A 273,652-nucleotide genomic window follows, 5' to 3' on the forward strand; every position below is an offset into this window, starting at 1 on the left:
ATTTTAAATAAAAACTGTGACACATCTCTTGAGAATAAATTTTTGACATGTTTGTTAATATTATATTCAGTAAGAAATTATACTTTTGTCAAGAATATTATTATTTTTTTTTTATTTTTTTTAAACATTTATATTCTCGTCATAGACAATCAAGCAAAAGATGAGACACATTGTCAGATTCTTTGACTTTTGTAACAGCGTAAAAATTACATGGGGCAATTTAGTTATTTCGTGTCAAAAAACTGGTGTAATTTATCGCAAAATTGGTAAAAAAAAATTAAATTGTAGGTACAGTGCAAGCGAAAAACATATATTTTTTCAATCAATTGGACATATGTATGACATGAGATATTATAGGTGTTTTAATGCATCTTTACTATTGATTATAGTTTTGAGCCGCGACGCTTGTTAGAGCAAATGTTCCATCAGTGCTGCTGATATTTTATCAGTACCAAATCTAATATTTTACAATGTCTATTACAGTTAATATAATAATACAATAATTAACACTTTTTCTTGTATTGTAAGTAATATAACATATACTGTGAAAATATTATTAATTAAAAAAACAGTAAATAATTTTAATTAAAATTAAAATATTAAAGCTTATGTCAATTACGTTGGCAAGCCCATTATATAATATAATGGGCTTTGCATTGAAAGGGTTAATAAAATAAAAGTAAAATTAAGAAGCAAAAAAAATGCTCAATGTTTTTTTCATCAATAGAATTGTAAAGAATACATTAATTTGCTGTAAACATATTTTTCTGTTATATTATATTTAATTTTTGGGCTTCGTGTGACGCATAATTATTTAGTGATGATTATATTTCGCTTAAGTTAAATTTGCGGATTTATTTTTGTCAAAATGTATAACTTTTTATATTGACAATTTTATGATTGTAATAAACATTACTTTGGGGCAAATATTACAATACAATTAATCAATATTACATGTATTGCTTACATAAAAAGTAAGCCTACTTGTGCGATTTACGAGTGACTGTTACCTGAAATTCATAGGTTTTATCAATTTTCACTACTGCTTGGGATGCGTAACTATTTAGTTTATCAAAATAAAAATATTAAACATAAATTATTTGAATCTTTGTGGCAAATAATGCAATATATTTAAGACAAATAATACAGACTATCGCTCACATACATGTTCAATTTTTGCATTACGCGCTTTTAATTTGATGGGTGGGTGGAGATTGAAATTAATGACTATTTCAATCGATCATCATAAATTAGGTTTTCCTAGATTTTCCCAATCTCACGGATGAATATCGTGATGATTGATTAAAATCTATTGGGTTGTATATATTAATTAGGAAAAATGATCTAATTATATTTTATTTAAAATACTATTTATTTAATTTATTGCTATTAAAGAAAATCAGAAATATGTATCAGATAAATATCATACAAGGAGAGTAATTTGAGTAAAATTTAAATCGGGTATAGTGTTTTTAATATATTTTAGAATATAAATACTACGCATTACACAAAAATACATAACCTAGCTAAGAATTAATTACGGTAGTAGACATCACAATATCTTTGTGACAAATGCTTTATAGTATGATGTAATAGTAGTTTAATAATACTTTAATAATAAATTAAATATTATAAAATATTACATATTTATATACAATAAATTCAAAAAGCTTTATTGCATATTTTATAGTACTTTTTTACTATTTAAACAATAAACAACAATGACACACAGCTTCCATGGGTCTCGTGACATATTTAAAACTGTATCTTATTATTTAAGTTTTATTGAAATATATTTTTAAAGGCTTTAAATATAATATTTCTATTATATTACTAAATTATTAATATCAAACATTTTTTTACAAACTATGTGCAAATATTAGATTTATTATTTATCTCAAAATGCATTTTAATAATGCAAAAATTACTATTTTAATTTTACTTACACGAAAATATATTTTTTTAAATGAAAAAATATTTAATTAGCATTATAATTCTTACAAAATATTTTACAATTTTGTATTATTATTTTTACGTATATAAAACGTTATTTAGAAATGACATTCTAAATATTTGTATTAAAGTGATTTTTTTTAATGTATATCTATAGATATGAAAGACAATGTAAGAAATCTTCAAAAGCCTTTTAATTGAAATTAACGATTCATTTAAAACATTAAATGAATAATTTTGCTGAGATACAATCTATTGTTTCTGAGTCACGGAATTTGATATAAATTTGTATAGAAATTAGAATTTCATTTATAACATATTTAGAGCCTTTAGGAACATCTTAAGCATTTTATATGGAGTAATAAACCTTTTATTTATATTCAATTTAATTAAGAAATAAATTAATATTAATATTCTGTATTAAAAAAATATACTTTATGTAAAATGTCTTGTGAGTATGGTATTTCTTAAAATAAAATTTTAAATTCACAGTCATGATCTTGCGATTCATGCTCCAGACTTTCGTTTGTGTCGGCTTGTTCTTTTGAAGTCATCGATGGGTTTCAAAGACTTTCCAAAACATTGTCCACTTCTGCCCCTTCGCGAGGGGGCTGGAGTGGTGTCGTTGTAGAGTGTCTCGCAAATCGAAAACAATCTCGAGCCACGGGCTCGAGGATGACCGTCGCCATGGTGTGAGAGGGTGCGGTGGGCTGGCGGAAGCAGCATGGGACAGGATTGGTGCGTCAGGAGGAAGAGGAAGAGGATAGGAAGCGGATGCTGTCCCTGCGCGCCCGCGCTCAGAGTCTTCCCCCAACGGTAAGCGGAACAAATCAAATTTTCTGACTGCAAATCGCATTATCATATGTGCCAAATATAATCTCTCCATCTTTCTTGATGTGGTAGTGTATGAAACGGGTTGAAAACATGCGGTTTTAGATCTGAATTTTCTACAACTTGATCCGTCGATTTTTTTTTAACACATAAGTCAACTATTACAAAAAATAATCTTTCGTTAATATGAATATCGAGATTTTCAAAAAATAAGTGTAAAAATATCAGTTTAAATATTTATTAAATTCTTTATTTTGCGTAAATTAAAATTTATGTTAAAATAATAATAGAAACAGAAGATTTATAAATTCTCACTTAAATTCAAATTGCTTTTTTGAGATGCTGTGATAAACTTGCTAAAGTAATTATTAGTTTTAAAAATAAAAACATAAGTTCTCCATCATAAAAAAGTTTGAATGACATAAAAATCATGTAAATAAAAATCTAAATATATTATTACAATTTAGTACTAATGATATATCTTTTTTAAATGCTTCCTAATTTAATTAATTTCATTTTTAGAAGAACTAATGAGATGATTTTTTTATCTAATCAATTATGAATTTTTTCCAAAAAATATAAAAAAAACATAACTAGCAAGAATAATTATTATTATATGTCTGATTTTTTTATATTTAAATTCTGATATTTTTATATTTAAATATAATATCTAGGGATTTTAATTAGTAATTATTATGTGCTTTACTACGCTTTATATATTATTTTCAAGAAAAAAAAAAATTTTTTTTAAGAGCCGATGACGCAAATATGCGTCATTTATAAAGAAAAGTTTATTTTTTACTATTAGTTTTAAAAGTGGAAGATATTTTTTACTATTCAATACATAATTAGCTTAATTCAAAACTATTATAAACTGAATACAATGTATTAAGAACCGATGACGCAAATATGCGTCATTGTTAAAAGTATAGTTAATTTTTTACTATTACTTTTTTTAAGTAAAAAGCACTCTGTGCAAAACAATTACAAACTGCATAAAATGTGTTAAAAGCCAATGACGCAAATATGCGTCATTTAAAAAAATCGTTAAGAGACGCTTTAATGTTACATAATATCGAGTTTTATAATATCCAGCAATTTATTGCACCGCATCAATTAATCGCATAAATAATTCATAGAATACAAACGACCATTAGCATATTTTACCGTCTAGAAGCAATGAAATCTGTTTATACAAAATCGCTCGTTATCGGTTGATTGACCGAGTGGCAATTCTATAAAAATATTTTTAAGACAAGACGTTTTTAAGAGGTTTAAATTATATGCTGTTCTAATATGTCTATAAAACTCAATTTGACACTTGTGAAACGTTTATGTGCTCAAACGCAAACCTAACCTAAACGGATTAATTCCAAAACTATAATTAATTTTAGAACTTTCGCGACTGTTACAGTGAAGGTTTATTTTTAATAGTATCTATATAATTTTATTTATTAACCCAGTTAAATTGCTTTTTAGTTTCACTGATCAATATCAGTAAATTGTATTTTTTCACTGCACGTATAGTAAAAATAATACCTATAGAAAAACAATTCAATTTAAAATGACAAATAAATTGTAACTGGCGATAGATTTTTGTGCTGGTTTTTAAATTAAAACACAATTGGGCGCAAACCCCGAGAAATATACATATTGGCAAGGGTTGCTGTAAGGCGATTTCTTAATAAATTTTGTTATGGCCTTTATCTGCCGTTGATAATGTTAAAATCAAGTAAAAAAAATAGACAAATGGGTACCGCATGAACTGACCGAAAGGCATAAACATTAACAAATCGAAGTCTGTTTTTTGTTATGAATAAAATAATTTTGATCCACGTTCTATTGATTTACTTCATATTCAAAAATGGTTCCCGACCCAATTCATACAATATAGGATTCGACATGAACCTGTGCAAAACTTTAAAACTAATTACGCCCTAAAGAGCCGATCGATAAGCTATTTGCGAAAAGGGCCTCTAGGTGGCAATTAAGACGGCGGCGTGCAGTAAATCCGATACGCTTTAACCGACTATATAGTTATAACATTATTACTGTTTTCAACTTTGCTACAGTTGTGCAGCAACACAATAATTAATATCCAGGCAACTTACGACCGCCATTATAATTACTGGACGTGATTAAGCGGTGAGCTCGACTGGGAAACGGATATTGACCTCGTGGGCATATCAAACGGTCAATTGGTTTCTAGGAGTTAACTGCTGTAATACATTACAGTTTATTCGTCGAGCGGTGCTGTCAGTGAACTTTAAATTAGATTAAGACTTATCAAATAACACAAACTTCTTCATCCATCCGATTTTATATGCTTCTAGGTAAAATATTATTACTTTGCTGTTTAATTAATAATATTATTCTTCATAACAAATTCTTTTGGTAACTTGTTTATATCTTCTCGTTGAGATCAACTTTTTTATAATAATGGCATAAAGATATTATATTGGTTTAATTCAAGATTATTTTCTCACATGTTCACCTATATTTTAAAATATTTTAATAAAGTATTAATTTAATTTAATTTTTAATTCCATCAAATTATATTATTAAAAAGATGCAAAAAATCTATGAAGTTGTAGTCTAAATTGAAGACCATGTTATTATTTCCACATACTTATTTGTTTCCTCGATAAGGTGGATACCTTCCATTCCGGAATATAAGAAGCACCCCCAGATCATATAGATCTCTGGATTTCGCATATTTGTTTCCACCCTAGTACTGCACTTTATCTGACACTAATAAATTAATTTTACTTTATCATAAAACATCACTTATTTTACTTTCAAGACCTGCCATTTCAATTCGACCGTTGAATAGTGCCATTTACATTAATCCGTATATGTGGTAATGTATATATATATATTTATAAAATAAACTATTAACAGCTTTTCCGGCTTCTATTTGACTACAAAGTCACACCCCATTGGCGATGAAGCCCGAAATCAATAATGAAAGCGTTTTTAATACAACCTAATCTTTTTCTAACCAACACAATCTATTCTACATTCAAGTTTTTCTCCCATTAATTTAAAAGACTTCGTACCACTGACATTCTCCGGTCTACGAAAGAATTCCAAGCCTTCAATTATCGACATTCACCTGTCGCTTTCCCAACACATTCATCACGCTGGTCCATGTTCGAAAAACAATTTGCTTTAATCCTCTTTGCTATCCCACATTAAATAACACGAGGGTGAATATCAGTAAATTATAATTTATTTAATACTCAGGTATGAAATCTTCAATATACATATGTCTCGCTAAATCGAATTTCGTATTTTTTTTTCTTTAAAAGCAGTAAATCTGCTCATCCACCTTTTCTCAAAATTCGCAATGAAATGAATACAATACTCGTACACATCATAATACTCTTTGTGTCGATAGGAGCGTGTTTATGTAGGTGTGTTTTTGTACAGGGGTGAATTATTTGAAATGAAAACACTGAACTGTATAAGAACCTTAGGGTTAATATATTTCTTATGTAATATTAAGTGTCGTTTGCGATTTACCCCATCAAGGTTAAATGTATTACGTCATAAATGCAAACTGATGGTGTAATATTTTATTTTTGATTACTTAATATCCCGAGATTATATCCGCAACCTTTTTTGTGTGTTTCAAAAATAATAAGTGTTGTGAGTAAGCTCTTTTCACGCTTATAAACACTTTTATTATATAAGGGAAGTGCTTGACCACTTGAACAATGCGACGATTTGAGGCGGAAACAGACTATGTTGTTGTATTTTTTGTGAAGTAAAATTTTCACTAGTAAAACTACATCCAAATACATTTAAATTAATAGATATATATTTAAACTATAGTCTATTTATTTTCAAGAGTCAGTGCGCAAGAACATTGTTTAACGCGTAATCAAAATGTGCTCTTAAATTTCTGCCTTGTGATTGGTCGTTCTCAATGAAACGATTGATCTTACGGCGAACGACCAATCACAGGGCAGAAATTTAAAAGCATGTTATGATTACGCGTTAAATAATGTTCTTGCGCACTGACTCTTGAAAATAAATAGACTATAGTTTAAATATAATTTAACAATACCAATAGGCGCTAGTTAAATTATCTGCTGCTCTAAAATGTACATGAAACCTAACCTAATGAAAGTTCTAAAAGTAACTATACTTTTTAAAATTAAGTTTGAGATTTAACAGCAAATAGACGTTTAAAATGTGTTAGAGTGAATGTGTATTTTTCAGTTAAGTTATATTTTTACCAGTATAAATTTAATTTCACTATCTAGTCCAGTTAATATGTATCAAACAATTAAATTTAAACTGTAATTATTCAGTGTGTAGAAAATATGAAAAATATACGTGCAGAAAATTTAGTTTTAACATGTTATGTGCCGCCTGTCTATAACTGTTTTTTTTTAACAAAATTCGCTGGTGACGTACGGGATTTACAACTGTCGTTTTTTAAACGTTTCACGCCTGTTAAGTGGCATATAATTTCACTAGCATCTGTTAAATAAATTACTAAATTTTCTCACAAGCTATAAGTAAAAATGTATTTAATTAATAATAGTATTATACATGTACACCGACTCTCATTTACATTTGCCCTATTCCTTTCTCTGATGATCACGAGTGCTTGTATAAAGTCAGAGCAACGAATAAACTTGTTCTGTAAGTCACTACTACTACATATTTTTTGTACAATACGCTTGAATATGACTTCATTGTCTGAAATCTAGTACAAAAATCGAAGATATCTTTACAAGAAGGAATACGGGTCGTATACGTATTTTTATTCTAGTGCCTTATTGCTAGAAGAGTTGGGATACAATTCATTGCATTCCCATCGTAGCCTTTACTTAATAAAGCGGTGTCGAGAACCTGGCAATGTTAAGCGACTGCGAGCTGTAGGGTGCCCTAGAGAGTCGCGATCGCGTCCCTTTTTCTTACCCGTCGTGACCAAGACGTAGGCGCTTAAAAACGCTTATCTTGCACGAGCCTTACTAAGCACAAGAATGTTTTCAGTGATAGCTATAAGAAGCTGAAAATTGTAGATCTGTGCCTATCTATTTTAGATGTGAATAATTTGTTTTTATTTTTTTAAATATGTAATTCTTTATTTTTTTAATAAGTATAATTTTGCATTGGAGATACCTAAAAATTAAAAAACTTTATTTTTTAGTTTTTTTTATATGCATGAACAGAAAAGAGACGCGGGAGGAATTTTTTTTTATTTTTATTTACAGGTTAACCTAATGCGTCTTGTTTGCCAAAAGTATAAAATACGTATGCATACATAAAAATAAATATACGCACACACACACACATACACATATAAGAAAAAACATGAAAACAAGATAAAAGAACAGACATCACTTCAACAGGTGTGCATTATCCCACATTAATTGAACCAAAACCTATATGTGCACGAAAAAATATCAATATCTCTATGCATAGTATTAAGTAGATGAACTGCTTTTGCCAAAAAAGAGTTGGTAAGTGCTTCAATTTTAGACTTTACAGGCAAGAACAGTGGAAGCGACCGAGAACTATAACCACCTTCTGGAGCCCACATTTTGAAGGATTGCCTACTATGCCTTTGAACAATTTCCAGAAGTGTTTAACTATATAAACACTTCTGCGAGTTGACAAAGAAACGTATCCCAGCGCTTCCAAAATAAAAGCACTGGAAAACAAGAAAGGACAATACCCGTATACCTTCAAGTATAAATATCGAAGGAATTTATGCTTTTTCCAGCTTCAATTTAGTACATTGACTCATTACGCCTGGAATCCAAATAATATAGCTAGTTTATAGTATGCTGCAGACTAAAGCATCATAAAGAGTGTGCAATAAGTATTCCTGAAGTAGCGCGCATTTCTTAAGATAAAGCCGAGCATTTTTAATGTTTTTCTGTGAGTCTACAATGTGCTGGCTAAATTTCCAACGTTCTTCGAAAGTCACACCTAAATTCTTAGTAAAAGAAGAACTGTCTAGAATATATCCGCCAAGATGGTAGGAATATTTTACCGGCATCAATGACCTAGAAAAATAAATTGTGTGACATTTCTTTTTACTGAAAGACAACAAGTTATAGCAAGCCCACTTCTATAAAGAATTGGGAAAATATATTTTGAAAATAGTACCGGCAGCATCACAACAGTGTCATTTTTACCCAAAAAATCACAAATTTATAGTAAATTATCATAGTGTAAAATTTGCTTTAAATCCTGACATGTTCTTGATTTATATAAAAATCGAATAAAATTATTATTAAATAGTTCCTTTTATAAAAACAATTAATTAGTTCTATTGGGAAGTTATAATAAAATATTTTACCACAAATAGACAACTACTTTTATAAGATATAGAAAACTCAAACCAACTGATCTAATTTAATCAATGTAGATACAAAAATAAGCTACCTGAACACATAATAAAAGATCACCCGAAAAGTTTAATGATCCGCATCAAGGTGATTACTGCCGTGACACCTGTCACGGAGTCTGGAGAAAGTTGGAGCGACAAATATTTAGTTTCGGATCGCTCGCTATTATCTTCGGCACTTAAAACGTTTCTATAGTATATATAAATTACTCAACTCTATTATATAAAAAAAATATAATTAAATGTATAATTACAAAATTTACACTAACTTTTTTTTTATATATAAAAAATAATAGCACAATTTATATATAATTTTAAAAGCAGTTCTTAACTGGTTCCAAGAAACAGTGCTATTTTTTTTCATTGTAAAAGGTCACCAGGATTAAGAAGTGAAGTAAAACCTGCACATAAGCTCTTAAATTTACATCTTTGAAAGACGCAAAAGCTGTCATTTAGGATTATTACCGAGCTAATATTATTATATAATTGCTTTATTAAAATATATTAAGATAATTAATAAACTATTTAATATACAATTTAAAATGAAATAAGAAAAAATATTTATATATAATAATTATTTTTCTATTTCTATAGATTTAATTTTTTTACTTGTTTGCAAAAAATAAATATTGTTAGCTTAGTAAAACATTTTTATATTAAATAGCTGAGTAAATTTTTATAGCAAAACTTTTTGCGGTCAGAAATATCATAAAATAAAAAGTGCAAATTTCTGCAATATCATATTTTCAATCAAACTCTAGAAAAACTGGGTGGCATCAGCTTCTAAGAAATTCCAATGCCTTTATTACCTATTCCGTGAATTTTAATATCTTCTTTTGTCTCACTAGTCCACCCCTGTTTACGAGAAATGGCGTCGTTCGGTATATTCCCCTTAGAGCGAAGCGTAAATACCTGAAATGCGATTTTTTTAAATTAGGGCCCTCTTCATTTGGACGCCCGCGGGCACCGGAACGTATATTTGTCAATCTGGGGCCCGTCGAAGGAAATTCAATTTTTTTGTTCGAGAATTCGCTACGCATGTGAAATAAAAAGTCTAGAAAAAGTTAATCCGTCAGCTCTCATTGTTTGTGAATGACTGAGAAACACTGCGCGATGCTGGATCGTATTTTAATCCCAATTTTATTAGTATTTTCCATGTAGCCATTAACCTCTAAAGCTTTGTGAAGTGCAATATTGCAAATTTGATTAAAGCACATAGAATAAATATAAACATGATTAGTTATTAATTTTGGATATAAAAGCACTTTGAATAAATTTCATTATAAAATATTGGTACTGTATATTTTTTGCATGAACCAATATAAAAACAATACACAACCTAATTGAAAAATTCTCATAAATTGAATTATTCAAGAGCGACCCGAATTTTCTACCCATTTATAAACCTAGGGTTGTCGACCACTTAATATCCTTTCGCGCGGCGCTCACCATTGTTTGATCCTTTTCTAACTTAATTTACTGATCATCTATCTCAATTATAATCCTTTTTACTTTTTATTTGAATATAATGCGCGTGAACTGTTGAATTATTTACCAAAAATTAAGAAACACGCCTGAATTTTTGAGCAAATAAAAAAATAGATTATATAACTTTTTTAACTTAAATGCTTATTATTGTATAAATGTACTATACGTATTAACGTAAAAGTATAATAGTTAGTTAAATACTTTTAAGAAAAATAAAATCGTACATCAAGGATTTAAAAGGTGTTTTTTTAATGCAAAGTAAAACTTTTGTCGCCTGGCGGAAAAGTTCCATTTTTATTATGAGTTTTTGAATACTACAATTATTAATTTTCTTAGTAAAAGACTTATTTTTTTTAATATATTTTTTCCATCTGTATCTCTAATTATAATAAAAATATTTTAACTGTGTATTCTATCTCTAAAAAAATAAATTATATTTACGCTTACCCATACAAGTTTTTAAACATATTCTAAGTCACTAAATAATTATAAAACATATGTATGTTTAGTGAAAGTACCTAAAAAAAATTGGGTCTGAAATATTAAATTTTTATGTAAGACTCTTATTTCTCCTATGCCTAATTTCAATATTTTACTTTGGTATATTTTTAGTGTATTTACCTAGTAGCATATAATGTATAATATTATATAATACATTATTTGCGACATGATTAAATCCTAGGTTTATTTTTCCCAGTATCTATTGTAATATTTGTATTGATTTTATATACTTTGGACCATTTAATGTTTGTAGCTGTTTTATAAATCACTCTGTACTTTTATATATTGTACATACTATTAACATTGTGGGTTTTACCATTAAAGCTTGTTTTTTAAGTTTATCTAATTTATTTAGACTACATATATGTATAGTATTTTAATTTTTTTATATGCGTATTTTCTAAAATTAGATCTATTCAAAATATGCGATTTATCTAATCTGATATTTTAATATTTATAAATATTTTCCTACATTTTTTTAATATGACACAAAGCGTCAAGTGAACACTATTTTATTGAAAATTTTAATACACAATTAATTGAATATAGTTATTTTTTATATATGCTATCTGTATTTAGGTTATGAAAATGTTGACGAAAATAAAACCAAACCAAACCAAATCTCGACTCAATAAAAGTTCTAAGATTTTAGCTTTTGAACTTTCAATAAATCAAATTGTGTTTGGTTACTTATTTTAGGTTTGGATTTAAACAGAAAATAATCGTCCTCTAACTATCAAATTGAATAAAATAGATATTTTAGTGCAGTATAAATTATATTCTAGCTGTGTAAATAAATTATGTTCCTATTGAAATAAACACTTTAATAAATTGGAAATAAATACACAGTAATACATTAATAATTTAAAAACTAAAAACAATATAGCCAATACAAAATGGGATAAGTAGCACATTTTTTTGGTATGAGCTTACATAAAAACTCATGGCATAGTAGCACAACATATAAACAAGATATAATAAATTGCCACTAAACACTTAATGTAAAAAAGTTCAGAGATATATATAATAAATAATACACATTCTGTATCATACTAAGTTATCACACTATGGAATTTTTAAATAAGATATTACAATTAAGTACAATCTACATTTATTAGATAATACACCTTCCTAAATTATACATTAACTGTCTAATATTTTTTTTGTATTTATATAAAATAATTTATTAAATTTAGAAAGCAAATAAAGATGCTACCGTTGGTTAAATATTCAGAAATTGATCCAATTACATTTTTAAAAAAAATTTTTGAAGGAATAACATCTGTGAAAAGTTTTTAGTTTGACAAAGCATATTTTCAATAATTTTAATACTTTAATTTTAGATGTCGAAATAGCCTTTGATGTAGTTTTAAATCGTATTAGTAAAAAAAAAATTAAATTCTGTCGTTAAATTTATTTTTTTAATATTTTTATATATATATAATATTTTCTATGAGCTGAGATAGCTCATCATTAGTGTTTTGAATACCAGATATATACGACTTAGCTCGATTTTAATTAATCATTACGATATTCCTCCGTGAGATTAGGAAAATCTAGGTAAACTTAATCTGTGATGCTCGATCAAAATTATAATATTATTATCATCATTAATTTTGATCTCCCAGACACGATAGAAATTTAAAAACAGTAAGGTCCTTATGAGATTCTAACCCAGGTCTTATAATAGATCAATAGTCAGAGACCCGTTATTATGGTGGTCTATCTACACTCAACAGTATATTGGTTTGGTATTTTATTAAAGGACCATTTATAGATAAATGTGATTCAGGATTAAAACGAGTCGGTTTTTTTCTAATTTTTGCGTATTATAGCCGAATAATCGCTAAGAATTTATAACATATTTTTATTAGGGCTGAATTTATTTTATATTGTCAACAATAATTTTAGCAAAAACTCTTTATATTCATATTAAACCTAAATTACAAAATATTTTATTGAAATGTATACAAATAATAACTTTTTTTAAGACCATAATAACGGATTTTAATAATAATCCAAGTGTTTCGCTGGTCCTTCGAAGCTCTATTTAGACAATCACACAATAATAAAAAGAACGCTGCTTTCTTATCATAGGAAAAATTTTATTTAGCATTTATGTACATCAAAACTTGTACGTTGAAAACAGTTTTTCCTGTTCCCAAACCTTTACAGAAAAGAATCTGTTATGCTTTAAATTTGCCTTATATTTTAATAAGAATTATACGCAATGTTTCATGACTTGTTAGGTTAAGCATTGTTTTATTAAGACTTTGCAAAGCAAAACCAACAAAAATAGATTTAAATCTGAATAAGAAAAATGCAGCTCTATGTGCAGTTGAAAATATAATTATATAAATATAATTTTAACCAATCATCAAATATTAGATTGTAAGTTGTAATAATATTTAATCATATTAAAATAGATGTCACTAATTTACAAATTAATTTCAGTCTTAAGTCTCACTATATTGTAGGCGTTGATTGTATTTACCTCATTGTAACACATTGGGCTTACGCTTATGTTTTCGAAAGTACATTCCAGGAGTTGGAAAGATAAAAAAAAGTTACTTCTGTGCAGAGAATGTTTTTCGGTTTAAATGTTTTTATATAAGAGATTATTGTCAGTGTCACAGTGTTTGTAAATAAGCTACCCCTACGACCGATCAGTCGGTCATGCGGCTCACCTGTGCACCGGGCGGTGCAGTCGCGCGCAACAACCGGCAAGCGGGCCGCACCGACCGCGACGCCGGCGCCGCAGTTGCGAGGCGCCGGCCGCGTCGCGCGCACGTCGCGGCGCACTCTCTCTTCGCAGACACCGGCCGATAACGTAGATGCGGCGTAAAGCGAAAAGCGGAAAACGTAAATCGGAAAAGTACGCGTACGTGCGAGTTGGCAGCGCGATGGACGCCAAAAACATAGACGTCGTTAATAGATGAAGTTGAACAAAAGTGAATATCGTTTGTGTGTATGTGTGTGATTTGTTGTTGTTGTCATTAATTCGGCGTCTGGCGGAGCCCGGGGTCGGGGGCGCCGCCGGCCAGCCAATGGGGCGCCGGGAAACCTGCCAAAATGGCCGACTAATATGGCGGCCTTCGAACGCCGCGTGTTCATTCATTCGGGATAACCTTTCTCGCCGGTTTTGAGAACCACTGGTTCGTCTCAATTGTGCAAATCGACTACGACACATTACGTTTCATAGTCTCTAACATTTCTTTCATAGTCTTTCTTCACTCATTTTCAAAAATAAGCATACTATAGCTTCGTAGTAACATTTTCTAACATCAATTTTCTTTCACTCAAAACTTTAATACTTTCACCTATTCACACGTGCTATTTTTTGACCAATTTTGATGGTCACTGATTCAAATCAAATATTGCTTATGAAAACTCAGTGAACAACAAAAAACATATTTTATGGTAATCCTACATTACCATACAGAACAGATTAATTACAAAATAATATAATTCACATTATTTTTTTGGTGGAAAACCTACGAATATAATTTAATAAAATTGTTGAGAGCCATTGATTTGTACAAATTACCTTAATTTTTGATATTTTACTTATAGATATTATTAAAACGATATATAATATTCTAACTTAATTTTCTGATTAATATTTAATTTCCTTTACATTCGGATACAATTTAAATTTATAGATATTTTATTATATTTTTAAAAAAAACTAAACTTAAGTTTTATAAAAATTAATGATTTGAACAACTAAACTACTACTAAATCTTTACAAAAAAACAGCATTAAAAGTCACCCCATAATAATATTTTAGATTACGTCGTAGTTATTTTTCTTGATATGTCAAACCAATGTAACGTAATATGCACTATCTTTCGTTTAAAACTAAACTTTAGTTCTAAGAAAGAGACTCTTTATTGTTTCAATGAACTCCTTATTTATGCAACATCTAAACTAAAACTTAATAAATAAGAAAGAACAGCATTTAAATTCATCCATAATAATAACTCAACTCTTATAAATATTTATTTTTCACTATATTCCGACGTATTGAAAATAATATGTATTATTATTCGTTCAAAACTAAACATAAGTTCTTAAAAACCGACTTTTAATAGTCTGAAAAACTAAACTAAAATTTAATCTTTATAAAAAATAGCATAAAAATTAGCACCATAATATAAAACGTCATAATTTTCACTCAACTTTCTAATTGATATTAAAATATTCAGACGTAATGTAACATATTATATATTTTCTTTTCTTTAAAACTATATATATGCTCCTAAAAAAAAGAATGATTATATGAAATAATGCGATAAAAATGTACTTTATAATAATTAACGTCGTCATAGTTCTTACTTAACTTTCTGATTAATATTTATTTTCCCTAATATTCCGACATTATGTGAAGTAATATGCATTATATTTCGTTAAAAACTAAACTTAAGGTCTTAGCAAAAGGCTCCTTACAGTGAACAAATAACGAAAACCTAAACTGTATTGAAAAATAGCGAAGAAATCATCCCATAATAATATTACGTCATCTAAGCTTTTACTTAACTTTCTGATTGATAAATATATTTCTCTTTATTTTTATGTAATGTAACATAAGATGCATTTTTTTAAATTCAACAATATTTTAGCTTTGAGTTGACATTTTTATTGTTATTTATTTTTCGTCTGATATATTTATTTTTATATTCCGAACAAACTAATATATACATATGTACATATAAAAACACAAAAAATAATTCCTGCTCTTTCTTTATCGATATTTTATGTAAAAAAAATGCTTTAAAAAAGATTGAGAACTACTGGTTTATCTTAATTACAATATACACAAATTTAGATTTTTAAATCGATAAATAAATAAATAAAAAATGTATAAATCTTACATATACAATAAAATTTAAATATCCTTGTCTTTGTTCTAACTGGACTAAATGATTAAGATGTATTTTTTTTATTTTCAGACACAATGCAACTTTTTTTTTAAAGTAACCTTAGATAATCAAAAATAATAATTTTAAAGTATGCACATCTTAACTAAAGCTTATTTTATTTTATGATACATGAATAAAGAATAAAAGGGTTTTTGATTTTTAAATTTACTTTTAAGAAAATGGACAATTTTTAGAACAAAATAATAATATTTATTTCTTTATCTTTCATTCACTTCAAGTAAATTTTAATAGTCTAAACAACTAAATTAAAGCTTAATCAAAAAAATAGCAAAAAAAGTCACCCCGTTAGATAAAATAAGGTAATATTTTTTTCTACTTTTCTATCATCAATATTTTTAATAAAAAGATATGTAACAACATTTTGAAAACCACTTGTTTGTTTTAATTACATTATATAAAAAAGAATCAGATTATCAAATCAATTAACAAATTTAAATTTTTGTGCAAATCTTACTAATAATATAACGTCGTCTTAGTTCTTACTGAACTTTCTAATTGATATATTTTTTTTTTGTATTCGGATGTAATGTAACGTAATATGCAATTCTTATCTTTTAAATTTAAATTAAGGTTGTAAAAAATAGTCCCTCTTCAGTCTAAATAATGAAAATTAAGCTTTATCTATATTAAATATTAGCAAAAAGAATCGCCACTCAATACAACATATCACAATAGTTTTACTGCAATTTATTAAAACTGGATTTAAAAACATAATATGCATTCTTGTCTTTCAAATGTGAACTTAGGTTATAAAAGATTAATTATTTGTCAGAACAACTAAATTAAAGCTTTATATATATGAAAAAAATTAAATAGGAGTCTTAACTTAACATACTCTTTCATTATCGAGATTATTAGTAAAAAAATATTTAATAAAAATTGTTTCAGACACTGGTCTGTTATAATTGCAATATATGATACACAAAATTTTTTGAAAAAAAATAATATAAAAAAAGTCACAAAGGGTCGCTCTAATAGTTTTTCCTGCTCTTTCTTTATCAAGTTTTTTAATGAAATAAAAATATTGTAGCAAAATTTTTAAAACCACTACTAAATATTATAGATCCTTTGAGCAATGAATAAATTTATAGATATACATAAAACATCATGTATCTTGGCTTTCTAATTAACGATAATTTTATTCTGCATGCGGATGAAATGTAATGTAATATGGATTCTCTTTCATTCAGAAGTGAACTTTGATATGTGCATCAATTACAGGAATTTAATCAAAAAAGCTTACCCATTAATAAAGCGTATTTTTTTAATTATAAAATACACAGAAAATATAATAAATCTTGTATTATAAAGATCAAAATAAAATGACAATAAAAATAGCATTATAGCTGATCTCTCTATTTTCTCATAGAATATGAGATTTAGTACTTCACTTTTGATATAAGGATTTTTTTATGCAGCTAAAACACGGATTGTAAATCACCATCGATTTTACATTAAGCCCCTGAATTTAAAAACAATAATATTAAGCTGTTTTAGAATTTCCTTCACCCAACATCTTTATTAGAATTATAAATTAACTAAAATTATAAGAATTACACGTTTATAAATATAAAAAAAAGTAAATGTTTTAATATGTATCACTCAAGTTTTTGTAAAAAAAAATTCTGTAAAATACGATTTAAAATGAAATTACATTATAATACCATAGTTTGACTACTTTGGTTTAAAGTGAATAGTTCGTCTGAATTATAGCTTATAATATTTTTTTTGTAAAAAAATAATATGTTCTTTCTCTTAAAATACAATTAAAATAAATTGTACAAACAATCAGTTTTCAGTCAAAGAAGTTATTTTATATACTATAATATAATAATTTTAAGAAAACATTTTTTTAATAAATATCGTTCGCAAATCTGTTTATATAATCTTAATTTCAACATGCAGTTACTTAAATGCTACTGATTTGCCCAATACGATCATTATGTAATAAGAAAGCTTATCTCACACTCTTCTGAGCTATTTTATCTTCCGTTACGCAAGAAATCTTACATAATTTGATCGTTTTAATTATGTCAGATAACAAATATAAAATCGAAAGTTTTAGTGGTATCAATGGTGTGACGTTTGCACTTCCGGTAAAATAGACATAGGCGGTCAAGGTGAGCGCGTAACGCAGTTGTTTATGTTTCGGGAGTGGGCGTCGTTTTTGCGCCGCCATGGTGAACCGCCGTTGATTGATGGCGAATTTAAGAATGCTGGCGACAGGCGGAGGTTAGATTGTAACTGTGCCATTTGCTTCAGTGCAAGTAACTGTGATATTCATTAATATCGTGAGAACGACAAGGTCGTGGTTGTTTCACATTATAATAATAATACGCATTCCATTATGATCTTTAGAAAAATAAAGAAGCAGATCTTATAGAAACAATATATATAAAAATAAATTTATTTTAAATATTTCGTCGAAACCATGTTAACACAGTCAACAACTACTAATAGAACAACAATAAAAACGACAATAAAAAAACAGATAATTAATTTAGTCACATTTTGACTCGGAGCTGATCTCTCTATTTTTCCATAGAAAATTATGATTAGTACATCAATTTTGATTTCAGGATTTTTTTAAGCAGCTGAAATGAGACGACACGTATTGTAAGTCGTCACCGACTATACATTGAACCCATTAAAAACCCTAAAACAGGAAAAACTTATTATCGATTATACAATATTTAGATTTTCTAGACACGATAGAAATTTAAAAACGATTAAATCCATATTTGATTGAAACTAAAGACGCCCACAACCCTTATTATCCTTAAGACTTCCTTCTCTATCACACTATTTAAGGTTTGATCAACTTTATTATGAATTTATTTATTTTTTATTTTTTAAAATTGCTTTCTCACTTGCTAAGGATCGTGATCATTCTGATACGTTCCAACCTTGTGCAGAATGCTTCTATATATTTCCTTCGATTCTGTTTCCTGAAGTTCTTCAATCATTAAAGAGTTGTCTCCTCTACGAGCTACGTGTCCAAAAAAACAGCGAATTCAATTCATACACGTTGTTGAAAGCCTTTCCTTATTATTCAATTTTCCTAGAATGGAGACATTTATGCGTTGTGTCGTCTAGGATATTCTTAACATACGACTCCGACGCATTTCTACCGCATCTAATCTTATCTTATCTGTTGCCTTTATGGTCCATGTTTTAGACGCATTAAGGCATATGGAGAATATTAGGGATCTTACCGAACGAATTTTCGTTTTTGCTGAGATACCTCTCTTTCCATAAGATGAGACATCGCACTTTTGACTAATGTTATTCGCTTTCTGATTTCGAGTTTGCAACTTCCATCTATATTTTTTAAATATCTAAGATACACAAAGTGATTTACTATCTCCACTGCTTGTAGTTGTTCCATATTTTCGCGATCTATCAATAATTATGACTTTGTTCTTCGGTCCATTAATTTTGAGGTCTGGTAAGTTGCTCTCTCTTTCGACGCGGTTTAGTAACTCGATTATTATATATTACCTACGTTTTTGAGTTGTTTTTTTTTATCCAGTACCATGTTTTAATAATGATCTGTTTTTGCTTTCTCATATAATTTTTTTTTATTATTTTCAAGATGTGTTTAGGTCCTCTTCTGGATTTTTTTCAAACTGACACCTTCCTCACGGGGCCATTATTTTTTGGTCAGTATATTGTCCCACAATTTTATCTACATATAAATTGCTTTCTTTCTTTGCAATTAAAAGTTAATTCATAATAATTCAGTTAATTATTTTTCGAGAGCAATAAAATTTTTATGTGATAAATCAGTCTTGCATTATTATTAAATCTAGTTTATGTAATTCAACATAAACTTACATAAACCCTAACTTTTCAGACATCCGTAAAACTGTTACAATCAACAAATCCAAGATAAAACCCGTGGCAATCTCTATCCGGAAAACCTGATCGGAATAATGCGGCACAACCCGATAAGTCTTTATTATTCGATACACATCGACGTCGCCCTCACGCGACCTTCCATAATGTAATTTCTTAAGATTGCTCTCTCTACCCTCGGAACAATGACCTATAAGAAACTTTATCAACTTTTTAAAGGCTCAACTTGCGAAGTCACTCGTTTATCTCTGCCTACATATAAAAATTCTTTGCGAATCGCAAAAAACTTCTATTGTCTCATTCAAGGGCTTAAAGGCCTTTGTTTTGCCGTCCTCTGTTAAAGTAATTGCTAAAATCATACAGCGAAAGCCTTTCCGCGTCGGTGACCGGTCATATAATGACATAATGCGATTACCTTCGCAGACCAAGGGGCAAATAGGCTTTATAATAATCGACACTCAAAGCATTATATACACACGCAGAATTATTTTTTAGGGCGTGAATCGTAGTTAAAAAAATAATCAACTAATAGTATATCAAAATTTGTTATTAAGCAATTAAATGGATGTTGCGGCAATTAATAACAAATGGTTGTGTACTGCTGAGTTTATATCGTGCGTGTTTTGATAGACATTGTAATGCAATTTAATTACTGAAACAGGGCTATCTAATAATTTAAAGTAAATTCTTTCTCTAAATTTAATTACACTGTTTTTGTAATTTAAAACAAAATATTTTTAATTATTAGAAGATCATATAAAGCCGTAATAAATAAGCCAATTTAATTTGTAAATTAGTGACATGTGTTTTAATAACTGTACTGCAAATTAAATGTAATCTGTAACGATCGATTGAACACTAATTCTGATCTCCCAGATACCATACCAAAAAACACTATACTGTATTTGCGGTAACACAGTCAGTTCGAGAGCTATCCATTTCATCATTATTCATAATTTAGAAAAATATGAAAAGTTTTGGTTTACGCCCACATGATACGCATATTATTACTCCAGCTTATTTTTTAAATACATTTATAGAAAAAAAATTTATAAATGTATAGGGTATAAGGCGTGAATCCAAACTTTTCATCTCTTTCTAAATTATGAATAACGTTGAAATCGATAGCTCTCTAACTGACTGTGTTAACGCAAATAAGGTATAGGTTCTAAATTGAATTTGACCCTATGTCTCTCAAATATTAATCAGTGCCTTACATAATATTACGAATCTACTTAGCTATGCGTCAATAAGCAATCAACAAATGTAATATTGTCGTTTTTATTATTTTTTACAGCAAAGTGTGCCACGGAAGAATTTGCATTATTTCGTTGGGAATAAACTTTAATAAAATATTAATATATAAAACTATACTCCTTTATATTTAATTACCTTTATACATATAAATATATAATCACGTATTGCATATATGTTGTAAAAAATTAATGTAAAGAGCTTTGCTTCGCAAACAACCGTTAAAACTAATTTAGATAACAATAAAAACAACGATTCGTATCGTAACCAAAAAACAAATAATACATATTTCATTGATTAATTTTAATTTGCAACAACGAAGTTAACACAATCAACAACCACTAATAAGTGATACATCACACTTGAATTAAAATAAAATTAGTAACATAAATTTTATTAATTATAAAGAATCATTACAGCTTACATTTTTAAGCTAGATTTGATTTTATCTATTATTTATAGTAATTACTCGCGAATTTATAAAAATCTAGGTAAACCCTATGCTTATATATGTATATAATAACCACTAATTTTAGTTAACGAAACAGCATAAAAATTTAAAAAAATAGTTTTTTAGGTATTAGTCACATATTTATACCATTGGTATATTGTTATAATTTTAATATTGTGGTATTGCTCTAAAATAAATGTATACCACATAAAGTTTACTTTGAGTTTCTGTTGATTTTTTAAACTGAATATTTAAAGTATTAGTTACTGACTTATGCTGATTATAGTATATATTTATTTTGCTTAGTAGTGTAAGCATATAACTTACCCCTAAAAATTAGTGATTATTATTAATACTATTAAAATTTATTCATGTTAATTTTTGCATATAAGGTAGCAAAAAAATATTTAAGTATTATTTATACATCTATATATATACAAAAATTTTTTTTTTACCATTTAATCTGTAGTTAGTTTATAAGTATTTTGCGCAATGCAAAAGTAATCTGTGGGTCGCGTCAAGGCAAAATAAACCTAACTAATTTAATTAATTAAAAAAAGTTTTGTGGATGGGAACAGACCTAATATAGGTCAAATTAAATGTAATTAATAAATAAAATATTTGTCGAAAAGACAAAGAAAAATTACAGTGTCATTTTATGATCTGTATATCTGTGTACTAAAATATGCTTCATCTCTATTTAAGAGACAAAATACAGTAATAATATTTTTTTTCATATAAAACAAACATTTATTTTATATATGGCAGCACAATAAACTCTAGTTTTTGCTAGTAAATACTACAGAACCCATTGATAAACAACATGAATAAAAAAGGTTGATTCTACCCGTCGCGTGGATTACCATCAGTAAACATGGCGGGCATTTACTACATGACGCGTCGGATTAGTGTAGTTAAAAATTAATAATACAATATTTTTCCTACTCGAGATTAACTTCACGTGTTACAAACAAATCCAAGTGATTTTTATGTGTAAATAAAATATATATTTATATATATTATTATACATATATATATATATATATATATATATATATATATATATATATATATATATATATATATATATATATATATATATATATATATATATATATATATATATATATATATATATATATATATATATATATATATATATATATATATATATATATATATATATATATATATATATATATATATATATATATATATATATATATATTAGGCTTTTAACAGATTTATTGAGCACTTTACTCAGCTTTTTCAGATGTGACGGTTTTCGTATCGCGCCTTTTCTTACTCGCACCTCGTTTGCTGACGATTCGACCACCGATGCTGGAGTCATCATCTTGGTCGTAATTTTCCTCTTATCCCAGCCGCTGCAGATTATTGATCTGTGCCGTTATTGATTCGATCTTGTGTTTTGTTATTTTTCTGTTTGTTTGTTTGTTACTAAGGGAACAACAAATGAATTAATTTTCGAATTGCTTTGTTTATATGTGTTTGAACTTTAATAAAATTGAATTTATCTTTGTTTAAAACCGGTAACCAAGTATCCGAAATTGCTTTTACGTTGTCTCTTTTATTAATCTCGATTTCAATTGCTTCTCTATTATTTTTATTTTGCCGAAAGTTTTAGTTGTATCAAAGTTAATATGATGCTTTTTATTTAAAGTCTGATTTTCGATAGTTGATTTTTCAGCAACAAGAGTTGCTGAAAATTCGTAACCATAGCTAATGACGACAAGTTTAACTGCATCAAAGCAGTATGTGCTTATGCATTTTATACTTGTATTTGAATTTAAGTTTTGTTTTGTCGTAATCACTGATTTTTTAAGATTAATAGATTTAAATCTATTCTTTAGTTGGTTAATAAATGTTTTTTAATTGTAGAAATTTAATATCTGGTAGGAAGCTACTTAAGGTTGCTGTAAAATAAATAATAATTTTATTATGAATAATTTATTTTATAAGTTTATTAAAATAAGTAGTACTCGCGTACTTCAAACTTAACAGTTCAGAGACTAGTATTTTATTTATATTAGTTAGCCTGCTTTTTCTATAAAATATTGATTTTTACTTCTTATTATTATGACAAATAAATACGACTACACTCTACAATATAACAAAACTGAAAAATGTGATAAGATAAAAATAATTTATACCTTTTAACCAAGCGGCTAAAACGCCGTTAGTTTTCAATTATTATTTTAACAATTCTTGTACATGTTAATTGCAAAGCGACGATTGTGGATTTTTATTAAGTGAACTTTTCTGTGAAAATGTATTGTGAAGCTCACTTAAAATTCTGGGTAATGTATTTTCTTATAATAGAAAATATATAATCTATAAATTTGTATACAACAAAAAAAGTCATTATTTAAAATTTAATAAAGTTAAAAAAAACTAAGAGCAAAGTATAGATAATAATTATTAAGACATATAAATATACAACACTAATTAACACGGCGAATATGTAATCATATTTATAACAACAAAACAATACCACTCTGTGTACTTACTCATACCGGTTTATCCCTCAAGGTGATCGACCAAATACAGGGCAGAAATTTAAAAGCGTTATATCTGTATATGTTCGTATTTACGAATCTAAAGGTAAAATTTTACACCCGACAGACTAGAGGATAGAATGGATCCTTGTCTCACTCTTTTTTTATTGTAATATTCCTATAAGTCATATGGAATTCACATGTCTTCAGCTTCATTATTGTACTACATGTTTTGAATGATATAATGATCATTAAAATATATCTTTGCTATATATAATTCGCTAAAAATTACTCTGTTGTCTTTTTTCTATATTGTTGGCAGCCCTAAGTGCATAAAAGTATAGTGGAATGCAAAAATGTGCATGCTGACCGTCAACGTCAAACGCAATCAATAATTAACGATCGAACGCGAGGTCGGAGCGCTATTTTATTTTAGCGCCACTGCGCATGCGCCGCTGCGCAATGGCAACACCGACTGGCAACATTGAAAATAAACTAATGACGGCTGCATGCCAAAATAAAAGAGTAATAGAATTATCATTTTAAATCAATTATATAAAATATAAAAATACTAAAGGATGGCATCTGACGCAACTGTATCCTCACAAGGAACTAAATAGATTCTCAATGCCACTTGGCCACGTGACCATTGGCCTAAAATGTCGATTCGGCACGCGGCGTAGCATCGCTTGGCGACGCTTGTCGCACGTCGCACGCTCTTCGCGTGATTTGCATCAGTGGCGTATCGACATTAGCGCCATTGTCCTGAAAGAGTGAAATAGAGAAGAAAAATGGCGACGCAAAAGGATCTCGCCTATCGATTTACATCACAAAATACGCGCACAATGGACAAGCACGACGTAAATCTCGAGGATGTGCGCCATTTTGCCTAAAATGGGGTGTTAAAAATATTGGTAAATCCATATCTCGGTTTCGTGAAACAAATGATTATTAATACATTTCTTATTTTTTTTATAATCATACACTGTTTTATTTGTATGTACATTATTATATCATTTTGGGGGGCAGGTGTGACATTTTCTTCCTTTGAATTTGAACAGAAAAATGCATGTTATTTAATTAAATGCTATCTAAAATCTAAAAAAAATGGTGTCCAATGTATCCCGAAAATATTTTTTAAATATGCTATTTCAGTGAAATTATATTTTTACATGTAGCTATAAATATTTACCAGTGAAAATATTATTTATCCGGCAGGTTTTAGTAAAATTATATGATTTAACCTTTTCCATAGGCAATAATATATATATTTATATACTTATCATTATTTATTTACATGTGATGTGTAAATGTTCCAGTAAATGTGTATTTTTCAGTGAGTTATATTTAAGCTACACTCTATTTGCGTTAACACAGTCAGTTCGAGAGCTACCCATTTCATCTTTGAGAAAGAGATGGTATGGTATAAGAGATGGTTTACGTCCATAGCTCTAAAGCACAAGATACAGATATACGTATGATATATTTCATTACTCATGTTTATATTTTAAACAAATTAATAAAAAATATTATTTTTTATATTTATCAATTAATCGGAGTAATTTTAAGTATATCGAGCTTATATCCGTATAGTGTGATTTAGAGCTAATAGTAGGGGCGTAAACCCTTGAATAATGATAAAATTAATAACTCTCGAACTGACTGTGTTAACGCAAATAGAGTAGAGTGAAGTACAAATACATATTCACCAGTATATACATTTATACTATCAAAAATAAAACTTAACTGATAACCAATAATTTAGTAAAAATTAAAATATAAACTCAAACCTAATCTACACGAATTAATCAAACCCAACTTGATCTTATAAAAATTGTAATTAAAGTTTTAGAACTTTCATTGAAGCAAGTCTAAAATACAAATTTGGGCAACTCATCTCTCTAGGATAAATATGTTTTAAAAATATTATAGTTATCCATACCGATAGTACTACAGACTTTTGATATAAAAGTATTGGTCAAAGTATATTGAAACTGAATTTTGCTCAATAAGAGGGCGCAAAAACAAGTATCACTTCTCAGAAGGATAAAATTCGCGTCAAAAGCCATAGAATCGTGTTGGTCTAAAAAATCTAACGCGCTAGATTTCTTGTTTTTTAATTTGAATTTATCTCTGTATCATGCATTAATATCAGGAATTGTTAAGCAAGCTACAAAAAAAGTTGAAAAATGTTGGCCAGGGTATTTTAGTCACAAGACGCATTTCCTAATTTATTTATATAAGCTAAGCATTGCTTATAAATATTTTTAAAAACACCTTATTCAAAATAAGCGTATAATTTCACAAATACATAAAAGTTTTTTCCTAGCAAAATAATAACACTTTTGCTGTAAAAAATAAAACAACAATAAAAAATCTATGCACTGATACAAAAATAAACCATAAAAGAAGTTATTCATCACTTAAAAATGTACTTGTTGGGATTATCATATCAAAACTTGAAAAATAATATCTTTATCAAAAAACCAAAAAAATCACCTAAAATAAATAGTATTATATAATACATAGAAAAATTAATGGATTTTGAGTATTAAATCGAAGTAAAAGTTTTTTGATATCAGTGTTTAAGTATACATACATAAACCATCAAAAATGTTTCTCCATCAAATTGACATAATTTTTCGGAACATTATTGCCGAATTAAAGGAAAATATATTAGGATTTAAAAATTGCAATAATTCTAATTAATTGACAAATTGAGCGTCTAAATTTACAGCTAATAAAAAATAACTTGATTTTTGAAACAAAGAGAAATATATTAGTATATACATATTTGTTATATATATAATACATACACTATTAGCCTTTTATAATTTATATTATTATTCAATTGCGCAACAATCAAGTTGTAAATAACATTCCATGCAGTTTATTACAGATTGCACAAAAACTAATTAGATTGAAAAATATATGCATACTATGCAATACAAACTATTGTATTAAATAGATTGAAAGCTCTCGAGTTGATTAATGGTTCATAGCTTGGGCGGAAATTCTCCAGAGAAATTTATTTAATAGAAGATTTCTCCTTGATTTAAATATGTTTTTTTACTACTGAAATTATATAAGATACATGAAACAAATAATAATAACAAATCTTTTTATCAAATTTATATAATAATTTAATTAATTATATAATATTATTTTAATATTATCGTATTTATTTAATATTATTTATTAAAATAATTATTACACATGATAAATAACAAATATCCTTTAATCATTCTGGTTTGAGTCTTAGATTAATAATAGTTATCTATTTTATCGACTAATATAATATTACATATAAATATTCAACTTATCATATGAATAATAATGTTTATTAATTTTAAATTTTAAATAATAATTATTTAATATAAAACTTTAAGTTACAAATTTATTTTTAGCTTAAAATGCATAAATAAAATGCCTTTAATCAAAAATAAAATTTAATAATAAATGTGAGTTTATAAAAAAATATCTATAATTTCTCGATTTATATTATGTACATATTTTTCTTTAAAAAGTGAAAAATAAAATCAATTCAAATAAAAATTTAAAAAATATACAAGCAGGATATAATATGGAAGTGCGCTTGGATACGCAATATTGTTTGTTTATGCCATCGAACTATATGAAATATTAAAAACAACTAAATTATCTCTAAATCTTGTTTATATAATAGGACAATGCGTAGCTGTGCAAGTGTCATTAAATAAAATATCTTTTATAATAATTTCTTAGTCATCTTAGATTTAACTTTTTTTAAATATATGATGAATTGTAAATGATACACTAAAGTAAATTATCACAACTCATCTATTATATATCATTTTAAATATTGAAAACATTCTGTTGATATGTGTACTAATTTTATTTATTGACATTTATGACTGTAGCTTTATTAAACCCTTTACGCTGCAATTACCAACAAAATGATATAGGCCCACATATACATGAAAAACTCTATTATGAGAACCTCATTTATGACGATCCATAAATTTTGTTTATGCAATCCTACGCCAAAACCAAAGATCAATAACGAACGACGTAAAACGTTACGACGCACGGTTAAATAAATGATGAACTATTAAGTATGTAATTTAACTTTACACCATAGTAATAAAGAGCAAATTGTTAAATGTCAAATATTATTTTTTCTTCTCGCCCACATTTAAGAGTTATAGATTTAATTAAATACAACACAGCGTATAAAAACACACAATGTCGTTTTGCTTACAACGTAACAAAACGATTTTTTTATTTATTTTTTTGAATTCCATATTATACAACTTTAGAGTTTTATACTCCTTTGATGTAATAGAAAAACTTAACAAGGGTCCCTGAAAGTGAAATCGTTGTATTTTATTGTGCTGGACAATTGTTATTGAAATCAATGTGTACGTTGCTAGAGCAACGTTTTTCAATTACGTATTCTTTTGTACATCAATAGAGCCTTTGTCGTTCTTTCAAATGACAAATTGAAAATAGTAAAATCAGTAATGTCTACCTTTGATGAATATTGTGCGTTTGATTTGCATTTAGTTACTTGTATAATGCAGTGTGTTTAAAATTTCGTACTTACTTTATAAATAATTTGATATCCTGAAATACAATTAAATTTTGATTTTTCCCAATTCATCTTTACTGCGCATCATAACAGCGAAATATGATTTGTTTTCAAGGTTTGCTATTTGAAAATATAAGGCAATATGTTTAAAGTATACATATTTAAATTTATATGTATGGATCTATTATATATGTTTTTAATTAACACAGCGCTAAAAAAAACATACGATATGTGAAAAATATAGCGTCAATAATAAAACATTATTTTTTCAAAATCAAGTCAATAGGATGGTGTTATTTTTGCCCAAAAGATCACAAATTTGTGGTAAAGTATGCGCCAGTACGTTATTCTAGTGCAAAATACATTTTTTTGCTGAAATTCTAATTGGTTTTATTGAATTGCTACACGTAAATGCCGTGTAACAGCAAGACTATACTTATTGTTGAAAGTGCAACCTGTTACTTAGTATTCGCAGTGAATTATATCGTTATAATTAAAAACAATAGCGAGGAAAACCTTGACATTCGATCAAACTTGACGTACTTTTTTATCTTAGCGCAACATACAACTATGACTCGTTGTCTGTTTACGCGCGTTATTGCAATTCTGTATCATTAGCGACTTTATATTTCACAATTGCTCAGTATTGGCTTAATGATACTGCTTTTCAAAATGCTTTTCATGAACAACCTAGTATTTTTACTTCTTTTTTCTTTGACGGTTCTAGTAAAAAAATATGCTAAGTTTAATAGCAAATTTGAACCACTAACTTGCTTCAAAATGGTTGTTGTTCTAAAAATAAAAAAATATTTCATATTTGGTTGCTTCAATAGTATTTTCATTAATAATCGTAATCTTCGGTTGCGTCAGTAAATCCTTCTAAAATCGCCGGTACTTGTTCTCGAGCATGTGTCCTGAACATTGAAATCTTAGGTCGAAGAAGTCCGTGTAGCGAATAAGTTTTTGGAGCGAAGTAGTAATCTGAGCGTCAATGTATAGTTCGGTTTTGTACCGCGTAATATTCACCATCGCGTGCGTTAACGTGCGTTGTGGAAGATAATAGAAATGCGGTGTTCTTCTAGACAGCTACTAAGTTCGTGGGCACAGTTCGCGAAAAATTAGATGCAGGTGTGGCTTGTCTCATGACTGGTATCGCGTTTAAATCGCTACAGTCACATTATTAAAAAAAGAATAATTAAACTGTAAAAAATTATTTATTTGTCATTATATGTAACTTAGAAATAGCTTCTGTAAATTTTCAGTTAGTTTGTTAATCAATCAAATATGCATTTATATTTTATTATAAAATAATATTTTTAAAAAATCGTTACTTTGTTCGTTAGAAAAAATATATTTTCATAATTAAAACTATAAATCCCGTTCCAAAATAATAATAAAAAAGTTAAGAGATATTGAGACATCAAAAATAAAATAAAGCACTTTTTCACCTTTATATATACAAAAATTAACATAGTTACTAGGAGCAGCGACTCATCCCATGGTTATATACAGCGATGATAGAATATCTAATTAAATTCGAAAAATAGTTTATTAAAACGGGACGAATTAAAAATACTCAAAAGCCACGGTACCTCACGACAGTGAAAGTCCGACATATCAATATTATATTATATAAATATAATATAATATTATAAAATACGTGACAGTTTAAACTAACTTCACATTTATTTTTTCTACATTTTATAAACTGTGGCAAAATAGCGTAATGGTATTAAAAAAATAATAAAATAGGATTAGAACACCATCCGTTAGCACTACTTAAAAATTGTGTCTTAGGATTGTCATAAATCATAGAGAATATTTTAAAATAATTTCTTGATTTTTTACGATTAACTAAGTAATATTTTAAAATTACAAAGTTACTACTATGACATTTTTTAATTAATTATCACTCTTTTAATGATAAAATCAAGAAATGTAAATTCTCAAATATAAGTAAAAATGTTTTAAAAACTTAAATAAAAATTGATAATCATAAAGACAAAAATCCTTATAGTATATTAATTTTAATAAATAGAATCATTGAACAATGAACTAATAATACGGTTTTTCCTATCAAAAATTTTCAGATGGTGATGTTTTAATTACTAATAATTAAAACTAAGAGACAAAAAGTGAATATGATCATCAAAAACTATGAGTAAAATTAGCTTATTAGCAATTTTTGCAATAATCAGGGGCGTGTGGTGAAATATCCTCCCTTGGACTCGCTTACACATAAAGTAACAGGCATCCAAATAACACATCCCCAATTTACCGTGTTATTAGGGGTTTACTGTAATTGATAAAATATATGTCACTTATTTTAGACTTTGATTTCAGTCTGAGATTTATAATATTAAAATTAATTTGTTGCTTTATTTGTATTGACAACGACTTTTCTATGTTAAAGTCGATTTGAAAAATCATTTTCAAGTGGCCATAATCTGTCCAAATCTCTAATCGTCACGTGCGCTTATATACTAATATGCTGTTTTTAATTGGCGTTTAGCGGTCAAGTAATTTAAAAAAAATATCAATTAGTTTAGAAGCTACCGAAAAATTATTAACCTGCGCGCATCGGGTGCCAAAAATGGAGTCAGCACTTGATTTATATGATATCAGAAACAGAGAACTAGTTCATAAGATCAATAAATGTATTGAGGTTCATCATATACAAGCTAATAAATAAATAAAGAGTTGTTCTATACACCGTATTAAAAAAAACCACATATTTTTGGATGCCTTACTGTTTCGTATTTAAATTAACTATGATTTTTTGTACAAAATACTTAAAAAGAAATAAAGCGCCAGATTGATATAAAAATAATACGATCAAAAGTTGGCAGTTGATAAAAAAATATTCAAATTTTCACCGCACCCTCAACAACAAAATTATGCCATAATACGATTATACTTTGGATTAAGCTACGTTGAATTATCTCATATCTGCGGTGTCACGCTGTCACTGGTGACAGTGACATTTTGGATAATTACGAGGCATCGAAGTGCCCTATAAATACGCGCAGACACGACTAATAAATCACATCTCGGCAAGGATAGGTGTAATGAAAAATTTATAGCTCACGGCAAATACGCACTCGTGTGTTTTTATAACTAATTTATGACTACGAAAGGCATGGAGTTGTAAACGCAAGTGTTTCAATCTGCAGTTCTGTGGAATATGATATCTTAATTAAAATAATCTTGAACTATTAGTTCTATTTACATGTATTGATTTATCAAATTAAATTATAATTTAGTTACTTGAAATATGATCCACAAATTACAGAATAATAACTGAAACATATATTTGCTAGATTTTATATATAAATAAAATAGATTCAGATGTTTTTATAATATTTAAAAAAATACAAACTTTTACATTAAATATAAAACACTTTCTAGTTATTGTTTTGTAAACTTTTGTATTCATTAAACATCATAAAGTTCAAGTTTAGATTACAACATCGAGTTAACAATTCTTGATATTTAACTTATTCATCCCGTACCCTTCGAGTTCCTTATTTGTAAGATCAAAACCAATATTTATTTACAATATATCTCATTTAATAATATTGAATCTTATAGTATGTTTTATAATAACACAAATATACATTGATTACTAGTTCAAATTAAATAATATACAAGAACTTAACCGTGCCTTATTTAAAAAATAAATAAATAAAGCATATAAATCAAAACATAAATATATATACATATACTATATATTTAACTAGAGATATATGTTCTATTTATCAATTAGTGAAATCAATGTCGAAGCATCGCTGAAGCATTTATTGAACAGTTAGAAAGGAATTGCACCGATTCAGACCGCGCGCTTTGTTCATTACCCTCATTTCTTTCTAGCAATAATCATTTTAAATGATACTTGGTTTAAACAACTAAATTAATGGCTCATATTTTAATACTAAATACTACACATATGCGTAAGATACGAACGCTTAATTGGCGTAAACTGCCGCAGACAAAACATATCACGCGTCATTCAGTTTCTCAAACTTCATCTAATTAATTTAATTTAAAAAAAATTATTGTTATTGTTGAATAATCGGTTAAGTCTAAAATAGTATTTTGAAAGCAATGCTTATTATTTTTAGCTAAGAAAATGATATTTTATCCTAACTTAAATTGGTAACATTAAAACAGTACTTAACATAAAATATTCAAAAAACACTAAAATTTGTTTAATAATTATAATTATCTAAAATCGTTCACTTCGTTTATTTATTTAAAAAAATGGTGGTTTCCCGTCGCCTTTCACATTGGTATGCAAAATTTAAGCACGACCAAAAATTTCACAGATTTAAAATGCATGTAAACAAACATTCAACCAAATAATGGACCGATAATCGACGTGATGCGGCACAAGTGCAAAATAAAAATGAAAAAGAGGCAGAAGACAGTTCCGAGGTAACGATGCTGACCCTAATCTACCTGATATGGGCGCTCTTTAGGGATTTTCTGACGCCCAGAGAGATGAGGGAGCCTGACAGCGGCCGGGAGTCGACAACTCCCAAGCCGAATGGCCATGCCGTAGGAGGCCTGACGCCCAACTGCGACCTAGAGGCCACCTCACCTTCAGCTTGTATGGACTCCAGTGCTCAAGTCCCATCCAGTGCTGGATCACCCATTCAATCGCCCGACGACGGCCCCAGCTATCACCGCATGAGGAAATCCAGAGAGAACAGCGACTTCTCAACAGTTTCTGGATTCACTTCTTCGTCTATGTATAGCGGGAGTGTGACGACAACGGGAAGCTACGGTAGTGCGCCGTCTGGAACTGAAGAACAACACAGGAGGTATAGGGGATGGAATCCAGAAGACTAGCTAGGTGAAAGGAGTGTAAAAATTATCGATTCTCTTCGCTGAAATACTTAAGTGAATTCAATTTATGTTTGAAAAGAATGGTTGGGTATTATTTAATAATATACTTTACAAAATAAATCCCTATATTGTAATTCAGGATGACTTTTCAAATATATAAGATCCTTATCTTCACAACCACATTATACTATTTTGCCTTCTTTGCTCTAATTTATTTTAATTATATTGTAGAATTTACCAAATTGAGAAATATTTATTAAGCGGTCGAAATAAAACAGTGCCGAACCTCACCGCGCACTTGTTTCTTAGCCTTCATAGTCACAATTTGGTCCTTAAAATTGACTTAATATAAAACAAATTAAATACCACATAATAAATTATACGTTTACTATTAAAATCTCTTATGAGATCAGTGGGATGCTGCACGAAAATTTTACGTTTAAAACTTAAGAGCAATTTTGTGTTTTAAATAATTTTAAATACATTCTAAATATTGATTTATAATAAATTTTGATACAAAATACATATTTTACTCATTTAGCATTTGCCTTTAAATTATAATTATGGATTTTTAATATAAAAAATAAAATTTTATTTTGTTATTAATGACAAAAAAAAAGGATTTTTCTTATTTACAATATTTCGACAAATTTTGCATTAGTTTTTACAAAAAAATAATAATCTGATTTATTTGCTATATTAAAAACTGATTGAAATTAAATTTAAGTTAATGCTAATTTTTTTTTTAAATAAATATTGTTATAAACGGTCAGTTACTTTTTTCTAAATAGCTGCAATTTGTGCTATTAAGCAGTCATAGCAAAAAAATAACACTAATCTACGTTTTTTTATATTTATATTTATATTTAAATGTATAATATTTTTTAAATATCTTATACTCAATTTATATATATATTTTCATAAATTAAAGTTAATAAGTTCTATGAATCTTAGTTTAATATAAGCAATTATAATGACACAATTAAAAATATTTTTAGGTTTTTTGTAAGAGAAAAAGTTTTAAAAGACAATAAATTATAAAGGGCGATATTTTATATTAACTAACAATTAAAATTACATATAGCAAAGCTTGTTGTAAATAATATGTTTTAATATACATAACTGATTCTGAATTAAATATAGCAGTGATTGAATTTACATTACTAAAAGCTCAATATTAGTTATAAATATCAATCATAGTATACCTTTATGAACATTTCATTTTAATGATACATAACGATATTTTATTAATTAAAAATCAAAGTATGTCTTTATACGAATGAAATTCATTATTAAGCCAACCATTTACAAATTAATTAAAACCGAATAAATACATAGCAGCTTTTATATAACGTTAAATGAAAACAAAATTAAACGAAAAATCAAAACCGATTTACTGATTCGTTAATAAAAAACGTTAAAAAACCTCAACCTAATTGAATTGTACAATATATATTTTTCCGAAACATCCATACGAAAAAGGATGTAAATTTGCACTGCGGTATGCCGGAGATACCTTAAATGGATTTTCAAATAAACGATCGTTTCGGAGATTCTTATGGGATCGTATAAGTGGTATTTCGTCCGAAAGGTCAAGGGGATATACCCAAAATACCATAGAGCGTGCAAAAAGTGAAGTAAACCAACCGACGATTGAATCGAATCTGAAAAAATGCGCCTTTCACCAAGCTATATGATAAATAATAATAAAAAGTTGTGCTCAATCTGAACCTGTGTGGTTAGATTCTCAGAAGGTGCTTCGAAACGTCTGGATGCAGCCAGAAGAAGATCTAGCGCCAGAGGAGCTGCCAGAAGATACATCCGCAGAGGGTTACCTCCGTCGGATAGACGGAGAACCACTGGAAGGTAAATTTGTTATTTAAGTTAAGTTATAAATACATTGGCGAATCGATAGCCAAAGCAGATACGGATTATGCGATATTATATAATGAAATAAAACGACCCATCCAAAAATAAAAGGAAGACGTTAAACCTTGAATGGTTCGAGGGCTTTATTTTGGTAACTATGCTATGAAGGGTCCTTTGAAATTAGCGTTGCTCTTCTTGAATCCAAATTACAAAGTCTTTGAAGTATTGAGCTTGCTTGCTTACAGCCACGTAGTTGTTTCGTCAATGTAAATATCCCATCAAACGGATACTCTCTGCGTATATTTAAGGTAAATAAAATAAAATAAAAGCAAGGTGATGTCAACTTTATTCAAAGTAAATCCTTGGAAAATGATTGGTTCGCCTCTAAATTATTTTTAGATATTTAAAATATATTAAATACAAATATGGTATACAATATTACTAATGATACGCAAAAATATGTTATAGTTCTGAATCTACTAATCTTCCAGTCGTAACAAAAATCAATTCAGCGAAGCTTTGCTAAGTGCGACTTTGTTTGAACTCGTTTTTTCAAACTGTATTTATATAGTCAAGTTCTAGGCTGGAATCTTATGTTCTGGTAGTAGTATATAACTGTATATTTTTCTGTTATTATGCGTTTGTGTATAAAAAATGATTTAAATAAAATTAGAAAAAGTCCTATTTCCCTTCCCGTATTTGGTCTTTGGACCAATGCGAGTAATGTGGGGTGGAACCAGACTCTTTATTTTTGTCTAATACAGCTTTTATTATACTTTTATAACACAGCGTAGCTGTAAATATCAAAAAACGTTCATCGTTTAAGATGTGCATTTTAGGTACAGTTTTTTAATGATGTCCAGAATAAATATTGTCGAGTTGCGAGCATATAGCGCGATATTATAAGCTCAAAATGGGATGAAGACGCTTTTAAGTAAAATTTTAAAATCCGTCAGCTCACAAAGTCATAAAGGCAAAAGTATGTTTAAACAATTTAAAAAATAAGTAGCATAAATTAACCTAAACTATTACTTTACTTCTATATTTAGAACTGCTATATATAATATAAATCAAGTATAATATATATTTATGGATTAGGAATAAAGAATATTGTTAGTTTACTTATTTAGGCTATTTCAATAATCTATTAAAATGGAACTTTAAAAAATCTAAAATATGTAAGCCATACCTTATATTATACAATGCCTGACTGCTTGCATGTGACGTCATTTGAAAGAGGGATACTAATTGCGTTAACTCGTGTTAAGTCTATGCTTATTTATTTGTGTACTAATTTAATTTTTAATATAACATACGTATTATTATTATTAATAATACATGTTTTTTTTGGAATGCGATTACTTCGAGTTTTTTTTAGATTCTTAGACTTTCTGAAAAAATCTATTAAATCTGAACGAAACAAATATATTAAAATTATGAGTATTTTAGTATTTTTCAACTAATTTTACCACAATTATTATGGATTGTACCGATAAAATAGCTAGTATACATATATGATATATTAATTTTAAAATAAGATGCGTTACACAAATATCATCTATGTGAAGGCCATACCGCTAAACATCCACTATGTTGTGACGTCACGTGCATCAGACCAAACAAGAAGATTAAACTTCAAAAATATTGAAAAATATTACAAAAAATGCAATAAAAATTCTCAATGTTTAACACTCAAAAAAGAATATTTATGTATAGTGTATTAATATTTGTATCAATAATAAATATAGTTTCTTATAAGTTATAAATAATAAAATAAAATATTTATATTATAACCATAAAATACCAGAAAAATCACTTTTTATTAAGTTGTTTTGCTCAGTTATTTTTCAACTTAATTTTCAAAAGTTATAATTAATTGAGTATTCTGTTTATGAAATTTTCTTAATTGTTCGAAGAAATTTATATAGAATATGATATTCGATTAATTACGTTTGTACCCAATATACGCATTGATTTAATTTGCGGTCCATATGCTCCAACCCTTTGCCTGTATAATAATTAAAATTTGCCTATTATAATAACACGATTTAAAAGCAATACAGATGCTTTATTAATATATTATTATTGTATTTATTGCTAATAGCTTTACTCTAAACATGTATTAAAAAGTCACACCAGGGGTTTCTTTCTTTAAAAATGCCACAAACAGGAACTAGTAAAATGCTTTCAATACCACCTTTATTTTTCGTTGATGTTTACAACTAGTCTGTGATAATCGTGCTAGAAGGCTTATCGAGTGATTGGTCCGGATATTACAGCGGTACCAAGGTACGTTGGTACCTTGCGGTAGCATCAAAGGGATGTGCCTTGAGCGCGTGAAACATACCATAATCCGGAAATTGGAAACAACCCATGTAAGACGGCGAAAGATTATTAAAACCCGATATAGCGACTATATAGATAAGGGAAACAAGCTCAATATTCAGGTAACTCAAGCGTAGGTTTATAAATTTATTTGACAAATTCGTATTTGATAATATAACGGGCATTTCTATAAGATAACCTTTTTGCATATCGTGTGTTTGTATAAAGGCTTCTACTACTTAAAGGTCAATCTTTTTTGGGTGAGACTTGCAAGTCATAATTCGTATGGAAATAGTGTTCGTGACAGTCTTGACTGCCCTTTTAAGCCGTCACATGTAGTTGTAATTGAAAATTAGTGTCACTTAATACAGTTTTTGTCTTACAAATATTTTGTAAATTCAAGTAAAGAGATAAATATGCAGATGTTAACATAGAAAGAATGAGATAAAGCTCAAAAATGCATTGTAGACATTTATAATTCATAAGTAGTATTGTCATGTTTAACTATTGTGTATCAAAAGTTTACGTTCCAATGTAACTATTGTATATATAATACAAGCTGCAGAGTGACAATGTTTGTTGTTATCATATTGTCTGTTGTTCTGAGAAATGTATTATTATTTATTGTAGCTTCACTCATATAAGTTTCGTTAGCGATGTGCTAAATTTATTTATAAATCTCTGTATAGGATGGAATTGCAGACAAACCATGGAGCACTTGACGTAATTATTACATAAATATTTTATTGGGGTTGAAGTCTTATTGTGTACTTACAAGTATTATTATGAGAGTTTCGAGCCTTGTAATCCTAAGCTAATATAATTACGATTAGATGCCTAAGAAAATTTCTTGGACAATGTGAAAAATCAGTTTTGCGATCCAGAAATAAATTTATTCGACTATTATTTCTGTAAAAAAATATTAGTTCAAATATATTATAGTCAAAGTCTTTGAAAATATGTTTCACAAATCTATATAGTTAGTAGGTAAATGTGAGCATTTATTTTAAATATGTTATTGTAAAAGACGCGTATGGTCCATACCCGGCTTATGAAGAACTATCACATAAAGACAAGCATGACAGTAAATTTACAAAATTTTCACATATAAGGTAATTATTAAAGAAACTCGGAATATAATATAGTTAAACCTATACCTATCATATTTTAATAAAAAAAAATATATTTTAGAAGACAAGATTATTATTTTTGATAATAATAATATAACTTGATCAGAAAGGATACATAGTTTTATTTTAAAAATAGTTCAGTAAAAACTTCAGATACGATTCACATAGTATATCAGAGTTGCTACTTAAATTCCAATCTCAAGTAAAATCTATTACATATCTCGACCGAGGGTAGAAAGTGGTTACATTTTATCTAGAATGTCGTTTGTAAGCATTCCGAGATGCAACCGCGTACATCCATGTTATATAATACATACATAGGTATGCTGTAGAGACGCAACTCATAACTCTGAAGCTTTTATTGAGTTTTTATTACGTCATATAAACTTTAAGACATGTCTGACATTTATGCGCTCGCTGAAAAAGTATGTAGAAAAGCAGCATTTCTTTATAATTCATTATTTTAATTTGCATGTCGGGTAAAAATCTATGGATATTCATATTAAAGTATTATTTTTTACTTAATGTTACACTGAAATAATATAATTTGCATCAGTGGCGGTTATGGATTGCAATACCGGTAGTTCGATACCGGTATTGGTACAAAAATTGACATTCGGTACTAACGGTATTACAAAATATTTTTTTTACCAGAAGCGGACAATAAAATAATTATGTTATAGGTGTAGGATATCAATGTAAAAATGTATTATGCAGTATTTATCTATTTACATATTTAACATTTTTTACCTAAACATTTATAGCTAAAATTGCATTAATGTCACTTTTAACATAAGTATATGAGAGATATATATTTCAAAAATAAAAATTATAAAATATTCAAAAAAAAATGCAATGTGCAATAATTAAAAAAATAATACATAAACAAATCACATTAATCTGTTTTTAGAAAAAAAATATGTCACATTTTCAATAAACAGATTTACAATTTTCTACGCACTATGTTCTAATAAGGCTTTTTCGGAAAATCGTAACTGATAAGTAATATAAGAATAATTGCCATTGGAATAAATTGGCAAGTCTCCTGGTATGAAAATTTAGGTGGCATCCAGAATCAAAAACTATTTTATTGTATTTAAAAAAAAATTATTCGAAAATATAATGAATCAATAAAAATGAAAACATAAATGGCACAAAAAGGTTTTTGTACATATTTTCATTGATTTTATTAGTACTTGTAGATAACATAATAAAATAGTGGCATATAAAATATTTTTAGAAGTACCTGAATGTAAGGAAGATTGCACAATTGCTTTTAATTGTTAGAAGCACAAAATATGCATAAACAGACGAATAAATGTCAGTAACTTAAGTCGAAATTTGACCTGCTTGTTAAATATATTTCGCAAAAAAATATGAAGATGACAATAGTTACTACATATTCATTCAATATCGACTCTTGAATTATTTGATTTTTTGCAAAATTCGCAAGCATGTCCCAACATTTAATTAAATTATATTACAGCATAAATTTCGACTTTAAATAAATCGACGTTATTTTTTGCCTTTTATTATTATCGACTAATAAAAAATATAATAATGTTAACACTGGTTTTTCTTTTCTCGATAATAATTAATGGCGGCTCGTGATTAAATAGTTAGGGGTGCTGCTGTATTTATATTTTTTAAATTAGCTCTGTCAAGCGCAATACGTGTTGGAATTATTTAATATACATATGAATATACAGTAGACCCCCAATAACACGGTAAATTGAGGACGTACTTTATGTGTAAGCGAGCTTAATGGAGAATATCTCACCACGCGCGCCTGATATTTTGTTTATATGTATTTTCAAGTCCCCCAACTACACGCACCCAAAGAACACGTACCCAGTTTACCGTGCTATTGGGGGTCTAGTGTACTATATAAGAATTTTTGTATATTTATACTTAATGTACTTAATGCAAAGTTTACATTAATGATAATCTTGAGAAATATGGAAAAATAAATTCAATGTTTAAAATAATATTTAAAGTAAATTTTATGGAGTATGAAAAAAGAATTGTATGACATTTGCACATGTCATTTCTAGATAAACTATGCTATTTTTAAAGTTAAGCTGAACAGCGATGTGCTAATGCAATACGTAAAGACAAAAAACTTTTTGTATATAGCCTAGTATTAAAAATAAATAATATTTTACAGAATACATAAAATTAATTATGATATATATTGGCAAAGCTGGCTAAAAATATTAATTTTAAAAAATATCCATTTTTAATAAACTTTATTACGTGTTTGTTAAAAATTACGTATTTAATTTTGTTTAGATTGAGCTTGTGAAAATCATTGTTTATCACAAATTATCCATCGCATTTTCCGCTCGGAAGTTACATAATAAAATAACAACAAAAATCAAGAAAATTTGAATACATATTAAATATTTAGATAATATTATTATTTTAATATAACGTGTTTTTATACACAATAATAAAATAAAAAACAATATTTTACTATCACAATATCTCAATATTTCTTGAATTCTCCGAACGAAACAGGTAAAAAGCCTCGAGGTGCGTAAACAGAGCCTTTGTGAATCCTTTTAAAAATATCTCTCTGACATCGATATTTATTATCATAATGTATGTTTTCTTTACACATAACATACTAAAGGTTATATGCAATATTTTTTTCAACCGAAAAAAAATATTCTTCACAACGGCACGTATACAATGCGAGTGCGAAAATTTTGTTTTGCAACTCCCGAACGCTGTGTGCGGAAAAGCGTTTCATAACTTTGGAAAATTTACACGTGGAGTTTTCCACTTAAATTAAAGAAAATATTGAGCAAAGCGAAAAAGTTTCCATTTCGTTTGCAGAGTGCGTGAGTTATTTTAGGATTTTCAAGCGTGTTTATTTATTTTTTGCTTGCGTATTTAGTTTATGTTTATTTTTGTTAAATTCAAGATAACCCTAGATGTATATTATCAATACTCTTAATAAAACTTATTTTATACAAGATGCTATTCATTTTTGTTTACGCTTACTATCTACTATATATTCTAACCATATTAAACGCATAGTTTGTGTTTGACTGCCAAAACGTTTAAAAATAACAAAACTTTTTAAAAATCCACAAAAGTTAAGCACCCGATTTGTCTTATCTCTTTAGAAAAGTAGTTTAAATGGTTTCGAATATCATTTAAAGGGCATTTAAAAGTAAGTTAAAAAAACGTTATCTTGTTAGGCAAATGGTCGCCACAAAAAAAAAATTGTCAATAATTTATATTTTTTTACAACTAAAAGTTAATATTTCTATAAATATAATAATCCTACTAAATAGCCACATAATTAGTATATTTATAAAATTAAAATAATATACCTTTTGTATAAATTGTAATTTGTATATAATTTTTATTATATATTTAAAGGTATTATAAACAAATATTATTAAGTCCAAAATTTCTGTATAAAATCAATAGATAGCATATTACTTTTTTAAATTATATTAATTATTTACTAAATTAAATATTAAAATAAAAATTATTCAACAACAATAATTCAAAACGCAAACAAAAAAACAAATGAAATACGTAGTGATTTTAAAAAAATACATAGCGTGATTTAATAAAATAAGAAAACAATTAAATTTTATTATAACGATAAATTACTCAAAGTCTGTTTTTAAATAAAATACAACAATAAAATTGTCGCGATTTAAAGCATTATAATATTATATAAAATAAAACAATGCAAAGAATTTCATTATTTTTTATAATTAAATTAGCAATAAAAACAGGGAAAAATTAAATTTATTAAAATTGCAAGTATCGTTTTTTAATTATTTACAATAGAAATATGATATTTTTCGATAATTTTGCTATGATATTATTTTTATGGAATTTATTAAAATACTTATATAATTTATAAATGTATCGCTTGCGATGAAAAGCAATCGTTTTACTTACTACTTGACCACTCACAAGTTACGAGTCAATACGGTTGAGATATGCGTTGTTATCGCCAGTTAATAAAACGTTATTAAAACAACCGGAGCATAGATAAGGAATGTCATTTGAATGTATTTATATAAACAAGATAATTTATATAATATACACAAGTAAACATAATATTTTTATTGATAGATAATTTATCATAATTTTTCAGACTATATCGAAAAATACGCAATTGATAAAAATCATGATTTTGTGACGAAAAATATCAATATTGGCAAACTGATAACAATATTATTATCAGGGTAAAATTTTTGGTCTAACGCGCGTCCTTTAATAACAGTTTAGTTTTTATGAGAATTGAGAATTAGCCTATTTTTCATAATTTTTAAAGAGAAATGTTGCTGTTGCTTTTTCACCATATTACATGATAAATTTCAATCTAAGTTTTTCAATAATTTTAAAATAAGAAAAAAATAGTTGCAAAACTACAATCTGAATTAATTACGCAATGTTTATAAAACCACTAAAGCAATGTAATGCTGCAAAAATGGATTAATTAAGAGTGAGTTATCAATTTTTTCTAAAAAAAAAATTGTTAATGAAACCTTAATTATGTTGCAGATTCATCACTTAAAATATCATATAAAAATAGACATTTAATATATACAATAATACAAATGAAAGCCTCATGATATATAATTCAATGTATTTTATTTTCCTAACAATTGGACGAATTAAAATATGTCACTGATATTGCACAATTTTTAGTTTTTATTAAAATGAATATGCAGATTTTTATAATGAAGAAAATCCGTTTATAATATTTTGATTGCGTGGGAAAACTCGAGGTTTTAATATTCTTACCGCGTTAAAAATAAACGAAACCAAGATACAGTTGCACTTTTAAAACGGTGCTCTGATTTTTCCGGACATAAATTTTCTGCGGACACAATTTTTTCGGGACGAAGTTTTTTACAGACACCGATTATTTCCGACAATATTTTTTTTTTTGTATAATAATAAAAACAATTATTAAGGTAAACATTTGGATTGGTAAATTTTAACTACGGAATTCAATATAGCAATCAACTTCAATCAAATCCAATGAATCAATATTTATCCTTTGTGAAAAAACGTTTATCAAAATATCCGTTGTTGATATTTCGATTATTTTTATAACATGTTTAACCAGTTGATGTCTATAAAACGAACAATCAAATGGTAAATAAAGATTAATTAGGACTTTTTGACGTCGGCCTTTGTGAAAATAAATGGCAAATTTCGGTTGTGATTAACAAATAAAAATTGCTGTGTACACATTCGATACGAGCTAAATTTTTAGTGATTCCCAAATATGTGGCTAAAGTTTATTTTGATTACATGTATGACAAACTGGATCGTGTTTTAATTAATTTTTCGACTATTAAAAGCTATAAACATCATTAGTTTTTAATTTGCTTCATAATAATTTCACATATTCATTGATGTATTGAAATACATCATAATCCGATTAAACTATATATTTTATAATTCTACATGTTGCTTAGTGTCAAGCTTATGATAATTAATTTTTTATTAATCTATTGAAGCATAGCGTGGGGATTTAATAAGAATTAAATAAATTCGCAGAGCTGTTTTATTTTGATAATAAGCGCTTAAAAATAAAATTATTACTTCCTAATATAATATTTCTTTGAAAGTCTTTGGACAAATATATTTATAAAGAAAAATACCTAAATTTTATAACTTTGGGGATGTTGGGTATTAGGTGCTCCAACGGCAATAAATCTAATGATATTGCCAACCAACCCCTTTAACTAAAATTTGGCCAATAAAATGCATATCATTTAAAAATATACTATAAATTTTAATGAAATTGAAATATTACAAAAACGGCATCTGATTTAATTTTAATTTTTTTAAAAACAACCAATATAACAAATCATACAAAAATCATATAAAAATGCAGGTTTTAAACTTATAAATAAAATACATAAATTAGAGCAACTTAAAAATGTATATATCCATATCCATGATTATTTTTTTAAGAACTTTCATTATATTGTCATTCATATATAAATATTATATTTCTGATATAAAAAGTAGTATTGTATAATATAATATACACTATTTACTAATACTTTTCTACATCCTTTGTATTCGTTCTAAATCTCTTATTCGGCAGAAAAGTAGGTAAATAACGCTATCCCATAACGGTATCACTTACCAATTAGTATGACATTGTTTGCCAAAATTCGATACACATCAAAGCGACAAAGGAGCTCTTCATCATCGTCGGCAAAATCCCAAAAAAATGGAAGAAAAACCGGTTTTCCTCATCAGAAAATCGACCCCGTTAATTAACGTGACGTGAGTGGAGCGTGACGAATCGTTACAGATCATGACAGCTGTTTATATTTTTATCTTCGTCACACTGCATCCAGTATCGCTTGACGCCAAACGCGCAACACACGTGTAACGGACTGAAGATATTTCGTTTTGTTTGCTAACTTAAGTGCGAAAAATGTGCAAATTTTTAAGCTTTCATAAGCCTAATTAATTTTATAAACAGTGTTCGGACGCGAGCTATGGATGCCGCATAACGCATAAGTGACGCAAACCCAGTTTGCACGTGTCAAAATATAATTTGCCACATTTGCGTCGCTATCGATTGTGTCTCATGTGTGTATGTGTGTTGTTAGTGTATCAAAAGTAATATTCTATATGTACAGGTTGACCCAAAGTAGCGAAAGATATTTTACAAACCGATAAAAAATACCAAAGTTCACTTTTACTTAAAAATCATAACTGCATTGTAATCAGCAGTTATTTTAAAGAAGCATACTACTAAAAATAGGCAACACTTTTATCTTATAAACAGAAAAAATATGTTTTTTATAAACAAAGTACTTTAGTTAGTTACCTTGTCATACACTCTTTCGGATTTGATACCAATAGAGTGTGACTTTGCATTCAAATATATGCTGGAATAGTTGGTAAAAAAATATTTTATAAGGCATTGGAGTTAAAAAAGGGAAGTCTATTCTGGAAGGTTGGGTTTAATCATTGACTGATTTTATGGGACAGCTTGGATCTGTCGTGATGTGTTCTCGCAATGCTCTCTGCCATGCCAATGTAGTCTCTGCTGCTGCATTTTATAATGCTGGCTTGAGACATCCTTAGCGGATCGCAGATGAGGATGTTTGCGAGCCAATTGCATCATTTTACACCCTAATGAGCAACGTTAAAGATGGCTACTCTAGCGATCAGTAACCAATGAGTCGTAAAACAATAGTAATGTACGCATAATAAAATGTATTATTTAGTGCGCGTCTTCTCCAAACAAAGAGTAGTTTTTAAGCATTGATTTTGGAAGATTAACGTCTCGGAACGGATGTGCAATATTACCAATTATTGACGCTATTGTCATGTGAATATATTGTGTGTGGCCTTACTTTCAATACATGTTGATTTCTCTTTTCCATTGTTTTAAAATTATAACAAATCTTACAGGTGGTTGAAACCTTCACATATGATTTAAATATACATAAGTTTTGAATATGCTTTGTATATTGAGAGTATAAAATATATATCCAAGTGCGGTCGGATTACTAAGAGAATGACATCAGACAAGCCTCTTTTCAATTAACTTGAAATTTAGGTTAACACCGTTTTAACGGTTGGTTAATAGAATTATTGTATAATTATACTAACAGAACAAACAACGAATAAAGACATCACTTTGAAAAATGACCAACCGTTGCTTAAACAGCAAAACATTAAAAAAACATAACGGTTTTTCAAGCAGTAAAACCTGAAATTACAGCTTGTTTATAAAAATCTGTTTTTTAATTGTTTCTGTACAATGGCTTACGTTTTTTTAGGGTTAGAAAATGTTTCGTGCTTAGTAATTATATTACAATCTGAATACTATATATAAATTTAAGACATCATACGCGTTTCAAATACCTACTGATCCTATATTTTTTAGGTACAATGTTCAAATTCTATGTACTTATTTTTGAATTTTGGCTAATTACTGCAAATTTTTGTTTTACAATTTTGCATATTATTTTACCAAAAAAATAGAAATAAATTACGCTTACTTGCTCAATTTTAGTGTAATTTTAGCGGTCCATTAAATGCCATAAATATTCTTAATTTTTTTAATGAACGACCTTTTTTATTAAGCATTATTTAACAACTTGTTATTTACTTTAATTTTAAACAACTTAATTTTTAAGAGGCAAATAAACTAATTTTCTCTTATTCTTAAAGATCAAAATTAGATTTTTCCCTTGCATTTTAATGTTGGCTTAATCTTGTAAGTGTTAAAAAAATTGTAACCTCACAATATATTTTATATTATATTTTATTTAATAATAAAAATAAGAATATTAAAATCATATTTCAATGACATATAATAGAATGTTTTAAAAATTATTTTATCGTATTGAAATTAACGTCTCGTAAAAAATAAAAATATAAAAAGGGTAACCCGCAAGAACGATAACACAATAGACTGACAATGAACAGACCACCACAATAAGCTTTCGTAATGTCCAGAGAAAAAAACAATTCTTGTTGACATAAAGGAACTCATAAACAATGTTTCAAAGCACGTCATTATTACCATCGTAAATACAGAGAATCCATACCCTTTTGTATATTATGGTTGCGCAAGCAATACGCCATCGGGTGACAGAAAAAATACCGTTATTATTCAACCATTGCATTATTTGACTTACGAAATCTGTTCATTTAGCAATTTCCCACTTTTAAGACATATTTCGTTGGTCAAATATACGAGCGCAGTAATTAGCTGAATGATCTCTGTATGGTTTTGATTTTCTGGAGACATACAAAAGGCCTGACACCAAAAGACGCCAGACACATGACACAAAGAGACCTCAGCGGGGACCATCTTAAGCACATCATCCTTCCACTAGCTTCTCCACCAGCACTCAGAGAAAAACACGCAACTCTACAATAGTTTGTTTCGGTATATGTAATACTGAAATTTTACCAGCTTTACTGCGTTTATTTTTAGCTACGAAGTCACATCTTTCGGGCCTTAAAACCTCGAAATTATTAAGATATTATTTTCATAATAGCCAGTTTATTTTAAGGTTATTTTAAAATCAAAGTATTTTTCATAGACATATGATATTTACATATGATATTTAATTTCACAGGTATACCAAAAACAAAGTCTCTAGTATAAACTAATACCTCAATTAGGTAAATGTAAAATTGTTAAAAAGTATTCTAACTGTATTTTAAATGGAGGAGGAAAATTAAATGGAAGATGAAAAAAATAGAAACAATAATTTATGTGCTTATTTTATTATATTTGCAACTAAAGTTCGTAAGCCTCTAAAGCATAATGTGCTTTGATGTGGCTACGTCAAATATTTTTATTGTATTTTTTGGTATTAAAATGGCAATGTTCTTTGATTGACGTTATTTGTAGGGTTTTATAGAATTTTTAAAAACAGTTTAAAAATCTGTATTATATATTATTTTTGAAGCTTTATTTTAAATGACTTGAAATTAAAAAACATGTGATACTAGTGTTACTCCACCCTGAGCAAGCATATGTTAAAATGCGTTTGATTCATTGTTTTTATATATAGATTTCATATTTATTATTTCTATTCAAAATTGGTCTAAGAGCCGCAATGCCACTTAGTGTTTTAGTATGAAATTCTAAAGTGTATTAAATTTTTAACGATAGGCATTTAACGCTAATTTAATTTACTCTAATTTTATTTTAGTTGCTTTTTTATTTTTCACCTCTTTGATATTTATTAATTATTATGCTATTTAGAACATATTAAAGACATACACTACTACCATTTTAGGGTTAAAACTATTGTCTATATCGTTTGTATTTTTTTAATATAATATATTTATATAGATATATGTTTTTTTAATAGCCTCACGTCTTTTTTCCTAGCATGATTTTATTTCGACCAGTAGTATTTTTGTTAGTTTTGGACCCATTTAGAAAAGTTACAATATAACAGTTGTAATTAAATTCTCAATAAACAAATAGAAATTAGTATTTGGAAAAGACCGTTTTTGACTATGATATTAAATTTAGCAATTTAATACAATAAACATAGATGAGTTTAGTTACACCTCTAAATCTAGATAGTTTGTTTCTTTACTACATAATTAAAATATTATATTATAAAAATAAATGTGATATCAAATAATTTATATCCATAACCCTGAAAGTTGAGTCATAATATATAATGTATCTACTAAAATTATCATAACGAATGTTCTAATTAAATATTTATCAATATGTCAAATGACATCTCCATGTCTTATCAGTGCATCACGTGTTTCTATATCATTTCCCTACAAACATAATATGTACATGAACGTTGCCATTGTGTTCATATTATAGTCAGTAATAAAAATTTACTCACTATGCTAAACAATGCGTAGTTTCTCGTCATTGCGTCATTTTATTATTGTTTACTTTTTAATAATTTTACTTGATCGTGTAAAATCGCGTGTTGTCTTGGATGAACAACCGCAAATTTGTATAAATCTAAGTGCATTTTATATATATGTATGAAACGACATTACATGTCGCATGTCGAGCAATGAGTCATATGCGAAAAATTTAATTTTCGTGAAATTTATAAGAGTCGCTATATTTTTTTGTGTGGAACTTTGCATGTGGGAGTAGTGGGTCTAAATAATAATTTCACGTGTGGGTTATGTGTAATTGCAAAATTAAGCGAATTTACGAGGCAGCTCTAAAACTATTGAAGTGCTCTTATGGGTTTATAGTTTTTTTATTTATATTCTGAACATGAAACTATGTTTTGAAAGCTTATACTTAAACGTGCATTTTGGAAAAGGCAAGCTTAACGTATAATAGAAATAATATATCACTATAATACTTCATTATAATAATCAATTTATTTTAAAAACATACTATAATATTAATTTTGAATACCGTAGTTCATAATCTATAACTTTAAGTATTGATTTTAACAGTTAAATAGTATGCTATAGTCTATACAAATTAGCTTTATGAATATTGACGCATTAGGAAAATCTATCAAGTCATAATGGTCCGATTTATAATTAAAATTATTCGAATATAATGTTAACGGTAGATGTGTATTTCAGCTAGCGAAAATAAAATTTAACTGGTAGGTGCTAGTGAAAATATATTAATAAAAAGATACTGAATTTGCAATTCAAATATAACCCTAACCTAAATCAATTAATTATTCATAAAAAAAGTTAGTGAAATTATATTTTTACTAGGAAAAATATAACTTCACCAAAAATAGACATTCACTGTAACATATGTATTATCAAGTTATTTAATATGAAATGGCATTTTTAGTAAATAAATATGTTTTGTATTGCAATAAGGCTTGGTTTTTTGACTCAATCTCTTTTTTTGTACGAGTTTAAATTAAAACCGTAAGAAATATAAATTTAGAATTTGACGGGAGCACTGTTAGTCAAAAAACTGTAACGCGTTAATTTATAAAAATTGGTATTGCTGACCTTGAAAATGAGCGTTGTGAAGGTATTTTTTATCTGTTGAAAAAAAAATTTAAAAACATTATTGAAGAACATCTGTTTGTCATAGAAAATGTAAAAAAATCACAATGAACTGACCGATGGGCGAAAACAGTCTGTTCTTCATTAGTACTCAGAAACAATAAATAATTTTTAACTGCGATAAGAAAGGGATTCCTTGTGATAACCAGAAAATTATTGTTAACAACGATTGTTTGTTATGTAACAAAATAATTGCTAGGTAACAAAAAAGCTTTAAAATAAATAATAATTATTCATAAATCGTTTTTTTAATCAGACACTAGCAGCAGACTTTAGTCTCTTTTGATAACGTTGCACGTCATCTGTATTTCATGGAAAAAAAAGATAAATGGGTACCGCATGAACTGACCGAAATGCAAAACAAGAAACATTGGTTCTCGGAAACAATAGAAGAAAATCACTACCTGCAATTGGAAATGAATTCTCTGGTCAGCAAAAAAGCTTGAAAACCGTTTTTTTAGTATGGTAGTATTCCAGGAAAATTATTCGGAGATTCTTAACCACTTGAACGCCAGCGACTCATCAGGTGCGATTTTTACGATTATTCTTTTCAAACAAATTTATTTTTTAAAACAAGTTGACGAAATATTTTTTATTAATTATTACAAATTATTGTATTATCTGCATTATTCAAAAAAAAGACACAGACGCGTGAAGAGAATAACTGGTGACTCACTAATCGCTGGCATTTAAAGGGTTAAACCACACAACGCTATTACAGCAGAATCATATTGTATGTAAATTAAAAACGTTCATATAAAAATTACCATTAAACTTACGATATTGACATTATTCAATGATGAAAAATTAAATTAATTAAGATTAAAATTTTTGCTCATCCCCATTTATTTTATTTAAAAAAATATATAAAATTCAATAATTAGAGTGATATTTTAAGAGGCTTTGACGACTGTACAACCTTTTCTAATAAATTCAATATTTTTTAAATTGTCAGCAAAGACAATTTTTATAAATAGAACATATTTAGATAAATAAAATCTTAGTTAAGAAAGTATATACTAAAAAAATATTTTTCATTGCTATTTATTATTATATTGTATTTTTAATTTATCTCTCAAATAACTTAATCTCTTAGTTAATAAATACTAATAGAACATATAAATTATATACAATAAATACTCTCTATTTATAGGTCAATGTTACCGTACAATTCTAAAGAAACACTACAATGTTTCTTAGTTTATATCTATATAAAGCTTGATATGAAATCAAGTCTTGACAATCTACTATGCTTAATGTATATCTTTAGCTATTAACCGGATTAAGATAAATAATATAATAGTAGCACCCACAGATTTTTTGATTGTTCACATATTTGCTAGTTAGATTTATTTTTATTGATTACAGATTTTTTTATTTGTAATAGAATGTTTTTTTAAACAAAAATGTCTTTAATATTTGCCTTTAAAAGGTCAGTTTTAAAATACAATATTATTCAGTATTTAATTAATTAAAACATAGAATTTCATAATAGAAACACGCACTGAAATCTGTTTAAATTTGCAGTCGAAAATTAATGAGGAATTTAGGCTAAATATCATAAATCCAGATTATTGTTTGATTTTCATTTTAAACTTAATCTCAATGATGCATAAATTGGGGCCTTGAACTGCTCACTCAATGAAAAAATTTGCAAACATATCTAGTTGCATTTCTATTGAACACATTAATCATTTTGCTCCGAAATTTACTTAATAAATGGGTTTACTATTCATTGACAACGCTCCAACTGAAAAATAGTGACAAGGAAGTGTATTAAATATACCCTTGAACTTATGTCAATAAATATGTTATTGAAATACTGTACATTATGTATATATTGTATTTAAAAATATTTTTTCATACACTAATATTTATATTATTAATAACATTTTTATGAGAATTAAAATTAATCGTGTCAATAGAATACTTTTCGGACATATTTAACTAAGAGAAAACACGTTGAATATCAACAATGAGGAAGTACAGTCGATGCCAAACATCAAAATCTTGGCTCAGAAACTTCAATTAAACAAAATTTTCACGTGATGAGATTCATCTATGACTAATTCGCAAATAATTTTAATAATATATGTGTATGTAAAACGCAAAAACGTGAACTCGCGACTATATGTATAAAATTAAAATAAGCCACAATGACGTCACTGTGCCACGTTCTAACGATCACTGATACGAAAATAATGAATATTTATCGTGTCAGAATACGTTTGGTAACAATGAGAATTTTCGGCGTCGTTACTGGGATTATGCAAAAGTTGTACAGTAACTCGACTCTATCTGTCCGATCGTTATCTTGATGAATCGATTTGTTATTCCCATTTATTTTTATCTTCAATATAAATAGATTTTAGAGATCTAGATGCGAGATGCGCTCGGAGTTAATTGAATGAGCTGCTGCTGGATGCTGCAGATCGATCTAATGAAACTCGTTTATGTACTAATGCTTTTAATTTATTCTAAATACTGGTGCGCGAGTGATACTAATTATAATGGACGACGCTGACGTGTTTTGTATTATATTTATTTATTCATGTATGCAAACATTTGAGGATAAATTATTTGCGACAGCGTTATGCTAAAAGAAATTGTGCGTGTTGAATGAATGGTGTTTTTTTAATTAATTTGTGATAATGATATGCAAATGGGGCGTTAGTGTTATTTATTGAGTATTTGAGTCATAAAATATAAGTTTGTTTACATGCGTTTCGATTAGTGATTCAAAACGGTTGATTATGCTTAATATCATTATTTAGCTTTTAAATTAGATTCAGTAAATTATTAAGTCACTCACACAATTATTCAATCTGATATTTTAATTATATAGTTAAAGAAGCGGTTTAATTTAGTCGTACAAATATAAGTCAAATATATTTTTTAATTTTTCTGCACTTAAGACAAACATAAAAATATATTATTGCCATACAAAATACTTTTTGCTAAATAAAAACAGTATCGAATCTCTGATATAATCAATATTCGGCATTGAATCACGTCGGAGTTCACCACTTTTGCGTTTTACAGTCAAAATAGACGCTAATAAAGCTGGTTAAAGTTTATTTTATAACATATATTTTACCACATATATAGAAAAAATATAAATGCCACTCTCTAACGGTGTAAATATTGTGCCAAATCTTGGAAGTCGAATTGTATTATTGTCAGCTGTGATTACAGTAAAGCAGCTGGAATTTTTTCAGTTCTCTCTGATCGATCTGCTACTATATAGTCTTTCAACGCGTCTACTTTTGTGAACAATTGTCACATATTTTATAGTACTGGTTCGAAACGGCTTTCGCGAATCGCAGATGAGGATGTTTGTGAGACAATTGCATCACGTTTTAGTCACATCCACGAAATGTGCTCACGCTGTGAAATAGAAACTTTATAGATGTGGTACAAAAACAATTGTATTAGGCGCAAGGTAGAATAATTAATCTAGCTAGCGCGCGTCCTTTCCAAATAAAGAGTTACGGGACAGATTGTTCGTGCATATATTTCTAAATAATAACCCAATTGTTTGGTTACGAGATTTCTCTTCCATAGTTGTGTGAAATTCTGTGTGTTATATTACTTTAGAGATGTATTGATTTTTCTTTTTTTTTTTAATAACGACTTAGTTGTCACAAATTCTGCAGGTAATTGAAAACCCCGCACAATTTATCACATATAAATAATATCTTTCATTGACGAGTACTTTGCTTTTTCTGGAATATTGCAGTGAACCAATATGCATCGACTGTTCCTTAACCTTTTTATTAAGGGCATCACAATATTTATTATATGCTGATAATCTGAATGTGTAACTAAGTATTTTCGCAAATGCGGATTCGCTGTCTTTACAAAAATACCTGAAGACGCTCTCAATGTGGTCGATCTTTTAGTATTGTCAAATATCACATTGTTTGATTTTCTATTTATCTTCTCATATATGATTATAACAAAGTTCAAGAACTTATGGAAATATTTAGTACGTTTTTTGTAACCTGACAGGCGTAAGCCCAATGCGTTACAACGGGAAAATCTGTACCAACTGATTAAGTCAATCAGACATTATGATTACAAGAGTATTAAGCCACCAGACTGAAAGTCTGGGAAGCGGTGACATCTATATTAATAATTATAAATTAATATACAATGTTTAAGCAAAAGATGTCACTGCAGCTAAAGACAATTTTTTTCTAATAATAGCGCATTTATTGAAATTAAAATTCGAGCGCCGTTGCCAGGGCTCGAACCCGTAACCTCAGAGTTACTAATCTGAGACGTTATGGACTACGCTATTCCGTCTTTATGGTAAGGCGTCAAAGATGCTCGTATTTGTTATGCGGAGCGCGTTTTTGCGATCTGTAAAATACTTTAACATAGAAATGCAAATTTATCTTAGTTCTCATAGACATTAAAGCAGCGATTAAAATTCATTACACACATTTAAGTTTGAAGATGCTCGCATTTGTTATACGGAGCGCTTTTTATTCAAACATTCGTTAGTTTGTAGCATCCTCGAATATGGCTCTTACATGCTTAAGAACTCTTTGTTTCATGATAGAATTTGAAGGAAAATTGCTATAGATATTTACAAGAAATATTTTTTTAACTTAGTGTCTTTCTTCTAGGATCGTTAAGATTGAAACAAACACTTTTAAAAGTTGCTTAAGGATAATATTGGCAATTTCTTACTGCTGTAATTTTCCACTGCAATTTATAAAGTGTTTTAAATGGTTGCGATTGCGTTCCTTTTACTGAGCCGTTGCGGCCAAGTCGTCAAAGCTCGAGAACATATGGCAATGGCTCTAAGGAGCCAAAAAATAAGATAATTAAGCATTTCATGCGAATTTTTAATAAAAATAGTTGTGCTAAAGTTTATATACATATAATACACACGTAATGTACATAATAAGTGCATTTTTTAATATCAGCTAATGTATGTATGTGTCTATCATTTTATAAATATTGGGAACACTTGTCGCATTAGAAAAACGTAGTAAATCATAATGGTCAGATTGGTAATACATAAATAAAATAGATCTATTTCAATGTTAAATTATTAACACTTAGCAATGATCGCAAAAATAATACTTATGGGGTCAATTCGTACCCCGCTCAGAAACTATAAGGTATTATTTTCATATATATATATATATTATAAAGTGGAATACAAATGCATTAGATATTTTTTTTAAATTATTTTTAAAATCATACTATTTACTTTCCTAATGTTTTAAAGGCTATTACGTTTTATGTGTCCACAGAAAATTTACAATTTTATTAAATTTTTTTTCGAATTCCTTATTTCAAGCTGTGCTCTGATAAATATTTCATTCATCTGTGCATGATAAGGATAACATATTTTTATTATACGTCATGTTGCAACGAAAGATTATCAATAAATATAAATTAGACTTTTTTTAATAAATTTATTAGTCATCAAGTATTTATTATAGTGTTTGATATAAAATTATAAAAGTGAAAATAAAAAAGTTTTTTACAAAAATCATAAATATGACTTCAATTAAAAAAAATATATTTATAACCTATTTTTTGTATTAAATTTATTGAGTATTTGATATGTAATCTAGTATATTATATCAATTATAGTAGGGCTTAAAAATGTTTTTAACTGATCTAAGCTATAATATTTTTACATATTTAGACAAAAATTACTAACTTATACTTATTTATTATTTATAAAAATCCTTATATTAAATCAAGTCAAAAATTATTGTAAGCACAAATTAGGTTAAAATAAATTATATAAATATTTAAATTCAATACAGCTATACATAAAAGGTAATTTTCCTTTACTTTTCCACAAGAATCACAGTCTATCCGCACTCGAGTGGCATCAAATCGATTTTTGAAAACATCGCCTATGTAAATACACAATGGTACACGCCTGAAAACCACTTAACCCGTTTTCTTCGACAAAACCCCTTTGTGCTTGACGAGCATTGCTCATATTTCATTTCACGTGGCAATCATACGTGAATGATGGCCCTTAGTTTCCCACACGACCGTATATTTCATACCTTTCTCGCTACGTGCCCATTAATTTCCCCGAGGTACCAATCAGTCATTTCCCAGCGGTGCGACACACTCGGCGTCACCTGTAATTGCACACACACATACATATGTGACATCTGTCTGAAAAGATGTGTTTTTAAACCAGCCAAAAATGGAAAACTTGGGAGAAAACAATTTAAAAAGTCGCGTAGTCGACCGAGGGATTCGACTGTATCGGAAAGTGAGAAGCAACTCTTTGGCGACCTCTGGTCTAGGAGTCATACACTTGTTTAAGCATAGACAGTAAGTTTTTATTTCAAATGTCTAATTATATTTAACTCACCCTATCACTATGTTAAAAATTAGATAATAGGAACACATCGCACTCAATGATTATGAGTACAACATATTTTCAATATAAAATACAAATAAAAAATATAGTGATTGTAATAACGGTGAGAATGTATGTATACTTAAAAATATTTACCCATAAGCTATAGAATTATTATACTAATGTATCAAAATTCACCCATTGAATATACGAATTAAGTTAAAAAGCTGAAGGACACACTTGAACCCTATAGAATTTTTATCAATAAGCAACATTAAATAAATTAAAAGTTACTTTTAATTTTGATTGAATCTTTATGTATGAAAATTATGTGGAATATTGCTCAAATCCATACATCGGATTGGTTACTGAATATAATCAATGCTGAATTGAGCGCAGAGTCGGACTAGGAATAAATTCAAGTCGATTTCAAAAGTTCGTAATTGAATTCGGGTTGAAAATATTGAATTTGCGTCGAGGCGAATATATTATGAAAAGAAAAGTTAAAGCCATTCAATCAATACGAATTTATACTTTCAAATTAATAATACACCATTTTTCAGTGTTAATTTATTAAAATAATTTATAAAGCTATATTTTAATATATTAAATATATTCATAAATAACTTTATAGATTATTATTGTGTTGTTTAAAATTCATATTGAATTTAATCGTTATTGATTGATGCATCCAAATAAATAATGGAACAATCTTATCATATTATTAAAACCTTATATATTTGCTTAATAATTTTTATTCATAAATAAAAATATTATCGTTTTTAAGTAATTAATCTATCATAAGAGAATGGCGTTTGAATTGTAGATTTATATTATCGAAAACAATTACTTTTTAATTGTTTTTTTTTTGCATTTTTGCAACATTGATGTATTGTAACTTACTATATCATATATTGTATATTAATGAATATTATTATGCAGAAATAGGCAAATAATATTTAATTTATTATATATTAAATAGTTTTTTACAGTATTAAATTTTATTTATCATATTATAGTTATAAATAATACTATAATAGCTGTCAGTCTCTCACTGTCGCTAGGTACCGAAGCTAACTAGAGTTCGAATACCGAACCATTAACTTTATGTATTTTAAATATTATTTTTGAAATGTCTATTTTTTTTTAATTTAAACGGGTAAATTAATACATTCAAACAATCGTTTTGTTACGCTTAATATATTAAAATGAGGACACGTGCGCGTCCGAGATATGCTCCTAGCACGTTTATTCCCGTAACCGCGTTACTGCGTGAATTTGCGCTCTTCATGAACAAATATTTTCAATTAAAAAAAAAAAAAATTTAACTTCCATGAATATTATAATTTCATTTAAAATATGCTTATAACTGAGCTAAATATACAAAAAAATGTAACACTTTTACTATTAAAAATTTAGTTTGAAACTTATTTAGATACAAATTTGGAAGTTTTTAAAGTGTAGTTAATCTTTATTTTTAATTATAATATCTCATTAACGGGTTATGGTACAAAAATAATTAAAACCACTTTTAGTACTATATGGTAATAAATATTTATTATATAATTAAGTTATTTTAATAGGCGTCTTAAAAGAGCAGTATTAAATATGTTCTTTAAGAGATTCGTATTTTATTTATTTTTGCTTTGCAGCACTCTAATTTATACATTATAAACTAATCCAGAGGTTTAAAATGTTATGTAAATATTTTTTACAAAAAAATATTTTGTGATAGTTTATAATTATGCTTATGTGCTAGAAAATAACGAATGATATTAATAATTATTAAATGACTTTGATAAAAAAAACTGTTTTTTTTTTATAAATATTTTTTTAAATAATTAGCTTACGTTTTCAGTCTCTTAATTAATTCTAATAATAAATAAACTTTGTTATTTTTTACGTCGTTATAATTGCGTTTTGCATTTTTATATTAGCATCCAGCTCTCCCGCACGTGACAAGTGCAGGCGTATCAAACATTTAAAATTTGTTTCGTTACTAAAAATCGTTCCTGAATATTTCGGAATTATGTTTTTTAGAGAAGTAATTTTTTAGAGAAGTTTTATAAAAATCTGATTCCTCACTTATATCTTAATCGCATTTTTGATGAAAATTCTTTCTAGTATCGTACCTCATAGTATTTATATCAAGATCTACATAATAACTACAATTTAAACACCACAACTAAGCTTTAAATATAATAAAATGAATTTTAAATAATAGTGGATTATTAAAAAATAATTACATACAAAAACAGAGCTTCTAAAAATAAAATAAAATCTTGTTTTTGTGGCAGCAACCTAAGTGTAATACAGTAGTATATATTTAATTAAATATTAATAGTATTTTCGCGTTTTGAGGTCAATGGAGTGTGACTTTGCAGCCAAATAGATTCTGAAAAATCCTATTTACAAATATAAATACCACATATATAGATCAATGTAAATGCTGATATCAGGTGTTAGAGTTAAAATGGCAGGTCTTGAAAATCGTAAAGTCTTCGCTGGCATGTCGAGCTGTATTATTATCGGATGTGACGTCTGTGGAGCAGCTGGGATTCGTCGTAATGTATTTTGGTGATGATTTCTGGACGATCCGCTGGTGTATTTTGTGTATATGCAGTCTCTTGGCTTGTCTTATTGTCATCTCCTAACTGTTTTCTTTTTGTGATCTAGTGCTAGTTCAAAACAACTCTAGCGAATTGCAGTTGAGGATGCTTGCGAGGCAATTGTTTCGCTTCTTGAATAATCAAGAAATGTTTTTCGCCTGAAAAAAGAAACGGTCCAGATGTTTACTAAAGAGATCGTTAACCGAAGGGTCGAAAAACAATAGTATTGTGCGCAGGGTGAAATGTGTTATCTTGCAAACCAATGTTTTTTGCGTTGATTATGGGTGATTAATGTCTCTGGGCGGTTGTGCTTTAAGGTGGTGCGGATAATATTTCTCATCATCAATAAAAATATTCGTTTACGATATCCCTCTTTTCGTTTGTTCAAAATGGTCGTTAGGAGGACCTCTAAATCATAGCAAATTGTATAGGTGTAAAATCACAATTTACATTATTTACAATTAGCAAAGATTGAAATATTCTTCAAACTCACCCTTGAATATAATTGAGTACAGATATCAGTATTTTGGAACTCAATCAGTAAATCACATTTACTCTTGTTGACTCATTTATTCCCGCATTTAAAATCAACTCGCCTATTCCGCAGTAGTTTTCCGGTCGTTTCAACCCCCAACCCTTAAACCAAGCGTTCCCCAACATTGAACACGGCTTATGAAAACGGTTGAATAATTTTCCATGCTCTCTTCTCTGATGTAGAACACGGATACCCTTGTTGACACGGTGTAACGATGCCCGGATCCACTTCTTGTTTCACAAACACTTTATATATGTGTGTAATGCGAGTGAGTGTGTGCGATATCGGCAAACATCCAAAGTTTCCATCAAAATCAACCACCGACACCAATCGATTCATTTAATTTTAGAATTGGGACCCTTGCGGACCCGAGACTGATACAATCCAATTACGCAGAGCAGCCTGTTTACACGTCACACGCCACAGCGTATCGGATTTGGAGGAAAAATAATCCGATTTCGGATGGATCCCTTTGAAATCGTGTGGCTATTGGAAATAAATCAATTTTGTAGACGTTTACTTGATCTAACTAATATTCTTTGAAGTTTATAAATTATTTGCGATTATGATGCATATAAAGTTATTCATAGGCATTTAATCCTCAAACTAATATATAATTATCTTTGAATAGCCCTTTCTTTAATATACAAAGTATTTAATAAATTATTTTTAAATCACACCTAGTTGTTCCAAAGATCGTGATAAACTCTTGTAGATTCATTGTAACTGCTTGCCTAAACCAAAACGGAAAGTCTTCCATGGTCTTGCCTGGTGTGAGTTTGGATTGGTGAGTTAAATAGTGGTCCAAGTCAAAGCTCTGTAATAAAAGCTTCGTATGAAAGTGATTAAATATGGCTTATATACTATTAAAGCAAAGGAAAAGTCTAATCTTACGCCAATGCTAATCCTCAAAATTTAGCCTATGCAGATGATTCGGGGCGGAACTAGACTCTTTGTTTTTGTACAATACATATCGTATTAGACTTTTTTGTGCATCGTAACAGATGGAATTTGTTTGCGATAATGTATGTAATTATTTTTTGATATAGTTAACTTAACGGTTTTATTACTAATTTTTTTGCTTCCATGCTATTTATATTTACCAGCGGTAAAATTTATTCATTCATAAATTGTTTCAGAAACTTTTTAAACCTTGCTTTAATATTTACATAGACTTTATTTACTAAAACATACGTACATATTTTTTAACGTGATGATTCTGATTATTTGGCTGCTAAGAAAATAATTACGATAAATACAATCACATTTCTCTAAGTTAAAAATTAAATCCATTTATTTTAGTGCTGTGAAATTTTAGAGATTGAGAGCTAATAAAATTTTGGCAGTTTTAAGTTGTTGAATTGCTTGGATGTGTGGATTATTATTGACATACAATTTTTATAGTTCATTTTAACTTTTAAATGATCAATCGCGCATTTTCGTGCAAAAGAATTCTACCTTTTCGCAGTTCTTGGTGCACTTTATCGATTTCTTCGTTTTCAATATGTCTGATTGACTTATTAGTACAGATTTACTTATTTGTAACTGGGTATTCTGATTTCTCAATGATAATTAATATTCTCGAGAATTCTCGAAAATTTTGAAGAATGAAAAAATGTAGTATTACAGATACATTGTTACATATTATTCTTAATATAACTCTTTAAAAAACACATGTCATCTAAAGTGAAATCAGATATCATTGTTCTTTATTTTATTAAAAAAATTTCGACTCTGAAAAAATTTCTCTAGTTTTGCGTTGATGTTGGTTTATTTGACAACAAAGCTTCAAATATGCAATGTAAATTATTTATCATCTTGTCCGTTGTTTTAAATATTTTGAAATCTTTCTTCATTAATTCGTAATATGTTGTTTTTTTTACTCTCTGTAAGTCTGAAAAAAAAATATTTTTTAATTATTGCGCCAATGATAAATTTTCAATTTCTTCGAAGATTTCTAATGAATAAATGGACTCGACTAGTGAAAGATTCTGGATTTTGCAAATATTTAATTAATGACACCAATGTCTGGTTTCTTTGCTTATATAATTTCGCTTTAATTGTTATTGAAATTTCGAGCCCAGCTCAAAATTGTTTTAACAAAAAATTTAAGCCCCTTTGGCTGCCAATAATAATCGTGAGACAATTATCAATAACAACTGTTGCTACTTTACAAAAACTATATAAAAAAAACTTTTTATATTATCGAAAAAAATAGTCCCAAGACGTTTTGCATACTGCCGATTTCCATGCGTGATTTATTTTTATTGATGACCAAAGTAAAGATAAAGCCGCCGGCCGGTTAGAGTAATAGAAAATCGTACAAAATTGTTGATCATTCAAATACTTTCGATTTCCGATAAAGTATGCATATTTTCAAACATCTGGCACGAACGCCTTCACAAAGGTTTCTTATCTGAGTGTCTTCTTTTATCACCTAGGCAAAAACAAGGCAAGTTCAAGTGTTAAAAATGTATAATTACTTTTTAGTCATTTCTAGATCTCTATCAAAACTATTGGTTGTAGCTGTATACATTTTAAAAATAATAGTACAAATTTAATTTTTATAAAATTTCTCGATAAATCAAAAAAAAATTCTTGAGGAATAAAAGTTTTCTTGATACAACAAAAGTTGAAAAAAAATATCTTTAGTTTATAAAATTTTAGACATACAAACAATAGGCAAATATCAAGTTATTTAATGCATATATGTATGTGTTTATTCTTATAAAATATTTCTATTCTAATTATATAATATATAAGTAGGTTGAAGTGAATTTTAAATTTAATTTTAAGCGAATGACCAAACATTCTTTGCTGGCTTTTTATTATGTACGAAGAGGGGTATGTTAGTACCCCATTTTTATATATTATATAATAATAACTTATATTATTTAATTTAAATATAATTTCAATTTTTAAGAATATAATAAAAGTATGTTGTAATTGCATCGAGTTGATTTTATCTATTGATAATGATTTTAAATATCTAGTTATTTTTATATTTATAAAATGTAATAAAATATTATACAAAAAATATTCGATATATACAATACGTGTTTCATAGTTATGCATATACATTTACATACAAGGTTTTGTTATGTTAATTTGCAAAAATACTTAGGGGTCCAGCCGTCCCCCTGTTCGGATAACATGTTTTTTATTCCGCCTGCCAAAGGTTAAGTATGATTCGTGAATGTGATGATTTATAATAATTTAATTTGTAGTAATTGCGATAATGCAGAATTATGTAATATTAGATACAGATTTTAAAAAAAATTGCAATATGAAATTTTAATTAAGGCAATAACTTATAAGAAAAATAAGTTTAGTTTGTAATCACTTAATTATTTTATTAATGTGATTTATTGTTAATATTTTATTTTATTTGTATTTTTAAATTTATACAGGTAATTTTTATTTTAATATATGTAAAGCTAATAAAATTGAATTTGGTTATTATATTTTTTTTTTTAAATATTGTTTGTACAAACATATGGTTTAAGAATCCAATAAATAAGCACTCATACCTAAACAAATGAAGATAATATGTACAATACCTTAATACATACCTTCTAAACATTTATATAAAAGGTACAATATTTAAAAGACCAAATCTTAAAAAAAAATTTAAACAATGATTTTTGCGACTTGATGCGGTTTTAATTATTACTAGTTATATAGCTATCTTAATTTATTATTTTACTACTGTGTTTTTGTTTTAAATGTGACTATGTTAAGATAAATTACTATATTTTTTTCATACACTTTCGATACTGTATGTATTGGGTACTGAAAATAAATAAACGATTTAATGTTATATTGCTATGGTTTCTGATCCTTTCGGCGGCTCATTTCAAAAGCCGTTCAGCTTGTATATTCTTTTGTTTTTCAATCGTATATAAAAACCGTTATTAATATTTATAAATATTCATTTATTATTTTAATATAACCATAGTTTTTGAATTGAAGTGAAGCTAAACACGCGTTGCTTTAAATAGATTCTAATTAATTTACAAATTATCTGAAATTCATATGAGGTAATCTCACAAATTGTAATCTAAATATGTACACGTACGTGTTTTCAGCATTTGTGAAATATAAATATATACATTATGTTAATGATGATAATTTTGATATCGGTTATTTGCATTGTTTTCGTTTTTGAGCGTCAATGCGAAATTTCCACTCGGTGCTCACTCGGTTCATTAAGCTTTTGGCAAATTAAGTGATTTGCATAATTTTGTTCCACAGCTTCGACGTCGAAAATGGGTCGGGTGTTGGAGGGCGGAGTCCCCTGGAGGGCGCAGCCTCCCCTTCCGCAGGCCTGGTGCTTCAGAACCTGCCGCAGAGAAGGGAGAGCTTCCTCTACCGGTCGGACTCGGACTTCGAAATGTCTCCGAAGTCCATGTCCAGAAACAGTTCCATCGCTAGCGAAAGGTAAGTGAAAACAAAATTTTTTTCTAATAATCCTAACAATATTTAATTTTTAAAACAATATTACATTACGTTTAAGATAAAGGTAACTTAAAACACAAAAAGGGATTATCATAACATTTGCATCCATTATCATCCATACTGTAAGTCTTTGCTAATTTAAATTATTCATATAATAGTAAAATACATATAAGATAAATACTATATAGTATAAAACGTAAAACAACATTAATTCACCTTACAGGTTGATAAATATGTTAATAAAAATATGCAAATTTATATTTTTATCAAATAGTATTCATAGTTTTTTTTAATATTGTTTCAAATTAATCAGTATTAAATACAGAGTGTGACATAAAGATCTGTTACATTTTGAAGCACTAAAAAATCAACAAAACATCTATAAAAAAATGTATATATTTCTTAGTAAAACATAAAAACAATCGTTGGCAATAAATTACTAAAGTCATTTATAGAATTTTTTATTTATTTTTTGATCATCTCAGTGGCGTAGATTTTCTATCTGATCTTTTTCTTCAAATCGCGGATTTAATCAGAGGAACAGTTGTAGCTGGAACATGTTCAAAAATTTCTGCACTTTTTCAATCAAGGAATTGACATTATCTCTCTCATTAAATTCTTAAGCCAAAATATTTATGTACGGATTCAGTTTTAAATTGGCATGCAGAATCCTTCTTAAAGAATTTGTAGGTTTAGCGCAATGGGTTTTTTTTAAATGCTTCTATATTTTCCGGCGTTTTAATTATATACATATTTTTCAGTGTTGATCTATTTTTCTGAAAATAACAAATAGATAGCAAATCGTTTTTCAATCTAATACCGAACGCGAAGCGTGTATGGAATACTATATACGTTGTTACCACATAATGGGTGTTCTCATAATACGCTTGAACAACAAACCTCAAAAGATCCCTGATCTAACCTAATATGTATACCGAAAACGACAAAGCACACACAATGCTAACTTGAAATATGAGAAATCTTTACGCCTCACACAGTATACACAAATTCTAGCGTATTTTTAATTTGGAAAATATTTTTAAAATTCACTATTTGTGTATAGCTCAATTGTTATTTAGATTAAAAAAATAGAAAAAATCAGTATGGTTCTATATTTGCAACGGCATCACGACGGTGTCATTTTTTTAAAAATATCAAATATAAATATGTCAGTACGTTATTGTACCGCAATATTAAATAGTTATTCTCTTACGATTTCAATTAAATTACGCCAACAGTAATACTACTTATAGAGTGTACAATATGTTGGTTACAATTACTATAATTACGAATTAATAGTGAAATGAGAATAACCCACAATTTTTGTCTGTTTTTTATTGCCTTACACAATCGGCGTAAAACTTTAAAATATTACTGCCTAATGACTGCATAACTTAGTTGTGAGAATTCCTAGTAGATTATCCAATTATAATCAAAGAATTTGATAAACTAACCTTGCGATTTAATCGAACTTGTCGTGCTTTTTGGTCTTTGCCTTCTAACACCCTTGCATTGAGACGATTTGATCTTTGTGTCTGATTTCATATTCATTCTTTAGCGTCTTTATTCTTCCAGCATTTTAAAACAAATTTGCTGCTACATGTTTCATGCTAAGTTTGTATGAACCTATTATATCTTCATAATAATGATTTGTTTATTTCTAAGCACAATGATTATTCCTTCATTTTTTACGTTTTTTCAACGGTTGATGTACTAAGTCACAAAATCTTATCAATATGGCCCTCTTAGAAACGTTTCTAACATTAATAAACCCATTGTTTGGACATAGCATCTTCTTTGCCATTTGCACCATTTCATTGAACATTATTTACTTTTTAACGCAAATTATTTGTTCAATTATTTTTAAAATAAAAAAAGCCAAACGTGACAAAATGTGTTGTAAATTCTTAGCTGTCAAAAACAGAATACGCGTTTAACATTGTTGACAAGATAATAACGTCTTTAGCAATCTCCCTAATAGTTAATGATTCCGTTATTATGAATCATAATTTTATTTGCAGTTTTCACAGCCATTTTGGAAACGTATGTTTGTATCACTCATGTTTTGGTCACGACCATATATATACCAGCCTACTGTCGTCGTCGTTCATCGACGAAGATTCATATTATTAGATAATATCTTAGAATAATTATAAATATTAAATATCGACTTATTAATATTAATATTAATATAACTAGTTGAAATTATTTTAATAAGTGCTCAATTCCATATAAAGCGATCTGTGTCTTTGTAAGATATCGAAAATTTTAGAAATATATTTCAAATAGCCTTATAAAAATGAATATGCAATTTAAAATAAGTTTGAGATGTTATTATATTGGCATAATAATAATTAAGATAGTTACAAAGTTTTTAAATACAATTTTAATTTAAATATATTAAGAATTAATATATTTTCAGAATAAACATTTTTTCGTCTATTAAAAACATATGTTATCAATTTTTTAATATTAGCAATGTAAATATGTCAAAATTGAATATATAAAATACTACTGCATATAACTATTTTATTTAAATTGAATTATCTATTATAGTAATATATAAATAATCATTCTTAGGTAGAGTATAATATTTTTTATTTCTATTTACTTAAATTAATAATTAAGATAGTGACAATAAATTTTTCATATTAAATATTTAATTTAATATTAATTTTATATTCAAAAAATGTTTTATAAACAGTAAATATTTTTTTCAAAATAAGCCTCTTTTTTTCACAAACAATGTAAATACATTAAAATTAAAAATATTTATAATATATAATAACTATTTCATTAAAATTAATATATTATATCTAAATAGTATTTAATAATCTATTTAGTAATACATACAAATACATAAGCATTAATGTGTAAAATATATTTTTTTTTATTATAAAACATTACTTTAAATTTTATAAATACTTGTAATATATATTTAAATTTGTATCATATAATTTGTTTTTTTTTATTTAATAAATTATATTATTATTATAAGCAAAATTATTTACTTTGGATATTAGTTTAGATAAATACAAATAATAGTGATTTTCGCTTTATATGCAATCCCTACTATATAGTATTTAAAAAATATGTATAAAACAATCTAAATTTAAGATAAAAATATTGTAGAATAAATATATTAGCAAAAATTTACTGAATATAATTCATTTCATTACAATAACTTTCATTCATCGCCGTTAGATGTCAGTACTAATACATTAAACATTTTTTATGTTCATATTTCAATAATAAACCAAGAAAAATAATAAATCATTTGTTTTACATATGTTTATTACAAATATTCATATGAAATGTTACCAACTTATCTTAAATTTATTTTATTTGGTTTGAAACTTGGCTAAATTATGAGTTGTGACTACTTCCGATAGGTGTCTTTTCGTTCGGTACATTTTCTGACATAGCTTATCAAAAGCAAAAAATATAATATACATTCATAAATTGTACCGATAGAGCTTTTTCTTTATTGTATATATATATAATAAAAAATATTATTATTCTTAAAAAGAAAAATATAACAGCTACGATTTCGTCCTTCTGTTTTATCGCACAATAACATGCAATACACCGTAACACAGTCACGTGAACTTATAAGCAAATGACGTCATAGAAGATGCATTGACGTCATTGGTGTTATAACTTTGAAAGCTCTTTATTTTTCTCATTATCGACCATGCGCATAATTTTTCTGAATTATGTTTTTCGCCTTTCTTTATGTTACAAAAATATGTTTAATCCAATATTTATCTACATTTCCTTATTATACCAATTGTATGAGCGCGTTTTTGTTACTGTGAAGAGCCGCGAGATGTCAGTATTTGCGAATTCCGCAGTTTCCGCCGGAACTTTGGCAAATTGTCTGATTTATCGCGCTCCGCCGGAAAAGTCGAATAATATCCGGAAAATCTTCGATTTCCATGTAAATTGATTTCACGGTAAATGTATGTATTCTATATTTTTTATTTTACCTGAAAAGAGCAAGCTATTCGCAAAATCATTGAGGATATAATATTATAATAAATTCTATTAATATTGTGGCACTTTTAAAAGTACCTATTAGGCTAAGAAAATGGAATTGTGTACTGATTAAATTTCCCTCAAATTTAAATACGATTCACCGGCAAGTAGAAGTAATTTCATACGAACTACAAAGGCTTCACGGCCATGAGAATATTTAATTATCTTTTTTACGGTTGGATTTTGAAGAACGAGAAGCTCTTTTGATAAAGTTAAGCACAATAAAAAAAACGTAATATCTTAAAGGATTTTATTTTAAAAGTTAGGAAATTTTAAAAATGTTATTAATATACATATGTATGATAGGATAGCATGAAATGTATTATTATATATTCACAAGAAGCTTTCAAAATAGTAAAAATAATGTATTGCATAATCAATGAATTAAGCTTTATACCTCTGTAAATCTTGTATGTCAGCACACGTAACCCTTCAAATAATAATGAACCTAAACAAACAAAAGGTAAAACGCAGTTCGTGACTCCACAGGTTTGACCTTGCATCACGCAATCTATTGTTCTTTTTGGCCCTTCGTGATTTTCAATAATTATCCTCTGATTCAATTACCCAGAACCAAAAAAATCCACTTTCTCCTATTTTTGTACAACTATCAGCAGAGACATCTTAAGAATATGCAACTTTTTTATATTATTTCAATACCCATATATAAGAATTCTGCTATCAAAAACAGCTAAAACAACTCAAAAGCTTTGGCCACGTAGCAGCCGATTTTTTCGATGACTTTTTCGTAAATTTCGACTATAACTTGGTGGATGTTGGGTATTAGGTGCTCCAACTACGATATTAGTGGCCAATTACTCTCCTCCTACCGTTTAAATTTGGTCAGAAAATTTCATTAATAAAATACTATGAATCGTATTTAAATTAAAATATTAAAAAAACGACATTTCAATAAAATTATATCGAAATACATTTTCACTGGTAGATATATATTTTTACCAGTGAAAATATAATTTATCTGGCAGATGCTAGTAAATTTATATGATTTAAACTGCTTCATGCGTAGTAATATATACATTTACGTACTTATCATTAATAATTAACTTGCAGTGTACAAATATTTTATAGCTTTTGACGTGGATTTTTGACTTCTGAGAAGTGATAATTCTTTTTTGCGCCCTCGAATTGGTCAAAATTTAGTTTAGCTATGCTTTATTTAATTTAATCGTAATTTTGTTATAAAAAGTCATAATATAAACGCTAAATAATCGAACATCACGATTTTATTGCTTTTGACGTGGATTTTTTACTTCTGAGAAGTGATCATTGTTTTTTGCGCTCTCCTATTTCTGAAAACTCAGTTTAAATATGCTTTATTTTATTCAGTCGTAATATTGTTATAAAAAGTTCAAATATTAAGGCTACATAATCGAGCGACGGCACGATTTTATTACTTTTGACGTTGATAATATATTAAAAATTAGCTATATTAAGCTAATTAAATAAATAATATTCAATTAATAAGTTGTATGACATGAATAAATTCAAAATGTCATATAACTATTAACCTTTAACATACGGAACGTATGCAGATGGTACAGGGTATGAACTAACCTTATTCATATATTCGTATTATCAAAATATATTAGTCCAAAATATGTTAATTATATTTTTAATTTAAAAAAAACATTTGTCCTTATTATTAAACAATCCGATTTATTTTTTGTGTTGCAAAAATAAAAGTACAGTGTGCTTAAAAAGTATATTTTTTCAAGTATATAAAAATACTTTATTTTTGTTTTGATATTTAGTTTTTCTTTTTTTATTATATTTCATAGAATTTAAAAGTTAACGAAACAGTGCTTCATTAAAAATAACTCAAAAACGTCTGGCACGGACCCACCGTTTTTATGCAGTGGTATAAAAATTGCATCTGTATTAAAAAATTCAAAAATATTTGTACAAATTTAACTTCTTGCAAAAAAAGGCTATGAAATATTTTGAATTGAGAATTTACAAAATACAAATTTATGAGTAAACTTAAGCATTATCAGGAAAGGGTTAAAGAAAGTTTGGTGCCAAATATTTGTGCTGAGAACGAAAATCTAGAAGGTCAAATTCATCCTTCTTTAGTTGACTAATAAGTGAATTAAATTTTATATTATTTAAAACAGCTGTAATTATTTTAAAAAGCATAACAAATGGGTGCCGCACTCATTCAAACAATACAGTAACAATATTTATTTAGCATTTCTTTTACGCAACAGACGCGAATAATTTTTAAAAAATATTGTAAAACCGCAGATACTACTCATTGTAAGCTCAACTATTTTATTAATAAAGATACTGTTTAATTATAAACATACATATATAAAAATTTTAGTTACTAAAATTTTGTGCAAGAATTCTTGAAAATAAAAAACTATTTTTCAGTTGTCAATGAACAACTAAAATCGTTTATTGAATCAGAACAACGCACAATTCTGGAGCTTACACAAAAATTGACAACTTAAAGCAGTTGTAATTAAAAAATCTTGACAAATGGGTACCGCACGAACTGAAAGACACAAAAAATGTGCTTTTTTTTTACACGACATACGATTTATTGATTAGTAAAGCAGCTAAAACTATTTTTGAATGCTACTGTAAATGTTTTTCGTAATATTAGATTATAAACAAATACTATAAACAATATAAAGGATCGTATTTGTACTTAATTAATTGACAATACGCATAACTTGGACCATCGTGGCGCATTAGGGTAACCTGTTGGGTTATGATGCTCTAATTTTTTTATTACAAATAAATAAATAAATAACAAGACAATGAAAACGTTCACAAAATCTTACAGTCCTGTACTATTTAAACTCAAGGAACGGGTACCGCACGAATTTAATGAACAAGCAAAAAAATATTATCGAATTATCGTATTGTATCGTACTACGAAAAGTAGATGCTCTACGACAATAAATACAGGATTTTACAGTGCATTTTAGCAACCCCAGAACTCTTACAGCACCCTAAATTAATAAGCTTATACTAAATATGAATGGTGCTTATTGCTAATTTGTAAAAAATGTGAGATAGTGAATCTCCTTGTCGCACACCATTCTATAGATTTTTTCAGGGGTGACTCATATACGCTTAACAAACTAAATTCTAACAATTAACCTCAAAAACTCCTCGGCGGCGTCCTAACCTCAAAGTCGATTGATGTTTCGTCGTGTGTATATTTATAAAGTTGTTGCGATACCTCCCGTGCGGCGGCATTGACTTTGTTGTTCGGGATTGATTACACATAAACCGTTCGTCCCTGTCTCGCGCGCCTCTCCAGGATCCGTTGTCATAGAGGCGTCCCGCTCGCTCCCAGGTGGATCGATTCAGGCCCCGGCTCCTGGGCCCGGCCCCGTTAACGGCACACTTGTTAACCATTCAATGTCACGACTAAAACCTGTCAATTCGTCAATAATTACGAGCTTGCTCTCTTCGGCGAACTTCTGAGTCACCAGGTGTGACTTCTCCCAGAAAAGGACGAAACAAAGAGATGCGCTCACCTGTAGTTCTGACCATGCGTGTTTTCATTCAGCTATCTCTGGTCTCAATTAAACCGTGCAATAATATTTTCGCCACAAAGGTCAAAGGTCACAATTAGGGATTCTCTGTTTTTTTAATTCCCGATACAAATTGACTGATATTAAAAAATAACTTATATTATAAAAAAATATTGGTACAAATTAAAAATATTTATTTAATGGATATTTTACTTTTGCAGGGATAAATGAGTTTTTAAAAACACCGAGGCAATTAAGGACAAATCAGATCTGATAAATATTCCAGCCGTAGAAAATACTCGCTCGCTTTCTGTTGATGTTGAGTCTAAAATCTGAAACTCCTTTTGAAAGTTGTATATTTTATTTCTCACGGTTGTATTATTTTGTTAGTTCAATACTGAATTGTTTATCTTCTTCAATTGACACGTTACTAAGATGTCAATCGCCATTTTCTTCCTCGATTACTTTGATATCCGAACTTTCCCAATAATTCATCACCACGTTTCAAATATACTTTTTTGTTACAACTTGAAAAATAGTTTCTATTTACAACATGATCGGGACTTTATAAAAAAGATATCAAATAAATGAGGCTTTAAGGGTTTCGTACAATATTGTGTTAATTTAAAATGAAATTATCAATAATCTCAGGGAGCAATAAAGTAGCATCTCGGCGATAATTCGTAATAATTAATGGCCTTTCAAAGTTTGATGACTATTGTTGATTTTTGGTTTTCTGTTGATCTCCAGACCTTTCTAAGATTAATAATAATTAATTTGCAATTTTAATGATTAAGTAAATAAATATTTTAACAGTGACAGTATTTAACTGAATTTGTGTATTTTTTATTAATTAGCAGAAAACTTGCATATGTAATGTAAAGACACAAGTTCTCACAAGGTCACAAAATATATTGAAAAATGTTTTCAAAAACGCTTTTAACCCTAACATCAAATGGTACCTCACGTTAATTCTGCGTTTGTCATAGTTCAAAGCTTAACCGCGTTCCGGTGAACAAAACTGCCCCGTGTTTTCGCATATACACTGTCGTATTACACGACAGGTGATCGGTTTTCACGTTTGACAAGCGGTTAACAAACGACCTTGCTCTCTCAAACACAAGTGACATAAGCCCATAAGCAACCCACAAGCCTTCTATATTTGTATGCATGTCTACTAAAATAGAACGAACGAGTTCCTCATTTTGCAATCAAACAATGTATATAAGTTGCTATCGCGATTTAACCTGAGCAGGTTATTATTAACCCTTGGCTCTTGTTAGCCTCATGGTTTTTATTGGCTCACGGTTGCGACGAAGCTTCAGCGTCCTTATGACAACAGGCAGATGCGAGGCAATTTTCTTCGGTGAAAATTGAAAATGCCTATCCGAAGTGAAAGGGTATGAGAAAGGAAGAACGGAGGAGGTGTATTCAAATTTATTGCAAAAGAGGAGTAACTTTCTTAACCGGTCAGAGTATACAATATTATATTTCCAGCATAAGCCTTTCATTGATTGGATTTTATTTCTTTAATTAACGTTATCTAAATCAAGTTTAATTGATTGTGAAATTAATACTCATATTTTGTATATTAGAACGCGATAAAATTATTTTATACGTAACCTTTTACCGCTATTGAATTTTTTATGTGAACAATAATAATTGTTATTACTTTAAAAATTGCTTATTTGCAAAGTTATAATAATATAATATTAATACAGCATAACAATACATCTCTCATTCCCTTTGATCATAATTTTAAATATTTCATATTATCAAAATAAACATTTTTAATTAAAAAATCACAATGACCTTCAAATTCATTTTCCTCAATTAAAATTTATTTTAACTATTCAAAGCAACATTAGTTTAGTTTTTTCTGGCGTATTTTTATTTTTAATCTGAGGTTTTCAAATGTGTCATGGTGGACAATATACAAAAAATAATATTGCTACAAAAATAGCCCAGCTCCTTCAACTTTTAAAAGTTGATGTGTAGCTTCAATTTTATCAGCACCTGTTTCTGACCATATCAAAGTACTTGATATATCAACAGCTTGGTTTTCATGTAACGAGATCAATTGCAATGAATTTGCTCTATTTATCCAATTTCGAGATTAAAAATCTCGATAGAGGCAAACAGATTTATGTCATCTACGCTGATTTTGACAAGGTTTTTGATAAAGTTTATCCTGTCTGAAACAGTATAGGGTTTTAGAAATAAAATTATTGATTTTTTTTAACATTATTAATATGTTTAATATTTACATCATTAATTAAAGTATTGTTTTTTAGATAAATTCCATTGATGGTTTTATATTTTAGAATATAAAAATGCATATTTTTGACCTATTTTATAAAATCGATAACAATATGCTTTATCGCATAGAATGGTAACAGATTAAGGTGTTCTATTTTAAGCGAACTACAGGTTATATTCGCAAATAGAAAATATAAAGCCTCTAAGATGTTGAGGTTTGTTTTATAATACCCATATAAATAGGGGAGCTCGTGGGTAATTGTGTCTTGTATTTAATATATATTGAAATTGATCTAGAAATGTGGTCTTAAATGAAAAGAAGGATTGATTTAACAACATTTTAAAATTAAATCGGGAATCCCCTAATTTTGCTACCCCAGATACGATACAAATAAATGGGAATCGAACCGATTAGTCTATTGTGCTGGTTGTTGATTGTGTCAACTTCGTTGCAACGAAAGAATAATAATAATTATTATTAATAATAAATAAACAACTTATATATTTATTGATGTTAAATCTCACTTATTATGATTTTTTTATTATTACGATTCCATAATCCGCTTGAGCCGCAGCGCAGAGCGTCGCAATTAATAGGCGTCCATTTCGCATTTACAAGCGAAATTCGCACATAATCTTTATTTCGGTGAGTCCCAATTTTCAAGGAGCTCATTTATAATACACGTCTTTGTCGGAATATTCGCTGTGCGGCTTTCACCCCCGCTTTTGGGACCTAACGCGAGATTTTAACCTAATCCCGCCCGAATTATAGCTAAAAGTAATCCGTGGATATTACACACTTTGCCACGACCGAAAATAAATCATATAATAATAATAACACTTAAAAAATTTTCAAAGTCAAAACATCCAATAGTCAGTTGCTTGTCTCGCATTAAGTTTTAAACTCAACGCAATTCTAGGAATTTTAATTTTGCAATTATCAAAAAGATATAAATATATATATATTTTTGTGCATAGTCTGCTTGTGACGGTTAATTGGCAACCGAACGAATCTTAGCTATGGTTCTATTCCTTTCATAACACTCCCTTTTTCGAAATTTAACCACAGACGAATAATTTTGACGAGTTTCGTAATCTGTCAACTGTGGAACTGAAGGGTAAAACGTGATGTTGTATTGTATAAATAAGACGTTCATGATAACATTTATATTACACAATCTTATACTTCATTTTTCATTTGAATCTCTAAGGATATGAGCTATATATTCTAAGGATATGAGCTATATATTCTAAGGATATGAGCTATCTAGAGAAACAAATTATAATATAATAGTTGCGATGGTTTTTAATTACTAGACAATTGTAAATATCATCATATTTCTAACGATTTTCATTATTTACAAAACTACCAGCAATGCGGTTTTTTCCCGCATCATTTAATGGTTAATACATACCTTTTATGTCTCTTGAAGGCAGTGGCAAAGTCTCTTGAACAAATAAAGTAAACATTTTCGACATTAAAAATTATTTAAGCATACTCCTTAATATTTTTGTTCAATTTAATACTTAAAACTATGCCGTTTCTTTATTTGTAAAGATGTATTTGAGTCACTCTATCCATTCAAAGGTCTAAAAATCGTGCATTAAAACTTTTAAATTGTTTAGTATATATCTAAAATCAATGTCAGCAGACTTTAGTGTACCAAAAACGCGGTTTTTATCTGCAATATTTAATGCTTACTAACCTTTTATGCTTTTCGAAGGCCATGACAATGTCTCTCGATACGAATAAATAGAATGTATATTTTTGACATGATGTTTAGTTTAGGCAAACTCAAATCGCGTAGTTTTTAATATATATTAAAAATCTTTTAGAATAATATTTTTTCTATTTTTAAATATTTTTTAATTTGCTACTTAAGACTTCGTCGTTTCTTTATTGTAAAGATATATGAAAGAAATCTGAAAAATCGTGCAATAAACTGTTTTAAATGTACACACATTTTGATTTATAATCAATGTTAGTAGGCTCAAGTATGCAAGCAACACGGTTTTCGTCCGCGTCATTCCATGGTCACTAATCTCTTGTTACTCAAAAGCGGTAGTACTAATATTCAAGTAGAAAGTATTCGAAAAAGTTTCTAAAAATCTTATTTTTTGTTAGATTTTTCTCGAACTACAAAAATAAAGTTTTAAAATATTTGTTATTTTCAATTATTCGAATTTTTAGTAGTTAACGTAATAAAATATATTTATAAGCTTGTAATTAATCGAAAAATGCAGTTTAAATAATGAATAGAAATTCATTCAAATATATTTATATGTAAACAATTTATTTTAAAAATAATGATTTATTCAGTTTTTTATACTAATAGTATGAAAACTATTTTAATTATACCTGCTACTGAAAATACTGGAGCTTGGTATGTTGAAAAATATTATTATATACAGACTCGTTATTAATAATTCGTATTGATTTAAAAAAATAAAAAAAATCTATACCAAAGCTACACAAAAATAACTTTTAAATAAAAGTAATTTCTGGAACTTTGGCAGTAAGAAAGTATTTTTTTCTTAATTATTCTTAGTTTCTCGCGTTCCAGTATTTATACCTAAAAATACTAACAACAGAAGAGTAGCGAGTTTTTTTAATGCGAATTGCCGTTGGCCGCTAAGACAGGTCAGAAACGATCGTTTGGGAATAAATCCGAATGCAAAAGTTATCTCTTTTTAAGGGCACAGATATATTAATCCTTACTGATTTCTGGCGCGTACCTTGTGCTTTAACCAAACCCATTTTTTTTTAATGCTTAAAACACTTGAATCGGCTTTTTATGATTGTTAGTATAGACCTTATTTTTTCAATTATTAATAAAGAAGCTAATTAATTCAGAAACCGACAGATCTAATTTGCATCATGTGATCTTTTATATTATAAATATAAGTAATATAAGAAAATATTTACTATATGACAATATGTTTCAGAGTATTTGCACAAATGCGGATTCGTTGTTTTTACAAAAATACCTGAAGTTGGTCGATTCACAACCGATTCAAAACCTTTCAGCTTAAAATTTCCTTATAGCACAGGTGAAAATGTTTCAACTTGATAGTAACATTTAAAACAGCGATGGATATCTATTCAAATTAAAGATTGCGATAAAGTGTCAAAGATGCTCAGCTACATTAAGCGGAGCGCGTCTTTCTTTAACTATTTATTGAAAATTTAACCCTTTCGCGCGCCATTTTAAAATTTGTTAATATATGAGGGGCACTTATTCATTCCATACTTTTTAAAATATTATTAATATATTCAAGTAATTGATTATGTGCTGAATGAGTACTGGCGATTTTCTTGGTGACTTCTATAGATGCTTTTAAAAAAAAGGGGTTTTAAAGAGGTTTTAAAAAAAGTTTTTCTGACATTAAATACAATTCGTATTTGTATTATTGTTTATTTTTTATAGGAGGATTGTGATACAATTCATTGTATTTATATATCAAATAAATCACTTGTTCATGTTTCTAGAGGTGGTATCAATATTTCGATGAGTTTTATCTGGGGGCTCTAGAGTCGCGATTGCGTCCCATATTCTTAAGCGCTGCGAATAAGAACGCTCTTCTTAAAAAAGGAGCTAAAATTAATTATTATTATATTGTGTTTAAAAACACATTTCATACGCATTTATAATGAGTATAGGTGCGGCAAAGTAAAGTTTATATACATATGTGTATTTAAGCTGATGAATAGTATATGTATATATGTACATATGTATGTGTATAAAATGCTTGTAATTATTTTGTATTGTGACTATGTTTTTATAAAAGTTATTGATTAATCTTGTATATAAAGTACATATAAATATTAGAAAATTATATTATGTGTTTCGTAAAATTTAATAAAATATATACCTTGTATTATATTATCAAAAAGATGGTGAAGCAAAAATAGTTTGAATCATCCCCGAGCGTGGGCGTTGCACAATCAACAGCACAATGCTAACATCATTCGACTATGATTATACTTTATGTTTATATCATACATTCATATACACATCTCACTCATTCACCGTTTTCATGTTCATTGAACATATCCTCTTCGTTACCCTGTGTGTACATAACAAAATCGATATTTGTGTCGAGCTCAACCGCGCCCATGAATATTTATGTATAAAAATCCATAAACGTGTATTGCGTACATTACATGTCTATACTTAGCATATAGTATATGATTTATATTTTTAAACGTGGGACCGTCGCAAATGTTTAGTGTTACACTTAGATTTTTCTCTTCTTCTCCTTCTTCTTTTTTTATTTCTTGCTTACAGATTCAAAGAGGCGGAGGCTGTACAAGTCGACCGATCGTATGTATACTTTGATAAGAATCGCACTTTCGAAAGTATAGTCATAGATTTTTTGGTTTTTGAATGCAAATTTTGTTTCCAAATTAATCCAATATATGGATTGCAAAATTTAAACCCCCATCCCTTGCTTGCTGAATTTGTTTTGATGAAACGCAATTACGAGGTTATATTTAAGCATGCTTTTTTTATTTTGTGATGATTTTCATTACGTGTGCTATTTTATTTTGGTAAAAATTTAACTTACCTAGATTAGAGTGTGTAGTTTAATTATTAATATTTTATTTTAAATAATATGGTGATGGTTTTATTTATATTTATTTTAGTTGTAGACTTTAATCGATATATTTATGTGTATGTGTATATATTTCTATATTTATAGAATATTTTTGTAGTAGGTACACAAAAGCTTTCGGGTTCATTCAGAAGTTTGACGTTTTACCGCAACGAGGGTGGATTTTCTCGCTTTATATTAAAACTTTATATAAATAATGAACGTCAATAATTCGTTTGATGCAATAAAAATATTCTCGCAATCCTTTCTGTGAATCGTTCGTATGCTTTTTTACTTTGCATTCAAGAAGTGAAACGAAAGGATTTGTTATTCTACACTGAAATTTTTGGAAACGTTTTCATTAACTTTTTTTTGATAATTGAGTGCAAAGTTTTAAAATTCTCCAGCTACTTTATATGCAGTTAAATTCCAGCGGATCAGAGCTAAATTCTGTGCTAGAGAATTTTTTAATTAAGTGTATTCGACGCAAATGCGATATTGTAGTATCTTTTAAAAATACCAGGTTTAAAATAACAGTGATAAATTAATTCCAGTGTTGGAACGCAATTTAAATGCACCATTTACAATATAACTGATAGCATCCCATGACTTATTGGTAATAAATTATTTTTTAGCAAACAATCGATGTCATCATGTCATGACTCATGACATAAACAACATTGTTAATATTTTAATTGACTTGTTTTCCTTGTCTTTGAATAGCGTTTTAAATATAATAAGGCGTTTCTCTATGTATATTGTCATACAGTAGTGCAGGGGTCGGCAAAGTGCGGCTCCGGAGCCGCATGCGGCTCTTTGGCCCCTTAAGTGCGGCTCTGGCACAAATATCTATGGGCATTCGCGCAAGACGCGCCGGATTTAAAAAAATAAGGAAATATGGAGCTCTAAATTTGAACATCTTTGTGTTGATTTGGAAAATTATAATAAAGGTTTGCTAAATTAATAAATGGATTTGGCTCTCAATTTTTTTTTAATCGTTGTAATGTACATATTTGGCTCTTTGGCTAATAAGTTTGCCGACCACTGCAGTAGTGCATAGTATCATTTAAGATATGATTAAATTTATACACAGTAATGTGTGAAATTATCCTAAATTCCAAATTGTTATTTAGTAAGTTTCTTAAACAATTTTTTAATCAAATATTTATAAAAGTTATAATGGCAAATCGTTCACAATTTAGTTTTATTGTGTATTACCTAATTAGGTTATCGACAAAACTGTCGGTTATAACAGTTCAAGCTTATTTTAAAATATGTGAAATAATTTGTGTGAACGGTAAGGATAACTCGGCGAAGATCGAGTCGTGAATTCTTAAAGCATTTCATAACATAATAAATGTGGACATGGCAAAGGATTTTTTTAACACGCATTAGATGAACAAATCGACACTAAATTAAGCTATACGGGTTAGATAGAGTGTAATATTTGTTGTTATATTGGTGAATATCGAGAGGGCCAAACGATTTTAGGGGTGCTTCATATATTCCGTATTGTAAGCAACCCACTTAATCGATGTAAAACTGTCCTTAATTATTTTTCATAGCTTTGCAAGATATTATAGTTTAATATTTTTTATGTATTTTTAATACTAATAAAAATGTAAAAAGCGCAAAAAATTAATAGGTAGCACAACTATAACATATCTTTAGTTATATTTAAAATAGGATAATTTCGAGGGTGATTTTATTTAGAAGCTTTAAAATTATTATATTTTTTTAAGAACCACACTAGACGATCCCATCGCGAATATACCGCCCCCAAGCAAGTGCCGCCCGGGGTGCCCCCCACTGTCAACATATACTAATAATAATATTTAAACAAGGTATACATATAATAATACGACACTATTTGCTGTATATATATATTTAAAAAAATATTTTTAAATAAATATATACAGCAAATAGTTTCGTATTAATATAATTTTTTTATTATATTACTTTTAATTTATTTCAAATTTTTGATTGTAATATAACGTGCGTTACAAAAAACACAATCAATAGCTACAGAATAAATAATGAAAAATCAGTTTGTAAATCATTGACAAATATTTTATTAATTATAAAATATTTTTACAGCAAAAAATATAGGAAATACTATTTTTTATAAACGATACATTCATAATAATAATTAATACCGACCTTCCAGTCACGATAAAAATTGATAAGGTCTCGAATAGTAAATATATGAACAAAAATGTATTAACTATGATATATGGAATTCAAATTCTTTAGGTGTTAATCATCGATTAAACCACTGATCTATCGTGATGATTAGTTTCATTCCATCCAAAGGTAATTGAGACACAATTTTTTATGTTAATTTAAAACATATATATGATACTAAAATTGTATTATTTTATAACTTTTATCTCTAAAGCTCGATAAGAAATTATCTCTAAGCGCTTGTGAGACTCTCGCTTCTTATTTATTGCATATTTATCTGAAGAGTGACGCAAATCAGATAGGATCCGTCTCGCCAGCCTCCCTCAAAGTTTAAAGAACCCTTATTTACAATTCGCTCAGGGTCTTCAATCCCGTTCTGCCGACACCACCTGTGGAGGCCAATTATGAGAATGTGATCTGAACGAGCACATAAGCGGCATAAGCAAAATTTATTGAACTCACAAAGGTTGCACACCCAGGTTGTTGGACGGCGGTGACTCACCCCCGCGGCTGAGAATCCGCCCACGTGGAAATCCTACTACGAATGGCCGTAGGTAGGTATGGGGTAGATGGGTGGATAGGGGTGAATGCTATGAATCGTCATACACGAGTATCAATATTTATTCGGACAACAATGAAAAGCGCAGTCTCTCATATTTTATACGTCGCTGGATATATAAATGTATTTTATAATCAGTGAACGCATCATCGCTCGAGATCGCGTGATTTTATTAAAGTTTAGAATAAATTATGTATTTGTTATGCGAGTTCGTGACCTTTTGTAATTCATTTTACATTGATAACCGTCAAAATAAAATAAACAATTTTATTTTTTCACATTAAAAATTTGATTGCTATTTTTATAATATTTTCTATTACATTCTGGCTTGATTTAAGTTGCCCCAATGCGTCATGATGACCATTATATAAAAATAAGTATTTTATAAAATACTTATTTATAAATAAAAAATTATAAATAAAATAAAAAAAATAAAAAACAATTATTGTGCATACCTAAAATAGTAAGTATGTGTAGTTCTGGTGCCTTTTTTATTTTATAAAATATGTCGCAACAGTAGCTAATTTTTGTATTTATTTATAGCATAGAAAGGGTTAACTTGTATCTATTATTACTTTTTTAAGAAATTATATTACGATTTTTGACATGATGCCCAGAATCATTATTTTCCCAGGGCCCGAGTTCGCTCTCGGCCCGAGTGTATTTATTTAAACATTACTGTTGCTGTTTCTCACTTTCCCTTAAGCTAGTGACGTCACAATAAATCTGTAACTGAGATATTTGGCTTTTATATAGATATTTTTGATAGTGTTTAAAAAAAATAATTAATACTTATTTAATTTGAAAATAAACGCTTATGCAAAAGTTACTTGATTCATCAACTAATTTCGTGGTTAATACGCCTTGACTCAGCGTGCGTGCACGATCGTGTTTTTTTTAAATATATTCATGCAATTAGCATGGAAACGTATCACGCTTATTGCGAGTTTGCTAATCGGAAAATATTGACTCTCGAACAAACATGTTTGTATTGTAAAATTGTTATTAAAAACGCGCTTTTCTGTGCGCTGCGAAGAGAGAAATTGTTTAATGGGATATTCGTCGAAAATTAAACTTTGCGCGAATATATGTATCGAACGCGTATTGGTGTTCGCCAGGGGTGGCCGACGAGGGGGTGGCAATTGACGTGACGTACAATAAAAGCCGTGGGGCGGTTTCGAGTTACAGAGTTGAAAAATAAAAATAATGTTTTCATTTTGCGATACTGAATAGAGAGGTCCCGATAATTAAAGAGCAATACTTGAGCTTTGATGAAATTTGAGACTGAAGGGTTCAGTAGATTTTTATTTATTCATTGGGGATTTTTAATGGCATTTTGCAACTAATTGAAATAGTGTAGTATGTTATATAAAACTAAACATGATACTTGATGACTAATGGAATAATAACTTCTTCACTGATTTGTCTGAATTAACCCTCTTTGAAAAGGGATTACCATATACGTTATCAATGTATTTATTGTAATCTTTTAAGATTTGCATTATTAATTTGCCTTCTGAAAATACATCCAATAATAGGTTACATATTTTCTTCCCACGCCTCTAATAGTCAATACCATATTCTGCGTATTATCGCGATACATAATACAGAACAAAATTTTGTTCTTGAATTACATAGAGAAATATCCAGGTATATTTATATTAAAACTGAATTAATAAATATATATATGCCTTGATATTTTGCTATTTTTTAATAATGGTCAGTGTTTTTATTTATTTATTTATTTATATACTATTATAGTAGAGATACTATGACACTAGATCATATTCGAATTTATTTCTAATTAAAATGAGACAGTGTTCATGGTTGTCTTGATAGATCAAGATATGTTACATAATTTAATTTTCAAGGTTCTTGATGCCATTTCGGTGGATATATGATATTATAGACAGGTCTAAGGCTCGTGATGTGACTTTAAAGTTTTTCGAAAGAATGTACCCCACTCAGAAGCGATTTAAAAAGTGCACAATCTTATGTATTGTATTTTATTTATGACTATAAATGTTGACAGATAAATTTATAATTACATTTGCAATAATATTTACCGGAACGAATAAAATCAGGAGAAATAAATGTAATTTTGTATTATACTTGAAAATACATAAATGTCGACGATTGAGTTTCTTGTGATGTAATTTGGAAAGTTTTTATTAGACTGCCTCTGTGGTGTTTCACTACACAACATACAAAGTTGAAGACATGTTCAAGAAAAGTTTTACAAAATAATAATAATGTGTGTGTTTCATTATTAAATTTGGCATTTCAAAGAATTTATAATATTTATTATTATTATTTATATTTTTCGCATTAGTCGTCTTGTTCAAGATTGGAAAATTTTCCAATTATTGATGAGGTAAATTAATAACGTCACAGCTTCTCCGCTAGTTATTCTTTGAAAAATCCAATTACACTGCCTTTCGTTATGTCTGGAGAAGCACCTGAGCTTGAAAACTTTTAAAAACCTATTAGAACAAAATATTTATGTAAAACTCGGTTAGTTGAATTTATAGCTATGACGTCGGGTGCGCTTAGTATAAAATATATAAGTATATCGTTTCTTAGTATCGTCGGGGCAAATACGAAATGCAAATTGTCTCATAATTGCTTTTAATGAACGCTCATTGTCTCCAAGACAAAGTGAACGAGCTGGGCGTCCGCTAATTTGCTTTATGTAACTACAACTCGATGATTATGTAAATTATGCAATTTGTATACTACGTACACACCGATAACCGAAATGCAAATTCGAAGCCAAGTTTAGGAAATAATACGAGGCATGCGTATTTAATCAGGAGACACTAGTAAGACATAAAATTGAATAGCGCATTTGTAAAAATAGGCAAAGAATGGAACCATTAGGACTTTATTACAATCAAAATTGCTTGAAAATCAAAAAATACATTAAGTTAGATCAACGGTTTTGTGAAATACATGTGCGTTAAAATCAATTAGTGGAGTTGTCATGCTTAAGTCGTATCCGAAGTTGAATCGGTGTCATGACAGGACTCAGTCATTGACGTCGGCGTACCAATATACCCTATACTCAAAGCATACAGTTTAAATTTCTCTCATTAACCGGATATAAACTCACTTTTAATTTGTTAGACAAAGAAAGTGCTCTGTGAGATCTATATAAACCCAGTTTTCTCACTATTATGGCATTTATTTTGTGAGATTTTAGATGTAAAATTTTAAGTAGCATGATAAGTGCTGTAGCTGTGATTCATTATTAATGATATTTAATTTTTTTAACCTAAGATTTTTTTATAAATGTAAGCCTCTAATAAATTTAATTTTACTTATTAAGCAACTGAAACCATGAAACGGATGTTTTAAATAAAGTGCCAAATTATTTCAAGAGCATTTTTTAGAACTGCGTGTTTTATATATAAAAAAAATTGCACTATTTTAATTATTCATTAATTATTGAAATGCAATATAAAAATAGGCGTTAGCCCAATGCGTTATAACGGGGTAAATATAACAACCATTATTATAGACCACAGTCGATAGATTTAACTTGTTTTATTTTTTTCCGAGGAGCTGTGCTTGTTCCTTTTGCGTGGCAGACGGTCGCCACAATATTTATTTTTATATATCGCACTTAAAAATTATTTGTGATTTTTTTTATATTGATTAAAATATTTATTTACCGTAAATCTTTCGATGCAATATGAAAATAGGCGTTAGCCTAATGCATTATAACGGGATAAATATAACTATTATTATAGCTCACAAATGATAGATTTAGCTTGTTTTATTTTAATTTTTCCGCTATAAAATTAAAAAATATAGGAAAACTAAATATGTGATGAACGATCAAATTACATTTATATATTAATCACTATTTTTCCAGACACGATAAAAATTAATTTACACTTAGGCAACATATGGGATTCTAATCCAGGTCTTTTCATGTATTAGTTAATAATATAACATATATGTATTTCACACCTTTTCTGATGAAAACTATTTTATTATGTTCCGAGGAGCGGTGCTTTTTCCTTTTGCGTGGCAGACGGTCGCCACAATATTTATTTTTATATATCGCACTTAAAAATTATTTGTGATTTTTTTTATATTGATTAAAATATTTATTTACCGTAAATCTTTCGATGCAATATGAAAATAGGCGTTAGCCTAATGCATTATAACGGGATAAATATAACTATTATTATAGCTCACAAATGATAGATTTAGCTTGTTTTATTTTAATTTTTCCGCTATAAAATTAAAAAATATAGGAAAACTAAATATGTGATGAACGATCAAATTACATTTATATATTAATCACTATTTTTCCAGACACGATAAAAATTAATTTACACTTAGGCAACATATGGGATTCTAATCCAGGTCTTTTCATGTATTAGTTAATAATATAACATATATGTATTTCACACCTTTTCTGATGAAAACTATTTTATTATGTTCCGAGGAGCGGTGCTTGTTCCTTTTGCGTGGCAGACGGTCGCCACAATATTGATTTTTATATATCTCACTTAAAAATTATTTGTGATGTTTTTTTTATATTGATTAAAATATTTATTGACCGTAAATCTTTCGATGCAATATGAAAATAGGCGTTAGCCCAATGCGTTATAACGGGATAAATATAACAACTATTATTATGGTCCACAATCGATAGATTTAGCTTGTTTTATTTTTTTTTCCGAGGAGCGGTGCTTGTTCCTTTTGCGTGGCAGACAATCGCCGCAATATTTATTTTTATATATCGCACTCAAAGATAATTTGTGATTTTTTTTATATTGAATACAATATTTATTTACCGTAAATCTTTCGATGCAATATGAAAATAGGCGTTAGCCTAATGCATTATAACGGGATAAATATAACTATTATTATAGCCTACAATTGATAGATTTAGGTTGTTTTATTTTAATTTTTCCGCCATGAAATTAAAAAATGAACGATCAAATTACATTTATATATCAATCACGAGTTTTCCAGACACGATAAAAATTAATTAACACTTAAGCTACATATGGGATTCGAATCCAGGTCTTTTCGTGTATTAGTTAATATTATAACATATATGTATTTATCCACATATTTGATAAAATATCTAGATATATACATATATGTTATAGTCACTTTACATATTTATATAGTATTATAAATGTTATTGAAAATATATAAAAACGCTTTAAAACTGAAAATTTGCACTTAATTTTACATATATAATAAAACCTTATAATGTTTTTGCTGATATAACTTTGTCAGTGAAAATTAATTATTTTTCAGCATCTAATATAATTTTTCCCGTATAATTAATACTTTGATTTTAGTATTTTTAATTCAAAGAACAATTATTTGCTATCTATTTGCATAAAATATAAAAACAACTACATCTTAAAATTTGTATTTTGATTGCAAAAATACTAATAGGTTTTTTAAATAGCATAAATTATATAACATAAATATTTATTCTATTCTACGCTTATAATTATATTATGAACTTTCTGAGAGTATTTTCTTATTTATTATATTAATAACACTTAAATAAATGCAGGAATAAAACTTTGGGCTATCCGAAGTTAATAAATACTAAATCGTAAAGTTTATTGTATTGTATTGTATTGGGTTTCTTTTAATATAATAGAAAGGATATCTTTGTATTTTATATTACTGCTTACAAACTTTTCTAATGGGGAAATCTCAAGTTGAATTAATTATCAAAATGTCAATAGTTTGTTATTAAAATGATATTGACATTTTAATGAAACCTTAAAAGATACTTTAAATACTTTTGTTAATCCTTTACAAAGATTTGCACTTTTTTATTTAATTTAATAGCAAAATAAACTCACAGGATGTCATTAAATGTCATGAATAACATGAAAAATAAAAAAATAGATTAGATAATTTTTTTGGAACTTACTTAACAAACATATTTAACAAAATCCGCTAAAATTCATCCGATAAATAAAACGATTAGGATCCTATTCCGATTATTTATCGCACCATCAGATGAAAAAGAGTCTTTTAATGTTATATATAGAAAAAGCTTTCGCCACTAAATAACGGGCACTCGATACCGCGTAAAATTCCAGATCAGGAAAGTTTTCTCAGGTCGTTTCTCTTTATCTTGTGTACGAACGATTTCCCAAAAATTAAAAAAAATACCAATTTTTCTATATATGCTGACGATAGTTATTTTAACAATTCCTTGCGGTTTTTAACCACTCGCGAATACATTACAAAATTTGTAGCAAAATCTTGATATTTTAAATTATTTAAGATAGCTTATATATTAGGTAATAAACTAAATTCTTGAAATTTATGTTACAAAGGCTTTATTTTTAGACTGCGACGCAATTGAACCATTAAGAGCTTTAGTTTATATATCAAGATGTACAGTTACAAATTACAGTCGTTCGCCAGCAATTAGTATTTCAATCTATATCATCATATGAAAGTACAACTCGAATTCCAGATGTGCAAAATCATAGCGATGAATATTTAATTTAATTTAGTATTTTTAACGACTAACTGACTTTTCAGTGTATCGAAAGTCGCGCGAGCTAAATCGATATCTTAAATTTCATTGCGTTTTCATCTAAAAGCAAAATGTATTACTCGAGCGACTTCCAGCTTGAAATCGAAGAACAAATCCAATTTTGAACGTAAATCGCCGGAAAGACGTAATTTCTAAAAATGACTATATCCATAATGCGAAACAGGTGTTCATTGATTGCGTTTATCGCAGAAGTTAAATAAACCCTGGGCTATAAAAGTATACATGAAAGAGAATTCAATCTTTGCAAGTATGTATTAGGTAATCCCGGAATTAATGTCGTTTTTTTAATAGGCAACTTTGGCTTAGTATTTTTGGGTCCGATGAGCAGTAAAGACGTGCGTTGTAATTTTTTTCTTCTCTGTGATCCTTTGCCTTTCTTTTAAACAAAAAAAATCTTTTCTACCCCATTTACAAACAATGGCAGAGACGTGTCCTTCGGAAACACATTTAAGAGGCTGTATGCTGTTTTCGTTTCATTAAAAAAAAACTGCGACAGAAGCAACAGAATGCATTTATGACATTTACGGTGATATACTGGACAAAAGAAAGTGCCAAAGTTGGTTCGAAAAATTTCCAACGGGCAATCTCGATTTGAAGGACGAGCCTCGAAGCGGACGGCTTAGTCTAGTGGATAGTCCAGCTCTAAAGGCAGAAATCGAAGCAAATCCGATTATGACCATTGATGAATTATCGAAGAAGGTCGGCACATCACGGTCGAACACCCATCGTTATCTTGAAAAACTGGGAAAAGTTCAAAAATAAGGTATCTGGGTTCCTCACGCGCTCACCGACGCAACAAAGCTCAACGCCTCAGCACATGCAAAATACTGCAAGAAAAGCAACATTTTACCCCGTTTCTCCATGACCTTATCACCAAAGACGAAAAATGGGTTCTTTATCATGATATAAAAAAATATAAACAATGGTTAAATCGAGGTCAAACCCCAATTCCAACACCAAAACCAGGACTACATCCTCGGAAAGCATTATTGTGTGTGTGGTGGGATTCGAAAGGTGTAATTTATTATGATGTTTTAAAACAAGGGCAAACTGTTACTGCAGCCCTCTATTATGAACAGATGGACAAATTAAATACGACGTTACAAAAAATTAGACCTGCTCTTGTGAATAAAAGTAATGTGATTCTTCAACATGATAACGCCCGGCCGCATGTTGCTGATATTACCCGTAAAAAAATCCAGGACCTTAGCTGGGATGTTTTATTGCATCCACCCTATTCTATGAACTTGGCACCGTGCGACTTAAACTTATTTCGCTCTTTAGAAACGCAATTAGGGAACAAAAATTCCACAATTCGACAAAAACTGAAATCGGGTCTTTCGGAGTTCTTCGAATCTAAACCAAAAGCCTTTTATGAGAAAGGAATTTTAGATCTAGTAACAAGATGGCAAAGAGTCGTAGATAACACTAGAAATTACTTTGTATTAAAATAATATTAAATAATTGAAAAAAAAAATAAGTTTGAGTTTTAATATAAAAACGACATTAATTCCGGGATTACCTAGTATATGAACGTAGATGTTTCCGTACATGGAATTCTTCATATACAAATAAAGTTTCGAATTCTTCCAATTTTTTTTTATATATATATATAAAGTCAAAGTTCAGAAAAATATTTACTTCCTAAATAAACATGGAAAGCTGTAAGACATAAACAACTCGCACGTATCCATTTTATAAATAAACAAGTATAATAATTTAATACTTTTGGAAAATAGCAGGTGATCGATAACATCCACGCGCACAACTGCAACATTTTGCGAACTCGCGCTTTTGAAAGCTCTAAAATGTTAAATTACGATATCAAGTTTCTATTTCGTTGCTGTAACGAAATACTTTTTTATATGAGGGGAGTAAAAACATTTTTTTATACTGAAGTAGCGACTTAGCAACTATGCTTTTTATCAGTAGGGTGAAGTTGAGTTAAATAGATACATATAATAGTGCATAATATAAAGTGTTATTTGATAAGTATTTTTCATTAAGATTTATCTCTATATATACTTATATTTAAAATTCTAATACATTGACTAATACAGAAATCATATGTATTGCTTAAGAATTTTATTTCAAAGCTTCATATTTATTAAAAATATAGGGCAAGTTCAAAATCCTTACTTACTTCTTGAGAATTTAATTGTCCATAGACCAATTCTATATATTGCTTCAGAATTTTTGACTTAATTTAAAGCTCCATATTAACTAAATATATAGGCAAAGTTCAAAATTCTTATCCAGTGAAAATTTTCGTTTCTAGGAGTAATTTTATTACTATAAATATTTTAAATCAAATTATATAATTTTTGTTGCAAAAATATTTTTTACCTTGCAAAATGATGCGTTATGGTTATTTTAAGAATATATTATGCGCACGGTAGCCCTTCTTATAAATTCACTATAATCACCTTTGAGTGGTCAATTTATTGTGATGAAATATTTTTGTCATTATTGATTAATTTTAAACCCTTTAAACGCCAGCCATCTGTAATTTCTCTACTCGAATCAGTGTTTTTTTCCAAAAATAAATATTAAATACTTGATTTACTGATAAATGAAGCTAGTACAATAATCTTTTTCAAGTAAAAAAATAATTTGTAAAAATAAGTAATCAACAAAAACCGCACTTGAGAGTCGCTGGCGTTTAAGTGGTTAAATAAAATAGAAATACATATACTTGCAAATTAAAATAATCTTATATTTAATATCTAGTGTAAAGTCTAAAATTGATTGTACTAGATTATCATACTATATTGTACTGTTATTGACGACTTAACTAAACCACAAAAACAACTTATTTGCGTTTCTATTGTACATATACAAACCACGAGAACAACTTGTTGACTTTGATTTATTAATAGTACATCTATTAGATTATCGTCTAATTTTTGGTATATTTTTACTTGAAAAGTTTAAAACAGTGCGTCATACAACACGGCACATGCGGCCAATAGTGAGCTCCAATAATAGAAGTAATAGACGTAAACAATTCTTTAAATAAAGATTTATTGTCATTTACTAAATATATATACTACATAAAAAAACGCGGATATTGGCGTATATTTACTGAAGCATGACACTGAAAACGAATAACCATATGGCTTTCAGATTGCAAGTTTAAAATATAACTCTTCATTCGTAAAATTTCGCATTAGATATTTACTCTCCAAAACCACACAAATCACTTTATTTGCATGTTTTTTTTATTAAGCCCAAAAGCGTATCGCGCAGCTGTTTACTTTTGTATATATTTGGAATGTCAGTGAATCCATTAATTTAAGTCAAAATATTTAATTCTTGAAATATATGTGCTATGTATATAATATGCCAAATAAAGGTATTTTATGTAGACATAAACAGTTAAAACATATAAAAATGATTAAATTAATAATACTAAGAGATCAATATTTCCAATTAGTCAAAACCGGTTATTTGATATTACATGTTTCTGATACTCAATTTTTACTATTTTGGGTATTCTTTATAAAATTTTTAACGGTTGATATTCAAGATATCTCAAAGAAATTCGACACATGAAACTTGTTATAATATTGATTTTTATAGACGATTTGAGTCTGTAGTAAGCATGTCGATTCGCCCCAGGTTCACCTTACGGCCTTATCGTGCGTAGAAAATATTAATTCTTTCGAATATGTTTCGTCGATACGATTAGCCCCTTCATATTTGGGATTTCCGACCTTTCTAACCCCCGATACCAACCCACAATAGGGTGATCTGGAAAACTCCGCAGGGTTCGCTCATACCCACATACAAAACATATTTGTACCGATGTCGTACATTCATGTTTTTTCTGCTCACCGCAACGTACAATGTTTCCCGGTGGGTTTTGAACCATCATTTTTATTATTATTCTATTTCAACTAAAGCGTTGTATTGAAATATTTCATCCAAAGCCCGCACCCTACATGTTTTATTAATAGAATGTCCATTCGTTTCCATATTCACAAAGATCAAGTCTCTTTGCCGTCAACCTACGCTAATATCTGGAAAAATCGTTGGTTCAGTAGTAAACAATGAATCTACATATTGCATACTCTTTACGATTTTAACGAGCAATTCAGTTGCTAATCGATATTCTCACCACGTAACTCGGTCGTGTTATTTAGTTTTAAAATATAGCAGTTTAGTGAAACAATTACTTGACTTCTTTCAATCTAAGTAAAGAATGTGAGATGAATTACTCCTAATGTTTACGCGAGCTATGAATATCTGTCCTCAATGTCATATATGGCATTAAAAGATATATGTGTATTCATTTTTAAAATTGTAAATGCGTCCTATACATATCTTAATGATTGACAATAAATAGTCTTATTAAAAAAATATTTAATTATGAATAATGATAAAATAGATTGCTCTCGAACTGACTGTGTTAACGCAAATAAAGTATAGCATACTTTAACATCTAAGTGTATCGTTATAATTTATTTTTTTGCTCAATACTGGTATAACAAAATCGACTTTCTATACTGAATATGAAAAACATTTTAATTGCACTATTATATACATTTGATCACTGTGCTTATTTGCGAAAATCTTATTTTTTTCATTCCATTGTTTCAAATGATATAATATTAATGATGAGCATTTGAATATGTAATACTCTTTTTTATTACATAATCGGCGAGCGTGACTCGGTCAGATTGCCAAAACAAATTAGTAGTCCTGTGTTGCCAGTGTACCGCGTGGCCAAATAATTCGTCCCCCATAATACAAAATTTTGTGATCAAAAAGGTATAATAAAATACTATCATATAGTATAATTTTTTTTCATATCGTATTTTGGTTAACTGATTGTTTTTAATTATATATGTACATTTTGTACACATTTAATTTTAAAGTTAAAAAGACCATTTCAGCTATTTATTTTTTTAACGTCAAGAATTTCTTAATCGCGTTATGGAAATCCCACATTTTACACACGACGCAAACAGACGACTTTCAGTCACACGGCGTATTAATAAAAAAAGAATCTAAATCGCTTTTTTTCGCCCATTATTAAGCGGCGAAATGTTGTTAATTTTATTAAAGTCGCGACATCGCCTGTCGGGCCGTTAAAAAAAGTAGCCCCCGGGCAACTCGGCTTTTCAACGGGAAAAATTCCAAAATAATAATATTCCCGAATTAATTAACGCGACGGAGAATCGGCCCAAGGCGGCGAAAATATTTGCGAAAAATTAATAATAATATTTTGGACCACACTTCACTTCGCACTTCACAAAATTCTGTAGTTTATGTACTACGTACACCATTTTTCTGGCGTTCTCCTTCGGGCATATCCTTTGGCATTGTCGGAAGCGACATCAAGAGTTTTCTATTGTTTGTCAATTCTAAAGAAAAGCTCCGAATCTATCATCCGTTTCTTTTATATATTTTATATATATTATACACTATATTAGAGTAAATTGATGATAACAAGGATTGCGAACGTATTTATAATAACAATATAACGCAAAATATATTGTGACGTTATTTTGTGGTTTTATATATTATTATATTTATACATGAATGAACCTTATTGATTTTTAGAACAGTATTGTTATGTGATCAATCTTATTATCTAATCAAATTTCATTGAAGAGTAAAAAATATATATTTTGCTGAATGACGCCATTTGTTATTATATTATATATAATGCGTATGAAATAAGATACATAATTATTTTTAATTAATTAATATATAAAACAACAGTGGCAATATAATAAATCAGCGTTGTAATTATTTTTTGTTGTCTCATGCTACTTAGTCAGTCGAATGGATTAATTTAATTATAACGAGCATTTTCATAATATTATATATTATTCATATTTAGTAGCTAATTAGCTGAACATTAAATGTTGAATTATATGGTATTTATCAAATGTTTTTCGAGATAAATAAAACTGGATCAATAATACATCTTTTGGTTAATAATCAATGGCGCATTAGTTCTAGTGAATTACACTTTAATTTTAATTAAGTATTTGCTTATATGTGCATCTGAAAAAAAAGTATGTATCATATATTATTATAAATATCAAGTTTTACTATTATCTGAATTTATTTTGGCATTTTATATTTTTTGCAAAAGAATATCCTTAAAGATTAACTTTGTCAGCTTTATCATTAATTTAATTTAGAGTTAGAGAATTTAATTATTTAAATAAATGTGAATTAATTAGGTTTTTCGCTTTTTTATGACACAGCAGAAATAGCATTTTAATGCAAAATTAATTTTATTTCATTTATTTTAGTAACTAGTGCATTACTAGCTAGAATTATAATTGTTTAACTTAACTTAAAATATGCACTATATAAATGCCTTTTTAATAACGCACCGTATTAAAAATACGTATAAATAGTTTAAATAATAAATTTTAATATTAAAATAATAAAAATATTTTTGAAAAAATCAGAACGAAGCAAAAAAAATACATAAAACCCTAAAAGTTGAGCGTCCGGTTTCCGCACGCCCACTAGCTACGGTACCTCGCGTTAATTTACATTATTAATTATTAATTTATTTTATTAATTTGTTTAGCTAATATAGCTGATTCATCAAGTATTAATTTATTTTTTAATGTAGATTTTGTCACCTTTAATTCACATAAAATTAAAAACACTTAAGCCAGCGTTTTTTCTTTATTTTTCAAAACATTCGTAGAAAACACTTTTTGGTAGGGACTTTCCCTGTCATATTTTTGCTCGTAAAACGTTATCATTTTAACGTCATCTTTATCTTTGAAAGTAAGAAAATCGCAAAATGGCTAATTTAGTGAATGTGGTAGATGCGGCATCACGACTGTGTCGTTTTTAGCCAAATGTGAGCTTGTGAATTTTTTGATGGGGTCGTACAAATCTTAAAACTGTAAATTAATAATGTATTTATCGTAAAAGCTGGTAATGAGAATTCGTAGTAGGCTTTACTGATAATATCGAGGAAAATCAGAAATAAAAGCTTGACATTTAATCAAATATTGCGTACTTTTTTTGGATTTATATAACCATACATTTATGATTCGTCATCTATTATGGCGAGCTGATAGTAAACTATACTGTTAATATATAAGCACTGATAGAACTTGGCGTGCTTTTTTGTTACGGTTCTTTATTGCGCTTTCATTGAGACGATTTTGTCGTCACACTCTTTTTTAAAACAAAATGATTAATTTATTTAGCTCGTTTACAGATTATGATTCTATCTGGTTTTATTTTCTACTTTATCGACAATATTTTGTATGATTTCTCAGACGCTAGAAAGCTTATAAGAGAAGATTTGCATTCGTAAATAATATATATATTAAGGTACAATCTAAAATAATATTTCAATTCAAAGTCATAGATGTCAGTGGCTCAACGAAAAGTCTGGAGTTCTGGACTATTTAAAATGTGTAAAAGCCTTGAAATATATTATTAGTTATCAAAACTCAGTTGTATTTAATGATAATATTATATTTGTTTCAATTTCATATGGTAGGATTTATTTGCTTAATAAAATAATGCATTGTAATGCAATGATTATTTTATAAGGATGCTTTAGTTGTTCGAAGAATACAATGTTATGTAAATGCTCTGTTTCACAATTAATAACTAATCTTCTCAAAGCATGAAAATCTGTTTTGTACATTAGAGAAACTTAATCTTCTCAAAATACGGTGGTTGTAAATTAAATATTTGTAATGCAATTTCCTGAACTATTAATTAAAGGATGTTTCTCACATTAATTTGTGTGTTTATGACTACTCTCTAGTTAGCAATATTGATTTGTTTATTTATTTAAATTAAATTTAGACCATAATAAACTAACAGGTTATGGTCAAAAACAAATATGAAATATGATAAATAAGATCTTGTTTTAGGTATTATATTTTTAAAGACAGCCGAGCAGACTTTATTTTCTTCTAGTGTTTGTTCTCGGTTTATTCGGTTGAATGTTTTTTTCTGAATCCAAATGGATGGTTAATTAACTTCCTTTATTCTGTGCTAAGCCTAATTGTTTAGGTCTAAATGGGGTAATGCAGTATTCCCGTACTTTTTATTGCATTTATAACTCAAATATATTAATGTTGCTTTTATTGCTTCAAAACATTTTTTTAAATTATGAAAACGTTATGAAAGCTCGCGATTTGTTAAACTAAACTCATATTTTAACAAATTAAGGCGACATTAACGAAGAATTTTTCAAATTTTTAATACATAAAAAATAAGTAATATACATTTTTTCATTCATAAATATCACTCGAGAAATGGATGAAATCAGAATGCCTAATCATAATGATGAAGGTCCTGACACGCGACTTCTATAGACGAGATAACTGATCGTCAGTTTGTTACGGTGATTTGGAGAATAATATTGAAAAATCGCACGCTTCGAATCGGTAAGAGCGACGGAACAGAGTTTTCCCGGGGCGGCAAATTCCGGGAATCGTAGGCGCCACGATGCACCGTCAATATTATTGTGCAATGTGGCACGTGTCGCGCGTTGCACCGCTCGCGCGCGAACGAGATGGAGATAGCCGGAGCGAATCGGCGCGCGTACCGGAGCCCGGAGCCAGCCAGTGCGGAGTCGGACGGCACGCGACCCGGGCGTCTCGTCACCGTCGCCGACGCCCCGCTACGCGCTACGACACGCGGCGCGTCCGTCTCTTATGTAAACACGGGCCGATCTCGAGCCGATCGATGGGCCCGTGAGACAAGCTGGCCGATCGCGCGGACCGAGAGCCCCCTCCCGACCCCTCCGCCCTCTTCCGGTACTGCCGGAGGGCGCCCGGACCCGAGCCGGGACCTCAGCCGTCCGACGAGCCGGTGTCGCCGGCCCATGAGCTGGGACGTCTGGATGGCGTCTGTTCAGCGTGCTGCAGTCCCTGTTCGGAGAACAGCGAAGACGAAGAGCCCTCGCCGCCCCGGTCGCCCCTAATCTACAGGGGCGCGCTCAGCCGCACGTCGCTGGGCAACTGTTCGTCGCCGTCTCTCCTTTCGGCTCTGGCGGGGGGCGGAGCCGCCGCGGCGGCGCCTCTGCCCCCGGCCCCGGCCGGCAAGCTGCCTCGCACCCTCAGCACCAGCGTGCTCAGGATCAAGAACAGATCCAGCTTCTGGGACAAGTTCTACCAAGACAAGAGCAAGAGGGACTTGTAAGTGCTGCAACCGTCTTACAACAATTTTCATTGGCCATGTTGAAAGCGATTTTTTTAAATTAACAATTTACATTATCTCAGAGTAAGGAAAACTTCAAAGGTTCGCAGATAATTCTACCCCCCCCCCTCACTTCCATTTACTTCCGCAGGATATCATATTAGGATATCAGTGGCATAATTTTAAATTTTACACTCTACCCAAAATTGCTTCTAGTTAAAAGTTGGGCAAGAAATTTTCCAGAATTTTCTATGTATGCTCTAATGACAAATAGTATTATTAAAAAATAACAATGGTGTAGTACTGTAGTGGGATCAGGGTGTAGCTCTGGTACTTTAATTGCAATGAAATGTACTTTTCAAGTACATTTAAAAAATATTTTGCATAATATTTTCTATACCAAATATCGTGAGCAAACTTCGGTATGGGAATATAATTATTTTTAAGTATAATTTATACGTAGAGATTGTAAAATATCAAGACATATAATTTAATCTGGGATTATTCTCGCTTCTTCTGATTTTAAACCGCAGATGACCGAAATTTATTATTTATATTAATTGCTCACGCAAGAATCAAGCCACTGAAAAAATACTTTTATTGATGTAACTCTGTGTTGCGCGATAATCACGCAGCAAAAAATGACCCCTTAAATGTTATTTCAGTGTAATATTGTCAACTGACTTATTATTTAAATATTCTCTCTTCTATAGATACATATATTTTATTCAATTACCAAATTGCAATTTTTCAAATAAGGATTAGTGATAAACGTAAGCATAATAAAATAGAACATTTTTTCATTAAAATAAATAAAATATCATAAATAACTGAAAACGATATATGTACGAATTAAATAAAATTAGTAACTCAAATATTAATTATAAAGAATTTGCTTCAATTTCATAACAAAAAAAGTCTAAAAATTAATCTTCTGAAGAAAATTTTCAAACCCCATATTCCTGATCGTGTGGCAAAATAAAAAATCTTTTAATATTAAAAGTACAATAATCTAGTGCAATTTTTAATAGCGTTTTTAAATGGAAATTCAAGGGCTTCACAAATAAAATCATTGAGATCAAAAATGATCGATCATATAAAATCAAATGCACATTTGAGTGAATCTTTTCAAAAATTCCATTAAATGCTGAAATCAAAACAACTAATATTTTCTTTAGATCTGCATATTATATTACTAAAAACATTAAGACAATAATGGACGGTGTATTCCACCAAATTTAAATTCACTAATAAAGTGCTTAAAATCTGTGCCATGTGAAAGAGGATTTAGTTGAATGAATTTAATTATACCAGATACTCGATCCTGTTAACCTGATAAACATACTAAAAACCTAATGTTTATTTAACTTCATGGTCCACCGATTGCGACGTGGAACCCAAAACTTTATGTAAAAAAAATGTTAAGAACACATTGAGCAGCAGTTGAAACACAGTCACGAGTTTTTTTATGAAATATAAAACCCCATAATTTCAACATGTAAGAATATTTATTATATAGCATTTAAATTTTTGAATTTTTCATAAATATTGGAATTACCAATATGAGGATATATATTTTTTATATAATTAATAAATAAATAAATCACTACAATTTTTTACTTTCCGTCAACTTAGTTTGTAATAACTAATATTCAATATTTTTTGTTTCATAAAAATTATAATGTAAATTCATAACGTACCTTTCACATTTGTGCAGTTTATAACATGAGTTTGTAAAATCTTGAATGAAGCTAGATTTTCTAATTGTTCTAATCGATTTATTATTAAATGCAAAAAATTGACAACCATGAGTAAATAGTTTATATTATCCGTATGAACTTTTAGAGGGTTATATTAAAGAGCATGTATTCAAAAGCATCGTTTTGACCACTGACAGTTAATTTATAACCACTAGCTCAAATGAAATTTTCAATATTTATCCACTATAATGTAACTTAAGTAAAATGTTATTTTTAATCTTATTATGAAGAAAAAACTCACTCTAAATTCATCGCTCAATTATTTTCTTTATAATTTTTTGCCCACGCAGCGTAAAATTTACTTATGAATTAAAATATAATACTGCCATTGGCCCTATTTTATATAACTATTTTTTTTTTGACATATCCAGAGTATTTTCTGTAGATACGGTTTAAAAATATTGGTAATAGACAAACTTCTGATCCAAGAGATTTATTTTACATATTAAAATTCATCAATAATCGTATGCAATTTTATATTTGACTGCTATTTAATTACTATTAGACCTTGCCAATAAACATCATAACTTGTGGAACTACTATGTATTTAACTATAGACTTTTACTATATTTTTATTGGATTTTTTATCGCTTCTGCTTGTTTATATTATTTTACCGTACCAGTTATTAAACTTGAGACTTAATTAATGGCAGTGTTTAAGTTCATATACTAAGTTAAAAAAATCTACAGCTACATTTAAAAATGGTTATTTTAAAAAAAGATACATTAGGTTTCTCAAACGGTATTGTTAGTTTATTTTAGAGTTACTTGAGTCAACGCCGTCGGTATTTTAACTATATCAATCGTCGTTCCATTGAGTATTTACCACCGGACTAGAGAGTCATGATGGCGTCCCTTATTCTTGCAGCACTTGACAACGCTCCTTTTTCTCGAGCCATCTAGCTTCTCAAACATATTTTAGGTTTCCACCGTAACTGATTTTAATTTTAATCATAATATATCAGAAAAATCTATCGAGTCATGATGATCATATTTGCAATAAAAATAGTAAAAATTCACACCTAATAATTCTAAAAAAATATGAAACTCAAATATAAATTTAATATTTATATTTTTTCTTGATTCGTGGGATTTGATCTATTGATCATTGCGGTTTTTTAGAAGATAAAAATTGATGAAGGTCGCCAAGTTTATTGACGACTTTCGTAAATCGATCAACTGCGATCATACCTCTGCCCACTTCGCGAGAATTTTTAATTAATTTACCTACTGTTTTATATTTAAAAAAAATGTTAGCATTGTCGATGTTTAATTTTTATTAAACAGTAGAAATGGTATCTTAAAATCTATTAAAACAGAAGATACTTATATTATCAAAATTTACTACTGCAAATACCGCGCACAAAATATGCTATCAACTTCGATTCGATAAAGGCTAATGCCGCACTTACGAGGCGCATCGATTAAACATAAATATTCCAAAACCTTGAACACCTCATGTGGGCAAAACCACTATGTTCCATAAACGCCTAGCATAAAAGCGAAATAATAATAAAAATTATTACTCTCGCGTCGACCTTCGTGTTCGACTAGACTCCAATCCTCTTACGATCCCCGCAAGATAATATCTTGAACGGATTAAAAGCTGACCCTTTTTTAGAACAATAGGATCATTAAAAGTATGTAACTCAAAAAGGCAAACCCATTTGCAAATTAGGGAATCTACTTAATCTTCCGCTCGTGTCTTTTGTTTTCTACTTTATCGACAAGAAATTATAGATGCCAGACATATTTTGTGCGATTTCTCGGACGTTAGAAAGCTTACAAGAGAAGATTTGTATTCGTAAGGAATATATATTGAGGTACGATGCGAAATAAGATTCCTATTGAAAGTCATAGATTCTATTCAGTGGCTTAGCGAAAAGTATGGAGTTCTATTTGCGGACACGTTCATCAAAAATGTCCATTTAGAAGGTGTAAAAGCCTTGAAATATATCAAAACGCAGATTCACTGTCTTGCAATTTATTATTTTACGATTTATTTATTTTATAAAATACTGCATTTTTGTTCAGAGAATTCATTTTCTATACATGTTGTATTCATGTTCTATAAATATTTCGTGTTTAATAACTAATCTTCTCAAAGCAGGCTCACAACCTCTCGTTGCAAATTGTAAGCAGGTATATAATTGCAAGAGACAAATTTATCGTTTCTCATTAAAATTTTAAGCGGATTCACTTTTGAATATAATTGTACATTAGAGTAACTTGAGCTTCTCAAAATACGGTGAATGTAAATTAAATGTTGGTGTTGCAACTTCCTGAACTATGGTTCAAAGGACGCTTCTCACATTAATTAGTGTGTTTATGACTACACTCTAGTAAGTTTTGTTGCCATATAAATGCATAAAGGTACATTTTAGCAATTAAATTACGTTAATATTTGAAGTTATATGAGCACTAAGTGGCACAAAATATGTTAAATAAGTATTATATTCTTGAACTTGTTTCAGTTAATATACTTTTCAAGATCAAGAGTTTGTATTTATCACTGTAATATTTTAATAAAATTCGTTCAATGTAATTGAAACTTTGGATCAACTATTTTGAAGTTTTATTAAAAAAATATAATTGAACAGGTTTTTTATTTGCCAATAAGCTTACATCATTTTTGGGTTCCTGCTTTTTTATATCAACCATAATCGTTGCGTCAAGTAATTGAGTTGTGTACCTTAGCTTTTTTTGGTTAACGTAATAGATAAAGGACAATTATGCTTACCCGAGCGGACGTCCATTAAACTGTATATCCTAATGCCTGCACTACACTCTCTGGAAGTTGGCCAAGGTTGGCCAAGAACGGAGAATATAGTGGGTTACTTCGGTCGAGTTCGGTTCTGCCCGCTCTAAAATCTCCCGGAAGTTGTCCGAAGTTACCGAGAACGGGAGGTAAAGTAGGGGTAATTCAGTCGACTTGGCCAGCTTCGAGCACTTCCGAACATTGTCGGCAAACGGACCGAAGTCGGAGCTGCTCTTTCTAGCGCGAGCGGTGAGATACTTCTCCTTTCGCTCTCTCGCGTGTGAAATGACGAGAGTGAGAGAGATAATGATATGTTTTTTTGCAAACTGAGATAGAACAAGTAGCTCGGCTCAATTTCAGTATGCGCGTAGGCGTCCTATGGTTAACACGCATGTCGAGCGCTGCATCGTAGTCACGTGGTCAAGTTATAATACCACATGCTTAACGGGGACTTCAACAGACTCTTACTGACATCTTTGAATATTTTATTGCACCAAAAGGGATTAAATATATTTTTGATAGTATATTCTTCTAACAGATATCGTTAATATATTTTTTTGCATATAAAATAAATAATTAAAAAATAATTAGTGGTACTTGATTTTGTGAAAAAAAATCGTTTCTAATATCCTAGATCGGTTTATATAAATGTCACACCATAACGAATTCTGATTTATAATCGATGGCGACAAATTCTAGGATAGTCACAGATGTGGTGTTCGTATTCTAAAGTCCCATTTTTATGCCTTATGGCATTTTGCAAAAGCCGGCAATGATTTTGCGTAAATTGAATATTTACGACCGAAAAATTTTCACTGATATTGTATTGGTGAGTGCCCACACTAACTTTTAAAATTATCAGTAGCGTAATTTTAATAATATGACAATTTCAAAATTGCGATTATTTGGCACATTTTTCGATTGCGCGCAAATATGCTATCTGTACATGACAGCAGCCGCCGTGCGTATGTCATTCACGCCCGCCGTCCGGACGGCATATGAAATTTCTCGGAAGTCGGCGACCTTGGCCGACTTCAGTTGAACTTTGGTTCGGACAACTTCCAGAGAGTGTAGTGCAAGCAAACAAGTACACTAAAAATTCAGTGCTAATATCTTCGCTGAAGCGCAGGTACATAGCCCCCGGATTACTCATTCCCCTAATTATCAATCTTAAACACAGCCGTAAAAAATTACTACTACTAGAAATGTATGTTGTTATCAGTAATTTATTTTCTTTAGACACCGCCTAAATTGTACGACCATATTTCAAGCTGTATAATTTTAAATAAAAGCTTTGTACTTATAATAATAAACACACGCACCACTAAGTTCTGCATATTATGCTTAATGCTAGTCAAATTTATACAATTATTAATCAACCGCATGTTTTAATAAGAAGCGATGAAAAAGCGTTTATTCAAGTTTAATTAAAAAAATATAGTAATGTTTCGTGATTGTATCATAGTGACGACTTGGCGATCAAACTTTTATGAACACAAATTAGAGTCGCGTGTGTCGATTCATTGTGAGCTCCACTGGTAACAAGCTAAAGGTCAAACAATTGGAAAGTCAAGTGAAAAGCTATTTTTTTACGATGATGTTTTGGTATATATATTATAAGCGAAACAACATGAGATAAATATCTCTTCTCTGTTTTTATGATATGTATTATTAGTAGTACTGGAATCTCATGTTTAACTTATAATACTGCAGCTTTTAGTAACTACTAACAAAGCAACTTAAGGTATATTTATAAATTATTATACAGCAGAATATGAATTTTTTTAAAACCTAGTAACATTGGTAAAATTGCTACCAATTTGGAATCTGAATCATAATTGATGGAATGAACAATTTGCTTTTCATCTCAAAATTTTTTTATAATAATATTTATTATATACATACATACATTAACAGTCATGACTGTTAAACCTTCTATATTTTATTATTATTATTAAATATAAAAAGCTAAACGGTTATATATAAATATATTTAACGCTATCTTGACCAAGTTGGCGTGTAATTCTTAAATTCTGTTTGTTTTTTTTTATAACTGTATTATCGGAGAACTTAGTCAAATTTATGTTGCTTTAATATACATCATTGTATGTCGTTACTTATAAATATTTTTATGCTTTATTTGATGGCATATAAATATATATTTTTTTTGATTAATATTGTAACGAGATGATTCGTCTCTTGTTATCATTTTTTGTATTCGCTAAGCTCGGTGTCAATTTACCTTCTAAGAAAACAGCTTATAGCTCGTTTTCCGCCAATCTCAATTTCTGCCTAGTCTATTTTTAGTCCACCTTAAATGTCAAATGGCGTTTGTCAATCGCGCAAATATTTTTTTCCATTTCTTACTTGTTTTGAAACGCCCAGAGCTATACATCCGAAACTATAAAAACCTAAGAGTTTCGCCCATGACGTCCATAATGGATATGACGTAAATTTGTTTCCAATGACGACACAGGATGGGTGCAATTTGATTACGAGAGTCAATTGAATTATCTGCCCTGATTATGCCGGCCTTTGATGTTACACAATTTTTATTATATACAATACACTACATATGGGTAAAAGTTGTGTTCGATATTGAAGTGCCTTCTCTTTGGTTTTTGTACACATTTGTGTTGTTATCGAAGTGTAGATAATGCGTGTGAACGCACATGTGAGATGTGTGTGCGTTTGACTTAACGTTATAGATTAACTGCGATACGATTTATGAGCAAACATGAGATAAAAGCTATATATATTCATATAAAATGTGTCTGAGAATATTTAAAAAAATATATTAGAAGTCGGACAATCAGATATATACTTATATTAAATTATTTGATATGAAGTAGGATCATAAAACGTCTCTTTGTGGACAAATTTAAATATAGAAATTTTATACAATAAATATAAAAATATGATATATAATTATATTGGTTCATTTTGCGAAATCCATTAGAGGTACCTGTGTTGCTCAGTGACCTTTCAAAATCCATTGTGTCCTATATTATATATTATCCCGAGTATAAAATAAACGTTAAATGACTTATGTGTATTAATATACAGTATAGTATCCGTTAATAGCTAACCTAAACGATATTAAACGCAGCTTAATTTAAATCAGTTATATAAGTATATGTGTATGTACTTAACCGTCCAAGCTTTTATAGTTAATATTTTAGATAGAATTAAATTTTTATCGTTTGATTATGCGATGTAATTATACAAAGCACTCAGCGTGTATAGCGTGATCGAAAAAAAAATTAAACTTAATTTAATCAGTGAACGTAAACATTTTTTCAGTGGCGCATGCGCTCCAAGTTAATTGCACAACGGTTTATGTCATGCAAAAGTCATTGACCGTTCATTGAATAACGCGACCTCGTACCACAGTTTTCTATGCGTATTATGCTATCGTTGTTTTGCTATTAGTAAATATTTATAATTTAATATATATTTAATAAAAATAATATCATATACTGTAACCAAAGTATAATTATAAATTATTAATGTGAATAGTCTGGCGGTTAAATTTAACCGATTGTTTAGCAACTGTGAGTTTTGGATTAACTCCAAAGAAATATTGTTTCGAAAGTATTGGAAAAGTTTCAATTTTAACGTGAGCTATTTTCATAATTTAGTTTGCGTGTGCAATATTTGAAAGCGAAAAATTTTAATTGAATCCATGAATATGTTTCTTAGTATTTGGTTCAAAATATATGATAAGTTCATAATTATAAACGGTCAGTAATTTTGTCATAAACTAGTCAGTTTATTTTTTTTTATAAAAGGCAGTTATTGGTGTGACATAATAATTGGACCACTCCAAGATTTTGCAAGTAACTAATGTAGGAAATAAATGTTGTACATTAAAAGATTTGAAGCTCGTTATTAGGCGATGAATCTTAACAAAAAATAATGATTATATGTATACCCAAAAGGTTTGGGATAAGATACAGTTACCGGTTGAACAAATGAGACTGTATTCATTGTGCAGCAATTTGTTGTTCTATCAAAACATTTAGATAAAATAATTACGTTTTATTTTCTAATATCTTTCTAATCTCATATCCTAAGTTTTGGAATAATTCGATTGTCAGCAATTTTTTTGTAAAGACTTGTGATTATTGTCCATTTTAAAATGCATCTGCTTATACGTTGGTGCAACGAACACACTTGATCGGTCAGTCGTTTAACTGATAATTTTCAGATTTATTACGCTTTTACCCTTCGAGTAGTGATTTAATTTGTAGACATTTGTTAATTTGTTAGTATACACCTGGGAGTGAATTAATTTTACATATATTTCCATAATTATTTCTGTTATTATTATTTAATATTTCATTCATAGTAAATAATAATAAAAAAATCAATGATTCTACTACTTTTATTGTCCTGATTTATTTTACTAATTTTCTGTATTAGTATGTGTAGAAATGTGTTAAAATAAAATCCAATGTGTCAATTTTTTGCAAAATGGCAACAAGTATAAAAATTTAAACACTCGTAACTCAGTAGGTTTAAATTTTAACGAAAAGATCCCTATAACTAACAGGCTTAAAAGTCTAAACTACATCCAAATAAAACATAAAAAAAATAGTTTTTTGCTTCAAAACAAGCGATGTATCAGTTCGATCGGACCCCCATACAAGCCATTTTGAGACTTTCAGAAGAGTAACGCTCATAACTGCTTGGTTTTAAAGATTTAAAATTAAATTTTTAGTATCATATAGAACTACCAAGCACCCCCTATACGTTTTGTATGAAATAAATATATTTTTTTTTTTTACAAAATGACGGCCAATGTAAAAATTAAAAGTGTCATAACTTTGCAAAATAAAATCCTACTGAAAAATGTCGTATGGAAAAAGTGTTTAGAAGCTCAATTTGCATTTAAAAACAATTTTTGATAACAATTTTTTAATAAAAACGAGTCTTACGGTATATTGACCGGGCCCCTGAACGTGCTTTTATGCGACTTGACATATATTATAGTTAACGCTCCTATTTGGTTCCTTTTAAAGATATAGACTTGAATTTTTTATTTGAAATAGAGCTTTCGAATATACTTACGATACCGTTTAAAAAAATTAAAAATTAAAAAAAAAAGTTTTTTTTTTTCAAAACACGTTTAGTGTTATGAGCCGATCGACCCACCATACATACGCTCATAAGATTTGCAATATAGTTAAGGTCAGTGTGAGCTTATTTATACATATTTAAATTTCAATTTTTGTGACAGTATAGAATTCTTAAGCACCCTGTGTATGTTTGTTAGCAAAATCCAATGTGTCAATTTTTTGCAAAATGGCGACAAGTATAAAAATTCAATCACTCATAACTCAGTAGGTTTAAATTTTAATTGCTTGGTTTTAAAGATTAAAAATTAAATTTTTAGTATCGTATAGAACTATATTATTTTAACACTTTTTTGTTATTAAATATGGTAAATTTTTTTACATATTTATTCAGTTTTGATAATAAATTTTGAATTAATATAAAATATTTTAAGTTACATAAATTTATTTCCTACTCTTTAATTTATTGGTATTATTTTGTATAAAAATCATTTACAAAAATTTTAATTTGAAAAAATGGTATATAATAATTATGTTTATTATTTCTTCAGTTATATACGTAAATATATAACTATTTGGAGTATCTGAAAACAGTAAAAGATTGACCGCCGTACATGTACGGCGATACTCTTCAAAGGGTATTCGTTTCTCACGAACGCGACAATACCAACATCGATTCATTTTTCCATTACATTTATACTTAAATTCATATTATTAAAAAAATAATTAAATGTGTTATTAAAAACATATTAAAATATTAATATATTTTATAGTCCAATTTTATATTGTATAATATTATCTTTAAATTAAAATATAATTACTATTTACTTTACATTTGTAATATAAAACAGACTGCTAAATTAAATTACTGACTAAAAGTAAACAGAGCTACTCAATACTGGCGATTAAATTTTATTATTGTATTATGTATACTTTAATTTAAAAAATATATATTATCCAAAATAATTCCACACAACTTTTTTTAACATATCAACAATTTTGCTATAGTAATATTAGATAATTTAGTGAATAAATATAATCGCAGGTAGAATTTACTGTAACACAACAAAAACTACTTTAAAGCATAATTTTATTCGAAAGCACACTTGAAAAGCAACTAATTATTGATTGTTTTTACGTATTTTGTCAAGGCAAATATATTAAAACGCGATATTTTTAAAAATAGATACATAAAAATCAATAGAGAAAAAAATAATAATGAAGCTTACTATCGTCAAATTTTTAAATTGGAATCGAGTTAATATATTTTTGTGGCAAAAAAGCTCCAAAATCCCGCAGACCTTAATTATAAAATCCAATCAATCGACTAAAACGCTTTAAAATAAATCGTTTTATTTATAGCAAGGATGTGTGTATATAATATAATATATATTATAATTGTGTTTATATAATATATATTATTGTTTGTTCGTTGTCGCTAAGACGTCAGTACTTAAGAACGTTCCTCATTCAGAAGCTTCCAGCTTCTAAATTATTTTGCTAAATATATTTCAGCGATAGTAATGAGGAGCTGTTTTTTTTGTTGGACGGTACTAATATATTTAAGTGTGCACCATAATTGTTTTGTAAGATGCCTATTTATATTTATACATATATTTTCATTTAAATTTTGTTATGGCCAAAACTCGGTGGCTCTCTGGTAATACTGACGTAACGGATTGCTCTCGACGGGCAACCTCTGGTGCGCTCGCACGCCGTTGCGGGCCCGCGCTCCGTTAATTTTGTAAACGCTATGTAGACTTCTTCAATATTCAATTAAAATACTACTACAGCGGCTCAATCTGTGTTTTATTGCCATCCGTTACCTCGCTTCGCCAAAGAGTTTGTATGACGGTCATTATGACGCATTGGAGAGACATATCAAGTCATGATTGTCAGATTTATAATAAATAAAAAACACACACTTTTACATTATGCATAGATAGACAGTTATTTTGGGTTATCTATTAAATACTGAATGTCAATATTTACTTCGAGTCAGGTTGGCTTTAATCAAGATATGTATTACTCGCTAATGACACGGTCCAATAATAACATGCTAGCTTCGCTTTTTTTAATAAAATTTACTGCGTGCTACTTTCAATCTCAAATTGAAATTGCTCTCCGTGAAACACTGCGACGTTACGAACTTTATCATACCTCCATCGTTCCAATTTCAAAGTCGGAAAATTATCCTGCGTCCATTGCGGTAATTGACCGACTAGATTAGACCTTCCTGTCTCGAAAGCGAGTCGCGCATTATTCTCGTTCGCCTTTATTTTCCATTGGCGAAAAATTTAATTGGTACCCGTAAAATTTCCAGATTCTCGCCGTGAGACGAATCAATAACCGTGAAGAGTGGGAAAACAAGGTGAAGTAGGGGCAGGAGTAAGGTTAGGAAATCGGACGCGCCGACAAAAGCCTCAATTCTCCATCGAATGTTAATTAAAATCCACTTTTCCCGGTAAAGTGTTATTCGCGCTAATTACCAATCTGTTTCTTCGCAGATCCTCAGTGCGAGGTATATTCGACGGTGTGGGGTTTCGCCAAAAATGTCTCGTGAAACAATTAATTTTCCGGAGTCGAGTATTATAATTAGATCGTCGGCTTCGGAATTAATCTTCAACGGGAAAATTTAGCGAAAAATACGAGTGTATTATGTATATGTGTATGAAGATTACTTTTTATTGAATAAGCACCTCGAAACATAGGTTAGCTATGATTGATGAAGTGCGGTAATGATTAATGAAGTTTTTCATATTTGATTCAATGTGATATACATATGTAAATATTTCTAATCAACAAGAAATATTTTTTAGGTAATTCAACTGTACAAAAATAACGTACTTTTTTATTATTATTATTATATTATATGTTATACTTCATATGTATGACAAATAATAATAATAAAAACTAGCAATTATTTTATATATTTTTTTTAATTTTTACATAAATTTCAATACATAGTAAACAATTCGTTCGATAATAATTTAGTTTATTACTCTCTAAAATATATTTATGATTTTTTAAATTTTTACTTTACAAACAGCTTCAAATGATTTTTGGTATTTTAGTACTATAAAAAATCCAATGATGTAATTTATTTCAATCAGACTAAGTTAAAATATATTTTTGTATAATAAAAAAAATTCAAATTATATGGAAAATATACTTTTGCTTAAAAAGTATACTATCAATAGTTTTCAGACTTTTTGTTAATTAACATAACTTATAACACCTACATAGTACATAATTCATTTAATTAAAATTTAGTTTTTAGTATCTAAAATATGGTTTTTTAATTATAAAAAAATCTATTTTTTACTTCACAAACAGCTACAAATGATTTTTGGTGTTGTAGTACCATTAAAAAATTATACATATAATTTATTTCAGTACTCTTTATTTATTTCAGAATAAGTCTTAGTTAATTTGTGTGTTGTAGAGATGGATAGTTAGAATGACTTTAATATAACTTATAACATATTGCATTAAATTAAACGTAAGTTTTTTGTCTCTAAAATATATAAAGTATGCAAATAAATTTTATTATAAAAACTGCTACAAATAAATAAATTTACTATAATATTACAAATAAAAATTTATTACTGTGATTAATTTGAGCTAGTCTATTTTATAGTCAAATTTTGTGACGTATATACAGTTAGAATGACTTTATTTTATTGCAAAAAAATAAATGTAAGTAGAAATAGGACAATAGTTTTACCAAAAAAAAACAAAAAAATTGCAGCTTTGTTTAAAAAAAATACACCAATAATAATTTTAATGGCATTTTTTGTTAATTAGTTTAGAATATTATTTATATTATAAAGTTCTTGGTATCTAAAATATATAAAAACATCTACATATGATTTTTGGTATTGTAATACTATAAAAAATCTATACTTATAATTTTTTTAGCTAGACTATGTTATAGTCGATCTGTGTAGCATATAGTTATAATTGTAAGCATAGTTAGAATTACTTTTATGGGTTTGTATTAGAAAAAAAATGTAGAATGAGATTTTTACTATAAAAGTAAAAAAAAAAACAATTTATTGAAAAATAGCAGTTTTGCCTGAAAAAAATACACTAACAATAATTTTAATGGAATTTTTAATAATTATTAATTATAATTAGATTTTAACATATATTTCAGATTTTTTCTACAATAAAAAATCAATAAATTTATTTTAAATACTATTTTTTGATATAGTAATACTAGAAAAATCTAGAGCTGTGTTATATTTAATTTTTTGAAGTGAAGTTAAATGTTTCATGATTTCATTTTTTTTGCTAAAATATACATAAAAAAATATGCAGAAAATTTAATTTTACATATTTTTTGTTAAATCTATAATAGTAAACGTTAATAAATATTATTGACATGTACTAAAATTGTGTTTTCGTGGTAAACAGTTGTAATCAATTTTAGCACAGAATAATGCCTAAAAAAACTATAAAAAATTACAGCATTACAATAACAAAAAATCTCAATTCCTTAAAAATGTGCGAGAATTATAATTATAACATTAAAAGTCTGCCAAATGACAATGGTTTGGCTTTACATAATCATTTTAAATCATAATTTAAAGCAGACTTTATAAAGCCATCAATTACCTTTAATAGCAATAAATTACTGATAAAAACTCTTTTGAACCTATTTTTTATTAGCTTCGAGACCCCTAAAAAAAGTACTAATGCCTCGCATCAAATATGGATTGTTCAAATATCCTATATAATTTCTAGGCGTCCTTTTTTAAACATCTTTATAAGTAATAAAATCATAGACTATGATGATATATCTTATATTTGTGGCTAAGATATTTAATTAAAAAATATGTATATAATTATATAGTTTAGTATGATATTATCAGCTTTAAAACGAGTAACATTTAGATAGCAATGATTCAAAGTCCATAAAATATTTTGATTGCATTATGTTTTAGTATTGAAATATATCTTTATTAGAACCCTATATTTATATTTTCACTAAAATAAAAAAATAAATTAGGCACCCAACGAGCGCATTATTTCTGTTTTAAATACACAACGTTCCTGTAACTTGATCCAAGCGAAAATAAAAATGTTCTTAAAACATTTAACATATACATGAGTAATATTCAACTAGCGATAATTAAACTATTTTTTAGTTTATTATTTACTTTACATAAATCGAAACGATATGTTCATCAAGTTTTATTTATAGCATGTTGCTTTCAATGTGCCAAATATGAAACGTTTACAAACATCGAATCAAAATAGTTCAGCTCCAATAAAAGCTAATAATTGTTTATATACCATCCATGCAAACGAACCGTTTTAATATTCATTTTCAATATTAAGGTATGGTAGATTTAGTTATAGATAAAAGTATATTTATACTATACCCACTTCTTGCGTCTAGTATGAATTAATTTACACACATTTAACCCTTTCAATGCCGCAGAGAGTTAATGAGCTGCGGCATTGCTAAAGGTTATTCAATCAATGAAATCAACTTTACTTCTACTCTGACATAATATAATGTATAAAAATCTACGGTTCACGTCAAACGTATTGATCTCTCGAAAGTGCCGAAGCACGTAAAAATTTCCACCTCGCGCTTTTTTGCGTACTTATGCGAGAATGTTACTCAGTATGATTGACACCACGTATACGTTTCTTTTTTGCAAGTAAATATTCTGCGTACGTGACAGAGTTTCGGGATCGTGTGATTTTTTTTCTTCTCGGTGATAACATGTGTTTTTAAAGAGCAAACACGTGTTTTTTTATTTTAAACATATCTTAAACACATAGTGTTTAACCCATTTATTTTAATATATTTAATAAAGTATTGAAATGTTCAAATATAAAATACTTTATATTTAGAGCGAAACGTATCTATTTAGATAAAACTCTGTTTTAAAGAAGCACTATTGTGTCGTCTATTTTATGGTACGTTTCATTGGATGTCATATATGCCATTCTATAAATCGCGATTTACTCTTTTCGAAGTTAAATTCCTATTTCAATCTCATGGCTTATGTATAGTGTTAAAGCAGTTATATTTTATTACAATTGAATATAGAGTATAGTATATAGATTACTACTGGTTTTTCAGATTATTTGAAATTGTAAAAAATAAAACGTTTTGACTTAAATAAAAGCATATATATTAACTTAGGTAAAGACAAATATGTCAACTTTTCGCTATATTTCCAGAATATTTCAATAAAGAAATTCTAGTATGAAAATATATTCTGATGAATAAATCTTGTCGTTTATTCTTGCTCTGAAAAAAATTCTTGAACAAAAATATTATATAGTTTTATTAAATTGATTTTAAAAAACCAAATTAGTTGTCACATTTACAAGCAAATAAAAAAAAACCTGTTACAAGCAAATAAAAAAAATTTTGTTTCTGTACAAAAAAATATTTTGTGAAGACAATATCAAAATGCATATTTAAAAAAATATTACCTCACCCCCCGCTTCTTCGCCCCATAAACTCAGGCATTTATTTTTCTCACAAAAGAAAGGTGGCGAATTTCTTTAAAATAAATTGCAGTTGGACGATAAGATAGATCGGTTGCGCGCGTTATCTAATCTCAAGCCGATAAATATTTCATCGTATATAATTTATGGCGCGTATCTACAGTACATTTATATTTGATAAACCGTAAGTTTTCTATGACATATAATTTTGGAATACCGCAAAGATTTAATTTGGGTCCTTTGGCACTTATTTTTATTTTTAGCAATGCCATACACGCGGCATTCGAAAAATTATAATATTTATGTTTTATAAATGCGATGTTATATCTCATTAACGTAACGTATATACAATCAAGCACATTTTGAAGTTGTTGGGGATGGTGTTGACAATCCGTTGATTCTCTAGAGTTATTGTTTTTTTTTAATGAAAATATTTTTTAGGGGTTTTCACTGATCTCCACTATACAATCATTCCTTAAATTGAGTTCACTTTGTTATATCTTCACCACTTGGTTTCTTGAGTGCATCCTTGTTAAACGTGACACGTTCAATTAGCTCTTTATAAGTTAGTAAAAAATGTTTATAAAACTTGTCCGTTCTCCTTTCCGAAACACTCGACGTTTTATTGCCACAATAGCTCCTTGAAGTGTATCCTCCTTAAACAAGACAAGCATCTATCAAGTGACATCACTTTTCATTTCCATGATTAGCTCGTCCGTAGAACGTAGACGTATATTTCGCGGTGTCGTAACGTAATGCCTTACTACTGTGACCTCAGAGTCGAAAATTGGCTAATTAGAGTTTCGAGACCCATAGTTGACCGCTAACTAGATTGTTGCGGCTTGTAATTAAGCAGAATGCGAGATGATGGCTTTTGACCTTTGTTGGAATTAAACAACAAAATCAATATTGATAACATTTCGCTATGTACTCAGTAAATATGTTTAATCTGACTCTAGTTAAAACTGGTAAATTGTATTTTAATTCCTAATGATTTGCGTAAAGTTAGTTTAGCGCTCGATGTTTTATTAACTATTTGTATAATTTATATTATTTTAATGCATTGCTCGAATCATTTTAATGTATATGAATTATTAATATTATTTCACTCTCTAAATTATAAATAATACATATTTTTAATACAACTTTTTATACATACAATAATAATGCATTAAAATATACAGTTGTATTGTTAAATCTACATTGAATCTTCAGAATTATATTCAACAGTTAGCTTATATATTAAGTTGTACACACAAGTGCGGTTTCAATTGTTCAACCAACTACACACAACTCCAAAGTATGAAACGATAGCTTCATAGAAAAGTTTTGTATGCTCTACCAGTTTTCAACGGCACTCACTGGCAAGTTTTAGCTTTAATCACATCAAAGCGCTAAACAGATTAGTATGAACTCTCAAAAGAAGATATTTGCGTCAAAACTAATATAAGCAGCTCACTGACGCTCTTTTAAAACAATAAGTTTGTGTTTTCATATAACTTTTTCTATATAATCCATAGTATATAAATATCTAATGAAATAACATTTTCGTAACTGTCGAGAGATTCCTTAATCAATACAAACTTTGTTATCTATCGAGTAGTGTTAATAAAAAATATAAATAATTTATTCAAGCCTTTTATATTATTAACTATATTCTTAGATCAATTTAGTAAATTGTAGTAGTAATAAAACTCATTGTGATTAAAATATATTTTTAATATATTAATAATTTCTTCTCAAATCTGAGTAAAATATTTTTAAGATTATTATAAAATATTTCAATTTCATTGAGTAATAAATGCGTCATTTTTCTGTTACTTAACTGCATTCATTTAATATATTAAAAATGTAGTGGCGCACTTAAAAGAAGCCCAAACTGTTGTATTTACACATTTCATGATAAATAGACAAGTCGTACTAAATATATAATACAAATTCCATGTCATTTAGCGTATTGTTACAAAATAAACATACATTTTTGTGGTTGTATTATGTGTTACGTCATAATACTATTTTTAACCGTACAAGTAGTAGACGACTTACTAATGTTTTATTTATTTTATCAAATAAAAACTTATATCAATACCATTCGAAAGTAAAGTCGCAATAGCGTAGTCCGAAAGGTTTAGACTGGTAGCCCAAAAGCCGCAGGTTCGAATCACGGCAGCAGACTCAATTTTGTATGTATAATAAAACATCATTATTGAAATTTATTTGCAAGTATTTATTGGAGTTATTTTACATAACAGTAGCTTTTCAAACAATTTATATAAAATAGGCAAAAGTAAGATTTCACATTTTCTGCGTTCTTTTCTGGTTATATTTGTTAAGCGAAACAATGCAACGCAATACATTGTATAAATTCAATAATGTTTTAGTGTCGGTAATAAATTTGTATGGTTTTCGAAAGTTTGTGTTGGGTATTGCTTTTTTAACAAAGATATATTGAAAATTTCATACATGATATTGTCAAAAGTAAGTGAAAGTTAATTTCGCTACTGCTTCACCACTACTTGTTCCTATATTTTATGTCTGTTCTTACATTCTTTAGTAATCTTCAATGAATGTTGCCATTCTAATATTTTCACAGCTATTCTTGGCTACATTAGAAAACTCATTGATTTTACAAAAATAAATATTTCTATGTTAGTAGATTTATTAGACGTCCAGATTTGTCTCAACATGTATTTTTAATATTCTTATCTGGTCTAGATAGCAAAGCTAACTTATATAGAACGTGGATGTCAGTGGATCACATGCAATTTGAGCCATTATATATTTAATAAACATTAATAAAAACCTGCTATAGATTCGAAGCGCATTATCAGGGGACGCAGACCCTCAGCAACGCGCCATCTTAGAGCCAATCTCTAGATATGTGGGGATCCTTATAGAGAATACCTTAAATGAGTATTTAATAAGACTAGCGCTTAATAAATAACAACTTGAAAAGCTAAATGTTGAGAAATCGCTCGGCGTCAGGCAAATAAAGAGAATTGCGCTTACATCTCGATTGTCCTTGTTGAAACCTAAGATAAATTCTTCGACGTGACTTACAATCACAACTGTTGCTATCCCTGGCGCTTGGTGAATTAAGAGGGTTTCCCTTAAGCAATAAAAAACGGATGATTTTGCGATTTTTTTTATCTTTTAATTATAATCTTATCAAGCTTTTTTCTGAAGAACGTTGTCTTGTTTGTGGAACGGTCGCCACATAACCTTTAATTCTTTTATTATATAGTTGTTGTTTTTTTTTTTTGAGAATCTGTATTTTTCTGGCGTACATTACGACTTGTTAAAAATGCATTAATGTTTTTTTTATATTAATTGTCAATCAATAATATAATTTATTTTTAGTTCCTTATTCACCTTTCTATAAAGAGATAATAACTGATAATATAATTTTAGATATATAATTAGTTTATTTTTCCTTTGGGATATTTCATCTGAAACGTGGTTTATTTCGTTTAGCTGAGTGCCCAAATAGACGTAAATTTCTAGGAAGCTGAATTACTCTTAGAAATCTAGGTACCTATGTACGTAGAAGGGCAATCAGTAACGAGTGCTTCCACGTAAAGTCCCACGAGCGCCATTTAAGCGATACTTATTGAGAAATCTTTCCCAAGATATTTTACAAAAGTATCTGAAATATTTTACTCGGGACATTGTCCCAGTGCCCTGGTTTTAAGGGCGGCGCCGAGGCGTCTGGTGACGTCTTTCAAAACAAACCTGGGGCCGGTCACGTACCCCTTTCGCAACGGCTATTTGCCGTATAGGATAACCAACCGGTCTGGAAATAGTCCAAACTAAACCTAAATTGATCGGGTCTTATTGTGTTTACAAAACTCTATTTTATACCGATTGGCAGCCAAGTCGTACCATTTGCAAAACGTGTATTATAAAGCAAGTACATACTCTAATTTTTATTCCAGACATAAAGCTGTGCATTAAGGACGGCAACTCAAAAAGCTTCTTAGAAAACCAATTAGGTTTTGTGGTTACACGTTGCCTTTTTCGCTGAATTTGTTGGCAGTATAACATGTAAAATATTTTTTTTGTGAAAATGTAAAGTCGTCTCAGTAAAAAGTATTATTATTAACTAGTATATAAACACAGGATGGTTTCAAAATATATTCGCAATATATTTTTTATATATGTAATGAAATACATTAGGTTTGTGTGCATATATTATTTTATCGCTTAATTAAAAATGACTCACAGAGTTTAACAAAAATACTCATGTTACTCTACACCCAGCAAGCGCATATATTACTGATCTAATTAGCTGTATAAATAAATTAAATTAATATTATTTAATAATGCACTTCTTATATGTAGTGAGCCGTCTAGATGTATTTAATAAATTTAAACTTACAGAGGTGCACCCAAAAAATTGATACGCAACTCTATTTAGAGCAGTTCTCTTGTGTAATTTCGTAAATTAAATCTTTGTCTACGAGTTGTAAATTTGATTCACTTGTATTTTAATTTAATTTATTTTCTCTATACAATAATAAGATATTTATTTAGGTTTTGTAACGACATATGTAAATTATATTATATATAAAATAACGGTTGAAATTCGCAGTCGTTACTCAAATGATCCATTCCTAAATACGTACTAACTACGACAAGTATATTAGACCTAAAATTTTATCTGAATCCGTGCAGCCCTTTCGCAGTTAAGATTTTACTGTCGAATAATCGGCAGAACTGTAAAGTCTGCTAAGCAAGCGTTTAATATATTTTAACTGTACTTTTTAACGAGCGAGCGTAATATTTTTCGCGTGTTTTGCATGGCAACGTTCGATCGTCGCGCGTGCACGTTTAACCTTTGATCTTGAATGGCCTTTTTGCGCAAAAAACAAGTTTACGATCTCGGGTGGCACATTTTGGACCGTAAAAGCACCGCACTATAAAGTCCCTTTGAAAGTTTCCAATGTGAATTTTCTATGGGTCAATAAAATTACACAGTTGCCCTGCGTCAATCCAGAACCACCGCAATGTTTTGTACCCTTATATGTAAAATATACTATACGAGTAATGTATCACTAAAACGTAATGGCCATTATCAATTATCGCCCTTCGCTCTTGATCAATGATTCATTGTAAATTTATAATATATTTATTTATATATAATACAAATTTATTTTATAATATGAATAAAAATTTATATGCGTCTTAAAATATTTAAAATATAATTGAACTGCTTGGCCGAACCATGTCTGACTGTAAATATGTCGTTTGTGTCAACTCGGCGCCAGCTTCGCTGGATGCGAGTTCAGGCCTAAGCTACTGTTTAGCCCATATACAATCAGAGAAATGAAAAAATTCTCGTTTCCCTTGTCTCTTAAAGTAAGCTTGATGATTTGAAGCCAAGCTGTAATCTCCATTTTAATTTTCTTTCACTATTTTTTAATGCGTTTATTTTAATATTATAAATAATTTTACAAACATATTTATTATACATATATATATATATAGATTTTAATGCCTCATAAGCATTTTCATGTTTAAAATTTCTTAATAGCTACAGTTTGATAAAAAAATTTAAGGGAAAAAACTAAAAATGTTTTTTACAATTTAACTACTTCTGTTTTTCATACGATCTAATCCTAGTGAATCAAATTTTTCTGAGGGTAACTAGATTATTGCCCAAACGGAAATTGCGCACACAAAAATTCCACACAGCGAATATTTTAAACATATATAATATATATTATTTATTCAAATATATTTTACTTTCAATTTTATCTGCTTTTGATACAAAATTTGATATATTATACTAATGCAAATTATTAATATATTTGTCAAATATTTTTAAAACATATGTTACATATACAAACATGTTTTTATATATATACATATTATTTTGACGTATTGTTCAACATACAAATATTGATAATTTATAGTCAGATTTTTTCTCTTTGAAATTTTTGCTGTGGGCGATTTTATAAGAAGGAATGCGAGTCCTAACCGTATTTTGATAGGAACGTTGGGAAACAATTCATAGCATCCCAACATGTCGACAACTTGTCAATGCTCAGTGACTTTCGGCTGCAAGCATTATGCTTGCACTACGCTCTCTGGAAGTTGTCCGAACCGAAGTTTAACTGAAATCAGCCGAGGTCGCTGACTTCCGAGTAGCGGCCACACTGCCACAAATTTCATATGCCGTCCGAATGACGTCCGTGAATGACGTCTGGACGGCGGCTTCTGTCACCTACAGCTGGCATATTTGCGCGCGATTGAAAAATGTGCCAAATAATCACAATTTTTAAGTTGTCATAATAATAAAATTAGGCTACTGATAATTATAAAAGTTTGTGTGGGCACTCACCAATACAATATCAGTGAAAACTTTTCGGTCTTAAATATTCAATTTGCGCAAAATCTTTATCGGCTTTTGCAAAATGCCATAAGGCATAAAAATGATACTTCAGAATACGAACATCACATCTGTGACTATCCTAGAATTTGTCGCCATCGATTCTAAATGTGTGACATTTATATAAACCGATCTAGGAAAATACACAAGGATATTCGAAACGATTTTTTTAACGTAATCAAGTACCACTAATTATTTAATTGAATATGAAAAAAATATAATAACTATATATGTTAGAAGAATATACTATCAAAAATATAATTAATCCCCTTTGGTGCCCTAAAATATTCAAAGATGTCAGTAAGAGTCTGTTGAAGTCCCCGATAAGCATATGGTATAATAACTTGACCACGTGTCCACGATGCAGCGCTCGTCATGCGTGTTGACCATAGGATGCCTACGCGCATACTGAAATTGAACCGAGCTACTCGTTCTATCTCAGTTTGCGAAAAACCATATCATTATCTCTCTCACTCTCGTCACTTAACACGCGAGAGAGCAAAAGGGGAAGTATCTCAACGCTCGCGCTCGAAAGAGCAGCTCCGACTTCGGTCCGTTTTCCGACAATGTTCGGAAGCGCTCGAAGCTGGCCAAGTCGACTGAATTACCTCGGTAACCTCGGACTACTTCCGAGAGATTTTAGAGCGGGCAGAACCGAATTCGACTGAAGTAACCCACTATATTCTCCGTCCTTGGCCAACCTTGACCAACTTCCATAGAGTGTAGTGTCGCGATCGCGTCCTTTATTCTTGCCCAATGCAACCGAGACGTCAGCTTATTTTTCACGAGCCTTCCAGCTTCTCTCAGGAGCTGAAAAAAATGATGTGGGTTTGTGTTCATCTATTTTAGGTGTACACCATGACTATTATAATTATTGTTTTTATAATGACCATCGTGACACATTGAGGAAACTTAATATGTTACGATGGTTTGTAATAAAAAAATAACAAAAAATCAGTACATTTTTATATAAATATTTAGAATTTATTTTAGATTTTTTTTATACATATGTACATATATAAAAGTTTTATATATAAATAGAATATATTAAATTTATATAAAGTGAAGGAATAAATAATTGTAGTATAGTTATCTTTATTCTTAAACATATACAATACGATAAATTTATATATTAATATATATTCAATTAATAAACTTAACTTAGAATATGCATATTTGTATACTAGTATATAAACAAATCTTATGAGTGTCTGTATACAATACATAAAGCGTATAATGTGTATAATAAAGCTAGCTCAACGTAAATAATTGGCATAATAAAGGTATGCGAAATCTTTATCTCTTTCTTCACATCATCACTTTATTGGGTCGCATGAGCATTTATATTCCGTGACCGACATTTTGTTTTGGTTCGGGTTCGTTGACCCATTTTTAGAGGCGCTCTTTCTTACGTTTCCTGTTCCGGACTTTCCTTTCCCAAAAGGGAAATACTGCTGCATCCGTAGTATAGATCTACACTGAAGACAAACTGACATTTTCTTGGCAATCTTTGGCTTTTTCTCGTGTACGCAACTACCATGGAGATCATCTGAAATTAATAAGGCGTCTTAACTTATTCATGAAAATAATATTCATCTGTAGTGTGAGATCCTATTTTACTGTCATGGTACAACCACTTCCAATTTTTCGATGGCTTAATTCAATGAGATGAAGACATTCATCTGTTATGCTGATAAGACGTTACAGATACGATGTCCACTGGAAAGCACGCACAAAGTTTACGATTCGGAAGTGGGTCATTAAAATGGCAATTCTCTTAATTGTGTCCATAAGACCACACGGTGGCAATAATTTTATAGTATCGCGTGAGCGCGATGTTACGCTCTGAGTACTTGTGTGCTTATGTTATGAATAGAGCATTGCTATACCTCTCCAACTCGTTCAAGTGGCGATAACTAAATATAGCCATGGCTGCCGGTATCGGTCGGTTCAAAAGTGAACGCCGGAACACACAGTAGCTGTGACGTCATGGTGCACTGATCGATTGCTCTGCTTACTATCGCGGTTTTCGTTTAGGAACACAGATACCAAACTGTCTTCGAGTCTCTAATCAATAATTACATTTTAAAACATGATCTTTGCCACAAAAATTAGAGTGTCCATTATACAGACTAAAATTATTTTTTTAGTCTGTATTATGGACGAAATCCGATATGCATATCCTCTTAATTTATTTTGTTTGATCCTAAACATGCATTAGTAAAATATCAGCTCCCTAGGATAACGTTAACCTGTGCCGAATTGACGACAAAGAAAAAATCAGCGCTTAGCACCTCTTTGTGGGCCTTTGTTTGTAATAAATCAGATACTTATTCCATATTGTATTCCATGTTATACACAACAAAACAAATATTGCTTTTGTTCCTCTTCTACTGTAATCAAAACATGAGAGTCTTGAATCAACTTTACAACTATTGATTGCTTTAATCAACGATACAGTATTTTTGCCTTCTTCACGTACAACTCCAGCTACATTTGTTTTAAACACAATCTCTTCTTTTCATATTGCATTGACAGAATACTCTTATATAATTATTTTTAGCGCAATATTCATGCACAAGCATAAAAATCAAATAGATATAACCTTTACCGTATTAAGGCACAAAGAATGAAATTACGCTAAAGGAAGAGAGCGTCTAATAAAAGAGAATTCCACACAGACTGTTCACGCTCGACTTACCAGCGATTTACAGTAGCCGCTTTATTGAATATCAACTTCGTTTTGAATATTGAAAATGCGACGTTTCGCAAATTGGTTTTCGCAACAGCAGCTACAAAAAAGCATACAACTTATCTATTGTATGTATAGTGTATAATAATCGATATGCGTTTTACATACAATAGCGCAAAACTGGGAAAGTTTTAATCAAGCACTTTTGAGCAATTCAACCCATGGGGATACACCCTCACTCGGTTAAGTGCTTAAGTTAGTTTTGCCACCTCTACGTATGTTATTCTGTCCTTTTACAGTTAAAACACTCGTCCGAAAAAGCTCTGTATGTTTATCTTTCGATTTGCATGGATAATGAAGGAACTTTGTATATGTTTGAGTCAGCATTTTTTTTATTTTCCTGTATTTTTATAAATATATTATTATTTTCTCGATATTGAATTTAATGTATACATTAAATTTATAAAAACAATAAAATAAGTACTATAGATTTTTTGTTAAATAGCATTTTATAATACTTACATTGTAGTTTTAATCATATCGCCATGAAACTTATTTTAAAAATATAATATATCTCAGTTTAGTTCGTTAGCAAGATTCTTCTCAGGACGGAATAGCGTAGTCCATAACTCTCAGACTAGTAAATCTGACGTTGCGGGTTCAAGCCCCGGCAGCGGCACTTTAATTTTTATTAATAAAAAATGTGCTATAATAAAAAAAACGGCCCCATCTGCAGTGACATATAATGGTTACAAATATATTACACATAATAATTATTAGTATAGATGTCACTGATTCCTAGACTTTTAGTCTTGCGATTAATACTTGTATATATTCATTATATCTGATTGACTTACTCAGTTGCTACAGATTTACCCCGTTGTAACGCGTTATGCTTACGCCTCTCAGAATACAACGAAAAATTTAATAAAAATAAATAAATAAATTAGTATTGCTTACATTTCATTGTATACCTGCGTTTTTATGTTCCATAAGTTTAACTTGTCAGTGTTATTTTATATCGGAAATTTGCAAATTAAGTTTTTTACTCAACCTGATCCACCATCTTTTTTAATAATATTTTAATTACCTTCTAATCAGGGTTTTTATTTTTTAAGACATAGATTATCCGTGCCTAATAATTAAAACGTGTTTTTCGTGGGTACGTGACAGTAAACCAGTAGATGCGAAGAGAGAAGCAGCGGCTTCTGCTATCTTCTCTGATCTTGAGTTGAGTCTCCTATCGGTTGAAGTCTACGTTCAATCTTTATGTTCATATATTGAACTGCTGTAAGCTGAGGTTATTTCTAGTTACTCGCGTTTCAGTATTTATATCCATGGCCACCGTAGATTTCGTTCTTTACTTCTTTTTTGTGAGACAAGCAATCACATAAGATTGGAGAATTTTTTGAAACGATTTGACGTTGTCCGCTAAGGCAGGTCAAAATCGATCGTTTTTAGTATAAGCACAACGGCACGGGTAAGCGAAATATATGGTAATCTTTCCTGATTTATGGCGCGCTTATGAATATCCCACGGTTTTCACATTTCATTATTAAATAATTAAAACGCTTTATGACAAATCGAACTGGTCTTTTTTATGTATATATTATATAATAATATAACTTTATTCCTTTAAAAATTGTTTATATTATTAAAATACCATTTTGTAGCTAATTTTATAATAAAAGTATATATTCATTACTTTATTTACTCAGAAAGCTTTTAATCAATTTTAATCATGCTATGTATCATTTAATTAGAAATATTGAAAATAATTTTTTAATATAAATTTGATCGATTTTACATATACATATAAATCGTATCTTTATGTGTCCAATAAAAGTGTATTATGTTAATTATATACTGATTTTAAGAACGTTTTTACAACATAATGAAAAAATAACATTTAATATATCATGTTATTCAAAATTTTACGTACAATTAATTAACATAAGTAAAAGTAAATAACGTTTGTAAAAATAATACTTTTTAATTAACGCAAAATAAAAATTTGTAATTTCTTTGAAAAAACACCAAGCCATTAAATTAAATATAAATAAATCTAAAATCACCTAAAATCTCATAGATAATTTATAATATATTTTATATATTGATTAAATTTAATCGTTACAATGTACTGTATTTTATATAGATTCAATTAAATTTACAAAAAAATCCACCTATTTTGTAGCAATATTATTTTAATTGTTTTACTCAAAAATAGCATATTTATAATTTAGAATTTTACATAAAATTGCTAATATACAACTTATATAATGATAAAATATGAATTACAAATGTATCTTTAATTTTACAGAAACATAAACAATACAATTTAATAATTTATTGAAAAAAAATTTACATTAAAAGAGTTAAACATAAATTAATAAATATTTATCAACTCTTAATCTGGAATATTTAAGATTTAGCATGATAAGCAATACATTACTTAAAGTTGAGATACATTATAATACATTTTATTTATTGTATTAAGTTAAAAAACAGTTTTATTGCAAATTTTTATTTATTTTTTTATAAAAATATACCTACTGTATTTTATATATAGTAATACATACTACTATTAGTGAAACATTAGATGGAAATATTACCAATTTACAACACCATGAATAATTCAGCTTTGAACATAACGAGCAATTATTTTTATAGCTATTTTCATAATGAAAATTTAAATTTATTGTTTAAAACTCCATAATTATTATAAAAGAGTTCATTTAGATTATATGTAGAATAGATAATTAATAGTAAAAGGATTAAAATTTCGTAATAAAAATTACAAAAGTACTATTATATATACAAACTTGCTCTTAAATATAATTCTAGAATACTTCAAATATTTTTTTATTTGATCATAATAAATTATGTAATATTCTACACATTTTATTTATTTTTGAACTCCCGGTAAAAAGTTTTGCTGCATTACATAATACATTAATCTCTCGATTTAGCGATTATTATATATTTTCAATAAATGTAAAAATAGCTTTCAAAAAAACAAAATTTAAAACCTAAAAAGTTGAGGGTCCGGTATTCGCACACTCGCTAGCTTCGGTACCTCACGACAGTGAGATACCGCTAGTATATTTTTCCAATCGACTATTACAAATTAGTTTTTCCTATATCTTCCTAATCTTAGTGTTGAATATTTAAAATTATATCAAGCTAGGTAATGCATATATATCTGTTGATCGTAAGCTGTAAAAATAATTATTAAAATAAATGTCACAGATTCACAGACTTTGATTTCAGTCTGGTGTCTCATTACTTACTTAGTAGTTGTTGCTTGTGTACCCAGCTTAAACCCAATGGTCTGCCTGTCATCTTGCAATGAAATATAAATTTCTTATTATTTGATAAATCAATGTCTTCTAATATTTTTTTGATCGATCTTTAATACATTTTTTTTAAGTACAAATAGAGCAATTTAACTCGACTCTATAGACTTATATGTCTACTAGATTAAGTTTAACCACAGCACGGTTCTTCAGAGCGCACAGCGTGTTGTGTGGAATTCCAAAGTGGCAGCACAGCAGCGTCCACCTCATAAATTCCAATAAATTCCACCTCGTTGGAAACGCGTTTTTGCGACAAAAACCATTACGCTCCGGTGGCAGTACCAAATGGAAGTTCCGCTTCCCGTGCTAATAAAAGTGCCATAGAAGAAAACACAATACAAAAATGACAACTGGCACCCGGCCAAACTGGACTGGCATAAACAACGACCCACTATATGCATTACCCTATTAAATCGGTAATGCAATCGCGCAAATAGTAAATGGAAATGCTTTACGGTATTATATTAAGCAAATCCTTTCTTACAGATGTTTTATGCATCTAAAAGTGTTTGTTTATATTTTTTTCGTTTGAAAATATTGAGAACGAGTGGTATAGTAATATTATCTTCATAATAAAAATATTCCTTTAACTGAATATTGTATTTCCCTTATATGAAATCTGATTTTAAGGCTCGAATTTATGTTTTCAATAATTTATATAATATGTATGTCTATTGATGTGTATGAATCTCATACACTTGATTATAAATCTGGCATGTTGTGATAATCAGATATTTACCACAAAGATAATAGAACTAGATCGAATGTGTGGTTGCAAAAATATATTAATAATACATAAATAAAATGCTTCTAGGGCGCTTTCGCTGACGTCACAGCGATTATACTATGGGGCTTTGGTAAGCGCTTAGATTTTCAAAACGTAACCGAGTATGTGTATATAGTATCAAAAATTCCGCGATGAATCGAATTAGAAAGGGTTATCTTATGTAATTACCGGATAAACTCTCAGAAATCTCTTTGAATATTTAGAAGTATCCGAATTATTAAGACCGTAAATATATATATATATATACATATATAAGAATGTATTGCAACGAAAGTCATTTAGACTGCCCTTTCTTTTATTATATATTAAAATTAAATGAAAATAGTTTAAGCATAGATGCTGAAACATAAAATCAACAAACTGTCACTCGAATTTTCTGTAAGGTGTTTTGGAAACGAAATTCAGAAATGTACAATAGATAAGTCATCTTTTATCTCACCAATCCGTTGCGCAATTGAAATTCTGTTATTTTCTGTCTGTGTGACACATCTCGACCGCCACATATAATTTATTAAAAATATTGTTTTTAACTTTTCAAATTAAGTAACATTTTTTCAAGGCAAATGTAGTTGACTAGCCAAGGGCGGAGCCCCGGCGGTGGTCCTTATATTTACTTTAATTTTCAAAAGCTTTATATGCTTCATTTAATATGACTTATAACCAGAATATTATTTTTAAATTAAATATTTTGCAAATTATGGTATAATCCGATGAAAAAAAAATATTTTTGCGAGACATTTTTAAGCTTATTGCACTTTTTAGTAGCTGACTAGCTAAGAGTAAAGACAAAGTAAAAAACCAATTTAATATACGTATTTTTTAAATTGCAATAATACATAGTTTGTTTTACATGTTTTATGTGGCTGTGTATAAGGTGATTTATTTTAAGTTTTTTATCATTAAATATAAATATTTAAATACTTTATGCTGTTGAATAGTCGGAAGCATTATTTATGTCTGTGTGACACGTGTCGACCGCCACGTGTAATTTAATACAAACGCTGTTTTTAACTAAAATAAGTCAAAAAATACGATGAAATAAAATCCTAGCTGGGCACTTCAACAATAAATATGATAATGGCATTAAGTATTATCTTTTAATTGATCAAATATGTACTGTGTATTTATTGGCTAATGTACAATGTAATAATACATATAATATTAACCAAAATAGAGAAAAGTAACACAGTTGTAATTATTGATTAATTTTATTTTTGTAGAATATTTTATTATTAATGCGTTTAAACCTTACTTTTTATTCATGACGTTAAATAGAAAAATGAATTATTCTTTAATTTACTGAAGCTTAAAACGATAATGGCATCAAAGAGACGTAGGCTTCGTTTGTTCTTTGTTTCATTAACATATTTCCAAGTCTTCTCATCAAAATGCGATTGCGGTTAGACTTAACCTTTGCAAAAATTAAAATACATCAGAAATGTAAATTATTTCAATCAAATGTAAATGTGGCGATAGTGCCTAGATTAAGAGCTATTTGCAATGTCTCACAAATGTATTAAGTAAATAAGGTAGATTTTATCTCCACACAGAACGCCTTTGTTGGAAGTCAAGAAAATTGACTTTCATGGTTGATCGAATAGCGGATATTGCAAGGGAACATCAAATGGAACAATAGTGTGTATGTACATAAAACGCTTTATCCACCTTCGATCCTACATAATCTATTGTTAGGGTAAAATATGATAATTAATCGAATAGGTATAGCTGTGTTATGTATGAGATAACTCTCGAGCTTTTGAGTGACCAATCGCACGCAATGGGCGTGGCCTGATTGCTAAGATCAAAGTCAAAATAGACATACAATACCATTTTTTTATTTTATCCCTTATGTCACTGGTCTGGATATATTTTTTACTGATATGATGCGTATCCTTTGATCATTATGAGTGTTATTATCTTATATTATACGCCACAGAATTTTTTAAGCTCGCTTAACTAAATGAAACGTTTGATTTTTATATAAAAATATATAAAATTTGACTCTACAAATTATTTTTATCTTTAAAGCGTAGCTCTGATTTTATTTACGTTTTAGGTAGATTTATATTTACAAAAACATAATTTATAATAAATTTGGCGGTGTTTGAGTCGTATCAAAGACCGAATAACGCTCTTGCAATTCATGTGACTGCTTAGCTGTACCAAATCGGGCAGTTGAAGTGGAAAGCGGCTTCTTTTATCAAGCTTTTTATTGTAGCTTTGCTGCTTGGCGCAAATCTGGCTAATCTTTTGTTATTCCAATTCAAAAGTTGGAGATCTAATTAAATGCCTCGTAGAAGTTTCTTATGTTTAAACAGAAGATTAACTTTTTTTGTGTTTCTTATTTTCTGTTTCTTTTTATTACTTATTTAGAGGAAGAAAAAGAGGAGAAAAAAAGAAACAACAATATTCTGGTTTACATACCCTTAAAAAATGACGAAATTTCCACGTTTTTGGGCGGGACCTTTTGCCTAATACATATCTTATCTGACTATTTGGCACGTACAATGTTGTTCTGGAAATTTTGTTTTCATCGATGCTGTGTCTGCTATCTGTTTGACGTAGATATTTCGCGCTTTTGTTACAGTACGGTGCACTTCTCCGAAACAACTAATATGTATTATATTTAGCAACAGCTAATATAAGCCATTCGGATACGCATTATGGTTTGTTTATTACGCCCATAAAAAAATATTTTTTTTAGTATATTTGAAGGACAACAATTTTATGAACAGTCCTGACGGATACATATATGGATTAAAACGGTTTACATTGACATGATTAATGACGTTGTTCTAATAAAACTGTCTTTAATATCTAAATAATGTATTTTCTTTACTTTAATATAGTTTATATTACTTTTGGTAAGAAAAAATGTATTTTTATTGCTATGAATGTACCATAACTGCTGTAGTTTTTGTAGTTTAAAAGATTTTATATTAAAAATAAGAATAGAATATATTTTTTTATCGTAATTTATGTACATAATACATATGGATATAACGGCATTTCTTGGACATGATAACTACTAGTGTCTTGAGAATTTCTCTAGAAAAATGTCAAATCAAAAATTCTCATTTTCTGATTTTTCGAGATTAAAGCATTTTTTATTATATAAAATTTAATTTGTACGAATATTGTTAAAATGTTTACACCCACTGCTCTTTTTTAACGCGTCATAAATGAAGTTTATGCCTAATATGAATGCTTTATGTAATGACAATTTTTTTAATATGAAATTAATTTAAAAATGGAAATATCCTTACAATTTTTTTTAGCACCTTTGCTAATATTATAGAATTAAAAATTTAATTTATTACTATCGATTTTACCAAAAAACTACTAATAAAAAAAAATATTGCAAAAACATTTTTCATGATTTTTAATATATTTTTTTATGTTTAAAAATCTTGAGCTTTGTGAGCAATATGTTTATGCAATAATTCATATAGTAATATAGAATTATAAAATCGACTATTAGAATAAAAATAATATCGTTTTTCTTCTTAAAGTTTAGTTCGAATAATTGCGTAATGAAGTATGAATCATATTCTATATTATTAACACAAAAAAACTATGTAAAAAAATGTGTTAAATTTTTTTTTAATAAAATCTATTAGATACTAATTCGATTACATGAAAAATATTATTTTACACAAGGATTTTATAAATATATGCATCATGATAAAATAAAAAAACTTGAATCAAATCGTACCATATAAAAAAGAGAACATATTCGTATTTATGTACTAAAAAATCTGTACTGTCTAATCAAGCGATTGTATTTTAACAATGAATAAATTTCCAGATGAAAATAAGGAGAACAATTTGCTCCTTGTTATAAAATATCTGCGTTGTTGTTATTGTATATTTTATTACAAACTTACTCGAAATATGATAAATTCCAATTATTGTATATTCATTAATAAATATATTATTATATATAAATTGAGCGTATTTGGTAAACATATTATCATTATTAACATAAAGGGATAAAAGTTGTATATAAATATAGATGATAATCACACTCATGTGGATCCCACTTCTTTATTTATTAATTGCTAGTTATTGTTATTGATATTTCTAAGTAATACGGTTCATAATATACGTATTTTCCAATTCAGTGATTCCTTATTAAAATAACGTCAGTTGTGTTTGGTAATAAATACGAATCCGACGTTTTCTATGATGTAATATCAATTTGACGAGATAATATATATTATATAAAAGGCGCAATATCTTTAATATTATTTGTTTCTGATGGTTTTATTAAATATATAGATATTTTATATATTATTACATATTTTTATTTAGTCAAGATTTGAACCCTTTTCAGCGAATATTTTTTCGCTCTTATCTATGTTTTCCGCTCATTCTCTATTATCTATGATACATTTTCATAACCGGGCAGGTGACAAATTCCCAACCTGTTAGAGCCGGAATTCCAAGCAGATTGAGGAAGGTCGTATTTTCCGTATTAGCGGAAAATCCATATGCGAATACGCGCGAAAACTCATCTGTACGAGTATAAATGTTTGTGTGTTTGTGTTCCGTATCGCAAAAGTTGTCATGGCAACGAGTTCTGAAATAAGATTCTTTGGTCTTTCGCACACACCCACAGTAGGGCGAGCTCAAAGTGGAGCAGCAATATCAAAGGGTAATATTTAGATGAAATTATTTACCTTTCGAATGGAACGATCGTACGTGTGTTCTTTGGTCTAAGTTTTCTTCTAATAGAAAAAACATTTTCTATTGTAGCGTAAGGGTGCAATTTGTTTATGTGTTAAAGGCGTTACGGTTAGATAAACGGTTTAAGTGTATTTTACACTAGGGTCGCTTTAACCTTATGTCGTTTATTTTAACAACAAGCTTCGAAGCTAAACTGGTAGTAACATATAAATCGATTACTATGCAATGAAATATTTAAATATACTTTTTGCCAATTTAATAAATAACGCACATAACATAAAAAAAAAATTGTCGAGAAATACAGGAAAATAAATTTTAATAATTATGAGATCTCAATTTTTATTTGCGTCCTTTTACAAAATATTATTATTTTACTTTTTGATACTACGCATAGAAATGACGTAAAACAAAAATATCTAGAATCAATCATAGAAAGTTTTTTCAATATAAATATATTAACATAAGACCAGTTACTTTTTAAAGTATATGTTACTTTTTACTGTATTGTTTTGAGCTAACTTTATATTTTATCTAATATATACATTATATATATATGGCAAACTAATTAATTATAATCATAGTTATTCAGCTTTTAACTGTTTAGATTATTATGTCAGATTTAACAAACCAAATTAACATTATATAACGAAATCTATTTTCATATCCCAGAAATTAATTTTGCCATCAGAAGTTCCTTGTTATTGTATATATAAATTGTCAATATTTCAGGGGAGATAAACAAGTTTTAATAATCATGAAAAACGATTTTCATTCTGAATAAATATGAATAACTAAATATTTTTATATAATACTAATTTATTGACTAAAATATTTTTTTTTATTATTTTTTCGGTTTTTTTTTTTAAATATTAATGAGAGTGACACTTTATAAATATAAATATATTAAAATACGTCTGGGCTACTTTTAAATGCACAGGTACATTTTATTTTGCAATAAATAACCACGTATTTCATTTTATATTGTAAAGAAAGAAAAAAAAAACACAAAATAAAGTTAAATTTATATTCTGTCTATATATTCTAAAAAAATTAGATTCTAAACATTTTAATTGTAAATATAGCTATTAAAATATAAAGTACCTTAATTATTATTTTAAATTTGACAAAATAAATTTACGTGACCCTAAATAATTATATTTCATATACCAGAGCTACGATTTATTTTTTTCCGAGTTTATTAATAGAACCCTTTATTCTGAATAAATATAAATACCTAATTATTGTTCATTATATCTTACAACCAATTTATGTGCTTAAATAAAAGTTCTATTAAACATTACTATGAATTTCTTCAGTGAATCATTTCAATGTATTTTTTATATGTTTAATGTAAATCATATAGAAAAAGAAAAAAATAAGAAAAGCACAGTATAAATTTTATATTTTTTTTATATATTATTTTTATATATAAGAGTCTTATAATATTTGGATTTTAAAAGCTTAGATTAGTATGTACTAAAAATTTTACAACCTAAATCTCATTTATACACTAAGATACGATTTTAATTATTTTTTTAAAGATTTTTCCGAGTTCCAATAGATTATTTTATTTACAGTAAATCTGCATACAAAAATATTTGGTACAATTATTTTTAATCATAGTAAAGGTACTATATTATTTTGTACATCCAGATTATTAAAATTTAATTTAATGACATATAAATAAAATATAATTTTAACGATATTTTAAAATAATATTTTTATTCTTACTGTTTTTCTTTGCTAAATGTTTTTCAACAGACAATAAATTAAAAATATTTTTAAATTAATAAAAAATATTTTGCGTGTTTTTAAATTCTAAAGAATTCACTGCCTAAAAGAAATATTATTTGAATTGCCACAGAAAAAAAATATGTTTCAACAGTCACATTTTTTCTGAACGTAAAACCTTATTTATGTATTTTATCAATCATCGATTTAATAATTTTATTATTATTTTTATTGAGCTGACAAATTTTTCAATTAATAAAATATTTAGTATATAATAATCAATCATAGTGATTTTTCTGAAAATATATATATACATTCGGGCAATTTTTAAATGCACACGTTAATTTTAATTTATAGTTTATTTTCTTCTCCTCTTTTTCTTTCTTTAAATAAGTATTAAAATAAAGAGAAAATAAGAAACACATAGAAAAAAGTTAATGATCAGTTTAATTATATCTATATAACCTAAAATTAGATTCTGCACTTTTCAATTACAAGTTTAACTATTTGGATTTTAATGCTTAGTTCAACATATCGAATTTAGCTAAATCAACTTAACGTTAAATATCTTATAAAATAATACATTTTTATTCTGAGTAGATCTTCTCTGAAAATATATATATATATAAAAATACGTACGGGCTACTTTTGAATGCACACATTTATTTTTAAATACAGTTAATAAGAAATTGCTCCTTATTTTAATATAAAAAAAAGGAAAATAATAAATAACCATATGAAGGTTAAGTTGAGTCCTGTCTATATAAATATTTCTGATATTAAGATTCTAAACTATTAAATTATACATATATTTATTATTTTTTTAATATTTAGATTAGTATTTTAAATACAACAAACTAAATATACGTAACCTTTAATAATCTCATGTCATACACCAAAGATAACATACATAAAAATATTAACGGTTCTATTAGTTAAACTGAAAATTATATTTGAAAGAATATCATATCATAAGTCTAACCTTAAATTTCAAATTTTATTTCTTGATATATAAAAGTATTTATATTTCGTTATGAAATAACGACGATGCTTTCAAGTATACGCCAAATTATAAATGAGATATTTTATTGACCCTGAGGCGAAGACTTCTATTGGAAAACATGTCCGAAAATATAACTCTCATCAAACGCCTCAAAACGTTTGATGAGAATTATATTTCTTTTAACATAGTTAAATTATTTTATTTTTAAATTATAAAATTTATATCTACATGCAATGAAAAATAAATACATATATAAATTTATGCTGCTATTAATCTACACAGTATTAAAAGATTTCTTCAAAGATAATTTATGTATTATTAATTATTATGTTATACATCCACATAGTGAACATACCCTTTTCATAGCTTGCTGCCATATCTGTCTCGGGCATCGATCCTATCGGCCTAAAGACTCGAGAACAAGGGCGAGATATGCCCTTAAATTACATTATACGCAATTTGGCGGATTCGAGCCTCTCCTATTATATTATATACATATAAATGTTAATTTACTTAATACACATACACACGCCCAAAGTTTCCATAATCCGTGCGGTTGACAGAGTAATTTGTTCGCATAAGCAGACGTTTCAATTTTAGCAAACACAATAAATATAGCAGCAAAATCCACGATAGCCATAGATAGCAACGTTTTAGCGCTCGCTTTAATTAAAGTTGTACAAAAGCCTCATTTTGCTAATTGCAAATTAAATTAATTGATGTGACGTGAAATGTGTTTCATTTTTAACTATCGCTATTCGCATCGGTTCGTGCAGAGAAGGGTGGTGTAGTGAACCGCAAAATTAATCTAATTAAGCTCGTAAAACAAATTGGAGGTGTGATCAAAAAATAACTACAATTTTCATCTTTATCAAAAGGTATTTATTTATTTTTTAATATCCATATTGTCACAGTTATATCCGCAAAACATTTGTAAAATGCACTATCTTTCTTGTAATCTTCAACATATTTCCGGCCCTTTAATAAATCTTTGTACTACTTATAAATCCTTTATTTGGATATAAAATACTTGTCAAATGTCTTCTTAAACATCTGCACCTTTTTACTGATCTCTATTTAATATAAAACAAAGAGTTAATGCAAATTCTTTGTTCTATAATTATAATAAATAATAAATATATGCCTGTGAGTGACAAATGCGTCATAAATAATTGGTTGTCAACCACAAACTACGCGTCTAGTATGACCACAATTAACATGCATATCACGGACAGTATTACCTACAAATATATCACGGTTGTCATTATTTTATTATCACAAATTGTATTCTCAAATGACTCTTTTGGCATACTATAAATTTAAATGGATCGTCCTGTACTTACTTATATATTTATTATTACAAATCAGACCATCATGAATTGAAAGTAATACACAATCCTATATATTTGTTTTCCAGCTCCTCATAGCTATCGCCGAAAACATATTTATAAAAAAAAGTGAAAATTAAAAAAAAATTATAGCATCTCAATGATATTATTTTGCTTAATAATTGAAGAGTCAGTGGTGTGATATTTTTTAAAACAATTTAAGAAAATGTGTTCTAAAAATATAGTCATGTTTATGTAAAGTTGTATAACTATACTAACGTATACACAAAATCCTCTTATCCAGTCGTCTGTAAACCAGCTTGAACTCTGAATTCTGAACGTCAAATTAAACCAAAGTTGACGTGAAGAGAGAAGCGACTTTTTCGATCTTGTCTGTTGATGATCGGTGGCTTTTTTAAATTCGAGTGTCCAAAATTGGAGAGCTTAAGTAGTCAGAAGCAAGTCAATATGGGCGCTGTGTATCTGTTTTTATACACAGTGATGTGTAGTGCTCACACATTTTTAGCTGAGACGAGCTAGGAGTGTAATAAGATTAGCTTGTTCACTTACTGTACCGTTATGTTAGAGTTGTTTAAACAGGATGCAAATCCAAAGGTCCTTGAAACAAATGCCAAATATTTTTAACAAATGACCTATTTTTTATTTTAAAATGCCGTCATTCATTATATGATAATAACACTTGCAGAAAGTCTCGAATGGCTATTGTGATGCCTTTCCGTCTATTGTCACTTACGGTATTCACAGCACTCTTAATGTGTAAAAATTTTTTTCTCACAATCAGTGCGTCAATTTTAATAAAAGCTATAAAACTGCTTTGTTTTGGATGGACTTACATGTGGTCACTATGAACTCTGTATTGTTATTATAATAAATTGCTTATAACTTACAGGTGGTCATTTGAGAATGCCAAAAATATTTGCTTAAGAAAATATATTTGCAACACGACTCAATGCATAATAAATAAATACAAGTGCGATTACACAATGGCACATAATAGTGAACTTAAACGTTCTTCAAACTCTCGGGTGTTCCGAAATGACGATTTCACTCTGATTTTGTTAGACAATAAAACAGACTTACTGCTATATTGATATATGACATAAATATTATGTTTTAAATTTAATTTAACCATTGATAATAAAATAAAGCCAATGTAGCTAAACCATTTTTACAAATGCGCCATTTAAAATAGAAGCAATATAAAAAGATAGATTTTTTTTTAAATATGCTAAAAAAAATACTTATATATTGCTATAAAAATTAAATATATTGCTATAAAATAAATAAAATTTATTTATATTATATTTAACTTTTTTTTTAAATTGTACACCAAAATAAAAATAAAAATACTTAAAAATGTTAATTGCATAAAATTAACTTAAATGTGAAAGTCAACTTAAAATATGCGTTAATTTTTTTAAGTATTAAATTTAAGCACAGAAAATTTCAAAAAAAATTAATTGAAAATACATATAATTTAACTAAAATATATAAATCGAGAAAATATTTATTTTTTTATATTATCTTAAAGAAATAAATTTAAATTTACTGCCTAAACAATTTATGAATCTGCATAAAGTAGACGTAAAATTGCCATAAAATAGTTATTTTACCAATAAATCTTTCAAATTACTATATAATTCCATTAAATATACTTAAAAGGTTTTCTAAGTAAGACTACAATTAGTTATAATTATTCTTTATAAACTTATATGTTTCAGTATTTTTAAAATGTCAATAATGGATATTTATTTATCATTTATATATGAAATTCACATTAATTGCTGATTATTTAAAGAACGCATCTATAAATATTTTCCTGTAAAATTATATGTTTATTGTTATTTTTACATATATTTATTTATGAAGTAAAGTTCACCTGAATCTATGTAGCGTATAAACCACAGGATTTCCCAACTTCTGGGCTATTTTCCCACAAAGCAAATTTGCCTTGTGTATAATTGAATCGAACCGAAGGAAATCTTGGCGTGCTTTTGGTTTTGCTTTAAGCTCTTTGCTCCTCGGTTTGTGTGCGTAGCTTTATCGATGTCGTAGCTAAGCATATGTATTATTCACACATACCAACAACTCCCTTATATAATCCCAATAACTAATGCATTTGATTTTGTTTTATTTACAGCCATGGTGAAGATCTCATTGTCACGCCGTTCGCGCAAGTGCTGGCCAGCTTGCGAAGCGTACGGAACAATTTTCTCAACCTCACCAATGTTCCGCTTGGGAAGTGAGTATAAATTGTATTTTATTAATTTAAATTCAAATATATTTAAATTTATGTATCTATAATTAAAGTAATAGCTCTAAAATATTGTAAATAAAATATTATTAAGTTTTTGAGTTGCGCCTTTTTAAATGTGGATATGCAATTTTTTCCTACGTGTGTTTAAAACATTGCAGATCACGCCGTTCATCAGGCGCAGCTATTGCTGCTACGCCGCAACCTAGAAACTTGGCTCCTGGAGGTAATTATAGTTTTATTATTATGGATCATAATATATGTTTAAAAAATTATAAATATTTTATATAGTCTAAAATATGTTTTAATATTTACATTAAAACTATTTACAAAGAAAAATTGATTTTTTCACCGCTTAGATAAAATAACTTTATTTGATTATTTCACATTGAATTAAGTTATTTAACATTAATTAGTCTTAAATAAATTAGATATATATAAGGTATCATTATTGATCAATTACAACAAAAAATGTTTTTAAAAATAGTATATTTTGTAGTTTTTTTAAAATAAATACATCGGCAAGTAAACGACAAGAGCTTATTTAAAAAAATAGGATATCAGCTTGTAATTATATATTACATAATATATATAGCATACTTATTGTGGTAAAAACTAATATATGCTAGCATTCATAAATATTAACATTCATAGAAAACATAATCTATTTTTGTGAACAAGCGGAATTCGAAAAGTTTGTGCGAGTAGCTTACAAACTTTTTGTGTTTCTATTCAAAGTTTTTCGAGTTTTATAAGAATATCACTTCTCAAAGCATGGTTTTGTTATTGTTGAATTTATATTATCTCCATTATTCGACGAACGAATATCAGCTTTCTTTGGCTTATTTGAATTTTGACTTATTTTCGATTGCGCAGTTGTGTATATGTAAATTTGTATTAGTAAAAAAAGCAAACGGTAAATGAATAATGCATAGTTTTCCATATTTAAAAAATAGTATATTCAATACTAGTAAACAACATTGCGTAATACTATTATTATGTTGTTTTATTATACCCATAATGGATGTATAGTATTATGTGCGATAATATAAATATCGCAATTGTTTAGAGTGTTCGCTAAACGATCCATATCGATCGCGAGTTATTTATAACGTATCATATTTACGTTCCAAACACATGTGCTCCATTATTATCGTAAACCGATACTATAACGTAAATTTATATTGTGTTGATTACCTTAATATACTTTAAATAAATATTTTTCTAATGAGATTCAAGAAGTATATTTTGTGTTGAAATAGCTTTTATTTTTTTAACAGTTGATATTAGCATTTAAAAATCATTAGAACTTTTTTGGATCATATATATAAGACATTGCTAAACCTTTAAGGACTGTGCAAAAAGTGTTGTTTCATGTAAAAGGTTATGATTATTTTAAAATACTGAAATGCATTTACCTGCGCTTTAAGAAATTAAATCTATGAAGATATTTGCTTTCGTTGTAAGAATTTATCTTGTAAATTTTACATATAAAGTCAGAAAAATTATTACAAGGCACATTTTGGCATATTTTGCCACAAAGACAAGATTAATATACATAATATTACATTGACACCAAATGTATTAATTCATCCCAAAAATTTTAATGTAGAATAACATATTTTATTAATTATAAAGAGCTAATGATTAATTAAAATTATTATAAATATAACTTTTTTTAAATTATGTAAGGTGATATTTTTGATATCTTGATTTGCTTTATAAGTTATAGCTGTGTTTTTATTAAGTAAATATTAAGCACAATTTTTATATTGAATATTGAAAATTTTAGCAATTTTTTCCAGAAAATCTTATTTAAAATTATTATATTATCAAAAAAATTACTTATATTCATTGAGTTGCTAATTTTGTTTAAATAGTCAATTTGTTACGTTTTATAAATATTGACATTAACCAATGGGTCTTGTAAACCCCCATTGTTTACGTATTCACAATTCTGTGGCGATTTCCACTTCTGAGGGTTCTCATGTCTCGTTTTGTTTAAATTCCGATTATTATTTCAAATTTATTTATAAAGCACTTTTTAACGCGGAATTATGTAAGTTTTCCCACGATGAAATTTTTATTGGATATTGATATTTTACCAACAGTAGAATTGACAAAGTACGTGATTTGCAAGACTTCTTACAGTTATATTTTTCTCTTAAAGATTGATATTTTACCACAACCGTTGTTGCGTTGCTTTAATGCTATTGTTAGCTCTCTTTGTTAACGTTTTCGAAAGTCTGCGGCAATTTCAACTTCTGGGGGTTCTCATATCGCGTTTAATTCAAATTTAAATTTTTCTCGATGATGACTTTATTGGGTGAGTAATTTTAGTGAAATGTTTTAATAATTGCTCAAAATTGAATATATAGTTTTGAGGGATTTTAGGACTTACTGTGACTTTATCAGATACTAAAGCGTTTATTATTGTTAAAGTCTACACGAATCTCAGTGGTGTAGCAGATCAACAAGTTAGAAGTATCGGCACTTAAAACTAGTGTGTGCGTAGAACCCGAGTTTTATATTATAACTTTAAACGGCTTTGACGAATGGTGAACGGTTTTATTTCACCCAATTAGGCCATGAGGTCAATATCCGCACCATAATATATGCTTTTGTCATGCATCGTGTTTATATTGCTACATGGATATGTTTAATGTCAGCTACGAGGAGCTGGTCCGGTTCGTAATGTTTTATGTAAGTGTATGTATTAATGAAGTTAGTCTTGGCAACGATGCTGCAGTATCTTCTACATCTCTTTATTCATTGAATCCTGTCCATTTGAGTGCACTGACCGGTTTCAACTGCAATTATTTCACATCGCAGCCATTTATATACACATAGCACACTGTGTTTACCGAACTGAACGGATTCGAGTTTGAGTTGGTCTACTTCCAACGTATGCGCATATAGTCTTATTCAAATTGGTCTCGTCCAGCTTAGATTTTCCTTTTTGGTCCTTATCGAAAGTAAACATTGCACAACGTGCTCGGTTCGCTTGCATACACAGCGTATACCGTAAATAAACGCTCAAACCGGTATTATGCATAGCAAATATTTCAATAAGGCTACTACTATACATATCGATATTTTTATGTTAGTAACGAGTATAAATATTTTCGAAATACAGACATACACTCGTCCCCGACCTCAAGTTGAAAGGAGACACTTTTCGTAGGCGTGTGCGTGTGTGTCACAGTCAATATTCCGTATTGCCAATATTATTCGCCTTTATGGGAAATTTGTGGCTCGTGTTTATGTTTACAATACACTACTACCGCGGAGTGCTCTCAAAGTTTGCATAAATTGGTGGTAACTTTTGACATTAAAAAAATCGTACGCACACAGTCTAATGTTTGTTTAATGTTAAATCAAATTTTACTTGACATTCCTAATTATTTAGCATAACTATTTTTTTAACTATAACATTATTGAACATATTAAAAATTATATACCTACAACTAGTCTTCTTTTGAATGATCTTTTTATCTATTTTAATAAACATCTAAGAATTAAGACTCATTTCTTCATATATTATATATTGTATAAATTGTCTCTACATCTAAACTAGACTTTACTAAAACATTACTGTCAATGTGATGTCAAATTATAAATAATAATATTTATATTATCTTGCACTGAATAATATTCTGTATACTATACAGATGACATAAACGACACTAGGTTTATTGATATACTAATACTATATGTTATATATATTGGACTACTTTTAAATGCGCTATTTTACGGTTGCGATATTTGAAATAAAACCAATATTATTCATGTTAATATATTAACCTAAATTTAGACATAAAATTATTGCTTCAATATCTAATTTTTATCTTTAATTTACAATTATTGCAAATTAATGTAAAATTATCTGGTTTAATTAATAAATATTTTAATAAAATAATATATTTTTTAAGCCACGAAAAAATCAATAGAAAGTTAACCTAACCCACAACGTTGTAAAAAATATAAAATAAATAGTATGCAACTGACAAAATCAATACTTTTTATTGATTTTGTTGACAAAATTTATATTAAATAAATTTTGATTTTTTTATACCTTATATACATTGAGCTATTTTTACATGCGCTATTGCACATTTTTACAATTTTCTAGATAATACCAATAATATTTATATTATTATATTAATTAAAATTAAATTTTAAATTCTCCCATAATTTTTTTTTTGATCTTGAGTTCATATTTGCAATTTTTTTAAATGTATCACGTGGAATAAAAAATATAGAAAATACTTATTATTAAAATAAATAATATTTTTGTATTTTATTGCTTAAAAACAATATAAAGTAAGCCTAACCCACAATTTAAGAAATAGATGCATCTGACTAAAACGACTATTGATTTTTCTGGTATAAATAAATTTTGATTCACTATAATTTATATACATTGGGCTACTTTTAAATGCACTATTTTACAGTTTATGAATATCTTGTTTTTATATTTTAATCTCTACCAAAAGGATTTATTTTTATATATTTTTTTTTAATTGAGATTTTAAGTACTTTATATTTAACTTCCATTTTATAATTTATTTAAATTATAGCGTTGATTAAAAAATATTTATTTAAATATTTTTCATATATTTATTTAAATACTTTTTATCTAACCTAACCCACAATATAGCAAATATTATGAATTAAACAAAACGACTCTTGATTTAGCATACCTTATATACATTGGGCTACTTTTAAATGCACTATTTAACAGTTTATGTATATCTTGATATTATATTTACATCTATATCAAAAGTATTAATTTTTATGTATGTATTTATTTTAATTAAGATTTTAAATAACTTTCTTAAAAAAATATTTGCTTTATATTTACTTTTCATTTAAGAATTTAACTGAAATTATAGCGTTAATTAAAAAATATTAAAGTACTTTTTATCAAAATGAAATAGATTTATAACCTTACCAACTATGTAAGAAATATTAAAAAGCAAATTTTTTGCATCTGATTTTGCTGACAAATAAATTTTGATTTAGCATACATTGGGCTACTTTTAAATGGACCAAGTTACAGTCTTAAGAAAGCATTGGTATTATATTTAAATCTAAATTAAAAATATTTATGTTTGTTTATATATTATTATTTTAATTAATAAAAAATAATTTTCCTTTATAATTGAGTTATATTTGCCAATTTTTTTTAAATTATAGAGTGGAATAAAAAATATCTACAATACTTTTTATTAAAATAAAATAGTATTTTAGTATATATTTTTTTTAAATCTATATAAAGTAAGCCTAACCAACAATGTATCAAACTTTATAAAGTAAATTTTATGCATCTGACAAAAACGATACAAGCTTTTGATGGTATAAATAAATTTTGCTCTACCATAATTTATATACATTAGGCTACTTTTAAATGCGCAAATTTATAGTTTTACATGTTTTTTTATCATATTTGAATTAATATTTTTAATCATCTTTATTTATTTAACAATATAAATTTATATTCAAAATTGTTTCAAAAAAAAAGATGACTAATTTATATGCAGTTTCTATTCACGAATTTTTTTTAAATTATTACGTGCAGTAAAAAATATCGAAAATACGTTTTAATAAAATAAATTAATATTTTAGTTTTATAGTCGTTAAAATATAGTCGTAAGTTAACCTAACCCACAACGTAAATAATAATATAATGTTAATATATTTTGACTCTGATAAAAACAACACATGTTTTCTGATATAATTACATTTTTATTTACTATACTTTTTTATAATAATTTTCAGATTTTTGTTATATTCTAATCAAAACTAAAAATATTTATGTATTTTTTAGAATTATGTTTAAAATTTAATAATATATATATATAATTTATTACTTAATAAGTATCTCATAAATGCTAAATAAAATTAAATATTATTCTTAATATCACTTCATTCTAATATAAATATCGAATGCTATCTACGATATTAAATTTCGCATCGCTTTGGGTATTATATTTTGTTATTCAATATTTGTTGAATTTTTTTAATATAATCAAGTGACATACTATCAATATTGCGCAAGACTCATTGTGTAATAATGAAATTCTGTGAAACTTTTACATTTCATTTTATTACATCTTAAAAAGTAAACGTAAAAAGCTTTCGATTTTCATGTAAATATCATAAAATACGCACGATTATATAATATAATATATTTTTTAATTAAAATTGCATTTTCTCCTAGATGCGACAAAACTAATTAATTAAGCTAACGTGACTACGAGCTGTAAGCCAAACCTAGAACAGGACACGTGTCGCTATTAAATTACTTTAATGCAACTCAAGACACGCTAGTTAATATTTTTATTTTATTTTATATAATATATTAGAGATATAAGATAAAGATTGCAACAAATACACTTCAGTGTAGTATTTGTAGCATTCACATATTGTGAATCACAGATTTCATGCAATACTATAACTTTTTTTTCTAGACGATGCCTATATGAAGCTGGCTTTGGAGACCATGGAAGAGCTGGACTGGTGCTTGGACCAACTGGAGACCATCCAGACGCACAGGTCCGTCTCGGACATGGCGTCTCTAAAGGTAAGATTTTTTATTCAAACAACGTCAGAAGATTTGGCAGTCTTCCATACCTCCCGTGTTTATTATTTAGATCAATAAATCAGGAAGTATCTAGATCTAACCCAAATACCATTCAATAACACATTAACCAAGCGTATGAAAAAAATAGCTGAGCGTTCTGCAAACATTCAATGTCAAGAACGTTTTTTTTTCTGCTTGGAAAAATCACACTTGATCTCAAGCGTTTCATATATATTTATTTACATAACAATACGATATAACCAGATAGGTAGATCGATGGTATAAATCATATTATGCTAATATTAAATTGTACTTACTTTTGAATTATGTCATAAGACATTGCCATTGAAAAATATATTTTTACCTACATTTGTATAGTGATTACTATATTTATGTTATAGTAAATTCAGTTAAAAATAAATTTTGCGATAAGGCATCGAGGATGCTCGGCTTCGTTATGCGGAGCGCGTGTCATTTCAATATTTGTTGGCGATTAATATTCTGTATGTTTTCAAATATAGTCTGGAATTCAAATAAAATAATTAAAAAAATGTAATATGTTTAACAGTATGCTTACTATGATACTCTTTCTTCTGTAACCACATAGCAACTGATGTCATTAGACTAAATTTTCAGTTAAAAATAAAACAATAATAACTGTCAATATGGCATATGTTAGATAGTTAAATCAGACTGCACGACGACTTTGCTACACAAACATTGCTATCTTTTCACGATAACGCTGCATTATTTGCATTAGCTATGTATGAGTTAATAGCGTTGTTTTTTTAGGTTGCATTTTTTAATACTTTTATAAATATGTCATTGCTCTATATCATGGCCAGATTAATTTATAATCGCTAGAGATGTGCTTGACTGTTTTATTATTAATATAAAAATGTAATACGATCCACTTGTCGTTACAAAATAAATCACGAGATTAAAATATTTTTCTTGACATCTGAGATTCATAGCATTTCACTCTTCAGTTAATTTTTTCGGGATTGTTGTGACTTACATTATAAGACACATTATCTGTTATCTTTATGCTTGTTTTGAAAGTTACGATTGAGGCTACTACGAACGTCATTTATGACTGCTTTGCACTTAATTTTAGAATTTGTTATTGAACCTTATTATTTTTAAAGTATAATACATTTTTATTATGAAAAATATTCAACGAATGCTAATTAATAGCAGTGAATTTTGGTATTCGATCTGAATTTTCAGATCGAATACCTGAATTTACTGCTACTGATTTACAATTCAGCACTAGCTAAATTACATATATTTTAATAGACTGTGTTATCAGTAATTTTACAGCTAGATTTAATGCAGCAAAATAAATAATTAATTCAGTTTCATGTGCTTGTTCCTAAAAAATTATACAGTCTCGAATCTATCCCAAAAGTATTTTTTTTAAATATGTCATTACAGTAAAATCATATCGGAATATATTTTCACTAGTAGATATATATTTTTCCAGTGAAAATATGAATTATTGCAAGATAATTCATATTTTTCAAATACATTTTCACCGGTAGCTATATATTTTTGTTTTGATAGGCGCAAATATGCTGCTCTAAAATGTCTATGGAGCTTAATTTGACAGTTGCGAAACGTCCATTTGCTGTTCAACCTCAAAACTAACCTATTAAAAGTTCTGAAACTAATTATAGTTTTGGAACTTTTATCAAATCAAAATATAAACTAAACCAAATCGTCCCTCAGGAGAAAATAAGCAGAAGAATTATATCAGACAGACATTGAATCACACATATTGCTCCATACTTGCTTTGTTTTAAATGTTTTAAATATATAATAGCCATCCTTACCGTTATTACTATGTACTTCTAATATAAAAGGGCTGATCAAAGTATATTCAAACCGAATTTTGTTCAATAGGAGAGCGCAAAAAACAATTATCACTTCTCAGAAGGCAAAAATTCACGTCAAAAGCAATAAAATCGTGTCGGTGCCGTCGCAGTGGGAACACTCGGTAACGAGCGTTCCCACTGCGACGGCGACGGCACGATTTTATTGCTTTTGACGTGGATTTTTGACTTCTGAGAAGTGATAATTGTTTTTTGCGCTTTCCTATTGGATAAAATTCGGTTTAGATGTGCTTTATTCGATTCTTATTCCTAATATCGAGCGTTTTCTATTGCTTTTGGCCTAGACTGAAAATTCACTATATAGCAACACTGAGCAGCATATTATGAATAGATATTTTTAATATTTTTTTATGCATAATTAAAATATTTTGCATAAAATATATTGCAACGGTGGTTGTTTAATATATTTATTTGTATCATTGAAAAGGTTAACTCGTACCTATTATTATTAATTCAAAAATTATATTACGATGTAAAAAAATACATTTTTGTCATGAGGCCCGGAATCATTGTTTTCCCAGGGTCTGGATTTGCTCTGTGGGCTTGTATAATATATACATATGTCAATCAAATATAACTTATCGATATTTGACTTTAAAATCGACGCACTGCGTCTCTATCGCCAGTTTCTCGACACATTTTGTATGTACATACATATATATATTCATAGCGTGATGTCGCATCTGAAAAAAATCACATTTCAGACCCAAATCCCGTTTGAACACTGCTCTCATAAACGTTTCGAAACATTGAACAGGCAAACCCTTTTGTTTGAGGGTTTGCTTAGCACGCTCTGAAAGTTTCGCCCCTATTGTCTCATATTTATACGATTTTTCTTATTTCAATATTATAATTGACATTCCGGCTAGCTAATGTGTGTTAGTTAATCTCGCGCGAGTGTGTATGTATTTGTGGATGTTGCGCGGCAAGGATTTATTAAAAAATATTTTCTATTCATGTTAATAATCTCCACAGAATGTTCTCTGCGGAAAAAGCTCGCAGAGCAAAGGGGAAGCTTTCGCCCATTGAATTCAAATTTCCGAGTGGCGTCCGCCCTCTCCACCTCCCACTTCTCTTTCTCCCTCTTTCAAAGCCCTCCAAACCTTTGGATGCTGCCATCTTATGAACAATTTTAACCGACTTAAATATTCATACATTCGATTGATTGAACCGCACGCTTGTTTTTCTATCAATAGATTCGGATGAATTCTTTAAATGTCGTCTAATATACTATGTACAACAGAGTGGTTAATATATTTACCGCAAAGTTGATCGTGTATTATACAATATTAAAAAGCTAATGAATGCTTTTATAACACAATTTTTTAAATTAATTTATTTATCATTTTAAAATATAAATATTGCTGAAAATCAGAATATGAATCACAGCTAAACATTTTTTTATTAGATTAAAACGAATGGTCAAGGAGCAGAAATTGCTCTTAAATTATATTATGTAATTGTTGTGGGAATTATAGATAACATATAGTACAGTCCGTCCAAGATATGAACGCTCATCGTCACAGTATTAGTGAGAAAATATAATAGGGTGACCATGATAAATTACAAGTGCAATTAATTTATTTTGTTGAGGAAAATGTAAAACATAACTTTCTTACTTATTTTGTTTATTTATTTTTATATTAACTCAAAAACATGAGTATCACTGTCCAGGTTGAATATCTGTTCAATATAATACTTTTAAAAATACCAATAGAATATTACATGAATTGTTTTATTGATTGCAAAATACCAGAACATGACAATAATTTATAATAAAAATATAACACATTATAATTTTTAATTTAATTTCCAACGTATGGTCACCCTACCCTTAACGGTGTAAAGAAATTTGCGGAAAACTGTGTATGTATGCATGCATGCGTACAACCACCCTTATTTCCAACACAACGATGATGAGCGCTAACATCTTGGATGGACTATACAATGTTGACCCCAAAAATATGTTCTTTCTTAAGTTATTAATAATTAACGAAAGAACAGAAGTTGTAAAACATTTAAACAACTTGACAAATGGGTACCGCGCGAAATAAATATAAAACAAAATGTTTGCTATTTGTTTATTTTGCGCAAGATCGTATTGTAACATGCTATAAGAAAGCTGTTTTACATCATATTTATTTAAAATCACACGACAACATTAAAATACAAGCCAAATACAATGTATATATGCTCAAGATTTTAACAATAGCTAATATTACTACTGTGTTAATGTCGACAATCAGCTTAATATTAGGTCAAAATAAAATAAAATATTTCACAATTTTTTTTTTAAATAAAATGATAAATTTCAGTCGCTTTTTTAAGTATTTTTTAAGATTTCCTGACATTTTGACTATCTCTGATATATCTACATATACCTGAGGTTTACTATATTTACCATATCCAGCGTCCGTGACGAGGTATAATCAAATTGACCTCTACGTTTCGGGGATGTGTATAAAAAAAGGTTTGCAAAAGTCGCGCAATGTGCGTAGCTATGTTTTTTATACGATAGAAATTTTTATGTCATTTTGTGGAATCTTTAACGAGCAATTCGTGTATTTATTTCGTCGTGTTTATAAAGAATTTTTGAGGTAAAACACTCTTAACCCTATGACGCCGAGCGTGACGTTTTCGTAACGTTTAATTAAAACGTATCTAGTACCGAAAATAAAGTTTTTGGAGCCGACGTCGGTGTAGACGATATCGTCGCATTTCATTAATAAAAATGAAAATTTTATATTTATATTTTATATTTTTAAATTTTATATTTTTAAATTTTATATTTTTTTGAATTTTATTTTTAATTTTTTTTTTTTTTTAATTTTAAATTTAGGCGTTATAGGGTTAAGTTTCACAGTTATCCTCTACGGATAATAAATTAAAGGAGAGAAATAAAAAAATATGTAATTATTAATTTTGATAAAAGTTTTATTTTGTGTCGTGATTTTGCTAATGTGGTAAATATAAATAGTACTAATTAATAATTAAATTCCATTGGTGATTACAGCTATATTTTATATTTTTATAAGCTTATTTACACCAATAAAATAAAATGCTTAACCACAGTTGACCGGTTGTCTCTTATCTTCAGTGCAATCTAATTAGTATTTTGACGTTTTGTCAATTTGTCATCATCAAGATTTAAAGACCGCTCAGTTCGTGGTTGAATTTTGTGACATATTTTCTGTACATCATGCAAATGTTTTTGGTTGCAAATATATACTATAACCACTCTCTACTGCTCGCTGACTTTACAAAATAACTTTGTTACTTGTTACCAGTATCAAAATTATATTTTTTGTAACTAGTTGAAAGAAGAGACATCACTAGCTACCCTTGCAGTTTAAAATGGCGGTTCTTTGGACCGACCGCAATCGCATTTCTCTGCGCCTTTTAAATTGTCGAGTGCAAAGTCTCTCCTGCGAAAATTCCGTAATTATTTTTCAGAGCCTCCGTCGAGCGGTTATTGCTCGTCTTCCCTCGCTTAATGGCCACGGTCGACATGTAACGATAAGAAAAATCCAATTATGTTTCGCAATTCGCGCCAAGGCTGTCCCCGGGGCGAGCTTTCGCCCCTCAGAGTGTTTAACCTTGCCGCAACTGACGAGTATTTACCCTCTGTACCTCTAAACTATTTGCACAAACAAGTGTGTGATTAGTTTCGGTTAATCCTCTGCCTATCCGCAACGCAATAACAATTAATTAACGTTAAAACTACTAATATATCCTTGCTGATTGTACCGGGAATCCTGGATTCGTTTATCGCTAATAACGGTTCATATCAAAAACACAATAATTAATAACGCTTACATGCACACATTTCAACGTAACAAACTCGTTACGTTCATTTTTATACTGTCACGTTTTGCGCATAACCATTTGAAGACGTTCGAGAGACGAATTCAAGCTCAAAGAAGCGAAAGCTCAATAAAATTGTACATGCCCAAATAAAAGCTATTTTTTCATCTTCAAATTATTTGCTCAATCGAATTAATAAGCGTTTTAAAAGTGTAACTCATTATAGCTTTCAATTAAATTATTTCAATTAAAAACTACCTTATCCTTCGTTTCTTAAAAATCAAATTTCAATTAATCAAAAATAATTATGAACTGCATTTTTCTGCTCAATTATGTTGCTAGTATATAATTCAGATAATTTTCTATAAAAATCTGCATTAGGCAGTAATTTAAACAAGGCGCTTTGTGAATCAAAGAGATAAATGTAAAACGTTATATGAAAACCCCTAGAAGTATGAATTGCACAATTTTTAAAAACATAAATAAAGGACGTTTATAAATTTGTAGTCAATATACTATTTTATACAATAGATACTACTGATTTTTACTGGTTAATAGTATCACTTAAACATTTCACTGATCCAACTCCCCTCATACGCATTACATATTGGTGTTTTTCTCTGATTTGTGCTTGTTATGGATCCCTATTTATAGATTAGGTTAGCTATTATGTGCCAACTTCATTGATCGTCTGTCTATTTAATATATTTACATACGATTGTCACGCCCAAGCAATAAAAGTCTTTATCTAAACACAAATACTTTTATTCAATAAAGGCGTGAATTAAAGAGCGAAGTTTGCTCATACGTCCTAATTGCTTACAATAAAATCATTTACCATTTGTCAAAGTCGCTAGTATGAAACTAGTTTATGGCTTCTACGTTTTAATATTGTCGAATATCATTGTTTGATTATATGTCGGGGATTGCTAATACAGGTTAGATAATCGAAATAAACCTGTCCACCATTTGTCAAAGCCGCTAGTTAACTCTATATTTATATTGAATGCTTGATATTATTTTATTAATTTATTTAGCTTATAGCTAATGTTTGCACCAAACAAATCTTAACTAAACATACATAAAATATATAACATAAAAATAAAAAAGACTTAATATTATAATTTATTTACATCCGTACATAATTCCCCTGGCCGTACTCGCTTTCTTATGCCTAGCTATCACTGACGGTCGGTGAAATACTTTTCCTCTCGATCGCTCGCGTGTCAGTAACTAGAGTGAAAGAGAGTCACTGCTAGCTATCTTTAAATGTTCTCTATTCCTAGTATTAAATCTATGTACATCTTTATTTCTTATTAAATACTTATTAACAGCTTACCGCCCGGGTGTTTTTGCAGAACTTTGCATGATGGCCGTGCGATTTCGCAGAATAATCGCAAACAATTATATTTTGTTGTAAATTCCCTATAACTTCTAAACCAATTAAGATATTTTATTGAAATTTAATATATAGCTTCCTTGTGATTTTTCGCATAAATATATTAAGACATACCTTTTAAAAATTCATTTTTAGTTTATAAGACGCACCTCGAATTCGGGAATTCCGTACATAAAAAATCATTTTATAATCGAAGGAATGCAGTATATGTAGTCTCTTCTGAACTATCGACCAAAACGTATCGATGATTGTGATTTCAATTTAAAAGAAATATTTTCTATTACCCCAAAATGGACGAAAGAGAAAGAATTTTAAGACGCGTTGTGCAACGCCCCTAGTGATTGTGAATATAGTAATATGTGCGAAAGTCTAATTCAAGTTTACGTGAACATAGACCGCGTGTGATAAATTTATTTACATTCAGTGATGGTGATTGCGATAATGATATTATCCCAGAAGATCCAAGAAGTGATGCAAGAAAGCATCGAAGAAGTGGACAATTTATTTATTGGCGATGATTTGTTCGAAATAATAGTTTCGGAAACAAATTTATATCATCAAAATATTAGTAAACATAGCGTTGAAAGTACTAAACCCATATCTGGACAAGATAATTTTCACTCGCAAAATAATTATTTTTACGGAAAACAGAACTTCGTGGAACAATCGTGGAAAAATAAGGGTCTGCCAGAATCTCAAAAATATAAAATTAAGGCCCTTACAGATGAAACATGGCAGAAAAATTAAACACTTATCCGAATTTGGAAAACGAATAAGAAAAGAGATTTCAGAATGATATTTACTTTTCATAACAGCCAGATGATAGACACACACGGAAAAAACAGAACGACCGGCCTTACAAAATTCAAGCCTCAATGTATAATAATGCACTGTAATAAATATATGAAGATCGTTACATAGTTACCAAATATTTAAAAAAACAATTGAATAAACAAATGTTTTTTTTATTTATTTTAATGTGCGTTGTTTAATTCGTTCCGTGCTAAAAATTAAATCATAGCATCAAAATTACATTCAAAGATTTGATTTTGAGTAATAGATGCATAATTCAGTGAAATCTATCGATTCTGAAGACATTTTATCAGTTTCGACTACATCTTGCCGTGCTGTCGATCCACTAGTAAGGCTCTCGGATAAGCTGAAAAATCATCAGCTAATAAAAATAAAAAGTGAGGTGAAATATGTCAGAAAAAACGTGTGTGTTAATGTGAAATTTTTCTCCATTTTGACGAATGTTTTTATTCGTATCAAAAAATAGTGAAATATATAAAACAGTGTAAATAATAAAAATAAATATAAATGGAGATATAGTGTGGTTTAAAAGTGTAGTGATAAAAATAAATGTGTACAGTTGTAAGCAGAAAAAGTACGCCGAAAAATTTGGTGAGTGAAAATTATATTATAATATAAACGGATATTTCTTATAAATCGTTTAGACTAAAAATCATAAAGGCATTTTACCATACATATTAATAAATTATAAATAACTGGTTTTTAAGTATTGCAAACATTTTTAATTTACAAAAAATATTAGGAATAAAAAATGCATATTTATTCGTTCATGATTTTATTCCTTAGAAATTCGTTTAATTGCAATAATATTTTTTTTTCAATTATTATATAATACAATAAATTAATACGGCGATAATTTATCCGAATTGTAGTTATTCCCCCTAGTTTCTTAATCTGTGAATCATAATTTCCAAATAACAAACACCCAGTAAAAATGTTCGTAAGTTAATGGATGATATTTTTTGGAAGTTCTTTGATTGCTATATTATCTTATTTATCTACATATACCGTAACGATTTTACTTTTTAATTTTACAAAAACCTAAAAAATTTTAGGTTGAAAAATTTTGTTATTTGGGATGTTTCGATTTCTTTTGATTGGATTGGATTTATGTTTACCTAGTCTGACAGTTTGACCATGAAATTGATTTTTGTTTAAAAAGTGTATCATAAAATAATATTTTTTATATTAAATAAATAATTATGGTTTAAATAATTCATAAAAAAATCACGTGCCTTAAAAAGGCGACGTCATAAGACAAAATTTGAAGTAAAATATAATTTATTTTTTATTTAATAATACGTAGAAATAGTATACTACCATCTCTGATTATCATATAGAGGCAAACTTAATGGTATACCAGTTCAATAAATTAACCATAAAAGCTAGGTGAGGTTCTCATTTATTGATAATGCAAAATATTTATGATAATGCATAGGGCAAAAATATTTTTTTTTGGATTATAAAAATACTAAAAAATATAAATTTATACAAAACAATACTGTTTTGTATTAATTTCTGATTAACAGATTAATGACGCAGTTTTTGCACAATTATTTTTATGTTTACGCGACGTTTCCCGCACATTTGACCGATTTCTCGCCGCTCACGCCGAATCACACGCAAGGCTTTTCACATACATTTTTATTGCGCATAGATTTCTGAGTGTTTTACAAAGTATTTGATATTGCGTTTAAATGTTTCGAGACGTACATAAAAACTTGATCGTAGCGGTGTGTATATATTTAACCCTTCAAACGCCAGCGACTTTTTAATGAGTCACTTGTTATTTTTTTTTAAATAAATATAAAATATTTTTTTTACTGAAAAATGAAGCTAGCATAATAATATTTGATAATTAATAAAAACTATTTTTTAAATAATTCGTATACTTGTTTTAAAACAATAATTTGTTTAAAAAAATAATTATCAAATGACGCATCGGTTAATCGCTGGCTTTTAAGTGGTTAATATTATATTAATATCACCGCTTTCTTGAATGAACGTAAAAGCAGAGTAACGTTTTTCATTCTTAAAATTCCTCAATTAATTTAAATGCATAAGAAAAGCCATTTCAAATAACCCTTAGTTTCGGTAATGCATTCCAATATCTCTTTACGGTCTTACCCGTTCAGAGACTTCCGAATATTCGAAGAGCTTATCCCATAATTACGTAACTTAGCCCTTTCTAATTCGATTCGTCGCCGAATATTATATAATACATACGCACGTATATATACGTTCTGCAAATGGGCGTATGCGTGTGCTAAACGTTAACCAGTCCCCACTTAGTTCTCCGTCTATATCACCATATATCCATACAGCCACCATAATAATTTTACATAAGTATAATTCTGCACCGCCATGACGTCAGCGAAAGCGTCCTAGAAGCGTTTTATTTATCATTTCTTATGAATTATTAATATATTTTTGCAGCCACGCGTTTGATAAGCGAAACGTAAACGGCTATGTTACGAATTTGCTTCGTTTATACAGGGTAGTTAAAATAATTATTTAAATGTTTCTGATCCAATTTTAATGCCACTTACTGTGTGATGCCATTTTACACTAAGCTGTTGTGCATGGGTTCAATGTAAAACATTGTAACTCTGCTTTTTTTTCTCTATATTGTATATGTGTGTAAAAAATAGATAAATTAAATTATAAATATTTTTAAGTTATTGTAAATGCCTTTTGATTCAATTGTGTTATGTTATTACAATAATTTTAATTAGGTGACAGTTCAGGAATAAATTATTTATAATTCAGCACTTTTCGTACGAAATTGGCGACTCACTCTGAGCTAAATTCCCAACGCTTATTTACAGGAAATGTCACTCAATCTTAAAACATGCTGTTTTCCGGAAAAAATAACAGCTATTCTACGAATATTTAACAAAAAAATGTATCTACTTCTATGAAATCGTGCAATTGAAGTCGAATCAATTTTTTAAGTGGATCTTTTAAAATTCACAAAAAAATTAAATATTTACATGTCACGTAGATAGCCGAGATTGATGATATACCACGACCTTAAAAATGTAATTTATGTGTTTGAACATTGTCAGGGTTACTTTGTGCGCTTGTGTCTATTTTCAATTCGCACTTTTTTTCAGAATATACAATCAAATATGAAGCCACTTTCCAAACATCCTGTATAGATTCGTTCTGCTGGTGCGTGGGTTAAATAAATTGCGTTTTTCGCCATTGTGGATATGGATTTTTTCTTCGTTACTATTTCGCTCAACCGAAAATGGTGTGCGATCGATAGATTGCTAAATAGAAATTAGATAAACGCCCTCTCTTTTGCTATCTAATGTTGTGCAATCTTTAATTATTTGCGGGCAAAAAATAAGTTACGTAAAACGAGTGTATGCATTTTTAATGGCCGTAGTAGGATAAAGTGACGCATATACATATACGTTACTTATGGTGAACAAGTTGCGTTAGACTTTAGAATAACTTATAATAATTAATTCACTTAACCTCTTTACTATTCCCACGTTCAACGTAAGAGCTCTAAATAATTTTAGAGCATAAATAAAAAATCTTGCGTATCTCTTCTTTTTTTATTGCAGCTTTGTTTATTTAATAGTGTGGAAATCGATTTCTGAGATTCTTAGCATTCTTCTATAAAAGAATGCTTTAGATACCTTTAATCTCCTTGAAATGGCTCGTATATGTATATGTACTATATCCATTTAGTATTTCAAGCACTGAAAATATATATTGTGGAATAATGTTAGAAATACTTTCTACATAAATCTCACTGAGAATCATCAATCCTAATTTAAAAAAATAACATGAAAAAAATATAATTTGTACTTAAGCCTCTTTTAATTTAAACGTAATACAGAATAGTTTTACAGCTTAACTTATATTGTCTGTGAATTCTTTGAAAATAAATAGTTCGCATCTGAAACTACATTAAATAATTATTTAAAAATATTGGACTATCCTTTCAGGCTCATCTTTTATGTTCGATGATAGCAAAATAAATAAGTCAGATATCTTATGAATTATTTTATGATGTGCTTATCTCATAAATCTCACCTGCTTTTAAATCATGTTTACAAATACCGGACCCTAAACTTTTTTTGTAATTTTTTGAATCTAGTAAAAGTATTTATTAGCTAGAATCAGATATTAAAACCATTACGCAGCTGGTTATTGAGATAAAAATTAAGACAAACTGCATTTTTTTATTAGTTGAGCTACTTTTAAAACATGATTGTTCAAGTACACCCTAAAATTTAAATTTTGGTTTCTCCGCACGTGCGTATACGATAAATATGCGGTTGATTCCAGCACATTTTTTACCGTTCCCACGTTACTGCGTGAATTTTACACAAATTCAAATATTGCGCAGATTCATAAACGACTTTTTTTTATTAAATTTGCACTATTTGATAAAATTAAAAAATATTTTAATTTTTGTGTATTAATATATCTGTAATTATCAAAAATATCGATATTTTTATTACTATTATTATTAATAAATACGTAGAAAATAAAATAATTATACATTATCTACTATTTGTTAATGTAGTTTTATTACTATAAATAAGTTTTCTAATATTTTAAACTTACTTAAAAATATATTTGCACCTTAGATTAAAAAATAATATGTTATGTCACTAATTATATAATTAAAATAAAATTAAAATGCTGTTCTTGCACACTTTTAATAAAAATATTATTGCAGTATTTATTACTTAACTAATATTTAATAAATAATAAGTAAATTTAAATATCAATTTATTTAGATGTACTTATGATTTAATGAATATTAGTTGAGTTATAAATACCGCAATAATATTTTTATTAAAAGAGGTTAAGTACGTAAATAGTCAATTAGAGTCAATACTGTGATTTTTAATTGAATAACTATATCGTAAAATGAAATCGAAATTGCCTCATTATTTTATAAAATTGAACTTGAACCGCTTTCATGTTTAGTAAATAATACTAAAATAAATAAATCGGAGCTCTATAAAACATTTTTTTGCATGAATCTCTCTTGATTATTTAACATATTTATATTGACAAAATTAAAAATTTAATATCTAATGTGTACTTATACCACTTTCAATAAAATATTTTCACAAAAACACTTACATGAATTAAATCATTATTAAATTTAAATATTTAAAAATAACTAATTCGCATTTACTTGGTTCACTTTCATTTATAACCGTTCATGTTTTTTGTAAATGATATAGGATATTTATAAAATATTTTAATAAAAAATATCCTTAGTATACAATAATAAGTAATAGTAAATAAAGATAGTACTTATTGAAAATAAAAAAAATAAAAAAAGGTAAAGCAAAAAAAACCTTCCTAAAAAATATTTTAATTTTTGTTTAATGATATATCTGTAATTATCAAAAATATCGATATGCTTATTACTAAAAATTAATTATTTTTATAAAAGAATTATATATAAAATATATTTTGCAATCTATAATATTTTAAACTATTGTGTATATGATAATTATGAATTAGTTACATATCCTCCGATTTTCTTTTTGCAATTACCTAATACAAAGCTTGATTAGCATTTTTTTTCTTAGCTCTCTATTTTTTAAACTTGTATGTAACTTCCTTAAGCCCTAAAGGTTTAAAGTTGTTCATTAAAATTACTTAAAATTTTGATTTAATTTAGTTATTGCATAATATTATTAATATTTATTAAAAATATTGATTTTTACTAAATGTTGACTGTTGACTTTTGATATGTTGACTGTTGACTTTTGATATGATTCAATAGATATCGAAGTTTTATATAACAATATTAATAAACCATGTATTAAGTGTATCATATTTATTATTCGAAATGGATTTGTGTAGACATATTTTTTTCTGAGATTGCACTTTTCTAGTATGAGTCATAAATCCTTGGCCCGATACTGTCTCCACCCCGCGCCTAACCACATTAGAATTTAATAACACGTTTAGAATTGCATGTTTGCTATACTTATAGCAAATCGCTCGCATTAATGCGGTAACCGACGCAGTTAAATTGCGACGATTAAACGCCAAAGATGAACGCGCAGTTAAAAATAATGGCCGCACGTGACGATCGCGAAGGTCTCGCGATCTCTGGATTGAATTTATTCCCCACAAAACCTACTAGATTATACGTATACGTGGCCAGAAATAACAACGTTAACGTAACGATAGTTTGATGGTAGACCGATTTGCCCCAGGACCGGAAAACTTTTACGTAATCGGTCAGAAAAGTTTTCGTGCGTCATTTTATAACCGATCGTTACGGCTTTGTTTTTTTTTTTGGACAGAGGTGTAAAACTAGATATCAATTAATGCTTATTATCATTTCAATGCCTAATATTTGTATGTGTTATTGTAAAATATGTACATTTACCGAGAATGACAGAGTGACTTGTGTATAATGAGAACGAGCCTCTTGGGAAATTAGCAAAAACGTTGATGGTTAAGTCTTCTGTGAAGATTGTGTTGTACTTAATGGAGACTCATCAACCTATTCATATAATATAATACAATAGGAAGTAAGATAAAATTGAATTATATTTGTAAACCCAAAGCAAAGTATCAATTGCTTTCTATAAATATATCAGTATATATTTTGAAATAATTTTATTTGCCTAGATAATTATATATTCAGATTCATTCCTTATAAATATTTTTTGTATATGACGCACTTAGTTTTATATCAGAAAATTATAAATTGCATTTCCACTTTTTTTATATATGTACATATAGTAGATTCCTAATAAGTACAGCAACATATGGGCGGAAGTTAGAGAATATCAAGGAAAAATGATAGAAGCCCACGTAATTATAGAATATAAGTAAACTTACTTTTGAAATGCGTCATAAACTTTTCATAACATAACAATAAACATACCGGGATATCTGATTATTTTTACATTGAATCAAAATATGTAAAAATTACGTTAGGTGGAAAATGTATTATACTGAAAACATTTTAAGTGATCCAAGTATTTTGTATGGGAACCACAAATCCACTTTAAGTCTTGAAATCCAAAGAAAATCCATTGAAAATTGCTTTTCTTTTCGAATAAAAAGCTTAAGTATGTTCGTAGATTACGTGACTTATGTTTAAAAATAAGTCTGTAAATTAAAATTACATAAATATACATAGTTCAAGTCTCTAAATAAATATTGTCCTACCATATATGTATATAACTATGACTTTTGTATATTATTTATTACATCAACTGTGATTTATAAAAGTTAGTAGGTTATTTTTATATGCATCTAAAAATATTTTTTTGGTAACATTATCATTAGGTTTAATGTTTTATGTCATGTACTATTTATTTATTACACTGTATCAATATTTTATTTATATAAATATTATTTTTTTAATATAAAATATCAATAAATTATTTAATTTAATAAATATATTATTGTACAGAGTGTAGTAATAATCAATAATGAAATATTTTATTGAATAATTAATTTCGTACCTCGCGAGGTTACATATGGATTTAAGTGTCTCCAAGAAGTATCTTGTCTGTTATTTTGTATTCTCAGGAAAGAAAGGGATTACGTGCCTAGTGTGATGTATCACAGTATCCCAAAGGGATAAAAACGTCGCACGTGCCACCAGAAAATGAATCATTCTTGGCACTCTTGCCAAAAAATTCCGCTTCCCTTTGGTTTCGCAACAAAGGCATAAAAAACAGTCCCACCGCCGATTATTCAGAATTTAGATATAAAAAGAGAGAAGTACCTTATATATTATTATGTGTACAACGTTGATATACGACTCCTTGTTTGATCGCTACAATAAAAACAATGACGATTATCTTAACTGCGAGATATCTCGAGAAGTTTGTTTATCTTCAACACAGAACAATCTCCCGAGTTAATTGTTTGTTCGTCATACGAACAAATGTGTATATGTAAGACATGTATGCATTCTGAGTTCATCGGTGATTATTACTTAATTAAAAAATAACATTTTACATGTGGGTATATAATTGCGACTTATGATTTCTCAATTAAGAGTTATTATTAACCTTTTGTAAGTCACGGTCGTATAGAATGTATATAACATGCAATTTCTATAATTTTCTATTGTATAAGACATATAATATAATAGACCTTAGATTATCTTACTATTACTCTAATATTTCTATAGACTTGAACTAAAAATAAAATCGATATTTATATATAAAGACATTATTATCTACAATAATAAATATTTATAACTGATTATTCTTAAATAGATATTATTTTATAATTTGATTATCATTGTACATAAAGTAATATGAAATTATGAGCTTTTACTTTATTTGCCTTTCAATAAGAAACATATTTTTCGGTAGTGTAACTAATAAGCATTATAGCTCAGTACTAATATTATTATTCAGAATATATTATGTGTATTAATCCAATCATTATTATAAGATTTTTATTGATTTTTAAATGCGTAACATTTATTGAATCATTTCTATATACTAGTTATATATTTAAGCACATTTCAAAATTATTAAATCTTTTACGGCACGATTTTATTGCTTTTGACGTTGATTTTTTACTTCTGAGAAGTGATATTTGTTCTTTGCGCTCCCCTATTATTAAAAATTCGGTTTAGCTATGCTTCAGTCGTAATATTGTTATAAAAAATTATAATATGAACGATAGATAATGGAGCGACGGCACGATTGTATTGCTTTTGACGTGAGTTTTTGATTTCGGTCAAGGGTTAATTGTTTTTTGCGCTCTCTTAATGGTCAAAATTTGGTTTAGATATGCTTCATTTGATTTTCACTTATACGAGCGTTTCCACAGCGACGGCGTCGGCACGATTTTACTGCTTTTGACGTGGATTTTTGACTTCTGAAAAGTGATAATTATTTATTGCGTTGCTCTATTGGTCAAAATTTGGTTTAGCTATGCTTTAGTTGTAATATTGTTGTAAAAAATTATAATATGAATGATAGATAATAGAGCGACGGCACGATTGTATCGCTTTTGACGTGAATTTTTCATTTCGGAAATGGTTTAATTGTTTTTTGCGCTCTCCTATGGGTCAAAATTTGGTTTAGATATGCTTCATTGGATTTTCACTTATACCGAGCGTTTCCAGAGCGACGGCGACGGCACGATTTTACTGATTTTGACATTGATTTTTGACTTCTGAGCTAGAAAAATGTTTTATGTGCTTTTCTATTGGTCAATATTTAGTTTAATCTTAAAATGAACGCTGGATAACCGAGCGTTTCTACAGCGACAGCACTATTTAATTGCTTTTGACGTGAATTCTAAACAGGGATCCCTTGAATTTTGACAGAAAAATGCATATTATCTAATGAAATATTATAAATCTTAATGACATCAAAATATAAAAAAAAACGATCACCGACGGCCACCTTCCCCCCCCCCCCACCGCTTTCTAAAAAACGTCTAAATTTACGTCCCTAATATTAATGTTTATTTACAGTGATTTTTTATTAATTTATTTTAAATCTTCCGTTGCAACATAACAACGATGTTAACACAATCAACAACCATTAAATAAGTATGATACACCAGACCGATATCAAAGTTTTTAAATCGGTGACATTTATTTTATTGATAATAAATTAATATCAGTGCTTGAAATTAATAGATGTATATATGTATGCATTATATTTTAATTATGCATCACGATATTAATCTGTGAGATTGTGAAAATCTAGGGAAGCACAATCTGAATTATAATAATGCAATAATTTCTGGGATTCAAACCCATGTCTTTAATGTGCTAGTCAATGACTTATACCACTGGTATTTATGGTACAAAGACAAAAGAGTTGTATGCTTCTCTCATAGATATTTTAATAAATCCAATACTATGGCATAACTACGATTCGTATGTATTTATTTATTTTTAAAGTTCTATACCTTTAAAAAAAACACCCTTTTTATCTATTTTATCTACTTCGCTGCTTTGTCATCAAAGCTGTTGTAACATACAAAGTCGCGCTAGGGCGCTGTAAGATATGCAAATATAATTATGAATCAACAAAAATGCATTAATTTATTATTTGTAAATCACTAGTTCCCAATCGCTAGAGCAAAGTTACTCGCACGTTATATCGCGTGTTTTCTACAACTACACATTTTTTTCTTATGGACGCATCTTTGCTCATCATTATTTATCAGTTTGCTGTTGTTGCAATATTTACTCAAAGGTTTTGATTGCTACTTTTTTGTACGAAAATGGATGGAATCGTCGAGGAATTACACACAAATTTTATATACAATATTATTTCGTCGTCAAGCCATAAATACTTCAGCAAACGCAAAATGTCAGTAATTTCAATAAGCGGCACGCGGACCGTGCGAAGAGCCATCGAACCGTAATGATTGTAATTGGATCAAGCGAGTGAGCAGTGTCGCGTCATTATTGCCCCCGAACTTGGAGGTATCCCTTTTTCGGGAGGCATACCCCAATATACCACCTCGAATTATTTCTGAAGGGTATTCTAATAAATTAACGTCAATTTTATCCAACACCATACACTTTTCTATGTATATTATGTATATAAATATTAAATATATATGATAAATATAAACCCATAAATCCATGTATAAGGCATAAAGTTGTACATGGTTTTAATCTTGGCTAAATTTATTTTATTAAATATTTTTCTTACACATCATTGTCGATGTATGTTATTTGATACTACTTTTTTTTAAGTACAAAGTATTTTTTGGTATACAATGGTACAGGTATACCAAATAATACTTATTGATTCAACATTATATCGTAAACCGTTTGTCACATTTGACACTTCAGATTTCAATTTGCTTCTATTTATACGCATTTCACTGGATTGGCATCCTTTGTAACGTATCAAAATGTTCCACAGACAGATAGACAAGTCTAGTATTTTTCTTTATACCTTGCTCGAGGGGAAAACATAGGCAACTGTCGACGCAAAAGGATACGTTTTCGTGCGCGTCTCTATTATAAATAGGATTTTCCGCTTTTCCGCATCCGAAAGGGTGCGAAGGCTTGGAGAAAAATCTCAATCGCATTTTATCCATACATCCGCTTGTGACCTCATATTATTCTGAAATCTGCGCGTGGGTTGATTTGCGACGTTTCTAGAGGTACAAATAAGGACATGAAGCATTTTGCTGATTCCAAGAAAGCTGTGACATATTTGCGAACTCAGAAATGAACTAATTTATAAAATATTTGTATGAATCATGATGAAATTCCGTAAGCAATTTTGCTCGATTCTACGCATTCCTGTTGATACACGTCCTTTGCTTATCAACATGTTGTAAATCAATATACCATGTACAAGATAAGCAACCAAATTTATTCCTGATTAACTTTAATTAGATTTTACATATATGGAAAATAAATTAGCTTTTCACAAACGTTTTTTTAAAAGAAAATTCTCTCTGATTACGTAAAATTTTGCTAGATATAATACGATTTATTTATTTATTTAATTGAAAATGCTATTAATAAGGCATTGAAATAATTGCGTGTTTATGATAAGAATATGCTTCTTATGAAATCGTAGTTGTTTTCCATTTTAAAGTTTGTGAGAAGAGTAGTGTTGTTTTAATTTGTTGTATATTTTTGTAATCTCTGACTTAATAGAACACAGTTAGATTGTCATATTTGGTTCTGTATTTAATCTATTGCGATACTTTGTTTTGAATGAAGTATATGAAAAAATGCTATTACACATATATATTATATATGCATATATACATATATATATATATATATATATATATATATATATATATATATATATATATATATATATATATATATATATATATATATATATATATATATATATATATATATATATATATTATAATATTCTAAAATTCTTTTAAGAAAATATATCGTATTTATTTTCATTTTACAATAGTTTTTACCATCATAATATATTTAACTATGTGAAACTAAAAGCTATTTTTTTAATTTCTCAGTATAAATACATAGCCTTAACCATAAATATCCAAAAAATATAAATCAAAATAGGTAATTAATATATATTTTATATTTGCATATTTAATCTTGCACTTAAAATATCCAAAAAATCATAATTAACTAATTTTATATTTATATGATTAATCAAACATTTTTATTGCATTTTTGTATTGTATTTGTATTTCAATTAAAAAATTGTAATGCTTAACCCATTGACCGCGGATGACACCTATAGATGTCATAAAATAAAACGCCAGTATGCATTTGGCACCTAAAGCTGTCATGAACCTTTGAGCCTTGTAATATTTTTTTTTAATATAATTTAATGATAAAATAATATTTATATAACTTATGGCATAAATAAATGCTCCCCCACATATTATCAGATATTAAAAAGGCAAGTAAAAATATCAGCCGCGGTGAAAGGGTTTATGTATCTTAGTTTAGTCTTTATCAATTTTAATATATTAAGGCATTGTTCCTTAAAAAATTTTATAAAAAATTCACATTAGTATTTTAATATTTATATAATATATATTTAAGAATATTTATCCTAATAAATGCTTTTCTTTTAAATTTATCAGTTTAAATATAGAACCTTAAACCTAAGATGTCCAAATTAATTAAAACAAAATAAATTATTATTGCCATAAACCTACGTTTTACATTTTTTTTATTTAATAAAAAATACTACGTGTCACTTGTGTTATTATTATATATTTTTGTTCTGTGGAAAAAAAATTAAAGTGTGTGTTTCAACATAAAAACAAATATGAAAAAAATTGCGCTGCGCAGCCTTGAATTTTTGGTGTCCATTTCATAAAAATAAGAATATAGTTTCTTAAGAAAGTTTTATGAGAAATACTCATTTGCATTTCTATATTCATACTTTTTTATAAATATTTTTGACAATCGTGACGCATTGGAATTACCTGTTAATTCACACTTGTCATTATTTAAATTAAATAAATAAATATAAGTTCAGAGAAAAGTTTTTTAATCAAAATATAAGCTTTTCATTTAAAATTTTCAGTATGAATTTATAACTTTGACTTAAAATTTGCAGATTAAAGCAAAATAGGTTATTTTTTCCTTTTCAAAGATAAACGAAAAACTCATGTCCAACTTATTAAGAAAAACTACATACATTTTAACTTTCGTTTATTCCAAGTCGGAAGCGAAGTGATTTGATAAGTAATTTTTTGAATGAAGTGTTATATTATATACATATGTACTATTTTGTTTTATTGGGTTGTGATATTTTTTAAATCATTCAAAAGATTTAGTGGAACTCTTGGAATTTAAGTGACTTCTTAGATAAATCAGATCGGTTTTTTAAAGGTTGTCTTGGTCGATTCGGCGTAGTTTCGCTTGGTTCTAGTTTTTCTTAACTAGCATTACCTGCGAAAATTCCTACCAGAAATGATTATATGATATTGTTTTTTTTTATTATTATTTAATCTTTTGTTGCAACCTTCCAGGCGTAAGCACAATGCGTTACAACGGAGTAAATCTACACCAACGTTACAAAGTCAACCAGATATAATGAATACATACAAGTAAATATTAACCATCAGACTGAAAGTCTGTGAATCGATAACATTTGTATTAATATTATAGATTATTAAAATGAATTTATAACCAATATATGTAACCGGTTTTTTTAAAATAGCGCATTTTTTATAAACAAAAATTCGAGTGTCGCTGCCGGGGCTCGAACCCGCAACCTTTGATTACCAGTCTGAGACATTTTGTAAGAAATATATGTAGATAAATGCAATTTTATTACTTGCTGTTTTGCTCCGTTGTAGTAGTCTTAAACATAGTAACATTAAACTGTCCCAAACATAATTCAAGCTAGTCTGCTAAGCTAAAATATATTCGCCATAGTAAAAGCGGCTGCTTTTATTTTTATCAGAAATTATGACTTAATATGTTTTCCTAATGCGTTATGATGGCTCTTATAAAACAACTTCTGGACTCCGAAGTCTTTATCAGTTCGGGAAGTCGGAAGTGTAGTTATTTTTATAAACAGCGTTCTGACTTATATACGATCGGGGGGGAGGGGGGAGAAGTGCTCTATGCCCTTACATTTTTTTGCTCCTTTGCGAAGCCTGAATGATTTTAGAGTGAAATTTAAAGATGTTTATATTATTAAATTATTCTAGTCATTACGGTAGATGCTTTTGTTTGGGTTTGCGTATGTTAGATAACTGTGGTTACGCTACCTGCTCGTTCGGGAATGGAATTTTGGGGTAAACATATTGTTGATGTCGAAACGAAATGTCCTATTTTGTTGTTCTATGGTTCAAATAACATAAATTCATTCTTTTTTACGGCTCTAATTAAAACGCGGCAACTGTGAGTGATCCGGATATTTTATTTAAATTAAGTTATAATTTAATAAATATTTACATAAAAATAGTCATATAAATCAATAAGTGATTCGTACACGTAAAATTAATATGAACTCTTGATTAGTTTGTTCTACTTTTATATACTCTTTTTAACGAGTAAGATATCAATTTTAAGTTGATTGTACTTTCTAAATTATTTTTTTTATGCTATAATTAATATGTATATAAGATAAAAATAATCAGTGGGTCAAAAATATTGGGACATAAAACTCCACTATCCCAATCAGAAGGTTATCAGAACTGTCAATGCTAGAATTTAGGAATGCCTCACGAAGGTCAGGGTGTTACACAACAGTGTTTTTATCATTGCATTGGACAGTTGAAGGTGTGTATTAGCCTTGAGAACTCATTGATAAGGGCAGACTAATTTCGCAAATTGGACCAGAAGACCTTGTCCTCGCGACAGACGCTAACGAATCAATGTCTAGGTCTCTCGCTTAATCGTCATTATCAAAACCGGAAGGACTTAACTCTAGGCCGAAATTTATTAGAGCACCTACGTGTGTTCAACTATTCTAGATTGATCTCCATTGATAGAATCCTGGAAACGGTTTCAGGTCTGTAGCAATTTAGATTTCTGACATTTCGTTGAATTATTGAAAAATAATGACCCCAAGACACACATTGCTCGATTTGCATGGGGTCATATTGAAGTTGCTGTTTCCTTTTCGCGAATTTCAATTTTAAAACGCTGAACCTCGAAGAACGGATTTGCGTATGTAATTATGGAACAAAAACGTTATAATATAACTGTATTGACTATTGTGAATCGAACGGTAAAGGTTAAGTTTAATGGCATTGAATGAATAGATAATTAATTCGGATTATTCTACATCATACAATGTTGATTTATTTAATAGTATAAGAGATTTGATGAATGGGATTTTTCATACATTTTAAATGTGGCCTTTGTTTACAAAAACGCTTCCGTCACACTAAACTGTTTCTACAAAAACATGTAAATTTTATTAAATAAAAACGTCTTTGAACTTACAAACTTTGAATATTGAATATAGTTATAAAACGGTTATCTCCAAGTCATAGTGTTGTATTGAATTTTTATTGTTTATTCAGCATCGAATAAACAATGAAAAAAATGAAATTAGATATAACTTGACGTGCTTTTTTGGTCATGGTTTTTCAGGGACGATTAAATTTTTGTTTTTATATCATAAGTATACACAAATAAGTTTATATACTCTTAAAAAATATTTTTTCTGGATCTTTCATTATTCATCTTTGATGTATCACTACGATATTTTTGCACCAAATAGCTCAGATAAGCCTCGTATTTTTTTGTATATTGGACCAATGCTGTATAAGGTCCAAGATAAAGGGCCATCTGGAAAACAATGGAGCGCGCTAGACAATGATTTCAGGCTCCGTCGGATATTTTGCGGTCAGCTTCATTATTGCAAACATTCCGCAGAAAAAATATTATTACTCCACGGTCATTGTTGTCCAGATTATCCAGACAGGTGCCGAAATACACTGGGAAAAAAATCCGTGACTTTTACGACGTCATAAATATTTAATTTATTTTTTATGAATTTTTAATACGAGAGTTCATAAATTTTAATATAAACAAAAATTTAATTACGCACTTAAGTTCCAAGATAACGTAAATATATAATACTATAGTAAATATAACGTATTATAAACATAGTGTTTAATTTGAAAAGAATAAATGGAGGAAAAACGCATTAACCTTTTAGCGCTCAAATGTATCGGTAAACATTTACCGAATACATATTTTATTTCCACGTGCTTCAATGAGAAATGAATTTAACTGTAAATAACTATGATATATATATTATTAAAATATGTAGCTATAAAAAATATTTTTATTATAATAAAATACCGGCCCTTTAACCTTTTAACCGACGTTATTATTTTTAATTAAATCAGATACTGCCGAGGGCGGGGCGATTAAAAAGTCAAAGGGTTGCACGTGAAGCCTTTCAGTCTGTTTTATTATTCTTCTGACCATTGTGTGCGTCAAAGACTCGAGACTAGTCTTGAGTGACTTATTATAGCATGATAATGAGTCACAGTCCCACAAGAAGTAAATCACGTGTGATCTTCGAATAGATTTAATCGTTTCTTTGTATGTTTTTGATTGGTTAAATTTATATATATATATAATATTGTTAGAGCATAGATACAAAACAAACTAATTACTTTACGTTACCGCAAATATAGCTATTTTAACAATTACCTCTTCTATTTTCGACTGTCGAATTATTTTTAATTATCGTTCAAAGTTTATGCCGAAAATCGACGCATGCTTTGTAATAGTTAATTGCCTATAATGACTCAAAAAACACGTGGCGAATTTTCATGCTCAAAAAAGATTTTCACGTGCCTTGCACGTGCAAGAAAATAATTCTAGCTCTAGTTCTAAACACGTTAATGCATTTTTAATACTACTCTTCGTTTAACATCGTTATAAGGCTATAAGCGTTGTTTGCTTGAACGATTTATTTCTCGCTAATGCTAAGATAAAAATCAACAATAAGAATACTGGCACGAACCGGTGCGAATATTTTGCAAAGGCAAAACGACGCAATTGTTTAACCAAAAACAAATTTTATCACCGTGTAACACATTCTATAAGCACGTACTAATAGGGTTGTTCAAAAAGTTTTAGAATTTTACATATAAATTATATTAAGCCGTACATTTAAATTTTTGAGTCACTGGAATATGCTATGATTGACTTTTGGCTTAAGATTATTATTATGGATCAAATTAAATGAAATATTATTAATAATGTTTATTAAAGATAGGTGTTGATTATTTTTATTGATCAAATCGACATTATAACAATTACAAAAAGTAGTAAAATCAGCTTACATTTTCACACTCATTTATATATAAATCTACAGCATCTCTTGTCAAAAAAATGCATTACTGTTTAATTTTAGTGAAATAGTGCATTTAATTACGTCTCACATTTGTTCTTAAGAAATATTAAAGCGGCAGGATTAAAACCAAAAATATCTTATGGAATAAAATATATTTATTATAATAAATGACACTTTTAATTTTTTTAAAGTTCATTAAAAATTGACTTGTTAAGAAAAAAAATATTGTTTGAATTAAACGGTCGCCCAACGCGCAGTCTTGTAAATTCTTTCCCTAAGGGTGTGATTTTAAGGTTGAGCTCGCTTGACAATTTTATTTTAATTTTCCATCATTCTGCATAAGCAGGTAAACGTTTTTGTAAAATACAGTGACTTCGGCATCAGGACAAGTATCGTTTTTGCCTGAAAAAAATTGGTAGTGTAGTGTGAGACAGTGTAAAATCCAATCTTTTGCTTATAATTCTGGTCATTTTTATTTTATTTTCCTACACAAACGGCGCTTAGCTGCAAAGTAATACGTATTATTTATTGTATTGTAGTAAAAATATTCAGTAAAAAAATATTTTATTTTATGAAAAACAGTAAGGAGAACCTTAACATTTGATCAAACTTGACGCGCTTTTTGTATAGGCTCACATCGATGTCATTTTAGACAAACTTTCATGAATTTCTATTAGAACATGAGTCAATACGTTTTCGTAGCGCAAAATCCACTGGCTTGTTTAATAATTTATTCGTTATCTTTAAATTGTCTCAATAAAACGTCATTAAACTACAATATAATACTTCTAATTGACCGTACGACTTAGTTGGGGTGAAAAACATTGACATTTGATCGAACTTGACTCGCTTTTTTCTTGTTTTCGTAAAAAAATACTATATTTGCGGCATTACATTGGTTTCATTTTTATACGAATTTGTAATAGAACATGAGTCGGTTCGTTTTTAGTGCAAAATCCATTGGTTTGTTTAATAATTTAGTCGTTAACTTTAGATTTCGTCAATCAAACGTCATAAAACTGAGATATGATAATTCAAATTGACCGTACGGTCTAATTGCAAGAAGTTTTAGTAAAAATACCGTTAAAATCAATGAAAATAGTAAGGAGAACCTTGACATTTGATCGAACTTGACGCGCTTTTTTTTTTGTTTTTGCTTTTATAAAAAAAATACTGTGTCTGTGACATCATGACAGTTTCGTTCTTATCCAAAAAATCAGAAATTAGGAGTGGCATGTGAGCCGATACGTTTGTATAATTTATATATCCTTTATTTGAACATAGTATACTCGGCATAAGCTTTCTTAAACATTTGCACTACTCAACTATTTTATTTTTAATTCAAAGTTTAGAACAGTATTTTTTCCGTCATTATCAAAATAAATAAATTATCTAGTGTGACAAAAAGCGTCGGATAAACTTGGCTGTTAAATACAAATTACGCATCTAATAATACGAATAGCCTAACGATTCAAAAGTATGACAACTGCATTAATTACTCAACATTAATATATTTAAATTTATGAATATGAGTTCAAAAATTTTTGATCATCCCTCATATATTGAATTACATAAGATTATACATGGCATAACAATCAAGTTTATCTGACCTTATACCGTCGCTTTTGATCCGTCGCGCGTGTATTATTTTTATCTGGATTTTTATTTAACTGCGAAGCTTCTATATAAAACGACATTCCGTATGAATCGTCACATCATAATCCCAGATTTCGGAATAGGCATATCAATCGGCGACAATTGCGAAATTACGAAAGCTCGCGCGTCACTGCCGGTGCTGAGCTTTTATTTATTTGTTTTCGATTTTTAGATTGGGCGTAAAAAGTTCCAGTGTCTAGTAATGAAATTATTTCGGGATAAAAACCAAAAATGTCGACGTCGTTCGATTCGAGAAAAATCGAATCAAGGTATGAATATGTATAGGTGGATTATTACGTTTATTACGAATTCGTATAGTATCGACATCTTGTATTTCGAATTCCAATTATTTCCCATTGTGTCAATCAAACTTGAGTTTCGTTTTGAATAATATTACGTTCGAACAATTCGCAATTTAATTTAAATTGATTACGACATTAATGCGTTTTTGTGTTAGAAAATATTGCTTTCTAAATCAGTTTAATTATATTTAATTTATTTAATAATTTACATAAGTATTTGTTAAGCTTGAACAACATAAACAATAAAGCTCCCGGAAAGTTTTAGAAAAATTATATTAATTTAAAAGTGATACATTAGAAAATATATATATATATATATTTTCTTTGAAAAAAATTGATTTGATTTGTATTAAAAAAAACGTTATTTACAAATATAAATATATGATTAAATCTATATATAAATTTAATCAATTATAACACCATTATAAAAATATTTCATGCAGATGTGCATTTTAATTTGTTTTTAATATAAATGTAGACTTTGTGGATCATACTTTATATTAAAATAACCTAGAAATTACATTTAATTTATGATAAGTTTACCTTTGATTATTATGACGCTTTATATGATGTTTACTATCCTCGTGACTAATTTTTATTTTAAATTAATGTATGTGTAGTTCAGATAACACAAATAATTTAAAAGTGAATATAAAATTATTAATTAGTAGATTTGAGTAATAAATTAGACAGTTTTGAGATATTTACATAATTTCTGGAATTTTAATCCTATAATTATAAGCTTATACTTTTGTGTTTTTATGATTGAAAAAATATAGAATTCTAAACTTCATAATTTAATTTAGGCTTTACGACATGTTTAGTTAATTTTTTTAATAACTATATATAATTTTAATAGTTGTAGAGTAGTCCTTTTAATAGTTTTTATATTTGTTACGATTAATTATTAAATATACTTATATGCATAATATCAAAATAATATTTTTGCTATAATATGTAAATGAAAACATTTAATTTTATAAGATTGGTTTTGATTTGATTTGATTTTTTTTGATAGCATCAATTGTACTTTAGATTTCTTTGCATAATTTGTGGTTTTTAACCCAATTCTTATACTTAAAATTGATTGTTTTTATGATTAATAATACAACTTTACGTTACAATTCAAATTAGTTGAAATATTGTAGATATTTTTTGTAGTTCCTTTAGCTGTTTTATGACTAAGTGTGAGTCATAAACAATATTACATATTACAATTTTTGTTAATAATATGCAATAAATACACCTAATTATAGTTGATTTTAGAGATTTAATTTTATTCAATAAAATAAAATAAAAAAACATTTTTGCATAATCAATGAATTTTTACTCTATAATTTAAAGCTTATATTGATGCATAGTATATTTTTAATTTATTTTAACTTAATATTTAGATTAGTTTATAAATCATTTTTTGAGATATATTTATTTTATTACGCATTACATTTTTGTTAATATTATGCAATAAATTAATTTAATTATGATTGATTCAAAGAATTCAAAATTATTTTATAAAAATTTAAATATATTTTATTTTTTAGACATCGTTGATTTTTTTGCATAATTTATGGTTTTTAACTATTTTTTTCAGTCTTATACCCAAATTAATAATTAATCGTGTTATTATAATTGATAATAATACACAATATTTGTTATGATCTTCAACTAATTTAAAGCTTAAAATCATAAATTTTTAGTATAGTAAAATATTGAATTTTTTTGGTAGTCCTTTTTAAATATTTTTTTAACAAGTGTGAGATATATATGTATGTATTTATATGCATAATTACGCTTCACATTCTTGGTAACAATATGCAATAAATAAATTTAATTATGATTGATTTAAATAATTCGACATTATTTAATAAAAATAATTTACATTTTTTTTTGCATAATTTGTGGTTTTGGAAAAATAAATTTAATCTCATAACGAATTTTATTTAATCGTGCTATTTAAATTGATAATAATATACAATATTGTATAATATATTTTAAATTTTTAGTATAGTAAAATATTGTAGAATTTTTTGTTGTCCTTAAGTGTAAGATATACATTTATTTGCAATATTATGCTTCACATTTTTGCTAATAATATGCAATAAATTAATTTAATTTTGACTGATTTAAAGAATTCGACATTATTTAATAAAAAATTGTAAATAATTTATTTTTTAGACATTGTTGATTTAATTCAGATTTTTTTGCATAATTTATGGTTTTAAACTATTTTTTTCATCTTATACTTAAATTATTATTTAATTATGCTATATAAATTGCTAATAATATACAATATATTTTTAAGTTTAAATTCAGATTATATGATAAAATCATAATATTGTAGATTTTTTTGGTAGTCTTTTTTATAAATGTTTTTATCAAGTGTAAGATATATATTTATATGCATTATTACGCATTACATTTTTTCCAATAATGTGTGATTGATATGCAATTCATTTTGATTCAATAATAATTTTTTTTAATTTCGTTGCTTCTATTTTAGATTTATTTTGCCTAATTAATAATTTAAACCCATTTCTTTGAACTTATATTTTTTACTAATCTACTTTAAAAAATTATTAATGTAACGGAGAGCCGAAATACAAAAAATCATAAAAACACAAATAGTTAGGAAAATTGTTTGAAAACCATAAATTTGCTTAAAAATTTGAAATAAAATTTCCAATGTTATTTTTTTTTAAATTTAGTTTTTGCATATACATAACTCACACTTAGTCGTAAAATATATATCTTTACTATACTTTAAAAAATCTATTGACTTGATAAATGTATAAATATAACATATAGTCAAAATTTAACTAATATACTACGCATTGGAATAAATTAATTTAATTTTAGTTGTTTTTAACGCTACATTTTTTATTAGCTAATAAATTACACAGCTATCAACGTACATTGTATATCATAGATATTTTTCTATAAAAAAGTTATAATAAAATTATACAGCAAGCTGTTCACCTCTAAAAAACAAGGAAAATAGTATTTGTATATTCTCTTAAAGTACCTAATATGAATTCAGCACCGAATCTGCATAATTAATTTGTTTTTACGAATCAATTTTTACACTTGTCGTTTTATGATCAGTTCAAAATACATCCTTGTCTTACTCTTTAACAATATAAAATATATATCCCTGATATGAATATATTTTCAGCCAAATTTCACTTACGTGTACGTTTATTCTGCGCATTATAAATTAAACCCTTTTATGGAAGGTTGGCTAAATTGGTAATACAATGCTAACAGAGAATTTTGATCACATTAGCATCGCACAAGTTGAAAACGCTGAATGTAAAAACAACACAGAGTTGTTTATATGCTGTAGACCTACGACCTCAAGGGTCGTCGTTAGAAAAAATAGCGTTTAAATATTGACGCGGGAACAAATTTGTGTTTTCCATCGGCAAACAATTGGAGAACAAATGGAGAGACAAAGGATATCTTTGTCTCAACCATGCTTTAACCCATAGACGTGTTAACGACTTGTAATATTTTAAATAGCGCTAATTGCTTAGACAACCGTTGGAATATTCTGCTTTTACCGACTTAGCACGTTCTCGCAGGATACCTAGTCAGTCATTAAAAACTAATCGAATTACCAACTATGGACATTGTCACTCCGATCATCACATCCTTAGGAATTTCAAGGTGAACGAGTGGACGATCATTGTTCGAGTTACAAGATCCGATTTATTTTCACAGCATAATAACAGGGTCATCTTCGTGAGAATCGATATTTAAAAAAACAATTTGCGTCAAAAGATGTAATGATACGTTATTTTCAAAGCAGCACATATGGCTTATTAAAATAGATCATTAAAAGATCTATTCATTAGTATTCTAATAAGCTTAATGTATATTTATTAGGTTGTAATTTGCATTTCATATATGCCAATTATTTATATTGAGTCATGATTATATTGCGTTATACAGTTTACGTTTTACAACAGAACTATTATATAAAAAATAATCCTTTTTAATATTTTTGAGGCATTTGGAATATTGTTATTTATAATATATTTTTAATAGCAGTTTAGCAATAATGTGAAATGTCAAATTAATTCATATAAAGGTAATATATAAATTATAAATAAATATTTATAAATATAATCGATTTAAAGTAATAATAAACTCTGCTAAAAGGTTTACAGCTTTTCATTTCAACCGAGCGTTAACAAATCTCAAATTAAAATATTATTTAACTTTTCAAAGAAATCAAAACCTGAGCTTTGAGCATTATTAACTGCTTTATGACGTTTTTAATTAAAATATATATATTTTGTATATATATATATAGATTAAACGTTGATATTCAAATAACCTTGTATAGTTAGTAGCGCGAATCTTGAATCATGATAACTTAAATTTATAATCACTGAGTGTATGCAAAACACGATATTCTGCGAATTGTTAGTGAATGTGTATCTGTGCTTTTATGAAAATGTACCTTCTATATTTATCATTTAAATAACTGTTCCAGCAAAATTTTGTAACGCATCAAATTCGATCGCTTCACAGTCTGTGATTAGTTTTGTAATTCAATAGAAGCAAACTGTAAGCTCCACTTTGATACAAGAGCTGCCAGATTGGAAACTCTCCATTAATAAGCATCTCGGGATTTACAAATTAATAACTGATTATAATATCGTTTGGTATTGAACTTGTGGGAAAAGCTGATTGGGATTGCATTGAAAATAACCGAAATGCCGGAAACGTTTCGATTGAAAATTATTCGCAATTAAGCTTTCAATTCCATGTTTTTATTTCTTCAGGATACCTTTATGTTACAAGAAAATTTATTAATATTTTATTTCACATCCTCATTCGCTTTCTCCATTTACTTCCTTAATTAATAATAATGACTTTCACCATAAATTTGAACCAATATATATATTATATGATGTTTACATTTCCTGCTTCAACATGTTAAGTTAGATTATCGGTTAAGTCAATGTCACAAATTTGACCGATATCGTTAATGGCAAAACATGGTCAAATATATCAATATCAAACATTTCGTAAACGATTATACCACGTTGTTTACTCAAGGATCACACATTCTTATCGTATACATATATCTATTTTGGGTAAATCTAATTGCCCCAATAATATTTGTTATTGTTTAAAAGTTTATCTCTTATTATTATAATGAAACGAATATTATTTACAAAACAGGGGTTTCAAAAATGTTGCAAACTATTCATATAAATAATAATAGCTTAGTTTTTAAGAAATAACACACAAAAACTATGACGCTAATTAGATATACCTTAAATGTATTTGATTAGATTTGTAAACTTTTTAAGTGAATAAGTTTATCTAAAAATATATTTTTAAATTCATTATTAATTTATGTTGTGAAAACTAATCATTTTTACTATACGATAGTATTTTCCTTAGCAAGCGTATCGGTAGAGTACCGGGCTCAAGCAACTTCTTACAAATTAATAATTTATTAAAAATATTGATAATTAATTTACAATTAGTAAAAACTGTTATCTATTAGGTGCATTGTACTTATGCTATATTATTGATTACAACTTATTCTTAAGAAATACAACAATATTAAAGGTTTAGATAATTAATTAATTAAATTTTATTATCCGTTTATTTCTCGTTCATCTTATAATATATCAATGCTATAATAGATAAATTTATAATGATCAAATTTACCTTAATTAAAACCCTTTTTACGTTATATTTCATATAATAACATTGTTTGAAAAAGTAACTTAAAATCAAACTGAATATTTTTATTACAAAAATTATAGATTTTTGGGTCACTTTGTATTAAAAAATTCTATATAATTCTATATAAATTGTGTTTATAATTTCAATAAATACTGGAATATGCTATTTAAAGTACGTTTGAATATAATATATAAGTGCATATTTATTAAATTAAGTTCGAGCTATTTTAGCACAATATAATTTCAAGGTCATGTCACTAGTATAATGTGAATGGCAGCTGTTTTAAAAAATATTTGAAAATTGTACTGTATTTTATATTCATAAATATTTATTTGATTTTTAATACAAATACTGATATTTATATTAAAAAAAAATTGCTTCATCTTGTACGATATAATATTTTTCTCTATAATTTATATTTATTTTATTTTAACAAATTTCTTTTTAATTAATATGTGCAGTGAAAATACTCAAATGTGTTATTTGAAGTAATATATAAAATTAATATTGATAATATTTCAATATAATATATCAGTGCTATAAAACATTTAAATGATTATATGTATGAGGTTTAGTTCAAGCTCTTTTAACACCAAATATTTTCAAGGTCATGTAACTAGTATAATCTGAACGGTAGCTCTTTGAAAAATTATCTTAAAATAATACTAACTTTTGTATTCATAAATATTTATTTGATTTTTAATACAAAATATATTGATATTTATATTTATAAAATACGACATCTTGTATATAAATTTTTTTTATAATTTTTATTTATTTTATTTTAAGAAATCGTTTTTTATCTAAGCTTTTTTAATTAAAGTGCGCAGTAAAAATACTCGAATATTTTATTTAAAGTAAGATATAAAATTTAATATTGACAATATTTTAATAAAATATATCAGTGCTATTAAAAAAATCATATTTATAAAGTTTAGTTCAAGCTCTTTTAACACAATATAATTTCAAGGTCATGTCACTAGTATAATGTGAATGGCAGCTGTTTAAAAAAATATTTGGAAATTGTACTGAATTTTTTATTCATAAATATTTTTTTGATGTTTAATACAAATACTGATATTTATATTAAAAAAATTTTGCTTTATATTTTATAATATTTTTCTCTATAATTTGTATTTATTTTATTTAAACAAATTTTTCAGTTATCTTTTTAATTAATGTGTGCAGTGAAAATACTCGAATGTGATATTTGTAGTAAGATATAAAATTAATATTAATAATATTTCAATACAATATATCAGTGCTATAAAAAATTTAAATGATTATATGTATAAGGTTTAGTTCAAGCTCTTTTAACACCAAATAATTTCAAGGTCATGTCACTAGTATAATCTGAACGGTAGCTCTTTGAAAAATTATCTTCAAATAATACTAAATTTTGTAATTATTCGATTTTTTAATACAAAATATATTGATATTTATATTTAAAAAATACGACATCTTGTATATTATTTTTTTTATAATTAATATTTATTTTATTTTAAGAAATTGTTTCTTATCTAAGCTTTTTTAATTAAAGTGCGCAGTAAAAATACTCGAATATGACAATATTTTAGTAAAATATATCAGTGCTATTAAAAAAAAAAAATAATCATATTTATTAAGTTTAGTTCAAGCTCTATAACCAATATATAATTTCAAGGTCATGTCACTATTATAATATAAATGGCAGCTGTTTGAAAAAGTATCTTAAAATCATACTGAATTTTGCTTTTAAAAAATATTATTTAATACAAATTATACTGATATTGAAATTTCAAAAATACATAAATAAAAAAAAATATTTTTATAAAAATTAAAATGCAGAGAGAAAGTTCTTGAATATTATATTCTTATAAGCACTATGAAAACGGTTATGTATGTACATAAATATTGAAGTATTATTTGAACATGCTCGAGCGTGCATTTTAAGCTTTACATAATAATTACTTACACGTGACTTACTATTGGTTTAGTTAGCCATCAGTCGATAAAACAAGAATTATGCTGTCAAATATGTTTGAAAAACTATTGAATAATAAAATAATGACTCTTGCTACCCTGTTGGCAATTGTTACTATAAATCAGAAGTAGATAATACGTAGCTCACGAGCCGCATGCGGCTCTCATATAAATAAAACCATAAATACTCTTTAATTGAGCCGATTTTTTTTATTTAATAAATAGCAGTTTCGAAACCTATGAAATCAATGTAAGAAATTTAAACACCCAAAACTTTTACAATGCACAGCTCAATAAACCTTTTCTAATTTATTTTATATAGTAAATTTTGTTAATGTTGCGGACTTTTATTCATAGTAAATCGACTTAAAAAATGTATTTATGGCTCTCATAATAATCATAAATTATTTTTTTTCTTTTATCTCAAAAGTTTACTGACCCGTGACCTAAACGATTATAGCAATTACCTAAAGGACTACATATGTTTCTCTTAAAAGATCTACCTACCACTAATTAGCATTATATGGTAGAGTAGCTACTAATTATTGTATTTTAAACAAATTCAAAATTATGCTAACATATTTATCTTTACATGAAAATAATATTAAACGTGTATGAAGATCTTCTAAATTTATACTTTAATATACATAAAACTGTTGTTTATGATTTTTTCATATAAATATTAAATAGCTATAGTATAATATAAACATACTCAATATTTTTGGATGTTTCCCAATTATTTAGTGAGGATATCCGTAGCATATTCTTATATTATATAATACAACATTTCCAACGCTATTTACTCAAATGGCATATAATGTATGTAAATATTTTACATTGTTTAGGGTCTCAGCGTGAAAAACAAATTGCTCTCGCGTGTCCTAAATTCGCAGATAATGTCTCGTTCTCGTTTTCAAGTGGAATTTTTCCACTCCAGCGTAAACACAGAGAGCAGGCAGACAATCAGATTCCCTTCGCCATGGTCGTTCACTCACCTTGGTCTTCTCTCGATGTATTTGCTCTCGACGTTTCACTACTAGTTAGACATGGTTACAGTCACACAGCTAATCATCAATACACACCTACCATCGATTGACCCAAAACGCCCAAAAAGAGTCCAAAAACGAAGGTTTCCCTTTATCTTTGGCGTATTTTTCCAACGCGCGTTCATTGCACTTATCGTCCTATAATATTACGCGATGTTCATTATCAAAATCCGGTACTTTTCCGAAGCACTCCATTTCGCAACCCAACATATGCCGCCAGGTGATTACGAAAGCATTATGCGTCAATCAGTCGTGGGAATAAATATTTTTCTAAAAAACAAAACACTGAAAAATATGTTTCGTTAATGTTCCTGTCGAATATTGTTTGTGGTGTTTTTAGACGAAAAGCGTGTTTTCATTGTTTGCGACTTTTAATAAGGCTTTTAACCGAAACCCTAAAATTGCACTTAACCCTTTATCGACCTTTAGCTGAATAGAAAAGTTATATTCTCCTTAAGTACACTTTTTGTATTAAACACAAAGAGCAAAAGTTAAAAGTTCTATTTCAATATAATTTATACTCGACTTTAATGTTATATTTTAAGATATAAATAAATGCTATTGATAGTGCGAGAGGTTCTTTTTATCGAGTTAGTAGAAAATGAAGCTTTAGATTAAACTCTAATAACATTAGTAATTACCAGATACAATTCAACAGTATTATAAAAATAATTAGGCAGAATGCAACATAGAGCTACTACGTTAATTTATTATCTTAAAAAAACTCAGCACATAGTACAAAAGTCAAAAGGATAAAAAATAATGTAAACGAATGTACTCATATGTGTTAATTAAATACGCTAAATGTAAAAAGCAGTAAGTGCCCTAAAATTAAAGTGGAATTCTGATTTTTTTTAATAAATAAAATAATTTTATTATTAAAATCCGACTCATTACTTTACCATGAATCAATTTACTTATGCCCTTTAATTACACATAACCATTTTTTTAAATGTGTAAAAGGTCCTGTATTTATTGTATTACCTTTCTTTAATAATTATTAATAACTCTTACAATTTTAAGTTTTTCTAAATATTATTTCGTTAATTTAATTTACCCACAACTTCTTTTTTAAAACCATTTGATCTTTTAGTAAGCAATGCGTTATAATTCTTTATGACTGTCCTGTGTACTAAATAATGATTTAACGAGTCTAGAAAAATTTATTGCCAGCAATTTACAGCTAGCAATTTTTGATCGCATAAACAATTTATAGTCTACAAATTAAGCTTATTAGTAAAGTACTATAATTAATTCTTGCAACAAAACCAAATCTTAGTGTTTAAAATTATTAAATGTTATTTATTGCTCATTTATATTATAAATAATTGGAAGTAAATAAAAACATGTGCTTAATTTATAGATTAGGTGCCTTTAAAACAGTCTGTCTTTGTACAATACAACATTAACTTTGCTCTGTATTATTAATTTTTAAATATAATTTTTCGTTGATTTTTTCTGTTGATCAAAAAGTGCTATTTTTATATAATTTATGTTTTAATTATTTTTTAATATTTATATTTAATTAAATTACATAAACGATGCACTACTTTTATTTTAAACCACAATATAAACAAAATAAACCGTGGCGTAATAATTAGGTAGTGTATTAAAAACGTTTTTTTACACTAGCCATTTTAAAACAAGATGTCGGTTAAGAGGTTAAGACTGACTAGCAAACATAGTTAAGATATTTAAAAGATATATTTTTAGAAAAAGTTTTACGTCTAAAATATTTTTAATATTTTTTTAAACATTTTTAATAAACTTTTTTCTGTAGACTTTTCTAAAATGGTTTTAATTATTTTTAATAGCGTCCATTTTTAAACAAGGTATTAAGCTGGCTAATGAATATTGCCGAGATTTTTACAGTGTCAATTTTTAAAAAAAGTTTCATATTGCTTATCAAAATTTATAATAAAAAAATTATATAATTTCTATTATAAAACGTTTTTGACCTTTACTATTTTTTTAACACTCGCCATTTTGAAACAATATGGCGGATTAAACTGACTAAAAAACTGTGCCGAGATATTTACGAAATATAAATTTTAAGTAAATAAAACTACGGCAGTTATTTTTTCTTCAAATTCACATAAAGACAGAAAAAACAATATTTTTTTCAGTCTTTATTTTTTATTTTTATTAGAAAATATTTTTAAACTTTTTTCTTTTTAAGCACAATAATAAAACAAAATGGCATATTAAACTGGTCTATGTAATTAATAGTGCTTTTTACTAGTTTTATGGCGATACCATTGCAATAATGCAGTTAACATGTCTTCAAAATCCGTTATATTCCACATATTTAAATTAAAAATTAAAAAATATATTTAATCACATATTCAGTACAATTTTAACTTCTACTTAATAGAAAAGTTTCTTATGATTATAGTGAAAATTATGGCAGTTATTTTATTTATCCTGAAATAATAATTTATAATAGAACGTTTTTGACCTCGATCATTTTTCTTTATGATTTTTGTAACTTCATCTTTAACTGCCAATTTTAAACAAGATGGCGAATCAGACTACGCCAAGATGTTTTATTTATAATACAAGATTTTTAGAACAAGCTCTATGTTGATATGATAGTATTTCGATCGCGAACTTAACGTTGTTTGTAATATTTATAAATTGGAAATATAAATAAAATAACTAATAAAAAGGAATAGAAGTATAATTATATATTAAAAAATACATACAATTTTTAATACCATTAAATCGTCATCAGTAAAAAACAATTTATATTACACAAGTTCTTCTAAATAAAATAATACATTAAACGACTGAAACGTGTTGAGATAAAATCACGTAAAACTCGAGACTTTTTATTTATCAATAGAAGTACCTTATTTCCATCATCTTTTAAATTCTCTTTCCTATTTTGGGTAAATCTTGATGAGAAAATCTGACATTGTTGTCAGATATTACCATAGAAATGACAATGACGATAATAACCCAGAGCGATTTTCAAACATAAAAAATGGTAATTTAACTGAAACTGAAACAAAAATATATAATGACACTTTGTGTCCATTTTACTTACAACAGCATTAAACAAATTAAAGAATTACTTTTTATGTCTTTCGAAAATGTGATATAATGTACGTTTTTTAACCGCACAATAGACAAGTGGTACAAGTCGCTGATTATTGACCTGAAAGTCCTGGGTTTGCATCCCATATGGATCACTGATTTTTTTAATCTCGCGGATAAATATTGTAATGATTAAATAAAATCAAGCTAGGTCGTACATATTAGATATTAATTTTTTTTAATAATGAGCTACTTTAGCTTATAAAGAAAGCTTGTATGTAAATATATATTTTAATTAAATTTTAAAATAAATCTAAAAATTAAATGCGTAGTTTTCAAAACTAAATATGTATCTCTCATATATCCATCATCGAAAACATTCATAGTTATAATATACATATGTGCCAAGACTTCGGTTTTGTGGAATGTTACATTCATTCATATGAAATTCAGTGGGTTGAGAAGAATTGCCACTGAATGAGTCAACTCAATTGGATCATTATCTAATTGAGGATCGATTGATGACCTAAATATAGCGTTAATCGATGCTTCCTTATTTACAAACGAGCGTTCTTTTCCTCGATGCTTTAATATCATTTTTTCTGTATATGAATCCTTATCAAGATGCACATATATACATAAATCATACTACTTGTAGAGCAATCTTCATCTCTGAGGACATGTCTGCAAATTAGAACATGAAAACGTTTCCGTTATTTTGCTCTTGGATCTTATCTACAATACGAACGTAGTACGTATGTGCCCTCATATACTCTACTACACTTTGACGAGCCCTGATGTTTTTCAAAGATATTTCACATAGATTTAAAAAATAACTGATACAATAGAGACAATCGCATGACAACAAACTGATGGTCGTTATCTCGATTAACTTACTACGAACAGACTCGGCCTTGTTACTAAAAAAACACATGGCTTTGTTACAAATCCTCGTTATCGAACGTATTATGATAATTCGCGATTTAAAAATAACTTCTTTGTATGGTATTTATATAATTCATACGAGCATATTATTTTCTTTAACTTGTGTTTTGTTTGTAGCACTGTAATTACTTTAATACTATTTTTTTAATAATCCGTAATCCTTGTTTGGATATCTCGGAACTTAATATCACTTATTTATTAAAACAATATATACATATACATTGTCTATAATGTTTTAGAGTAGTTTCCTAACCAATTAACCGTAAGGTTTCGTAGTGAAAACATTAAAAATTAAAATGTGAAATCGTCCACAATTTGGTTTAGCTCAAAGTTTCGACATTATTGTGTATCAATTATTACTTTTAAGACTATTTTATTAACTTTGAAATAGATCCAATAAATTGGGTTAAGTGTTTGTTAAGTATTATAATATGGGGGTGCTTCTTATTTTCCGAAATTGAAGGTATTCACTTCATCGACCGAACATTAAATGTGGGTTATATAAAACTGCCCTGAATTTTTTTTCTCGCGTTTAATAGATAGGCACTTAGACTTAAATTTGGACTGAACTTTGTGGATATTATTTAAAAATATACCATATTATTTCAAAATACAAAAAATACTAAATTTACGAAAAAAATAATATTTTTCATACCCTTTTAATCTATTTAAATAATTTAACACATACTTTTATCTACAAAAAATAAAAATTCAGGTTGGAAGAGGTTAAGAAGAAAAATCGATTTCATATCTTAATAACCATATAAAAAATATAGAAAAATTTGCCATGGCGTATTAAACCACTAGCTCTTTTGTGATTTACCAGTATTTAAGGTTACTATAAAAGGAGGTGACACAAAATAATTATATTTCACATAATTACTGTTTATTAGTGGTTATATCTTACGATGTATTACAATTTAATACAGAATTGAAAAGTAATATTTTATTGATTATTTAAATTTAGTTGTTTATTGCAGGATTTTGCTTATTTTTTATTTGTAATACTTTAAAAAACATTCGAAGCATCTGAAAAATAAATACTAAATATTAAATTTCGAAGGTTTTGTGTTTTTTATTGCACTCTACTGTATATATTAATGATTATTTAACGTATCCTAAATTTATAGAAGTTTACCGTTTTCATGGGATTTTTCCACGTTATGATGTCATCTATTCAATTACTATTTTTGAGAGCAACGTTATCTTGTGGGCAGATTAAAATCATTATTTTTAATAAGGGTATTTAATGAATGATTTACTGTTCAAAGTATTTTCATTTCCTTTGATATCGATACGCCGTCAAAAAAGTTAGGCTATAAAAATAAATCATTATTTATAGATATTTTTAATTACTTGAACGTATTGTTATAGATAAACTATAAGAATAGGTTATAAAAATTATTAAATATTTAACAATAAGACAAGGTGACACATAATAAACAGATGGATTATTTTTTTTAGTTCCTTAATATATGACTACAAAACACTTGAAACTTGTACGTAAAGTTTTTAATTGTTTGCAACAAAAACTGTAACAAATATTATTTACTTAATTATTTATTAAAACTTTCATGAACTTATATATATAAATATATATATATCGCTTTTTTTACTCGTATCTCGTTTGTCAACGTTTCGACCACCGATGTCGGGGTCATCATCTTAGGCGTTTTTTGACCTTATCTCAGCCGCCGCAGACTCTTGAGTTGCGTCGTGTTTCGATCTTGTGTTTTATTATTTTTCCCTTTGTTTGTTACTATGGTAACAAACAAGTGCATTAATTATTGAATAAGTTTGTTTAAATTAATTTATATTTGTACAATATTTGTTAAAGTTTAATCTGAAATTTGCTTTCGCGTCGTCTCTTTTAATTAGTGCTAATTTTCTTTTAATTTCAATATAAATTTTATTACAATTAGGTTTTTATTTGTATCAAAGTTTTTTATTTAAACTGTGGTTTATCAAAGTTGATTTTTATCAAAGAATTTAATCGCGTTTCTATGTTCTTTCTTTCTTTGTGTAATCCTACGGTTTGTCTGAAAAATAGCACTAATATATATTATATAATAATACACTAATATATAATATTTTAAATAATGTGTATTTTCATGTTGTGATTTAAATTTTTAACGAATTTATTCGACGCGTTACTTAGCTTTTTGAGATGTAATGCTCATTTGCCAACGTTTCGACTACCGATGATGGGGTCATTGTCGAGGGCATAATCTTGACCCTTGCCGCAGACTTTTCAGCTGCATCGTCTTTGATCAGATCTTGTGTTAAACACAAATCAAAGACGACGCAGATGAAAAATCTCATCTAATGATCAATAAATTAAAATAGAAAAAACGATAGGTTAGCGACAAGGCTGAAACAATGTTGCTGTTTTAGAAGCATACATTTGCAATGATTAAAAATATTCTATTTTTTTTTTTATCTTTTATTTTTTACCGATTTTATTTTAATTATTTTAATACTTATTTAATATGAACTAAAATGATCAAATATGTTGATAAAAAGCAAAATATTTATATTTTTATGTATCATCTTTATATTGCTGTCACATGTTTTTTTTATCATCCAACCGACGCTTTTCGCGATTTTCTGCGTGACGCCCCGCACACGCTCGATTCTTTCGATTTTTCGTTAAAAAATGTGCCACGGTCACATCCTTTTTTATCCTTGACACGTTTGAAGAGCCCCGTGTGACGTCACCGTAGTCACCTGCGTGCCGGCAATTTTATTTTTTTCATCGACGCCCGCCGTCGTGTTAATTTCGCGACGTCGTTTATTCCGGCCATTATTATTAGACGCGAAAGTTGTTATTATTGGATACGGCGTGTTTTGTCGGATTAACTGCGCCGTACAATGCACGATTGGCGCCGGTGAACGGCTCTCAAACTGTGGGGGTGTATTTATGCGTAGGAGATGGGCATTCGCTATTATTATCCCCTATTATATTTAAACTGCTGAACAGTATTTTTACTACGCCGCTTTTTTATTGCTAATTATTTAATCATAATTTGTATTTAGCTTATATAAATATATCATCTATAGATGATCCTCGTTTGCTGGGATATGATTATCTTGAGCCGCGTCGATGAGTATACAATCTATAATCGATAAAAAATATTTTTTAATTCAAATAATCACTTGGAGCTGAACCGAAAACCGTAAAGACCGGTATTTATTCCAGAACGAAAAATATAAAGGTTCGGGGCCCTGGTCAATACATCAAAGTACCAAAAAGCAATATATCGGATTTCGGCAAGCAAAGGCTTAATACAACAAAAATGTACAATATTTTATTTTATTTAATATTTATATAAATAAAGAATCAATTTTTTTTGGTAACACTTATGAAAACACGTTTGCTGTTCTATGATAAGAAAACATAACTATGTTTTGAATTGCTTTAACCTTGACCTAATGATTTTGTACTAATTTTTAAAACAAATTTTAGTACAAATATAACTTAAAATATTGACACAGATCTTAAATTTTGTAAGAGATAATTAAACTATTTAATCACAAGTAATGTTAAATGCTAAAAAATAGGTTTATAATTTGGATTTGAAATAGATTAAGTGTGTATTAAAATATTTTATTTAATTAATTATATATAGCAATTTTTCTGCTAATTTATACGTAATTTCTTAATGTATCTAAACTTTTACTAAAAATAGTTTAATGGCCTTTTTATGGCATTTCTTAAATGCCAGTCTAAAAATATTATCAACTACTTAAAATTATTAATGATTTTTATTTACATAAATGTGTACAACTTTCCGTAAAGTTTATGATACTTTGCTCTGATTTTATTTCTTGTATATATATGTGTGCATCTGAAATTCCAAATATGTACCACCATAAGATCTATCAGCGGTTGTCTAGTATGAAAAGTCGATAAAAAAATGTTTTTCAAAGTATTGCAGTAATCTATCAAATTTGATTCAACAAATATTTTCTGATTGTATATAAAGGTAATTAATTAAAAAGATGCTATGCAGTGTTGGCAGCACTACAACTATTTCATTTTTTTTATATTCATTGCATACTGGGGTTTATGTTAGTATAGTATAAAAACATAATAAACTTTATCTACATTCACATTTTAAATTAAATTATGTGGTGTGCATATTGTTAACTGTCAGTTAAGTTGGCAGTTAATTTAAATAAGTACACAGTTCGCTCCATGTTATTTTAATTAAATTTATATTACCATTAGTAGCTTGCTTAAGCGCAATAGCAATAGTTTATTTTTATACGAGCTAATGCTGCCAAACTAAACTATAGATTTACCGAATTTATATAATAATATAGATAATAGAAACAACATTTTTTATCTTAATTGTGTAAATTTATTAGATTTAAATTCCTGCTAAAACAATTTGGACCAGTTTTATAATAACAACTCCTAGAAATTCTTCGGCTATTTTTAGCTATCATTACATACATAATTAATTAAAACCATTTACAAATAAATTGATTAAAAAATTTACTCATTTATTAAATTGTTCGTAAAATCTTATGTTTTATCTGATATATAATAATTAGTAATAAGCGGTTGATTAAGTTGTAATTTTGACTTTATAAACAGTTCACGCCTTGTTTATTTTTTAAGGGTTTCGATATTACTTATTTAATTAATTAAATGTCACTCTTTATCTCTTTATCCCTTAATGCTTTTATGGTTTATATATATGATAATCTTTTTATAAACAAAGTTTAGGGCACAAGACGGATTTGCATAATAAAGTGAGTGTTTATTTTTAGACAGCATAAATAATCTTAGCTACTTGCATAATAAATTCTAAACAAGGGATTGTGTCGCAAGAAGATTGACACAATACAAGGTATACTACATAACTCTATTTATAAGCATATGCGAGTATTGTTATAATAATATATTAGGTTGTTTCACTAAATAAATAAAAAATATATTTTTGTTTATTTTTTCTATTATTCGCAGTCATTGTGTTGACAAAATATTCACATGTCCTTGTATTTTACAAGTACAAACCGATACATAATGCAGCGTATGCCAAGAGTAATATCAATTTGAGATATAGGGAAGGTGCTGTTAGTTAATGAACTGTAAGGCGCTGTTTTTTTAAAAAATCTCACTTACTATTTTATTTTTTAAGATGAGTAAAAAGCTGTTGATTAAAATATATAGAGAAACACTGTTCAACTGTGGAGCAAGGGTTTTTTTACTATAGCTAAAATTAGGCGACACTTTAGAAACACTGATTACGTGACAGCGGCGTAATAAAACACATTTCTTTAAGACGATGACGAGCAGAGCCTCGTCCGCCGATCTCTTATACAATATATTTTTCAATAACATCCTGTAACTGTTATACAAATTTAATAATCACCAGGACATCAGTGCTTGAAAACGCTTCTCTTATAATTTTATTTATCACCGATACAATTTAATTGTATTGAGCCATAAAAACTTCAATATAAAATTCTACACTGATTCTCAATTATTTGTTAATATTTTTAAAATAAAACTATAAGCTGTTCTCAATATTGTATTATGCAAATCCGTTTATTTCTCACACAAGTCACGCACAGATCGAAAGATATCCACTCTCCCCTATTGGATTGTACAAATATTGAAATGTCAGCATCCGAGCGTTTAGACTGGCTCCTAACTGAACCCTGCTGGATATCACTCGCAAACAATTTGCTAGACTCTTTTATATTATTTTCATTGTAAAGATCGATTTGCAAAGATGTACTCATATAACGCCTACGTGCCTAGTAACACGGGTTGCCAATGGCTACAGAGCTCGAAAACGATGATCGAGCGTGTTTTAAGTACCGAAATTATGCTCTTGTTCTGTCTTGACAACTATTATTTATGACGTGCAATTTTAATGGTTCGTTGATAAATAACAGCATAAGATTGCGCCAATACGAGATTTACAAGTGGGCGGGTCTAGTTTTTTTATAAAAGCTATGGCGAAAATATTTTCAATGTAAATAGCAATCTGTGTACAAATCCTGTAGGTCAAGAATAATTAGATTTATGGGTAAATATTTTTGTTAAGTTTTAATTTGCTCTTTTTAAATATTTATATTAACCGTTTGAATGCCGCAAGGACGTATTTTTTTTTTTTTTTTGTAAAATTATAAATTTTTTTTTTTTATACTTTTTGAGTACTTGTATAAATTAGATTTTATTTTTTTCTATAATAAATAGAAGTTAAAAATATTTTTTTTTATATATTTATAGAAACATGCCTGGCATTCTAAGCATATACCGCCTAATTTTGCTTGGCACTAAAAGGGTTAAATCTAAAATGTGCATATTTCAACTCATATATTGGTTTTAATTAGATTTCGATACAGAAAATAGGAACTGAGTTCCCATATACTTTATAGAAAATTATTTGGCGTTGAAAAAATAAATATATGCTTGATTTAATGATTAAAAGTATACATAATTCCATTTTTTGGGTCCGGAACATCTTTGAGAATCACGATTGTGTCCTCTTTTGATGCCCGTTAGAGCCAGAACGACACGCTTATGGCTGTCACCGTCCAGTTCCTTAATACGCTGGTATTGCACATTCGTGTGTCCAATCCAATTCGTATAAATTAATTATTATATAATGATTTTTTTAATACTTAATATTGTTTTTTTTTATGATGGTCTTAATTTAATTTAAATAAATAAATAAGTTGTGAACTTTAAAATGCATATGCAACATAAGCTCAAGAGTATTTTTTTCAGCTTCTTTTTCATCATCCATCAATTTCTCCCTGATAAAATTAACACTCTTATCACATACTTTTCTCTTTTGAATAAATCCAGAAATATAAGACTGACATACATTTTAGCTATTGCCATATAAATGTCACAATTGCACTTTAAATCTTTCATAGTAACAAAATGTGATCCACTAATTTATAGCTACACGAGTCCTTAATACAATTTATCTATTATGACTTGCTTTTTTAATACCCAGTAAACTTCTAAAACGAAAATGTGAATGAAAATGTGTTTTGATTGTTTTTTTCTTCACTTAGATAATGAAAAATCATGTATTTTTTTAACAGTTACACACCTAGTGGTAACTAGTGATTTTTAGCATGTATAACGTTTCAGTAGGTACTAACTTAATAAGCGCTAAAAAATTCGAGACGTAAAACGCCTAAAGATGTGCAATAACAAAAATATCAATCGATCCATTCGTTTGACGTATTTTGAGTAAATTTTATTTAAAATTTTTGACACATACGCAAGCGTTTTGAATACCAAAACCCGTTAGTGATTTGAATCACATGATATTAATCTTAGATCACGTGTATAGTGTGCACGCGATTATACCTTGTATATATATAAAAAAAAATTTAGAATATTTGCGAATCCCTTGACCTTATTTTTCTTGTCACCTCTGTATTTATAGAGCAGTAAAGTTTATTTTTAGCAATATCGTTGTTTTTAGCGAGACATTTTTTTGAGTGGTGTTAATTTTTGTTTATTCGGAAATATTCCACTATGATGCAAAAGCTTCAGCTTTTGATAAGGCGCTAATCAATCAAACTATTTGGCTTAAAAGTTATTTTATATTAAAAATATATTTTAGTGTTTCTAATAAAACACATAGCATTTATATAAGCACACCTCTTTTGTGCTCTTAACCTTTTTTGCTCGTAACCCAAATCATGCGAATGGTTTGTTCTCACGACTGATGGATTAAAAATGTTTTTCAACACGAGAAAGTAAATGACTAATAAACCAATAAATTTCAGTCGTGACTCAACTAAATGTTATTAAATTATATCAACATGATTTTAGGCATGAAAAAAGAAAGCTTTTATGTTATGTATCGCTATATTTTATTTTAATTTAAATGCAAATATTTATATTAAAATTAGTAGAAACTCAAACATTAATATTTTATTTAATGAAAGTTTCTCAAACTATATATAAAAATTAATTAATAACAACTAATGTTCGAGAAAGCATTTGAAAAACAATTATTTATATTTATAAAAACATATTTTAGTACATATAATTAATATTCTGTTTATTTAAATCACCATAAATTGCTCTACCACAAAGATATTAATATTAAATATTTTAGCAAAATTGTAAAGGGCTTCCTAAATGGAATAAAAAAAAATTCTGTTTATGCTACATATTATATGTATGCTTAGTTAAAATTTGATGACGTAAAAATTAGCTATTAAGCTAAATAAATTAATAAAATAAATAGTACTTTTGGTAAAATACATAGTTCTTAAAACTTTTTATATATTGAAATACTTAAAAAAAAATATAATACTACATACTAAAATAAAAAATATTTTTTCATGAATTAGTAATTAATTTTAAAAATATTACTCATTATATTTTTTAGTTATTTTAGCTGTGTTTAAATGTATAATATTTTTTTTGTTATAACTTATCACTTACGCAGACTTTGTAATAATTATGATTACAGTTAAAAATCCATAAATAATATATAAACCACTATATTAAAAATTATAAGCCGTCTTTTAGCGATTTATATACCAAAAAATATATTTTTTACTAAAAAGTATAGAATAAGTCTTCTCTTATTTAATATATATATACTATTTTTTTTAATAAAAAAATAGTGTTATTGTTATAAATTAGCGGATCTCAATGATTCTCACTGATGTTGTGAAAGTTGTTAGCTCCAGCTTTTATTTTTCTAATTATTTTATTTCATTGATACAGCATAAAATAATTATTATCGCTACAAACTAGCTGCGTTTCAGATGAAGATCAATATTATAAGTGTCCCGACGGACCGTATGATACGCAATGCTTTATACTAATGCGACTTCTCTTTTTATAACATAATGTTAATTACACGTTAATGCTTTCGTGTAACAAGATAAAAATAACTATGCCGTGTTTATTGTCGTTACCCAAACCTTATGGCTTATGTATAAACCCACATTAAATTAAAAAGGACAATATCTAAAAATATATATTTAAAGCTTATAAAAAAAGTCGTATAATTTTATATTTAAAATCAATCTTTATGGCTTTTTTCTAAGAATAATGTACGCCCAATTTATATGTGATTGAATATCTTAAATAAAGAATATTGAGTAATAAAATACTTGTATTATCAAAAAAAAATTAAATAAATGTATTTATGGATTAAATAAATAAGTGACATTATTGTATAAGTATGTGACTAATATATTAAATAGCTATGTTTGTATCTCATTTTGATTAGCTTATACTTTTGAATAACAAAATTGATTTTAACAAATCAGAGCCAAATGCCAAGTGTCAAATCTTGTCAAAAGCTTTTTCAAAATCATCACAAATGATATCCACCTTTCACCTCCTAATATTTAAATTGTGTCAATCGAAAATTTAGCTAAACAATGTTGCTATGCGTGATCGCACAACCAGAAGCAAACGTCAATCTCGATTGATAGTAATTGATTGCCTCGATTGATATTTATGACTCGTAAAACATTCCATGGTTTTCACCCATGCTTTAAAAAAGTCGACATTGACCTGTGGTTGCTGGGCTAGAATGCATGTCGCCGTCCATCCACGGGAGTCCTTGGCCCAAAACCACACCGACCTCGGACAATGCCGCCTTAGTTCAAAACCCCCTATTTTTTTCAATGTCTTTATCCACGAAATATATTCGCCAAGAATAACGGAAACGTGGAGGTCGAGACGAGTGACCCTGTTACGATTATTGTATCTAATTGAAAATCGCAACTGTGGGCTTGACGCGCGTCAATCAAATTTACCATATTACGATTGAAGTAAAAAAATAGTAAAAGGATGATTCATCGATCATGAGATATCACACTTGACAGTGAAGATGTGGTTTTATGAAAAGGAATGCGGCAATCTGGTCAAGTGTCCTGTTTTGTATAATTTATGATAAATATATACATAAATTGTAGTTAAAGTCGGTGACTGATACCTGAAAAACCTGGGTTTGAATCCCATAGATCGAAATTAGTTATTAGCAGGACTTTTTTTAAACAAAAAAAACTTCTTGCCAAGCTCTTTACTAGTGAAGTCCAAATGCATTTTCACCTGAAAATGTCTATGAAACTCAATTTGACAGTTGCGAAACGTCCATACTTTGATAATATTCTTAGAAAAGACATAAAAGACGTCCCTTATTACAAACCAAAATTTTTTGGGTAATGCCACAAAAACAGCAATCTCGAATATATCCCCGAAAATATTTTTTAAAAATATGTAATTTAAATGAAATTATTTCGAAATACATTTTCACCAGTAGATATATATTTTTACTAGTAAAAATATAATTTTTTTGGCAGGTGCTATTAAAATTACACGTGTAGTAATATATACATTTACATACTTTACATTCGATGTACAAATAGTTGTGTTTTACAGTGAAATTATATTTTCACTGATGAAGTACAAATACATTTTTACTAGTAGATATATATTTCTTTATGCGCTAGTGAAATAATATGCTGTTCTAAAATGTCTCTGAACCTCAATTTGCTAGTTGCGAACCGTAAATTTCCTGTTCAAACACAAACATAACCTACAAAAATTAACCAAACCCAACTTGCCCTAATGAAAGTTCTAAAACTAATTACAATTTTATACTTTCATAAGGTCTAATCTAAAGTCTCGTATATTGCTCCATTGTTTCTCTGCACCTCAATTTTACACTATGTTTTAAAAGTAAGATAGCTATCCTTATCGATATTAGTAAAGATATATTTTTACTAGTAATGTGCAAATATATAAATATTTCTACTGACAAAAATTTAATAGCTATTCATGCAGATATTACTACGGAATTTTGATGAGAGTATTGATCAAAGTGTATTCAAACCGAATTTTGGTCAATAGGAGAGCGCAAAAACAATTATCACTTCTCAGAAGTCAAAAATTCACGTCAAAAGCAATAAAATCGTGTCGGCTCCGTCGCAGTGGGAACGCTCGGTAACGAGCGTTCCCACTGCGACGACGACGGCATGATTTTATTGCTTTTGACGTGGATTTTTGACTTCTGAGAAGGGATAATTGTTTTTTGCGCTTTCCTATTGGTCGAAATTCGGTTTAGATGTGCTTCCAATATTCGATTCTCACTTATTATAAGTTGCAATATTGTTATATAGTCTTATTATGAACGATTTTATTGCTTTTGACGTGAATTTTTGCCCTCTGAGAAGTGATAATTATTTTTGCGACCTTCTATTGACCAAAATTCGATTTAAATACTCTTTTGATGTGGATTCTAAACAGGAACAAACGTTTTGTTGCTTAATCATGTAATGTGTGGTCACGCATTGTCGTGAAATAGAATTGTACCTTTACGATTTCTTAATGTGGAGACCGTAAGTCGTAATTTTTGATACATTTTTTCGATTTTTTAACAAATAATTTCGCTAAAATAAAAAATATATTCACCATATTTTTATGTTTATGTAATTTTAATCAGACCAAAATGTCAATTAACATGTTATTGCTTTAATATTCAACGTTATAGATGGTGTTTTTTCTCGAGAATTATTTCTTAATAAAAATAAAATATTATATAAAATTAAATTTAGGTTTTTATAACGTTGCATAATATGCATACTTCTTGGAAGGTTTCAATATAGGTCTGGGAATGACAAAATAGTTTTTTTATATTTATAACACTCAAACACGCTTATTTTAGCTTAAGTAATTAAAGAAGACACTCAGATAATAAACCTTTCTGAAGGTGTTCGTGACAGGTGTTTGCAAATGTATATACTTTCTCGGAATCAATTTTGCGATTTTTACTCTAACCGGCCGGCGGCTTTATCTTTGCTTTGGTGCTCTAAGAACTCGCTCTGATAAGAATAAATTACGCTTGGAAATCGGCAGAATGTTTTTTGAATCGGCTGTTTTTCTTTTTCAGTGTAAAATAGCAACAGCTGTTATTAACAATTGTCTCATGATTATCATTGACAGCCAAAAAGCCCTTATTTTTTTCGGTAAAACAATTGGAATATATCAATTCTGAGCTAAGCTCGAAATTTTAACGGTCAATTAAAGAGAAATTATATAATCGATTAAACCAGACATTGATGTCATTAATAAAATATTTTCAAAAGCCAGAGTCTTTTACCAGTAAAAAATAAATTACTTCATTACTTATTCTTCAAAAGTATAAAAATGTAAAATGGGCAAAGAAATTATTCGCAGATTATTTAATGGCTCGATGAATTTAAGGAATCTCGCGACTCTGTTAAATCATTAGAATCCATTAAAGAAATTGAAAATTTATCATTGCCGCAACAATTAGAGAAAGAAATTTCTCTCAGTCTTACATAGTGTACCAACATCTTACGGATTAATGGAGAAAGAATTCAAAAAAAGAACAAATAATTTGCAGTTCTTATTCGAAGCCTTGTTGTCAATTAAATCAACATCAATACAAAACGACAGGAATTTTTCCACGGCCGAAATTTTTTTAGCAAAAAAGAGCGATCTTTGATTATTCTTTAGATGGCATGTGTTTTTTAAAATATTTAAAAAAAAATAATATGTAATAATGTATCCACAATATTTGAAAAATGTATTACATACATTTTTCATTCGTCAAAATTTCTCGAGCATTATCGAGAAATTTGGAAAGTGAAGTTAAAAAATTCTCATTTCTCGAGAAATGAATATCATCGAAAAATCAGATTGCCTAGTTATAGACATATTCTGTGTTTCTTATAATATTTTTCGATTGCTTTTCCTGCCTAATTACTAAATTTTCCTTCCTAATAACATACGTCTTAATTTAAACCAAATCGCCTAGTTGTTTAAACAAGTTCTGACGTTTTAGAACGAAAAAAAATGTAATAAAATCGAAAGTTTACAAACGTTCTGCCACTTTGATGTGCGAATATTGCTTTGCAGAAAAGTCGAAAATAGTATTTATTACTTACGTGTGTGGCACCGCATGCGTTCAGGTTACGCCAAGAATATTCACGTGGCGTATCGATATCGAATTATTACGTTACGTGATATATTTTCATACATATGTATGACTGAAAGTTTGCATAATAATTAAACCTTGAACCGTTCTCTGGGTTCGTCGCCCGGACGAATTCGCTCAAAGAAAGCGAAACAAGGTTGCGAAAGCGAATTTTCCGGATGATAAGGCGAAAAAGTACTTCGGTGACCTTGTCTACTTCCGTCGACTATAAAAGCCGCCTTTTGTAGCGAAAGTTAAATATTTCATATGAGCGAATACCTAGTTAAGTATGGATACTGTAGCATGGCACTGCTTTATCTATTATACATATCAAAAACGTGATTCACGAATGTTTCTACAAACTAAAATAAATGTGTTATTTCTATTTCTGCTATTTTTGGTATAGTCGGTGACTAATTCCTGAAAAAGCTGGGTTTAAATCTCATATAAAGTTTAATGTTTTTTAATTTCAATCGTGTCTATGAAATCAGAATTATTGATTTTTATATAAATATAATTCCGATCAGAGATAATGTTTTCCTAGATTTTACTAATCTCTCGGATGAATAATTAAAATATATAATTCATAATTAATAAAACATATGACTTGCATTAGGTTAAATCTATGATATTTTGCTAGATTTACAATAGGTAAATAAATTTATATTATATTAATACTATTATAGACATTTCTGAATTCTATATTAAAATTGATATTTTTAAATAAATCTTTACGTATATAAATATTGTATTGCGTTGGTTTCCACGAATGTATTTTAAACCCACTAAATCATAAAATAGAGTCTATATAAACACTGTTCGCAAAAATAGAATAATGTTATTCCAGAATGGAAAAATAATATGGAATGTAAACATAATATGATGGATATATTGATATTTTACAGAATTATACAAAGAGCGTTTATTTTTAAAACAATACAAATAGAGATATTTGTATTTGTAAATATTATATAAGTTACTGTTCTATACAATAAGGTTTATATTTTAAGATTTTTTTAATAAAATCTATGACAAAACATCTGGTTTAGGTGATTTTGGTAATAATTGTGTTTTGCGCTATATGTAATTTACATATCGTCATGAAATATCACTAGATTTTTTTCCACAATTATTGAATCTAATATAATTTTATTTTTGTATAGCTTCAATAGATTTTCTTTATTGTATTATTTTTTTACTCTCTACATACACGAAAAAATAAAGCTAAAAATTAAATATGTATATATAATATATGCATCAATTAAATTATTAAATCTTAAAAAATTAAATAAGCAACTAACTAATCTTACTAATTTTTCTTTAATACTCAACTTTAAAGTAGTAAATATATTTATTAATATTTTTATAAATAATCAAATAGCGTTACATGTAGCTTTGAAAAATTCATAAATATATTTTTTTTATATATTTTGACTTTATATAATAATAATTAATTAAAATAAAAATGATTTTAAATTTATTTTCATTAAAGCAAAATCGATGATAAATAAATTTATTTACTTGGCTTAGTAAAATTTTCTTTTTTCATTTCAAAAATCCATAAATAATATTTTGTGCCAAAATATTGCTTTAAAATAATTAAATATTAATTTATTAAACCTATATCAAAAATTATATGTTATAAAATCATTAAATTCATGAAAAAAAAATTAAGTAAAATATTTGATATTTTATTAAAATAAATGTTTGCATATAAATTAAAATCAAAATTATACTTTTTTACTTCAAAAATCTAGTGCCAAAACATTGCTTTAAAATAATTAAATATATTATTTAAATCATAGTAAGTAAAATAAATGCAAATAAAATTGATTTATATAATAAAAGACAAAATTTTACCTTTTTCTACAATTAAAATTACTTAGTTACCTCATATTTGTCATAAAAATATGCTAAATTATACAGCGTGAATATTTAGAGAAATAGTTATTCGATATCTGAATTAACATTTTTTATTTTATTTTATTATATTTTTTAATTAGTTATATAATATATGTATCTTTACTGTAATTAAAAGTAAAGATTCACATATTATAATAAACTTATCTATACGCATCGTTCTCAATACATAATTGAAATTTATATCTTAAAAAAAATCCGAAAACTTTAATTACAAACAATTAAAAATTCAAGCAGTAGATGTTTCATATAACAACTAATTTATTCTGAATACCAATACATCAATAAGTCATGAGAAAAGCTCAGTTTTAAATTAGTATAACAGGCGATCTAAAACAATAAATTTTCTCTATTGTTATTTCAACTGAAGTAGTTAATAATCTGAATGGTTATAAATTATGTATTTAGTACAAATCCGAGAGAAGCAAATCTCTAAAAAATAATAGTTGCATATTTTTGGCACATGTAAGTGTATACTTTCACTCTGATATTTCGTGTCATAGAACTGCGATATCATAAATGTATATTAACGATCCATGACTCATTTTGTTTTTATTACTCCAGATGCATTCTATGTTACATAATAGTGTCGAATAAATAATGAATGTGTTAATCGAGCAAGACATAAATGGAATACAAATTTTTTTAAGATGGCCACTATTGTCGGTTGTGAAGAATCGCATTAGATACGGCAGAAACTTAGTACGTGTCTCGGTCGCTGATGTGCGCAGTTTTTTCATAGTTGCCCACGCGAAAAGTCACGCCAAATACGGCTCTGTTCGTTTTTCAATCGCTCCAGACGCTCGGAATGTGTTGAAGGAGAGTCGTTCTGTAGATTAAGACTATTCCAGTGCAACGGAAAGCGATATTTTTGGGTATTTCGAACAAATGTTTAGTAGAGGTATTGCTTAATGGGAACTTGGTAGAAGTTTCAAATGCGCCATTTATTTTTAAATAGCATACTAATATGTTTTTTATAACGTTTATACTAAACTCTTAATACCACTGGCTTATTTAATGGGCTACAATAAAATTCAGTGTGTTAGAAAGTGTTTGTAATAATAGAACTCGAGTCATGTGACAGATTGAATTTCTGTTTTGGTCGTTCATTTTTTTTTAGACTTTTAGTTATTTAAAATGCATTTATGAAGTCGTATTATAAATTTGGATCGTATTTTTTAATACTTAAACCTCAAAAATATAAAGGTTTTTATTTTTATATATGAAATTTGAAAGCAAAAGATTTTTTCATTTACTATTTAATGAATTTTACATAAATTAAAATCTTTTTTTTTTAATAAATTGAATGTGATATAAATCAGATAACGTTACACGATATAATCAAAAAAACTGAATTATTAATACTGAAATATTTATTGGTCAGTTTCGTTCCGTCTGTTCCACTGTTACTAATCTTGTCTTTCACCAAAATGGTGACAAAATCTCTCAGTGCAGGAATTGAAGTAGACGTCATATATACAAATTTTGAGAAGGCATTCGACAAAGTTTGTCATGGAATATTATTACAAAAATTGTCAAGACATATGTTATTTTTTGTATATTGTAATAACACTCTTAGGACACGATGGTTTCAAACAAATCTGACTTAATTTCTAAAATGTAGAAAATAGCTTAATGAACAATACAAATATTATTATGTATATATAAAAAATAAATAAAATATGAAAAAATACATTACTTGTGCATTTAAAAGTAGCCTGACCCGTTTTAATTTCCAAGTTTATAAATGCTTACATCCAGGGCTTTTTTGTAATGTGATGCAGTGGAACGGCGTTCCTGCACCTTTTTTACGGTATTTTTACTGTTTCGAAATAAATTGTTGAATTTTTGTAAATTAATTGTATTTTTACTGTTTCAAAATCAAATATTTCTACTGTACCCCCCCCCCCCTTCCGCTCAATGACGTGCTTGATTAGCAACCACATCAAAAGCAATAAAATTGTACCATTGCAGTGGCAACGCTATGTTATCTAGCGTTCATATTTAGACTTTTTATATGTAGCAATATAACGACTTATAATAAGTGAGAATCGAATATTGGAAGCACATCTAAACCGAATTTTGCCCAATAGGAGAGCGCAAAAAACAATTATCTCTTCTCAGAAGTCAAAAATTCACGTCAAAAGCAATAAAATCGTGCCGTCGCCGTCGCAGTGGGAACGCTCGTTACCGAGCGTTCCCACTGCGACGGCGCCGACACGATTTTATTGCTTTTGACGTGAATTTTTGACTTCTGAGAAGTGATAATTGTTTTTGCGCCCTCCTATTGACCAAAATTCGGTTTAAATACACTTTGACCAATACTCAAGTCCGTTGTAATATTGCTAAGGATAGTTATGATATCTTTTAAACATTACTTATTATCAAAGTGCTTATAAACTATGGATCAATATGCGAGATGCGACGTCTATCTGTACTTCTTCCGCTTTTTTCCCTTAGAACTAAGTTGGCCTAATGAAAATTTTAATTATTTTTAGAACTTTCATTAGGTCAAGTTGGATTTTGTTATTTTGTGTAAGTTAGGTTTGGGTTTGTACAGAAAATTTACGTTTCGCAACTGTCAAATTTAGTTTCAGAACAGCATACAATTTCACTACCGCCTATCAGTTAATTTATATTTTCGCTAGTGGAAATATATATCTACTGGTGAAAATATATTTGGACATTAAAAAAATTAATCGAGAAGATTTGTCAAACGAGAATTGGACAACACTGAAAATCACTATAAACTTTTATTTAAATATATGATGTTTTACAATTTTTTTTACATTTAATCTTCAGTTGTATATTTGTATATTTGTTCCTTTAACTTTAGATTTGTTATTTTTTTTATGCGTGACATAGAAAAATGTGCTTTAAACTTCATTATTTAATTTTCTTAAGCAAAAAACTTGACAAGAAGTAAGTTCTGGCACCTTTTTTTGTTTAAAAATAACCCTGCTTACAACTATAAAAAGTCACTGTTAACCTGAATCGCAGTTTTTCCTCCATATTTCGCCATATAGCAATCATCACACACTCATTTAATAGTCACGAAGCGACATAAACGTCAATGGTCATAGTGACGTAGAAAATATCAGATTTTCTGCGAAAATGCGCAATATGCGTACTTCTAACTATTTCCGTCGGATTTATGTGATATATCATATATATATTTTCACCTACAAGAATTCGATCGTGGGATACAAACCGCGCTGGCAATAGTAAATAAAAACGACATAAATAGGTCGCCTTGGATTATCGATTTCGCATCGAAAAACTATTACGAGCCCATATAAAACCGATTATGTGGGCCGTAATTACAAATATAAAACGGAAGAGTCCTACTCATCGAATCTGAGGACCATGATTGATGGTGTACTTGACCCAATTAAACGTTTGACTTTTGGGCACAACTAATACCAGCTAGGTAATATTGTATAACATAAGCCCGACGCACAAAGGACCATTATACTATCAACATAATAGTACATACCATGGAATATTGATATCCATTCTGCACGATACGCTATTGAATAATACTGTTCAAGATAACTATTTGTATCGATCGTGAAATAGTATAACTTCAATATAAGCACGATTGAAATTGTATTTTAAATATTTTATTTAAAGTCATAAACAATATTTTAAAGGCATGTGTTTATAAATGTAATTATATATTTACAGAAATGATTATTTATAAATATACATAGAACTTATTTTATTTCATAAAAAACGTATAATTAATGACATTAATGTCTTGTCTCTTTGCTTGTTAATTTTTTTTAAGTTGTTAGTTGAAATTTTGAGCTTAGCTCTGAATCAAAGTATTGTAATTGTTTCAACAATTTTTTTTTGACTGTCAATAGTGTAGCCTCCTCTCTACTGATGTACTCTAGTGATCCTTATTGGCTTTTTAATAACCCTTCAGCAATAATTATATTGTGTTCCATCTGATTTTCATATCCAATATTAGGTTTAATTGTATTTTTTAAATTCACATACATTATTTTGTAAAATTTTATTTGGTACGGGAGAATATTTAAAAGTCTTTATGCCTACACTATACTCTCTGGAAGTTGGCCAAGGTTGGCCAAGAACGGAGAATATAGTGGGCTACTTTGGTCGAGTTCGGTTCTGCCCGCTCTAAAATCTCTCGGAAGTTGTCCGAAGTTACCGATAACGAGAGATATAGTGGGGGTAATTCAATCGACTTGGCCAGCTTCGAACGCTTTCGAACATTGTCGGCAAACGGACCAAAGTCGGAGCTGCTCTTTCTAGCGCGAGCGGTGATACTTCCCCTTTTGCTCTCTCGCGTGTTAAGTGACGATATTGAGAGAGATAATGATATGGTGTTTCGCAAACTGAGATAGAACGAGTAACTCGGTTCAATTTCAGTATGCGCGTAGGCGTCCTATGGTCAACACGCATGTCGAGCGCTGCATCGTGGTCACGTGAGTTATAATACCACATGCTTATCTGGGATTTCAACAGACTCTTACTGACATTTTTGAATATTTTAGGGCACCAAAAAGGATTAATTATATTTTTGATAGTATATTCTTCTAACATATATCGTTATTATATTTTTTTCATATTAAATTAAATACTTAGTGGTACATGATTTGGCTAAAAAAAATCGTTTCAAATATTTTTATGTATTTTCCTAGATCGGTTTATATAAATGTCACACCATAACGAATTCTTATTTAGAATCGATGGCGACAATCTTTAGGATAGTCACAGATGTGGTGCTCGTATTCTGAAGTATCATTTTTATGCCTTATGGCATTTTACAAAAGCCGACAAAGATTTTGCGTAAATTGAATATTTACGACCGAAAAGTTTTCACTGATATTGTATTGGTGAGTGCCAACACAAACTTTTATAATTATCAGTAGTGTAATTTTATTAATATTACAATTTAAAAATTGCGATTATTTGGCACATTTTTGATCGCGCGCAAATATGCCGGTTGTACGTGACAGAAGCCGCCGTCCGGACGTCATTTAATAAAAAGCTTTTAACTCTCTTAGTAGTGCGTTAATGTATATACGTTTATTTATTTGTTATAATCTTACGTATTTTTTATATTTATTTCTGTTATTTTTTTTAATTATAATTGCATTTATAGTGAAATATAGGGAAAAAATCAGTAATTCTCAACGTTTTATTGCTTTCTTCTATTTTACTACTTTTTTGTATTAGTATGTTTTAATAATTTATTTTAACATTTCATTATTATTAAATTTTGTTAATTAATTTTACATATTTTTTTATATATTATTCTGCTTTTGTGTGTGGATTTTTTTATAGCAATATTTTTAATTATGTCATTTATTTCATACTCTAATATATTGCTAAAATATTTAATGTATTAGCCAATAAGATAGATTGGAAACGGCTACTGCGCATATTTAATATGTTAAGTGGTCCCCCACGGTGTTTCATTTTAAACAATGAACCTCATTTTTTTTCTTTAACGTTATAAATGCTTATATTGCAAATTGAGCTTGCCCTTTTTATGATGATTAGAAACGGCTACGTGCGTTATCTACTATCAAAGCGACACATATTTAATGCTCGTATTTAATCCGTTAAATGCTCTCCCACGGTGTTTCATTTTAAACGAAGAAACTAATTTTTTCTTCAACAGTAAAAACGCTGACACGCTCGTATTTCAATATATGCAAGGTAAAATCTGTCAGTGAATTTGATGACTTGCATTTTTGGGTTTATTTGGAGAAAAAGCAAATTAGTACTTCAATTTTATGTTACACAATCGATAAAATGTGAAATAAGTACGAAATCACTGATCTCGCAAAATTATGGTCAAACATAAAGATCGAGATGAGTCTCTGTAGCAATAATTGTAAATAATTAGAAAGATAAGGTTGATCTATTTATTTTCCACAAACATAATATTTCATTAACTGCTATTTACTATATAGTAAATGTATCTTATCGATAGCATAAAATGACAATCAACTGCTTAAAATAAACGATTTCTGCGCGTTTAAGTACACGCCCGGATATATCGCCGCAAAAAGGCGATAAACATATCAAGGAAACAAAACAAACGGGAGAAAAACACAACAATACGTAATTGGAACGAAATATTATAATTCAAGGTCAACGACTCAAAAAACAATAACAATTCCTTTCCATAATAGATAGACGCAAACAAAACGTTCGAGTAACTCCTGGCAATGCACCAAAATACAGCAAATTCGTCACCTTCCAATGGGCTTTCAGAATTTCACAGCGGCTCCTTTAAAAGTAGCCCGTGATTGACTGACACCTTGACGCAAGCGGAAGCTTCTTAAAAGGTGAATGGTGAAAAAATTTAAATTACACCCAAAATACATTCGTACATACGTGAAAAAAGGGGGCCTTTGCCCCGGGTGACGTTTTTCTGGACCATTGTCGTAAGATGTGTTTATGTTGCTTCGTTATTTGAAATATGATCTGTTAAAATACCGATGTCAATGTACGTTAGATGGTAGCTGAGATTTAAAAATGTAAATATTAAGATCAAAGGCCTTTAAAAGGTAATCACAGCAAAAAAACTGTCTGAACTTTAGAATTTTCGTCAAACGTAATTTTAGAAATATTTTAACGTTATTTTGTATTAAAAAAAAATGTAATTTGACCTTATGATGAAATAAATCTTGAAGTATATATATTATCCCTTTATATTTAGGACTGACTAAACTTAAATATTAAAAATAATTAATTATTGAATATTTACTGTTACTCCTAAAATGTTTATGAACACATTTTTTTTATTCTATACGATGAATCAAAATATTATGCTAATAATTCACATGTATGTGGCAATCGGACGCGTACTTTGAGATACGTTCCTTTTCGCTCGCTCGCGTGTTAAGTGACGAGAGTGAGTGAGAGATAAGGGTTTGCGGAACGCATGTTACACACGCATTGCGGAACTATAGTATATTGTGGCCAACTGATTTTTTCTTCTTTGACTAATAGTCACATCAGGCGTTTGAATGATTTTTGGAAGGCATGGATTGTATTGCATTGTTTTAATACTGTAGCTGTAGCAACCATAAATGTTTACTTAACTCTTTTAATAACATCACAATGGATTGAATTGCTACGCATGATTAAATGTGAAACCAACTCTTAAAATATAAAGTTGGCTTATTTTTCTAGCTATTAGCACACAAAACAAACGATCTTTGTTGTGTCACTTTTGTAAAGAATATAAATTTCAATTATAACAACTGGGAAAAACACGAAGAAAAAAACATCTTGGCGAATACTATAGCGAGTAATTGCAGACACTTCGTCGCCAATAATCCGATAAACACGTCGTTTACTCATACTTTTCTGTTGTTTTCGCCAAAATAAAAATCTATATCTGCATTGGCGAATCAACAAATTTAATTCGCACTAAAATACGCTCTTAATTGAATTGCTTTTCATTGTGTGTGATGCTGTTGTTGGTCATCGGCGCACATTGTTCTCTTTCAAAGGCGACAAACAACGCCGTTTAGATCAACTACAAAGGCGTTAGATAGTTGTTATGTGCTGCCAATTGTAAATTTGACATCGAGTCAAACAACACGTAGTACATACATGTGTGCAAAATGACATAAAATACATATTACGATGTGTTTTCGATACGCATTATTATTGCGAGCGCGTAAACACACCACTTGAATCGTGCGATCAGATATAGTAAAATGTAATCAAGGACGAATATATACGATTTTATATAGTTCGAGTGATGATACATTATAGTTAAAGCGTCGGAGAACTAGTTTATGACGTTTGGAACTTTCAAAAGCTGTTTGATGTATGGTAATTTAACGTGAATTGCGAATTGATCGATTGAAAATTGCCAGGAAGTCTATTTCACCCTCATGAGGTTAATAGAAACTAGATGGTACTGTTCACTTAAATAAACATAAAATACTAGTACCTACATTACTGCTTTAAAAAAATGTAATTTTAGCACTATTGAATACATATCGTAAGTTACCTAACTCAAAATAATTTCATTTATAGGTAAAAGGAAAAGTTAATTTTATAATAATTATTTTTATATTTAATCCTTAAATATTCTTCCTAATATATTTTGCCTAATGGTGCACGTAAAAGTTGCCCCATTCTAATATTTCAATTACCTGTATATTTTAAAAATATTATAAAAATGTTTTTTAATATTTTTATAAAATAAATATAATTAATGATATTTTTTATTTACATCTTAATTTTTACAAAATATTTTTTTTATTTAATTTGTATATTTTTTATGGACACATATAATATTATTTTGTACTGTTTTTAGAATCATATAAATAGTCTTTAATGTCATATTTTTTATAACTAAATTAGTTTAATATTACTTTACATTAAATATACAAAAATATTATTCAATATTTTTATCATACTTAAAATATACAGATAATTAAAATTTTACAATAAGGCTACTTTTAAGTGCGCCATTAGATAAAATATATAATAAAGACTAACATTTTAGGATTTAATATAAAAATAATTATTATTAAATATGACACTTAAATTATTATTATATGTAAAAAATTAACTTTTCCTTTTACCTGTAAGTGAAATTATTTTGAGCAAAATATTATTATAAATTATGTTTATTTTTCAAGTATTTTGTCAATATATCTGAATTAATTAAATAAAATATTCTTTCGATATTTTAGGAAACTAAATCTGAAAAAATACATTATCAAAAACAAGTTAGATGAACACGCTTATCTTTGTGGCAAAAATTAAATTGTTTAAATATGTAGTTAATAACAAATTTGTTTATTTCGCTACAGAAAAATCACACATATTGGTTGTCATTAATTATTTTTTCAATAAATTATGTATATATATTTATTATTATGCTAATATTATGCTTTGTACTTGTTTTTATTACTTATAAAATAAATTTGTATTTGTTTAAATACATTATATAATTGCGATAAAAACTTTATAATTTCAATATGACTACGCGTCACGCATAGCTAAAAAATATAATGAATTATAACAACAACAAAAAATATAAACCCCAGCAAGAAACTAGAAAGGAACCCATAAAAAAATAGTTTTGCATTTATATTATTCAAATATTAGTAATCTAGAAATACTACAGTAGCTACGCGTCACACGTAGTCGTAAATAATATTTATAAATTACATAAAATAAAACATTGAAAAACATAAATATATCTAATTTTTATACTAAAAAATTCATAAATATTAACTAGATTTAAAATCTGTGCTTTACATAAAATAAATATTTAATATATATAATATTTTATCAATATCAGTAATAAAAGTTTTTTTTTAAATATATTTTAAGTATTTTGGCAATATTTAAAAAAAATTGACATTATCTAAAAACGCGACTTTTTCAAGAAAAATAAAATCAATGCACGAATATATACAAATTGCCTTATTTTATCTTTGCGACACAAACTGATATTGCTCAATTGTACTGTATTTTTTGCCACAAAGATAATTAGATTAATATGTAAAATTACACATTACAGTTTTGATTTATTATATTTAAATTTAAATTTATATAATAATAATTAATGTTTTACTGCGTTATTTTGAATATTAAAATATTTGTGTCAAAAATAAATTTATAGCCAATGAAGTAATTTATTTCATTTATTTTTAGGTTTAAACACATTACATAATACATTATAAATTGATTTTTCAATTTATATTTTTAATTTAATTCGCTGTATAAATATTACATAAACTACGCGTCACACGTAGCCATAAAACAAAAAACTATAATAAAAAAATCATTAACGCTAGCATAAACCCATAAAAATATTATTACCAATTTTTATATTGAAAAATCCATAATTATAATCTTGTGTCAAAATCTGAGCTTTAATTGTATTTAATATTAAATATAATACATACGTACTATAATCCATCAATATTTATAATACAAGTATTTGTAAATAAATCGAACATATATTAATACTAATATCAGTATACATATTTCCACAAAGATAAGTACATTTATATCGTTAGTTATTATATTGATAATTCAATATTTCTGCACGATGAAATTTTCTAAGGACAGTAAAAAACCTGAAAAATATTTATACAGCTCGTTATGAAGTGAAACGACTATTTACTGGAAGTGCTTATTTGATCGCCTTTAACTAGAAAAGTGGAAAAATATGTAGTTATAACTGGAAAAATCGATTTATTATTGAGGGCAAAAATATGTTTGGTATTCCAATACATTAAAAGTATATAATGCAATCAAACTTTCAATGTGATTATTAGAAAATAATTTATAATGCAAGTAATTCTCAGAAAATATAATATGTTTTCAAGATCATGCGATTATTATTGACGTTTTTATTTCTTCATAAATATCGGTATTACATAACCAGTGGATTCTTGCGATATATAACATAATATAAACGCGCATTACAGATTCTGCACGTCGAGCAGAAAACTTTTCAAAATTCTACCAAACAAGCTGTTTTAAGTACAATCTTGTGGCCTATTGTGTATTTACAGAACGAATTCCACTCTATGGTGGCGTGTCTAAGTTCTCGTGTCAAATCTCGACAATGGAATACGTTGACTTCGATACGAATCTCCTTTGACGTTGGCTGTCTTTTCTTTGCTCTTTCACATATGTTCGTAGCACATCTCTCGCATAATTCATGATGCGGCCTATTCTATTCGCGAGGTGCGGCCGACGCACTCGGGCCGCAAAACGTAATGTACATTGTATGTCGGAAAAGAGGACAGACAAGATGCGCATAATTTAACACGCATCTCAAATGCGTCGCTTCCTTTTTAACCCTACGGTCGTTTAAACGAAACAGGCGGCCACAATTGAACTCGTTGTGCGCTTGTGCAATATACCGGCTCCGCGACTTCCCCTCGTTTCGTTATTAGTGCCACCAAACAAACAAAAAAGTTATCGCTATCTATCCAGTGCTGTCCAAGGCTTCCAAGCACCATAAAGGCACACGATTTTACACAAATTTTCGCGTACTCTCGAGCAGGCCTGCCGAGAAGGGGTGGAGGGAACAAATTTATTTATAAAAAAAGTCTTAAAAATAATATTGCTATATTACTTTGGACTAATATATGGGCTGGCTAAAGTATATTCAAACCGAATTTTGGTCAATAGGAGAGCGCAAAAACAATTATCACTTCTCAGAAGGCAAAAATTCACGTCAAAAGCAATAAAATCGTGTCGGCGCCGTCGCAGTGGGAACGCTCGGTAACGAGCGTTCCCACTGCGACGGCGACGGCACGATTTTATTGCTTTTGACGTGAATTTTTGCCTTCTGAGAAGTGATAATTGTTTTTTGCGCTTTCCTATTGGTCGAAATTTGGTTTAGATGTGCCTCCATTATTCGATTCTCACTTATTATAAGTTGTAATATTATTATATAACGTCTTAATATGAACACTAGATAACGTCAAAAGCAATAAAATCGTGTCGGCGCCGTCGCAGTGGGAACACTCGTTACCGAGCGTTCCCACTGCGACAGCTACGGCGTGTTTTTTGAAATTGCTTTTGGAAATTGCTGGCTGTAGAGTGCCCTATAGAGTCGCGATTGCGTCCTTTTTCCTAAACCATTGCGGCCAAGGCGTCAGCGCTCGAGTATTCTCCCCTTACACAAGCCATTTAGTTTCTTTACGATATGTTTGCGGCGATAGCTACGAGGCGTTAGGACATTTATATTCATCTGATATTTTTAATGTATGTTTAAGTGTGAAATGCTTAAACTATTATGTATATGTATTGAGGCAACCTATAAAGAGTTTTTCGTGCTATTTAATATTAAACATTGATCGCCTCTGATCCACGCAACAGCTCTACTTCAGTTGTCTCGCTCTCTCATATACAGTAACTGATCTAAGATATTTCTAAATCTACTTAATCTACTTAATAACTAAATAAATGTATAGTTTATATAGGCCGGCAATAACGCAATAAATAAATGCTATTGTTACTATACAATAAATCAACAATAGCACCCAAATCTGTAACTAACACAAGCTTGTCACTAGTTATTTTCTAAATATATATATTTTTTTATTTTTATATATTTAAACTGCTCTTGGGTATGAGCTACAATTAATTTTAATCTATGTTTTTAAACACTTGCCGTCCATTTTTTTTTGTTCTACACTAATAGTAATGAGTTTTGGTAAATGATACCTAGACTAGTTCGAAGGGCTTAGTCCTCTTTAGGCGTCTTTTCAAATTGTCTATATTGAGGAGTTTACTGCCTTGATGTTGACGTGATAAATACATATATGTTAATGTTTGTTAAACCCTAGTTTTTTTTTATTTTTATTGTATCTATGAAATTGGAATTAGCGAATATTATATAGTTATAATATCAACTATATTTTAAATATTTTCCTATATTTTCATAGCCTCTCAGATGAATATCACAATGAATAATAATAATAAAAATAATCATAAACGCATAGTGATATCTATAGCTTGTAAGCTGTAATAATAGTTTATTAATATAAATAATGTAAATTTTGGAAAGCGTAGCTAGAAGTTTTGCGATCTTTTATTAAGAATTATTATTTATATATAGTATGTATTAAAGTAGAAACCAAGTTTTAATTTATATCTTCAATAAAAACTGTGAATATAAAAAAAAATATTTTAAAATCGTATTGAATTTTATTTTATAGATCAATATTTATTTATGTACAAGAAATGTTCCTAAAAATTTTTATTTTTGACCTTCTATTTTATTTAAATCGTTAACGTAGTTGAAGTGAAATTATTTTTAGGACTTATTCTTATTCTTCTGGCTTGTGAGAAGTCTGAATAAAGCTTATACTTTCATGAAACAATGGTTTTATTTATGCATGTGGTTATAAATATTTTTTTAAATGGGTATGTACGGTATGCGCTCGCAAAGAACTCATGAATGAGTCATCATCATTCTGAGAGAGTACGCGATCTATGTCGCGGCGCTTGGCACTCCATCTCCTATTCACCCCTGCCGCAGTCACATAAATGAATATCAATTTTATTTTGATATTTTACTAGTCAAATAAATTTATTTTAATTTTGCGACCCCATCTAAATTTATTTTCGGAAGTCTGGCTCATGGGTTAGACTACAACAGGAAACTACTACAATTAGTTTGCTTCTCAAAAAAATCATGTTAGTCATAATGGTGCATAAGGAAAAAATATTTAGTACTTGTAAATTACTTAAGCAAACTTATTTTATTTAGTTAACCTAATCAACATATTTTTTAAATTCAATTAATTATAATAAAACTTCATGTACTTTTGCATTTATTACACAATTTATATTTAGTCCATTTAAGTAACAAATCTATAAATTATTATTGTGAAACAATAGCTTCTGCATAATTAAAACTATGGTGAAAAAATGTTACAATTTTCTGTTTAGTCCAAACCCAATTGTGTTGCCTCCAAAAAGTTATATTCGATTGAACTTAACGCCCTTTCTATATTTAGCGATTCGCTAATGAACATGATTTCGAATTACATATAGAAATTCTAGATAAAAGTGCAATGACCAACGTTCAGGGCCATGTTGTGGTTATTCTTATTTTACCACGATCCTAGCAATAAAATTAAATTGAACTGAATTATAATTATGTTCATGTGTACAAATTACTTTAATTAAGCTGCTCAAAGGTTGAAATCGAATATCAATCGACAATACAATGGACCGCTTATCTCGTACGTCTTTTCTAAAATACCATTCCAAAAATACACTTATTCATTGTGGTTTTAAAAAACATACTATGCCATTAATGACACACGTTAGCGCTGTACAACGAACCTATTATTTATCACACGTGACTAATGCGGCTTTTCTTTAGTTTAATAAAGAAAAATAAAAATACGAGCTAACAAATAAGACGTGTATTGTACACATATGCATAATAAACGGACGTTTGCGTTAAAAGTGTTTAATTGACTAAACTTTGAAATTACAGCGCACAGAACTAAGTATGAGCCACTTTTTCATGCATTAAAAGAGTCAAAGTCTAAAACCAATCAATAAGTACAAAACATTATTTTTATTTCATGATTCAAATGTGAGTCATTCGAGTATGTTTTTTTCATAGTTTTAAGTGTTAAATTAACGAACGATATAACTAGTCCAATATAGAAAGGTAATATTTTTTTTGCTTTGACAAAATAATTTATAAAATACAATTTGCTTGATAACGATACACTATACATATTTAATGTTTTTAAAACTTAATTTTTGTATTTAGATTAAAATTGAAAAAAATATTTTTGTAATCTTAATGATATTTAATTGAATTTTTATGATATACTATGATACTTTATACTTATTTGATTGATTTTTTCGGGCTCTAAATTGAAACAATGAATTTTCTAGTGTATGTATTTTTATTATCGTTGTTTTTATCACATTTTATGGCTAAGTGTACTAATTTTTTCGTTGAGATTATACTTGCTATTTATTTTACCACAAAAATTCTATAAGCTCATTTATATGTTATACACTAATTTTAATCATATAATTAGATTTTTGTTTTTCATTGATAATTAACTATATTAAGATATTCTCAAAAATCATTATACGTGCTAAAAAAAATATTTTACAATAAAAGTTAATTTTACCTATAAATCAAATATTGAATCTTTGTGGCAAAAATATTTTATTAGTTACGCATGTAATTATAAAACCGATTTTCACAAAAATCTAACAACCATTTAAATATTTCATATTTATATAAATCATTAACCATTATTTATATAAAATTTATTTTAGTGAATCTGTCAGCATAAATATTCAATGGTTAATATTTAAATCTATATTTTTATATCCGTATATAGTATGTATATACATATAAATTTAGTTTAGTATAATTATTATTTTTTTGGTCAGCAGAAAAAAAATCATCGTATAACCCTTCAAACGCCAGAGACTTTTTAGTGAGTCGCCTGTTATTTCTCTTCACGGGTCAGTAATTATTTTTAAAAATAAATATAAAATACTTGGTTTACTGATAAATTAAACCAATACAATAATCTTTAATAATGTGTTAACTTGTTTTAAAAAAAATATTTGTACACAAAAAAAATCAACAAATGCCGCACCGTTGAGTTGCTGACGCTTAGGTGCAGATAAATCCCAATCACTTTGTATGGCTCTTAAGTGCAAAATTTGCATTTATCCAACGCTCAATAAAATAATAATATATTTTTTAATTTAATTCTCTGAAACAAGGAGTGTCTTACTTCACTCGGATTCCAGACGATGGAGCCATATTCGAGGACGCTATGAATTAGCGTATCGTACAGAACGTATATCGCCAATAAATTATTGAAATGACACGCGCTCCGCATAACGAAGCAGAGCATCCTCGATGCTTTATCGCAAATTTTGGCCACTCCCAAGCGTCCGCGCGACATTAGCGCGCGGGATGTTAGCGCGCAGTACAACCCCGACGTTAGCGCACAAAACATTAGCGCGCAAAATAAATTTATTTTATATTTTTGACTACTCATTTAAAGAAATTTACATACCTAAGATAATTTTTCTGCCAAAATTTTCAAGTTTATTTTTTCTATATTAAACACATTATGGTCAAGTATTTTAATTTATTATTACCTCATGAATGTCAGGTTTATTTTTGTTACATAAATTTATGTACGTCGCTTAGCGATTATTTATTAATAATTCGCTAAACAAACGCAAAATACATTTTCGCGAAAAGACGCAATTCTATTTCCAAGAACCTGAAAGTATAAGATACAAATCTATTGTGTACATTTGCACAAATAATTTATATAAATCTCAAGACAAAGAATCTTTTTCCGCGAAGCGTATCGATCTTTTTCCGATTTTTCACAAAAAAATCCTTTTTTTAACCTGCTTTGTAACGCGTGTCATTTGACTTCCTTTTATTTTCTCTCGTCAACCAACGAGGTGCATTGTCTCCTCTTACACTTTTTTAACCCCTTTGTTGTCGCACGAGGAAGTGCATCCAAAAGCGTGTGTTTCGGCGTCGAGGTGCTCAGTCACTCGCGAGCTTTTGGAACGTTTGGATTATTGGATTCGTTTTCGGAACTTTGGAGTGCGTGGACATATCATGCCGTTCTCGTGGCTCAAGAAGGTCAATATCGCACGTTAGCTTATCTGACCCACAAACGTTTCGACCATTAATCGCCATATCTACACTTTCACGACCCCTGAGCGCTTATCTACAGTATACACACGACGCAAAAAAGAAACACAGCGAGACCTTTGAAAAATCCGGTATTAATATCCAGTTTTGTATTTAATAATCGCCCTATTTTGCCGCGCCGCCATTTTGTTTTTTTTAATAATATATGAGCTAAAGTGAAATAGGTAATCAATCAATTTGTATAGTGCTTCTGAATTATTAAATCTTGAAAATCTGATTTTCCTAAATCTAATATGAAAGTTTAGTGTATAATACAATAAGATTTTGAATATTTATTTATGTTAAAATTTTATAAATATATTATCTTGACTTTCGTTCCTCTCACAAATAAATATGAATATCATAACCGTTGAAAAATCAATGGGATGTTTAAAAACGCGATGATTCAGGTGATTACATAAATATTTTATGTACTAATATCTATTATATAATTTTATATACAATAACAATTTAACAACATGCATAAATCATAGTTTATAATTTAAAATTGTTGTGTTTTATAAAAACAGACAGCATATAATATATAAAGATTTGATATCAAAATAATTATTCATTAAATAGTATTGACTTATTTGGGTTTTTTATTGTATTTAAATATATAATCTTCTTGACATATTGTTGTATTTTATAAAAATATTACAACAGACTATATATTTTTATATAAAGATTTAATATCAAAATAAAATAAAATATAAATAAATATATTATTTATAATAATATACATTTATTGGTTATTTATTAAAATAAAAGACAGATTTAATAAGTTTTTTATAATAAATCAAGTACAAAATAACCGTAATAATATTTTTACTCTTTTTGATAATATTGTTGTATTTTATAAAAGCAGACAGTATATAATCAAGCAATCTTTTACTATAAAAAATATTATAATTATAAAATATTTTACACTTTGCGTTATTCATTACCATAAAAAATTAATTCAATAATACTGTAATAATATGTTAAACCTTTTTTAAATTATATTGTTGTATTTTATTTAAACAGACAGTTTAATATTATATAAATACTATCAAAAAAAATCAAGCAATCAATAAATATAATATTCATAAAATATTATACACTTTTTGGGTTATTTATTGCTATAAAATTAATAATGAAAAAATATTTTGTTATCAGTAAATTAAATGTAATTTCAAAACTTTATTTTCTTTGTCATGTTGTTGTATTTCATGATAACAGACAGTATATTATCATATAAAGATTTATTATCAAAATAAAATAAGCAATAAATAATATTTATAAAATAAAATACACTTATTTGATTTATTTAATTAAATAAAAATAACCGTAATATAATTTCTTAACTTTTTGATAATATTGTTGTAATTTATAGAAACAGACAGTATATAATCAAATGTCGATTTACTTTAAAAAAATTAAATATAAAATATTAAACACTTTTTGGGTTATTTGTTACCATTAAATATATTTTTCATAAAAATATGTTTAAATTTTTGAACATATTGTTGTATTTTATAAAAATAAACAGTTTAATTTTTAATAAAGATTTACCATTTATATAAAATTGAATAAGCAATAAATATATATTTTATTAAAAGCAATTTAAAATTACTATAAATATATGTATAAGCCTCTTGCAAATATTGTTGTATTTTATAAAATCAGAGAATATATTAATAAATTATGATTTATTAGCAAATTAAATGAAAACATAAAATATCATACAGTTATTTGAGCTATTTATTGGTGTTATTAAATCTTTTGTATTATATCAATTAAAAATACGCTTCTATAAATATTTTTGTATTTTATAAATTAGTTAATAAAGATTTTCTATTAAAATGAAATACACAAAAAATAAATATAATATTCATAGAATATAATACATTCTTTGTGTTATTTATTGTCATAAAATAAGGAATAAATACATATTTTTTACTTAATAATATGCATCCTTCTTGGAAATATTGTTGTATTTTATATTAACATATATAAAAATATAACTATAAAAATAAAATAAAATTTCTTATTATTATATCATAATATAATTATTCCGTTTATATTGTGAATTCGTCCCACAGAAAATTAATTTCTTATTTTAAAATGTTAATAAAATATATTATGGGCTTATTTCAGTATGTGTATTTATTACACCCTTTAACCAATTCAAATCAAATATTAGACAGTTACTGCTCAAAACATATGAACATTAGAACTAGGATTTTATATACATCAAACTTATTTTTAAAGAACCCCATTTTATTATTTGTATGTGAATATAATAAGAACGACTCTCTTAAACCAATTACATTTTAACAGAAACTCAATTTATAAACTATTTCATTTATTATAAATGCCATTCCAATCTCTTATTCTCGTGGTCCCTAATCATAGAATCTACTTTATATCCAGCGTACTTGATAATAATTTTATTGTTATTTTGCGCACACTTCTCTTCAATTAGCTTAACTCGAGCTCTGTATCGCTTATCGTCTCTTACTGAATACGTGCTAGAGGTCTCATCGCTCGTTTTAATTAGTGAAAATAAACGATTGTCAAATGAATCACTGTAGCGATTTTTAGTGAGAAAACGAAGCAATAAGTGAATCACTGCTGAAATTCTTCGTCGGCCTTGCGAAAACGAACGGTTTTCCCACTGAAAGCGTATAGTAGAAGAGCAAATAAAAAAAGTTGACGTCAATCGTTATGACACGCGACACAGAACAATCGTGACTGGCTCTCTTTTGAAAAAAAATGTGTGATGAAATTATTCTCGAGCATATTGTTTATATCTTTCGCGTGTTGATAAGAGAACGTCAGCTTTGATTCTCGTATGAAAGTAAGTCTCAGATTTATGAGTGGCGTATCGTTTAAATTCCTACGCGTCTCAATAAGTACGGTTTATGATGAAAATGTGCTCAGATATGCGAATTATATAATGTACGATAAAGTTGGTTGTGTTGGGTTTACATATTATACGATCTCGATGAATGTTATACGTATTATAAATATAAATTATAGTAGGAAAGATAAAGTTCGAAGTTCCGTAATCAGGAAATTACAGATTTGTATCTGCATATTACGGAAAATCTGACATTCTCCGATCGATCGATAATTATTTATCATTTTTCTCTCAGATATGATTTAATTTTCCAACTGGTACGCATTCAGGGCTTAGTCTGAGTTTTGAGGAAAATCTGGGTAAAAGTCGAATGAATTAAAATATGCATTATTAGACACGTGCTCTATTTGTTACTAATGATTAAGTAAGCCATTATTTATCATGATTACACGATCTAGATAATGATATCTTTACAAATAATTAGATAATAATAACAACGAATACATGTTTTATAACTAAATGTGTGGAAAATCTTATTAAATTATCATATTTTTGCCGATATAATTTGATTACACTGTACAAGATTTTTGTTTCGTAGGTAAGATAATTTATACAAATCTAAATTACACGCTGTTTTTGACTGTATCGTTGGATTTTCCCGTTTTAGTATCGTCTGTTAAGATATTTTAAAAAATTTTCAGGAAAATATCTGATGTTTTCCCACTTTATATTTAGTGCTCATAAATTACACCGTATTAAGTCTTCATTGTTTGTTTGTGCACCAAATCCACATATAGCGATAAATATATTTAATAAAAACTAGTATTAATACTATCATAAAAATAACAATTTTATTTTATAAGATATTATGTGATTAATCTCAATGACTTACAGTATCAGTTTGCGAATTTACGACTTTTAACATAAAATCTGGTCGTAAAACATAAATCTGTGGCTTGATATAATAACAACTGTAATACTGCTGTTAAAAACATCAATTACAGTATTAGAAAAGGTAAAATCTTTGTTGTTTTGTAAATTTTACAGTTGATGAAAGCTTTTGGTTACCTTAAGTAATTTTAAGTTAATAGTTAATATTGCTTGTTTAATATACATGTGTATATTAAAAAATGTCGGTCTAAAAACCAATAATTTAGCTAAACATTAAAGGAAAAAAATTCCAAACATTCAATAGTTTAACTGTCTTTTTTGTTAAGGACCTTTTTATATATGCGAAATTATCTATATGTTATATTATATTATTTTATTTTAAAAAATATGTTGCAGAACATTTTTGAACCCTTAATTTACACAATTAAAAATAACTAAAATAGATAAGCATCATCTCACATAAATTTTTCGCCGAAAATATCTTTGTATGATATTTGGCAAGCTCATTAAGATGTTGTATGTTGCGTGCAAAAGGATCGTTCTCGAGCGCTGACGTCCTGGCCGCAATGTTAAGAATAACGGAAGCGATCGCAATTATTTAGGGTACCGAAAGCTACTGAACATTGACGGATTTTCTTAACAACTTTAAATAATGCTTCATTGAGTAGACGCTACGAATTCTCTCCCAACGCAAAAAGTCACTAAGATTCAAATCCGGATACAATACATTCTCAGATTTTTTTTTTGAATTCCCTCCTACAACAATAAAGCCATATTCGAGGACGCTACAAACTAACGTATCGTACAGAACGAGAATCGCTAATGAATTATGGAAGTAACACTCGCTCCGCATAACTAAACCGAGCATTTTCGAAGCCTTATCGTAAACTTTTATTCGATCAACCACCTCTACAGCGACTTCAGGTCTCTGTAAAGAGAGAGAATCCGAATTTGTGCGAATACTCTAAAACAGTTTTATGTTATTAGCATATGATAAATATTCAGTTATAAATTGCCGTATGTGTGTCGTTAATATAGAACATATGACCCAGATTGGATCACTGTGGTACTCCATAATGAGCGAAATACTTTATCCGCAATTTCGAGCAAATATATTTCATTCTGTAAATTAAATACTTGTTTTTGAAACACGATTATTTATAATTAAACTTTTATATTTGTTTCGTGGAAAATAATTTTATATAATATATTATATGACTTGGGCTATCTAGCGCATTATCGTGCAAGAGAATTGAACCTTTTCGATTGACCTTTTCATTTTGTCGATTCCATGTCAAGGAATTTGAACTATAATAGTTTCACTCAGATTTAAAATATTATAGTGGATGTGCAAAACAACAAACAGTATTTTAACGTAATTTCGGTCTTGCAAAATGCTTTGGAGCTTTATTTTTGTCCATCCATTTTGCAGATCACTTTTTGTAATAGTTAATTATACACTTTTATTCGAATAAACTTCGTACCGGCGATTAATTTTGTATTTATTTAATTCGTGCGGCACCCATTTGTTAAGTGGTCCAGACCTGATGAAGTTCTTGCACAAACTCTCACATCAAAAAGCATAGATTAATTTACGATTAGTTTCTACTGCTTCACCAACCGCTTTGAAGTCTTTTCACGACTTCATTCCAATAGAAAAAAAATCTTTTAATGATATTACCATAAATTAGTTCAATAAAATGACATTTTCACCTAAAATGAAAGTTAAAATTCAAAAAAACCCACAAATATTTTCTTATGTATCAAATATATGTATGTTAATGAAGTATTGCTTTTTGTGTTTTTTCATAAAAAAAATCCTTTGTAAAAATATCTTGACTCAATTCGTTAACTAGTCATATTGTTTTAAAGTGGCAGCTATTAAAAAAAATAGCTTTACATATTATTTTACATACAGAAATATAAATGATTTATGCGGCTTATGAATGACGTACATATGTAGTCAGGGGATAAATTAAGGGGAGCACTTGGACAATGACTAATATTTTTATTATATTTTGCAATTATAACTAAAATAACTTCTCTGGTCTCTGTTAATTAAAATGTTATTATACAGTAATGTTAATTTTCATATTCGATTAAAAGAATCGCGAACACATCCCTCGCGCTCGCGAATCCTTTCCGACATCAACGAGGAAGAGAGAGGCGCGCGGGGAGGGGGGATGCTGCATGCGACCGCCGTTCGAACGGTGGGGGGGCCATATAAATAGTTGGACCCTAGCGGGCGTCGCCAGTCGCGCGAGACACTTTAAGGCGTGCGTTGTGTATTTGCGAACGTCCGATACACTGGCGTCCATCAAAGACTTTACAAGCGTAAACAGAAGAAAATGTGACCGGTGAAAGGGTCGCACTTGTTTTTTATCATTCGCTTAAACGTGCACAGTAGAAAGTGCGCTTTCGAACACACTGTGATAGACCAGTATTATTACTTACGTACCTGCCTACGTGTGTGTGTATTTATTCAAGTGTGTGTGTTTGTGTGAATATTTTTTATTTTTTTTAAATAATAATTTAAGAGAAGATCGCTGTGATATATTTATATTAAAATAGGTACGTCCCGTTTTTACTTATTATTGTCATTATCGATGTTATTTCAATGGAGTTCATTTAAGTTATGCGCACCGTGTAATTATAATTGTTTATTTGTCCACCTCCAATTAATTAAAAATGTATAATTCAAACGCTCGGACACAAACGCTGCTTATAGTGTATTTGAATATTCGCAAAATTTTGTCACATGGCAACAATTATTAAGGGCTTTAAGATGGCCGCCGCAAGGCCGATGAAAATGTGTACACGCACTTGTTTATTCGCTCGTTTAGAGCCTGAGACGAAATTTTCCGAAGAAAATGGCGCCAATGCGACGCGTGACGTCACAGATTTTCCTCTATGCGTCACAGGCGCCGAACCCCTGCCGCCGCCGGCACATGGCTCTCCCACCCCTATCCCAAAAAACCGCAAAATCGCGCAATTCCTCAATCGCATGCGCCTTTTTATGCGAGGATGTGCTTGGAATAATGTTTCAAACGAGCCTATCGAGTGAAAAGTGCCATAATTTAAAAACGCACTTTACTCTAACTCAGGTTCTTGTCTAAAGCTACCCTTAAAATCCATTTAAAGTCGAGTTGTGAGAAGATAAATATGTATATTTTTTTACTAGAATGTATAGTGTTTCATTCGTATAGAAGCGAAGTTGTAAAATTCAGGAAGGAATGGGTCGCTTTATTCTCAACGTTCGCAAAATAACGGCTGAAAATTCCAATATTTTATTTTTAAACTAGAATGGCAAAATGTGTATTATAGTTTAAGCTAAATTTTTAATATTTATATTTAAAAATATAATCCACATTATAAAGCTGTACTAGGTTTTATCAATTATTTATAAATAAAATTTACTCTAATTACTAATGGCCGCAATAAAATTTTATTTGATTTTGTATTATGTTATAAAATATTTTTGAGTTTTATTTTTATAACGCCATTTTGAAACAAGGTGGCTTTTCAGGCAGATTAGTCGAGAAATTTAATAAGAAACGAAAAAAAATTTTAATTTATTTTACTAATGATTTTTAACAAAATTTTTTTTTTATTTTTTTAATAAACACTATTTTGAACCAAAATTGTGAAACAGAGTAGCTAATATATTAGTTGACTTAATTTTTAACGGCATTAAAACATTTCACAAATATAAAAGCATATAAAAGGCCGTCAGAGTCGGCTAAATTTCGGCTTTAAAATATTTTTTACTAAAAAATACGTTGCAGAACATTTCCTCCCCTTTACTTTTTATCTTTGATTTTTTAGCGTTGTTACGAATTTGTTATTTTATAAAATATCAGCCTAAAAACCAATAACTTAGCAAAATATTGAAGAAAAAAAATTCTAAACTTTCAATGGTTTAACTATCTTTCGGCGATTATTTTTTTGCTAAGAATAATTACCTTTTTTATATGTTATATTATATTATTTTATTTTAAAAAATGTGTTTCAAACCATTTTTTTTCCACTTTTGTTAGCTTTTTAATTAAAAATACAAATTTTGTGATTTTGCAATAATCGCCATTTTAAAACAAGATTAGATTCACTAGCAAACTTGGACGAGGTATTAATTAAGGAAATTTTTGATTTCAGATTAAAAATAACAGTTTTCGTGAAAATTAAAAAAATCACATTTTCAAACAAATTCTATTTTTTTTAAAATCACAAAAAAATAAAAATGCGTATTTTTAAATTAAATTTTAATAATAATAAAATTAAAAAGCGATACATCTTAAAAATAAAATAAAATGTATAGAGGCCGCAAGAATCAGGTAGATTTATGTGTGTAAAAATGTGTTAAGATATTTATTTTTTTTAGTTAATAATTATTACACATTTTTTTATGGTTTAATTCAATATAAGCCGCCATTTTGAAACATGATAGGGTAACAAACGTATCCGAAATATTTTCATAATCTCTTTTTCTGACAAGTTTGAGGAAATCTCATTTTTAATTTATATATTATACTTGCTACAATATAATATATTTCGCAATATGTAGCGCTTATATCGAAATTTGTCTTAATCATGACATTATTAAACGAGACTAATGAGACAGGGGAAATCAGTGTATAATACATATAAATAGAGTTATCATTGTCTCATCTGTATGTCAAACATTTGTGATACAGTGTTAATAAATTCCAAAACCAAAGTATCTAGAGGTAACATCAGATCGAAACGTGTTAATTTAATCTGTAGATAAATATAATGAGCGATTGTAAATATGATAAATGCATATCAAACATCTTTAATTTTATTAAAATATATTATTTAAAACAAAAAGTTACACGTCTCTTTAACATATGTATGTACATACACCTACATGTCTACAACAAAAGCAATGCGGCAGCGATAGTAAAAAGCAATCACCGCACCGGTGACTTTCTACGCCTTTTTCAGTTGCTTTCTAAACAAAACTATGCCATTAATCACCGAGCAAGTTTTGTACGAATCAAGTACAATTTTAGAAAATTTTAAAGACTTTTTGATAATTCACGCTCGCTTCTAAAATTACATAAAATGGTATTTCGGTCTACGTATAAAACCGAAATGTTTTTTTTACTCGAGTTTATCGCACTTACCCAAAATATAGCACATGTGAAACTGTTGTTTTAATCTCGATACGCTTATCTTACGAATGTGATACTGTATATTATAAAATTGCTTTAATACTATCGCCAAATTTCATAATATATTAAATAAAAGTTGCTTCTAAAGCGGTGGTTTTGTATTCTAAACATCTAAACCCGTTTTATGCAAATCTGTATTTTTATTTTTATTAACATAAATCCGACCTCCAAAGCATTTAATACATCACTTTTCTTCGATTAAGGAGGTTCAACGTACTGCTGTTTACGCTTCGATTTTTTGCTACGCTATCTATGAACCGATAAATGCCATTATATAGGCATAAAGCGTGACTGTGTTCGTATCCGGCCTTCTACGGCGACACGCGGAAATCCATCCTTAGAAACTAATATATGTGCATAATGGTTCTGTATCGCCTTGAACTTTTTCTTCCATGTTCTGCAGTATCAATTGCTCTAATTCGCTAATCCTTGAGCCTCCTGGCCCAGTCGATTGATCGTAGGGTGTCCTTTGACGACTTCGAAACGACCCTTTGGTCAATACCCGGCGCGGCGGGTAGTACTTCGCCGCCTGGATGACGTCATTCGACCCCCGAGCCCACTCCGCGGCGCCCACCCTTATCGACCATCCTTGAAGCCGATTGTTGGGCCAAGAGGAAAACCCTCTTTGGATCTCACGAGGGTACACTCGTCCGACTCCACTCTGCTAAATTTTCAAGTATTGCGTCACAGAATAGATCGCGTGCTGAGTTAACGTTAACCACCTGAAAAAAGCGACCTTCTGAAAATAAACTTTCTACTAGGATTGTCGCACTAGTATTCCTCACCTTGAGGGAGGTTTAAATATATATATATATATTTATTCATTATACCATACCACCACCTTGGATTAGTTCCGCTCAAATTTTCCTAATGTGGATAATGGATAATGGAAAATGGATATGAAACTTTGATTTCGCCTTGACACACACTTTGCCATTTCACAATGGTGTTTTTTTGTATATATCTACGATTGATGGAGTTTTTGCGTTTGCAAATACATACCTACATAAATGCAGGCTTAACCTTCGTACTGCGTTCTAAAGACGTTTAGATCTCTAAACCCCGACTCGATAAGGTCATATATCCATTAAGCTGAACGAGATTTATGACTCTTTCGCTTTCGCCGCATCCAGAGGCTAAATAGGTCGCAGTTTGTTTACAAGATGCCTCTCCGAGCGGAATGTCGGCGCGTGGGTCTCGAACCGGCTCGTAAACAAACTCGAACCGGTTCTGCGCGAAAAGAGACCCATTTCCGGCCAGTGTGTAGGAGGAGGTGTTCCGAACAATAGATTGATGGTAATCCGAAAAAGGACCCTCCGGCGCCGTCTTAGGAGACGCTGTTTGGGTCCAAATTTGGAGCAACTGCGCCGCAAGACGTATCGCTCTTGTTCCGACCTTAAACGAGAATAATTCGGCACGTAGACCGGTTACTTGTGAATTACACAAATCTATCTTGAAAATATTTTTTTAAATATGTCATTTCAGTGAAATCATATCGGAATACATGTTCATCTGTAGATATTAAAAGAACGGTTTATTTTACAATACTATTCTACAAAAAAATCTCTATCGATAGATACAACCTTCTTGCATTGACCAGGCAAGTTTTTAATCCCACATTTATAGAAACTGAATTAAAATATTCAGAAAGAAATGTTTTAACTTCACTAACACTATAAAAATAATTACCATCTAAATTATGTTGAAGAGACTTAAATAAATGATAATCTAATGGTGATATATCGGGAGAAGATGAGCAACAGTTTTACCATCCGATAGCTTTATTTTTTTCTCGCGAGATTCTCGCAGTATGAGCAGGCGCGTCGCCTTGTTCTCGTCGCTTAGTGCGTATTGCACCCACACGCCTTCATAATATTTTTAAATGCTAGACCATGAGTATGCTGTCTTATCTGTTAACACCTGAATCGACATGTATTTGATTCAATTTCTGCAGCTATGCTATCATCAATGATTTTTGGTGTCTTGTATTTTAAACAATTTTTTTTTAATTAACCAACTGTATTGCTATTAATTTTAATGAAATCTAAATATAAAAAAAAATGCTACTGATTAGCTAATTTTTTAAAGAAACTCAGTGGGAGTAACAATTAGTGGTTTTTGAGCGTGGCGCCGTGCTGAAATACTAAAAATCGTAACTCTTTTAAAAGTCATAGAAAAAATATAAAATGCGTTAGAATTATTTTGTAATAGATATTAAAATTAAAAATTATTTTTAAATACAGGAATTTACCTGTTTCTTATTTAAAGTACTGACAGTCATGTATCGAATAATGTGCAGAATGCCAACAATATTTGGTCAAGTGTGTGAATCAAATAATCGTGTTTTTTGAAGATGCGTTTTCACGCGATCTAAGATAAATTTAAAAAAAACCTTGAGTCGTCGTCCTCTTTTCTTATGCAAATCTAACCCCTTAATGCAAGATTATGCATATCGCAAACGTCTGCTACAATTGCGTCAATTAGCGAAATAAAAACGTAGGCGTAGATAGCGCCATGTTTACTTGCATAAACATTTATGCATGATCTTTCAAAAAAAAATGGTAACGCTCCAGATCTCCAGTACTCAATGTCCCGTTTGGAACTGTCTGCTATGTAAATTCGAAGCTAATGAATAATTCAGCACTCGTCGAATTGCACAACTCCTGAAACTATTCCGGGATCACAGATTCGCCGTAATTGAAGTTTTTTTTCCCTTTATATAGCTATCTATCTGCGTCACGCTTTAGTAATTAATCTGATAATTGTCAACTCTACGTTGCTGTTGCTACAACCGCCAATAAAGCCGATAGCAGTATCCGATTACGGATAGTCAGACTAATCCGGCCATATGCCGGCCGGTTGCGAAACGCTTCCGATTCTCGCAAGACTTTCTATAAACTCTGACATTTGAAAAGGCAGGAAGCCCAAAAAAACGAGAAAAACACGTTCCATCATAAGTTTTCACCTGAAAACCCGACGTCTGCAAGTCTACTCGAAATTGAACGTGGCTATTATGGGCTTAGTCTTATCAGTTGTTTGCCAGTGATAAGGCTTTTATAAACCTCAACGTGTGTGGCACTTGGGCCAGTATTATCTGGAACGCTCGTGAGAGCACTGTGCTTTTTGAAGAGAGAAGTTTATATTTTAATTGTTGCGCAAAAACTTTTTCACGATGGTGTGCAAAATTTTGATTAAGACTCGTGTTCCGAAAAAGGTAGTTACACGTTTAAACTAATAGTGTCTGAGCGTTTGATTTATACATGCATGTTTGTGTAAATAAAATTGAATCTTATCTTCATATTGGAGAGTGGAAGTAGTGAACGATGGAAGTGCATTTTAATAGACAACCGAATTAAAACGACGTGTCAAATTATTATATTGTATGATCATCACTCAAAACCTGCATCTAGAATTCATAAAATAGAATAAAAAAAAATTAAAAATATGCTTTTGCTAGAATCAAACCCAAATTAATAATATATTGAACTTAAATATAGTTGTAATATATATAATAATGCAGTGAATAGTACTTTTTATTTAAAATTATCATTTTGATATCTTACTGTAGTATTGATGTTAAATTAATATTTTTGGTTGGTCTATTTTGAGCATATATTGTAAATCTTGTATTGCAATATGCGTTTCAACTAAGTAAACACAATCAATAACTACTAAATAAATTGTGAGACACCAGGCTGTAAATCAGTGATACATATTTTATTAATTTAAAAATATAATTACAGTTTAGAATCAATAGCTTGATTTTATTTTTATTATTCATCCGTGATATTAGTTAAGTCCATAGGATTCGAACCCAGGTCTTGAGTCACCGACGTACAACTTTGACACTGATAATTTACCTGATATATATTGTTTGCACTTTCATCGTTTTTTATTTTAACTTATTTAACTGTGCTATTCTTTTAGTTTACAATTATTTCTTAACTTTCTTGAGTGAATTATACACTTAAATATAATATATGTATGTAGATACCATGCCTGATAAATCTCGATATAAAGTGAAAGTTGACTAGTCCGTAATGCGCATACATGAACTCTGTTAAAACAGCACAAACGTACAAACACGACGGTATATTTTATCTTGGCATTGTAATTGTTTCCGTAGAACCGTTCCAAACTTGAAAGACTCTTTACAAACCTATCCCCATGGTGGAAGGTTATAAGTGTGAAGTGAGTGTGTCGGAGGAGTATAGGAAGGCGAGGAGCACGACGCCCGATACCGAGATGGGGATGGGTCACAGGGCCTCCGTGGAGGCTCAGAAGGCGGACGAGCGCACGGCCACCGCCTCGGCCCTCACCGAACAGGCGGCCGCTTACGGGACGCTCGCCGACATCAGCTGCGTTATAGCACTAGCAGCTCTTCAGGTCTCGAAACACATACAACACCTATAAATCATAAACATAACAACACACAAACAAGGCTTGGGGTCATTATTCTGAATCTAACATCTTCATTGTGTATTTATGTTTTGTAATAACTGTAACACAGTCGCGAAATATACTCATAAAAGCATAAAAACGCATAGCTATGTGAAGCGTGACTCACAAAATGCACATATCGTACAATTAACCGCTTATTCTACTAACATCATATCCCAGATCCTGCTTAATTGACTGCCAAATCGACTTAGCCATACTCAATAGAACAATGTATTAATTGTGTTTCTTGTTTTCTAAATCAACAGTTCAAACGTATGCTGAACAAAGAACTCAGCCATTTCTCGGAGTCCAGCAAATCAGGAAACCAGATATCCGAGTACATCTGTTCTACTTTCTTAGGTATGTATTTCGCTTCATTTAATTTGTTGAAAAATTTCATATGCTATCAAAAACGATTTACAAAAGATGCTCTATTCAATAGTTTTAAAGCAAAAATATAATAATTATCTACGTGGCAAAAATAGTGTTCTTTATTTGTGACTCCGTCATAATTAAATAATTTTCCTTATAGACAAACAACAAGAACTGGACATACCGTCTCTGCACGTTGAAGATGCAGTTGAACGAGCAGCCAAGAAGAAAGATCGGCCTCGACATGCAGCAGCCTCTGCGACAATGTCACAGGTTAACATTGCCACCGATGCGTATATCTTTATTATGCTATGAAGCAATGTCTAATAATCTTTCCGGTCATATATTGTAGATATCTGGAGTGAAGCGAGCTTTGACACATACAAACAGTTTCACCGGCGAAAAGCTACCGCAACATGGAGTCGAAAGTCCGCGAGAAGAGGAACTCACCCGAGTGCTGAACGAAGTGGACAAATGGGGCATTGATATATTCCACGTAGGAGAGCTCACCAACAACCGACCTCTCACTTGTATCGCCTATACAGCTTTCACGGTTAGTTCACACTAATGAATAGAATTAGTTGTTTTTTATAATATTTCCATTTCATTAAATGACATGCATTTTTCTGGCCAAACTCATGGAAGTCAATTAAAGGGGGGCAGATGTGGACATTTTCTCCCCCTTGAATTTGACAAAAAAAATGCATGTCATTTAATGAAATACTATGAATTTTAATGAAATCGAAATATTAAAAAAATACCATTGACTAGCTAACTTTTGTCCCCCCCCCCCCTCCCATTGAAAAAAGCTATAATTTTACTAGAACCTGCCAGATAAATTATATTTTCACTGGTGAAAATGTATTCCGATATGATTTCATTGAAATGACATATTTCAAAAAATATTTTCAGGATAGATTTAACACCTTTTTATAGATTTTCATTGAGAGATAACCTGAGAATTTCTGATTTTGAACAGATGTATCAATTCATTTTTTAATATTTATTTTTTATTGAGATTCATAGTATTAAATGACATGCATTTTTTTGGCAAATGCCTCCCCTTCTAAATGACGTCGCTGTTGTATGTGAAGATTTTAACTTACTAATTGTGATTATGTAACTTTTTACAGAGTCGAGACCTGCTGAAACAGCTTCTCATACCATCTAAGACGTTCATCACGTTTATGATGACGTTGGAGGACCACTACGTGAAGGACAATCCCTTCCATAATTCGCTGCACGCAGCCGACGTCACCCAGAGCACGCACGTACTTCTAAACACCCCAGCCTTAGAATCAGTATTCACCCCGTTGGAAGTGTGCGCGGCACTCTTCGCCGCCACCATCCACGACGTCGACCATCCCGGCCTCACCAACCAGTTCCTCATCAACTCCAGCTCCGAACTAGCCCTGATGTACAACGACGAGTCCGTGCTGGAGAACCATCACTTGGCCGTCGCCTTCAAGCTGCTCCAGAACGAAGGGTGCGACATCTTCATCAACCTGCACAAGAAGCAACGCCAAACGCTGCGCAAAATGGTGATAGACATGGTGTTATCGACAGACATGTCTAAGCACATGAGCCTGCTGGCCGACCTGAAAACCATGGTTGAAACGAAGAAAGTCGCCGGTTCCGGAGTTTTGCTGCTGGACAACTATACGGACAGGATACAGGTGTTGGAGAATCTGGTGCACTGCGCCGACCTGAGCAACCCGACTAAACCTCTGCCTCTGTACAAACGATGGGTCGAACTTCTCATGGAGGAGTTCTTCCAGCAAGGCGATCGGGAGAGAGATCAAAAGATGGACATCAGTCCTATGTGCGACCGTCACAACGCCACTATCGAGAAATCACAGGTAAACGCCGCGACAATCCGACTCTTAATTCTTTCGCATATGTAGCAGTGAAAATAATTAAACTTTTGTGTTACTCAGGTTGGTTTCATCGACTACATCGTGCATCCATTATGGGAAACATGGGCAGACCTTGTGCATCCTGATGCGCAAGATATCTTAGACACCTTAGAAGAAAATAGGGACTGGTATCAGAGTATGATACCGCCGTCTCCACCTCCGTCTGACGATCCGCCACCTTCAGGCCAAGATCGTCCGGATAGCAGATTAGACAAAATTCGCTTCCAGGTACTTATTTTTATTTAAAAAAAATATTTTACTTGATAGCTTGCCTATGTCACTTGTTCATATTGATCTCTAAGATGATAAAGAATGCATTGAACGGACAACATACATAGGGGATAATTTTCCTCAAAGGAGTGTTGTTTGGTCACCAAAATTTAGTCAGTTTTCTTTACAAATAACCTCAAAATGTCAGTACTATAAAAATTTAGATGGTCAATATTTTCAGAATTTAAATCAACTTTGGGTCAGAATAAAAATTAAATTATGACCGCCGTGACTTAACAGATTACCCCAATGCGTCACAATGGTCTATAATAATACCATTGTAGTATTTAAATGCACAAAAAAATATATAATTAAAATAATACATAGAAAGAAAAAATTATATTATTCAGGGTCAGAATAAATATCGAATAAAAATATGGGATGATCGGAGCCCAACCGAGCAATTTGGCCCTAAAACACCTTGATAATGACCATGTATTATTATGCTGACCATCTGTCAACATAAAATTAACCTTGAGGTTAAAATTCAGATCATATAATATAAATACTGGCTATTCTTCATAAGCACTGACCAATGAACTGTAATAAATACTGACTTAAAAAAATGCTTTTGGCCATGTGTCAAAATAATTCTTACCATTTAATATAAATTCTGACCACAACCGTATTAAAATTCTGACTTGAAATATACGAGCCATATTTTAATATTTAATTGTCTGTAAATAGCGTTTATTATATAATATACATATCTTGTTTTTTTTATCCCACAGGATGATTTTGATTATGATTTTTCTCTAGTTTTGAATTCTGCTCAAAGGCATACCTTTTTAATTAAAGCTCGTCTTTATTTAACTTCATATTTAGACATTTTGTTTTCCTGAGCTGATTTTATCTTATTATCAGTCACGGATATTGCTTAGGCTCAATTGCGGCATCTGCGTGTGATGCAAGTAGAGTTCATCGTCCGTAAATGTGACCATTGTAATGTCCTTTTCAATTAATATAAAATATACAGTTTCTCGGTGAATCAAAATTAACATGTTTCTAGTGACTTGTGCAAGTTTGACATTTAAAGATTGCAATATTGTTATCGTTGTGCTAATGGAATTGTTCTCGTTTCAGGTAACGCTGGAAGAAGGAGAGGGCTCGGAGGGAGAGGGTGGAATGTGACGGAGGTTGCTGGGACTTTGTAAAAAATTAACAGAGAAGGTTCAGGGCTGGTGGCGCCTCCGTCAGTGAGAGAGCGCCGCGCGGGTTAGCGGCGCCACGGGATCCCGCGCTACTCACTGGGTGGACAGAAACACAGACACCGTTTTTAACCACCGAATCCCACGTGCAAACACTATATATACATATATATATTTAACGATAAATTATATACGCCATGTTTTGCTTATATATCTCTGTGGAACAACATTTTTTTATCCTAATTGTTTGTTATTGTTATGATTATGATTATTATATTAAGCTGCTCTCTCTTGCCATAAACCATGTGGATATATTAAAAAAATGCAATTTTATTACCGAGGGCTGGAACTCTTGTATAGCCTGCTTTGTTCCGATGTAAAAAAGAAAGAAACGTCACGGTTAGCTTTTCTATATAGTTAAGTGATCAACGTGTGATATGATTTGTTCTCATGTGTTTGTTGTGAGCGTGCATGGTAAAGACGTTGCTATGTAAGCGAGGTTATCACTCGATGTTTGTTGTTATTCTAAATTCTCTTGTGTCTACTGTGTTTTTTCTTATATATATATATATATTTTTGTTCTTATTGAATTTTACGCATAGTATACGTAGATTTAATGTCATATTTATATATATATATATATATATATATATATATATATATATATATATATATATATATATATATATATATATATGTATATGTATATATATATATTTATATCTATTTCAGTTGAACTGAAATGAAGGCGGGGCCTTTTGTTTTTATTTATTTTCTCATTATGTATTTTTAAGAACGTAATCTCTTTGCGCGATGAGATCGTATTGGATTTTGTACGAAATTCTATCCGACGACGATGTGAACCTTTTCCATTTGTAAAAAGATATATATACGTATATATATTTATTGTAACTTAAGCAGTTGTCATATCAATTTTTGTGTAAAATTTTGCCATTTCTTTTCCGTGGTAAAAAAATGTATTATATGACGAGGAGTTTGCATTCAATGTTGTTGTCGTTTCGTTACCACCACGTGTTCCTTTATCATTGTCAGATCTTTTCGGAAGTTGTATAATCTTTTTTCGGTAAACTTAAGCACTTCTCGATCGTTTCCGGATTATTCTCATACATATTTTCTTTGTTAAAAAAAATCAAACAAAGATTGAACGACTGAATGTACATTACATAGAAATAACATTTTTGATCATCGCCAAATCTCAAAAAAAAAACTTTTGTGTATGTATTATTATATATAAATAGAAAAAAATGTTAAATTTAATCTGCGATGCTGGACATTGCACATTAAATTTACTTTGGAGATATATGTACATGCATATACGTATATATGCTTATGTGTATGTGGTATTGGAATATTAACACTATCCAACATATAACCCGACCCGTCAATCTGAAACCGAAAATCTTATCTATCGCAATGTAAAAAAACTGTTAGGTTATATTTTAGATTGTCTGTTAATTTGTAATTACCATATACGTATGTATATGTATACGTATGTTTAGTTTTAAAAATCAATGTGTTTAGAATTAAATTGATATGGATTAAAGCAGGGTGTTTCACCAGTATATAAATATATATACAATATATTAAGTTTATCGGTTATTACGATATCAAAAACTTACATGAATCGTTTGTGAAGCACACTTAATCGTTTTTAAACAATACATGAATATATATTGATATGTATATATATATATATATATATAAATATATATATATATATATATATATATATATATATATATATATATATATATATATATATCCACACAAACTCCATTATTTATTAAAATATTCTGTTGCATTTCTAAGGTTTATATATGTTGTATATATATAAAATATATATTTGCGTATGAACGTTTATTTGATAAATAGTAAAAATTGCAACCTGTATTGACGATATGATGATGATGATAATGATTAAATCTCCCCTATAGCGAGTATTAGTGACGTTTGATTTCCGACAACGTTACCAGACCGACTTAACAACCTGGTAATACGAAAACCAAATAAAACTAGTTTATATAAATTACTAATCACATAATAACCAAAAAAAAATGATAGCTGTAATAACTGCATAGCAAGTCTAAAGTGTTAATTAATAAATTTATTATTAAAAAAAGTATTTCTTGCGTGTGACAAACTGTATTATGCTGTTTTATTTTTTAGGTAGTCGAATACAATGAAATAATCGTTATTTAAAAAAAAGTTTTAAATGGAAAAATTGTGTATCTCAAAATAGAGTTTAGAGAGTCCCTAATTTTTCAGTGTTGCCGGGTGGAATATTCCACGCTCCCGTGGCGCTTGATAGCCTGTAGACATATCTCTGTTTACTGTTTTTTGACTTATTTTTTTCTTTGATTTTGCTAATAGACGACTCGATCAATAAACTGTTTGTTATTGTTTAACGCTTGTTTCATTCATTTATTATTATTATGCGTTGAATCAGGTCTACTCTGTTTGTATTTAATTAGATAATCGATTTACAATTTGTAAAACAAATACACTTATGTATACATATGTACATATATATACATATATATATTTGCATGTATACATAATATATACAAATATATATAATGGAGTGAATTCACTACATAATAAACTATTTAACAGCCTACTTCTTGCATTTGAAGTTTGGAACCAACTCATTACTCAATCTTTTCATTATTATTATTATTATTATTATTATTATTTCTACCCAATTAAATACTATATTTGATATGAAGTAAATTTATAATATAAAAAATAAATATCTTATAAAATGATACACGCTTAATAAATCACATAATCGTACAAAACGGACTCAATAGCAATCACGATTTTTACACAAGCAATCAATCTTCAGAGACTCGTACCTCTTCCTCAAACAACTCGTATCGATATGATCGAATCGATCGTTGCTCTTCCTGGAATGATACAAAACAATTGTTAAATACTACAGATAGATTGTTCTAATAATGTAAGTATAAAAGTTGTATAATGAGATTTAAATAAAATATTATATATACATATAATCCAATAAAAATCAGAAATCATTTAAAAAATACATAGTTCCAAGTGAGTAATGGTAAGTATAAGGTTTTTTTAACAATACAGAATATAAATTTTAAAATCTCCAAAACGATAATGGTTTGGCTTAACAGTAGCCATTAGAAATCATTTCAGAACACAAAGAATTGTATAATAGCCATGAACCCTTTTCTATACGAGCTTTAAATAAAATATTTATAAATTATATATATATATACATAAAATCCAATAAAAATCATTTAAAAAATATATAGTTCCAAGTATAAGGTTTTTTTAATACAAAATATTAAATTTAAAAGAGTAAGCTTTAAAAATCTGCAAAACGACCACGGTTTGGCTTAACAATAATTATTAGAAATCATTATTTCAGAACACCAAGAATTGCATAATAGCCTTGAACCCTTTTCTTTATAAGCTTCGTTTAGAAAATAGTAGTTTCACACGTGCCAGATGAATTCACCCGGCGCCGTTTACAAACCCTTCACACGTGGCCGGTTTCTTCCCAACCCGACCTATATCCCGTCAACTGATGCCAGTCGTTTAGGATTAAGCATTAGGATTTTATTTTTGTATATATTCTACTAAGATAATTAAAAGAGATTCTATTAATATAGTTGAAATTTCGAGGTCTATTTCTTCCGCTATTGCCTAAACACAATTTTATTACAAGATACCATAAACACAATTTTATTACAGTGATTACTGTCAACGGCCCGATTCATGTTTGAGTTTTACTTCCACCACTCTCAACCCGGTACCTGGCGCCGGACAGTTGTAGTGAGTGCGGCCGGCGGCGGATGGATTCGTCCGGCACGTCTGAAATGGTAAGTACTAGCCCATACAACTCGATCCCCACTACACGGCGCCGTTGAGAAGTCGTCAATAAATATTGCGGAATTTAAAACAATCATATTACCTAGGAAACCAAAAAATGTTGATAAATGAATTTATCAAAAGCTAGTGTCATCTGCCATCTTGTTTCAAAATGGCGGCTATAACATTATAAAATAAAAAAATTGTTACTTAGGTTAGTGAAAAAGGTAGAGAAGGCAAAATGTTATATTATAGAAATTGAAAAAATAAAAAACTTTTTTGCCATGGTTCTATAATCGGATGAAACTAAGAAAAATATTTTTTTATGAGCCTGATCCGCCATCTTATTTCAAGATAGGGGCCATTCAAAAAATTAAGAATCTGTTTCTCTTTTTAAAAAATTCTAAAGAAAAAAGTAGAGGTCGTCATGATGTTCTAATTAACATTAATTTACTAAAAAAATACTTCACACGCGAACGATTGTATAAATAAAGCTTTCAACGATTCATTATTTTTGAAAGTGAGTTAAATCCATTTTTAAAACACATGATTTAATTATATATAATAAATCACATAATGGATTTAAAACTGTAAAACATATAAAACCATAAAACAACATGTTTATTAAAACAGAAATATCTGATAACAGTAATAAATGGATTTAATAACAAAATTTATTATAGTTATTAATTTAATATTTAATTTAATTTAATTTTTGCCATATAAAATTCATAAATGCCATGCGTTTAACATTCTTTGTCAGTAGAGTCGATAAAACAGCCTCCTGTAATACCAATATCATAACACACTTAAGAACCACTTCCAGGTATTTTTAAAACATCATAAATAATAATTGTGCTTCTAAATTAAATCGCTAAAATTAAATTAAATTAAAATATATATCTACTGGTTAAAATACATTTTAACCAGTAGATATATATTTCTACTAATCAAAGCATAATTTAACTGACAGGCACAAATATGCTGCTCTAAAATGTATATGAAACTCAATTTGTTAATTGTGAAACGTCAATTTTCTGTTCAAACCCAAACCTAACCATATGAGAGTTCTAAAAATAACTATAGTAATAGAACTTTTATTAAGTCAAGTCCAAATCACCAACTAAGTCATCTCTCAAGCGAAAATAAGCGGAAGAAGAAGTGCAGATGGACTTCGCATCTCGCATATTGCTCTATAGTTAGTCTGCACTTCGATATTACGCTATGAACTGATAAGATAGTATTGGTCAAAGTATGTTCAAACCGAATTTTGGTCAATAGGTGGGCGCAAAAACAATTATCCCTTCTCAGAAATCATAAATTCACATCAAAAGCAATAAAATAGTGTCTGCGCCGTCGCAGTGGTCATGCTCGGTAATGAGGGTTCCCATTGTGATGACGACGGCACGATTATATTGCTTTTGATGTGGGTTTTGACTTCTGGGAAGGGAACAATTTTTTTGCGCCCACCTATTGACCAAAATTCGGTTTATATGTTCCTCATTCAATTTGTAATATTAATATAAAGTAATATTATGAACTCTACATAACTGAGTGTTTCCACTACGATGGGGATATCTATGGCACGATTTTATTACTTTTGACGTGGATTTTTGAGTTCTAAGAAAAGATAATTGTTTTTTGCACTCTCCTATTGGTCAAAATTCGGTTTATTCGAATTATTCGATTATTCGATTCTCACTTATTGTAAGTCATAATATTGTTAAACACATATTAAATCCTAAAGCCGATATATTAGTTTTCATGGAATCTTTAAAAATATTGTTAAAAAAATGTTTCCACTTTGAAAAACAAAAAAATAGAAACATATTTCAGTATTGAATCATAAGGTTAAATATCTTACGCTCTATAATCAGTATTTACATCTTAACAATATATATTAATAAAATGAAAACATTACCTTAAACTATATTTGTTCGAATCATACAGATCGTCGTTGAAAACTCTCTTTAGTTTTTCTCGCACGTATTTATCGGAAAGTTCTTCGCACTTTTTGGACACGGACAACTCTTTGGGAATTTCGTATGTCAATTCTGAGCTGGCACATTTGCATTTCAATTGAAATGTCGCAGGAACGTCTTTGAACAACTGATAATATTCCATGCAAATTTGACAATTTGTTAGAACGTGTCGTTCGCATCTGTATTCATTATCCATTTGTAAAGACTTTGAATCATCTATTCTTCGCAAATGTTTATATACAGAATCTTTGCTACATCTGAAACAATATTTTTAAATATAATAAATTATTGTTATATTTTTTTTGTTGATTTATATCAATAAATAATCATTTACATTTCTTCTTATTTTTATATAAAAGATATTTTAAATAAGATGTAGAACTTAAAAGAAAAATTTAATATTGTCTACAATTTTTTTAATCTATTTTAGTACTTTGCTACAACATAAGCGATTGCTTCTTGCGAGAAATGGAAAAAAATATTTTCCGCTATTATTTGAAGATTCGGAGGCAAGAACATTAAAATATTTAAACCCATATTTTTATAATAATATATAACAAAAATACAGTTAAATATTGGTAATGATGATTGAATTATTTTTTTCTATATTAATTGTGACTGTTTTCTTAAAAAGACATACATAACATAACCTCAAATATTTTTATTAAAATGAGATTTTTCAAGATTCATAAAACAGAAATATATTTTTTTGTACTAAGTAATTTTGCTGACAAAAGCAATTTTAAAAGTAAATAATATTTGTGTCAGTTGCTACATATTATAGCTATTTTAGAGTAACGAGAGTGAGTTGGTTTAAAAATTAAACAAAACTTAGTCCAATAAATACTAAAACGCATTTTCTACAAAAAAATGTTAGATAATTTGTTCTTACTTTATGGTCTACAAATGCCTTCCAAACGAATTATTATAAATAATTTGCATCTCGTTTTCAATACAAATGTCAATTAAAATAACCATTACAAAATATACTAACGTTTTATTAGGTGAGCCTAACACATTTCCCATACTTGTCCGATGATCGTCACGACTAAATAAAATAATAGTTTTAATAAACGATATTTATAATTTATATAAATTTAATTGAAATTATACTCACAGGTGGTAGTTTTGTGAATGGCAAACTGCACTTTGCCGTTTCGGATGAGTTTTATTATACATCACCGGCTTAAATCTACTCTCTGCGTTGGCAAAACCATCCAAACGGTCAAATTTACAGTCGCTGAACTCGTCCACTTTGATTTTAGTTATAATTTCAATCTTTGGTGATATAATACCCTTAAAATAAAAAGATTGTAGGTAAGCTATACTGTTAAGTTAGTTCAAAGAGCGGCGTTTTCAATTACCGGAAAGCTCGTGGAGGCTTCCATCAAAAGATCAACACCGAAATTGGACACGTTACTCTCGTAATACAGCAAATCTCCAAGCGAACCCTCGTACTTCGCCAGAATTATGCCTTTGTCTTCGCAATTCTGAGGCCACTGGACCAGTTGGCAACAAACACGTTGATCATCTGTACGTAAAACGTGGTTAAAACTTAAATAGCTAGCGTAATAAAATTAAATCAGCGGGCACATTTGAGTTACCTAACCCTCTTTGAAGTCCCAACATGTTGTCGACGTTGTATATGTTTCCTTTAAAGTAAAATACTTCATGGTACTTCAAAGGGAAGCGAGGGAACAACTTTCGGGTAACGTGCCTACTTCCTAAGGCTTCGACGACGAGCGACACGTGACCTTCTTTGCACAACCATACGCCAGGACACGTAACCTGCAAATTAAAACTTCGTCAAACGCTAAAATAAATTGAAATGAAACATCAGAAATACGCTTACAAGTCTAATTTCGAGTTCCAAGGTAATGTTAAAATTTTTAATTGACATTTTTTTTCAACTTTTTTAATTAGAAAGTTTACAAATTTCCCCTACACCGTCAACACTGACGTCATCTTCGGTTGACAATTTTTTTATCATAGCAACCCTAAACGTCAAAGTTGAAACATTAAATTTGCAAAAAAATAAAATAACATAATGCGTTTTCCTGACTAAACGTTTATTATACATATTAAAAACTATACGCTGCAGCGAAAATCAGCCTGGAAGAACAAATAAACACATTTTCTTAACGAAACGTCATCTTCGCTAAAACGACAGTTAGCGACGGTGTTGCCGTATGAGAAACGCACTCATTCAACGAAAATAAAATATTATTTTTAAAAACAACAAATAAATTTATTTTTCTATTTTTTATAGCAATTAAAAATTCTAAATTATTTATTATATAAGTTTAACTTTAAAAAAAAAAAAAAAATAATAAATAAAACATAAGTATTTTATTTTTGAGTTACATATATTAGTCCCGCTTTTTAATATTTTAAAAATTTAGTTATAAATTTATACTTACAGTTTTTTATTAGTATAACAGTTAACCTCATTCTATCGTCCGGAGCGGCCGTGTCCATTATTGTCTGACTATATACATATATTATCAGAATCAACTGCCGTGAGAAAGTCTTTCTATTATCTCTTTATTCCACAAACGAATATATATTTTTAAATAACCTATAAAACTCTGCCATCTTCTCTTTACCAGCTGCAGTGGCCGTACGCAGATCAGTTGTCCCTTGACCATAATCAAGATTTATGTAAGTGGGGGGGGGGGGGGGGGTTGTGAAAGCATTTCTTCAACAACACTTAACCTCTATCAAAAAATCACAGTATGCCTTCCCCAAACTTATGATAGGACTCCTGCACATAATATTATTAGACGTTCCACCAACAAAATAATTGTAGCACCTGGCACAAAAATTGAGAATCCAGTAGACGCTTCTCGCTTACTTTTTATCTATAATTTCTTATCAATAATAACAAATAAAGAGTCCATTAGAGTGCACACAGAAAATCAATACAAAAATTAGTGGAAACCAGTCGATAATATTGAGATTAGTGCATTTATTGGAATGTTGTTAATGGCGGGCTATTTGAAACTTCAGATGTAAGTATTGACCGCTTATGGACCAAAAAATACGAACCTATTTTTCGAGCAACTATGTCCAAAAATAGATACTACGAAATTTGACGATTTATTAGATTCCATGATAAAAATTCAAGACTTAAACCGCGTGCCATTTATAAATTTGCACCTATAAGAGACTTGTAGGAACGAGTAAATAATAGTTTGGGGAAATTATTCATGTTTTCGTGTAATCTCACTGAAAATAAGCAATTGTTTGGTTTTAATGGAAAATGTCCAACCAAAAAATATGATATTGAAATATTCTGGATCACCGATTCGCAAACCGGATATGCGTTAGAAGGTATTCCATATTTGGGGGAAAAAGTAAATCACCGTGTTATCAACCTCGGCGAACAGATTGTAATAAAATTATGCACTACATATCACGGCATGAGTAGAAATATAACATATGAAATTTTAGTTCGAAGCAATTGGCTCTGAATCTAAAAAGCTGTGGTCTGACAATTATTGAAACATTACGTAAAAATAAGACATTTATTTTTAAGAAAATCAGTAAAATCGTTCTCGAAAAGAATTTTCTACATTTTTTGGTAAGAATTTTACCTTAGAAATATGTACCACAAAAAGAAAAAAAAACATTTATTTTACTCTTCACAGTGCACGATAGCGATGCAATCGTGGAAGAAGATAAACGCATAACAAAAGTAATAGTCGATTATAACAAAGTGAAAGGCGGCACTGGTCTCATGGGCAAAATGGTAAAAACTTACACTTGCTAAAAGAAGACAAATAATAATAATAATAATATAATAAATAATAATAATAATAATAATAAATAATAAAACCGGTTGCATTTTATATGAATACATTGAATGAAACTGCATTTAGAATATTAAAAGAACGTCAAACGTATTACATTTTTGAAGGAAGTTAGTGAGTCACCGGTTTCACAAAATTTGCAGCGACGACTAAAATTTATTTTTATGTGAAAGACGTTTTGTTACAATATGTAGAATCGACAAAGATAAGGATTCTTCTATTGAACAATTTATGGAACAATACTACTTATGTAGTAGATTAATTATTTTTTGATAATATACAAATTGCACTGACATCTAAAAGCATTACTGATAAAATTATATTAAAAATTACACAACATCATTTCTCGAAAATATATCCAATATGTATTTAATCATTAAATACATATTGGATATATTTTCGAGAAATGATGTTGTGTAATTTAATGTATTGTGTTTTAAATTGTCTGTTTTGTTAGCTATAAAAAACAGTTTATAAGCTTAACTTTATAGTTTTAAACGTGCATGGTTAATTAATCAGTGTGATTGATCACTAGAATAAGACGATTACTAATATCTGAAAGGCCCATGATCAATTCTCATATTAACTCTTGTTCTTTTAAGCTTTAATCTCGTCTGTGAAATCGGTAATCGTGGTTGTTTATGTGTAAAATTTTACTCTATCTACATTTAACAAATGTTATACTGCAAACAATAATAACAAAAATTTAACAAGACTTCTCGACAATTATGACAATATATTTTGTAATAATTTATGACATGTGTTGCCAAAAGAGCGCTGTGATCACCACTAAAACAAGCTTAAACGATTAACCTTTTATAAAAAAAGTCTTTCCAAGCGTAGAAATGAGACGAATATAGCTTACACTTATTGTATATTTTTTATGAGAGGACGTTAATCCGTGTTAGATTTATAGCCATAGAAAGTATTTCGATTAAAGTAAAATAATACATCCTAGCAAGTCCTACGAAGGGGGGAGGGTCCAGTCGTTGTGAATAACCGGGGCCCGAATAATTTTTTAAGTAAAATTGGGGAAATTGTATTTGAAGTTCTAGCGATCGATCGATATAATTTTAATTCTTATATTAATAAAATAAATATTCAAAGAGAAATAAAAACCGTAAAGTTCTAACATTCGATTATATCATGTGCGCTTATTCTAAGATGAAGACCGACATAGAGATACATATAAATTATATTATTGCAGAGTCTGAGTTTCCGAGTACCGGATCTCCGTTCCTTTATATATATTATTTATTTATGAAATTTTACAATTCTTTATGGGTAACAGTGAAAAAAGTATGAAATGGCTTGTTTTTATATTTTTAACTTTTTATTTTGATTTATACAAGAAAACACACAATTGTGCGAACTGTGAGTGTTTAAATAATATATTTTAGATGTCATTTAAATGCTTAGGGGGGAGGGGAGCAGCAAGAATAATCACTGGGGTTCGATTTTTCTCTCGGCGGCCCTGCTTCTTAGAATTTAAGATCGTTTTAAAATCATCATGAAAAGGACATTTTGAAAGTTTTGCAGAGGCAAATCTTGAAGAACACTACCAAGCCTAACATTAAGACCATTTAATACTATTTGCTAGGGGAGACGTATTATAAGCGCTAAGTCGGTTTTGCGTCAAATCAAAGAGGTTCACAAAGCGCCTCAAAAAATGTATAAGATTACAGAAACCAATGATATAATTTGGGATGAAGCATAGTGTTTAGCACACCGACTGATAGACTTCAATTTTGTAGTCTCACTAACAGTATTGTTTCAAGAAAATATTGTAAGCAACGCTATACAAAGTCAGATAATAAATATGAAAGTTCCTGAAAACTTATTGCAGTTTATTTCTGAAAAACCGCAAAAAATGTGACTAATATTACCCATGTGTCTATGCAATAGCATTTCAATCAATTTCATTCACACTTGTGGGGATTTCGGTACGACATCGACTTGCTTCCGGATAACCTCGTGGAGGCTCACTGTATGGACCTTCACCGTGCCCTTACATATGGTGATCGTTCGGACGTCGATAGAGTTTAATTACGTACAGAAGTTAAACAACTCAAATTTTTCCAAAAGAGATCCTGCATATCTTAAAAAAACACTAATGTAAGCAAAATGCAGTTGATTTTCTGAAAGAATTTTTTATTACTTTGATCTTATAATAAGCATCATCTTAATAACTGATGGAAAAAGTTCAAAATTTGCGAGTTTAATCAAAGTTACAAAGTAATACGTTTTTGAGATTAAAATGAAGAAATTAAAAATTTAATTAAAATACATTATTTTATCTTTAGCCAATACTAGTTCATTTAAAAAGTAATATTCGTATTAGGTCAAAGAAATGGGTTTCGTTTGGGTTAAGTTCAAGGCAACCATGAGTACGCAAATTCAGAATTAAAAATTTAAATTTTTTGTCGCTAAAGCGCAATAACCCACAATATTAGCATAGCTTCTTCTATTTGTGCAAATATAAAATCGCCGATAGTGGTCGAGCGTAAAGTATCCTATTATTCGAGCTAATTTCACCGCGATGTAACGCAATACTTTACATACGCTAGCGAAATTAACACCGCGTTACATAATTTATCGATTGTTTCAGAATTATTTATTAATTTTATAGCGCGTTACATGTGCCCATTTTCATTTAAAGGGCAAATCAATTCATTTTTATTTTTGCCAATAAAAATGTTTATCGCTATTTTTGATTGAATGTTAAAAAGATTCTAAAATAAGCGTGAAGTTTGATCCATTTTAATAATTAATAAAATTGTCAAGTTATGTAAAATGTTGTTTTTATTGCACGATTTTTTCGACTTTATGGCCAAATTATCGAATGTCAATAATAGATCAGTAACGCGGGTCATACGAACGGCGCTCGGTTTTATAGGTTTTATGAGTTTTTCACACAATTCTCGCGTTGCGCTACTGTGTAATCGTCTAGTGCGAGTTTCTCCGTTGCATAAATAGATAGAGCGGCACACGCGGAGCCATAATCCGCACTGGGTTACCAGAACGGACGCCTATTCTTTACATTCTGTCATCGCTCAGCGTAGGACGACCGCCAGCGCCAGCGCCAGCGCCAGGACCGGTCTTGACGGTTCAATATTTACACTTTCACGAGACAGCGGCAAAACGACGTCTATTGGTATTGTTTTTTGTTTATTAATTTTAGGTTAAGCATACAAACGTAAAATTTGACATATTTTTTTTTCTTCCCCGCGGCCATAATACCACCATTAACGTACATTAAATATTAAATTAGTAGTTTGTTTCATTTATTCTAAATGCAAATGACAAATATGTCGTTTATTTATTTTTCATAGCAACTCCATATCGAATTAACTGATAGAAAAGGGGGAGGGGGGCGTGAATTATCACACATTACCGAATCAATAAAACACAGTTCAATAGAATGCGACGTGTTATTGATCTCGAAGGTTTTTTCAAGGAAAATGACTCGATTAAACTTGCAATGCAACTTAATTGATATATTTATTTAATATAACTTTTTTGTGTACTATTTAAGATATGTATATTGTTACTTGTATGCTTAGATACTTTTAATCTTTAGCGTTCGTAAATTCTCTTTCTTTCTGGTGTCATAATCTTATACTTGTGTATGTTTATTATTATTAACAACTGCTCCTATTTCGCAATCACATGAACGTATATATAAAGCAACACTATATGTGATATAACATGTAACCGGATGTATTATTCGACTTTGCTGTAGTTAAAAAAAACGGATGGGCGTAAATAATCGAAATCCCAACATCACAGTACAAAAAAAAATCGTCCCGATGGGGCTTTATTAATTTATTTAGCTAATATAGCTCATTTTTACACTAAATATACATATAATACGTAATATAAACATAAACAGAAAATAAAAAAACAACTAAATATTATAATTTATTTCTTAATGCAAGATGTTTTTTTATTCCATTTAGGAAAACCGCTACATTTTTATTTTTGTAGATTGCTCTAGGAATATTATTATACAAATTCACACCTCCGTACATAATTCCCCTGGCCGTACTCGTTTTCTTATACCTAACTATCCTTAAATGTATTAAATCTATATCTTTATTTCTTATTAAATACTCTGATAACATATTATTTTCTAGCTTATATATATATAAATACTAAAACATTCATCTACAATATTTCATCATACTTCTACAACTAGTAAATATTTTTCTCTCATTGCCCTAATTTTTAACAGATGTATTTTACTTTTTTATATTATTAATTATATCATTAATATATAATATAAACAGCAATGGTCATAATTTAAACCCCCGTGGTACACCGTGAGATAATCTTTGCTCTTTGGAATATGCATAATTTATTTTATGTTTTTGCTTTCTTTCTTTTTATTAATTATTAAACCATATTCTAACTATTTTCTATAACTTATTCAACAATATTATTATGTATATTATTTCGAAAGCTCTCTTGAAATCCACAAAAACTGCTCCAATGATTTTATTTGTATGAATAAAATTGCTCTAAATAAACTTTTCCTGTAAGAAAAGATAAAGACAAAATCGATGAGTGAGCTGAAGTACCAGATACTGCTTTTAGTTATATTATAGTTTCAATATGTTGTTTTCAACTGATTTTTGGTTCCGGAGACGGTCCTTTTATATCCGGCTGTGCTATAATATCATTTTTGATTTTATTTTCTTGTTCACCCAAGATTTTATATCTCAATTTATTTCATTCAGTCATTCTTCTATAATCGATCGCTGTTTGTTTGAGTTATGTTAAATAAAATTTTGCGCAATATACAGATTTTTCTACGATATATACATTTACACAATATATTAATGTTTTTTCTGCAAAAAATGCATCTTATGGTTTCTTCACTTTAATTATTATTTTATATTTTATTTCAGTTAATTGTAAAAAATATACTTTTAAAACTAAAACCATTGTTTTAATTATATTTTTTGTAGAAATTTATCACTTATTGTAGTGATTTCTATATAATTTCTCTCCTACTGATTGTTCATTACATGTTATCAAGGAATGCATTATAGATATAAAAAAAACACTTATCTGATTGGTTATTTATTGTTTCATATATTTTTAATTAATATAAATGTTCTATTCGATACTGATTTATCTGATAGTAATATTGTTTACATTTCCCACGCGAAAATTCTTCATTGAGGTGTTCGAAAAATATATTTAGATGATCAAAAATATTTTTAGTAGTGTTGCTCCATTACTTTTATTGTGTATGCAATTTTTATGTTAAAATCAAATCTATTGACAATGAAATCATTTTGGTTTAAATCTAATTAGTCGAAGCTTATTGTTTTTATTTGCGATATTTTATCGAAAGTGTGCGTATTATCTTAACAATGGGGTTTATATAGATAAAGATCATATGATAACATAAAATACGACAAAATCTTCAAAATCCACTTGAGCAGTGTGCTTAACATTTTTTGCTGCCTAAATCGTTTACTTTGAATAAAAAGAGCAATAATTGTTTTTATGTATTATCTACTTAAAAAGTTGCAGCGTAAGTTTTCGCAGCGTGTTTTTTATGTAGAGTCACGCTGCACAAACATTTTTTTTTATTTTAAATGAATTATAGATAAAATGTCAGATGAAAACACTGACATAAATACTGTACTCGTAAATGTTCATTTAAATTATCGCATTTAGATAAATGTAAATTTGTACTGGTAGGTAGGGATATGTAATTTTCTAATTGTTCAATCAAATTTACAGATGAGTGGCATTTTTTAAAACAACTCTGATCGACTTTAACTGAACTGAAAAATATATGGTATGCCTATTAGTCGTTTTCATATAAATCTGAATTCTCGCTTTTCATTATTGCTCTAATAAAAAAATCAAGGCTACAGTTATTAACTGCTTATTGGTGTGTTATAGCAATAATGATTTTATATATAATTAAATAAAACTTCTTGAGCTATAATACTCAAAATATAGCTAATGAGCCTGAAACTGATACTTAAAGTATTTAGGGATTATATCCACAGCTTTTCGTCGATAGATACATAATCAGACGAAGCCATAATGTAGTTACGCTACGTAAGATAATTTATTAAACAACTTAGGCCATCGAGTTCTTTGCCCCATGACAATGGCGTACTCGTTTCGCATTAGAATATAGGGTCATAGGCCTGACTAGACGTCTAGTGACGATGCACCACAATTGGCCTATTAAAATTCATTGATGGCTAAAATGCACAATGTAGTATCGATTGCACTCTGATATATAAAATCAGCATGATTACATGATTAAAATTATTTAATAATATATTCGTGCAAAAGTTTGAGGTCGAGTTATCTGTTCATATATAGTTTTTGTTTAGAATCATTCGTCAAAATGCATGACGCAAAAGATTAGAGACTGAGCCTTTTTATTATCGCTATCGATTGTTCATGCATAAGACACATTTGTGTGAAAGTCACGAATGCATGTACAACATACTGATGTCATGCTCGTTAACATTTTATTTAATCGAACATAATCGCGCCATAATAACTTTCAGATTATCATTTTAATTCAATAATCTTGATTTTGTATATCTTACTAAATAGATATATTACGTTGTTGTATAATGGAAAATAATTGAACGCTGATTCACTACTTGATATCACAGATTTTCGCGCAAAGTTCGAAAATCTGATAGACAATGCCAGTCTTTCGAAATCCCGGAACTAAATCGTTGCTGAAAACCATACTCGTAAGATAATAAATCATTAAATATCATTCAGTGATATCAGTGCCGTTTGATTTAGTATTCACATCGCAAAAGTTTACGATAAGACATCGAGGATTCTCGGTTTCGTTATGCGGAGCGCGTCACTCTAACAATTTATTGCCGATTCCACTTCGTAGCGTTCTTGAATATGACTCCATTGTCTTTAATTTATTATTAGAGAGGATTCACAAAAATATAGATCGCTTAGATCGTGTCCGTATGTATATTATGATGCCTTTTGATAGGAGCGTTAAGATACAATTCGTTGCATTCTTGACATGGACGTCATTTAACTTTTCTTTTAATAAATAATTACAATAAGTGAGAATCGAATAAAGCACATCTAAAATGAATATTGACCAATAAGAGATCGCATAAAACCCTTCTCAGAAGTCAAAAATTCACGTCAAAAGCAATAAAATCGTGTCAGCGTCATCGCAGTGGAAACGCTCGGTTATGTAGCGCTCATATTAATACTTTTATATTGATATTACAAATTAAATGAGGAACATATAAACCAAATTTTAACCAATAGGAGGGTGCAAAAAACAATTATCCCTTCTCAGAAGTCAAAAATCCACGTCAAAAGCAATAAAATCGTGCCGTCCCCGTCGCAGTGGAAACGCTCGGTATAAGTGAAAATCCAATGAAGCATATCTAAACCATATTTTGACCAATAGGAAAGCGCAAAAAACAATTTACTTTTCTCCGAAACCAAAAATTCATGTCAAAAGCAATACAATCGTGCCGTCGCTCTGTTATCTATCGTTAATATTATAATTTTTTATAACAATATTACGACTGAATCGTAGCTAAGCCGAATTTTGACCAATAGGGGAACGCAAAATACAATTATCACTTCTCAGAAGTCAAAAATCAACGTCAAAAGCAGTAAAATCGTGCCGTCGCAGTGGGATCTACAAGATTTAATAATATTAAAATATATAACTAGTATTTAGAAAAGACTCAATAAACGTTACGCATTTAAAAATCAATAAAAATCTAATAATTATGATTGGATTAGTAATAAAATTACTCATAATATATTCTGAATAATAAGTTACTGAATAATAGTTACACTACCGAAAAATATGTTTCTTATTGAAAGGCAAATAAACTAAAAGCTCATAAATTCATATTACTTTATGTACAATGCTCAAATTATAAAATAATATCTATTTAAGAATAATTAGTTATACGTATTTTTACAAATTTAGTTTTATATAATATTTTATTTTTATAAAATTGCAAACAAGTGTTTTTTCTCAAGAAATAATTCTCGAGAAAAAACACTATCTATAACGTTGAACATTAAAGCAATAACATGTTAATTGACATTTTGGTCTGATTAAAATTACGTAAACATAAAAATATGGTGAATATATTTTTTATTTTAGCGAAATTATTTGTTAAAAAATCGACAGAATGTATCAAAAAATACGACATACGGTCTCCACATTAGGAAATCGTAAAGGTACAATTCTATTTCACGACAATGCGTGACCACACATTACATGATTAAGCAACAAAACGTTCGTTCCTGTTTAGAATCTACATCAAAGTGTATTTAAATCGAATTTTGGTCAATAGAAGGGCGCAAAAACAATTATCACTTCTCAGAGAGCAAAAATTCATGTCAAAAGCAATAAAATCGTTATCTAGCGTTCATAATAAGACTATATAACATTATTACAACTTATAATAAGTGAGAATCGAATATTGGAAGCACATCTAAACCGAATTTCGACCAATAGGAAAGCGCAAAAAACAATTATCCCTTCTCAGAAGTCAAAAATCCACGTCAAAAGCAATAAAATCGTGCCGTCGCCGTCGCAGTGGGAACGCTCGTTACCGAGCGTTCCCACTGCGACTTCTGAGAAGTGATAATTGTTTCTGCGCCATCCTATTGACCAAAATTCGGTTTGAATATACTTTGACCAATCAGAAGTTCATAGAGCAATATGTGATATGCGACGTCTGGCTGTACTTCTTCAGTTTATTTTCCCATGAGAGATGAGTTGCTTTAGTTTATATTTTGGACTTGACCTAAAACTATAGTTAGTTTTAGAACTTCGTGTTGGTTAGGTTTGTGTTTGAACAGTAAATGGACGCGTTTCGCAACTGTCAGTTTCATAGACATTTTAGAGCAGCATATAATTTCACTAGCGCTTATCAGTTGAATTATATTTTTGCTAGCTAAAATATATATATTTATAAATGAAAATTTTGACTTCACTAGTGAAATACACATTCACTTTAACATTTATACATCGCATGTAAATAAATAGTGATGAATATTTAAATGTGAATATTACTATATATGGAAAAGTTTTCTAGTTTTATATTTTCACTGGTAAAAATATATATCTACCGGTGAAAATGTATTCCAATATGATTTCAATGAAATGACGTATTTAAAAAATAATAATTTAAAAAATAGTTATAATATTTATATATCCCTCAAAGAATTTTTTTTAAAAAAACAGTCGGAATAGATTCAATACTGTTTTTTTAATATTTTTTTTAATTTTCTTACCCGGGAATTTCTGGCTCAGAATCAGAAACGCCATTTCAGATTTTTCAATTTTTTTTAATGTTTCGATTTCATTAAGATTCGTAGTATTTAATTACATTATATCAATTTTTCTGGCCAAATTTAAGTAGGGGGTGGGGAAATTCCTTTACCTGCTCCCCCGCCCATGATTCTCGACGTAACATGTGTTCAATGAGGCAATTTTTGAAATTGCTCAGGAGTAGTGTTGATAATCCGACGTTCCTCAATGATCATCACCTGCGGGTTGTAGTGCCCTAGAGAGTCGGCTTTACAACCCTTTTAAAAAATAATAATTTGTTTATTATTTTTAAATTAGCGCTTAAATTTAAATTAAAGTATTTTAAGTCTCTTAAAACTACTAACTCCTGTGGACGTTTTAAAACGTCAAAAATGTGTGTACCAATTTCCTCGCGAACGAGTATATTCGCGCGTTTGAAAATATATTCTAATGAAACTTCACAGTGCTTTCTGCGTCACATTGTATTTTTTTATACATATGTTGTGCCGGTTAGATTTTTTGCTCTTTGATAACCATATTTTTATTGCAAACACATGTACAAATCATTTTCACAAAAAATAAAACATTTTAGTTGAAATTCATCTTCCAACGAGTAAGCACCTAACATTTTATTTTATACGGTATTGTGTTTTTAGTACTTTTCTCTTTTTATGAAAATTAACTTTTTGCACTTTTAATTAAGTATATATATTTTTAATGTTTTACTTTATTCCTTGATTCTGAATGGGCAATAAATAAAGTCGGGGATTTCGCTAAAAAAGTCATTATAGTGATAAATTAATAAATTAACAGTGCTTCACAAAAGTTCTCGAAGAGAATCAGTAAGAGCTTATAAAAAAATTACAGACAAATTACACACAAAATATCCCTTGTAATTTATTCCTGTATAACATATTTTTTTCTCTAGCACAACTACTTTTTAAATTGTGAAAGAAATATAGTATACAATTTTTAGATATTTTTCTTCAAACTAATACTTTTCGCAAATAAAAGTAATATATATTGTAATAATTAACTGTTATTTAAAAAAAATACACTGGCTTATAGTGAATACTATATGTATAATTAAGATTGCTGGTAGATTTTTAGCGCTTTACACTTAAAAATTCTCAATTCGCGCTCGGAAAAAAAGAACATCGTTCAAGTTTTTTTTTATATTATCTTAACATTAAAGTGTAAATATATATTCATCAATATAAAATCTAGGTAATTCGCCAAATCAGAAACACATATTTTGCCTAATCTGCTCACTGTGCGAATTCGATACAAGCAATAAAAAAAGCAAAAAATCATAACCACAATATAGAATGTTATACAAAAACATATGATTCGAATCGACGCCATTAAACCGCAAAACTGTTATCGTGAGTTTCATAACTACTATCAGTGAATCAGTCCACACACTTTATTATCGTACCGTATCAAATTTCAATTTCTAGAATGTTTTTTCTGCAAAAGTCCCACCACTCACTCCATCCGCTGCTGTCCCACTTGTCTACATTTTTACCAGTTTCGTCTGCTCTCCAACCGGACCGATCTGTCTTCTTCGCACAAAAGAAGACATCTTAAGATTCTTACCGACTGGATTTTTGTCTTCAATCATCGATTGGGTGCGAAAGGCCGAGCGAATCTGGGACGCAAGCGAAGGTCTCTTTTTGTGGTAACATTCTCTCCGCGAACGAAGGGCGGACTAAGAAGCAGGAGTCAGCTCCACTTTTAAGGCTATATAAATCTTCAAAATATTCTGAAACAGGTTTCGAATAATATTAATCAATAACGATCCCTCTCTAAACAAAGCCAGAAGTTAAAAAAAAAAACAACCATGAACCTAATTCGACCCTGTCTGCGTACACCGAGTTATCTTGATGTGCCATTTCTATCCGCACTTTTTTTTAACTATCCGATTTAGGTCGTTATTTAGAATGGCTATTCGGCGATGTATTTTAATAAACCTAAATGTCAATTTTGATTTGTGCAGGCGTTGTCAACTAAATATTTTGTACATAACCATTTTGCACAATGCTTAAATCTTTTAATTGTTAAATCAAAAATAGTCCAAAATATATTATTTAAAAAAATTTAACAATAAATATTTATTTATTTTTAAAGTAAATCACTAATTGAAAAATCTAGCTCTACAGCTTAAATTGTACTATATGTTAAAATAACCGATATGTTTATTTTATTATATATAAAACAATTTATACTTACGTAGTAATATTTAAAAAAAATATGTAGCAGTAATTTATTCAAAAACTTTTTTTACTTGAGGAAAATCTTGTAATTTATTTATGTAGTTACAAAGAAAAACTTTCAGTTAATTTATACAAGTTTTATGTAATCTCCGTTTATTATTCAACTGGGGAAATACTAGTTATGATGTATTTATAATTTAAGACAAAATACAAATCTAGTAATAAATTATGATGTAATTTTATTCTTGGAAATTTTCAGTCAAGTTCATCGATTTTTAACATTTTTACTTTGACAAAATAATTAAATATTAATTACATTTCTATGATGCTATAGTATACATTAAATTAATTTAAATCTATTTATTAGGCTATAGATTATAATTTTAATTCTTAAACTTGAAAATGTATTTTTTTTAAATACGTGATATACTAGTTGTTCGTTTTTTTCTAAAATATATGTTTTTTATACTCATATTTATAATTTTTACTTCTAAATATGACGCGTAAATATTTTTTTTCATATTTATTTAACAGAGTCTATTATGTGTGCTAAGCAAGACGCAGTTATAATTTAAAAATTAAAATCAAAAAACACATGTTATTTTTTTATACTTCATTGAAATTCATATGTATGGAAAACAGTAGTTGTTTAGGAGCGCTTTAGCGACTTTCATCTTCTTTAGGACGTTGTGGTGCAGGCTCCCTGTGTGTAGGCAGGCCCCACGGAGCGTAGCCTCAGCGGAGGTGTCTTCTGTGGTGGGTACAACCGGCTAACGATAGGACCTAAATGGCCGTAAGTCTTTTCTGCGCGTGTACTTTTGTAAAGACCTACTCGTTCAAGGGCAAAGCCCCGGCGGAAGAGTTAAATGCGTGACTAAGCTGTGACGTCTTGCGGCCGAGGCTCGCATCTTTTATGGCGTAGGATTCTGGAACCTAAACATAAAAAATTTGGATTACTCGTTGATATTTGCATAAATTAGTCACCACTTTTCTTCTTAGATTTTTTACTCCGAGTGTTGATTTATAAGTTGTAAATATGGAAAGTATTTTTTTTATTAAAAATCATTACAAAAATACAAAATTATTTTGAGTGATTTTTGCTATATTGTATTATTTTTTAATTATATTCATAATCAATTTTTACTGGCGACACATTTCATAATATTTTTTGGCAACGATTATATATTGTAGTAACAAAAACAGTGTAAATAATTAAAAAATAGCAGTTGAAATTAAAAGTAAAATATATTTTAATTATTTTAATAATTATCGAACCTCGGTTGCTCGGATAATTTAACTCGGTTATTCTCGAGTTATTTAAGCAATCGTAGACAGTTTGTAACCTATGGTGGCCGATTGTCAAAAGAATATTTTACCCCTTCGGGGGTTCCTCAAGGATCCAATCTGGGACCTCTACTTTTTGTGTTATTTATTAAAGACATAAATACAGCAATTAAAAATTCAAGTTTTCTTCTGTACGCAGATTTAAAATTATATAAATGCATTCGATCTGTTGTGGACTCCTCTCTACAAAGGGATTTAGACTCTCTGTGGAGATGGTCTTCCGTTAACCGTCTGCCCTTTAGTGTCGGAAAGTGCCATACTGTGTCATTTTCTCGATCCCGTTCGCCATCAGCTTATTTCTACCATCTCGCTGGTAACATTTTGACTAGAGAAACTTCCACTAAAGATCTTGGAATCACTTTCGAGAGCAAATGGAGGTTCTCTCTACACATACACGACGTCTGTGATAAATCTTCCAAGATGCTCGACTTTGTTATGAGGAATGCCTTTCACTTTGACGATCCGTCAGTTATTCGCATCCTCTATGACACCTTAGTTCGTAGCATTCTTGAATCGGGATCTATAATTTGGAATCCCCGAATAGCCAAATATTCCCTTTTAGTGGAAAAGATTCAAAAAAGGTATTTAAGATACCTTTACAAAAGGACATTTGGTTATTATCCGTACATATATCCCAGCGCCTTTCTTTTAGGAGCGTTGGGATATGATTCGCTGAGTTCTCGCAGAAAGCTGTATGTCGCTAAGCATTTTTTCAAATTACTAAAAGGTGCTGTCGACAATCCAGCTATTCTCGAGGAATTCCAGTTTTGGGTTCCGGAACATCTTCGAGAATCACGATCGCGACCTCTTTTGATGGCCGTTAGGGCTAGGACATCCGCACTTGCCGACTCGCCTATAGCTGTGTCCATCCGGCTCCTTAATACGCTGGCATTACATATTGACCTATTTAATGTTAGCTACGAGGATCTGATCCAGTTTGTATCATTTAATTTTGATATTTTATAATTTTTTGTTATGTTTAAGTATTGTTCTATTTATGTATATATACGTTTTTTTATGTTTTATAAATTTAAAATTTGTTTTCGACCATCGTGGCGCATTGGGGTAACCTGTTAGGCCACGATGGTCTTAATTTAATCTAAAAAAATAAAAAATAAATAAAATTTGACAGCCAAAAAATCATCTATATTTAGAATTTTCGCTGTGTGGAATTTTCGTATGCGCAATAATCTGGTCACCATTTAGTATTAGTAAGAACATCTGTTTTTTAGATGAGTATTTTAAAACTAATTTTATACTAAAAAATTAATAAGAATATTGTAAATTATAGTTAATACACAATAAAGTCTATAATATAGAATAAAACTAATGTAATTGCGATGTCACAAAAATAATATAGAAGTAGAACATTTAAAAATAATTTTCTTATAAAAAAAATCTAAGTTAAGAATATTTAAAACGCTCTACTTGAAGATTATTTACGATATTTTGTAAACTCTCACAACACCTGTGCGTTCTGGTTCAAGATGTAAATTTGCAAATTTACATTCCACGCTAATTATGATGTAGATCTGTATTGAACAGTCACGGTCTTTCGAACGACTCAGTTTATTCTAAAATTCACATCTTTTTCAAAATTATACTTTGAAACAAACACTATGTTGACTCGATAAATTTGCACTATTAGCATAAATCACGAACCGTTGACGAGCTCGAAGATGATTGATCGTAAATGGATCACTCGAACGGTCCGAATTATTGCATCATCCCTCTAGGCGACTATTTGAACACCTGCCGTTCTATATTTATATGTATGTGTGCGAATTTTGTTGCGTGAAATTTTCAGTTAAAGTTTGCTCGTCGCCAGTTTGCTATTATAATGCTGACTGTTCATAAAATCGGTTAGTCATTTTAAAGCGTGTATAAAAAGGCTAAATGATTAATTAACGACAGTTACTATCTTGTCAACGTTCGACAAGTGAACATCTGTGAGTACGTACAATGAGACGTTGACACAATTGTACTATATCTGAAATTGTGATCTTACAGATAGTAAACTTTTATAATAGATATATATTTGTTTTTGCTTACAGAGATTAAACTATTATGTTCATTTTAAAATATCTCAAATGGCAGACGTTGGTTTCAGTTTTGTTCCTAATACAATTCGGTGAGTATTTTTAATTAATTAATTGTAATATGTATGTTATCACTAATAAGTCCTAAATGTTAATCAAATAATTCGTGTACATTTTGTATTACCATAAAAGTCCATTTTTGCGATACGGAGATTAGATAACTCAATATATATGTAAAATATATTATCACATTTTCCTATTATTTCTTATTTTTTGCATAGCATCGATTTTGTTTTTGAATACTTGTACTGCATATGAAATATTTTACATTATACGTGAATTTATTAATAAATTAAATAACTTAGGGTATTGAAAATGTTCATGCTATAAGACAATCAGTCTTAGCTTTTTTTAAAAACTATGGTATTAAAAAAAATAAAAATTGCATTAATAGCATTAAACATCTAATTTCATAAAACAGATTTTTAACATAGGATTTGAAACTTTAAATATAATAGTAAAAAAGGTCGAGAAACACTGGTTAACACTGACCAAAAATAACTGATCATTCCCACTTTGATAATGACGGTACAATTTTACAAAAAGTGAGAATTAGAATACATACATTAGAACCGTATTTTGTCTAACAGAACAGCGCATAAAACAATTATCACTTCTCAGAAGTAAAAAATCCATGTCAAAAGCAATATAATCGTGCCGCTGCAATCGTAATGGGAATGCTCAGTAATAATCTGACATTTTATAGAAATATAGTAAAAAAAGGTCAAGGCACACGGATCGTCATTGATTAGAAAATGCCTGTAACCGAGCATTCTCACTATAATGGCACGATTTATGACTTCCGAGAAGTGAGAATTAGAAAATGTACATTAAAACCGAATTTTATCTAGTACAAGATTTAATTTTGTCTTGTAGCTTTAACTATTAATTATAATAAAAAACATTTAATAAAATTATAGTAAATTATAGTAAATAAGCTCAAGGAACACTGGTTAATATTAACCATTTAAGATAAAGCATATTCACTTTGGTAAAAAAAATTAGCTTAAACTCAGTTAATAAAATATTGACATTTTAACAACTATTTCTAACTAAAACTTTTTTCTTTTAATTTAAAAATCTATGTTAAAAAATAATAAAAATGCATTAATATCAACTAACGTGTTTCTTCAAAAAATCAGTTTTTTAACATCAAATTTAAAAAGTATAGTAAAAAAATCTAGGATTGGATATCATTAACTAAAAGTAAATGCTAGCATTTAAGATAAATTTATATTTACTTTTAGATTCTAAAATATAAATAATATTATTCGGATCTATTAAATTTATAATATAGTATTAATTGATTTGACATATAATATTTTTACGGATTTATATTTTGTTAACTAGAGGTAAAAATTTCCTGTGCAGTTTTAAAAAATTAATGAATTGATCATTTTCCTCTTATTCATATAAAGTATTATATAAAATGCTAAGTAACGACCTTGAATTTTATAATAAATATATTATAGATAATACAACAATAGAGTATAGATCACTCATGAATAGATACTGATCTGTAATATTTATGTAGATAACTGTTCTTTTTTATTTATAATAATGTCATTATTTGCATGCATTTTTCAGCATCATGTGTGACGAATACAAAGTCCTTATCGCTGTCAGTGAGGGATCTGACATTGCTCGTGGACGAAACGCAGAGGTTTACAGTCCAATTAACGTGAGCTGCCATATAAATTTAAGATTTTAAATTTGTATAACGTGAATAACATATTTATATACTTTCAGAGGTGAATTCAACAAGTCGCTGACTGTAAACTTTGTAGAACCTCACGAGGACATTGTTAACGTGAATCCTTCTACGATTGTTTTCAATGCTACTGCAAAGAGAGCAGTTGATGTACAAGAGATAGAAGCATGGCTTTTGGGCGTTGGCCCCGGCCACATAGAAGTCTCGCTTAACGTCACTCCACCTGGATACATATCGAAGTAAGTAAAGGCGACATTAATGATTTTGACTATCAGGAACTAGATTTTTATCAACTTAGTATGACGTTGATATATATGAATTACTTCGCCCTTGAACCTTGCCCATGTAATTAACGCATATGCGGTGGTCCAAAATAGCCTAAAATTAGTGGCTGCAGAATGTTCATAGATTCAATTATGACAAATTGCCGATGTAATGATTCATCTACGTATTTCTAGGCACAATCACCGCACGACTGATTTTTTTGTGGTACTCCTTTCAAGATTTTTTTAAATTTGTCATATTTTACGTTAAGCCCAATTTTATCATCTAGATTCAGGCACATTTTTAACAGTCTTTTCGATCTAGAGTTATTATTAATTATTTTAAGTACCATATCCTAAAGGCATTGATTATTCGTCTCTCCCTTTTATATTAATGGTTTGTGTTTCAACGGAGCACATCAAAGACCAAACTATTCCATATTAAGTCTTTTTACTGTCCTGTCTTCTTCAGAGAATGTATTGCAGGCAGATTATCTTATATTCTTAGCTTCTTTAAGGATCGACACTCATTCGTTTATTAATAAGTCAAACCATTTATTTATATTTCTGACTACAATTAACCGCTCCAAATAATACACTTATCTCTTGGAAATCCATACAAAAATCTCTAGTATCCTCTCTATCTCTTTTATTTTTATTGTTCTCTTTTCTTTATAAGCTATGTGCCAAAAGAATCAAAAAATGTATTTTAGACAAATAGATAATCTTAGGTTATTAGTTTCTTAAAGAATAGATTCTCAATTGTATAATATTTGTATATAGATCTATCATTTAGTATCTTCGGTCTAATGGGATTACGATCTAAATATCGATGTATTGTATTTTAACCTTTAAAAGTCCAGAGGCATGTATGTTATGCTTAAAATGGTTTTAGCATCTGTCATGCCCAATATTTTTTCTATTTTCTGAAGCCATTTTTAATAATTTAATGATATAATTTCCAGTATTTTATTTCATTAGTTACTAAGAAATACTTCTATCAATATATTACGGTAAAAAGATCTAGTAATTCCTAACCATTTTACCTGGAACTGTAAAATTACTAAAATTCGTTGTAAAATCTGTTAATCCATCGATGGATTTTAGAAATTGCTCCATAGTTAGTCTGCACTTGGATATTACACTGTTTTAAAAATATGATAGCTATCATTACCGATATAACTACGGATTTCTAATATGAAAGTATTGGTCAAAATTTATTCAAACCGAATTTTGACCAATAGGTGAGCGCAGTAAAAATTATTACTTCTCAGAAGTAAAAAAATCGTGTGGGCGCCGTTGCAGTGGTGATAATTGTTTTTTGCACTCCTATAAGTCAAAATTCGGTTTATATATGCTTCCTTCATTCGATTCTCACTTATTGTAAGTCATTATATTGTTATAAAAAGTCCTAATATGAGCACTAAATAATCAAACGTTTCACGATTTTATTACTTTTGACGTGAATTTTTTACTTCTGAGAAGTGATAATTGTTTTTGCGTCCTCCATTTGACCAAAATTCGGTTTGAATATACTTTGACCAACACTCTTATATCAGAAGAATGTACTAATATCGGAAAGGAAAGCTATCATATTTTTAAAACAGTATAATATCCAAATGCAGAAAAACTATGAAGCAGTATGCGAGATGCGACGTCTGTCTGTACTTCTTCTTTTGCTTATTTTCCCCTGAGAGATGAGTTAGCTTAGTTTGTATTTTGGACTTGACCTAATGAAAGTGCTAAAAATGTAATTAGTTTTAGAACTTTTATTTGGTAAGGTTTGGGTTTGAACAGCGACGTTTCACAGCTGTCAAATTGATTTTCATAGACATTTTAGAGCAGCATATAATTTCAATATAAGTTAAATTATATTTTCGCTAGTAGAAATATGTATCTACTAGGGAAAATATAACTTCACTGAAAAATACCATTTAATTTATATTATTATTCTCGTTACCGAGCATTTTTATTGTGACGGCGATTGCACGATTTTATTGCTTTTGGCTGGTGTTTTGACTTCTGAGAAATAATAATCGTTTTTTGCGCTCTTCTATTGGTCAAAATTCGGTTCAATTATGCTTCATTCTCACTTATTGTGAGTCGTAATATTGTTTAAAAGAGTTAAAAACGCTATGTAACCGAGCTTTTCTACTGCGACAGCGACCGCACGATTTTATTGCTTTTAACGTGGATGGTCAGAAAAATGCATATCATTTAATGAAAAATACTATGAATCTTCATTTGACATTTTGAACATGCGTCATTATTGACAGCTGTCTGATTTACAGTGCTGTCACTATATGAAACTCGAATTGGATCAACCTCCCAATTCTATACGATTATATTACTTGCTGATAATTCACTGTTCCATAAATTATATTTAACTAGTACAATTAGGTCTAACACAAGCAATAAAAAAATATATTATAGTATTTGCATCAAAGGACATAAAAATCGTTACAATGTGAACTAAGCGTGGCTTATCAAATAGGTACTATTCCCATATAGTAAATTCTTTGGATTTTGGCAACCAATGGGTTAATGGTTGAAGATTAACAGAAGAAAACTATCCATATGCATCTGATGTCCTGTCCGCCTACACAGAGAGCACTATGGTTGAGTAAATTTGGTCTAACTATCTCTTCCTTTGAATACATCGGTGTTTCTAACCACAAATAGCTGCTCCAAATTGTTTTCTTTTTTCCTGGCAATTTATCAAAAAAGTCTGCCCTCGATTTAGAACTCTTTAATGGTTTATTGATTCACTTTCCAAATCTTAATGGCATTGATTCTTTATATCTCACTTGTATGTAAAAATTTTTTTAAAATCTATCAATTGAAAAATAACTTTTTTGCAATTATGTGGGATATAACGATTTTTGAGAACATGACAACTTTTGTAGTTAAAATTAGATTGCCGTGAATCTGAAGAATTAATCTTGTAAATATATTGTCTAATTTTGTTAGCGAGTCTGATATTTTTTTCAAAATGGCGTCTATTAAAAAAAAGATTTAAAATCAAAAGAAACAAAAACGTTCTATAATAGAAATTAAATTAAAATTGTATTTTTAATGCTTAGAGTAATGGAATTATACTAACGTTCATTGATATAATCAATATTCTGATAGTTTTATGATTTCATGTATATTATTCACCAACAACTTTTAATTTAATATATTAAAAATGGCAACATTTAATAACATAGTAGATAATATGCAACCTTGTCCAACACCAAAAATTATATTTTTATATTTTTCATTTTTCAGCATTGATGACTTGTTCATTAGAGTAACTGTTCAACACTCGACTGCAATTTATCACATATCGACCATCGTCGGTTGGATATACTTTGTAGCATGGTCGGTGTCGTTCTATCCTCAGATGTACATAAACTTCAAAAGGAAAAGTGTCGTCGGACTAAACTTTGACTTTGTTGCATTGAATCTCGTCGGTTTCGTTATGTATACACTGTTCAATGTTGGACTATATTGGATTCCGGAAGTTCGAGTATGAAATTCAATAAATGATTTATATATTAATAATTAAATAAAAAATAAACAATTATTTATTATGATTTTAGGATGAATATTTCAGGAGGCATCCGAAAGGAATGAATCCCGTTTTAGTGAACGACATATTCTTCGCGATACACGCCACGCTAGCGACAATTTTTACAATCATACAATGTTTTATTTATGAAGTATGTATAAATATGTTTATGACCTATACTTTTTATTGTTAATTTATTCATTTTTTAATATTCAATTTCAGCGCAGTAATCAGATTGTGTCTATTACTGCTCGGAGTATTATAGGTATATTCGGAGGTGTGTTGGTTATAAGTGCCATTTTAGCCGGCGTGAATATAGTTACGTGGCTAGACTTCCTATATTATTGTAGCTATATAAAATTGGCTATAACGCTTATCAAATACATTCCACAGGTAATTTTTAGTTTTAATAATGAATGATATATAATTTGAATAGCTTTCGTACCTTTATATTGATGTTCTTATTTATATTGTTTTCTCTCAACATTGCAATGTAAATAATCTTTGCATATTCTTCTTTTTGTCTTACTGATTTTTGTTTCGAAAAATTTTAGAAGGAATATTATATGTGCTAGTAGAGAAATATGTATGCTCTGAACAACCCATTCTGATGTGGCTCAAAATTATTAATATCCCAGGCGCCTGGCGAAGGGAAGGGGTTTCTCAGAAGCACTCAGAAACGTGTGATATGTCAACAATTTGTATATTTTTTATCAAGCTATCTTATCTTTCTCAAAAAATAGTTTTGAGAAATGCTGTAAAGCAATTCAAAGCTTAGTTCCAAGAATCGTCGTTATTATTATTATTTGGCGAACTGTCCTCACACTATAATCATCGTCTAAAATTTAGAATTTACTTTCAAAAATCATTCAACAAAGTTACTCGTGAACTAATTCTTCAGAAATCAAGCAATTTTAATTTATTGAATAGTCCCGTTAGCTTTTTTCATGTTACAGTGGCCGTCAATAGGATGTGACGAGTATTTTGCTCATTCTGGAGGACCGCAGATATCCGATTTGGGCCGTCTGCTCTTTCTTCTCTTTATTAATGACAAATGCGGCTATTTAGAATATTTATTATATGCTGATAACCTAAATGTGTTTCAGAGTATTCACACAAATGCAGTGAATCTGATTTTTCTCATACAAAATTTCAATGAACTGTCATATTCATGTTTTGTTTAACAGTTGCTACTCAATATTCATTCGAAACGATTTCTCTTAGAACTTTCAGTCCAGCTTCATTCAGTTCAAGGCCTTAACGATTCGTTCGAGGTCTATTTTTTGCTGCTATTATATATTGTTAGTGATTGAAATTGTATGCTAAGAATATTTATAGCATTGCTGAGATAATTTTGTGGCTCCGTTGTTATAGTGTTAAAATTTGACAAATATCACATTTTTTTATCATCTAAATGCCTTTTATTTAATTTTTTCAGGCGGTTATGAACTATAGACGAAAATCTACCGTAGGATGGAGCATAGGCAATATATTCTTAGATTTCGTGGGTGGCACTTTAAGCATGCTCCAAATGATATTAAACGCTTATAACTACAACGATTGGGTTTCGATATTCGGCGACCCGACTAAATTTGGCCTTGGACTATTCTCGGTGGTCTTTGATATCTTCTTCATGATACAGCATTACATACTTTATAGGTACGTACAATTGAAACGCACGCAATCTTCGAATGAAACATTCATTATAAACAATGTAGTAAAATTGTGATTGTTCTTATTGTGTTGCACTTTATTTATTTCTTTATTGGATTTTAGGGGAGCTGATAAAATGAGTTTAGATGGTAAAATTTAAGTTTCACATCGAAATATTTAGCTTACGAAGCAAAAATGGAGTGATTGATCTCTTAAATAAAGTTCTTCGGCCATTTTAAAATTCATACTATATTAAATATATAAAAATAAAATGTCATAAGTTATATTGTACCATTCGCATGCTTACTTATTAAAATAAAACATCAAAAATCATCTGCATGAACATATTTAGAGCATGTTATGCATGTGTTGTTGAGGTTACGTTATATAGTTTATTTTTTGTTGTATTTTATGCAGCTAACAATATTTTGTACTATTTATTATAAAACTGTGATATTAAAATAAAAATATATAAGCCATTCTATGATATTTATAATAAAAATGATTATGATTTGTTTTACTGACGATATTTTATTCATTACCTGATAAATTAAATAAATAAATTTTATGAAAATATATTTATACATACGCATTATTACCCCTTATCCTTATTTTTTATTTATTTAAATATACAACTAATTGTGCATGATTTATTATACATAAATAAAAAATCACATCTTTCGTTTATTACACAAAATCATCGCAAAGTTATGTTTATGTAAAATTGGGCCTTTAATGAATTTATTAGAAAATTCTGATTCTGTGTGAAATTAGTTTATTTATCATAATAAATATCTTATAAATACATATATAAGTAATCAAGCATGATTTATTACACATACTAAATAAATTATATATTTAGAGGTTATTTAATAATATAATATATTTTATGTGCACTTGGATATTTTTTATTGTAATAGAAAATATTGATATTCCATAAAAAATATGAACATTATTTAGTTAAGATTTTAATTTATATTTATTAATAAATCTTAACCTTACTCTGATAATTAGGTCAGTAATTTTGATTGTTTTTGGATCAGTAATTTGATAAAAACTGTCAGTAGATATAATAAATAGTCAGTAACTGAAATAAAAGGTCAGTTAATATGTATAGTGGTTAGTAATTATAATAAATGATAAGTAATTTTTAAAGTCTTAAATTTTAATTAATTGTATGTAACTTAAATAATATTCAGTAAGTATTAAAGGTACAGTAGTTATAATAAATGGTCAGTTGTTAAACGGTCAGTAACTCAAATATGGTACTATTTTTAAATATTCAGTAATTATATTAATAAGAATCGTTTTGCTGCGCGTTTATCAATAATTTATTGATTTGTTCTTTAGATTTATTAAAACTAGAGGTTATTTTAATAAATATATAAAATATGTAAATCGATAGAAAATACACTATTTTTTTAATCACTGAAATTTAATTAATCTAAAAATTTGCATAAAATATTTATTTTAATTTAATATATTAAACAATGAGACTATAAAAGTATTTTCATCTATTTTAGACATCAAGAACCATATACTGAGATTGTCGGTGAAGTCCTACCAGATCAACAAACTGAAGAAGATAACGTAAATCAAGGTTTAGAAAATGAATAATAATAATGTAACAAATCTAAAAAGTCTGAAATTTATATACCTATGTAATGATTGAATATATAATTTTTTTAAATATTATAAAGCCGTTAAAATAACTGTGATATTGTTTAAGAAAATGTGAAAATGATTATGTAAGCCAGTATTCCATTTGTGATTTATAATTAATATTAAAAATATACAAATCAGTTTGTTTTATTACATCACACAATTGCGGTTATTAATTAAACCAAAATATTTTGGATGATTTAGTGTTTTTATTTATAAGCCGTTCCAATTGTGGTTTTTATATGAACAACACAATTCGACTATATATTGAAGCGTTCGACGATAATATTCTATATTCTGTGAAAGATTTCAAGGATCAAAATGCCGAACCAACAGAAAGTTGCTGTGGTATGTTTTAATGTTTTGTTATTTTAAAACTTTTAATTAAAATGTATAATCATGATTTAAGGTAACCGGTGCCAATAAGGGCATTGGGTTTGCTATTGTAAAAGGACTCTGTAAAAAATTCAATGGTGTCGTATATCTGACGGCGCGTGATCCCGTTAAAGGCAAGAATGCAGTGGCCGAGTTGAAAAAGGTTGGGTTATACTTGAAAATTATCTAAGAAATAAATTTGAATTTACCAATTGGTTTGAAACTATTCTAGATGGGCTTCAATCCAAGTTTCCATCAATTGGATATATCCAATGGACCGAGTGTGCGTAAATTCAGGGATTATATTGCCGCTAAATATGGAGGAGTCGATATATTCATTAATAACGCCGGATTTCAAATATTCGTGAGTATTTTACAATAGTTTACTTATTCACTATGAAAGGAACTTCATGAAAAATAACATATTGTTACTTTTAAAAGTATGTTAAAATTTAAATAAATACTAACTAAAAAATTAATAGAAAGTCCATAATAGTTTTCTACATTTATTACTAAATAAAAAATATATTTTTTTTATTGACCATAATAAATTTAATTTTAAAAATAATAATTTAATCAAAAACAAATGACTGTATTTTATTAAGAGACTATTTAAATTCTGCCCAATTTACTATGACCCATAATTATTATTATTGTGCGTTATAAAAGCAAATAAAAAAAAGTATATTAACTAAGTCTTGAACCAATATAAATTATTTATTTTATTACTCGCTACTACCTAACTACAGGGATCTGGATAATAATTATATTCATACAAATTCTTAATTGTAACACTTCGTATTATCTAACCCTAATATATATTTTTCCATAATTATGGAATAAGATTTCTATCTAATTTGTGAAAATGAAAAGAAATTAATCATATATATATATATGAAGTAGAAACAATAACACATTAATTCCAGTGGTTTCAAATGCACTTATACAATGAAACAAAAATTAGGTAGATTAGTATAATAAATAAAATGAGTCAAGGTATTGAAATTTTTAAGTATCGAAATCTACCTAATATATTTTATAGTTAATAAATATACATATTTGCCCTATTTCCTATTTTCTCTAAGTTTGTTTTTAAACAGATTCATATTTAATCAATAATTTTCATGGACATAAAAACCATAAAGGAATAAATATAACAAAAAATTATTTTATTTTAATTTTTATCATTTAAAACATTTTTACCCACATTACGTTTTTCTCTAAAATTGTTTTTAACAGATTTTTTTTTTTAAATGGCGGATTTAATTTGATAACAAACTTAGTCGAAATATTTACATAGTCAAATATGATGAAAGTTTCATTGAAATCTGATTATTGTAATGTCAAAAAATATATATTATTATAAATCTGATCATCATGACTTGACAGGTTTCGTTAATGTGTCATTATAGCAAATATTATATAATAAAAAAACCTTTTTTATACAAATTTTATTTTATATATAATTAAAAGAAGTCCTCTTCTTTTTTTTAGACCTTTTAAAAGGATTTAAGATATTTTTGCATAGCTGCCATTTTGTAAAAAGAGGACAAATCAATCTAGCTAACAAACTTAAAGCCAAGATATTTATAACATAATTTTTTTAGAAAAGACTACAACTACGGTAGTAATCGAAGTCACAAAAATCATTATATCCCAAGCATATTAACGTAGATTTTAATTTTATTTTAATTCTTATTATAGAATATTTTTAAACAGACATTATTTTGAAATAAGTGAAATCATATCGGAATACATTTTCACCAGGGAAAATATAATTTATCTGACACGTGTTAGTAAAATCATATGATTTGAACTTTTCCAAATGTAGTAATATATGTATACATTTGTATACTTATCGTTATTTTTTTACATACATTGTTATAGTGAATGTTCAAATACATTTTCACCAGTATATATACATATATTTCCACAAAAAAATATAATTCAACTGAGAGGCTCTAGTGAAATTATATGCTGCTCTAAAATGTTTATGAAATTCAATTAAACAGTTGCGAAACGCGTCCATTTCCTGTTCAAACCAAACCTAACCTACACGAAATTCTAAAGCTAATTATAGTTTTAGAATATAAACTAAGCCATCTCATCTCTCAGTGAAAAATAAGCCAAAGAATAAGTACATACAGAAGTCGCATCTCGCATATTGCTCCATAGTTAGTCTGCACTTCGATATTATACCATGTTTTCGATATTACACTATGGTCTTCTGATATAAGAGTATTGGTCAAAGTGTATTCAAACCGAATTTTGGTCAATAGGAGGGCGCAAAAACAATTATCACTTCTCAGAAGTCAAAAAAGCAATAAAATCGTTTCGGCGCCGTAGCAGTGGGAACGCTCGATAACGAGCGTTCCCACTGCTAGCTTTTGACGTGGATTATTAACTTCTGAGAAGGGATAACTGTTTTTTGCGCTATCCTATTGGTCAAAATTTAGTTTATATATGTTATATTTTTCTTCTCACTTATTGCAAGTCGTCTCAATATGAACATTTAATAACCGAGCGTTTTCACTATGACGGCGATGGTACGATTTCATTGCTTTTGATGTGGATTATAAACAGGGAAGTCATTTATATAAGGGGCAATTATGGGAATTTATCTCTTGATCTTAGCTAAAAAATATGCATATCATTTAATCGACTGACCAACTTTTGCCCCTCTCCTGGAAAAATATAAAATGACGTCCCTGTCAAATACCCAATTTACATGTGTATATTATATAATATTTCTATTGTGCAGTATGCACACGTGTATTTATCTCTTGCCTAAAACATAGGGTTCCAAATCTATGAACGTCGTTGTTGTATAAAAATAGTGTATTACGTTATACATTAACAAAATAGATGTGCTTTTTATATGTTATTTATATGTTAGGATTATGACAGCAAAAATTGCATTTTTATTTACATTGACTTCGCTTTTACAGCAGAGCGCATAGCACAGAAACAAAAAGAGCTAGCGTGTTACTGTTTGTAAAAGCTTGTGTTGAATAATTGGTGAGATGATATTTTTGCGGTGGATCCAATCTTCTCTGCTTGTGTTGTATTTTCAGAAACCTTACACAGAACCACTGTTAAGTGTTTCCGAAAAGACTCTACAGAACAACTACAAAATTCTACGCGACAGCACCCTGGACATGGTCGGAATCTTTAAATTCAACGCTAGGATCATCAACGCGTCCAGCAGCTTCGGACACTTGACCAACATTCCCGGCGAAAACATTAGAAAACAATTTGCCGACCCTTGCCTGACATTGACCAAGCTCGACAAATTGGTCGACGACTTCATAATGTATTTGCTTATTCTGATTTATTGACACTTATACTATATTAGTATTAATGACGAATACAAATAATTCAGGTCTGTGAAACGAGGCACCAATGTCGCAGACGGATGGGGTGACGATCCATACAAGATCGCCAAAGCATGCGTCACGGCATTTACCATTGTTTTTCAAAAGGGAGTTGAGTTTACAAACATTAAAGCCAACTGCTACAATCCAGGGTAAATATATTGTTAAGATTATATTCTTCTCCTAGATTTTGACTGCCAATGGGATATAAACGTTCTTCCTTTCGTAATCTAATATTAGCACATTGCTTGAATTGAACTTGTTTTTATTTGTCCATGAGATTTAAACATTATTAATCATTTAAATTATTTCAGATACGTCAACACGGACATGACCAAAAATCAAGGTATCTTGACTCCGGACGAAGGCGCAATCGTTCCGCTCTACGTCGCTCTAGAAGCTCCCAATTGTCTCAGAGGAAAATTTGTATGGAAGGATAAGAAAGTAATCGACTGGGCCGGAGCATTCCCCGATGAATAAATGATCAATACATAAACAAATTAATATCTGAATAAAGTACTTTGTTTACTTGCACAGTCAATTAATTTTATTTGCTATGCTCACACCACAAACCATAACAAAACAAATGTGCAAATTAGTTACACAATCTTTATCTGCAAACTATCAACAAAACATTGAAATAAAATGTAATTGATTGAAATCAACAAGCTAGAATATGATATTCAATAATTCACTAACATTAGTCACAATTTAATTGAATATTCTTATATAACTAATATGTATATAGTTCAATTATTTAGATCGATTTAAGAGTTGTTGAAGCATTAGCCTATATTAATTTATAAATGAGTTTAATATCTGATATCAATCAACAACTTTGTGTAAGGTTATATAAATGCGTAAGGGTTGCTATTTGGTCACGACCAATTGTCGGAGTTGATAAACAATTAAATCAGAGCAAGCAACAACAACGGCGGTCTATTAAAATGTGAGCAAATTTGTCCTCGCACGTTCGCCTACCAATCGCCGGGTCACATTAGTTGACCTTTGGAAATAAAAATTGATATTTGAAAACCAATCAATTCGGCGAAAGCGACGTCACCATTTATTTGGTACAACCAATCTGTGATAAGGTAAGTTCGGCAGGTCAAATGAACCTAATTGAGATTTGGGGGCTTGTTGCCACACTCCTTTTTCTGTGGTTCAGCAATTGGTAGCGAAATTGAGCAAACATGCGTGCTCTCTGCATTCTTTAAACAAAAAACTCTCTAAAAAGATGTCTATAAATAACTATTTACTGTTTAAATATAACTTGTGTACAATAATAAGTCAAAAAATAGATTTGTTAGTGTAAAATGATCGTCATAATAATACACAAATGTGTAAATCAGTAAACGTTTACTCAACTGATTTGTGACGTAGCAGGAATCGTGAAATGAAATAAGACTATGAATAAACTACAAAATATTTACTTTACATATCAAATTGTTTTTCTTTAGTAAAATTGTATCAATCAATATTTCTTTAAATGTAGTCACTGTTAGAGTTGCTTATATTGAAACAATAAATAAAGTAATGTATTCTTTGAATTTGTGTTAGTCTACATTGCAAATTAAATGGGAAAAAAACTTGTTGAAATATTATATATTATTTATTATCATAATTACAAACTAAACATATGTATTTTTTGTATACATACTTACATTATATTTTATTAACTGATATTCCACATATCAATAACATACGTCAAATCTCATTAAAGACGTGGGATCAAAAAAATTAGTATTAATTTTGTGTGAAAATTTACTGTTTAAGTATCATTCACAAAAGTTAATAAAAAATAGCATTTACATAGATACTTAAATACTACTTATCTCCATATGAACATTCAGTATTTAAGAAAAGTAAATGAGAAGTCAATAACTTCAAAATAATTTAATCTTAGCAATCAATTATGAGCAACCACAGATAATACTACGTATTTCTGATACAAGAGTGTTGGTCAATGTGTATTCAAACCTTGTTTGGTGACTAGAAAGGCATAAAAACAATTATCACTCCTCATAAGACAAAAATACACGTCAAAAACAATAAAATCGTGTCGTCGCCGTTGCAGTGGGAATGTAGCGTTCCGACTGCAGAGGAAGACAAAAACCGACCACCGGTTATAGCGCCATGGGAGAAGAGAAGAATAAGAATCAATTATAAGCATTGCATTGCAATAAATATCGTATATTCATCTGAATATAAAATTATATGATATATGAAAAAAATCACGTTCGCACGCGTGAATCGTTCTTAGGTTGAGAATCAACAGACGCACGGTAGGGTCATTCCCAAAAATAAAAAGTAAAGTCCTTTTATTTAGGTTTATCTATTCTTAAAAATTAATATATGTACTACATCCTGTGCGTCATTTCAATGTAAATATTTAATATCGACGCGCGCTTTTGATCTTTTAATAAATAATTTTGTGTTATTTCTTTACACTTTAAAATAAATATTTGCAATAAATGTATTACTTATGAGATAATTTTTATAATTGCAATAAAACAGTTTTAATAATAATATAAATTTTGATAATAAAATATTTGTATACAGAACTTATGCATCAAATTACTTAATCTCAACAATGTATTATGAGCATTGTAAGTATCATATGCAAAAGAATACTATACGAATAGCTTCAATCTATAATTTAAGATTTTTAATTTCATGGTTCTGATCTGAATAATAGTATTACTTGCTATGAATTAAGAATCACGCTCGCGCTCGTGAATCGTTCATAGGTTTAAAATCAACAGACGCACGGTAAAAACATTCTCAAAAATTAAAGGTATATTATTAAACAAAAATATATATGGACTATAGTCATTTGCACACCTTGTGCATCATTTCACAGTAAACGTTTATTAACTATGCACGCTTATGAGCTTTTGCTACATAATTTTGTGTTGTTTTTATAAATAGTAAAAACACCACTGCACTTTAGAACAAATGTTTGCAAGAAACTCAGTACTTGTGAAATTAAATACACAATTGGAATACAATAAAACATACTTTTTAATATTTTTATATCAACAATTTATATAAATCAGTGATGAACAAACTTTTTATAGAATTTTTTGAGATAATTTTGAAATTATACCCTTGCTTCCCCCAGTTCTATATTATATATTATATTCACTTTTATGTTGATCATTCAGTGCAATATAACTGGCGTTAGCCCAATGCCTTACAACGGTGTTAAATACAATCAACAACTAGTAAGTGATGAAAAACTAGACAAAAATTAAAAATTAATAATACGTATATTTTATTAATTATTATATTCTATTAATCACTTCAATTTTATTTAATTCCAATGAATCAAATAAAAATTCCGCGATTTTTTATATGCGTACAAAAAAATCATATTCGCGCGCGTGAATCGTTTATCGACTGTGAATCAACATTTACTGTCACACATTTATTGTTTAAGTTAATCTTAGCAACTTTTTAATATTCATTATTTTTTATAGATTTTCTTCATGTACATATAATATGTATGTGAAAATATTTAAATATAATAATTAATTATGTATTTAGAGTAAATGTATTATAATTTTTATAAAATATAAGACAACAGCAGCTTATCAATATTTAGTATACGATTAATAAATTAAATTATGTATTATGAATATATATTATACAATTTTCTATGGGTAATAAATTTAATATGAATGAGCTATTCTATGCACTGTTATGTGTAGTTAATTTATTCACGAAAAACTGACATTATCACCTAAATTAAATATAAATAATAATAAATAAGCAACTTTGTATTTACCCATATATTTTATATGTCTAATTGTACATATGTATTATATATAATTGAACATTCTTATCTTAAATAAACAAACTTAATGAACAATACTTATTTTTATTATCTTTGAATCGCATATGTGAAATAGAAAGTATTAATTTATATGAATGTTAAATAACGTTAAAAAATTCCATTAAACTATAAACAAACATTAAAAATGTAATAATATTAATGACTAAACAAAGAAATGACGATAATGAACTCAAAAGGTTTACCTTTGGCGTTCATTGTCGTCATTTCTTTGTTGAGTCATTGATGTTATATAATTTTTAGTATTTGCATATAGGTAAATAAATTTGTGTCTAAATTGTATTTAATTTATACATATTATTCAGACATGTAAGTCACTTGGTACAATAATTGATTCTGAAGAATAATTGCAGTGCAATATTAATCTGATAGTCAGAATTCGATTATTGCTGTTATTAATCCAGTATTTTTCCAAAGTGCATGGTAAAATTTATATTGCATGTG

At 28.6% G+C, this 273,652-nt stretch overlaps 5 protein-coding genes and 1 long non-coding RNA gene across 19 annotated transcripts; 4 read left to right on the plus strand and 2 right to left on the minus strand.

Annotated features, from left to right (window-relative positions):
- Nucleotides 1-13,966: 13,966 nt before the first annotated feature.
- LOC148230184 (uncharacterized) lies at nucleotides 13,967-80,255 on the plus strand. Its single transcript, XM_088198732.1, has 6 exons — nucleotides 13,967-14,097; nucleotides 33,064-33,561; nucleotides 35,330-35,452; nucleotides 64,181-64,366; nucleotides 78,483-79,557; nucleotides 79,840-80,255. Exons 2-5 carry the CDS (start codon nucleotides 33,179-33,181, stop codon nucleotides 78,712-78,714), a joined length of 924 nt encoding a protein of 307 aa, XP_088054858.1. The 5' UTR covers nucleotides 13,967-14,097; nucleotides 33,064-33,178; the 3' UTR covers nucleotides 78,715-79,557; nucleotides 79,840-80,255.
- A 16,404-nt stretch (nucleotides 80,256-96,659) lies between these two features.
- On the plus strand, nucleotides 96,660-232,523 carry dnc (phosphodiesterase dunce). Of its 6 annotated transcripts, XM_088198668.1 has the most exons (10): nucleotides 96,660-97,243; nucleotides 137,456-137,557; nucleotides 137,731-137,795; nucleotides 144,043-144,155; nucleotides 228,692-228,785; nucleotides 228,958-229,070; nucleotides 229,150-229,350; nucleotides 229,931-230,656; nucleotides 230,735-230,941; nucleotides 232,067-232,523. In XM_088198668.1, exons 4-10 carry the CDS (start codon nucleotides 144,054-144,056, stop codon nucleotides 232,112-232,114), a joined length of 1,491 nt encoding a protein of 496 aa, XP_088054794.1. In that variant the 5' UTR covers nucleotides 96,660-97,243; nucleotides 137,456-137,557; nucleotides 137,731-137,795; nucleotides 144,043-144,053; the 3' UTR covers nucleotides 232,115-232,523. The 6 variants fall into 6 exon arrangements, with proteins under 6 accessions (XP_088054794.1, XP_088054790.1, XP_088054792.1 ...); XM_088198664.1 differs by lacking the exons at nucleotides 96,660-97,243; nucleotides 137,456-137,557; nucleotides 137,731-137,795; nucleotides 144,043-144,155 and adding exons at nucleotides 214,910-215,149; nucleotides 228,112-228,371; XM_088198666.1 differs by lacking the exons at nucleotides 96,660-97,243; nucleotides 137,456-137,557; nucleotides 137,731-137,795; nucleotides 144,043-144,155 and adding exons at nucleotides 214,910-215,006; nucleotides 228,112-228,371.
- Nucleotides 232,524-234,866: 2,343 nt separating this feature from the next.
- LOC148230186 (uncharacterized) lies at nucleotides 234,867-240,188 on the minus strand. 2 transcript variants are annotated; one of them, XM_088198714.1, is made up of 8 exons: nucleotides 240,056-240,188; nucleotides 239,830-239,974; nucleotides 239,582-239,765; nucleotides 239,342-239,508; nucleotides 239,095-239,273; nucleotides 238,972-239,025; nucleotides 237,917-238,234; nucleotides 234,867-235,058 (listed from the first exon to the last, which is right to left on the minus strand). In XM_088198714.1, exons 2-8 carry the CDS (start codon nucleotides 239,875-239,877, stop codon nucleotides 234,956-234,958), a joined length of 1,053 nt encoding a protein of 350 aa, XP_088054840.1. In that variant the 5' UTR covers nucleotides 239,878-239,974; nucleotides 240,056-240,188; the 3' UTR covers nucleotides 234,867-234,955. The 2 variants fall into 2 exon arrangements, with proteins under 2 accessions (XP_088054840.1, XP_088054841.1); XM_088198715.1 differs by having other exon boundaries at nucleotides 240,045-240,152.
- Nucleotides 240,189-244,615: 4,427 nt separating this feature from the next.
- Nucleotides 244,616-265,732, plus strand: Ctns (lysosomal cystine transporter cystinosin). Of its 8 annotated transcripts, none has more exons than XM_088198698.1 (9): nucleotides 244,616-244,943; nucleotides 256,717-256,793; nucleotides 258,349-258,442; nucleotides 258,511-258,711; nucleotides 262,006-262,246; nucleotides 262,320-262,439; nucleotides 262,511-262,681; nucleotides 263,727-263,947; nucleotides 265,465-265,732. In XM_088198698.1, exons 2-9 carry the CDS (start codon nucleotides 256,730-256,732, stop codon nucleotides 265,556-265,558), a joined length of 1,206 nt encoding a protein of 401 aa, XP_088054824.1. In that variant the 5' UTR covers nucleotides 244,616-244,943; nucleotides 256,717-256,729; the 3' UTR covers nucleotides 265,559-265,732. The 8 variants fall into 8 exon arrangements, with proteins under 8 accessions (XP_088054824.1, XP_088054828.1, XP_088054831.1 ...); XM_088198702.1 differs by lacking the exon at nucleotides 265,465-265,732 and adding an exon at nucleotides 264,065-264,461 and having other exon boundaries at nucleotides 244,702-244,943; XM_088198705.1 differs by lacking the exons at nucleotides 244,616-244,943; nucleotides 265,465-265,732 and adding exons at nucleotides 252,726-252,770; nucleotides 264,065-264,461.
- Nucleotides 253,905-256,343, minus strand: LOC148230188 (uncharacterized). The gene is made up of 2 exons (XR_015811502.1): nucleotides 256,106-256,343; nucleotides 253,905-254,251 (listed from the first exon to the last, which is right to left on the minus strand). It is a non-coding gene; the product is annotated as an uncharacterized LOC148230188 (long non-coding RNA).
- A 109-nt stretch (nucleotides 265,733-265,841) lies between the features above and the next one.
- Nucleotides 265,842-269,888, plus strand: LOC148230189 (carbonyl reductase [NADPH] 3-like). Its single transcript, XM_088198737.1, has 6 exons — nucleotides 265,842-265,951; nucleotides 266,013-266,141; nucleotides 266,211-266,342; nucleotides 269,053-269,291; nucleotides 269,361-269,504; nucleotides 269,667-269,888. The coding sequence occupies exons 1-6, from the start codon at nucleotides 265,925-265,927 to the stop codon at nucleotides 269,830-269,832; spliced, it is 837 nt and encodes a 278-aa protein (XP_088054863.1). The 5' UTR covers nucleotides 265,842-265,924; the 3' UTR covers nucleotides 269,833-269,888.
- The last annotated feature ends 3,764 nt before the right edge of the window (nucleotides 269,889-273,652 follow it).

Source organism: Plectrocnemia conspersa, unplaced genomic scaffold (genome assembly GCF_051122295.1).
Source record: "Plectrocnemia conspersa isolate PC_06_02 unplaced genomic scaffold, ASM5112229v1 ptg000011l, whole genome shotgun sequence".
Classification (NCBI taxonomy): domain Eukaryota; kingdom Metazoa; phylum Arthropoda; class Insecta; order Trichoptera; family Polycentropodidae; genus Plectrocnemia; species Plectrocnemia conspersa.

Bases quoted from the DNA above. Each gene is read 5' to 3' on its own strand.
- LOC148230184 (XM_088198732.1), top strand. From the start codon at position 33,179: ATGCTGACCCTAATCTACCTGATATGGGCGCTCTTTAGGGATTTTCTG. The intron at 35,453-64,180 runs GTAAATTTGTTA...TTTGTTCCACAG, and splicing joins AGACGGAGAACCACTGGAAG to CTTCGACGTCGAAAATGGGT. The intron at 64,367-78,482 runs GTAAGTGAAAAC...TCTTGCTTACAG, and splicing joins AGTTCCATCGCTAGCGAAAG to ATTCAAAGAGGCGGAGGCTG.
- dnc (XM_088198664.1), top strand. From the start codon at position 228,153: ATGGTGGAAGGTTATAAGTGTGAAGTGAGTGTGTCGGAGGAGTATAGG. The intron at 229,071-229,149 runs GTTAACATTGCC...CATATATTGTAG, and splicing joins CCTCTGCGACAATGTCACAG to ATATCTGGAGTGAAGCGAGC. The intron at 230,942-232,066 runs GTACTTATTTTT...TTCTCGTTTCAG, and splicing joins TAGACAAAATTCGCTTCCAG to GTAACGCTGGAAGAAGGAGA.
- LOC148230186 (XM_088198714.1), bottom strand. From the start codon at position 239,877: ATGTCAATTAAAAATTTTAACATTACCTTGGAACTCGAAATTAGACTT. The intron at 239,026-239,094 runs GTGAGTATAATT...TATTTTATTTAG, and splicing joins CATTCACAAAACTACCACCT to TCGTGACGATCATCGGACAA. The intron at 235,059-237,916 runs GTAATGTTTTCA...GTATCATTCCAG, and splicing joins TCGAACAAATATAGTTTAAG to GAAGAGCAACGATCGATTCG.
- Ctns (XM_088198698.1), top strand. From the start codon at position 256,730: ATGTTCATTTTAAAATATCTCAAATGGCAGACGTTGGTTTCAGTTTTG. The intron at 262,682-263,726 runs GTAATTTTTAGT...TAATTTTTTCAG, and splicing joins TTATCAAATACATTCCACAG to GCGGTTATGAACTATAGACG. The intron at 263,948-265,464 runs GTACGTACAATT...CATCTATTTTAG, and splicing joins CAGCATTACATACTTTATAG to ACATCAAGAACCATATACTG.
- LOC148230189 (XM_088198737.1), top strand. From the start codon at position 265,925: ATGCCGAACCAACAGAAAGTTGCTGTG. The intron at 265,952-266,012 runs GTATGTTTTAAT...TCATGATTTAAG, and splicing joins ACCAACAGAAAGTTGCTGTG to GTAACCGGTGCCAATAAGGG. The intron at 266,142-266,210 runs GTTGGGTTATAC...AAACTATTCTAG, and splicing joins CAGTGGCCGAGTTGAAAAAG to ATGGGCTTCAATCCAAGTTT.